A 252,016-nucleotide genomic window follows, 5' to 3' on the forward strand; every position below is an offset into this window, starting at 1 on the left:
CATTCAGGGAGCCTCCTGAAAAGATGCCTTTGCAGCAGGATCACTCCAGCTTTGCTGGACAAAATGTAAGCAAACTGCGGAGGAGAATGTGGGACTCAGATCAGGGAAAAAAGGGAGGTTAGAAACTTCCTGGAACTCACACTTCCTCTTCAACCAAGGACATCTGATCACCAGTTGTCAAGGTAGAACAAAGCCTGGGTTCATGCTGGGCTCCTGGACACACATTTTGCATTTTGGGGCAAGGAATGATTTTCACTATCTTTGAATGGCCAGAAGACTCCTCATCTCTGAGGAAGGGGTGGATCTTGCCACTGTGATCCATGTATTTGTCACCTCTGGGTTACACTTCATATTTGATATCCCTAAGGAAGCTAACAGCTACTGTACAACTCATAAGCTGCAGCTCTTATACCATACAGCAGCCTGCTTTGAGACCAACAAAGGGTGGGCAGAAGCTCATCACACCGGCACTCTCTCACCATTGTTGATAACTTCAGAGTGAATTTAAAGTCTTAAGGCCCAATGTGTTGTTACTCCTGAATCTGGACCCAAACAGAGGTAGTGAAACAAAGGCGACTTTACATCACTTTGGTAGTTCCTCTAATATAGGACCAGGCTGGGGGAGGGTAAAGTATTTCCCAGCACTGTACCATTACAGTGTCATTATACACACTGAGTTTTGGGTTAATGAATGGCTCCTGCCCTGTGATGCCGAAATGAAACACTGCAATACAAGTGAAATATTATTTGTTATGGTTATTTGGCCCTCCTGCATATCCACTGTTATGTGGGGTGCTGCATGGGTGCCACCTTTTGGCTCAAAGGTAGGGTGCTGTGAGTAGGGCTACTGCTCTCACACCCCAGGTTGAAATACACTATGAAGGGTGGGGGTGGTACCCTAGTACCCAGGGGGGCTGCACCATAAAGAGTGGGGGTGGTGTGCGGTGATGTGTGGGGGTGCTGGGCAATGGGCTTCTGCCTTTTCAGCCTGTGGTGCTGAGGGGTACCATTCTTTTACACCCTTAGGTGCTGTGTGGTGATTAATGGAGTGCTGCATTGTAGGGCTGGGCCCTGGCACCCCAGGGTGCTGTGTGGTGATTAGTGGGGTGATGTGTGGTTGTGGGTGGGGTGCCACAGTGATCAGTGGAGTGCTTCATGGTGAGGGGTGCTACCCTTGCCCCTCAAGCTATGGCCTGCTGATGAGTGGCCTGCTGTGTGGTTCAAGGTAGGGTGCTAGCTGGGGGGTGCACAGTGTTGGCGACGGAAGCGCCTGGGTGACACAGGCAGGCGCTGCTCTCCCCCCTAACAACCCCATCCGCTCCCTGAGCCCATGGCTGCTGCTGGCCCTTTAAATCCTGGCGGGAGGCCCGTGCCGCCGCTGGCTGGGAGACCCCGCGCCTCCAGTGAGAGGTGAAACCAAGATGGCGGCCGCGCACTGACTGAGGCGGAGACAGAGCCAGTGGGAGACAGACGGGCCTCGCCGCGCCTTAGCCAGCCAGCCAGCCAGCCCGGGAGGGGCCTTGCCTGCCAGGCGCCCGGAGCGGAGCCGGCCGGACTAGCGGAGCGGGCCGAGGAGCCGGGGCTGAGCTGCAGCAGTAGCGGGAGGAGGAGGAAGAAGAATATGGCGGCGGAGCCGGGCTGGGAGTGAATCTGCCGCGAGCCCATGGGGAAGACGGGGCGCTGAGCCCGGCCGCCTTCGCACCCCGCCCGGGACAGGCAGCGCCCGCTGGCTGCCCACGAGCCGCGCCTCCTCTACCCCCCGCACGGACGAACTGCGAGCGAGGGGGCGTCGGGCCTGGGCAGCGCCCGCACAATAGAGCCGAGCGCTGGGCAGGGGGTGAACTGACCCCGCTCCCTCCCCCTTACCGCCGATCTGCCACCACCCCTTGTCCCCTCTGCTGATCTAGCTTCTTCCTGTCCCCTTCCCCGGCCAGCACACTGTCCTCCCGGCTCACCCCTCTCCTGGCACCCTGCTCTGCAAGCCCCATCCCCTGCCACCCTTTTCTCCCTGCTTTTCCCCCCACCCACTTCTAGCCCCCATAGCCATCTTTCCTCTCCCATCCTCTCTTACCTCTCCTTCACCATCCCTCCGCTAATACCTCTGCTCCCTCCCCACGCTGCCCCTTCGGCCTGTCCCTTTACCCCCGGCAGCCCAACTGCTCCCTAGGCTTTCCCTCCTGAATAACACCTCCCTGGTCTTCTAGCACGCCTCGTAAATAGCTTTCCACCAACCACCCCCTTCCCCAGCACTCTGCTGTGTCTCCAAATATTGGGGATGAGGAGGAGACTGCCCCAGCAGTGAAGAATAAGGAGAGATCCGGGGTGTCTGTGAGGACTGCTACCCTCTTTCCTGCTTCGCTCCTTTGAGGGGGGCCTAGCCCCCCACCAACCTCCTGTTCCTTCAGGTGTCACAGGCCAGGGTGGTGGCTCTGGTGTGGCAGGCGGCAGGATGACAGACACCCGGCGGAGGGTAAAAGTTTACACGCTGAATGAAGACCGCCAGTGGGATGATCGGGGCACCGGACATGTGTCCTCTGGCTACGTGGAGAGGCTGAAGGGCATGTCCCTGCTTGTCAGGGCAGAGAGCGATGGTAAGTGTGTGAGAGCATGCCAGGTATTGGTAGTCGTCTTTTCCCAATACACCTGAAAAAGAAAGAGGAGAACTGGCTTTGTATATCTGTTCCATGACACTATCGGCATAATTTGTATGCAATTCTGAAATGGGGGGGGCAGCAACTATGGTTAACTCTTGTTAGGCCAAGGGACAGGGTTGGAAGATTAGGACAAAACTCTCCTACCCCTCAGGTACAGACTTTGTGCATATTGGACACAGACGTAATGGTGCGTACAAAATACACTTAGTCCACATTGTACACACTATATTGGGGAGGGATAGCTCAGTGGTTTGAGCATTGGCCTGCTAAACCCAGGGTTGTGAGTTCAATCCTTGAAGGGGCCACTTAGGGATCTGGGGCAAAATCAGTACTTGGTCCTGCTAGTGAAGGCAGGGGGCTGGACTCAATGACCTTTCAAGGTCCCTTCCAGTTCTAGGAGATGGGATATCTCCATTAACTTTCACTTATTGCACACCAGTATCCTGCTTCTTGGCCCCCCAAAATGATCTTTGCCACAAATACTACTTGGGATCTCTTCTTCAAATAATTGATAACCCCCAGATTAAATAAACTGCTCACAGTTTGGATTATATTTGTTGAACATAAAATATTTTAAAATTCTTTCAATGTAGTGTCTAACCTATTCAGCTCTCAGTAGTTGGGTTTCAAATATATTTTTCACTCTTAAACATCCTTTAAAACACTTTTAAATACTATATGTATATCCACACTTTATAAAATTGTTGATTTCAAGACCGTACAAAGAACAAAACAATATTGTCAGGATATATTTTAAGCAGCTAGAGTATTCTGCACTCCTGCTAAAACTGCTTTAGAATTACCCCTTAAATAATAAATTCACTTAAAACAAAGCATATCACTTGTTTTCCTCACATTGCAAGCATGTTTCTCTACAGATCACTACATTATGGTAGGTTTTTTGTAAGAACTATCCATGATTATTTGATCAGTTAGTTAATGGTTGCTGTAGTTACTGTGGATTAAACTTTGAAGTATATCTGGCTTTATTTAACACTAGTAGTATGAATGAAGTCTGTCATATCTCATTTAACCATATAGTTGCATATTTGGTGATGTTTTTCTGACCTTAGCTATTTCCAGGCTTTTTATCTTACATCTGGTTAGGGTGGATCATTCTTGCAGATTGCTGTCTACAATTGATTGTAATCTCCCCTCTCCCTCATGTTATTTGGCTTTCCTTTTGCTGATACTGAATGATAGAAAACTTCATTGAGGTCACTTACTTAGTCGAGTCATTGTTGGGGAAAGTTCTGAGAACGTGCATTATAAGGAAATCCTAAATTGATATAGTAGGAATCAAATTTAGAAAATTTATTATTATCAAAAACATGTTTAAATGCTAATTACATTGATTTGAGTCTTTTAAATTGCTAAATTATTAATAAATTATGAAAACCAAATATGTAATTGATTTTACGAAAAAAAATATCAAGACTGTTCTCCCCATTCTTTATAGCATGTCTTATTTCTTATGTAAGATGAACTCCTCGAGATGGCAATGGACCTCTACTATTGAATTTAAGGGTGAAAGGGAGCATAGTGGGGGTGGGAGGTGCCAGGGGGCGAATCACCTTTGTAAACTGGCTTATTTTACAATGGTATAATTATAGCACTCACCACCACCAGGACAGCTTTCAAGAGCTGAACAAATGAGTTAAAGTACAACTGAAACATCAAATGAAAGAACGACATTTAAAAAACAAATATAGTGGTAATATTTTAAAAATATAATGATGTGGGTAGAATTTTTGAGTATAAAATGCTGCAGGTTGTAATCTGACTGTCGAGCAGTCTGTTCTGGCTACACAGACTTCCACTGATTTCAGTGGGATTTGCATATGAAGATTGATTTTGGTAGTTTATTTGCTGTAAATGAGCTTGTTTAAATCTATAAAAGAAAGTGGAAGTATGAAGTATTGTAAGTGTTGCTTTAAGGTTTATCTAGGAGTTATTGAATTTTAAAGATTATCCATATTTTTAAAAATATTCAGCAAACTAATATTTTTACAAATTGAATAACTGAAATTAACATATAATAGTTTATTTAGCATGTACAGTTTATAGGATTATTAGATAATGGCAATGAGTTCCACATGTTGGTTTGCTTTTTTTGAGGAAAAAGTCAATTCTAAACTTGATGCCTTTTAGTTTCACTGCATGACCCCTTGTATTTCTGTGCGACAATAAAGGAGTGCCTAATTTCCACTCTTTTTATCATTCATTTTTATAAATAACTGTATCCTCTCCTCTCCTTGTCACTTCCATTACCTGAACAGTCCTATTCTTCATATGACAACCTTTCTATGCTTTTAAATTTTCATTGCTTGTTTCTGAACCTCTTTTATTTTTGTTGTTTTCTCTTTTGAGGAAAGGTGTCCAGAACTGAAAGCAATATTCCAGATGAGAGTATACCGTTCACTTAATGATACAAATATTTTCTATCTGAGGGATTGAGAAAATTATCAGGCACTTACTAGTATAAGGACTATGCTTATTTGCCTTGTCAGAATACACTGATTACCAAGCCATGCCTCCCCTTTTGCCTCGTCTTCTTCTGGGCAACACCTCCCTGCTGCTTAGGCCTGAAGACCCTAGCTTCCAGGTCGCTGAATTCTGAATCCTAATTAATTCTGTGCCAGTCCTCCAACAAATACCGGTCTCTACCTACCCGCCAAACAGTGGCAGCAGACAGGTCTCCTCTGCCCCTGTTACAGCGGCAGGAAGCTACTTTGCCCCCCAAAGCAATGGTGGCACTGCTGCTATCTCTCAGCACAATTAGGAAGACATCACTGGTTTGACTTATACTTCCTCCCCATTTGGAAGGTTTTCTTTGTGATCACAATGGCTTGAAACTATTTTTTTTAAGTAAAGTTTAGGAGTCTGCTAAAGTTGATGGCACTTGCCCAGGAAAGTTTGGTACTCACTCTGGAGGAGCTGATTTTTTTAATCTCCCCCCGCCCAATCCCATTCTCTGTACATCCTAATGCTGTTTTGATTGCTGCTAATCATTGAACTGATTTGTCTGTAGACCATGACTGGAGTGCATGGTAATGCCCGTTAGTGGTGCTGTTCTACCTGCCCTGGTGTCTTAAAGGGTGATTTTTTTACTAGCCACAAAGAGATCTTGTGTGGCTCTGTAAGGCAGGGGTTCTCAACCTTTTTCTTTCTGAGGCCTCCCCCTCAACATGCTATAGAAACTCAAATGCCCAGTGTGGGTGGGGGGACTCGGGGCTCCGGACTGGGGGGGGACCCTTGGGCATAGGCATAGTTTGACTTCTATTTTCTTTGGGGTGGGGCAAGGGCCAGCTTTGCACAGTGGGGTCCAGAGAGGGAGTGCCACCTCCACCCCCGACTCACCTCAGGAGGTCACCCAGCCTGTCTGGGTTGTGGGGGGGGGATGCAACCAAAAAATATAACCCAAAGGGAGGACTCAGCTTAAAAAGTTTGAAAACCACTTGCAGTGCAGGGAGAGGGGAAGCTAGGGGCTGAGTGCAGGCAGGGGGGTAGCTAAGGGTGCAAGGAGAGAGGGGTAGTTAGGGGCTGTGTGCTAGGAGTGCTCCCCTTGTGGTGGCTGTTTTCTTAGGGCTCTGCTGCCCTGGAGTCAGGTCCCCCTGCCTGGGCAGCTCTTACCGGTTGCATGAGCAGTCAAAGGAGCCTGGGAGCTAAGGAGCAGCCGCAACCCCAAACACCAGTAGCAGATGGGAATGCCACGGCTGCCCTCTCCAGGGCACCACCAAGCAGAGGAGCATCTGTCCCGCATTACCTGGCTCGGCTTCCCACCTATGATCTGGCCAGAGTACGGGGCCTGAGGAGGACTGGCGGAAGGGCGGGGGGAGCTGCCCCCGGGACAGCTCCACTCTGGGTAAGGCACTGCAGTTTGGGGGAGGCAGCACCCCCACACACACTCTGCACTTGGACTCTGCTTCAGCCCATGGCAGGCGCCAGGGCTTGGGACTTCAGCCCCGTGCTACTCCTGGCCTCAGACCTGGGGGGGAGGGCATTGGGGCTCCCCCACCGCTCCCGGCTTCAGACCAAGGGTGTGTGTGTGCCAGGGCTCCCGGCTTCAACCCCACGCAGCTCCCAGCTTCAGCCCCGCGCTGCTCCTGGCTTCAGACCAGTGGGGCGCTGGGGCTCCAGGCTTCAGACGGGGGGGGGGGCGATACTAGGGCTCCTGACTTCTGCTCTACATGGGGGCACCGGGGCTTGGGGTACCGGGTTTCAGCCATGAGGCCCTGTGGCCCCCCAGAAAGGGCTCACGGTTCCCTGGTTGAGAACCGCTGCTGTAAGGTTTCATCTTGCCTCAGAAACCAATTGAACAGCTGAGAAATTTGGGCTGTGGTACCACTATTGACTGGGAAATAAAATTAAATAATTCTGTGGTAACACACTTCAGTCCTTTTGGGTAAAACTGGGAGTGATGGGTTGAAATTAAAAGAAACATTTAAGATGGAAAATAATGAGGTAAATGTTAACACATCTATTAGACTGTGAAATAGTCTCTCAAGGAAAGTAGTGTATGCACTGTAGTTTGTTCTCCTGTCATTGTGTGGACCCCTTATAAGAGAGCTTTTAATAGACAGAGCTACGTGGATTCTATAACAGCAGACTTTACTGCAGAATCCGCCTTTTGCGCACACTTTCCTCCAGCATTATGCTCCTAAATTGAAGTTCTCATTTAAAAAAAAAAAAATAGCCCTCCATTGTTGTGAAGAAAACATTGCCACTTTTGCTTATGTTAATGATGAAGTATTTTCCCAAGTCTGCAGGCAGTCTGCACTAATAGTTGAGTAGTGTGAATTGCGTTGTTAACTAATTTTCATTACTGGTCACTGGTACCTGAAGCATCCAGCTAATTTTTAGGGTTGTGGGAGAAGCATGCATCCCCAAGTGCCACCTCCAGCCTCCCTTTCAAAACACAAAGAAGGACGCTGAGAACCACTGGCTTATCGTATTTAAAGTATGTTTCTTCCCTAAACAGTAACTCTCAATATGCTATTGTGGAGTTTTGTAGTTATTCTTGCTCGCTTCCCTATCAGAATTGTTTTGTTTTGTGAATCAAACCATTCCCACTAGACCCACTTCTGCAAAGCTGCCCTGAGCTGGGTTCTTTCCATCTCGCATACAACTCCCAGTACTAGAGGTTCTGTAGACTAAATCTTACTCTCCTCTCCACAGGTAACCCTGCTGTCTTCCTTCAGTGATGCCCACATAAACTCATTAGCTTTAAATGGGTTTGTATAGATGTCACTTAGTGCATCATTTGGCCTGCAGAATTTTTTTCTTGTGGTTATGTAAAAAATGCAGCTTGACTCTGAAGTTTTAAGATGAGTTTTCAGGGCAGGCAGTTCGAAAAAATGTTTAGAAAAATGAGCAAACTTCATATGGAGTCATTAGTGAACATGGAATCCTGCTGACATTTTAAAAAATTTGCTTTACAGGCTATAACCATTTTCAAAAAGTAGTGTGGATAAAGTCTTGGAGAGTATTCTAGGGGCTTGTCTACACGTACAACAAAGCAGTGCATCTGGTGAAGAGACTCTATGCCGACAACAGAGAGCTCTCCTGTCAACATAATAAAACCACCTCTGCCCGAGGCAATAGCTGTGCTTCTCCCGCCGACATAGCGCTGTCCACACCAGTGCTCATGTCAGAGTAACTTATGTCACTCGGGAGTGGTTTATTCACACCCCTGAGCAGCATAAGTTATGCTGACAAAAGCTGTAGGATACACATAGCCTAGGATAGCCCCTAGAAATGGAAGGTATATTTTACAAATTTATTAGACATGTCTAACAAGATTGATTAAACCCAACAAAACAATTTTTTAAAATGTTTTTAAGTATACTAATCAAAAGACCAGGACTGGAATCCAGTATTTTGAGTGGAGAATTTATATAGTTAAAAACAAGACATTTTATTAGCTGCAATCTGACCTATTAAATGAAGGTTGACATTGTTAATGTTTCTATTATCACTACCATACCTAACTATTATTTACTATTTTTACTATCCACAAATGTGCTTCAGGTTCCTGCCTCCAAAGAGCTTACTGTGTGGAAGCCTTATCCTGCAAAAGTTTATGTATATAAGTAGTGTTTTTTTCACGAATAGTCTTATTGACTTAACTACTAGAGTAGTTATTAACTTGAGTAACTATCCGGAATGTCAGGCCCGTTACAATATCCTCACAAGTCCATCATATTTCCTAGGTGGAGTGGAATTGAGGGAGTTCATGGGTTACAGAGAACTCATTTATTCATTCTTACAACAAAATGTGTGGTTTAAATGTTTTGAGTCTCTAAAAAGTGTGAAAACGCATACTTTTGTTAGGTGATACTGCATAAATGAGTAGGAGTGAGTTGAATCGTGAGTTTGGAGCCTTGACAAATAGACATTAGAAGGCTGTTGCAGGCATCAGGTACAGAATAGAAGAAAGCAAGATTTGTGATAACAGTAGAAAAGGGGTATAAAGACTGATCTTTTTGATAGCCTGGAAGGAGGTTATGTCAGACATAGGCAAAGACTTTATTGTCTTAAGTATTTGTTTTGAATAATTTTTTCCGCATTCTGTATACTGTCTTGTCAATCATAGAAGTAATCACATGCACGAGGTCATCTTGCATATTCCCTTGACTTTTTTCAGGAATCCAGTATCTGTAGAATTTGTCCAAAAGGCATTCATCAAGACACATAGCTTGATGATTTCTAGTGGCTTTCAGTTCCACCATCCCTTTTGGAAGTTGTTTCCAAGTCTGACTGTGTCACTCTAAAGCAGGGGTCGGCAACCTTTCAGAAGTGGTGTGCCGAGCCTTCATTTATTCACTCTAATTTAAGGTTTTGCGTGCCTGTAATACATTTTAACATTTTTAGAAGGTCTCTTTCTAGAAGTCTATAATATAGAACTAAACTGTTGTTGTCTGTAAAGTAAATAAGGTTTTAAAAATGTTTAAGAAGCTTCATTTAAAATTAAATTAAAATGCAGAGCCCCCTGGACCGGTGGCCAGGACCCAGGCAGTGTGAGTGCCACTGAAAATCAGCTTGCGTGCTGCCTTTGGCACGCGTGCCATAGGTTGCCTACCCCTGCTCTAAAGCCTAGTATGTCTGTTTAATCAGTGTGAAGTGATGGAAGCTGCTACAAGCTCATGAGAGCTCTTTTTGTTTAAACTATCACCAGGTTCAATCATCACTGGGATTTGTGATCCATTACGGTCAAATTTGTAAGTTTGCACCCATTTTGACTTTACAAATTACTCTGGCACAAAGCATGGGCTTTCAGTTACAGTAAGGTATGTATTTATGCCATGCCAAGAGCCCAAGACCGTTGTGATATCAGAGATAACTCAACCAATTACCACCCTTACTCTACAGCTAATTTACATGCAACAGTTCAATTGGTTGTATGATGGAGACTGCACAGATGGTGGGTTACTTGTCCCAGCTGCTATCCTTACAGCATCCTTACAGCTTTCACCTAATACAAATTAACTTACATTGAACACATTCCCAGCCATTGCTTTATATGGTACCCTTGCATAAGGGAATAAAAACCAACTCAGACAATGTTTCCCACTCCATATTGTAAAAGATATTTTCTTTTGATAATGCTGAATTGTTGCCTTTCCACAAGGATGGCAGTTAAAGGGGCACTGCACAAAAGCAAAATGAGTTGTATAGAAATAATCTCCTACCACAAGTTGAAATTTATGACATCTATCCATCTAAATGGGACACACATTCTAGTTCTTAACATTTCTGGTTCAATTGTTCATTGTAGAAGTTAGTTAAGTTAATCATGGGGAAAACATACATTTGCATGTAATGTATTTACACATTTTTTTAAAAAGGACTTAAAATTAAGGTCTGCCACACAAGTAAATTACATAGCATTACCGCAAAATTCTGTTCTGCTCCCTTGTGCTATTAGTGTTCTTTCCTGGTATTCCTACTTACCAAGGTGAGTGTTTGAACAGAAGCACTCTTCTTTATAGTGAGATTCCTCCTCCTCGGTTCCTTTACAAATATAAAAATATTGAGGAGACCTCTATAGTAGTGATCCATATCAAAATCCTGAATTAATATCAAATAGCTGAATTAGAGTTCTTTTAGTTCTTGTCTGCACATGAAGATATTCCTGAATAGGTCCATGTGTAGACAAGCCTTTAGTCTTTCTACACACACTTTTACAATAAAAAAGGACTTGTCAGTTCAGTGGGTATGTGTTTTTATTTTATTTATTTATTTTAAAGTCAGTGTGTGACAGGAACTTCACAGATGGCTTAAGGCTGTTTATAACTTCCTTAGAAAAAGAAAGAATTGGGCTAGCAGATACATGATTAGCTGACAAAAGAATATTTATATACTGCAAAACTTCTGAGAGGAAAAAATAGTTCAGGTCTACAGTATGTACTGTGTGAACTTCAACTTGCAAATAGCTTTACATTTTAAAACACATGAAAATCTGTTTCTCCTCTTCTTTACCTGTCCGCATGTGAGTTGAGGATTCTGTTATGCAACAATTGATGATATATGAACAACCATCTCTCTTTGGAATCATCAACAGTTCATGAGAGTTTTTAGGTGGTTGCAAGGCAAACAAAATCCTGAACTTTGGACTTAGGCTTTGTGTACACTACATAGTTTTGTTGGCAAAAGGCAGCTTTTGCCAACAAAACAGTGGAGATGTACATGCTACTTCTGGCAGCAAAACTCTGTTGTTTTGCCGACAAAAAAAAAACTACCTCAACGAGAGGCATAGAGCTTTTTGTGGCAAAGTTAAAGTGATAAAACAACAAACGGATTGCTTTCCGGTGTAGCCGCTGCGATCTCCCCTTCGAGACCCAAAAGAAATGTAAGTTTCATCAAGCCACGTGCAGGGGACCCCCCACGACCGCGAAAGTGAATCCCACTGACATCTCTGGGTTCCAACCCTGATCCCCACCGATGATCTGGCTTCAGCACCCCAGCCAGCGTCCCCAGAGTCACAGCAGATAAGGGGGGACCAACCGCCAACTGAGGGAAGCGTAACCCCCGCCTCGAGGACTGACGATGCCACCAAAAGGACCAGTCCCGTCTCCAGAATCCCCACGCTGGACCCCGCTGTGAGGGGGACCACCGCCACCTCTCAGGTCAACAACCTCACCAGATGCCTCAGCGACCTCATAAAAACCATCCGGCACAACACGGACACGAGACGCTGCAGCGCTCCCCCACAGGTAACCTCATGCCGCCCTGCCGTAGGAGCAACTAGCATCGTCCCTCAGGCTGCACGGCGAGATCCAGCCAACAGAGGAGCCTTCCGTAGCCCCCAGATCCCACAGCCAGACCCCGCCCCCGGGAGACCCAACACCTCCTCCAAGGTTACCCAAAGAGCCTCTGACCGCCAAAAACCCCATGCCCCACCGAGGACCCACCAGCAGGATGCCACCCGCAGAAGAACCAGAACCATCCCCAGCGCTTCCAAACACGACCGCGCCCCAACAAAGCCCAGCACCGGTGCTTCCAGAACCCCACTCCCTCCCGGAAGATCCAGTGCTGCCTCGGAGACACCGAGAACTGCCCTCCCCACCACACCAGGACCCCCGCCTCAAGACCCACCTGAACACCGCTCCACAGTCCGAGGGACAACAAGGCCGCAAACCGTCCCTGCAGCACCTGAACCTGCAGAGACAATGCAGCAGGAGGGGCGACGGCCACGAGCGAGGGTCGCCACGCCGTGGCAATCCGCCTGGATGGAGGAGCTGGCAAAGGCTGAGGACTTTGAGAACTTCGACACCCTGATGGACAGACTGACTGCAGAACTGTCTGCGGAAATTACGGCCAGAAGGAGGGAACCCCAGGAAGCCTCACGGGCCACTCGCATATTCCCTGCGCCGAGCCGTAACAACACCGCCAGAGAAGGCAGGAGAGGGAACGTCGGCCACCGCTACGATCCGGCGGCTGCATCCCGTATTCAGAAACTATACAGGATGAACCGGACGAAAGCCATGAGGGAGATCCTCGACGGGACCTCCTCCTACTGTGCCATCCAGCCCGAGAGGCTCTATTCCTACTTCAAGGATGTGTTTGATCACGAGGCCCAGACCAACTTGCGACGCCCAGAGTGCCTTTCCCCGCTACCCCGGATCGACCTCACGGAGGACTTGGAGCGAGATTTTTTTCCCCGCAGGAGGTGCAGGCGAGGCTGTAGAGGACCAAAAACACCGCTCCTGGAAAAGATGGCATCCGCTCCCCCCTGCTGAAGAAGCGAGACCCCGGCTGCTTGGTGCTCGCTGCCATCTTCAACAAATGCAAGCAGTTCCATCGCGTTCCCCGCTCCTGGAAAAAGTCCATGACTGTGCTCATCCACAAAAAAGGCGACCGAGACGACCCCGGCAACTGGAGGCCCATCTCCCTCTGCTCCACCATCTACAAGCTGTATGCCAGCTGCCTCGCGGCAAGGATCACAGACTGGTCAGTGTGCGCGGGCGCCGTCAGCTCAGTGCAGAAGGGTTTCATGTCCTGCGAGGGATGCTACGAGCACAACTTCCTCCTTCAGACGGCCATCCAGGAGGCCAGGAGGTCCAAGAGGCAGTGCGCAGTAGCATGGCTTGACCTGACCAACGCCTTTGGGTCCATACCCCACCATCACATCTTTGCCACCCTGGGAGAGTTCGGGATGCCAGAAACCTTCATCCAGATCCTCCGGGACCTCTACAAGGACTGCACCACCACCATCTGCGCCATGAACGGAGAGACGGACGCCATCCCCATCCGCCGCGGCGTGAAACAAGGATGCCCCCTTAGCTCCATCATCTTCAACCTGGCCATGGAACCGCTCATCCGAGCCATCTCCAGCGGCCCGACCGGCTTCGACCTGCACGGCAAGAAACTCAGCATTCTGGCCTACGCGGACGATCTGGTCCTGACTGCGGACGACCCAGAGAGCCTCCAAGGTATGCTAGATGCCACCAGCCAAGCTACTGACTGGATGGGGCTCCGCTTCAATGCGAAGAAGTGCGCAACTCTGCACATTGACGGCAGCAAAAGGGACTCGGTGCAGACAATGGGGTTCCAGATCCAGGGTGAGCCCGTCATCCCCCTGGCAGAGGGGCAGGCATACCAGCACCTGGGCACGCCAACAGGGTTCCGTGTCCGGCAGACACCCGAGGACACCATCCAGGAGATCTTGCAGGACGCCACCAAGATTGATGCCTCCCTGCTGGCACTGTGGCAGAAGATAAACGCCCTGAACACCTTCCTGATCCCACGCATCTCGTTCACCCTAAGGGGATCCGCCGTGGCGAAGGTACCCCTCAACAAGGCAGACAAGATCATCCGGAAGCTGGTGAAGAAGTGGCTGTTCCTTCCCCAGAGAGCCAGCAACGAGCTGGTCTACATCGCCCACAGGCACGGCGGCGCCAACGTCCCCCGCCTGGGTGACCTGTGCGACGTCGCGGTGATCACCCACGCCTTCCGCCTGCTGACATGTCCCGACGCCACAGTGAGGAACATTGCGGCGAACGCCCTGCATGATGCGACAGAGAAGCGGATCGGCAGAGCCCCCTCAAACCAAGTCATCGCCACCTTACTGAGCGGCTCCCTGGATGGGGAATTCGGACGGGACGGGCGCGACATCGCTTCACTGTGGTCCCGCACTCGCAACGCCACGCGTCGCCTGGGGAAGCGCATCGGCTGCCGCTGGGAGTGGTGCGAGGAGCACCAGGAGCTGGGAATCCGGGTGCCGCAGATCAGGTCCGACGACAACACCGTCGTTACCCCGACTGCCAGGGGCTTGCTGGAGAGGACTCTGAAGGCCACCATCCGCTCGCTGTACGTGGAAACCCTGAAGCGTAAACCGGACCAGGGTAAAGCCTTTGAGTTGACCAGCAAGTGGGACGCCAGCAACCACTTCCTCGACTGGGGTGGCTTCACCCGTTTCGCCGACTGGCGGTTCATCCACCATGCCCGGCTCAACTGCGTCCCGCACAACGGAGCCGTCCGCCACGGGAACCGAGACAAGCATTGCAGGAAGTGCGGCTACCCCAACGAGACCCTGCCCCATGTCCTGTGCAGCTGCAAACCCCACTCCAGAGCCTGGCAGCTGCGCCACAACGCCATCCAGAACCGCCTGGTGAAAGCCATCGCGCCACGCCTGGGGGAGATCTCCGTGAACTGCACAATCGCCGGTACTGACAGCCAGCTACGACCTGACGTGGTCGTCACCGACGAGGCCCAGAAAAAGATCATCCTTGTCGACGTCACGGTCTCCTTTGAGAACAGGACCCCGGCATTTCGCGAAGCCCGAGTTTGTAAGCTGGAAAAGTACGCCCCCCTGGCTGACACCCTGAGAGCGAAGGGCTATGAGGTGCAGATGGACGCCCTGATTGTTGGAGCCCTGGGCGCCTGGGACCCCTGCAACGAGCGTGTGCTGCGGACCTGCGGGATCGGTCGACGCTATGCACGTCTCATGCGGCGCCTCATGGTCTCAGACGCCATCTGATGGTCCAGGGACATCTACATCGAGCACATCACGGGCCACCGACAGTACCAGGAGGCGTGAGCCGGAGTGACATCGTTCTCCCACTACGAGAAAGGGACCAAGTGACCTTCTCCGTTGGATCATATGAACTGGAACCATAAACTCCCTGAACATTAAATCTCACCAAATGAGGGTCAATCCATCCTCATCATCATATCCACTCATTATAATCCACACCCGAACATAGCCACTGTATGAACTTCATACCCTCATATCTCAATGTCTATACTTTGACCCATCAACCTTTTACCCCCAATCGGGGATATTGCAGATTATGTATTCCTCATGCCACCTTATCTTAAACCAAACTTTGCACCCTCCATAATCTGTATGTTATTCCCTGATAACCAGAAACTTCTATGCTCAAACTCTGTTCACTATTTTTTTTAACATTATCTTAATAAAAAATTTAAAGCTGCCGTTCGTTATGTCGACATAACTTGCCTTCCCCAGTATCCCACAACGCCCAGCATGAGCGCTCTGCTCACTCCTTTGAACTCTGCTGCCCTGCATCTAGCTACACAGGCATGTGTCCCTCCTCTTTCAAAGCTCTGGGAAGCTTTGACATTCCACAGCATTTGTGAAGAGCTCACAGAACTGCTGAGGATACCACTTCTGGTAGCTGAGGAGGCTGTGGGAGAACTCCAAGGGAATCACAGAACCATTAATGTGGAATTGTCTGGCAGGCAGGCAGAGTGGGCTGCTGCTGAAGGGTGGGGGGAGAGGGGAGAGACTACTGCTGTGCTGTGCAGAACCAGGGGCTGATGGGGACTGGGGTATCCCCTCCCCCTGCTTCAGGATTTGTTGGTTCTGGCAGCTGTCTGAACTTAGAGACAGTATTCAGACACTCGCTCCCCCCTACCCCCCCCAACACACACACACACACACTTCCCTAACACACACACTCTGTCTCTCCGCGAGCATACACATACACTCCCTGTCACACACTTTCCCCACCTTCTCCCCCCACTTCAGTTGAAAAGCAGCTGGTAATCTAGTAGGATGCCCATGGAACGATGAGATTGATGCGCATCATGTGACACTGTACCTGTCCCATGAGGCATTGCAAACCTTTCCCAAAGCGCACAGTGGGATAGCTATCCACAGTGTACTGCTCTGTGTCCATGCAAGAGCTGCTAGTGTGGATGCGCTCTGCTGACACAAGGAGCATAGTATGGAGGTGTGACAGTGGTTTAATTTAAAGCACTTTAATTAAAGTACCATTAACATTTGTCAACAAAAGTATAGTGTAGACAAGGCCTTAGAGTTAATAAGTAGTACACGGATTGCAGGTAAGTTTAAAAAAAAAATTACACTGTGTCTCCTTTAAAGTGAATGTATTTGTAATTTTTAAAAACTACATATTCTGTTACTGACTTGGTTTGTGTGCCTCTTGTTTGAACTTCAACATTTTGTAACATTCTAAATTTATAAGGTAAGAAGCACTTTTATCACGGGAGGAACTATCATTAACATTGGTATTCAATTCTACTGCTTTTAGTAGCCATCTTGCTGAAAAAGTAATGTATGGTCTCATTCTGCAGTCCTTATTTAACCAACATTCTTATTGAAGTCACTGGAAATTCTTCAGATAAGGACTGTATGTCTAAACCCAGGGTTTGTGACTGACAGTGAGAGAAACAAGTGTAAGATTCTTTCAGTAATTCTCTCCATATTGTTAACATGGGTTTTTAAAGTATGGATTTATAATTAATGAACTGTTCAGGTACTGAACATTAATTTCTGGTGATCAGTTCAGAGAGTTGGCTCCCACCATGAGATTCAGAAATGACCATTTTAATTACAATTATCCTTTTCAAATTCTGTTTATTCATGGAGAATTGCTTCTCACCTTTTAGAAATTTCAGAGATTTGCACTAAAAAATGGATTTAAGTATTTTAATTTCTCCTAAATTCCTGGACAGTAAAGTTCAGTGGAGGTTAAGCCTGCATACCAGTAACGTATGGGTAAGAATGACTAAATTAAAAAAAAAAATTAGTGGTGATGTAATTATACTAAAAACCCAGGAAATTCAGAGTTAACCTTAACCTAAAAGAAGTCCAAACAGGTAAAGGTATTGAAAAGCACAGTTAAGGCACCCCATACAACTTTAACTCTGCCAGTTGTCACAAGGTTGTATGGGTGCCTTAACTGTGCATTTCCATACCTTTACCTGTTTGGATTTCTTTTAAGGTTAATCTTAATTCTGGGTTTTATAATGTGATTGTGTGGACTACTTCCCACTGGTGATAGAAAACATTCTTGTGGCAACTACAGTAACTGCTTCCATGGAAAAAGTAGTATCAAGAAGTTGACATGGATCATGAACTTTTTAATGAGATTTAGCAGATGGAAACAAGGAGAGCCAGCGTCATGTGACCAGTACCTGTAGACCACCAGTAAGTGCTTTGTGGACCATATCTTAAGAACCGTTTATTTTTCTAATTTGGTCATCTCACCCATTAATGCTGTTTGGGGGAGGAAATAATGAAGTCAAAATAGATTATGGAGATTAAGGCCCAAATCCTGCAAATACTTATGCGTGTTCTTAATGTTCTTTGTGAGGAGTCTTGTTGGTGTCAATGAAACTACTCATGTGAGTGAAATAAAGCATGTGCATACCTGTTTGCAGGATTGGGGATGAAGTTCTGAACATAGTCTTAGGTTGTGTGTATTTTTAATGTGTATTTAGTGTATCAGATTAAAAAGAGAATTTTCAATCCCCATTATTGAATTCACAATGCAACTGTAGAAGTAAAACAGAACTTTCTTCTTTTTTTAATTCCTTCAGGTTCTCTTCTTTTGGAGTCCAAAATTAATCCAAACACTGCATACCAGAAGCAACAGGTAAACTTTAATTATTTTACCTTTTCTTTCTTTTTAAAGGGAGACTGTTATTTCTTTAATATGAATGTTCTATGAGTTTACTACCCTTTATTACAAGTAACGCTACCAGTTACTATAACTGAAAGATGAGAGAAAATACTTTTCAGTGTTTTTGTGTATGATCATACAACCAATCAAAACATATGGAAAAACAGCAGTCTGATTGTAAAATTACAAATTAGCCACCTCTTTCCAAACAAATAGATGAAATATTGATGCCTGCCTGCTTTTTTGCGATGCTAGGGTTGACTGTTCTTTGCCAGTAAGACTTTCACGTCTTAAACTAGTTAGTTGTGTGCATTGCTAGCCTGGAGAGTCTTTTTGCTTAAAGAATTAAAATGGAATTTGATGGGTGTGTCCTATTGAAAAGCACAATATTCTTTCAATATTAGAAACTATACTAGAAAGGGACAAATGCTGCTGTCTGCTGGTTATTGTTATATTGAATTTAGTTCATGCAAATTAAGCCTATTTTCTAATCAGTTTTATACTGTGTTGCAGATAGAGGCTAGCTTCAGTAATGCAGTTCATGGTATCTAGGAAAAATGTGCCTGTAAAATTGTCTTTGTTTGGCATTTTTGGACTTTAGTTGTCCTAAAAACTTCCCCCCCCCCAGCAAATAAAAGTCTAGAGCACTTGTAAGTCTGGAACTTATTGCTTGATTAGGAGATTAATTTTGCACTTGTCGAAGGGAATCTACTTACTCTTCCTTTCTGTGAAATGAGAGATGGGATTCCAAACTTTTAGGAGGACAGGCTTATTTCTTATTTTCTTTTGGCTGTAATTACGATAATTTGATATCCAGTTCAAAAAAGAGTCAGTAGCCAAAAATATCATTTAAAATTAAAAATTTTCTGTTCTCTTTTTCTCGTCATTCTCTCCCTCCCCTCCACTCTTTTTGTCTCAACTCTTTTTAGGTTTTCCCCTGTCCAGTACACTCTACACACACCCTTCTAAAGGAACTATTTCCATCACTACCCTTCTTCCTTCTCCAAAGTCTCACCTCATATGCACAGTGGTGACTCACTCCAGCTGTGGAGGGTTAGATCCTATCAACAACAACTTTTTCTTTCATCCAGGGATACCTTATACCAATTAAATTTGCCATGTTAGCCACTCTGTGATCTCTTTAGCATGTCTGTAACACTTCTCTTGTCCACACAGAAGTGCTCCTGCTGATGTGCATGATTGGCAACCATTGCTTGGATTAAATTTGCTTCCAGAAATGCTGTCTTGTTGTCTCAACTGAATTAGTGTCAGTGTGAACAGAGATCACTAGCATAACACTAGTGGTACAAATATTGCTATCCAAGAATAAATCTGTTTACACTTCAGTGACAGCTTTCACAGCTCAGAACTCTATTGTCACTTGTCAAGTTGGTTGTATGCAGACCCAAAAACAGCTTTTGCTGGTTTTGCTCTCTCTGGTCCCCCAGCCTCCAGAGCATCAGTGAAGGACACAAAGATAACAGAACTTTATTATACCAGATTTATCAGATCTGTGGGTTTTTTCCTGGAAAGCCAAAAGCAAAAGTTAGCTTTTATTTTAGATTGCATTCACGTATACGTGCAGAGAAATGCCACAACATAATTATTTTCATTGGGGGTTGACACAGCTTTTTAACCCCTGTTAGGGCTGTTTTTCACATCCTGGAGCTCTGAAAAACAAAACAGAATGGGGAAATTGGTTAGCAGATGCACATCAAGCCTATTCCATGTGCCTCCTCTTGCCTTCAAGTCAGGGTGGATTTGATTTAACTCATAATTTAAATCACTAGTCAGGAAGACTCGATTTAATCATGGATTTCTACATAAAAGTGCATTCTTGTTGGTTGTTATAACCTTAATACATATTCTTCACGACTCAGAGATAGATGTAGGTTTCATTTTTAGAAGGTACACACTATACATTTTTAAAGTGATGTTCCTTTCATCATCTTCAATGCAGCTTCCTCCTGAGAAGGAAACTTCTCATGATGTTGTTTCATTTGGGCAACAAGGCCTTGCATTTCTTTGTTGCACTGTTTGCATTTTGCACGCGTGCCTGTCTTACCCACAGGGAGAGGAACTTCATTAAAATATTCCCAAACTGGGTCTCTTTTACAGCCTGCTGCCATTGTAGGTTTTCCCTTCTAGTGAGAGAATGGGATGGTAGATCTCAAATCAATGAAGACTACACTCAGACTTCAAGACTTCTGGAATATGCTGCTCAAACAGTTTCCCTTTTGTTTCTACTGCCTGTCCCTCCCTTCTCACATTTATCTCCAGGCTTCTTCTCCTTGTCCAGATCTATTCTGCCCCCAAAAGTCTTCTATTCACTGAACTTTTTGAAACTTTGCACTTTTAGAGAGAGGTAAGGGATCGACTCTTGTGTACACAAATTTGCAGAGGGACAATAGGGTTGAGGTCTGTTATTTCTCACCTATATATATCATTTATTTATTTAAAAACATTTTGTTATCTTTGGAGACACAAATCCACAGTTTGAGAACTGCAAAACTAAGCATCTCTGATGGTATCTTCTAGACTGAGCACTGAGTCCCATTGGGTAGGTAGAAAGATTAACCTAAATAATCTATATAGAAGCCCCTGGAGCCCCATAAGATTAGGTCCCTAATCCATGAACTATTGGAACTCATTTAGAAAACTTTTCTTAAACATTACATCAGGGGTAGGCAACCTATGGCACGCATGCCGAAGGCAGCACACGAGCTGATTTTCAATGGCACTCTCACTGCCCAGGTCCTGGCCACCGGGCTGGGGGGCTCTGCATTTTGATTTAATTTTAAATGAAGCTTCTTAAACATTTTAAAAACCTTATTTCCTTTACATACAACAATAGTTTAGTTCTATATTATAGACTTCTAGAAAGAGACCTTCTAAAAACGTTAAAATGTATTACTGGCACACAAAACCTTAAATTAGAGTGAATAAATGAAGACTCGGCACACCACTTCTGAAAGGTTGCTGACCCCTGCATTACATGAATATATATTGTCCCATACTATAGAATTAGAATTTATAATCCCTATTCCATGATGAGATAGCTTTGAGCTATAATGTATCTTAATTAAAACTATCTTTAGATAGGTTTTTTCCTCAAAAATCCGATTTTTTTTTTTTATTTAAAAAAAAAAATCATTGATTTTTATCCACCCTGCTTCAAGTACAGCAGTATATCTCTCCATGTTGCTTCCAGAGCTACGCTTCCATGCTGTCCACTCCCCCTCATTTGGCTGGAGGACCACTATCCTTGGGGGCTTCACTGAAGTAGGTGGGTGATTAGGAGGTGAGAGTGGAAATTGGCTGAGCTATGTCTAGGGGCCTGGAGTGGGGATATCACCACCACCAAACCTGGGCCGTGATATTACCTGTTTCTGAATCATATAGGGAAACATGAACAATTTTTAAAAAAACAACAACAAAAACTGTAACAATAATTGAATCAAGCACCTTAACTTGAGTGTTGTCAGATGCTGGGCCTCCAGTCCCAGAGTTGGCCTGACATAGGGAACTCCTGACTCTTGGCTATGACACCTGTGCAACGTGTGATGGTATTCCTATGCCTCTCACAATCTATGTGTTGTTCTTGTGCAGGAAGTAGAGAATGGAACAAATCAGAAATGAGAGTGAACAGGTGCATGTATATGCTATATACTGTAGAGATTATTCACCTGCTGGAAAAGCCGTGTGGGAGCAGTGGGATAGGTACGCAGAGAGCAGTAGAGTTGCTGTGACATAGCAGAGCACTTTTATGTGGTCATTAAGCCAAACCCTAAAGGATCAGCACCGACAACAGCATGACTTTTGTGGACATACTGCATTGTTGGTGCTTACACCAACGCAGCCCCACCGTTCGGTTACAGTTCAGTTCTGTAATGTATATTCCAGAGTCCATCTCTAAAGAGCAATGAGAGCTGTTTTTTTCCTAGCCCTTTTTCTGTCACCAAAAAATTAAGTGCTGCAAGTACAGAGCCTATTGGCCTAGAACAAGGCACCACTTGTCGCTGAGCCACCTGCTCATCACCATTAAAGTGCAGCTCCCCCATTTGGTTTGTATGCATTTTCACCCTTCCAGTCTCTCTCTTCATTTCTGCTTTTCTTTTCCTCCAATCATTCTGTACACAGCACTCCTGGAAAATGTCTGTGCTGCTGTTCCTACACCCATTGCTTTTCCAGGGGTACTGGCAAGAATCTCTGAGTGATCATAGAATATCAGGGTTGGAAGGGACCTCAGGAGGTCATCTAATCCAACCCCCTGCTCAAAGCAGGACCAATCCCCAACTAAATCATCCCAGCCAGGGCTTTGTCAAGCCTGACCTTAAAAACCTCTAAAGAAGGAGATTCCACCACCTCCCTAGGTAACCCATTCCAGTGCTTCACCACCCTCCTAGTGAAAACGTTTTTCCTAATATCCAACCTAAACTTTCCCCACTGCAACTTGAGACCATTACTCCTTGTTCTGTCATCTGGTACCACTGAGAACAGTCTAGATTCATCCTCTTTGGAACCCCCTTTCAGGTAGTTGAATGAGGGCGGATTTGATAGCTGCTTTCTTCTCTTCTGTAGACTAAACAATCCCAGTTCCCTCAGCCTCTCTTCATAAGTCATGTACTCCAGCCCCCTAATCATTTTTGTTGCTCTCCGCTGGACTCTTTCCAATTTTTCCACATCCTTCTTGTAGTGTGGGGCCCAAAACTGGACACAGTACTCCAGATGAGGCCTCACCAATGTTGAATAGAAGGGAATGAGCACGTCCCTCGATCTGCTGGCAATGCCCCTACTTATACAGCCCAAAATGCCATTAGCCTTCTTGGCAACAAAGGCACACTGTCGACTCATATCCAGCTTCTCGTCCACTGTAACCCCTCGGTCCTTTTCTGCAGAACTGCTGCCTAGCCATTCAGTCCCTAGTCTGAGCAGTGCATGGGATTCTTTCGTGCTAAGTGCAGGACTCTGCACTTGTCCTTGTTGAACCTCATCAGATTTCTTTTGTCCCAATCCTCTAATTTGTCTAGGTCCCCCTGTATTCTATCCCTACCCTCCAGCGTATCTACTGTGCTGCCCAGTGCAGTAGTCTGGGAACTGACCTTGTTCGTGAAGACAGAGGCAAAAAAAGCATTGAGTACATTAGCTTTTTCCACATCCTCTGTCACTAGGCTGCCTCCCTCATTCAGTAAGGGGCCCACACTTTCCTTGACTTTCTTCTTGTTGCTAACATACCTGAAGAAACCCTTCTTGTTACTCTTAACATCCCTTGCTAGCTGCAACTCCGAGTGCGATTTGACCTTCCTGATTTCACTCCTGCATGCCTGAGCAATATTTTTATACTCCTCTCTGTCCAATCTTCCACTTTTTGTAAGCTTCTTTTTTGTGTTTAAGATCAGCAAGGATTTCACTGTTAAGCCAAGCTGGTTGCCTTCCATATTTACTATTCTTTCTACACATCGGGATGGTTTGTTCCTGCAACCTCAATAAGGATTCTTTAAAATACAGCCAGCTCTCCTGGACTCCTTTCCCCCTCATGTTATTCTCCCAGGGGATCCTGCCCATCAGTTCCCTGAGGGAGTCAGTCTGCTTTTCTGAAGTCCAGGGTCCGTATTTTGCTGCTCTCCTTTCTTCTTTGTGTCATATGTGATATTGATCCACTCTTATTAGGCTTTGTTCTAGCTTGTCCAGATTAGTGTCTTCCTCAAAAAAATGTGCTGAAATGGGAGAATTAAGTCAAAAATTCAGTTTAAACTTGTGGTGATTTTCACGTCTCTTCTCATGAGGAAGTGTAGTGCTGGTACAGTGGACGTGTAGTGTGGTATCTCATTGATGTGGAGCCCACAGATCTACAGAAAATGCTTGCTTGTAGATCCCTGGTTATTCACATGGACTTCTCGTCCGTTGTATTACCTTCCAGCTGCATCTTTCCCTAGCAAAATAGCCCATTTGTAGTTCAGCTGCCATTGTCCCCCCTTCTGTGCTTGAGTTCTATGATCGCTCGTTCACAGGGTTAGATTCTTGTACCTGTAAGTAGAGGGTTCTTAACAATCAGCTGGGGTAAGGGAGCCAGAAAGCTGGCTTTATTCAGCAGCAGAGATTTCCCCTGAAGTGGAAGGAATCCCTGGCTGATTGTATCAAACCTCCTTGCAGTTCCAGTCATGGGGATTGTTGCTGGACTGCTCTTGCAGTTCCAGCAATCCTTGGCTGGCCTCTTGGGAATTGTTACCATCCAGGACAAGTTAGAGTAGCCTCAGGGATGCTCCAGCATGTTCTCAGGGCTGAACTGGTTCCTAGTCCGTTCTAGGCTTGGCATACCAGACAAAACATACCATAAAAATCATGCTCTAAAAGTTTAGCAATCCTCACTAAAGGGTTGTTCTGCCATACATTTATGTGTAAAGTTCAAGTCTTTTAAGGCCTCCTACGTCAAGCATATTGGCAGAAGTTCTTCCTGGGTATGTGAGAGTAGCAAGCATTTGCATGTTCCTATTTACTTTTAGTTCAAGATGTTTATGATTGAAGTACATGATAGCAGGAAGAACATAATCCCTTGCTTAACTATACTTTCATTAGCTGGAAACGTCCAAATACACTGCATTTAAAAAAAAAAAAAAAGCCTAAGAAGGCATACTTGATGTAGTAATACTATGTAATATGTTCAATTTTGTATTGAAATGTATGGAAAGATGATTAAGATTTTGGATCTTTTAGACACCCTATCCAATGGCAGATCTCCTGGCGTGCATTCTTCCTTTAGGAGTGTTTTAAATATAGAAAATGAGGTTTCTGTTAGAGGCAGAAATAGCTAGGAAAAGAAACGGAACTCCTTGAAATCCCTTCTCTGAGCTATAGGGAGAGAAATCGAAAAATTGCTACCTTCTGCTCCTGGCAGTTCCTCTGCTGTGGCAAGATATGTCCCAGAGTCATATGACTGATGACTGATTTGACCAATAAAAAAGACTTTTCTTTTTTGGGGGTGGGAGGAGGGAGAGCTCAGTGGTTTGAGCATTGGTCTGCTAAACCCAGGGTTGAGAGTTCAATCCTTGAGGGGGCCATTTAGGGAACTGGGGTAAAAATCTGTCTGGGGATTGGTCCTGCTTTGAGCAGGGGGTTGGACTAGATGACTTCCTGAGGTCCCTTCCATCCCTGATATTCTATGTTTCTATGATTATTTAATCCATTGAAGAAGACATGGTCCATTCACTAAAGAGTTTATATTCAAATGTAGACAGGCACTACAGTTCAGCTATGTAATACACTACCTTTAATCTATAGATAGTAATGCCTATTTTTAATACTATACTGTTAACGAATGGAGTTCATTTTTTAGATTATTTTAAACCAATTATCAAAACAATTGTAAAAATAAATAAAAAATTAGGATTACAAACAGAAAAGGCAGATGGAAATGGTTAGTCCACTAAATAAAGAAAGTACACTCAAAGGTTGATTGGAATATCCCAGTGAGTATGGACATTAAACGGATTAATTTTTTTATTTTTAACTCTCATTCCTAGTTCATGCTTTTTATTTATTTACATTGTTGTAGCAATTTCTTGGGTGTTCTCCACACATACAGGAACAAACAGTGCCTTCCCCCAAAGAGTTCACAATGTAGACATGGCTAGTTTTTAAGGAAGAGATGCTCCCTTCTATCCACTCCAAAAGAACAAACAAAAACATAAAGCCTCTTCTATGAGAAATAGTAAAGCATGCAGTCATGCAGACTTTTGCATGTACTTTGTTCAAGGATAATTATGACAGTGGTCCTACCAGTGATATGGCAGTAAAATCTGTAGTTCAGATATCTTTAATTTTATTTCAGATGCACCTGAAGATACACATGCACCTGAAGATACACACTACATTTCAGCTAGTGTACTGTCTACTAATGAAGTAGTTCAGAGGCAACTATGGCTTTAATGTTGAAAAGTAGCCATGTCAAACTATCACTAACATGAGCTAAATTTGGGGGAGGTACAAAGAGAGACTTGTGAGGAGATTGTGACAAAATGTGCAGAAAAGAAGAAACTTGTACTTCTACCAATGGGACAAACCTGAAATAATTGAGACAGTAGGAAATAAAACTTTTGGCCCTATAACTAAAGACAGTTTAGAATATGGGCTAGGTAGTTGTTGGGACAGAGGAAGTAGAGCAAGAGAAGATCGTGAATGCCTCCTTCCTAATAAGAGAGCAACAGGATGCTAAATTGGTTCCTTCAGCCCAACGTAAGACTTGACAGACAAATTTCTTTTTCACTATTGCTGGACAAAGCTGACTAAATAGATAAATCATAAAGGGAGTACCGCAAGGCCATATTATGGAATCAGTAAACTGAAATATATTATTCTATCCCATGTTCTTGAAATATACTGCAACTAAAACCAAAAGTTCAGCTATTGAACATAGGAGCTAATAGAGCAAATGCCAGAAAAAAAGATCACCTGTAGATATGTACTTGATATTTTTTGCAGTTTTCAGGAGACCCAAAGTGATTTTACAGAGCCAGGTACTTCCAGGTTGAGCAAATAATATGGGACCAAATTCAGAATGAAAGTATTAGTGTCAGTCATTCTAGCAATATCACCAGAAGATTACTTCAGTAGGTATCAGCTGAAACTGTCTATTCATTCCTATCTGTTTGAGGGAACGTGGTGTTCTGGCTTGACATAGCTGATGCCTCAGAGAATATTTTGAAACTTGGTTTACCAGCAGGTCAGGCTACAGCTTGTCATCAGGACCTCATGTCACGGCATCCATTAGATGGTAGATTATATGACTGAATAACATTAAGGTGTCTTTACTGTTACATCCTCAGAACTGACTATAGATGCCTGAAAAGATGGCTGATGATGCTTTAAACATGTTAGTACCAGTGCAAGAAAGGACTGCAGAACACCGTCAGTTTTCTAGAATTAAGATCAGCATCTCTTGCTACAAGATTCATCTCACTACAGAATTGTTTCCAAGGCAGCAACTCTTAAGAAATTACTCACTTACAAAGCCCCAACTCTTCCACAAGCATAATTATTAGCCATCTCACTAACATTCAAATGAAACCACTCTAGAATCTGCTGGAAAATAGTGTGGTGTGGGTTTTTTTTGGTAGGGTTATGGGGAGACGAAAGTGAGAATATGATGGTAACATGGAGCCAACACTGGTCCCGCTTAAAAAAAACCCCAACCCTTTTTTTTATTTAAAAAGGAACTTTTAAAAATGAATAGAAATGAATTGACAGTTGTCAAGGGGTGAGTAAATTCTGGATGGTAGCCCCGCTTACTTGCAGCAAAGCAGCAATCACCAGCAGATTTGATCTGCAGTGGTGGGATTCCTAAAACATAGTGTCTCCAGAAAGATACGTCAGGTTGAGGCTTCAGAAAGAGATCTCAAGCGTGGCCATGGCCTCTAACAGGGATCAGCAACCTTTGGCACGCGGCTCGCCAGGCTAAGCACCCTGGCGGGCCAGGCCAGTTTGTTTACCTGCCACGTCTGCAGGTTCGGCGGATCGCGGCTCCCACTGGTCGGGGTTCGCTGCTCCAGGCCAATGGGGGCGGCGGGAAGCAGCGGCCAGCACATCCCTTGGCCTGCGCCGCTTCCCGCTGCCCCCATTGGCCTGGGATGCCGAACCGCGGCCAGTGGGAGTCGCGATCCGCCGAACCTGCGGACGCGGCAGGTAAACAAACCAGCCCGGCCCGCCAGGGTGCTTACCCTGGCAAGCCGCGTGCCAAAGGTTGCTGACCCTGGCCTATAATGTTAGGGCTTTAAAAACCATCATCTGTCACTTTAAGCAGCCAAAGTTTACATATGATGGACATAATATGGTGGGTCATGTCAAACCAGCAACTAATTATTGTGCTGCATTCTGAATTAAATTCAAGAGATAGCACTACCCTGTTGAAAGTGTGACAATAAATCAATCCTTATGTTGATAAGTGCAGAACAGGTGCAGCCTCTGCAAATAGTGAACCTGAAAATACTTAAATTCCATGTCCAGTACATAGCTTTCTTTAAAAGGGACATGGTCAGAATTCCTGGTTGGGATTCTTAATTTTACTACCTCTGACCAAGTATTACCAATATGAGGATATGAAAAGGAGAGATCGCTATTGACTACCTTTGCCAAACAGCAAAACTTTTCTTTTCCCAGAACAAGGCAGTGTTGACTCATCCACCCATCACAAAATATTTCTTCAAAGCACCGAGCAGACGTGCATGATTCTCAGAGTTGAGAGAGAGAGTTAGTCAGCAGTAGCTTGCTGATAATCTTCTCTCATGCGTTTAGATAAGTTCTTGCTAAAAAGTGTCTATCACCTATCAATCGGTCCTTCAGCCCTCATATAGATTGTGCCGATCTCAACAAGTTGTCCATTCTTCTCTCATCCTGGGCTTCCTTCTCTATGTGCTTCCATGCCTTTTCATGATAAAATCTTCCTATCTCTTTGGAGATCGGCTGAGTGGTCGTTTCAGTTCCCATGGGTACCACTTGGTGACAGCTGCAGTCCATCGATTGTCAGTGAGCCTAGCTATATGCCCTGCCCATTGCATTTTATTGTACCTGCTTTCAACAACGACATCCTGCACTCCACTCTGCTGTCTGATCACTTCATTGGGGACTCAGTCACGGATTGAAATCCCCAAAATTCTTCTTTCCACCCCCCTCTCCATGATAGACAATTGTTGCTCCTCTGTCTTCGTTAGCTTCCATGTTTCGCAACCATACATTGCCAGCAGTACTGTTGAGTTGAAGAGGTTGGCACGTGTTACCTTGTTGATTCCACCCCCCACCCCCCCGGAGGACATCCTTGATAGAATTGAATGTGCACCAACCAGCTTTCTTTCTGTGTGAGAGTTCGTCTTCCTGATCATGGCGCATGTTAATTTTTTGGCCCAAATAAACTTATTGCTCAACTTCTGTTATTTGGACTTTTGGCAAGGCATCAGACTGCATAAATTTTGTTTTCTGTAGTTTGATAGTGTTTTCAGTAATCAACACAATATTGTCCGTGAATCTGAGGTAGTTTAACTGCTCTCCATTGACGCTGATTCCACCCTTCCAATTAATCCACCTCATTACCATTTCGAGACAGTCTGTGAAGAGTTTTGGTGAAATAGTGTCTCCTTGCTTCACACCTCTTTTGACTGGGATGTGAAGGGGAGTGTCGAACAGAGTTATTCCTGTAGTGCAGTCAGAGTTTATTTCCTTTAATGATCTGTAGTTTGTGTCGATGCCCTACTCTGCAAGAGCTTTCAGCAGTCCATTGAGCTCCACACTGTCAAACGCTTTTTCATAGTTGACGAAGGCAATGCATAAAGGGAATTTGTATTCTCTTGAGCACTCCAACAGCTGGTTTATAGTGAAGATATGGTCCATTATGCAGAAATTCCTTCAAAAACCTGCCTACTCTCTCAGCTGCTGCTTGTCCAGACTCTGCAAGAGTCGGTTTGTTATTATTTTGGTGAACAGCTTGTAGACATGTCAGAGCAGGCATATTGGATGATAGTTCTTTAGATCTTCATGATCACCCTTCTCGTACAGCAAAATGGTGTTGGATGCCTTCTAACTGGAAGGTGATCTTCAGCATTTCCAAGTAATGGCTAAACCTCTGAGCAAGGGTTTCCCTGATTTGTTTTGGCAAAGAGAGGAAAGATCCTTGTACGATGCTCCATATAAAATCCCCTAGCCATGAGACACTTGTCCATCTCATTAGGTGACAGCAGCACCATGTGCTGTCAGTCTACCACCAAAGAATTTGCACTGTAATCTGTCTCGCATGAGGATACATCATTCATTGCAGCTTTTTCCCTTTTGTATTTTGGAGGTGGCTTGCTAAATCTCTTCCTTCTGTCCATCACCTCTTCCCCAACCCTTTGGAAAAAGAAAAGGTAAACTGCCGTTTGCAAGATAAAGCCAATGGTGTATTTGAAGCTGTATAGCTGCTCTGGTAATGGCAAAAGGATATTATTTTCTTGATTGACTTGCTCACAGTGGAGCAGGATAGTAGTGCTGTGCTATTTGACCAGTTTATTTTTTTTAAAGTGTTCGGGATTGGGTAATGGGTAGAGGCAAAAAGGAAGATATTTTTCTGGCAAGTGCACTTTAAAATAAAAATGCTCACTTTTCCTTTACGCTTATTATCCATTTAATGCTTGTTGAAGTAAACAAAAACCCAATTGACATATGAAATGTTTAATTATGTACGTCTCTTGTAACTTCTCACTATGATAAATTTAAAATGAACTTTAAAAATGAGAATAGTAAACTAAACAAGGTTACGCATAATGTAGCATAGGTATTCTGTTTTATAGCATGCTTCAGATTTAAATGTTGAATTTGATCAGAAAAGAGTTTCTGATGTTTTTAATTTTTTATATATCCAATGAGTGAGTGTATATTTTTGCATTTGACTACAAAAGGTGGTCTTTTATCAGGCCAGATGTATAAGTGTAATTCATATTTCTGTTAAACCGTACAAAAGAAAAAGGAGTTCCTAAATGACACTCTGGTTACTTTCTCCAGACTTGAGGAAGAGCTCTGTGAAGTTCAAAAGCTTGTCCCTTCCATGAACAAAAGTTGGTTCAATAAAAGATATTTCCTCACCTTCCTTGTCACCCTGGGACCAACACAGCTGCAACACTGCAAACTAAACTTGAATGCACTACTTAAATAAAGTAGATTATACCAAAATGCATGTAAAGGGAATTATCAACAGTCCGTTAATTTTAGCAATATGTTGCCTCATAGCCCAGCTAAGAGAGAGAATTGATATGTTTGTTTGAAAAGGTACACCAGATTATCAGCTTCTACGCCTGTTTAATACCCCTGCATGTACTATACTGATTTCCATAAACTACAGGACAACACTAGGACATGGTCACAGGCTTAGGATAGTAAGAGACCAGCACAACTTGGTGCCATTTTAACCCAGTTTTGTGGTCTTACAAACTGGTAAAATGTTATATCCTTTCAGATTTAAAATAAAGGTGGGGAGGGCATACAATTGAGTATAGTGGTAGAAAAAGACATTCATGCAGCCAGTAAATTAGCTCCATGCTTATCAATAGTTTTGTCATAGTTTCAAATTTATAGGCATTTTTAGAAATACAACTCCGTGGTATTAGACACTGCATCAGCATAGCGCTTTCTGGGGCATAACAGATCTGGAAGCTGACTGTGACCCTAATCCTGCACATGACTTATGCATATGTTTAATTTTATGTCATTAGTCCCATGAAAGTCAATTTAATTTAACTGATGTATTGTACTTGTTAGCATGTTTTATTAGGGAGGGAAGAAGAATAATTGCATCCTGAAGCTAAAGAATGATATTTACATTGTTCAAATATAATTTTTAGTTGCGTAAAGTAAGATTAAAACAGTTTTCAGTATTATTCTTTGACTTTATTTTGGTTTGTATAAAATGTGACTATTTCAAGATCCTAGAAGCTTCAAACATAACTTTAAAATATGATGATTAAATAGGTATTGTTATACTGTCCTTCTGGTTTTTGGTTTCACATTTACCTTGTTAAATTAAGTGATAGATCACTCTTTAAACATTTTTAAAGCCTGTTATAGCTAAAATATAACTCGCCTGAAAGATACTTCTTCATCTCTTTCAAGGACACTTTGATTGTGTGGTCTGAAGCTGAAAATTATGACTTGGCACTTAGTTTTCAAGAAAAAGCTGGATGTGATGAAATATGGGAAAAAATATGTCAGGTATGTTTGAAAAATGGAAGATTATCTGGATGTTGCAATGTTATGCCTTTGATTTTTATGGACTGTTTTTAGCAATGAGATTAAGCATAGTACTTGTAAGTAAAAAAATACAGAGGAAAAAATTACATATTTGGTAATTGAGAAACTGGTGCTTTCCCCATAAAAGTCTGGTGCTAAGTTTAACAGTTATATTTGAAAGCTCTCCCCAAAACTGTGTTTAAAAGTATCTTTGAGATTCACCCACACTTTCCCTAAAGAAAGTTTGCATAAAGTACAAGTTCATGAAACACGTTAGACAAACACCTGTCAGGAAAGGTCTAGTTTTACTTAGTTCTGCCTTGAGTGCAGGGGACTAGACTAGATGACTCTCAAGGTCCCTTCCAGTTGTACACTTCTATGATTCTATGAGGTTTTATAACAATGATTTCATTAGTTACTAATTACTTCATTTTTTCAAGGTGGGAGATACTTCAACATTAAAGCGCATTTTGAAGCTGATTATAGAACCATAGAATAGAGGTTGTATTTGATTTAATCTACCTGTTGTCTTTTCCATTTTGTAGGTTTCTTAATGCTAGTCTGTTTTCTCTCCTAATTCCCTGTTCATATAAATTTTTCTTCTTATCTGAGCATTTCTCTTCCTTCTCTCTCATACCCTCCTGTTTCAGTTGCCTTTCTGCTGTAACAGAGAGGGGGGAACTTGGTTAATTTACTTGAGTGGATTGTTCTTCTGCATATGTGTGATGGAGTCCCTGTGGTGACTGGCAGGGGTTGAAAGATTTATTTGACATTTTTTAGGTTGGGAGTCAAATCTGTACCTCTATATTCTCCGCCAAAAGTCCTGACCGTTTCAATTTAAAGCAGTTAAACTGTTCATCGTACACTGCATTTTATTTGTGACATGTCAATCAACTTTCTATTTAATACAATTTTTAATGTATTTTACTAGGGCTGATTGAATAGCAGAAAGTATATTCACTGCATGTATCTGCTGTATTCCACCAGTGTTAATAGTATTTGGCCAGCTGTGTGGATGTTTGAATACCACCCAAAGGATTAATCAAATAAATTCATAGAATATTATTACTAATGTCTCGTTTGCTTGATGTTACTTTCTCTGCTTCCTAGCTTCACTCCGTTCTTTTTCTTTTCTGTAATAAACCATAGTGTCTCTCTTCTTCCATCTCTGCTTCCCTTTTCTTTCTCTCTCTGCCCCTTATCTCTCCCATCGCCCCTTTATCTGTCTCTTTCCTTTCTCTCCTCCTCTCCTCTTTGTTCTACATTCTGTCCTGTATATTTTCTTATTCCTTCTTCCTCTTCTCCTCTCCAGAGATCAATATGTCTTCATACATCTCTTTATACACACATGCATATCATACTCATTTTCTATTTTAGCCTATTGATCTTTCCCACCCATGAACCCACGATCGGAAATATTGCCAGAGGATTAAAACTGTTAGCTATAGACAGATTCAAAAGATAGGGTGGCACCCACTGTTCCTGGGGAATACCCAGGTGAAAAGCCAATCATCCCCAGCTTTGGGAAAATTGAATGTGCTAGTGTTTTTGCCAGGTTATTTTCCTTGGACTGTGTTTTGAGGCCCCACCTTTTATATCCACCTGTGGCTGGAGGGCATCCAAATTTGAAGCCTTCGAGTCTCTCTCCCCGGCCTTCTTTGGCTGCTATGAGGATGGCGAAGTGTTCTCACTATTCTTCCATCCTCTTCCACAGCCTTCTGGCTGCTGCAAGAATGAGGTGTTTATTGCTATATATCTCCACTAGCCTCTTGGCTGCATCAATGGGGTGAGAGTGTCAACCTCTTCCATTCCCTTAGTTTTTTGGCTACTGCAGATATATTGAACAAAGGCTTTTTGGGTCCTCTTTCTCAGTGAATAGCACCAGTGCCTGTCTCTGCTGATGTTCAGTTTTCCCAAACTGCAGCAGAACAAAACTTGACTTGATTCTTGTAATTTTCACTACTACCCACAGATGTAAGAAATAGCAATAAAAGCTGACAAGACTCTGGTCAGTTCATTCTGGTGTAGCTCATGGAAAGCTCTGATCAGCAGCAGAGGTAGTTGAACAAGTTGTATATAGACTTAAGAAGATTGTGCTGCATCAGTTTAATATCTGTTTGTGTTAGAACCTTATATTCAAAACCATAAGTGTTCGAAATTTTTTTATTTGTAATTGAAAGTTTAGATTCTGCAGAAGATGTTGTTCACCTGGGAACACTTCTTATTCACCTTGGGCAAGGGGACCTTTCAAGCTCTAGTGATGGACACCCGAGAAGTGCTAATAATAATAATGTCTTCCTTTTTCCTGAAGTATTCAGAAAATTCTGCTATTTCTCTATTCCCTATGTTTCCAGTTTCCTGACATTTAAGTATTCAGCTTTATACAAACTAATACAATTAAATATCTAGTCCAGAAAATTACTCTGTTTCAAAATCATATATTAATGAAGGTGTTCAGTGTCCCATACTGTGCCTTTTATGCCAGCATTCAAAAGCACATCAGAACCTGAACTGCATTGTATTTAAATGGCAAACTCTTATTCATGCATTTATTTTTGGCTCCAGGAAGTAGAATCATTGATATTCCAGATCATGCTTTTAATAAAAATATAATCAGAAGTCTTTCTACCATCAAGGAGTGTAATGCGGCTTTTGGCTTTTTTCCTTCACCCTCTGTCCCTTACTGGAAATGCACAGTTTTAGAAATATTAAAAAAAAAAAAAAAAAAAAATGCCAGTAGAAATTTTAAAAAATTACTTACAAAAAATGTCTCATTGTAATAGGTTCAAGGAAAAGATCCTTCAGTGGATATTACTCAGGACCTTGTAGATGAATCTGAGGAGGAACGTTTTGATGATATGTCATCACCAGGTCTAGAATTGCCATCTTGTGAATTAAATCGGCTAGAGGAAATTGCGGAACTTGTGGCGTCTTCACTGCCTTCTCCATTGCGTCGTGAAAAACTCGCACTAGCTTTGGAAAATGAGGGCTATATTAAAAAGCTCTTAGAAATTTTTCATGTGTGTGAGGACTTGGAGAACCTTGAAGGACTACACCACTTGTATGAAATTATCAAGGGAATCTTCCTTTTGAACAGAACTGCACTTTTTGAAGTAATGTTTTCTGAGGAATGTATAATGGACGTAATTGGATGCCTAGAATATGATCCTTCTTTATCGCCGTCACGGAAACACAGGGAATTTCTGACAAAAACAGCAAAATTTAAAGAGGTGATTCCTATATCTGATCCAGAGCTGAAGCAAAAAATTCATCAAACATACAGAGTACAGTATATCCAAGATATGGTTCTACCCACTCCCTCAGTGTTCGAAGAAAATATGCTGTCAACACTTCACTCCTTCATCTTTTTTAATAAAGTGGAAATAGTTGGTATGTTACAGGTAAGTCTGAAGCGCTTACTTTTTAACGTGGAAAGTTGACTTGAAACTGGCTTTCAGCATCTTAAGATTTTTTTTTTTATATATATATTTTATGCGAGAGATTAACAGAGTTTGGAAGACTGAGCTATAAAGTTGATATTCTGCAATTAAAATGTGAACTTTAGACTTATTACTGTAGAACTTATAATGTAAATGTAACAAACTACATTAGTACCTAATTGAGCACAGTTGAATTGAAGTTAGCAAGGTGTACTGAGTATTCTTACCCAGTTGTTAAGCCTTTACTTGTTAAGACTGCAGCCTCTGTAACTAAGAATGAATCTGCCCTAAATCTTTTCACCTAAAATTCACATGTATGATTCTATGCCAGGGTAGAATTTTTCTAAAGGTTGAGGCAGCTCAGACAAGTTGTTTGGAAGATACACATTTAAAAAAAATAGTGGTGAAAAAAATGTTTAGTTTCTTAAACATGTTCCTAATTATTTTGGCTCATAATTGCAAAATGGTTTTGCCAAGAAACTCCCCATCTGTTCTAATGTGTGTCTTGTTTTGAATTTGTGCATTTGTTGAAAAAGTTTTAATGGAGAAATTTAGATATTAAAAACAATTTATGCATGGTGTTCTTACTCACACACACTGCTTAGGTATTGACACCGAACCCTATGAACTGGGCAGAAGTAAGTATCAACTTTGTGTAGCACAGTGAGCGCTATAAGGCTTTCATCAGAGCCAGGCAGCGTTGGTACGGCGCACAGATGTGTATTTTATTAATATGCAGTCAGTGGATGCCAGCTTCTTAAACCAAACAAAAGCAAGAAGGATGGAGATAATGGTCATGTTTTCCTGGTAACTATGTAGTCTGAAGAAGTGAGCACAGTGCTAAATGTTTCTGCAGACTTGCTGTGACCGGGGTCCTAGTGGGGGCCAGCTATGGTCACTCAATTAGGATGAACTGCAAAAAATGGGGCAGCCAAACCCCAAAAAGCTAGTGAATATTCCAGTACTTAGATTTACCAAGCCAGCGTAAAACAGCTTCTTTATTACCTTACTGGTTACTCAGAAGTCCAAACAACACAGTTCCCTTAAAGTGATCCAGCCTCAGGCCTCCATCCAGGTACCCATGTCAAATATGATGAAAATTTCTGTAAATCTTATTTCATCATATAAAAGAAAAGGTTTTACCAATCCCAAAGGATCGGACACATTACCTCTCAGGTTAATGAATGTTTCAGATCTTACCCAAATACACGCTACAGCAATTCTTATTAACTAAACTAAAATTTATTCAAAAACAAGAGAGAGAGTATGGTTAAAAAATCAATGTACATACAGACATGAGTTCAATTCATTTAGGTGCAGATTCATAGCAGAGAATGGTGAGCTTTGTAGTTGCAAAGAGTTCTTTCAGAAATAGTTAATAGACCAATGTCCAAATATCGTATTCAGGGCATACCAGCATAACTGGGACCTCAGTCTTGTGAGTCAAACTTCCCCTGATGAATCCTAAGCAGATCTGAGATGACAGAATCAGGATCCAAGGATTTTTTGTACAATTTCATGTCTTTTGACAAGTTGGAGTTCCTCAGGGAACAAAAGGTAATTAGGATGACTTTGAAGGAGGTCCATAACCGGTACTTAGCTATACATAAGGACATTTGTTTTTTCCTCCATCATTCACAGTACATTTCAAAGAGAGATAAATACCAAGATATCCCGTGTTTACAATTTATTTAAATGCTAGGATCTTCTTTTGACCTCTGAATTATCAGAAGACAGCATAGACGGGACTGTTGATCACATTGTCGACCCTACTCCTACTATGTATTTACACAAAAACAAACATCATCTCCCCACGTGTCTTTTGAGGGTTATTTATTTTGCAGGATATCTAACCCTTTCTAGCAATGCGTCACACTTGCCTTAACATTTAGATGAGCCTCAAAACACCCTGTTGAATATCGTTACCCCCATAACAGATGGGGAAACTGTGGCTGAAAGATTAAAATTACTTATCCATAGTTACATGGGCAAGTCAAATCCAGGTCTCCTGATTTCTAGTCAATCTAACTCACTAGACTACGATGCTCCCCAGCTGAATCACTTGATCTCTGAATGTGTTTTCCTGTAGAATGGGGAGAATGATATATGGCCTAAATTTTCAAAAGTTGACTAATAATCTTGGGGTGGCCAGCTTGAAACACTTTAAAGGCCTGATCTTCAGAAAGTGCTCAGCACCCACCCTCTGAAAAATGCCCATTTAGGTGCCTTATGTTAGGCATCCAGGCTCATTAGTCACTTTTGAAAATCTTGGCCTCTTTGTCCACCTCACAGGTGCTTACCCTCCCCCACCCATTGCCATCTTACTTATTACAAAACTGGAACACTGTTTGCTGATGGTGTCATTTGCTGAGCCAACAAACATCAACCACTGACTCCAAGTTACATGAATTGGATAAGCTTTGGGGAGGAAATTTGGGCAAGAGGAGTTAGTACTGCAACAGCCTCAAACAGCACGTCATGCATCACGTGTGCAGCTGTCAGAAATAGGAGTAGTATCTGTTGTACAGGATGAAAAAGTTGATACAATAATAGCAGACTAGTTTCTTCTCTACTGCTGGTTTTTGGCTTTAGTCAGTGGTGATAGTGTATTGCATGTGGAGTATGGTTGAGGAACTTGTATGCAGGGGGTACAATGAGGCTGGAGTCTTGGTTCTGACATTGACTTGCTATATGACCTTGGATAAGTCACTTGAACCCCTCCTTTCTTCTGTTTCTGTTGTCTGTATAATGCTTATCAACCTCACAGTGGGGCTGTGAGGATTAATGATTTACTTTAAACACAAAAACTTGAGTCCTATTACTTGCCCTCTGCAGCTTTGAAAAGCAGAGAGCAGCACTACAGAACAGAATAAACATCCTTCAATATATCCGCAAAAAGAACAGGAGTACTTGTGGCACCTTAGAGACTAACAAATTTATTAGAGCATAAGCTTTCGTGGGCTACAACCCACTTCTTCAGATGCATCCGAAGAAGTGGGTTGTAGCCCACGAAAGCTTATGCTCTAATAAATTTGTTAGTCTCTAAGGTGCCACAAGTACTCCTGTTCTTTTTGCGGATACAGACTAACACGGCTGCTACTCTGAAACCTTCACTATATCCTAGCTCTTCTGACTTCCACAAAGTACCAAGAGGAAGGGAAAATTCTCAGGTATATAAATTGGGAAGGATTAGAAAATGGAAGATGTTTTGGCAGAAACATCTAATTCTGCTTCTTTCTGGAGAAAATAAAAGAAGGTAAACAGAATAGTAATGGATGTTTTACACTGTGCTGGAGGGAATGGATTATTTGGTACATTTTTTAAAAGCTTGAAAAATTTACCAAACATTACTAGCCCAAAGTTTAAACCTACTAACCTGGCTGAAATACAGCTGTGCCTCAAGCCATGCCCCTCCCAAACTGTTATCTGAGATTTTAAAACAACAAAAGGCTTTTGAACAGTTAAACTTATCAGGGTGGCAGTCCACCCCCAATAAATTAATGTATGCTGCCCTTTCCTCTTCTTCCCACGCATAGTAAAAAGGTTTGGCGCAGTGTTCTTTTTTAATTTCTTTTTTCTTTGTGTGAGATCAAAGACTCTGAGATGAAATTTTAAAACCAACAAGCTGTCTTTTCACTCTCCATCTCTTATATCTCCTCCATAATTCAGTTTACATCTTTATTGATTCACTCTCATTCATTCCACTGCTCCACACTCTTTCTTGCTTCCCTTCCCTACTCTGGGAGAGGAGAAAAGGCAGTGGTGGAGCTAAATGAGATATAGTTTATGGTGGAGATAAATATGGGATCTGGCTTGAATGAAGGAAAAAATACTGCTATTCACTAGTCACTTGGAGCAGCTGTAGGATAGATGGGAGAGGGCTGCTCTCCCATCTATCCTACAGCTGTGCCAAGTGGCCAGTGAATAGGAATATTTGAAGCCCTCCTTCCCACCACAGCTGCTCTGGCTTATAGTCTGAAGGCTAGCCTTTCTTCTTCTCCCTTTCTCTTTCATTCTCTCTCTGTAAAATGAATGACTACTCTACCTCAAGTTTAAAAAACATACATGAGTAGAGTCTCTCCCACTTTAGTTTCTCTTCCACTAATGTACCTCCCTCATTCTTTTCTAACCTGATTTTTATAAGGTACGTACTTCCTCAGGCTGCTCATCTCTGGGATTCTTGACTCCTTCTGTCCCATCCTGTTAAAGTAGCAGTGGCGCTTGGACTGCTATTCTCCTTTCCTCTCCTCCTGAGAAATAGCATACAGCTATTGTATTTCTACTCACCAGGCAAAATTACTGCTCAGCCTGGGTGAGTAAGTTTTTTATGCCTTATAAAAATCAGGTTAGAAATATTTACCTGGAGATACAGTCTGGTTAGGGTTGCATTAGCAAGGTAAAATAAATGAGTTCCATGAAGTTTACTTTGGATTTTTTTAGACAGGACTTTAAAACTGAAGGTCTGTCTGCTCTATGTGACTATAAAAGCCCATTGTATTTTTTGTTAGAGTAGAGGCTTGTCACAATGTAACTGAACAAAATTTTCCTTTCTGACTGTTGTTAATCCTGTGTATTAGTTGGTGGTTGCTGTCCATTGTGGAAGCCATTGTAGTTAGTGGAGTGCCTGGTTCTCTCTCTCCTTTCCATCTAACCACTTCCTGGTGGAGACTGGTGCTGCTGGGGACTGGGGTCTTTTTATAAGCTACCTTTTAACTGAAGAGACCCCTGGACTTGATGTTTGGAGTGCTTCATGATAGTCCAGTGGGAGCCAAGGATGGGGGGGTGCTGCGTGCTTGGCTGTCTTCTGTGGACCATGGTAGTGCTTGTGGTGGTGATACTGCTGCTGCTGTTGATTGTAGGTCAACCTTGGGCCACTCTGGGCCCAATGAAGGTGGGCTATACAGGAGCAAAATGGTTCTGCTTTAAGTTTAAATCAGGAATGGGCAAACTACGGCCCACGGGCCAGCTCCGGACTGCGGGATTGGCACCCCTGTGGTGCTGCGGGCCCCATGCTGCTGCTGGAAGCAGCTGGCACCACGTCACTGTGGCCCCTGGGGCAGAGGGCTCCCCCCCCTCGGGGGGGGGGGAGCTGGAATGGGGAACTGTGGCCAATGGGAGCTTTGGGGGAAGTGCCCGCAGGGGAGGGCAGCGCACAGAGCCCTCTGCCTCTCCCCCCGCGTATTCTCCTCCCTCCCCCCCCCCCCCCCCGGGGCCGCAGGGACATGGTGCTGGCGACTTCCGGGAGCGGCGCGGGGCCACGGCAGGCAGGGAGCCTGTCTTAGTCCTGCTGTGCGCCGCTGCCACCCCGGAGCCGCTCCAGGTAAGCAGCACCGGGCCGGAGCCCGCACCCCGAACACCTTCTGCACCCTGCACCACAACCCCCTGCCCTGAGCCTTCTGCCGCACCTCTCCTGCACCCCAAGCCCCCTACCCCAAGCCCCCTCCTGCACTCTGCACCCCCTCCTGTACCGTAACCCCCTTCCCTGAGTCCCCTCATGCACCCTGCACACCACCTGCGCCCCAACCCCCTGCCCTGAGCCCCTTCCTGCACACCACACCCCCCTCACACTCCGCACTCCCTCCTGCACCCCAGCCCCCTGCCCAAGCCCTACATTCATGGCCCTGCATACAATTTCCCCACCCAGATGTGGCCCTCACGCCAAAAAGTTTGCCCACCTCTGGTTTAAATACATGAAGTTATTTAGAATGTATGGCATTATACACTCCATCCACAACATCTGTGCCTCTTCTCTTGCCACCTGTGCCTTTCTTCCCTGACATAACCCTGCCGTTCACACCGGACTCGGACTGACTGTAATGAGGAGCCTGGGGTGGGTGGGAAGAGACAGGACTGGGCCTGACTGGAGTGGACAGAGGTAGAAGGGAATCAGGCTTAGGGGGAACAGGAGCCCAAGAGTCCACTAGAGCAGTGGTTTTCAAACTTTTTTTCTGGTGACTCAGTTGAAGAAAATTGTTGATGCCCATGACCCAGTGGAGCTGGGGATGAGGGGTTTGGGGTGCGGGAGGGGGCTCTGGGCTGGGGCAGGGGGTTGGGTTGCAGGAGGGGGTCAGGGCTGGGGGTGCAGGCTCTGGGGTGGGGCTGGGGATGAGGGGTTTGGGGTGTAAGAGGGGGCTCCGGGTTTGCGGGAGGCTCAGGGCTGGGGCAGGAGGTTGGGGTGCAGGAGAGGCTATGGGCTGGGGGTGCAGGTTCTGGGGTGGGGCCATGGATGAGGGGTTTGGGTGCAGGAAGGGGCTCAGGGCTGGGGCAGGGAATTGTGGTGCGGGCTTACCTTGGACGGCTCCTGGTCAGTGGCACAGCAGGGGTGCTAAGCCAGGTTTGTTGCCTATCCTGGCACTGTGGACCATGCTGCGCCCCGGAAGCAGCCAGCAGCAGGTCCGGCTCCTAGGCAGAGGCGCGCAGGCGGCTCCACACAGCTCTCGCCTGCAGGCACTACCCCCCTTCCTCCCAGCTCACATTGGCCGGTTCCCAGCCAGTGGGAGTGTGGAGCCGGTGCTCTGGGCGGGGGCAGCGTGTGGAGCCCCTTGGCCCCCCCACCTAGGAGTCAGACCTGCTGCTGGCTGCTTCCGGGGCACAGCATGGTGTCAGAACAGGTAGAGACTAGCCTTAGCTGGGCGGCACCGCCAATGGGATTTTTAACAGCCCAGTTGGCGGTGCTGACCAGAGCCACCACGACCAAGTGCCTTACGTTCCGCGACCCAGTACTGGGTCACGACCCGCAGTTTGAAAACCACTGGACAGTGCATGCTACCCTACAGAATGTGGAATGGAACCCTAGATTCTTGAGTCTCAGTATTCCTCTGCTGTCAGAAAATATTTGTGGAACCAAGTGGCAAATTGTGTCTGATCCCCCTCTAGTGGCTGGTCTACACAGAGGATGATAACTTACTGCTACTATCAATTACTCCATTAGCTCATGTGGCCCTGCAGATGACCTATGTCAGTATCAGTATTATGCCACCCGATAGAATTTTGGGTTTTTTTCCCAGTTTTTCTTTTTTAAAAACCTAAGACATTGCACATATAAAAGTATTAGGGCTATCAGACAATTAAAAAAAATAATCGGGAGATTAAAAAAAAGTTGCAGTTAATCACGGTTTTAATCGGACTGTTAAACAATAATAGAATACCAATTTAAATGTATTAAATATTTTTGCATGTATTTCTACATTTTCAAAATATATTGATTTCAATTACAACACAATAGAGTGTACAGTGCTCACTTTATTTTTTATTACAAATATTTGCACTGTAAAAAAGATAAATAGTATTTTTTCAGTTCACCTCATACAAGTAATGTAGTGCAGTCTCTTTATCATGAAAGTGCTACTTACAAATGTAGGGTTATTTTTTTACATAACTGCACTCAAAAACAAAACAATGTAAAACTTTAGAGCCAAAAGTCCACTCAGTCCTATTTTTTGTTCAGCCAATCGCTAAGACAAACAAGTTTGTTTACATTTACAAGTGATAATGCTGCCCGATTCTTATTTACAATGTCACCTGAAAGTGAGAACAGGCATTTGCATTGCACTGTTGTAATATAAAGTGAGCACTGTACACTTTGTATTCTGTGTTGTAATTGAAATTAATATATTTTGAAAATATAGAAAAATGTCCAAAATATAATAATAAATGGAAATTGGTATTCTATTATTGTTTAACAGTGCGATTAAAACTGATTAATAGCAACTTTTTTTTAATCTAGTTAATTTGTTTTGTGTTAATCAGTTGAATTAACTGCGATTGACAGCCCTAGTTGCAAAGTCAAGCACTCAAAGATGAAAAAATGCCAGAATTAAGATTGCCCCCATGTGCATATACATTATAATACAGTATTTATTTACATGATGAGGCCTCAGCTGTGCCCAGTTCTGGGTGCCGCAGTTTATGAAAGATGTGGACAAATTGGGGAGAGAGTCTAGAGGAGAGCAACAAAAATGATAAAAGGTTTAGAAAGATTATAAAAACTGGTCACATATAGTCTTCAGAAAAGACTGAGGGGGACTTGCTAACACTCTTCAAATATGTTAAAGGCTGCTACAAAGAGGACTGTGATCAGTTGTTTTCTATGTCCACTGAAGAGGTAATGGGCTTAATCTGAAGCAAAGGAGATTTAGGTTAGATAATAGGAAAAACTTGCTAACTATAAGGGTAGTTAAACTATGGAATAGGCTTCCAAGGGAGGTTGTGGAATCACCATCACTGGATGGTTTTTTTTTAAGAATAGATTAAACACCCAGCAAGGGTTTACTTTGTCATGCATCAGCACAGGGGGCTGGACTTGATGACTTCTTGAGGTCCCTTCCAGCCCTGCGTTTCTATGATTCTATAGTATTTTGTTCCACAGGACCCCTGCTTCATTCAATGAATTGGATAGATCTGTGTGTAGTGAAAGAGGCTGTAGTCTGTAGGACTGCTCCCTCATTTGTTGCAGAAATTGGAAGGTGTGTAGTGAATAAGGTAGGGTGTTAGCAACTCTGTGGCAGAAAGAGATGTGATTTTGGGCAAGTCATTCAAACCAAACTTTTTTTTTTTTTTACAGGTGAGCATTAGTTGTGTTCTTTGTTTTCTGAATGCTTTACCTGGGGTCTGATGTGCAAAAGAGCTTAGCATCACAACTGAATCTGAAGTCAATGTGCTTTGAACACAAAAGTCATATAAAGCTAAGTACTCTCAAAAATAGATTGTTGGGTGTCAAACTGAACTCTCAAAATTAGTGGACACTTTTGACTTTTATCTCTCTGTTCTTCAGTTTCCCCATCTGTAAAACTCAGATAACGTCACCTCATCTCATTGGTGTGAGAATAAATTCATTCATGTTTGTGACGCAGTCTTCTACTATTGTGATGAATGCCATTGTAAATGGATGCATCTATTTTATAGTGCCCCTTCAGGCCAACTGTGGCTCTTCTGAGGCATGACTCAGTTTCTCTTTAAATCAGGCTCCCTTTTAATAAAAAGTCCACATAGGCCAGATGTTGCAAACATTCCTCCTTTTGGGGTCCAATTTGGTACATCCAGTGCAAAGTCTTTCAAAAGAAAATTTAGACCTTCAAAGACTTCATCCCAGTTTCAGCTGAGCCCATCCCCCCTCTCTAAGGGCCTGTCCTCTCTGTAACAATTCAGTTCTTGCACCCCAATCCCAAATTGGGTGCAGCCCCTCCTCCCCAGGGGCCTGTCTTCCTGCTCTCCAAGCACCTCTTGCTTGAAGTTTGGTCTTCTCCACAGACCTTTCTGGTTGCTGCCTTTCCCATGTTGACTCAGGGCCATGCAGAAACATCCTTACTCCCTGCAGTGTCTGCAAGAATCCCTCAGCATCTGCAGCTGACTCCCCTTCTATAAGGCCCAGGTGCCTTCCTTTATACCCAATTGGGCATCAGCTAATCTGTCCAAGTGCACTGGACCCTGCTCCCTTTCTTGCAGGGAGCAGTCATCCTGTCACAGCCATAAAAAAGCCACTGGGGAAATTAATACAGTACTGTCTTCCAAGCAGGGTTTGAATGGTTTGCCTGGGACCACAAGCTGAACAATGAGAATAAAACAAAATATTAAACAGCAGCTCAATCACTGAGTATGGTGAATCCTGGGCACTGAATGAGGCAGGTATTCTGTGGAAAATATGGTATGTGATCATGTAATTAATGACCATATCATATGCACAAGGGAGCTGGATTAAGGTTGCATGAGCAACTTTAATTATGGTATTTCCTTCCTCACTTTTGAGTACTTGACTTTGTAACCTTAACACTCTTTTAACATAGTTTTGTGCATGTGTATTTATATGTATAAATATATAAAATGTATGCAGTTCTCATTTTTTAGTGTTATGAGGGTGCCAGCAGCATAGAAAGGGTGCTTGTTGAATTGTGTACATATTTTATAAACATAATTATTTTGTTAAAAAACTGTGTGTAAGTAAAATAGATTTGGTGCTCTTTATTGAGAGAGAGAAAAATTGATGCAATATTTATTTACATTTATGTAATAATGAGTTTCAAACTGGTCATGAGCAACCAGGCACTCCCATTATATAAGTAAAGTGACAAAAGAGGCTGGTTTTTTGTCTCCTCCATGTTTCCATCCACAATCTTGTATTTCTTTGCAAATAGATTTTGACAGGCTATTCAAAAATTGTCCCGTTACGCCAGCCCAGAGAGTGGGTAGTTGGACTTTGCCATTCTAGAAAGTAGTTATAAGACTACCTTTCTTCATTCTGGGCCTGCATAGAGGAATATTGGTAGAAACAAGCTGAACAGGTAAGGTATTAGCATTTGAATGGCTGCCAAATTTGCCAAGGTAATAATACAGGACTGGTGGCATGATGGGACCTTGGCTGTACAGTAACTCCCCACTTAATGTCCTCTCGCTTAACATTGTTTTGATCTTATGTCCCTGCTCAATTACAGAACATGCTCCATTTAAAGTTGTGCAATGCTTCCCTATAATGTCGTTTGGCTGCCTGCTTTGTCCACAGCTGGCAGCCCCCCATCAGCTCCCCTACGCCGCCCCCCCCCCCCCACACACACACAGTGCCTCCTGCCTGCTGGCAGACCCCATGGATCAGCATCTTCCCCCTCCTCCCCCCGCCTCCTGCCCGCGGCAATCAGCTGGCTTGCGGCATTCAGGCGGGAGGGGGGAGGAGCGAGGACTTGGCGCGCAGGCTCCCCCTGCCTCCCGAACGCCGCAAACCAGCTGATTGCCGTGGGCAGGAGGCAGGGGGGAGCCTGCGCACGGAGTCCTCGCTCCTCCCCCCTCCCTCCTGCCCCCTGAACAATGCAAGCCAACTGATTGCCGTGGTCAGGGGGGGGGGGGAGGAGCGAGGACGTGGCACACCTCCCCCCTCCTTCCCCTGCCTCTTGCCCGTGGCAGTCAGCTGGCTTGCAGTGTTCAGGAGGCAGGGGAGGGAAGAGGAGCCTGCATGCCATGTTCTCGCTCCTCTCTCCTCTCCCCCCTACCCTTGCCTCCTGAACGCTGCAAGCCAGCTGATTGCCGCGGGCAGGAGGCGGGGGGAGGGAGGAGCGAGGACGCGGCGTGCGGAGTAAAGGGGGGGAAGAAGAGGCGGGTTAAGGGTGGGGGCTTGGGGGAAGGGGTGGAGTGGGTGGGCCAAGGGTTGAGCCCCCGGCCCCTGGTGCTTGCAGAGAAGGGGAAGCTGCCGCTGCGCAACGTGCTTCTCCTAGTCTACAGCACCTTCAACCTCCTTGCCTGCCTCATTGTGTCCAGTGCCAGTGGGCTGTGCCTGTGTGGGGTCAGGTGGGGCACCTCCCAACTATAATACTGTACTGTATGGCAAAAAATAAATTTCCCTGGAATCTAACCCCCTATTTACATTCATTCTTATGGGGAAATTGGATTCGCTTAACATCGTTTCACTTAAAGTCGCATTTTTCAGGAACATAACTACAACGTTAAGTGAGGAGTTACTGTATTATTTATGCGTTGATACAACAATAATATTTGGCAGTTATGTAGTGTGGTGGGGCAATGCCAGCCCCGCACGGGGGGAGGTGGGCTCCAGCAGGGATGGGTACAGGGCAGGGTTCCAGCGTGCGGAGAGCAGTCAGGGCTCGGGTGAGCAGGGACACCAGTCTCGTGTGGTGGGTAGGCAGGATTATGCGGTTGGAAGAATTAGATTTTTATCAGTAAGTGTCAGTTTCACCACACAAACTGATGAAAAAGTATTTCCATAGATGATGCCATAGATGAAAATGTACAGATACACAAAGTAAGAAGAATGATCCTTGGATTTAAGGCTATTTACTTTGACAAATGATGTTAAAACACAATTTGTCAATGGTTATAAAACTTTAACTTTTTGAATCTCAGTATCTACTGTCATTACATAATTACCTGACTCCCCCTGTAACTTCCCACAATCAAGAAAATTAAAATCAATAAAAATAAAAAATCTTAAAATCCATAATTTTGCACAACTGTGAACACTTTAAGCTTTTTTTATTTTTATCAATTTAAAATAAACAAAAATACCTATCAAAATTATAAAAAAAAAAATGTTTTGCCAAGCCTATCCTTGGCCTGTGTAGGTGGTGTAAGAAAGGCATTCAGCGCATAATTGAATTTAAATTCGTTCTGTTTTTTCCCCCCCCCCATTTTCTTTTTCATCCCCTCCTAACTGCCAACACAGCTTGGTGTACCAGCATGCCCTATTCTAGTGATATCACAACTACCAAAAAAACCCTCACTGGAACCTGGAGCTGACTAATTTTGAGAATGGGGGGAAGACAGGTAAGCGGTGTTTCTTACTTTGTGACGCTCTTTTGCAACTTAAAAATATTATTTTATACATTTCTTCTCACATTGGAGGCCATCAGTCCTATCCCTTTGTATTATAAAAGTTTAAAAAAAAAAAAAAACTTGCAAAACTGCGCCATAGAGTGAGTAAACACCATTTACTTGACCCCCATTATTGGCTGGTTCTGTGTGCCAGCAAGCTCCTGTGATGTTTGTAATGTTGCCTGAATAAAGCATGTTGTTGGGCTCACTTGGAGTCTATGATTTGTGTTTTCTAGGGATCTGAAGAATTTAATAGAAGGGGAGGAGCAGATAGTTTAAAATAATTTATGTACTTACTGCTGTTTTATCCCTTGCTATTTGGGATGTTGAGTGCATGGCCTTACTATATTATAATTTTCCTTTATTATACTTATAGATCAGTTTTCAAACAAAGCAATTATTTTTGTTTAAGCCAGTCTTTTAAAAAGGGTGGAATAAATACAAGATTCTGTACATGTATGTTTGTTCTCAGATTGCATCATCCTGCTACCAGATCCACATGTAGTATTAGCAATATTCTGCTCTTTATTTTGAAAGTGCTTTACAGATGTTAATTTGTTTTGCAGCACTGTTGTGATGTAAGTATATATTATCTGTAGGTGATTTGGGGGGAACTGAGTTAGAGAAGTTTAGCGATTTTGTCCAGATATTAAAGGGAGTGCATCAAGCTGAAATTAGACTGTCTCAGAAGGATGCATGCTGTCAGCAGTACGCTCAGAAATGCCAGGTTTAATTTATTTGCATTTTGAAATGCATTTTACAGAGCAGTTTACCATGCAAATTATCTGCTGCACTAAAGTAAATGAGGGCAGTTTTCCAATGGGAAATGGCTTAGTGAAATGATGCATGCAAGTGTTGCATATTGGTGGTATCAGAGCTTAGTTTCTTCTTTCTTCCATGCTGCAGAAATAGTTTGGATGTGTATGCCATCTTGAAAATATGATGGGTTCCTGTTACTACCAAAGCTATGCCTAAATGATAATGGAGAAGTGTCTCAAGGGGGAAATTACTTATCAATAGTGTATTAAAGGACCTGTGTGAAGCAGGATAGCTCAAGATCAAGGGGATGAGGGCACTTTAATCTATATCACAAACTTGTGTCTGAGTGGGGGAGGGATAGCTCAGTGGTTTGAGCAATGGCCTGCTAAACCCAGGGTTGTGAGTTCAATCCTTAAGGGGGCCATTTAGGGATCGGGGGCAAAAATCTGTCTAGGGATTGGTTTTGCTTTGAGCAGGGGGTTGGACTAGATGACCTCTGGAGGTCCCTTCCAACCCTGACATTCTATGATTCTATGTGGGAGGGAAGGGAAGGGTTATATAAAGCAGGTGCAATATTACAACAGGAGCAGCAACAATAGCACTACACTTAAGGCTGATACGCTGTTTCTGTTCTAGGAACTTATTTGCTTGTAACTTTATTAAATTTTCACCTTTTGGGCTGAAATCTTCCAGAAGTTATCTCAGACCAAAAGGGAATATGAAGAAAGCAGGGAGAATAGGGTTTTGTTTTTTGAATGAGGGGTTGGTTCTTGTCTGTTTTTCCACAGCTGTGAAGTGGATAGACGTTGAAAGTTAATTTTGTTTCACAGAAATAGCCCTAATTGAGAAGTGTGTTAAAATGTTCCAGCAGGGAAAATTGCATTTAATTTGACAATTTGTCATGCCTTTGAAAACTGCATATGGAGCATATGCAGTGTGTTTTGTATGAGATTTTTTGCTAAAGTTCATGAAATATATAGCTAAGGAAGTCTGAGCTGCACATAGGTACATTTCTAATGTTAGCTGTGTAGCGAAAAGTACAGTGGGCTACAGTGAAGACTTTGCAGGAGACCTTAGCTCAGTCTCTGCACAGACTTTATAAGATGCCAAAAAGCTAAGAAAAGCTGCTGCAATCTTCCAGAAGCTTAATGTACAAGCTTAACTTTCAGCATAGTCCCACTGAGTGCTATAATTGTACAACCATGTTGCTCATGTCCATTCCAAGACCCACCTGCCTCCCCTCTGTCGGAGTATCTGGCAAGAAGGAGCCGAAGAGGCGGTGGGTCGGCAAGGACCTATATACACGGTCATGTAGGCGCCATTCCAGGGGGCTTCCCAGCCGACGGGTACCTCTAGGGAAAAACCTTCTGACGATGGCAAACGCGGCGTGCACACGCCTACTTGGAATGGACATGAGCAACACATCTCGAACAGCAGTTACAAAAGGTAGATAACTGTTTTATCTTTCACTTAGCTTTTATATATCAGTTTTCTATAAGGTGCTTTTATATACAATATAATACAAATATTGTGAGCAATGCATACTGTTGTTCTTTTCAGCCAGCAACACAGCCTTTCTTAAGTGCATTTAATGGGCTGAGCTGTAACCACAATGCTAATTGAGTTACAATCACAGGTGGCCTATATTTTCCAGCAAGTTCTTCTGTTATAATAACAGCAGCTTATTGTGCATGTCAGATACAGGATTTGTATGCATACTATTGGATGGGATTGTTCAAAAGCACTCATTCTTATCTTAACTCTACAATGACTTAAATGGGAGTAGGGTTAGACCATGGTTGAGAGCTTTTGAAAAAATCTCATCCATAGAAAACACTGTGTTTAACTGAGGTTTGAGGGGGAAATTATATATTATATTTGCAATACAGTTTCATAAATTTTCAGAACAGAAGGTACCATTATTAGATCTACTCTGGCCATTTGTGTATCACAGGTAATTACATTTTGCTCCGTTACCTTCATTTTGAACCCAGTTACTTGAGTTAGACTAAAGCATGCCAGTACTCAAGAGACTAAACAGTGTGCCACAAGCAGAGAACAGAAGAGATTAAGATACCACCAATGCCTGAGGCCTCTGCAGTGGCAGGCAGTTGACTCTGTGAAATATGCCCAGATGATCCTAGCTGCTAGGAAGTAGATATAGTATGCGATCACAGAATACTATATTGCAGGGGTTGGCAACCTACGGCACGGGTGCCAAAGGTGGCACGTGAGCCGATTTTTAATAGCACGCTGCTGCCAGCCGAGGTCCCGGCCGCCGGCCCCGCTCAGCCCGCTGCTCTCCGACGGAGTTCCTCCAGGAAGGGCAGGCAGCTGCCGGACAGGGATTCTTTCCCGCGGGGCAGCGGAAAGGCACCTCGGTGATCTTGGATGTGAGTTCCGAAGCCCTTGCCCACGGGGCTCAGGGAGCACTGCGGGGACTGGGCTTTGGGAAGCAGCTGCGTTAGGGCTCCCAGATGCTGCATGAGCGGCTTGTGCGACTCTCTCCTGGCCCCTGGACTTTAAAGGGGGAGCCTGGACTGGTGCAAGGCACCGCGAGTCACAACTGGCCCCCCTCTTTGCATGGCCCTGCTGCCGCCTCATGCTCCCACTCTCCTCTCCCCTTCTCTGGCACTGCAACAGCCCAGGAGGGGGCAGTGTCCCCGGCACCCCTGAGCCGGCCGGGCAGCGGTGGGGTTGGACGGGCTTTAGCTTAGTACCATTTTCATTGAAAGTTAGTGAGATTTAGTCTCCTAAATCACTTTTGAAAATGAGATTTGGGCCTAAATCAGAGAGGCATTTTGAAAATTTTACCCTAAGTGCTAAAAGTTGCGTATGCAACCGTAACTCTATAACCCTCTCTGTATGTATTACAATATGGCAGGGGTCGGCAACCTTTCAGAAGTGGTGTGCCGAGTCTTCATTTATTCACTCTAATTTAAGGTTTGGCGTGCCAGTAATACATTTTAACGTTTTTAGAAGGTCTCTTTCTAGAAGTCTATAATATATAACTAAACTTTTGTTGTATGTAAAGTAAATAAGGTTTTTAAAATGTTTAAGAAGCTTAATTTAAAATGAAATTAAAATGCAGAGGCCCCTGGACCAGTGGCCAAGACCCGGGCAGTGTGAGTGCCACTGAAAATCAGCTCGCGTGCTGCCTTCGGCACACGTGCCATAGGTTGCCTACCCCTGCTCTAGTGTGTTTGCCGCTGCTCATAGCTTTGCTAAGCTTCAGCAGCATGAACGTTAATCAATCTTGACTGCTGCCATTAAGAACCTTGTGAGCAGCAGTGGAATTGATAAGAATCTAATCATTTTCATTTGGTTTTCAGCACTCGCCCCTTTCCCAACATCTTGGTGTTGGAATCTTCCTTTCCTCTCATATCATTCTTAAGCTACTGGGTATAGTTATTTTAAGGTCTCTGGTAAAATTTCCAGGCCCTGTTTGAGTGGATGATATGGATAGGAGAGAGTGATTGATCAGGGTAGTTTTTTTGTTTGTTTGTTTTTGTTTTTTAAATGTGATATTGAGACAGAGTCAGATAGAGAATGATTTTTTGGGGGAGGGGAGAGACCGAATAGAGGGGTGATAAACAGACAATATAATGTGGGGAGATTTGCGGATTGAGAGAGACAAGGAAAAGAGAAGACTGACAGATGACAACGTAAGATATACCACAATTGGAAAGAAAATCAAATGAACCTAGGAAAGAAAGTTGCATATAACAGCAAGAAAAGGACACATAGTCAGTTACATGTCACCTTGATTGATCGGTCCTTCAGCCCTCGTATAGATTGTGCCGATCACAACACGTCTTCCATTAGTTACACGTATTAAGTGGAAAGTTGATTAACACTGTTACAATTAAGTATCCTACACAACTGTATTTTCCCTTTTAAAATTACTCTTGGGGAAATTCTGTGCCAAAAAATTAAAAATTCTGTGCACAATATTTTAAAATTCTGCAAATTTATGCGTATATAATATCACACTAGTTTCAATTATTTTGGTAATTTATTTCAAAATATCTATCAAAGTATGTCTGTAATAATACAGACAAAAATAGATTTCCCAAGTGTTTGGTCTTTTTTTGACAAATTCCTTACTAGGCAAATTAATAGAGAACTTTGAGTAATACATCTAAACTACAATACAGAAACTTATTTCCCTCTCGCAGCAGTGCAACGGCTTGGGGCAGGGTGCTGTGCTGAACACAGCCGGCTGCTGGTCAGCTGCAGCTATCTGTTCTGGCACCACAGCGGCCTCTGGTGGGCAAAAGGTGGAACTGCAGCACTTTCGGGCAGAGTTTTTTTTCTGCACAGAAAATACAAAATTCTGTGCCGGACATAAATTCTGTCCATGCACAGTGGTATAAAATGCAGGAGGCATGGCTTTGGGGAGTTAATATTATGAGGGTTAGCTTCAGTATTGTCAAATAAACACATGGCATTATCTTACTTTTGTAGGAAGATGAAAAATTTCTGACAGAATTGTTTGCACAATTAACAGATGAAGCCACAGATGAGGAGAAAAGACAAGAATTGGTAAGCATTTGTAAAATATTCATGAAGTGACTATTCATTGTCTGAATTTTGTTAATCACTAGCTTGTTGTTTTCTACGTTTCAGGTAAACTTTCTCAAAGAGTTCTGTGCATTTTCTCAAACATTACAACCTCAAAACAGAGATGCTTTTTTCAAAACGTTGTCTAATATGGGTATACTGCCAGCACTAGAAGTCATCCTAGTAAGTTAATGCAATATGTATTTTTCTGAAATGACTCTTTGTAAATATTTGTTGTAACAGTTATATTTTTTTCATTTCAGAAAAGATAATTATTTAAAAAGTAGTTACAGCAACACTGCAGTGTCATGGCTTTCTGAAGTACTTTAGTGATTTGTTTTGTCTGAAAGGGATACTGTCATCTTGAAATTCAGTCCACTTAATTTTTTTTTTTTTTTTTTTTTTTTTTTTTTAAAGTAGTTTTAGGTAGTACATCACTAAGTCCCCCTAGCAGTTTTTGTGACTTTGCAATTTCCCCTCCAATCTTTCTTCCTTTTTCTGGTCTGTTTCTGTGTTCAAACTAAAACAGGGCTATGACCAATAAACCAGGGAAACTGTTAAACTGATTGCATACCAAGCTATCAATTAAACCAGAAAAAAAACGGTGGGGGGGAGCCCTCATCTCTTATATATGGTGACTTTAGTTATTACTTGTAACAGTAATAGTTAAGAATAATAATAAAAAATTCAGACAGAACTATGATTTCTGAAATTGCTTCTGCTCATTTAAAAAACTACTGTTATGCCTTTCAAGTACAACGATTTTTGTTCTTTAAAGTACTTAAACAGTTTTACTTGACTTTCCAGGGTATGGATGATGCACAAGTGCGAAGTGCAGCTACTGATATATTCTCATATTTGGTTGAGTACAATCCATCCATGGTACGAGAGTTTGTTATGCAGGAAGCTCAACAGAATGATGATGTAAGTAGGAGGTCCTCTACAGCTTTTTTAGAAGGTTCATATTTAGGTCTCTATTATTAGTGACTAAATCCTACTTTGAGTTTTCATTTGACAAATGTGGATTTGAAATAGTTTTCTAGAACCTTTCCTTTTAAAAAACAAACAAAACAAAACAAAACTATGGTTGGAAGGTTCTCTCTCGTACCCATCATGGTAGTATTTACAATAATAATATTAATCACAACACAATTATATAAACTACAGCTTACCCTATTTTATCTATTAATCTTTCATATTTGGAAAGGTGACCATATCTCCTCATTTGCATAGCCTTCTTGGACCCCAGTCCTGCAAACACCTAGTCATGTTCCTTAACTTTAAGTGTATGAGCAGTCCAATGGGGCCTGGGCACATTCTTAAGTACTTACAGGATTGGGGTGTTTAAACAAAAAGTAACTTTTCTACCCTGCCAGGTTGCTTATTGGAGTGCACCAATTGATGTGTACATTTTAGGGCTGTCAAGCGATTTAAAAAATTAATCACGATTAATCGCACTGTTAAACAATAATAGAATACCATTTATTTAAATATTTTTGGATGTTTTTTACATTTTCAAATATATTGATTTCAGTTACAACACAGAATATAAAGTGTACAGGGCTCACTTTATATTTATTTTTGATTACAAGTATTTGCACTGTAAAAAACAAAAGAAATAGTATTTTTCAATTCACCTAATACGAGTACTGTCGTGCAATCTCTTTATCATGAAAGTTGAACTTACAAATGTAGAATTATGTACAAAAAAAACCTGCATTCAAAAATAAAACAATGTCAAATTTTAGAGCCTGCAAGTCCACTCAGTCCTACTTCTTGTTCAGCCAGGCACTCAGACAAACAAGTTTGTTTACATTTTCAGGAGGCAATGCTACCCGCTTCTTGTTTACAATGTCACCTGAAAGTGAGATCAGGCATTCTCATGGCACTGTTGTAGCCGGCCTCACAAGATATTTACGTGCCAGATGCACTAAAGCTTCATGTGTCCTTTCATGCTTCAACCACCATTCCAGAGTACATGCGTGCATGTTGATGACAAAGGTTCTGCTCAATAACAATCCAAAGCAGTGCGGACCGACACATGTTCATTTTCATTATCTGAGTCAGATGCCATCAGCAGAAGGTTGATTTTCTTTTTTTGGTGGTTCGGGTTCTGTAGTTTCCACATCAGAGTGTTGCTCTTTTAAGACTTCTGAAAGCATGCTCCACACCTTGTCTCGCTCAGATTTTGGAAGGCACTTCAGATTCTTAAGCTTTGGGTCGAGTGCTGTAGCTATTTTTAGAAATCTCACATTGGTACCTTTTTTGCGTTTTGTCTAATCTGCAGTAAAAGTGCTCATTTTAAGAACAACATGTGCTGCATCATCATCCGAGACTGCTATAACATGAAATATATGGCAGAATGTGGGTAAAACAGAGCTGGGGACATAAATTCTCCCCCAAGGAGTTCAGTCACAAATTTAATTAACACATTATTTTTTAACGAGCATCATCAGCTTGGAAGGCATGTCCTTTGGAATGGTGGCCGAAGCATGAAGTGGCATACAAATGTTTAGCATATCCCGCACATAAATACCTTGCAATGCCAGCTACAAAAGTGCCATGCAAATGCCTCTTCTCACTTTCTGGTGACATTGTAAATAAGAGGGCAGCATTATTTCCTGTAAATGTAAATAAACTTGTTTGTCTTAGCAATTGGCTGAACAAGAAGTAGGACTGAGTGGACTTGTAGGTTCTGAAGTTTTACATTGTTTTGTTTTTGAGTGCACTTATGGAACACACACAAATATTTACATTTTGTAAGTTACACTTTCACAATAGAGATTGCACTACAGTACACGTATGAGGTGAATTGAGGAATACTATTTCTTTTGTTTAGCATTTTTACAGTGCAAATATTTGTAATAAAAATAATATACACTTTGATTTCAATTACAACACAGAATACAATTTTATATATATATATATATATATATATATATATATATATATATATATATATATATATATATATATATATATATATATATAAATATATATAAATATATATATATATATATATATATATATATATATAATGAAAATGTAGAAAAACATCCAAAATATTTAATAAATTTCAATTGGTATTCTATTGTTTAACAGTGCAATTAATCACGATTAATTTTTTGAGTTAATCATGTGAGTTAAGTGTGATTAATCGACAGCCTTAGTAAATTTTAAGCTTTTTGTTTACTTCCTTCATTTTTGTAATAAACCTCTTGCAACAACTGTCATTTTTAATATGCATCCAGAGATTTTTTTTTTTTTACTTGAAAAAATACATTAAAGAAACTTTGTTTTTGTAATGTATTTAGCAAGCCAAGTTCTCTAAAATACTTTGGATTATAGGATCAGAAATTTAGGGATGCAAGAGATGTCAGTTTCCAGAATTGTTAAGAAATGTGAAACAGTTCAATGTTTAATAGCACTTAAATGAATCCTTGAATGATATATTAGGAATTTGCTTGTACAATATAATAAACAGAAGCTCTTTAATTTAAGTAAGATAGTGTATTAGTGAACAGATATAGAATTGGGGCTGGACTAAAGTAACTGTAAAGCGCAAAGAAGGAAACTGAAAGCCATAGAAAGATGGAATTTTGAATAAAAAATGAACCCATAGCTGTTTAAAAATGTATTCTGGATCTAATATGCTTGGTATATATTTTTAGGTGCTTTATATACCTGTCTCCCATAATCTTTTTTGTGTTAGCTAAACAAATAAATAAATTGTACTACCTTTTATTTCCATGGTAATTTAAGATGATTCTGATCATAGCTCTATTTAATTTCTGTATTGGTGGCTTAAGACCGTAATAAATAGTGGGATAACTAAAATATTTTTAGTTCATATTTGGCCAGTTTAGTAGAAATATCCAGTGTTTCAAGTTACTTTTAAAACTTGTTTTGTTTCAGGAAATAGTTTACTTTCATATTGTACAGCTAATTTTGTTTCTGTATGGAAAACCTCCTACAAATATGGAAGACAAGTTATAAACTAAAGCCCTGATCCTGCTAACATAAATTTGCTTAATTTTACTTGTGAGTTGACCCTTTGTCTTCAGTTGACTACTCAGGTGTGTAAAAGTAAAGCATGTACATAAGTGTATGCAGAATCAGGGCCTTAACCCATTGACAGATGTCTCAATTTCCAGATGGTCCTGCTGTTGCTGGTAATAGGGCATGCAAGCACTAAGGGATTATATAAGAATGGAAATTTTTACTCTTGAACTCCTATTCTGCAAACATTTATGCATTTGAGTAACTTTACACATGTGAGTAATCCTGTTTAGTTCAGGAGTTCCGTGTGTTTGCAGAAATAGGGCCTTGCATTGTATTTTAAAAGGACACTCAGGTTAAAACTCCTAATTTCAAAAAAACAAATTCCATAATGCACATCATAAATTCAACTTAAGAATTTTAAGCATGTACCTTCTCACCATTTATGCTGTTTACCTTTTTTTGTATTTTCAGTTTAGACTAGTCTATTTTTTTATCCAACTTTTTTATTTATCTGCCATTTGTAGTTGCTCTGAAAGATTCTCATGGATGAGTATAGTGCATCAGTATTAGAGTTGCAAATAGAGTAGGTTTTCATGAGCATTTTTAAAAATACATTTCAAGGGTCTATTTCTTTTAGTCCTAAATTTTGTCCTAACATCTTTTATTTTACAAAATCTTAGTTTTGGGCCAAATTTGACCTGACAGTGTCCCTTTTGATTTTAGTTTTTCTTAGTCATAACTAATCTCTTCATTTTTATATCTTCTCTATTAGGATATTTTACTCATTAACCTCATCATAGAACACATGATTTGTGATACAGATCCTGAACTTGGAGGGGCAGTCCAACTCATGGGTCTCCTTCGTACTTTAGTTGATCCAGAAAACATGCTGGCCACAGCCAATGTAAGTGCATTCCCAAATTCAAGTATGGTTGGGGTTTTTTGTGTGTTAAAATGCTGTTGGTAATATAAGTGACTTTCATATTAAAATATTAATGATATATTTTTTTATCCTTTAGAAAACTGAAAAGACAGAATTCCTGGGTTTCTTCTATAAACATTGTATGCATGTTCTCACAGCTCCCTTACTGGCTAATACAACAGAGGAGAAGCCTAGCAAAGGTGAGACTACTGTGAATGTTGGCAGTCATGTCCAAGGCTATTGAATTGTAGTACATAGAATAGAATAACTGTCAAAGGATGTCTGAAACTCTGCATAATCAGAATAAGAGTATTTCAAAAGAGTTATGTCTGATTTGAACCAGAATGGTGACTCAGAGCCAGGTGAAAACATTGGAAGTATGCTTTTCAGTTACTCCTTTTGAAATGCATATATTCAACAAAGAAAAATAAAATATAATTTCGAACCAGCTTCCAGAAAATTTTGAAATTGTATTTTATTTTTCTTTGGGTCTCATATGTGCGTTTATAAGAGCCTGTACCTCAACTATGTTTCAAATCAACTAGTTTTACATTTTTTTAGACGAAGAAATCTGAGTTCAAATTTTCCATTTCTTTCTCTTGTTCTTTAACTTATCATTCTAATGGGTCCTTCAAGAATTTCATCTTTGATCTAGTGCTAGGTTGTAGTCTAGAAAGCTTTTTAAAAAACAAAAGCAAACAAAAAAAACCCTAACTTTTAAAATCTCTTACATGCCTTTTAACAAATTCCCTTAGGCTGGGTCCACATTAGAAACTTTTGCTGGTATAGTAATGTCAGTTAGGGATGACTTTTTGGTACAACATTTCTATACTGGCAAAAGCCCTAGTATAGATGCAGTTATGCGGGCATAGCAGGGCTTTTACTAGTCTGGTTTATTTTGCTCACCAAACTGGTATAAACTATACTGGCAAAAACACCTTTTTGTGGATATAATCTGTGTCTATAGTATAGGAGTGTTTGCTTGTGTAACAATCCTGGCAAAACTTTTCAGGTGTAGACTTGGGGTTTTGGTGAAAATACCAAATCACTCCAGGGATTGTATATTTGTTTTGTAAAGGTCTAAACGTGGCTTCCAGTTATTTACCTAAACTAGTTGCAGGAGAGCACAATGGCATTTAAGCATCTAGTGATCTGATTGCATCTGCAAATTTGGAGTCACTTTCTGAAAAGTAGGCCCTAAATATTCTTAAATTCATGTTCTTGTTAACATTTTGTTTTTTGTTTATAGATGATTTTCAGACAGCTCAGCTCTTGGCATTAATATTGGAATTGCTAACATTCTGTGTGGAACATCATACGTATCACATAAAGAACTATATTATTAACAAGGATATCCTACGGAGAGTACTAGTTCTCATGGCCTCAAAGCATGCTTTCTTGGCGTTATGTAAGTTTTGAATTATAGAGAATAAATTATTAGCTGTGTGAAGATTAATATTAATTCTTCGATTTGTATTTTACTGGAAGAAAAACACATTTACAGAAGCATGACAGTTACCAGTTCAGTACAAATATGCTACCTTTACAACTAGGTCTATATTTCTCATAGCAATTTGTTGATATGTTATTCCTAATGATGAGACAAGATGAAATTGAAAGAGGCTGTATTAATTAAACTAGCTAGGGAAACACGCCATAGGTTTTAAATAATACTTGCTTTAGAAACAATTTCAAAAGCATTTTTAATTGGACATCTGGATCTCTATCTATAATAAATGTAACATTTTAAAATACTGAGGATCTTCACTGTTGATGCATGTTCAGATGCTTCTCCTGAGCTAGTATTTAGAATCTAGTAACAGTACATTGGTCAAGATCAGCACTTTTTGGGTTTGTTGATAAGGGCATTAGTCCACACCAGAGATGTGTAAATTCTAGTGTGTTGCACATTAACTGGCCTGTTTTGACCCTGCTGGCATGTACTAAAAGTTCCTTAGCGTGCATTAACGTAGTCCCATTTAAAGCAGAATTATGTTAACACACATGAGAAAACTTTTAATGTGCATCAGCATGGTTCACGTTGGCTGGTTAGTATGTGACAACCTAGTGCACACTAGAATTAACACCTCTCTGGTGTGGAGTAATGCACCGTATAGACAGGACCTTTGTTTTGCTAATGATAGTACTTCATTCTGGAGAGAAAGCACTTCTGGTGGTAAATGTCAATGAGCTTTGCACAACCATGTAAAGAAAATTCATTTCATTGTCAAGACTAATGGTGTGAAGACCCTGAACAACAACTCCAAAAAGTTAAGTGACTAAGGGCTTGTCTTCACTACCCGCCCAGATCGGCGGGTAGAAATCGATCTCTCGGGATCGATTTATCGCGTCTCGTCGGGACGCGATAATCGATCCCCGAATCGACGCGTGTACTCCACCTGCCCAGGTAGGAGGAAGCGCCGTCGACGGGGGAGCCGCGGCGGTCGATTTGCTGCCGTCCTCACAGCGGGGTAAGTCGGATCAGATACGTCGAATTCAGCTATGCTATTCCCGTAGCTAAATTTGCGTATCTGAAATCGATTCCACCCCCCCACCCCCCGTAGTGTAGACGTAGCCTAATTGAGCAGTTGTTACTACGTTGCAAAAAGTTACTTGTAAATGTGAATAAAGAGTAGGATAGAAAGTTGAAAATTCGCAGGGAAATAAATAGCTTGGAGTGAGGAGAGCTTTTTGAGTGTTCCATTGAAAATCATTCTGGCAGAATCAAAGCCCTTCATCAATGACATTTCACACATGCATAGTTGGTCCATTTTCATCGCTTTTCACAAAACAATGGAGGGAAGGTTACCTGCATTAGCCCTGGTCTACAGTACAAACTTATGTCAGTATAACTACGTTGCTCAGAAGTGTAGAAAATCCCCATCCCTAGGCAATGGAGTTAGTGCTGTCTACACCAGGAGTTAGGTCAGTATATGTCGAGTTATAGCTACTGCCTCTCAGGGAGGTGGAGTGCCTGTGCTGACAGGAGAAGCTCTCCTGTTGGCATAAGTAGCGTATTCCCTAAGACTACAGTAGCGTAGCTGCACTGGTGCAGCGCTGTAAGTGTAGAGAAGCAAGCCCTCAGTTATGCACAGTAAGGTGCTGTGAGACCTCAAATGCTAAGGGAGTGCTGGAGTTCCTCAGAAGGGAGAGCCTTGAAGGAGATGTAAATAGATCAAGTCTCCACTGTGCGTTTGAAAGAGAGAGAAAATGCCATTTCTCATTTTAAAATAAAAGGTTTACATTTCAAAAACTAATACAAAAATAATGAAATAGATTCAAGACTCTCATTGGAAAATAGAAATTATGAGCAAAATTCTGATTGGAGGAAAATATGTTTAGAATTTGGTCATGAAAGTTTAGATGGCACAGGGAATACCAGTAGTTTATCTTTGACTTTTGATCACAAGTTAAATAAATTAAGTAGTCCCTGTCTAAATTCCAGTGGGTTTCTAAATCTCAAAAGCATAGCACAGTAAGGTTGACAGTGTCTGCTCCAAAATGATGATAAAATGATCACATCATAACCCAACTATGAATATTGTCAATGATTCCTGCATTGTTAAATGATTTTTCTTTTAAACTTGAACAGTTGTTTCAGTTACACACTAGTAGTGTAATTATGAAATGTGCCTAATTTACAGCATTCTATTTTGTTAAAGCATGTTCACTGAAAAGAGATGACCTATGAATTTAGGATTACTCTGAAGGATTTTTTCCCCCCAGTAATGTAAAATGTCATTACATTTCAGTTCTAGTTTCAAGAGCTACTGTAGATTTAATCCACAGGGTACTGGATATTTGAGTACGTAATCCATTACCAACAATGTAAAGCTCCGTGAGAGTTGGGATTGGGAGTATCCTTCTTGTGGTCAACTTGGAACAATTGCTGGGTTTTTTGCTTTTAAATGTAAAATATTAAAAATTCCTGGCTTTTTAACAACCATTTCTCTGTTTCAGGTGCCCTTCGTTTTAAGAGAAAGATAATTGGGTTGAAGGATGAATTCTACAACCGCTATATAATGAAAAGCTTTTTATTTGAACCTGTGGTCAAAGCATTTCTCAACAATGGATCCCGCTATAATCTGATGAACTCTGCTATAATAGAGATGTTTGAATTTATTAGGGTGGTGAGTACTGTCTTGAATTGACAATTTAATGTTTATAATACATCATGTATACTTCGAGTTAAATAGACTTTAATTTATGATACAATTATGGATGCCTACTTACTTCTGATGGTGTTCAAATGAAAGCATCATAATAACGTGACCACTAGAAATCCATAATTTAAGTAAGGTTTTGTATGTACCACTGTTTGAAAACACTGCCTTTGTTGTCAAAGCTCTACATTCAGTGGATGTATAGTGTTGAAGTTGCTCTCCATTGTGCCCAGACTTAAAAATGCAACCGCTGTATAAACTAACTCTGGATTTAATTATTTTTTTCTGGAAAATATTAAAGAATAGATGTGACTTGAAATTTCACACATGGACACACTAATTGTGTGCTCTGGTGCAACTATAGTAATACTAAAGAATATGGAGAAGTGTGTTAATCTAACTGGTATAAATATTGGCCCCCAAGATTTCTGGCTGGGCAATAAGGGACTAGTCAGTTCCCTCCAGAGAACTGTTCCCCCACCTGCCACCTTCACCCAGACCCTGGCAAGATGCTGTCTGGTTTTAAGATCCACAAGGGGGAAGTACAGCCTGACGTTGGGTTGGGGTAGGGGTCTGGAGGACATTCATCATTCCCCACTAGTCCTGTAGGAATTACTTGGGAAATGTAACATATCCTGGAGCTTTAATAACTCTCTGTGATGGGGATCATCCCACTTACATGGGGGGGCCCCAGGGTAGTCAAGGCCTGGGATAGTCATTGTTGGTAGCACAACTTCAGGGGAGTCAAATTTCCGGAAGTGGAGAGAGTGGTATTTGTGTTGAAGCTCCAGAGCCAGAGGACCCTCGCTTCCTACTGGTTCCTTAAAGTTCTGTAGGATTGGGAGCTGTCCCCGCAGCTCATTCTGTGGAGAAATAAACCTCTTTCCCCTTGTCTTCCCTCTGACATAGATATAATTTGTTTGTTTTCCTTTCTTTGTTGAGTAGTGATTATTTTCCCTCTCTAGAATAAACAACAAAGGTATTGACTTCCTTGTTTAGTTATTACAACAGATATAAGGAGACTGACTGACTTGTAAAAATATGTGTAAATTGCCATACAGAGATCTTAATTTTTTTTTTTAGAGTTGCTTTCATTGTTTTTGTACTGGCTTTGTAGACAGTTTTTTTTACTTAAAGTTTAGAAGAATTTATTAATACAAAACTGTTACTGTTCTCTTTTTATCAAATTATTAATCAGAAGTTAAGTACCAGATTTCAGCTACACTGGTATATACAATGTTTTTTTTTAATTAAATAAATTAGTATGCCTTACTTCGAAGGCATTTTATGAATATTGCATCTTTTCCATATCTTTCAGTTATATCCTGCTGTATTTTTATTACAGTAACAAAATAAATTAATTGTCTTGAAGAATTAAAAGGTCACTGTGTTTTTGATTGTACTTTTCTTATAGGAAGATATAAAATCATTAACCGCTCATGTAATTGAGAATTACTGGAAAGCATTGGAAGATGTAGATTATGTGCAGACATTCAAAGGATTGAAACTACGATTTGAACAACAAAGGGAAAGACAAGATAATCCCAAACTTGACAGGTAAATATACATTTAAATGTATTCATTAATACTTCCATGCTAAATTGTCTTTGAGGATATAGGCGTTTGGATTTCTGTGCACTAGCAGGGCAGCCATAAATAATTCAGACCCTTTGCTGTTTGCAGCTCAGGTCTTGCTGAACAGATCTGATTGATAGTGTGATTTCCAGATCTGTGTTGCTCAAACACTTGGTCAGTGTTCAACTGATATTTCTGAATTATTTATATTGTGGTTTGAACACATTGAGAACACATTTGAATGAAATTATGCATGTTACCCATTCTAGAAGTTTAAATTTCAGATAGAGTTGCCAACTTGGTAATATATAAAAACTGGACACTCCAGCGGGAGTGCCAGAACCTCCCCTATCCTCCCACTTCCCCCTGAGGCTCTGCCATGCCCCGCCTCTTTCCCCCCCAGGCCTTGCCCCTGCCCCACCTCTTCCTCCTGAGGCCCCACACCCCCACTTGCTCCTCTTTCCCCCTCCCCCTGTCGCATGCTGCTTTTCCACTCTGCATGGGTCAGGAGGGACTTACCTGCTAAGCCGGTGCTGGCAGCTGCAACTACCTGATGTAGGTAGGAGGCAGCGTTGGCTGAGTAGGGGCTGGCGTGGGTGATGACTCAGCACCTCCCAGTCTCTCCCACCTGCAGTAACTGAACTTTCGGTGTCCAGTCAGTAGATCTGACCGGACACCGTGAGGTCCCCTTTTCGACCGGCATCCAGCCACCCTAATTTCAGAACATGCTATGTTATTTTAATGTATATTTGACTTCATTCTGAGAGATTTCTTAACTCTGATATTTCAGTTTGAGTGTCGGAAAATTTAAACAAAGGAGCAGGATTACAGCGGATTTGTTTTAAAATGCCAGAACTGTGTTTAATAGAACTACCATGTTCTAGAGTGTGCTAGAATATACAGTATTTTGTGCTAATATGTTGTGTTAAATATTATTACTCTGAATTACTAGTATCTAATGCCTGGTAAGCTGAGCATTTCAATATACGTAAAACTCAAACCCTAGAGCTTTTATATTAACATGCGTGTGGGGGGGCGAACAAACATTCAGTCGTATCATAGATTTCACATCTGAGGAAGCTGTTTGTTGACAGTTATTCCCACATTTAAAGGCACCACATTATCTCTACTTAATTTATTGATTTGTCAGCATAGAAAAATCTGATTTAGAGGTGCATTCCCCTTAATTAAAAAAATAAACAAAATTCTCTCTTTGCCCCTATATGGCATTAGCCTAACACAGAAGAAATCCCTCTCTCCTATTCAGTTAGAAAAAAACAAAACACTAAGAGCTAAATTGTCCTTTGCGTTTAGCCCAGGCTAAGGGATAGCTCATAATTGTGCTGCCTCAGAGCAGCCCAAGGAAAGAATTATGGCCCTGAGAGGCACAGTTGGCCTAACTTTCCTCCTCCTATGCCTATAGTGGATATGGGGGCAGCCTTCCTATTCGGAGGCAGCATGGGAGGGGAATGTCTTGCTGTCATTTACATTCATTTGTGGTCTCGTAAGCCAGGCCACTAGCTGGCCCTAAGTGAAGCATGCAAAAATAGCAAAGATTCGATTATGTGGTTTAGTGCAAGAAGTACTTTGGTTAAGACAGGTCCGCAACTTGGGAAAGTGTGAGCTCCAGAATACTCACAAGGGTGTAGGACTTAGTTTGATTTAAGATGAAAACTTCTAAACTTATCAGAATTCTAAATTCAACAAAATTAAAAGTGGTACTGTACATACAGACACAGCAAGACCGCAGTATTGCCCGTCGCAAGTATTAAAATATGAGTCAGGCCACAAAAAACATGAGAGGTTGAAAACAAAACGTTTTGGATTCTTTTTATTTGCCTCCTGATTTTTGAGTGTAGAGGGCTCACGTTTTTAAGATTTTTCTCTGCACTCAGAAGCGGTAGAAACTTACTTTTTTTTTAGTGAAAGATGAATGTAATTTCCTGACTCCAGGAGCTGGACTTTAAAAAATACACTAACTTTCAGATTCACAATAAAATTGTGAGAGTTGACTATACTGACACCTTGTTCAGGACATCTGTTATAACATTTGTATAAATTGATTGAATTTTCATTTATCAATAAAGTATAATAATTTGCACTATAAGACGATAATACATTAAAAATGTCCTTTGTTTATTTTGGCAATTGTAGATTAGTATTATGACAATACTCCACAATTTGCTTGTACTAGACTATTCTTAGTAATTTAAGGCTTATAGCACCTTTGGAGAGAGTAGTGAAGTATGTGTGAATGTGCTTATTAGTGAGATTTTTACTGTGCTCTATACTAAAAAAATTTCTCTTGTTGGATTTCTTTATGTAGTCCACATGAAGTAAATAAATATACTTTAAAAAAAATATATTGATAGTTCTTTTATCACATTATTTTTGTCTATAAGCTCAAATTGTGTAAACCTATGCCGTGCTGGTTTATTCCAATATTTATGTAAACTTAAAGTGATACTTGAGTCTCAAAACCCTTAAAACCTACTTGTTCCACAGCATGCGCTCCATCTTGAGAAATCATAGATACCGGAGAGATGCAAGAACCCTAGAAGATGAGGAGGAAATGTGGTTTAATAGTGATGAAGATGATATGGAGGATGGCGAAGCAGTGGTGCCCCCCTCTGACAAAACTAAAAATGATGAAGATATCATGGACCCTATTAGTAAATTCATGGAAAGGAAAAAATGTAAGTGACTGGAAGGAGAATGGCCATGTATCTAGTTTAAATGAAAGGCTGGGCTTATTTTTAAGGAAGTATTATTTCTGCTATAGTCAAGGGTTTGCCTGTATTTTCATATAAAGCCTTATTTTTAGTTTTAGAACTTGCTACATGCAACTAAACTCAAACCATTTTAGGTTTTATTCATATCTATTTAAAGGCATAATAGTGCAAAAATAATGTTCTCTGAATAAATTTGCCTGTTTTTCTTAAAGGACTGAAATGAAAAAAATCCCAGCCGAATAATCAAGTTGTCCATCTGCTATTTGCTTAATTTATATCTAGTCAGCTTCTTTGTACATTCAACAAATAATATCACTGCAATAGTACACAATGGGGTCCTGGTCTGTGACAAGGGCTGCTAGGCATTACAGTAATACAAGTTACTATAAAAATATATTCATTTAACTCCTTCCACAAGGTACAAGTGAAGTTAGACTGATGTAACTTTTGTAGCAAAATATTAAACATTTCATAACTCACATTTATTTACAAAAGTCACTGGGGTATCACTCAAAAGTATATTTCTTTTCTACAGTGAAAGAGAGTGAAGAAAAGGAGGTCCTTCTGAAAACTAATCTTTCAGGTCGTCAGAGCCCAAGTTTCAAACTTTCCTTCTCTAGTGGTACAAAAACTAACCTTACCAGCCAGTCATCTGCAAGTAACTTGTCTGGCTCTCCAGGATCGCCAGGATCACCAGGATCGCCAGGATCACCGGGATCAGTTTCTAAAAGCACATCTCAGATGGCAGCTATTACTACCAAGGTATTTTTCAGCTGCCATTGGTCAAATTTTTATTCTAGCAGATTTAGAGCCCATCTGATCACCTACATAAAATTGAGTTATGTCCTTTGTACGTTTTCCTGGTCTCTAGCACTTTTGAAGAGCCTTGACCTAATATAAACAAAAGGAGTATTTAAATAAATTTTTGTGCACAAGTTTGTGCACAACTTTAAAAAAAAATCTTAAGTATGAAGTATTTTTTTAATGTATTCTCCATTTTCGTTTGCTTTTTATCGTCCACAATAAAAGTAATCTACATTCATTGGGTTGCATAGGAATACTGGGGGGGCAGAAATAGATTGCAGTTGAAAGAGTTAATGGAAATATTACCAAATTTTGCTGCACACCAACATATGTCCCTAGCAGTAATTCTTACAGCCGTGTCGAGAATCCTACAGCAATTTTATTAGCTGTGGCCATATATTCTTGGAGACAGTTGCTGTATGCCACAACACACATGTGATTATTAAAATTTTGCTTCGAAAGAAATTTCAGCTTTTTTTTCAATTGACTGTCAGTTTTCAGGTGCAGCACACTAAACTAATAAAAAAAATCATTAAAAAGGATTATCAGTACTTGTTTGAAATATCCAGAAGGAGCATATTAAAACTCCAACAACACTATATTTGTAAATGCAGTTAAATATAATTTTAGGACAAAATGTAGTTAACGCTTGTGTATTATCAAAATCGGTTTTCACAGTGGGAAAAGAATATATGGAGAGCAGAATTTCATGGTAATAGAAACCAACTAAGAAAACCAGAACCGATTGTAGTACTGAATTCTTCCATTTCTGAAAAGTTGCTTGGATCTTTCTCTAGTCATGTGTTCTCTCAGAAGCCTGGAAATGAAGCCATATCATCAGTTTTTAAAAGTCTGGATGCTTTTTCTTCACCCCCAATCTCATTTTTGTTCTGTCTTACTAAAAGTTTTCTTCTACCAGTCATAGTATACCTGCAGCAGGGAATCCTGATTGGAAAGAGAACTAATGTGAGATTCCCTTAAAAACGTGTCCGAGTTCTTCTGTAGGGAAGAGGGGGGTGGCAGATTTGTCCCACCCATGGAAGAAGCAGTAGATCAGGTATTCATGGAATTTAACTCTGTCTCCAACAGATTCCCTATCCACGTGGAGGCTTTTGTTCCCTCACCAGCCTCTGGTAGCCCTGCTGCTCTCCCTAGCAGCAGAGCAGAGTTAAAACTCAGACACCTTTAGGACGTTCCTTACATTAGTTGCTCTTCAGAACAGAGGGGATTCCACTAAAACATTAATACAGGGATTGCACATCTCCCTACCCCTCTGCATGCATGGGTCACTGAGTATGTGGAGGAATATGGGAGAGTAGGATAGTGCCACAAAGGAAGCTAATGGTTCTGTTCTGGAATAACATTATCTACATGTAGAAAACTCCCCTTTGTGTACAGATATTCGGGGAATGATACTGCCCCCCTTTTTTTTTTTTTTTTAGTATTCTATAAATTAGTTTTTGTTTTATAACTCACAAGCTGAAAAACCAAATCAAAAGTGAACCTTAACTACAATATTTAGTTAGTTGACAGTTTCCTGATCCTGACAACCCCTCTTCCTCGATCCCCACCCCCCCAAGCAATAAATCTAGCTGTAGATATGGTCTTGCATTTGAATTGTTAGACTGTTTTAAATGTCAAATGGTCCACAGTACTATGAAAAGATTATATTTACACTACTATTGTGCAATTTGTTGGGTTACCTGTTAATGCAATGCAACAATGGTCTTTCTGTATAAGGTATCTTCCTCCTAATTTAATACAATAGTATGTCTGTGGATTCTGAACATTTTTCTCTAAAAATGCTGTTATCACTTTATTCTTCTATACACCCATTAGAAATAACATTGGAATTAGGTTTTCTAGTAACATTTATTTGCTCACATTGTTTTATATAGATAATTTATATACAGTGTTATGCTGTATAAAATACAACTGTATATTGTGTGTGTATATTGTATACAATATACTTGTTGCATTTATGCCTCAGTATGCAATGGCCAAAATTTTCTAACTTGGATGTCTAAAGTTAGGCACCTAAACAAGGGGCTTGATCTTCAGAGATGCCCACAACTCTTTGTAGTCATGTGTTGACTAAATTCCAGAAATTGGAAAATATTGTAGTAAGTGGGAGTTGTGGGTGCTTACCACCTCCTAAGATCAAGTCACATATTTAAGTGCCTAAATATAGATGTAGGTGCCTAACCATAGGCATCTGAATTAGAACGTTTTGGTCAGTATGTTCAGTGTAGATGAGTTAATGTTACTAGAGATACTTCTAATTTTGAATTTCCTAAAATTGTTTAAATTTTGTAACCTTCACATCATATTAATATAGCTACTTTGCATATAATAAACATATATTTAAAATTACAATTACTACTTTTAAATTAGTGTTAGTAAAAAGAGACCATATTATAAAATTATCCTAATTGATAATTCAATTTGAAGGATGTTCCATATTGTCTCTGAAGTTCTGCCAGATCGCTCATTGCTGCAGTCCAGTCAACTATCCTAGGTAAAGGAAATTTCCATCTTTGTACAGATAGAGCTGCAATGACAATTTTTTGCCAAGTAGTTTGCATTTTCTTTAATTTCTACCCAAATTATCCCCATAGGTAGGATTGTTTGGAGGGGTAGATTGTTTTTTTTTGTTTGTTTGTTTTTGTTTTTTGGACTTATTGTAATCAGCACTTCCAAAAGACATTGCTTTTGTGCATGTTGGAGTTGGTTTTTTTTTACAAAACTTCAGACTTATCAATGTTCTTGTGGTAATAACATTTTCTAGTATCTCTGCGATTGAGCAATATTTGGTTCATTTTTGTGTACGTCTTAATTATTTGTATTTCTTCACAGGGAGGCCTAGTGGGGCTTGTAGATTATCCTGATGATGATGAAGAGGATGATGAAGATGAAGATAAGGAAGAAACTGTACCTTTGTCAAAGAAAGCAAAACTTGAGTCGTCATAATGGCAACCATCTAATATCAATTCCAGTTGGGGAAGGGAAAAAAAACTACTAATTTTTCAAATTAAAAATAATAATACACAACAAAGCAGCAATCTTTTGTGAATTACTGTGTGTGACACAGTTCAACCTATACAAATGGATTTCTGCTAATCAAGTGCCAATTCAAAGGAGCAGAAGAAGGGGAAAATATTACATTTAGGGGGAAGACTTATGCCTTTGAGCTCTCCAGCTTGGACCACACATTGCCCTTTTCTCAGGGAAGGAAATGGAAAAAATAAAAAGCCAACAGGGCAGGAGTTTTGTTCATGGAACTCTGGATTGGCTGGTCAGTTACTACAATCAGAATATGCTTTCTTGGACAATGTATGAGACTTTTGAAGAAAAGGCTGTCTTGCCATAATTCTTCACTAAGAATGCCAGCAGTTTCTTTGTATAAAGAGACCTGCCTTTGAAATCATACATTCTGAACATTTTAGTCAAGCTGCAACAGGTTTTAAAAACCTCTATGGGGGAGGGCCTGAATATAAAGTTTCCTCTTTTTTTATCTGTTCCCTTTTGCCCTTTAAACTGCAGAATTTTTTTGGAGGTGGGGGATTTATCTGTCCCTTCTTGATTAAAGATTGAGTGGAATTCTAGATGTGGTCACTTTTTGTGTCATAATTTTATTTTATTTTATTTTATTTTGCCCCCTGAGTGTATGCTTAGTTGTTGAGTATATATTTGGGACCATTAAAAATTTTTTGATGTAATATAATCTCACTGTTGTGCTGGTACCTGTTTCACCCTGTGTAATTTTGTTCTGCATCACAAATCTTAATATGTGTAGGATTTTATGGAAGATGGTATAGTTTTTATTGAAAAAAATGATTCTTGCCACAATGTGCATACAAAAGCAATACTATTTTGTGACTAAATATTTTCTATTAAACTTTACATCAGCAACTGTCTTGAGAAACGATTCAGGGAAATAGGGTGGAATTTAAAAAAAAAAAAGTTGAAGAAACCTATAAAGATGAAATTAGTATTCCAAAGAGATTTTGAAATATCATAACTGGGAACAGTGATGGTATACTTACGAATCAAAATGGATGATGGATGATTTAGGAGCACCAATATATTGACACATTTGACTTATGAAAATAAAAAAAGAAATAATTAAAGGTGAAGGAAAATCTGCATTAGTGGTATTTTTTAAACATCTGACTCCCTTTGGAATACCAGTTTTAGTCATGTTATAAAGATGGTTCCAGGATTATTCACTTACCAGAATACCTTCCGTTGAGATCTATTCTGATACCTGGCTGGAAAACAGTAATAAAACTCAGTAACCAATAATAAGAGTATCTTGTTAGTTAGAAATTAGTTTCATTCTTTTCCAAGCAAAAGATGAATGAGAAGTCGATTGCCCTCTGCTCATTCACATCACCAGACTGTCACAAGTACAAGTACGCCATTTTATAGTGGGATAATGATCAATGGGGATCCAGGATTTGACCATAGATAGCAGCTTAGCTTTTAGTGTCTGTAGGTGGAATGTTGCATGGAAACTGACACGTTGCCTGTAAGGTGCCTACAAAAAATACTTTGTAGAAGCATTTGAGCTTCATCTTTATTAATACATATGTAATTGCACAGTAATTCCAGATTTAAATGAGAAAACACAGTGAGGGAAAAAAGTGAATTGGTTACTCTAGCATACAACGTGAGTTAATCTTTCTTTGTATTAACTACCTTTTCCTCAACAAGTTACTTCTCACATCAGTTTTTCAGGTCCATTGTTATTTTATAAGTTATATTCATAGTGTATGGTTGTGACATACCAGGATACAATCCAGACTAATGAGCAGCTGTGTGACCCCTGTCCTGCAACCATGGGTGCATTACAATTCCTTGCTGAAGTAGCTCCCATCTGGGCCACAAACAGCGTCCAGCCACACTTGGGTTACACTTTGGCTATCACTAGCCTTGGTTATTCTGCAGGATGACTGAAACAGTCCTAGATTTTCCCCCAGAACTGTGTCCTGTACTGCCTAGCTCTCTCCTGGACAGTATATGTATTTTAAGGAAACATGCCAGCTTATTGTTTCAAATAGTTATTCAGACACTTCAGTTTAACCACAGTTTTATCTAATCCAGTGTAAAATAATAAATATGAGCAACTGCAAACCTGGAATTGGCCAGATTGGAGAAAGAAGCAAAGGACAAAGAACATGAATACTAAGAGTGGCACCTGAGATGAGAATGAAGGAGCAGGAAGCTGCCCACTGGTGAGCCATGGAGCTGAAGGAAAAAGAAACAGCTGCCCAAAAACAAGCCTGAGAAGCTGAAATAGAGAGAAACAGCTGCCCGCAAGGGAGCCATGGAGCTGAAAGAGCAAGAGGCCCAAGAAAAGGAGAAGGAGCAGAAATATAATCTGGACTTGATGGGGAAAAAACATGGACACATCCCAGAGTCACCAGCCTCTCCCTCAATTTAAGGAACCCTCAGCTGAGACAGTTGTGTTCTACATACAAGGAATTGGACTGCATTGAAGAATACCTTACCACTTTTGAAAGGCATTGTAAGGCACCCGAGGTTGCAGGGCAGGAGTGACACAGCTACTAATTAGTCTGGATACGTCACAATGGTGTTCTGTAAAAGGACAATTATCAATTAATTTTGTACTGATGAAAGGTGTTAACCCAAAAATGAAGTAATCTGTCACTAACCGAACAGGTACAACCCACAGTTGAAGTGTGAGTTTCCCCACATTGCCTTGCTGAAGTGGCTCAGTGGAGGGATTTATCTTTATGGATGGGGGGGGATACTTCAGTCCATGTTGTTGGGGTTTTTTTTAATTTATCTGATCTGAAAGTCTGGCTAGCTGTAAGCCAGTCCTGGAAATGTTATTGCTTGAAGACTATCGACTGTTTCACCATTATGATAGGTTAAGCTGTACCAACTAACTGGAAATGTGAGACACACAATTGATGGTCATTGGACAACAATTTGAAAACCAATGGCTTGGTATCTCTCTGGATGTGCCACTAAAGAAGGGCAGCCATCCAGGCAGGAACAGGTGCCACTGTTCATCAGCAAAGGGCCTAAGAAGATTCTTGGTATCTAATTGTTTTCATGCTACTGCTTGCTAGCAGTAGCAAGTGCTGCTTCTTTGAGAAGAGGCAGCAGTGTATTTCACTTAGCTGTGTGCACACCCATCGCACTAGAGCCAGAGAATTTTGCCTAGCAGTACCTGTAGAGGGTCGGCGCTTGCATCTCATGGCCATCGTCCCTCCCCTCGCTATATGAGGTGGTGCCACCCTGACCCCTCCCTCAGTTCCTTCTTACCACCTGTTGATGGAGTCTGAGCTCTGGGTGGTCTTAACTGCACAACCTCTCACTATTTTAGTGTCTCTCTTTGTAGTTGTATATAGTTAGTAGTACCCTTAGTGTTATATTAGTGTTAGTTGTATTTAATTAAGTATTCCTCTGTGATGCCCTCACCGAGGTTTAAATATTGCTCATCATGTGGGGAAGCAATCCCCAACAATCCCGATACATGATGCATGCTGTGCTTGGGCAAGGCCCATGTCAAGGAGCGGTGTTCAATTTGTTGATCAACAGACTCATGGCTAGGGACCTTTGCCTAAAGCAGCACCTATTCAAACAGACCATGCAGCCTGCTTCTGCACTGAGGCCACCTTTGTCTCTGTAGTTTTAACCTTCCACAACAGTTTGTGTGTACCTGAGGCTCTTAGGCCACATGTCCACTTGCACACAGGTGGTTGCGCCTTTGTCTTCAAATATAGCTCAGGACTGTTTAACATCCAACCCTGCACACTCTGGACAGGTTGGTCTGCCTCCCTCCGTTGATCCTGGACTCCTTGCAATGGTGGAAGGTTCAGAGGACTGTATGTTGAGGCGTGCCCTTTGCGCCAGCCCTTACCAACCAGGACTGTTGTCATCAATACCTCCCTGGTAGGTTAGGGAGCACATCTGGAGTCGCTGAATGTTCCCAGCCTGTGATTGGAGCAGGAAGTGCAACTGTATATCACTGACCTGGAGTTTCAGGCCATCTACAATGCCTGTCTCACTTTCCTAGACCTCATCAAGGGTTCAGTAGTTCACATACTTACATCACGGTGGTATTGTTAGTATTATGGGGACAGGCAAGGGGGAAGCACACTTCAATGCTCTGACAAGAGGTGATCAGGTTGTGGCAGTTCTGCATCAACGAGAGTATCACTCTGATAGCCAATCACTTGTCCTGGGTCCAGAATCATCTTGTGGACAATCTCAGGAATTTTGCCCTGGACCACAAGTGGTCTCTGAAGTTCAGTGTTCTGAGAGTCCTCTTTGCAGCGTGGGGCATCCCGACAATTGACCTGTTCGCTACAAGGGATAATAGGAAATGCCATCTGTTCTGCTTTCAAGGGGGCTCTAGTCCAGGTTCCCTGACTGACTCCTTCCACCTCAGCTGGCAATCGATTCCCTGTATGATTTTCCTCCAATCCTGATCATTCCACAGGTCATCTTGCTCAAGCTGAAAGCAGATGAGGCCAAGCTCATCCTCATTGCCCTGGCATGGCTGTGGCAGTGCTGGTTTTCCAAACTTCTTGCACTAACGATTCAGCCTCTTGTATCCTTTCCTCTCCATCCTGACCTGCTTACTCAGAATCATGGTCATACTTTATATCCCACGCTCAGCTCCCTGCATCTCACAGCATGGCTGCTCATTGGTTGAATGAGGAGGAAGAGCAATGTTCAGCAGCTGTTTGACAGGTCCTACTCAGTAGGATAAAACTCTCCACCAGGGTGGCCTATTGGGCAGAGTGGAAGTGTTTTTCAATATGGTCGTTGACCCGCGGAGTTTTCATAGATTCTAGGACTGGAAGGGACCTCGAGAGGTCATCGAGTCCAGTCCCCTACCCTCATGGCAGGACCAAATACTGTTTAGACCATCCCTGATAGACATTTATCTAACCTACTCTTAAATATCTCCAGAGATGGAGATTCCACAACCTCCCTAGGCAATTAGCATTCAGACGATGCTGGCTGGTATCCAAGTCCTCTTGAAGTATTTGCTGCATCTTCAGTCATCGGGCCTTACACTTAGCTCATTGAGGGTGCATCTAGCAATCTCAGCCTTTCATCCACCCATTCATGGATGATCACTATTTTCCAATGCTCTGGTGACATTGACCTTAATGCTTGTCTTAGTGGCTTCCCCCCCCACACACACACACACCAAGCTGCATTCCTCTCCAGAGGAGCAGCGTCTTCACATGCTGGATGTCAGATAATGTCTGGCTTTTTATCTGGATGGGACTAAACCCTTTCAGGCTTCGCCTTGTTTGTTTGTATCATATGCAGGTCATATGAAGGGACAAGCAAGCTCCTTACAGACTATCTCTAAGTGGATCACTTCCTGCTTCAAGACTGCATACAAAACAGGAACTGGCCAATGGGAGTGCGGAGCCGGTGCTTGGGGCAGGGGCAGCGGCAGCGCGTGGAACCCCATGGCCCACCGCCTAGGAGCCGGACCTGCTGCTGGCTGCTTCCAGGGCGCAGCACAGTGTCAGAACAGGTAGGGACTAGCCTGCCTTAGCCGGGCGGCAGCGCTGACAGGACTTTTAATGGTCCGGTCGGTGGTGCTGACCAGAGCCGCCGCAACCTAGTGCCTTACATTCCGCGACCCAGTACTCGGTCACAAGCCGCAGTTTGAAAACTACTGGTCTAAGGCACTGCTGAACATCAGTAGTCAGTCTCCTTTACTCTGTGCTGGGAGATGTGTGAAAAAACACTTTGGCATGGGAACAAGCTGGCAAAATATCGGGGTGGAGGGAAACTGGCTTTTTGAAAAGCAGTGTAAAACAATGTTGATGAAACTACAACTGGCAGAGGGATAATTATGCATCATGGTTGTGGCTTTATTCTGAAACTTGACTGTTGCAATTTAGATGCATCAGAGAGCATTAGCAGCAAAGAATTATAATTTATTTATTTGTATTCCATAGGAGCTCTAGCCATGAACCAGTACCCCATTGTACTAGGTGCTCTCCAAACACAGAACAAAAAAGACTGTTCTGACCCAAACAGCTTACAGTCTTGTCAGCAATTCTTGAATGATTTAGTTGTTTAAAATTAACACAGTTAATACAATCCACAAACTAACAAAATTGTCTGAATTGTAGAGTAATAAATGTTTTTAAAACTGTCCATTTTATGAGGAGCTAGAAGATCACCTAAGTGCTAAGAGATATTTCTGTCATATCGTGTGTACCTTACACTCCTTTTTAACTAACAATTCTGGCCCAGTTAGACATGAGTATGTAAAGAGGCCATAGCATGTTTATATAACATGGTTATAGACCAGCTTTGGGATTGAAAAGTGATCTTGTGCAGTGGTTCTCATACCATTTTCATTCTGCTTTTCATGGAAAACTTTAAAATGAAACATTTTCAGAACAAAAAAATTGTGAGGGGATATGGGTCCATAATATCTCTTATACAAAGTGGGCCACAGGATGAGGATGATTTATAGATTCCATGGCCAAAAGAGACCATTGCAATCATCTAGTTTGACCTCCTGTATAACAAGCCCTAGAACGTCCCCAAAATAATTCCTAGAGCATATCTTTTAGAAAACATCCAATCTTGATTTTAAAATTGTCAGTAATTGAGACTCCACTACGACCCTTGGTAAATTATTCCAATGGTTAATTACTCATAGTTAAAATTTTACGCCTTATTTCTGGTCTGAATTTGTCTAACTTCACCTTCCAGCCGTTGGATTGTGTTATACCTTTCTCTTCTAGATTGAAGAGCCCACTATTAAATATTTGATGATGAAGAAAACTGTTCTGCCGTACATTGCTATTTAGTCTAAAATAGGGACAAAGCTATAATCTTTCTTGTAGCTCCCTACTGGCCATGGCAGTTTTGGGTGACAAACTTGTTCCAGATGTCGGTTCAGTTTCTGATCCAGCTCCTAGGCTGCCCCCAACCTGATTTTCACAGCACCGCAGCCAAATGCTCCATCCAGACCCAAAGTCAAGTCACTGCATCTGATGACGAGGCTGTTGTTGGCTTCCCTACAAGAAATCCAGGCAGGAAAACATCAGTCAGTAAAATATATTCTTGTTCTTGGTATGGGCAGCACAGCATAGTCTTGACTCTGATACCAAAGAATGTTGACTACTTATTGCATTTGAAGCAAGCTGTCCTTTCACTCAGCTCAATTTAGATCCATCTTGTAACTATTTCAATTTGACATCAGCCTGGGCAGTTCTGTTTGGTCTTTTTCTCATCCATCAGTATCAAAGTTTCACAGGAACTATTAGATATTTACCCACTGTGAGGGCAGAAAACCTACTCCTGCCTCGGACCTCAATTTACTATGCCTGATGCTGGTGGAGTCCCCATTTGAATCTCTGATAGTTTTCAGAATGAGGTGGTGTAAAGAACAATCTTTCTATTAGCTATTATTTTGGTCAGAAGAGTAAATGAATTTCAGACTCTTTTATGGCCGAACTCATATATATGACATTCCATAGGGACAAGGTTTTTCTAAGACCTCATCCAAATTTAATTCCTAACATGGGTCTCAGAACTTCATCTAAACCAGTCATTCAGCCTGCCTGTCTTCTTCCCGAAGCCACACTCGGCACTGAGAGAAAAGACATTACACACACTAGATGTATCCAGGATTTTCTTACATTGACAGGACTAAGCCATTCAGACTGTTGCCTGACCATGACATCAGGGAGGCTTTATTACACGCATTAGATCTCTCCTAAACTTTTCCTCTCTATTGTGGAAAGATCTAAGGGATCAACAATATCAGCCCAGAGATTCTCCTGAGTCTCAACGTTGCCTAATGCAGTTCATCAGATCCGCAACATGACCCAGCCAGATAGCATTCGCACACACTCCACGAGGTCAATCTCTTCATCCGTCGCCTTCTTCAAGAATGTCTCTATCTCAGAAATCTGTAGAGCGGTGACATGGTTGTCAGTCCAAACCTTCGCAGAACATTATGTGATCACTGGGGCCTCTGCCTCCAATGCCATCTTCGATTCCACGGTATTGTCATCTGTAACTGACCTGACTTCAAAGCCCCAGCCCTCCAGTACGGATACTTCTTGGGAGTCTCCTACAGTGGAGCACCCATAGGGACACTACTCGAAGAAGTTACCGTGTGCAGTAACTATGGTTCTTTGAAATGTGTGTCTCTATGGGTGCTCCACAACCCCCCCCCCCTACTTTGGAGTTCTTGTCTGCAGTAGAGAAGGAACTGAGGGGGGGCTCACTCGCCTGTGTGCTCTGGCTAGCCTCGTGGCAGGGCACAAGGAGAGACAGTGCATGTGCTGGTCTAACTGCTACCAAAGTTCTCCGAACTCCCATGGTGGGGACACATCTTGAAGAACTATTGTTCCTGTATAAGGTGAGTAACTACTTCTTCAGGATCAAATCAGCTCCAGGTAAATTTTTTTCCATATAAAAATAGCCATACATGAGAACCACCAAAAGTATTTTCCTGCTAGCACTAAGAACACACTAAAAAGCATAGGTTTCAGAGTAGCAGCCGTGTTAGTCTGTATCCGCAAACAGAACAGGAGTATAATAATAAATAATAATAATTAATGGAGATATCCCATCTCCTAGAACTGGAAGGGACCTTGAAAGGTCATCGAGTCCAGCCCCCTGCCTTCACTAGCAGGACCAAGTACTGATTTTGCCCCAGATCCCCAAGTGGCCCCCTCAAGGATTGAACTCAACCCTGGGTTTAGCAGGCCAATGCTCAAACCACTGAGCTATCCCTCCCCCTTAGAGACTAAGGGCCCCTTAGAGACTAACAAAAAGCATAGTCTTAGCTTTCTTATAAACCAACCCAAAGATAGGGGAATTAAAGCCAAGTGGTAACAAAGTAACATCACTCCTATATTATATAGTTCTAAAGCCAAAACAGTCCAGTTTGTCAACTCAAGCTGCAGCCATCTATGAACCAAATTCTGCTCTCACGTGTGCACAGAACTACATTTAATTTCAGTTAGAGTTGTACGCATACAAGAGAGTAGAATTTGGCCCTGTGTGTGATCTTTTGTAACAGAGCTAACCTAGTCACAAAGTATTATAATTAAACAATCCTAGATCAACTTGTATTGAAGCCTAGGATCAAGTTCCTGAAAATAAATGTCACTAGCCCTGCATGTACATTGAAAAGGTGTGAATTTGTGGCCCTTTGAGTTGTAGTTTTTGATTAGCCTGTAACTGTTTCTCATATAAAGCAGTCAGTTCCCAGGATAAGCTATTGTGGTGGTTGTAGGAAGAGGAGGCGAACCTGTCATTAATTATGAATTGATTCCAGTCGTATCACAACAGTCACTTCATTTCTGGTATAGGGCAGCTATGTTATTGTGGAGCTTGTGTGGTGGTCTTCAGCTCAGCTTTCAACCCTGCTTAAGGGCAATCTGCATTAATCAGCTGTCTTCTCTGTTGGATGACTGGTGCACATTTGGTGGAATTGCCTGAAACATACATTGGACTCATGGATTTGATTTGGGGTAAGTGGGAGCAGCATGGAATATGTGCCAGTTTCCTCTGGGAACCTTTTATGCTTCCCTTAAGGTTCCTCTTAAAGAAGTGTTCAGGGATTCACTTTGTGTATGTATGTGCTGTGCTGACCAGCAGAGCTTGAAAGCAGGCCAAGCTACACATTTAGTGGTGCCCACTAAAAGCTGGCTTTACTGCCTCCCCTACATGCTTGCATTTGGCCCTGTTTGTCTCAACATCATCAAAGACCGCTTTGGGCAAGCAAGAGGAAAGTCAGTGTGTAGGCTGCCTAGCCTGCCTCTTTTCTGCCAGCTCCTTTGGGGAGGGATTTCCAGATAGTAACTTTGGAGCATGAGCCCCAGGTTGAAGAAGAGACGCATGGGTCAGTCTCTCCTAATGCACCTAGCAGAAGAAAGAAGAGTCACAGTGACCAGCTCCAAGAATTTTCTTTCCAACAAGTAGGACAGCTTATGAGCTGCGACCACTGCACACCCCTAAATTTGCATTCTGTTGCACAGCTGCTGTCTTTATTTGTCACTTAGCCCCAACCTTCAGCTCAGTCTGCCTCTGGTGGTAGAACAAGTTGGCAGCTCAGTTTTGCCCTAACCATTTTGTTTTTATCATTTTAATTACTATACAAAAACCCAATGATTTATCTATCTTCTTCCTCCCCCTTTGTCCCCCCATCTGATAAATAACAGCATGGTGGTTTTAACCAGCCAGATCTGTTGCTGCAGCACCTACTCTCTGAGACTTCTCTCCCCCCCCCCCCCCCCAGGCAAGGCAGAGCTGTTCTGCAAGCTCTGGGATAAGTCAGGGGTGCTCCCTCTATGAAGTAACATTTACAGGCTTGACAGAGGGAGAATTATGCCCTGACTGCTCCCAGCCAGCAGATCCTTGCACTGCCAGTGTACAGGGCTCAGAGGTGGACCGGCAGATTGGGTCCCCACCCTGCCGGAGGAGCCATGGCTCCATTGCAGAAAAGCCTGAGTTTCTGAGCTTTCGGATGGAGAGTCCAAAGACAAGGAGGAAGCCACTTGGCCAGCTCAGAGAGTAAGTCCCACATCAGACCTGGGCTGGAGGGATAAAACCCCCGAAAGGGTCCAAAATCCACTCCCACTACTGAATTGGGTCCTCTGTGCCTTCCTTCCACTATGAATTCAGGGCTTCTCATGGTATTCAAGGGTGAGTCTTGCAAATGCCAGAGAGTCTGGTTCCCCAAAATGGCAAAAGCTAGCTTTGCCTTCCTGAGGTAGCAATATTGTTAATGAACAAGTGGGGTGAAAATCAGGGAGTAAACTCCTCCTCCTCCCCTCTACCCTATCACAGAGGGAGTGTTTGCTGGGTGTTTTTCTCCTAAACGGTCTCTCCGTGCTCTGCAAGCTCACTGCCTGTACCTCAGCCTGCAGCATGTCTGGGCTCAGCAGATACCCGTTCCTCCTGTGCAGCCTGCCTAAGGCTGCAGCTAATGGGAATTGTGCCTATCTGGAACTCTGGCAGGGAAAAGGGAACTGCCTTTTGAGCATCAGCCATAAACCCTGCTCTGCCAGGGAAAGGAGTCTGAAAGATGGGGAAAAGTCTCTCCCCATCCCTCTCTACTCCACAGGCTGGCTCCATATTTAAGCCTTAGGAGACTTTCAGGCAGACTGTGACCAGTACAGAAGATGGGAGTGTCAAGCTGTCCTGCAGTGGCTCAAGAGCGTGGGTACCAACCTCGAGGCAGACTCTTAGGAAACGGAGCACAAGCCTCAAATTGGTTGAGAGTTCTATGCTTAGATTTCACCAGCTAGTTATCAAGTGTTCACTCCTCAGGCACTGTAACAGCCTTTAACATGGAGTCACAGACAGTCCCCTTGGTTACTCCAATCTGTCTTGCCCCAGGTAAGCTTACCTTTGTGATAGCTGGTCTTACACCAAACATCACAGCAATAGGTTACTGCCAGTCCCAGAGGCCCAGTCATTTTCCCCAGGTCAGTTGCACCTTAGATCTCATCCTGAAAACAACACTTGTAGCCAATCCTATAATGAACTGTGTAAAGATTTATTATATAGGCAAAGGAAATTAGTATTATTTACAAGGTGAAAGTAGGCAACCATACAAACATGCAAATGAGTTCCAATCTTAACTTTCAAGAAGTAGCAGAAACTTCTATAATAAGCAAGCTTTATATGTCCTTCAGGGCTAACCCAGGCTAAACCCTGGGGATCTCTTGCTTATGCCTAGAAAACCTTGTCCTTGAGAATCCAAGCAACACTGAGATACAGTTCCTCTTTGTTCCGGCTTTATATTAATTCCCCTCCTCCCACCCCGTCTGCTTTGAGTTGCAAACTTAGCTGATGGGAGGAATTCACTTACACATCTCATCATGGGAGAGAGAGGTTGGGAGGAAGGAGGGAAGAGAGAGCAATCAACAAAGTCTTGTTCTCTAATCCACAAATTTTGTCTGGTGTCAATGGGCTTTTTTTGTCATGCAGGTCATAACATCATCTGTTGGAGACTAGTATTTCACACTAGTTAAAGCGTTTTCTTTTGTCTGGTGATTTACACAGTTACAGAGACTTACAATGCAAATGCTCAAATATTACCTTACAATATGGGATACAGATGTTATAAGTGAGATGCAGGCAGCAACTTACAATTATAAAAATGTGCTTAGTGTTTAGACTTTATTGAATACTTGTAATACCTATTTTAATATTAACACTACGGGTATGTCTACACTACACAGTTTTGTTGACAAAAGTCAGGTTTCATCAACAAAACAGTTGAGGTACATACACAACAGTGCTCCTCCTGCTGATTTAACTCTCCTGCTACGCCAACATAATAAAACCACCTCAACGAGCGGCATACAGGTTTTTGTGAAAAAGTTAGAGGGACGCAGTATCAGTGTAGACACTGTGCTTGCTTATGTCGCCCTAAGTGGCCTCAAGGAGGTGTTCCACAAAGCCCATCATGACCACTCTGGTAAGCAGTTTCTTCTCTGCTGCCCTGCCACCAGGTACGCAGGCATCCATCCCTCCCCCTTTAAAGCCTCCAAGAATTTTTGCAATTCCATTTCCTGTTTGCTTGGTATGGACAGCTCACATCGCATCTTCCCAGCTGACTATGTTGGCTTTCTGCAGCAAATAGGCTCCCGTGTGGAGTACACCAGAGTTGCTGGATCTGTTGGGTCTGTGGGGAGAGGAGGCTGTGCAGTCGCAGCTCTGAGCCATAGAATGGTTCAGATGGCTGAGACGGGCACAATAGGGACATGCAGCAGTGCCGTGCTAAGATCAAGGAGCTGAGGCAGGTGTACCAGAAGGCAAGGGAGGCCAACTGTCACTCTGGTGTGGCGCTGAAAACGTGCAGCTTCTCAAAGGAGCTGCACACCACTCTCAGTGGTGACCCCACCTCTGCGGCCAAGAGCCCTGTGGATACTTCGGGGGGGACTGGAGGCAACGCCCAGGAAGTCAACCCCAAGGGTGAAGTGGTGGACAAGGAGGTCGAGTTGGAGGAGGATGTGGGACAGGTACCAGGCTTGTCTGGTGGCGTGGTGAGCCAGGACCTCTTTGTCTCTGGAGGGGTCTGGCTCCAGTGTGTCTGAAGCAAGAGAGTGGAGCTCTGGTAAGTACTCTTCGCCCCCCACCCCCCCGACAGTTACATAAGGTAGAGGCCTCCTTTATTTTGTTACATGGTGCACGTGGGAGAAGGGATCAAAATTAACAACACCAGGTACTGTTTGCATCTGCTTCACATTCCCCTGTGTAGCTACGTGGGGGGGCCCTGCAGAAAAGTTTGTTAATGCACACTGAGATCTCCCAGGAATCCTCCATAGAGAGCGCTAGGAAACTTTCCTGCAGATGCTGTGCAATTCTCTGCCGAAGGTTCCTTGGCAGAGCTGCTTTGTTTCTTCCCTCATTGCAGGAAACTTTGTCGTGCCAATCAGCAGTTACTTCTGGAGGCACCAAAGTAACACACAGGCGAGCAGCATACAGACCCGGTCTGAAACCTCACACATGCAGGAGATGCACCTTGCATCATCAGTTACCCTCAGTAGTGCAATTTCAGCTTCGGTGCCAGTATTCAGAATAGTATCCCTCCTAGGCGCTTGTACTGATCCCTTTCTGGAAACCCAGACCCTTTGTCCCATCTTGCACAACCATCCCCACCCCGGGCCGAACTCACCATGTTTAGTGCTCTGACATGCAGCATGTTTGCCAAGGGAAAGTGAGAAAGAGGTGTATGTAATTTTTATGATTCAAGACTGTGAGTGCACCCACAATACTAACTTTGTGTATTGTTTCTTTTGCTTCTAGATGTACCCTGGAGGAACAGCTCCTACACACAGATAGGAGCTTGTGGGTTTTCAGTCCAGTCTCAGTTAGTGTGTCTCAGTGGGACCCCTCTGCACTGGCTTCCTGCCCAGCTGTCCTTGCTGCTGCTCTCCCATAAGACCCACACAAACCTGAACCCACCTGTAATGTGCAGCAGTCTCAACCTGTTGCACACATGACCTTGCATATGGTTCCTGGGGAACCCTTTCTGCATCCAGTTTCTATGCACCTCTTCATTTGCCAGGCAGCCTCTGCATACAGCTTCTCTGCGACTCCTGGTTAGCCACTACTCCCAAGCAGAGCTCAGTCACTTCCAACTTCAGGCCTTTTCCCCTTACCTCCTTACAGCAGATACAAAAGAGCACTTCTGCTTAAAACCACAGTTAAATTAATATGTTGTATAAAAACAAATAAATTTCATAAGTCTTAGGAACCTAAGGATGGTGCAGCAGTAGCTCCACCATTGACAGACAGTCACGCCTTCAGAAGGGGACTTCCTTTCAAAAGACCCTAATAAGCCATAAGAATGAGGAAACACACACACACACACACACAGCCATTTCAAAGACTCATTACAGCAATTCAGAGCAAAGATTTTTTCATATATAGTAAACCTGTTGAGCCATGGAACCCATGATGCACCTGTAGAAAAGACCAGATGCCCTGAAGCAGTGACTCCTTCATCGAGGCCTAGAACAGTTGCCCAGGCTGTTATGTGCATCAGAAGAGAAGTGTAGTGCAGAATTGATTCACCATTAGCCACAGTGATACATTTTGGTATCCAGAGAGAACACAACTAGGAAATAACATTCATTGATCTGATCAGATTTACATGTCTGGTGCATGGGGAAACAGAAAGCTCTTTTCAGTGACTGCCCTCTTTGTGCAGCATCCAGCACAATGGGGCACTGAGCTCTAGATGCTATTGTGGTAATAATAATTGCAAAGTACTGGTGATCTCAGCTACATTACAGTTTCTCCAGAATGGCAGATGGGAGCAGGGCCGGCGCTTCCACGAGGCGACCCTAGGCAGTCGCTTAGGGCAGCAGGATTTGCCGGGGCGGCATTTTGCCGCCCTTGGGGAAATTCGGCAGCGGGGAGTCCTTCCGCTCTGGATCTTTGGCGGAAATTCGGTGGCGGGTCCTTCACTCGCTCTGGGACCCGCCGCCAAAGTGCCCCGAAGACGCGGAGCGGAAGGACCCCCGCCGCCGAAGGCCCCAGACCCCCTGAATGCTCAGAGGAGGAGCGCTGCCACCTAGGGCGGCAAAAACCCTGGCGCCGCTCCTGGATGGGAGTCTTACAACCAAGCACCATTAGAAATGTGGGTAACAGTCCTATCACATAAGACTCTTCATTAGAATATCATCAGATGCCGAGTTTAATTAGCTTGACAGGTTAGACAAGCCTGTGGCTGGCCTTTCTAGTTGCCATTACCTCTGAAAGGCAGGTGTTGGAATCAGATCACCTGTTTTTACAAGACCAATACTATTATTGTCATGAGGAAAAGGTCATTCTTACCTTGAACAGAAGGTTTCTGGAGCTATAAGTGCCTTTTTCAGTAATTCCTGGCAAACAGTTCTCCCATCAATTTGTTCCAACCCTTAGCTCTCCTTTGGCAAGTTGTGTCATAAATAGGCATTCCTAATGCTCTAAAGATATAGCTCAAGCATGTGGCATTCACACACCAATAGTATCCTGCTCACCTCATTCTACCCGAAATGCCAAGGCCTTAGAGTTTCTGCAGGCAAGATATAAAAAATCCTGCATCTGCTGGCACATTAAGCATCTGGGAAGCTATTCACAGAAGCCCCTACTGGCACTGAGGAAAAGTAGGTTTCCATTTCTTTGTAGAGGCCTCCTTCAGTAGAGAGGTGCTACTGGGTTGGTTCCCACATAATTCCTTGCCTTATATGGGGGGAACTTTCATTACTGCTTATTATTCTGCTATACCACTTAAAACTCTGCTTATCATTTCATCCACTGCTGCTGTGTTTTCTCTGCTTTCCATTAGTGACAACTGAGGAGAGACGCTGTGCAACACAATGTAATATTTCTTATCTGATAATTTTCTGTTGCACCGCTTTTCTCATTCAACCCCCCTGATAGTCTGGTAAATGACTAGAACACAAATTAAAATGTTTATCTAAAGGAAAACAATTACATGCCTAAGGCTCAAGGTTTGTTGATACATTATATCAAGTTGTCTTAATGCTAATAATCAGCTGCTGGAGTATTTCTACAGCTGTGGAAGAAATCTGGTGGTGGCCTAAGCTGCAGAGTGGGGCTTAGTCCTGGAGCCTCCAGCAACATTAGGTTGCCTCCGAATTTCACAGAGGGGGAATTAACCCATTAGTGGTGAATGAAGAGAGAGCCTTCTAACAAAAAATTATCAGGTAAGAAATTTCTCAGTGGTGGACCCTAAGGCCATCCCCGTTCTTTCTCTCATACTCCTAATGTTGCTATGGATTTAGTTTCTCAATGGTGGACAGAGGATGTTAAAACTCTTCTGTTAGATCTCCCTGCATAGTAGAACTGTGGTGATTCTGTGACATTTAGGACCTTCTGTGCCTATGGTTAAGAGGGGAACAAGCTTTGGCCCTTACAGAATGTACTCTAAGGAACAATCTGACAATGGAATGAAGTCATCTGAATAGTCTAACAAGTCTTTTCCATATCAGTTTATTTTTATAATCCCATTCAAACGAGACTAAACTGAAACGTAACACTCTCAGTGAGGTAGTCTGAGTGTTGTCCCGAAATTCTTCAGATGTCTTCAAGTAGAATCTGTCTGAGACTGCTCTACAATGGAAAGGAAAATGCTAGGTCAGAAAGCTCATAGAAGGGTGTGCTAATTAGCTGCAGGGAGCCAGTCTCAGTGTCTAAACTTCCATAAACAATTCTGCTAATGCACCTCCTCCCGATCCAACAACTCCCCCATATTGTACTATTCCTGGGCACCCTGAATGGAAACTGCCAGTTGTTAGGTACATTGGTAACCCAGAAAAGCATCCACTAGGTCAGAATTTCCCCTGCTGTGGTCTGTGCCTGCTGGTTGCACAGAACTGATTTCTCCTTATTTCTAGTTGTTAAATTATGTTAAACATGACTAAACATACATTGAAACTTCCCAAGTGTCACTTTTCCCAAGTGCTCCAGGGGATATTCTATGATTACAAGTGAGCGTGAGGGCGGTTCATGAAGTTGTGAATTGGAACATGTGTATCTACCAATTAAAATATGATTCATGTGATGAAAGTTTGAAAACACCTGTGCTAGACAGCAATACATGGAGAACAACAATTTCATTTGTGCCCCAAACCAGATTTAAAATTAGATTTCCAAAACCAAAAAGAATTAATCCCCTAGATTTGGGGGCGGGGGGAACAGGAGTTGGCCAATATTTAATTGTCTTATAGGGCTGAGTCAGCAGACTTGCTGTGGAAAGAGCTGTTTCAAGCTTGTAAAAAGATTAAAAGACTGTAATAAAAAATTGCTGTGGACATTAGACAGCAAGATATGGGGAATCTCCTGTCCATGCTGCACTAGCAGCTCTTTTCACACTAGTTTATTTAAAATAAATGTTCTTCATTGCTAAGACTCTTGGTTGTGAACAGCAGAGTCATATCTACAAGCAAGTTTCTTAATGACACTCCTAGGCAGACAGAAATAGAAAACCTACTTTCATTACCATCAATTTAGCTGTCCTGTATTGTAATCTTGTACATTCTGCTATTCCCATCGCTCAGGGCCTTACACTTCAGACAACACATGAATGGTGTAGCTTTGTTGATGCTTATAGCTGTTGCCAGGGGACAGTTTGAGAGAGGTGAATTATGCTGCGTACAGTCAGCATAAAGGAACATTTGAAAATGCTTGGACTTAGAAATTTTCTTCTTCTGTAGTCTGTGTTGGTCTGTCACACAACTACAGCATGATGGTGCTGGGTGCTTTAGAAATGTGTGCAGTAATAATAAATACAGGCAATAATTATGGCCTCTATTTTTAATGTCTTGTATTCTCTTAGCTGCTTAAAGACATTGCTCTGGTAACTAAGTTTTTTGTTTAGAGGCTGAAGTTCAGCATTTGTAATGGAAAGAAATGAGTCTTTGCCAAATCTTGACAAAAAGATTTAGAAATGAATGTTACAAACCACTAGAAAACTCACATAATACAAACATGCACACTATTTTCCTTACTGATCTAAGCGGAGAGTGCTGTTATCCATACAAATACTCATGCTTAGACCTAGCTGTGATCACATTCAGATCAACATTTATTTCACTGCCTTTTTGACAGCAGCAGCACCAGATCTGTCAGTGGTTTGGACTGGGACAAGAACTTAATTCTCGATAGGTGGGTAGGTGTTGGGGAAGCCAATTCTTGCTTTGGTGAGATGGGGAAAGTGTGCTGATTATACTATGGTAAGGGAGACAACCATCAGGGAGTAAATATAGGAAAGCAGTGTGTGTATGGGTGAGGGCTGGGTCAAAAACATGAGACAGAATCACTAGGGAGGAGGAGATAAAGGGAAAAAATCACATTGGACCAAGGACTCTGAAGGCAGGGGAAGCCTCTGTTCCCTAGACTACCTTTATGCACTGAAGATGGGATTTTCAAAAGCACTCAGCATTGACCTAATTTTTGCTCCCATTGAAGTCAATAGGAATTTTATCCTTGACTTTAATAGGAGCAGAGTTCAGCCAAAACTGAGTGCTCTGAAGGACCCCACCCTGAAGATCATGGCTCCGCTCCAGAATAGGAGGTAGAAGTTGGAAAGCAACAAACTTTCCTAGTCATGGGCCCAAAAAACTCATCCCAAATAACTCTCTCTATCCTACATTTTTTAATGTTTGTATTTAGACTCTTTAGGCAGGCATCTTTCTTCTTAAGTGGTTTTAAAACACCTCATTCACTTTTGGGTACTAGAGTAATATATTTTTAAAAGTATGTGTGAGAGAGTGGGGAGAAACAATGGAAGAAAAGAATGGAAGTCGTTACAAAAATAAAAGGTATCACACTTTCAAAGTGCATCCATTTTTCAAAGCTTATATTATAATTTGGTTTTTTATCTGAAATTTACACTACCCACAGGCTTTTATCTTGAATTCAGCATAGCTATTTGGTTATTTGACATTTTAATTTAACGATGCTGTACCTTTCTGCATCCACTAGAAAGCATGCTGTGCTTTCCTGTATCCACTAGATGGAACTCATCTCCTTACACAGAGAAATGAAATCATAGGGTGAAATCCTGGCCCCATTGAACTCCCATTTATGGGAGTTTTGCTACTGATTTTAGAGGCCAAGATTTCACCCAGAGCATCTGCTGCTGTGAGGGGCCAAATACTGAATGCAATGGGAGCCGAGGTGCTCAGCACCTTTTAGGATCAGGCTTTTATTCCCTTAGATCAGCACACACTGATTTTATAATTTGTGATCTATAATGACTCTTTTTCTCCACAGCTCCTTTCAATTATCCCATATTCCTAATGCCCAAATCCTATATTTTGAGAGACTGCTCTAGTTTAGGACTCTTTGAGAACAGAGGAAAGTGCACTCAAGTCATGACAGGTAAGGATATGTTTACACTTACATAGCGCCTTTCAGTTGAGGATCTCACACCACTTTACAAACCGGGTAATTATCCCCATTTTATAGATGGGGAAGTTACGGCTTAAAGAGATTAAATGACTTGCCCCAAGGTCACATAAGCTCAGTCAGTAGCAGAACTGAAAATAGAATCCAAGATTCCAGACTCCTGGCCCTATGCCTTAGCCAGTTAGATTTTCTTGATCACTGGTCCCCTGCTCTAGCCACTAGAGAACATTCACAAATAAGTGGAGGAACAGACCAGTCAATAGTATGGAAGATCACAGGGTACAAGAAGTTAAATTGTAACAGTCCACCCCTCTAAAACTTGTAGAAAAACTGTTAACCACTCCTATGCTGCCTTTTTCTCCATTCTTTCTCAGGGTTAGGCTCATAGGTACCTGAGACACTTAGTAAGGCACACTGATGGGTATGTGGCCCACTGTATTATGACTTTTTTTGTTTGTTGTTCAGATACCGCTGTTCACTTTTCTCAGGAAAGCTAGAGAAGCAGATATACGGGGATGTAGGCAAGTGACAATTCATGTAGACCAAGTCTGCCAAGTACCCAAGAGTTTAGGGGTTGTTGTAATTTAGCAGTGGTTCAAATTTTACAAATGTGTCTCTAATAACCAACCCCTTAGATAGGAATAGCCCTGAATTGTGCAGACCTCCAGATGCAGATCTGAACTCTGAGGCTTGAGCCTATCTTGATTTGCAATAAGATACTACACTTCTTGCAGTGGGGAATGGTAGATAAACATGTTTTCCGGATGGACTGATTTAATGAAGTAGACAGAGCACAGGTTGTTCAAACAGGAAGTGATTTTCCACTTAGTTTACCTAGTCTTTAAATGACAGATGAGTGAGTGTGATCAATCCCATGTTGTCTCAGCAACTCTCTCCAACTTGGAGAGAGTGTTTTCTTTCCTCCTGTCATATTAGAAAAATCTCTGTCACACATACGGGGCCTAATCTTTTTCCCACTGATGTCAAGGAGATTTTTGCCATTGACTTTTACAAGAAACAGGCTCCTGGGGATCAAGGATCTATTTATCTGCCTATAATTATGAGCCACTAAAATCCAACTTAAATGACATGAACAAGACACTACAATTAACACTGACTTCTACCATTTAGCAGTAGACTTTTTACAAACTCTACAGCTATATTGTTCAAACCAGCTGATATTTTCCTTGGACAAGGTGGGGAAAGTGCAGAAAATAATTTAAATGGTATCTTTATTGAGGTATTCTGTCCTATTTGCTTACGGCTGCTAATGTGCTTGACCCCTCTAAAATACCCAAAAATAAAAGCAGTCTCTGACCTAGAGAGCTTAGTGTCTAAACAATAAAAAGATAGGTTGTACTAGGAAAGCCAGTGATGGGGAGGCTGATAAAGAAGGTAAATAAAATACTACATATGTGAAAAATAAATGTAGTAAACTCTAGCTAGATGCTAAAATTTTGCATACAATGGTTTCATTTCAACTCTGAGAACCAATGAATGGGACAGATTTTATTGTAACTATCAAAATGCCTACTAGCAATTTGTTGAATTTGATAGGATTATCATGCAGCATGTTAAATTATCTGGAATTTTTTATAGCTCAAATAGGCTAAATTCTGTCTGAAAGAAGATAATTCCCACTTCCTTTTTCCAAGACTATATTTTGGCATCCATATCCCAATACGCAGCATTTGACAGTAGTAAATATTTTGTAAGTGTTGTTAAAGAATACAACTAGCAGAGTGTAACCAGAATTAACCACCTGATTTTGTATTTATTTCAAAAATAGACATGCAGTAGTTTATGCTTCTCACTTGCCTGAGTACGCATCAACATTTCTCCTTTTCCCTCTTCTATTTCTTGCTTCCTTCAGTATCTCTGACACATAAAGTAATGCATTTTAAAACACCACTGGGTTTCCTTTGTTCTAGCCCACTTAAACACATCTCAGTAGCTTTCAGAGTGTTCGTTTTGCTTCTTCAAAAGATATCCATTAATTTAATAATAATACATTGCACTTATATTGCCTTCCACCTAAAGCACTTTATAAATGTTAATTAACTGCACAATTTTTTTTGTCAGTAAGGAGGAGCAGCCCTATTTAGGGCCTGATCCAAAGTCCACTGGAGCTTATTAGAGTCTTTTCACTGACTTCAATGGGCTTTGGATCAGACTCTCACACATGGAGAAACTAAAGCACAGAGAGATTAAGTAACTTTACTAAGGTTACACAAAAAGTCTGCAGCAGACTTTTGAACCCAGAGTTCCCATTTCAGTGTCTTAACTGCATGACTGTCCTTCCTCCCTTTCAACCTCTGTGACTACAATAGATGAGAGGTTCATGCAATAGTGTACGCTGATTTTGGGGACCACACAGAGAAACAACAATCCCCCATTGAGTTTCTGTAGCCACCCTTTCCTCAGTTCATGTTTTTCTATGCCATTGCATTTTGGGGCAGAGAGGGACCTAATTTTATTTTTGTGGTTTATTTTTTTCCCAAGGAATTTTACCTGAGTGGATGAATAAGAGTTATGGTCATTTACATGGGGACAAATAGAAGAGATGATCTCTATGATAATTGAGTTGTAGCTAATTTGGGTACGGCTGAAAACAACACAAGAAGACCCCATCCCACCTGTTGTATTTAGTGGTGCTGCTTGGAAACCTGTCTTCAGAAATGACTAGTTTTGGAGGTCTGAAGAGATTGAATGGCTCAGTTACTCATCCTAGAAAGCGACACAGAGTCCTGTGGCACCTTCTAGACTAACAGACGTATTGGAGCATAAACTTTCGTGGGTGAATAACCACTCCGTCAGACGCATCCTAGGTGTCTTTCAGCCAATCGTGTATGGATCAACACGGGCTGGCTCCAGCAACCTGCTGCTCTTCCTCTCAGACCGGACATGGTGCAGACTTGGCAGCTGAGTTGATGAAAGAAGGAGAGGGAGGATGCATGCAGCTATCAGAATTGAGGAGAACCAACACCATACATGGCTCATATAAATACCACAGCCTCCCCAGTGCCATCCTTTGGTTAAGGGATGAGGGAAAGTCAGAGACAATAAGCAGAGCCCCCTGAAAACGAAAGAACGTCGAACTGAACGAAGGGTCACTGGTGAAAGTGCTGCATGTGAATCTAGTTATCCGCTCCTATTGGAGTTCAAAATTAGCAGGGCTCCGAGGTTAAACTGAAGGATTTAGCTACTGTGTCTAAATGGTCACTTGCCCAACCGCCACCGCCTTCCCTCGGGTTTGGGAAGCCTTAGGCATGAGTTCATGTTTAAACACAAGCGGGCTAGTACTGCAGTCATGCTAGCAATGGCCATTAGCATAGACGAAAAACATCCTGCAGGTCAAAGGAGGATTTTCTCTCTCTCTCTCTCTCTCTCTCTCTCTCACACACACACACAGTACATCCCCCCGCCCCCCTTGCTTTCCTTCATTGTCTTTTAGCTTTGCACGTTTATAGATCCGCCCAGTTCAATACTCGGCAAACAAGAACTGGTTTTCAGTACCGATCTCTGGGCACTGACTGATACCCCGGCCTTCGGCACGAGCAACTGCACCCACACCCTGAGTTGAGGGAGCGTGGTGGGTTAGTGACTGGGGAACACACTGGGAGCCAGCTGCAGTGGCCTGGTTTGTCTGCGCGCCCGGGGGAAGAATCCGGGCTGCTCCTGGGGAGGGGTGATGCCCGCGGGGGAACCTGCCTGCACGCGCCACCCCTCCGAGTGCCAGCTATCGCCAGCACGCACCTCCCCACCCCACAGCAGTGCCCAGCGCGCCCCCCCTCGCCCCACCACCTCCGCCGCCCCTCCTTGTGTTCGCTCAGCTCCAAAGTAACAGCAAATTTAGCTGACACCAAAATTCAGCCAGCGGCAACTCCCATTGGTCAGGCTCAGTCCATTCTCCAGCCTCCCATTTGCAGCCGGCGATGTCTGTCAAAACTCCTCCTTACCGCCCCCTCCCACCCCCTGTCTAATTGCGGGTGCAGGGACTTTCCTAGTTGCTACAGGTAGTCGTGAAGCGAAGGACGCTGCATCGCCGGCTCTGCTACAAGGGGCTGCGCGTTGCATAGCCTCTCTCGAGCGCAGGGGAGTTTCTGGGCCGTGCTCTTTTATTATTATTAATACACCCAACTTCCCCGCACGTCCCTTCCTCGCGCTGACAGTGCTGCAGCGAGGCGCGTGAGTTTCCTTTGGTTCCCCTGAGTGCACGCTTAAGAACCCGCTTCTGCCGCGCGGAGTAACCTGCCGCCGCGGAGTTTGTGCGGAGTGGAAGCGTCTCTCCGGGACGCCGCAGCCTGCTGGGGGAGTGACTAGCGAGCCCTTGCCAGGAGCGGGGGCGGACGGACCGGCCTGCAGCCGGGAGGCTCCGATCCCTGGCGGGGCAGCCTGGGGAGCGGACTCGCAGCCAGAGGAAGCGGCCCTGCGCACCGTGTGCCCTCAGGGGAAGGGGGGATGGACCTCGCATTGTTTCTCTGCTAAGCAACTCCTGCCGGGCGCTGGCGCCGCGGAACATGGGCTCTTCGCCTTTGTCTCCCGAGTGAGCGAGCCCTTCGCACGCTGCCTTTGTGAGCCTAGCCCCGCGAATATGGATGTGACCATTTCCGAGCTCATGGAGCTCTTCCTGCAGAGCCCTTTGGTGACCTGGGTAAGTGGCGCCTCATTGTTCTGGGACCTGTGTGCTGGGGCGGGGGCTGCCCGCTCCCCCCGCGTCTCGGGGAGCACCTGGCTGGGTGCCCCGAGGGGCTGGGGACAGGTTAGCGTCCCGCTTCCGCTGCGCGCACACACCAACACCGCTTTTTGATTCTTAAAAGCAACTCCATGCAGAGATCTCTTGGCCAGGCTGAATTATCCCCACCTGGGCGGCTGGCAGGGAAACAGGTTTATGGGTCCTGGTTATTTTAAATAATAATATTAACTGTCTATTCCAGGAATCGTGCAGTTACAGAGTAGTTCTATTTTTCAACTTTAAATAAAGCTGCCGCAAGTGTCTGCGACCAGTCTGGGGGTCTCCTAGCGATCTGCCTGCAAAACAAAAAGAAACTTTCCTCTCTGAGAGCTAGCGGGTTGTTCCCCTTGTAACAGCGTTTGTTCTTCGGTGCTGCTCACAATAGGTGCATAGAAGAAAAGGGATTTTGACCTGGGAGGGAGGGGACCATCTTGAAAACAGGAATCCAGTTATTCTGTTGCTATTTACCTGCTTTTCGGAGGTTTGAATGCTAGGCCCAAAGCAACAATACCTTCCAGGATATGATTGTCACATGAACCATAGATAAGTGTTGTGAGATCAGTAATTGGGATGAATCTTTCCCGAAATCTGAAAAAGGACCGTGTGGCTCTGAAATGGGGAGCATCAAACCCCACCTTTGGAATGGGGGATGGGAAAGGAGCCTGAATGGTGTAAATCTTGCCCTGGTACAATGAGAGCAAGGAGCTTTCTTTCTATGAATTTGACATCCGCTACCGGTTGGGAATCTGTTTCAATCATTTAATTTAAATGTGAACAATGTTGTCAAATAGGCCTGGGCACCCTCAGCCCAAAATATTTGCCCCTGTTGGTGATCAGAGTCACCAGATAAGAACCACTGTCCTTTGCTTTTATGACACAGGTACACAGTTCTTGCTGGAGGAAGAAAAAAATGTGTAGGCAGCGAGAACAGGGTTGTGAAGAAGCTTGAGTCAAATTCATAGATTCTAAGGCCGGAAGGGACCGTTGTGATCATCTATTCTGACCTCCTGTTTAACATAGGCCAGAGATTGTCTCCAAAATAATTACTAGAGCAGATTTTTTAGAAAAACATCCAATCTTGATTTAAATTCAATGCTGGTGTAAACAAGTTCAGCACTGTTGAAATCAATGGTTTTACAGTAGGGCTGCTTCCCTCCCCTTACGTCAGAAAGCCTATTCGCAGATGAGTCTTTTGTGTTTAGAAGATGTGCAGGGATTGTTTAACTACTCAGTTTGTAATTGCTTTGGCAGGAGTGGGGTTGGAGGTGGTTTCTAGTGAGACTTGGGACGTGTGCAATTTTAGGTTATTCTGTAAGAAAATTGTGAAGGATTATTAAAATATCTGCTGTTTTTTCTGACAGGTGAAGACATTTGGACCGTTAGGGAATGAAAATGAAGACAAATTGACTATGTATATGGATCTGGTAGATGGTGTCTTTCTGAACAAAATCATGTTGCAAATGTAAGTAATCTTTTAAGGGATAATGAAAACTGCTTAGTGTTACAAGATCCTACCTTAAATTACTGTAATTGAGTTGACTTGCATTTAAATGTATACTGGAAATCAATACTTTTGAATAGACAGGTCAGTTTCCTGATATGCAGATTGCCTCATTATTGGTGAAGGTAAAGTGTGTGTTACTGTTTGACAGGCATTAAAGCATTTCAGTCTTCTGTATAATTGATAGAGAGTTGGTTGGAAAACAGGTGCATGGCGAGAGGAAAATCTTTTGCAATATTTTTCCCTAGGTTGGGAGGGGGATTTTTTTTTTTTTTTTTTTTTAATTTCCTGAATTTGAAATTGACCACACAGAAAATTTGCCCCAGGTTTAAAAATTGACTTAAAAAATTGCCCTGATACATTTGTTAATTGTTTGTGTATCCCCCTGTGATGGCACATTTCATCATCTCTGGAGAAATGAAAAAGCCTTATCACGTGAAACTTTACTGTAGTCAGTGAGTCACACTTGCGTAGAAGGGCTGAAGTATCGATGTTCAAATATAAAGTTTCATAGTGCTCATGTAGTTCAATAAAATGCTTTTTCATTTGGGTGGCGTGTTTGTCATGGACCACTACAGATAGAACTAAGACATTTATAAATAGTTTAATCTGAAATAGAAAACAGTTACCTTAATCTAGCTCTGTTTTTTTTCCTTTCATTTAAGTAAGCTCTTAGTAAAAAGTTTCTACGTTAATCTAGTTTTGACCACATCCTTTCCTGTAGCTGAATTTATCATATGCAGATTCTGTTTCATATGAATTTGTATTTCCATTTAAACATAATGGACATATTTCAGATAAGGAATTTATGTGGAAAAGTTTTTTTGATTTAACTTTTAAAGGTGGAATTTTCAAAAGTGCTTAATATGGGTCTAATTCTGCTCCCATTGAATGAAGTTTATTGACATTTTACCATAGATTTCACTGTATTCAGATCTAGGCCAACCCTGAGCACTTTTGAAAAGCCTGCTGTAGATGATTAACTTGTCACTGGGCTGTGTACTGTGCAAGTATTTTCTGAAAAGTGACTTTGTAAAGATGGTGTCTTGAGTCTGGCTTCTTACCCCAAGATATCTAGTCCAGTATCCTGTCTCTGATGGTGGCCAGCTCCACATGTAATTTGCAAAGTGAAACTGAATTCTTTCTGGTTTGTGCATTACCAGCAATAAAGATTCTGTAAATGGAATTTAGCTAACAATTAACACGAGCCAAGGTCGAATCCAGGACACTCCCTCTGAGGTGTATTGTTTCTGCAGTGTTAACTGAAGTGGTTTTAAAAAAAAAATGTGTGTGGGGGGGGGGGAAGGGGGGGATAAAATCTTATATGACCTGTGACTCTGGTTACAGAAAGGCCACGTTTCTTAGTCATTTTTCATGGTAGAACCCCTTTTTAAATAGAATTTCTAAAATCAGGGCTCTAAGCATCAATATTTAGATCCACATCTAAACTTTCTCAATGTGTAGACGTGGAAGGGGGTTTTACATCATGTCCATCTTTCCTTAAAGTACTTCTCCGTGCCAGACAAAGTTACAGCTGTAGTGAGGCTGCTATGGAATTAACTAACTAGAATTAACTAAATTATGGACATTGTTGGGAAAATTTTTTTAGCAGACCTTGTACATCCAAAGAGAAAGTACTTAACAAAGGAAAACAAAAATGGTGCTATCTTGGTGTCTATTTACAACAAAGAAATATGAGCAACTGAGTTTTTCTTTTAGTGATAGAACTGTAGAAGATCACTTGGATTCATTATTATGAGATGCAAAGTGCTTTGCTGACTAAAATTATATGTGTATATATATTATTAAAATAGAGTGTTTACATCACCTCATCAACCATTGAAATGCAGCCACCTCTAGCGAGGAACGTAACTGTTCTACAGCGTACAAAAATTTAACAGCGTTTTGGGGCAAGGAGTGAACAATAAAATCCAATTGAAATTGCAGGGGGGAGGGAGTCAGGTTAACTATAATTATGCTATTGGAGTTTGGTCTGGATACCATACTCTGGCGAAAAATGCCATGGGATCTTTAATGACCACTAGCATTCAAGAGCTTAGTCTTACATCTCATCCAAAAGACAACTCTGCCAGCAGCACCATGGAAAATGTGGGGGGGAAGCACTAACGCACAATGAGTACTGGAGTAAGAAACTCCCGTTAGATTAAACACAAGCGGACAGGGCTTTCTTTTTCCTTTTTTTGAGATGGCTTTGGCAGTGCTTCTGGTGGTGTCTTGGGATCAAAGAAACCAAAACTTTCCTATTGAGAGCCCAAGATTATTTAACTAAGGAACCAGCACTACAGTATTTATGTACACCCAACCCAGCAAGGTGCTGAAGAGAGCTTCTGTCTGTGACCTTCACTCTTTGTTAGCCAACCTTTAGAATTTGCAATGCAATTACTGCTTGCCTGTAAATCAGGAGAGCCTTTCTAAATGTGTTTCTGCCCCACAAAGTTTTCAGAATAGAAAAACAAATGTCTCAGAAATGCTCACTCATCAGTTCCTCCGGTTCCATGTAAGGTTGACTTTAAATGCTTGTGTCTTACTGAAACTGTGCTTGTCAGGGTCCTTGATAAATCGGATAGTATATTATGTGCCATGTTAAAATAATGTTGGTGCTCTGAAGGCACGGAGTGTAGTAAATGTTGGCGCTCTGAAGGTGGAGTGTAGTAAAGAGCTGTTAGACAACTGTCTAACCAATCAGGTGTTCTCTTCTTTCCAGTCCTACTTGAAATTGTTTCGCCTGAGGATTATCCTGTTGACAAAGTTGTTTGAACACACACAACACAGGCATATGACTTCACACCTAAATGACAGTTTGAGTTTTAGGTTTGGATTTTTTTATGGTCCCATGTGATTGAAACCCTTATTGTTTAGCTGCAGCAAAACCGATGTCTCTAAATGGGAATTGGTGAAGCTGGTATTTGTATTACCTCCCCTCCCCACACCCCTGACCAAAACCTCTGACCAAAACTTTGTTTCGAGTTGCGGAGGCTGGTGCTGTAAGTGTTTCATTGTTAAAATACATTATTTCTGTCCTGCTGTCAAGTGAGGTTTAATGTCCGATCATCGCTGAAAGGAATCCAGTGGCTCTATTAAGTGGCATGGTTAAACTTGGTGAGCTTTGATTGCTGGCAAAACATAGGGCTTTGACTGTGTGCAGTGCTGAGCAGGCTCCATTCACACAAGCAGACCAATGATTTCTATATACGGTAGGCTGGATTATGACCTACACACCATCTGGCGTGCTGGTGTGGGTGCAGAAGGGCTGTGCTGCAGGCAGAACCCCAAGGAGGCATTTTGGATGGCTTAGTCAGATCAGCATGGCAACTGCACCACCCTCAGAGGGAAGTGCAGTGCAGGCTGCCATTCTTTTTGCCTGTCCAGGTCTGCTGGCTGTGTGAAATGGGGGAGGGGGAATGAGGGGTGGCCTGCTGCCACCCTGTCCTTTTTTAGACAGCTAGAGTTCAGAGAGACGCAGAAATGAGCTGAGCCTCAGGCACGACAAACTTTGCAAGGAGGGACGATAGGCCTCCTTACACACTCATGCAGGTGATAGTTACATATTGAGTCAGACTGTGGCCAACATCCAATGTTAATGTCACTACATTTTTAAATACTGCTAAACAGGATAAGTCTTTTTGTTGTTGATGGTCTCCTCCTTCTGCATTCTGGCACAGTTGACTCTGACCTAAGCATGGATATGGCACAGTTGCATATCTGTAAATAATATCCCTTATGAGCAAATGATACAATATTGTTTAGTGGGGCGCTAAAATAATACAGCTATCCATAGTGAAACTGCAGTAGTACTAGAACTTCTGGATTTCTTGTGAGTGCATTTGTATCAAATTAATACACTGTTCTACAGCCACATTTCAAAGTTTTTCAGACTCTGCTGCATACAGTTTTGTGTCACTTTCATACCAGGAAGTGACACAAATCTGATTGCCTTGAGCACAGTGATTACATTGGGGCAGGAATATCTGTTAGTGTAAGCAAATATTTACTGCTTAAGCCCATAGTTTTTGATGATGGAGTGTTTTTATTGGGAAATGGTGGATGTATATACACAAGGAGCCCTAAATATTTGTGTATTGGCTTGTTAAACAATAGGTTACACACCTAGACTGGAACATATCGGACAGGAATAAAATGACAAAATATCTGACGGGAATAAATCTGACAAAACCATCATTTTTTGCAACTCCTAAATGGAAAGTCTGTATAATAAATATCTTTGAATTTTGCTTGCAATTGTCATTGTTTATAATATCAACCAGTCTTCTGTGATCTCAGTATATGTGATAGGAGTAGCCAATATAATAATGGAAGCAGCAAGTAGCCATGTATACATGAGGGTAATATTATTTGGAGGCATATTTCTTGTATTGTTTTAAATCATATTTGAATATTTATTTTACAGGCAGTTTAGGGCTCTCATTGGCTTTTAGTCTATTAGATACGAAAGAAGAGGAAGCTGATATTTGAATCATGGCAATTAGACTAAACAAAGTCCCCTTCTGTTTGTTTTCCATTAGTGAATTACTTCCAGGAACAAAGTGCAGGCAAAAGAATACAGGAGATTGGGACTGCAGGATAGTTCTTCCCAAACCAACTTTTATCTCAGACAAAATCAGCCCAGAGGCAATAGAATACTAGTGACCCTTGGTACATTTGATTATCTGTGATATTTGATAATTCGCTGGCCCTATTTGAGGGCTTCCCACTGACTTGTAATGCTTATTTGCCACAAATTACTCAAGCAAGACTTATAATTTTGAACTTAAAAAAAAAAAAATCCTTTCCCATAGTTCATGATCTGGTTTAACTGATGGCTAGCTCTCTGATGAGCTCTTTTCAAGCACAGTTACCCCATATTAGCAGCGCAAAGCATTCGACCATCAAGACATCCCCGCTTCCTCCAAAAAAAAAATAACGATCGGATTTTTTTAATTAATAATTTTGCGGTCCTTTTATTTGCCTTCTGTTTTTTGTTTTTTTTTAAACTTCTGGGTTACACTCAACTCATGTTTTTCTCTGCAATCATGAGGGCTAAAAACATACTTTCTCTTTAGAAATGAAAGTTGAGATTCTCATGTACTCATATGGAGCAGGGCTTTAAGGAAAATGCTGAATAGCAGAGGTACTCATGAGATTCAGTTCAGGGGTCTCAAACTCATTCATAGTGGGGAGCATATTTTAATACGGAGATTCTTGTGAGCTGTCACCTCCACTTGCATAATATCCCTGTTCGTTTTCTGTGTAATCTAAGTATGATATATTTTTAGTTTCTTTTAATACAATTTAATAATATCTCGCACTTATAGAGATCTTTTCATTGAGAGCTCTCAAAAGACTTTACACAGGGAGGTCAATATCATTATCCCCATTTTACAAATGGGGAAACTGAGGCCAGTGACTTGCTCAAAGTTGCCTAGCAGGCCAGTGGCTGAGCTGAGGAATTTAGAAGCTGGAAACAAGGAGGAGAGTCCATAGGCCGCGGTTTGAGACTCTTTGTCTCAGTTTAATTAAAGGAAAAAGATATTCCCATAAATGTGAAGCTTGCTTCTTATTGTACAGCTTACCCAGTGTCTTGTGATTTTGTTGATCCCTGTTCCCCCTCCCTGACTTTGCTCCCCCTATTCTTTGCTATTACAGATTGAGTTGTACCCTTTTCTGTGTTGTTTTGAGTAGCTTCCTCTCTCTTTCCCTACACTGAGTTCTGTTCTTTTGCTTCTCCCCTAGATTTCTGGTATCTTCTTCTCTCTCTCTCGCTCTGTGTCTTGTTTTCATTTATCTCCTCCTCCCTCAAACATCCTTCCTTTCACTCCCCAGACCCACATCTTCCAACATACCCACCTGTCCTGCATGTGCCCATATGCAGCCACCCATTCACAGGCTCATTTCTGGTTTCCCCCAGTTAAAGAGAAGTGGGGAGATGCCACTCTGCTGCCTCTTGTCCTAAAGATACAGGCGTGTCCCCTGGATCACAATGGTCCTGTCTTTCTAACGTCTAAAAGGAGTGGCTGCCCCTGTGTTGCTGTGATTCCACAGTTGCTCCCTTCCCTTAGCAGCCAGCCACCCCAGTCTCTGCTCCCCGACATCACTCAGCCCATTCATGCTCACCACATCCCTACTAGCCTGGGGCAAATGGATTTTTAAATCCTGGTGAGTGAGGGTAGAGATAGCAGCAATCCAATCTGTCCCCTTTGCATTATGCTGCCCACTCACACTAGACAGAAAATCAAATATAGAAAACGTATTGTAAAAACTTATTTTAAAATATTATAATGAAGTATCAGTTTTTTCTTGCAGAAAAGCTGAATGCCTAGAACACCTGGGATTCGTAAGGAGGTGCTCATCCAAGTACTAACTGGGCCAAGATGCCTTTAGGTTACAGAATCGTGTAAGACCAAGCAAACCAGGACCTGTAAGATTATCTGCTTTTCAGAAACCAGCCATTGTCTCAAAGAGCAACTTGCCATGACTCCCATAACTTACTGATCTCCTATTGCACATGTGCATCTCCAGTATCAGTATCTGAATTTGTTATACAGTGAGCATTAACATTTCATAAAGTGCTTCTGTGGTGACAAGTTGAAAAGCATTTCTGTTTCAGGGAAAGGAGCTGCTTACCTCACCTCACCTCATGCATAAGATTCCATGTTGCTTAAGAAGTTTATAAAGTTGCTGTATACATGGTCTCACTTATCCCAGTCTGTCCTATTGGGCAACAAACTGTACATGACTGTGGTCTGTATACTGACTAGCAGCTGGGAGCTTTCGGGGCATTGCACAGTGCCCCTTTCTGACATTAAACAAACCTGCCTTCTTATGCAATTTCTTCAAACATCTGTAACATAATGTTCAGACTATATTTTATTTTCAAGAAAGCACTTGGCCTCCATCTCAGAGAGGAAATGATGGAACCACTTAAATAACACCATTTACTCCGGTCTGGCTCCACAGGCAGATCAACAAGCCTCGTGGTCAATGATATTAAAGGCTGCCCTGGGCAAAGTGATTATTGTCATTAAACATAATAGTGGCAGTTCAGGAAGTTTTTTTCCTCACGCCCTGATCCTGCAAACACTTATGGATGTGAATAGTCCCAATGATTTCAGTGGGGCTACTTGTATGTGTAAACTTAAGCGGCTGTATGGGTGTGTGTGTTTTGTAGTTTCTGGGCAGTAAAGGGGGTGTGATTTTTTCCCCCCCCCCAAAGATGTCTAAATGATTTAGGAGCAAAAGTCCCATTAAAAGTCAATTGACCTTGTGCTCCTGAGTCACTTAGGTGCTTTTGAAAATCTCACCCTGGGCCTAAAAATGCCCTATCTAGGAATATTCAAAAGAAACACCAGTTCTTTGCCATGGCTAGTTATGTGTCTTCAGTGGGTTGGGTGTGTGTTCCTCTTGTGGGTTTTTTTATTAATCAAACTTTTAAAGTCCACTTATTTTCCAGCCCCATCATCATTCCTAGTATGTCCCAGTGATAATTTGTGAGATAAGCAACCATCAAAACTAATATTTCCTTTGTTAAAGTATGGCAGCAGGTGCCAAATAGAACAGCCAAAGCCAACATCTCTTCTTTCTGGATATAGACTTTGGGCTAATGGGCTATAGTATTGGACAGCAGCACCGCTATGTAGTGTATGAATGGATTGGTTCATGTAGAACCTGGAGGACTTTGAACTACCCCTTCTGTTTGGTCAACTTCTCTTTACTGTTTGTTTGCTTCCCTGTGTATTGTAATGACTAATCACAAAGCCTAAGTATCCAGCATCCATCAGAATCAGACTCTCTACTAGTATTCTTTAGAGCATTCCCCATACAGGCTGGCCTAACATGGACCTGGAGAGGCCAAACCCAGGTTCCCCTTTCAAATCTTGCACATGTCTTGTGCTGCTGCACTGCTGTCTGATCTGTCTCACTAGGTACTTGTATGACCCCATCACCATAGTATTTGAGCACCGGTTTCATTAACAAGGGCAAGTTAATCTCAGGGCTGCAAACATCAACAAAAATGAGATGGTCAAGTAAAGGTGATCGTATGGCATTTATGTTGAAGTCCTATGTTTTTCTTAACTTGTGCATTAAAACTGCAGTCAGTGTGCCAAATATTACTGCTTCTGTAAGAGTGGATGAAGAGGAGTCTTGCCCATTTATGCCAGTGGCAAATTTACCACTTTGTACCTCAGTGCATTTAAAATCACCAACTGCACATGCGTATAGGTATCAAGTCTAATAGCAAAGCAGGACTTTGGCCATCTCTTCAATGGGAGAGACACTCTGTGATGTCTACACATATCACCCATGTTCAGTGCAAAGATGAATTGACGTGGTTGTGCTTAAAAACACAAAAATACTCTTAACTGCTTACGGTACTTGTGTAAACTTTGACAAACAGTCACACAGTATGTCAGTTCCCCTTTAATTCACCTGTCAACACCAAAATTCAGTGTTTCCTCTGGAAGAGTTGTCAATGGCTAGATTAACTGCCAAAGCAGAGTCCTGGATGCAGATGCCTATGTTGGTTAGGTGTCAGCTAATAACACTCTGAACTAGGGGATTGACTGATCACAAGTTTTTCAGATCCCTTTTAAGGTGCATTGGTGTGTTTAACTTCCATACAGATTCTCTTAATCATTTGGGGCTTTTCTTTACCTCAGAAACAGTCATTTCAGTTCACCCTTGAGATTCAGTTGTAATCACTTCCTTTAAAACAAAGAAAACTTCTAGCGTCCTAATCTCTCTCTCTCTTCTCCCCCCCCCATCCCAATTAATTGCTCTCTTGCACACGCATGCACCTTTATATATCTTCCAATAGTTCCTAGAAGCCCCAGTCAGGATCTGGGCCCCAGTGTGCTAGACACTGAACACTCTTAAAATATAAGACCGGGCTTAAATCTAATTAGGCAAGACAGAAAATGGCCTGTGTCTGCATGAGATTTCCTTGCATCAGGGACGGTCTAACTATATGTATGCTGCATACCCCTTGCTCTGGGAGTGCATAGTGGTTGCAGGATGATGTTGCTTAGAAGTGAGGGAGGCTCTTGAATCGCCACATAGGGTCACCTAAAATGTGTTACGCAGAGTGGTATGTGGAAGCGTTCCAAACTCTCTCCCTCCCTTTCATTGCGTGGCTGCAAAGGGAATATTAAGTTGTTAGTTTGTTGTAAGTTTGTATTAATTGTACTGAAATAGTCAAATGCTTAAGAGTCCTCCTTGTACTGCATTACTGTAGTGTGACAGGATAGAGCTGATGCATGCCCAGTCTTTAACATTGGGTTTTCCCTTTTTGTTTCTAGAGATCCACGGCCGACGAACCAACGTGTCAACAAGCACGTCGATAATGATGTCAACCTCAGAATCCAAAACCTGACCATCTTAGTCAGAAACATCAAGATTTATTATCAGGTGTGCCTTCTGCTCTTACTGGTGTCTGCCGAGGGTTGTGGTGTTTCCGCTAGCACAGGAATTAGTACTGTCTGTTAAAGAAAACTACCACAGGAAATGAAGAGGAAATTGTGTTCATGTAAAAGCATTTTCAGCCATCCTTGCCAGCACTTTGAAATACAGATAGAGCTAACTTTTCTAGCCTTCATGGCCCATCAGCAGATTTTAAAAAGGAAGGAAAAAACGGAGTTTGAAGGATATGATAGCTCTTTGGTTAGCTGTGTCGATATTCAACTCTTCTGCAGGATCTATGAAATAGGACTAATGTCTGAGGATATAAAACGTGTTTAAAACAAGTAGCGTTGCTTTCACCCTTAGAGACATCTTGAAATGCCAAGGAGTATTAAAATGGTCCTGTACATACATATTGTGTTTAAATAAGTCTCATGAAAGACTGACCACATCAACTCCCATTCCCAGGCTCTTCTCATCCACCTGCATCTCTTCTAGCCATATGCTGTACACTAGAGGCAGCTGGGTGGAGTGTTGCATCTCTTGAGAGTGTGGGAGAATAATGGTACTTCATTAACTTTAATTGCAGTTCTGGGGCTTGATGCTACTATAGTAGAGAGAGACCCCAAAATATTCTTGCCACCAATTGCTATCTGTGCTACAGAGCTTGCTAAAGAAAGTCTGAGTGGGATTCATGAAGAAGAAAGTAAAATAGAACCGATGACTTTTAAATGCAAGTTATGGCAGCATGTCAGGAGAGTAGATTGTGTAGCTTTTTGATCTGAGGTGGTGTGTTGGCATTTTATATATTTTTGAAGACAACAAATGTATGGCTCAATCATTTAGCATTGTAGGTATTGCTGGAATGGGTTGTCATTCACTTAAAAATAAATAACTGTAATTGTCCCGTTGAGTTCTCTACCCCAGCAGGGAAATCCCATTTCCTCAATCTTTCAACATAACAGGATGGGATTTCCTTGTCTGTCTTTATTATTGCTTACTCAGCACCATAGATCTGTATGAAGTTTTACAGACATCAGAAGACAGAGAGAGACAAGGTGGGTGAGGTACTAGATATATATATTTTTTTTAATTGGACCAACTTTTGTTGGTGAGAGAGACAAGCTTTTGAACCACCCAGATTCTTCATCAGCTTGTCTGTCTCGCCAACAGAAGTTGGTCTTATAAAAGATATTACCTCACTCACCTTGTCTCTCTAATATCCTGGGACCGACATTGCTACAACTACGCTACATGCAACATCAGAAGACGCAGTCCTTTCTCCACAAAGTTTGCAATCCAAGAGCCCGATCCTTAGTGTGCTGAGAACCCTAAACATTTAATCTCACTCATGGGAGTTCAGCACCTTGCAGCAGATGATCAGGCCCTTTGTTAGACAATGTACAAACAGGGGCTAGAGTATGGGAGAAAATAAATGTGATTCAGAATTATGTGACCTGGCTTGTTTAGTGTCTTGTTGGTTCTGCGCTGTTGGGTTTTTTTTTAATATAATCTAATCCAGCCAGGCACTACAGTAATACCTTATAACACACTTTCTTACTATTTGTAACAGGGAGCAAGAGCTGTGGCTGGAGATGGGAGGCATAATAATAAGACTCTGGCCAGATTCCAGAAAAATCTAGGCCAGGGGTTGGCAACCTTTCAGCAGTGGTGTGCCGAGTCTTCATTTATTCACTCTAATTTAAGGTTTCGCATGCCGGTAATACATTTAAACGTTGTTAGAAGGTCTCTTTCTATAAGTCTATAATATATAACTAAACTATTGTTGTATGTAAAGTAAATAAGGTTTTTAAAACGTTTAAGAAGCTTCATTTAAAATTAAATTAAAATGCAGAGCCCCCCGGACCGGTGGCCAGGACCCGGGCAGTGTGAGTGCCACTAAAAATCAGCTCACGTGCCACCTTTGGCACATGTGCTGTAGGTTGCCTACCCCTGATCTAGACCATTACTTTGTCAGGCTACTGCATCTCCCTGCCTCAGGAATGCATACCCTGCATGTAAATAGTATGATAGCAAAAATTAATTAGTTTGTTCTTGAAAATGTTAAATAATAGCAAATCTAAAAAAATTATATTTTTGTATCTATACACTACATGTAAGGAGCTCATTTCTCCTTTATCACATCAAGCTCTTTAGGGCAAATCCAAGGCCTCTTGTTAATCTAAGAGAGATTCCCTTTTAAATGACGTTGCATAACCTTCAATTCCCAATAGCCTGGAAGGAGTTAAAGGCAATCTGCGCAGTTCTATATATGATTGATATGCAGCGTCACATTTCTACTAATGGTTGTTGTATTTTGGAAGATTTCTTGTGTGTTAGAAGCCCAGCTAGTGTATATCATTTGAATTAAATGATGGTTGGTTGTTACAAAGTATACTCAAGGCTTCTAGAATGGATATTTTGGGATGTACTAGAGAATTTTGCCATCTAAAACTTTTCATAGTAATTATTGTGAAACCTCTCCTCCTTTGAACCTTTGTTTTTTGTTGTTTTTTAAGTAGCCTGAAATTAGTTGTGTTTGTATAGTTGAGTAATCTAAGTCAATAGCTGGAGATGAGGCTGGTGTGTTACTGACAGAAAACATCTAATCAATTTCAGTGGCAGTCTGGAAGTGGGAGGGAAGGTTCCTGACAAACAATAGAAGCACATATTGCTGCTTCCTCAAGGGAAGCACAAGCTTAAAAAACACCATGTTGGCCTTGGGGAATTCCCTTCACTTTCACCAAATGGACTCAAATCTCATTTACAGCTAATTCCTTGTATTTGGTGGGGGGAGTGTATATGGAGGGAAGTGAGGGTGATTATTCTTTTGTGTGTTATTAAACAAAGGGTCAAAGTGGGTGTCACAAAACAAAAGCTGTGTTATACACAAAGACAAGGAAGAATAGAAACATAAGTTCATGGTCCCCTAGTCCCTGTGTTTTGTGGAATAAGATATCAGTAGCTACTAAAATTAAACTATTTTAAGATATCACTCAAAGGCTGGATAGTTTTTTGGGTCCATATAAATGTCTAACATAACTGTGCTCAGTATAGTTGATCTCCTTGTTAAAACAAAATTTATTTCAGTATTTGGTGACTTTCTTCTGAAAGTAGAGGTGGAAGTAAACCAGAACCCTGGACCCAAATGGCCCCCCACGATGTTAAGACATTCCAGATCTGGATCAGAACTTTGAGGCACTATCTCTCTAACAGGTCTGAATGTAAACCCTGTATCTGAAGAGAGCTGGGTATTGGGGAAATTTGGATCTAGATCTGACCTTTGTGGCTTGGACTTCTCTCTTTATAAAATTTGCTTCACTGGGCATAAATGGGATGGGCAAATGCACTAAAGAAACACTTTTACACTGGAATCAGAACAGTTTAGGTGGCTCTGACGTTCACCTGGTGTCTCAATTGCTGTTTTTGTTAACTCTGTCAACATTTAATCTATGAATTCAGTGAAGTTAAGCCAGCACTTACAGCAGCACAAAACCTTGATCACTGAGGGCTGTAAAAAAACAATCACCAGTGCTTTGTGTCAAGATTGTTGCAGTAAAATGGGGAGAAACCTTGACAACTTTTAAGATGAGAGAATTTTGAGTTGGCCGGTTCCAATTTTTTATTTTAATAGGAGTGTATAAAAAAAGGGTTAGTCCTGGTGGCAAGTAAAGTCTCTACATTTCCCACTGAGTATCCGCACTTTTACAGGCTCTGTAATCATGGCCTGTGAGAACTTCATCTTCATCTTCTGAAACTAAGCAAATTAGTAATTTTGTTGTGGGATTTCTTGAGCAGAAATCTGTTAAAGAGGATCTGCCACTAATTCCATTTAATGAACATTGTGCCACTGGCTAACAGCAAAAATGCTGGTAATTAACTTTTTGAACTTTTTTGACATTTTGGGAAGGCTTCTATGAGGGAGAATGTGAAATGTCATTGTCAGTTTTGTGTGTGTGTGTGTACACGTGTGTTGGAGGGTGTGTTTGCACTTTCTAGCTAGTGCTTTGATCAAGCTGATGGTTCAGAGCATTGGCAGCTTTCCACCGCCCTTGTTGGTGTACATATTTGTATGTCTTTAATGAACTGAAAATCAAAAAGGAATCCTAGAAAAAGTGGAAACATGGATGAATTGCTTAGGAGGTGTACAAAAGAAGAACACAAGCATGTAGGGACAAAACCAGAAAGGCTAAGACACAAAATGAGTTACACCTTGCAATGTACGTAAAAGGCAGTAAAAACAGGTTCTTTAAATACATTAGGAACAAGTGAAAGACAAAGGAAAGTGTTGGTCCACTACTTAGAGGAGAAGTTGACCTAATAACTGAGGACATCAGGAAGGCTGAAGTTTTTAATGTCCATTTTGCTTCAGTCTTCACTAAAAAGGTTAAAGGTTAGCAGGTACTCAACACAATTAATATGAGCAACAAGGGGGAAGGAAAATAGGGTAAGAACAGGTTAAAGAACATTTAGGTAAGTTAGATGTATTCAGGTTGGCAGGACCTGATGAAATTCATATTAGGGTACTTAAGGAACTAGCTGAAGCAATCTCAGAACCATTAGTGATTATCTTTGAGAACTCATGGAAGACAGGTGAGCTCCCAGAGGACAGGAGAAGGACAAACGTAATACCCATCTTTAAAAAGGGGAGAGATGTGGGGAATTATAGACTGGTTGGCCTAACTTTGATTCCTAGAAAAATACTGGAACAAATTATTAAACAGTTTGTAAACAAGTAGAGGATAAAAGGCTTAAGGTACAGCCAGCATGGGTTTGTCAAGAATAAATCATGCCAAACCTGCCTAATTTCCTTCTTTGACAGGGTTACTGGGGAAGCAGTAGATTGGATATATCTTGACTTTAAAAATGGATACAGTCCCATGTGATGGTCTCATAATCAAACCAGGGAAACGTGATCTGAAATTACTATAAGGTGGGTGCACATCTGTCTGGAAGACCAAGAGTAGTTATCAATGGTTCACTGTCAAACTGGATGGTGCTTTTAGTGGGGTCCCTCAGGGGTCAGTCCTGGGTCCGGTACTATTCAATATTTTCATTAATTATTGATTTAATTAATGATTTGGATAATGGAGTGAAGAGTGTGCTTATAAAATTTGTAGATGACATCAAGTAGGGGTTAAGATGTAGCTAGGACAATGGCAGGAGAACTTGAGGAAAATCCTGAGTGTAGACACACCCTATTCTATTCTGTTTGGTTCTTATACTGAATTCATCACCATAGCACCCTTTACCACAGTGTAGGTAATGCTTTATTTAGCCTATATACTCTAGCACTTAAACCATTGTCAACACTGGTGCAACTGCATTCTTTACCAACAGTGGGTACAGAATGTGCTTGTGTGGACTACGCTTTGGAGCAGTTATTTGAAACAAGCCTGGGCTGGGGCAGACTGGCAGGGTAGCCTGGGGAAGCTTGAAGTGGCTGTGTCATGCTTCCTCCATTCTGTGCATCAGCCTCTGGATCTGACACCTTTTATGGGCAATGAAATTCATTTTGAATATAGTTTGAAAAAACTAGAAGCAGCAAGAAGATCTGTTTCCATATCTGCTAGATCCTTAACTTTCAGACATGCCAATATTCACTCAAATGGCACATACTGCATCACAAAAATCCCTACAGTTTGCATAAAAGCTTGTGGTCGTGGGAAGAAAATAATTAACATTATCATCACTTGGCTAGTGTCTGTGTGGTTTTGAGGCATAACTTTCATTTAAAGAATGCAGATTGGAAATGCCAGTGGAAGAAGCACTGTATGTGGTCACTGCTACATTTTGATGCCTGTAGTTCCCATAGTTGTGACCACTAAGTCCTTGGACAATTGCTTGACATTTCTAAATGGCTGGAAATAGTTCTGCATTTAAAAAAGAATTGCTGCTGAGACACAATTCTGAAACCAGTTATACTCACAAAATGGCCCATGTGCAACTTCCATAAGTAACTCAAACCTTAGAAGTTCCATTAATAATAGTGGGAGGAGTAAATATGAAGTCATTCACTGAATGTGCAGAAAGAACATTATATATATCATATTGCTGCAAGTCCGAGTTCTGGTTTTGGTTCAGAACTTGTGCCCAATAGCTGTTTTGCCAGCTGTAAACAAGTTTTTATATACAATGTGCGCCTTTGTTGAAATTACATCTCTTTTCTAATAGTAAGAAGACTCCTGGGGGTCCCTGATTAGTTGCTTAATTAATAGGCCTCTATAGGTAAACTTTATTTCTTCGTATTACTACATATCTATATTTCAAGCTCAAGGGAGGAACTTTTTTTCTTGAGTTTTAAAATCCAAGTTTGTAAACCACAACATTTGTCTCTTCTCAAGACCACAATGTCAGCAGTTTTAACAAATAATAGTCCCTTATAAATTCACCCAAACTACTTTGCTAACTTTATACGCTATGGGTCTGTCAATTTCTTCTCCAAGGTGTATGTAACTGAGAGCACAATTTGTTTGTAATATATATTTAAGTGCCTGAATCAGTCTCACATCTGTAATTTTGAACATTAATGTGAGATAACAGATTTTAAACTGTGATAACTTGTAACAGGATATGGGGAAGGGGATGTATAGAAACTGAGATTCTTAGTACCATAAACGTTATTACATATACTGGGAATAATTTAGTACCAAGTACTTGTACTTTTTACAAAGAGGTAATTTGGTCAAGTGGATTGGGGGGTAGGAGATGTTGGTTCTAGTCCTAGTTCTGGTGGTCACTTTGGGCAAGACCTTTCTGTTTTCTGTGACTCCATTTCAGCTCCTACCCTTTGTCTATCTTTATTTAGATTGAACCTCCATGGGGCACTAACTGTCTTATTGTGTGTTTACACAGTGCCAAGCACAGCAGGACCCCAATCTCAGTTGAGGCCTCTTGACACTACTGTGACGCAAATAAAATTTGTAGTCAGGTTTTCCATTATGGAATCACAGAAACATAGGGCTGGAAGGGACCTCAAGAGGTCATTGAGTCCACCCCCTACACTGAGGCAGGACCAAGTAAACCTAGACCATCCCTCACAGGTATTTGTCCAACCTGTTCTTTAAAACCTCCAATGACAGGGATTCCACAACCTCTCTTGGAAGTCTACTCCAGTGCTTAACTATCCTAAGAGTTAAAGTTTTTCCTAATATCTAACCTAAATCTCCCTTGCTGCAGATTAAGTCCATTACTTCTTGTCCTACCTTTGCTGGATATGGAGAACAATTGATCAGTCTTCTTTATAACATAAACAGTACTACCACCGAGCCAGTTATTCCCTGTTTTGTAGTTACGCATTTGATTTTTTTCCTTTCCTAAGTGTAGTATTTTGCACTTTATTGAATTTCCTATTGTTGAATTCAGAACAATTCTCCCATTTGTCAAGGTCATCTTGAATTCTAATCCTATCCTCCAGAGTGCTTACAACCCCCACCCTCCAGCTTGGTGTCATCTGCAAATTTTATAAACATACTCTCCACTCCATTATCCAAGTCGTTAATGAAAATATTGAATAGTTCTGGATCCAGAACTGATCCCTGAGGGACTCACTAGTTACACCATCCCAGTTAGATAGCAATCCATTGATAACTACTCTTGGAGTACGGTCTTTCAACCAATTGGGCACCCACCTTATAGTAATTTCATCCAGACAACGTTTCCCTAGTTTGATTATGAGACTGTCACAAAGGATGGTATCCCTTTCTAAAGTCAAGATATAGCCTGTCTTCTGCTTCTCACGTAGGCCAGTAACCCCATCAAAGAAGGAAATTAGGTTGGTTTGGCATGATTTGTTCTTGACAAACCCATGCTGGCTGTACCTTAACCCTTTTATCCTCGACTTGCTTACAAACTGATTGTTTAACAATTTGTTCCAGTATCTTTCCAGTTATCAAAGTTAGGCCAATCAGTCTATAATTCCCCAGGTCTCCTTTGTTTGCCCTTCTCCAGCCTCTGGGAGCTTGCCCATCTTCTGTGCATTCTTGAAGATAATCGCTAATAGTTCTGAGATTGTGTCAGCTAGCTCTTTATGTACCTTAGTATGAATTTCATCAGGCCCTACTGACTTGAATGCATTTAACTTATCTAAATATTCTTTAACCAGTGCACTAGCTACAGTATGAAATACGAAGTAGACAGTATGTTAAATGGATACTAAGGAGCCATTCATATACTGCAGTCAGGTGTACCATGTAAGTGAATTCTTTGTTCTGGCACAGATTTCCTGAGTGAGCAGGCAATCACTTAATCTCCCAGTGCCTCAGTTCCCCATTTCACAGATGGGGAACTAATGGTACCACCCTACCTCACAAGTGTGTTGTAGAGATAAGTATACTAAAGATTGTGAGATGGTCAGATAGTACAATAATGGGGGCCATAGAAGTACCTTTTATAGGTAGGTCCCTAGACAGGTTACTCATCTGTACCAGAGAGAGAAGATCTGATACTGTATAGTGAGATTTATGCCATCTATAACTCTGGTGGAAATAGACAAATTAGCCATTTGTCCCAGAGTGTGGTCGCTAATTTGGAAATATATCAATATTTTGAGAGCTACTATTTCAGATGGTACAGGGATCCCACCACGTGTCATTGAGAACTCTGCTGTTAGTTTACTAGCTGTGATTCTAGATGCATTGTAGCTGATATATTGGATTATGTCTGAAAGCTTAATACAGCACTGAGCTTTGAGAGGCACATTTTTCCCCCTTGAGGCTCTGCATATATTTTAAACCTGAATGAAATGGTGACCTCAAACAGATGGGGGGAGAATAGCCCAGCTTTTAAACTACTTTATGGCCCGTAATTTCCTGGAGCTGGAATATAGGAAAGGACAGAATAGGCTGGCATGTGCCTGGGTTAGTTCTGTGTTCGTTTTGGTTAATAAGCTAGGAAGGTGTGAATTCATTATACAGACAAATGGGGAAACCAAGCTGAGATAGCAAGGGACCTCGTGTGTGCTCCTGTAATATAAATACTAACGGATGGCAATGAAGATGACTCTGAATTCTAGACTCATAGCTTGAATGGAATGTACTTGGAGGAGAAGGGCTGTGCTGCTGTCATCAGCTTCCTCTTTTGTTCCGATCCAAGGTTTCAGTGGGTTTGTTGTTCTAGCTTGTGGCAGTAGTTGGTTAAGGTTGCCACATCAGAAGTAGAGGCAAAGGGGCATTATTCTGAAAGCACAGGTGGGGAGGTGGGTTCAGTTGCCATGGGGTGATCACGGTGGGCTCCAGCACCCACTGGACCTGGAGGTGCAAAAATGGGTATTGTACAGCATGAAATATCTCTCTGGCTTTTATTCAGCACTTCTTGATTTAACCCACGACATTTTATCATCAACTGGGGGAGGGGGGGGAAAGTACTTGGAATGGTCTGCATTAGAGAATATTTCCACTGTCATTTAGACAGCTAAAAAAATGAGTGAATATTTAATTTAGGTCTGTACTAATTTGAATTTACCTGGTGTAAATCTTCTGTTTAAGAATTTAATTTATTCTAGTGTTAATCTAGTAAACTGTTGCACTACGACTTGCAAGAGTAAAATTACAGGGCATTTTGCTACCTTCCACTACCATATCTATTGTGAGTTTTTGATTAGATTTAAGGCATATATCACTGTATCTAGACAATCTCATCAGACTTAACACACTTTTGACTCAATTCTGCTATCTAGACGCAGGCAAAATTCCCATTTACATCAATTGGAGTATTGTTTAGGTAGGTTCTGCAGCCCTAGGTTCCCTGTAGCCTAAGGAAGCTACGATTTCAGATATATTGGAAAATATTCTGTCTGCTGTGTGCAGTGTGTAGTAGTAAAGGGATTTATTTTTGCTAAATTAATTGTTTATACAGGCAGTCCTCGACTTTACGATGTTTGACTTACCACGAATGGCACTTACGACATTTCTGAATTGACACCCTGATTCAACTAACGACAATCGGTTTCAACTTTACGACGTTCGGTCCTGCAATGGAGTGGATTGCGGTTCTGAATTACGACATTTTGACTTACGAAGCAATTTTCAGGAACCAATTGTGTCATAAGTCCAAGGACTGCCTGTAATGCCTGTTGCATAGCTATAATATCTGCAGCTCTAAAGGCCTGCTTTGGTCAGTTGTATTTCTGTAATAGGTTCCATTTAATTTAGCCTTTTGCATACAGATATTTTAAAGTGAAGTCTACATGAATTCCATAAATATACGGTAAATTTAAAAAAAAATCTTCCAGTTGCACAGCGGTTCCCTAAACACAGGATTTCTGCTTTTTCTTGGCAGGTCACAAATGGAAATAATATTTCTTTGATTATATATGCACATTCTATCAATGAATAATTTTATATTATGATCTCAGAAAACATAATCTGTATATATCAGCATATGTAAATAGTGTATATGACACCATATTAGATCCATTCTGTTTTAGGTGCTGGTTTCCCTATAAATCTAGATTAATCTCCTGTACAGAAGTGGCATATAAAGAGGGGAATTAAAACCTTAATTCTGCAATGTCGTATGCACCCCATTGACTTTAATGGGGCACTGCATGAGCAAAGGGTTCTGCCTGTGTCTGTGAGTTTGCAGGATCGGGGCCTATGATTTCAGCTATATTAGCACTTCATCTTAAAAGTAGCAGGTTTATTACTTGGCCATCATTTTAACATAGGCTGGTTGGTTGGTTGGTTTGTTTGTTTGTTTGTTTCCCCTGCCCCCAACAAGGTATTGGACCTACAAACCATACCTCCAGGGTGTTTTTTAATTTTGGAAAAAAGTTTGGGCGATTTTTATTTATTTATTTATTTATTTATTTTAAATCATAGGCATTCCAGAAAAGGAAGTTACTGTTTTTAGATTTGATTTTGATACTGTCATATGTCTCATGCAGTTCATTGTTGTAACTGGCTGGCAGTGTTTGTCTGAAACACCCAATCCTCCTAGCAGGTGTAGATCCTGCTGAGAAAATGGGTTAGTGGGGTTTGCTGAATCGTGTCTGATTACCGCACCTGGATATAAAGGAGTTGGGAGTGACTCTCTAGAGTGTGGGCTGAGCAGACCTGGTGTAGGAATGGAGCAGGCTGGGGAGAACGCTTGAGCTAAACTTTGTTGTTTTGTTAATAAAGGCAAGCCCTAGGAACAAGGTGAAATTATGACACTACAGAGCATGGACTTTGTGTCAGAGTTGGTTGTGAAGGGCACCTGTTCACAAGTGTGTGTTTTAACTGAAATTTTGTCATCCACTAATCTCTAATACGCAATAATGCTTCTGGGTTCATGGGTTTGTTTTTTTAATGGGGAAGATTTTTAAAGACCACTCTTACTTTAAAAAACAACACAGACTAACAGCTGTGCTAGCACAACGTCTGTTTCTTGTCTCTTTGAGACAATTTGAATGTGTGCACTGATGGTTACGCTGTCTAAACCACACAGCATGTAGCAATCTAGATAAATCCAGCAGCTAAGGAGTTAAGCTTTTAAAGTCTATCAGGCTCTAATCTGGCCAATAAAAGTCCCTAAATAAGAATCTGTTCAACAGACTGAAATCACCCCTGTGGAGCTGTCACTGTCTGTCAGTTTAATAATTAGCATTATTAAAAGTCCCTAGATACTTACGTAATCTTGGGTTTTAGTATTTCTAAAGACATGGATAGAGGCCATTAATTCTGCTATTCCTTTTAAAAATCAAGCCCACCCCTTATAAAGTTAGAGATCATGCACACTGCATCTAAATACCTCTCTCCATTAAAAATTGAGCTGTTGGAATTATTGAATATCTTTAAAACCTTCTAAATAATAAGCTTAGTCCTTCTCTCAGGAAAATGGATCCAATTTGTTGGATTTAGTCACCTCATGTTAAATGGCTAATTTAAAATATTTGCCAAATCTATTTGCTTTGGTTTAAAAGCAAGAGAAAAGTAAATGTCATTTTTTCCATGGCATCTTAAATACATATTTTTTTCAAAAGCTGGCCCAATAGACTAATGCATAAAAGATCCACCAGTGTGGCCTTTGGAATGGAGTCCAATGTCCAAATGGTGTTTGCGAAGAGACCTACTTCAGTGAACCCCTTTGGTGCACAGTGGGTTAGAGGAAGGAGAGGGTCATATTGGGGTTAATGCCTAGTTTATTTGGAACAGCTGTGTTGCAGCAAGACTAAATGGCTGTAGTCCCATGAGAACCATAAGAATTACCACTAGAAAATAGTGGTGGGTAAAACTTCTCTTGTAAATGTTCAATCCAAAATTGTCAGTTTCTGAATTATAATAGACCTTTTATAGGATACCTGTTCAAGATTGATGCTTTAGAACATTAGCTACCGTACTTTAACACAGAGTAACGTGGAATTCAATTTTTAAACTACCTTTTAAATTTACTAATTACATGTTTTGCTTTAAAGTGAGTTTATGATCCAAAAAATGAGCCTCCACACTTGCTCCTTTTGTGTATTTCAAGTCATACCAGCTTATTTTAGTGACAGAAGTATCATCCTGGGGTTTTCTTTACTGGTGATCATCCCTGCTAGCCTTCCTGAGCCAAAGCAGCTAAGGCAGAGGGAGGTGTGTTATTTTCTGGCTCTCAGATCCTCAACAGAATTCTTAATTTTTTAGTTATAGCATCTTTGTTATTGGTAGTGACACTGAAAGCAAACAGCTTGACTTCCTGGTCCCAAACTGAGCCCTGGTCTACACTACGAGTTTAGGTCGAATTTAGCAGCGTTGGATCGATTTAACCCTGCACCCGTCCACATGACAAAGCCATTTTTGTCGACTTAAAGGGCTCTTAAAATCGATTTTTGTACTCCTCCCCAACGAGGAGATTAGCGCTGAAATCGACTCTGCTGGGTCGAATTTGGGGTAGTGTGGACGCAATTTGATGGTATTGGCCTCTGGGAGCTATCCCAGAGTGCTCCATTATGACCGCTCTGGACAGCACTCTCAACTCAGATGCACTGGCCAGGTAGACAGGAAAAGCCCCGCAAACTTCTGAATTTCATTTCCTGTTTGGCCAGCGTAGCGCGCTGATCAGCACAGGTGACCATGCAGAGCTCATCAGCACAGGTGACCATGGAGTCCTAGAATCGCAAAAGAGCTCCAGCATGGACCGAACGGGAGGTACTGCATCTGATCGCTGTATGGGGAGATGAATCTGTGCTATCCGAACTCGGTTCCAAAAGATGAAATGCCAGAATATTTATACCTGCCTCTGGAAATTTCCATTATATGCGTCTGGCGAAGTGGGTATTCACCCACGAAAGCTTATGCTCCAATACATCTGTTAGTCTATAAGGTGCCACAGGACACTCTGTTGCTTTTTACAGATCCAGACTAACACGGCTACCCCTCTGATACTTAATACTATTTAGTCAGTTTTCAGAGCCAGACCCATAGTGTAACTTAAAAAAAAAAGTTACCCTCTCATACAATTCATGTCTTCAAGTCGCTTCTTGGCTTTTGCCCTTAAAAAAGATTGCATGTATTTTTTAGGTTTTCCTGAATGTGAAAAGCCCAGGGTGCAGCCAGCCTTTTGTCTCCAGTGTCATGATTTGTGGCTTTTGTTTTCAGTGTCATGATTTGTATTTATCTGAGTAGCACATGAATATTTCTTTATGGTTTTATGTGCAGAAGGCATAAGCTGATACACAGTAACAAAAGCTGCCAGTTTTGCAAGAGTTGCTTACGTTTCAGTGCCTGGACACTTAATCTTGCCCTCCGATTCCAATCCTACAGAGAAAATAAAGCCAATTTGTTCCTTTTCATTCTCTAACTTGGAGCCTGATCATGAGTGCTACTGAACATCTTCAGTTCCTCAGCTGGCTTCAGATGAGATGCTGAGCATCTCCCATGACTGGGCCATAGAGCAGTTTTGTTTGATACACTTGTGTATGGTTAAAACAAAGCTGGATGCCAGGTCACGGTTTGCTTTGGCTCTTCTCCTTGACAGCCTGTTGCAATCTTAAACACTTTTCAAGGTACTGGTCATAGCTTATTAAAACTAATTCTTTCAATGTTTACAGCAACCAGTTGGATACCTGAAACCATCCTTATCAATTGTTTTCATCTTTGTGCACAAGAGGGTTTCTCAGGTTTGCTCAAGCATGTTAGGTTGATAATGCATCTCTGCCCATCTTACCAAAGAAAGAGCTTTTTTAGTTAGTCAGTGCTGTTGCCTATTTCTACAGCAATCTTAATACTGCTTTTTCTATTTTCCAATGTCCAGAATTAAGGTCAGACCTATTTCTTCAGTCATTTCAGCAAGACTAGATAGAAGTTCCCTTAACGTGATCCTAGGTCATGCTTTCATTCTGCAGCCATCTAGATATGAAACATGAAGAAATAATAGTTATGTGACCAGTGATCCTATTCTCCTGGGTATCTGGTGATTATCTCCAATACCAAATTCAACAAAAGCAGAAGGATGGATCTAGTCAGTATTCATGGTGGAAGCCTCATATATTGGATAACCCAATCTGTGTCCTAGTATACATAGAAAGATAACGTAACCATGCATAATTGCCAGCCTCGGTTTATTTGTAGTTGGCTATCCACTTTGCAGAATGATATACAAAATGCAAATAAGCAAGAATCTGACTGCCCTGGTTTTGATAACTTGTAAAATATGATGCTTATCCAATAAACGTCGTGTAATCTAGCATTTTGGATGTTTCTCTAATTACTTAATACATAAAGTCTTAAAGTTGTTATAAAAGTTGGTGACAGCCAGGTTACACTGCTAAACAAAAAGCGTATTTAAAATGAACTGCTGCGTTTTGCTACTCTGTATACCTGAGCATTAGCATAAAAACAGGAGTCGTAGCTCACCACTTGCCTGAATTATGCTACTTTACAGATGCATGTAGAAAATGACTGAGAATATGGAATGCTCACCACACTTGTAGGTTTTAAAGTCTTGCAGTAATATAAACAAATCCATATGAAAGACCTGTTTTGTAGTTTGAACTATATGATTTTTTTTTTTTTTTTTTTTTTTTTTTTAAGCAGAGGCAAATATAAACTATAAAAGCATACATGACAGGATTACAGGTCTCCTTGCTTCCCTGTTTGTTTTCTCCTCCCAGAGCTGCCAAAGCTGCTGTGTGGTTGACTACCACAATAGTCGTTTTTTTTTTTTTTTTAAATGGTGGTAGCAACAGTTGTTTTTCTTTCACTATGGTCACAGGTGTCAGTTCCATGCCTGTACAGTGCAAACAAATGGCAAAAAGGAGAACTGTGTAATATTAGAGACAGCTAAAACTTGTAAGTAGTTTTCTCATCCAATTCATGGTTGCTGGTTATACTTTCACCAAATTAATATCTATGGGTATTAGAAAATGTACAAGAATGTAAAGGTCGGAAAATGCTGAAATTGCAGTAAAATCAAGAAATGCTTTATAACCAGATGTTCACTTCAAACTCTGCAAGAAAATAATTCAGAAGTATGTGATGTTTGACTTCAGTATATCTGACTTTTCTCTGCCTCTTTTCAACGTTTGAAAAATACATAAATATTAATATATTGGTATTGATGCATGTACTTTATATAAAAAAAAAAGCACCTTGAAGTATTTTCACTATAGTAGGCTAGTTTTATGTTACTGTGTTCCTCTATCCCCACTTATTTAAGACTTTAGTTCCCAAACTGTGGTCCAGCAGAGCTAGTTTGTCACATGGTGCTGACTCCTCCTTCCTGATTCTAGCTGCTAAATTGCATTAAAACTCAGCTAAAATATATTTTATACTTTCCTGTTGCTCTTCCTTGAAAACAACCATAGCAGTTGATACAAGCATGTTACATTGTTACAAATGGGAGGGGTCTGTGTAATAGTTAGGGCCCTACCAAATTCACGGCCATGAAAAACGCGTCACAGACTGTGAAATCTGGTCTTTGCCCGTGAAATCTGGTCTTGTGTACTTTTACCCAATATTATACAGATTTCACAGGGGAGACCAGCATTTCTCAAATTGGGGGTCCTGACCCAAAAGGGAGTTGCGGGGGGAGGGGGGGGGTCACAAGGTTATTTTAGGGGAATGACAGTATTGCCACCCTTACTTCTGCACTGCTGCTTTCAGAATTGGCTGGCCAGAGAGCAACGGATGCTGACTGAGGGCCCAGCTCTGTAGGCAGCAGCACAGAAGTAAGGGTGGCAATACCGTACCAAGCCATCCTTACTTCTGCACTGCTGCTGGCGGCAGCTCTGCCTTCAGAGCTGGGCTCCCAGCCAGCAACCACCACTCTCCAGCTGCCCAGCTCTGAAGGCAGCATCGTCTCCATTAGCAGCACAGAAGTAAGGGTAGCAGTACCGCAACCATCCCTAGAAAAACCTTGTGACCCCCTCTCCCCCAACTCCTTTTTTGGGTCGGGACCTCTACAATTACAACACCATGACATTTCAGATTTGTATAGCTGAAATAATATTTATGATTTTTAAAATCCTATGTTCGTGAAATTGACCAAAATGGACAGTGAATTTTGTAGGGATCTAGTAATAGTGCTTGGGAGGAAGGAAGACCCCAAGATGTTTTCTATTATCATTCACTCTGGAGAAAAGGTTAGACAACCTCTGTTTTTTAGGAGAGCACCTCAAACTAAATGCAAGGCACACATAGGTGAGGCTAGAAATTCTTTTAGTAATCTAGTTCTTGCCACTGTCTGAGTGGTCAGAAGGTCCTGGATTCCAGGAGGTAGATTACTTCTTTATTGGGGGAGAGATGAGTTGATATAGATACAGGATGCTTTGTCTAATTTATTTACAACATGCAATCTGGTGAACAGAGATGAGATGACAAAAGCAAATCTAGGATGTAGTATGCCACTTCCAGAACTCTAGAAACTTTATTCAAACCCTCAGCGGGCTGGATGGCTTTATTCTCTGTTGCCTACTCTTTGTGCAGGTACTTTTGTTAATGCACAGTGCGTGTGAAATGCTATCATGGTGATCTGGTACTGTTTTACACTCACTCTGCGCTGGTGTGAGTGACTCTACAAGTTGCAGGGGGACACAGACAGGGCCGGCTCTAGGTTTTTTGCCGCCCCAAACAAAAATTTTTTTGGCTGCCCGCCACCCCAGCCCTAGGCTCCCCCGCACCCCCCTGCCACCCCAGCCCTGGGCTCTCCCCCCACCTGCACCCCCTGCCCCCCAGAGCTGGGCTTCCCCCCCCCCCGCCACCCCAACTCTGGGCTCTCCCCACCACCTCACCCACACTCCCTGCTGCCCCAGCCCTGGGCTTCCCCCCACCAGTGCTGACTCCGCCCGCTCCCCCCTTGCCTCCAGTCAGTCCAGCGCTGGCAGGGTCGGAGTAAGCAGGGGGGCTCCCGGGCCCCGCCTTAGCTCAGGGTCCCTCCAGCCGGGGCTCCCACCTCCAGGATCGGCCGGGACCCGGGAGGGCAGAGCCGGGGGACCACCCAGCAGAGGGCTGAGGAGGCAGGGCAGCCCCAGAGAGAGCGGAGTGCGGGATGCGGGCCCTGCACCGCAGCGCCCCGGGCACTGGTCCCCTCTATGGCCCCGCTGCTGCTCCTGGCCGCCCTGCCACAGTCCCTGGGTGGCTCGGGCCACTTCGCCCAGCCCCGGCTGTGGTGCTGGGGGGCGGCCGCCCTGCGGCACCTGCAGATGGCTCCGTCCGCCCCGCGGGGCGGTCCCCAGCCCGAGTGTCCTGCGCTCGGAGCCCACCCGGCCATAAGGTATGGGCGCTGCTCCCCGACGCGAACTGCAGCGGCCCCAGGGCGCCCCCTGTGTGGGACGTGCTGCTGCTGCCAGGGCCACTCTAGGCTTTTGCCGCCCCAAGAAAAGAAAGAAGGGAGGGGGGAAAAAAAAAAAGGCTGGCTGGAATGCTGCCCCTGAAAATTTGCCGACCCAAGCACGTGCTTGGTTTGCTGGTGCCTGGAGCCGGCCCTGGACACAGAATCAGACCCCAGGTGCATTAACCCTCATCAGATACAATAAACCCTTCTATGAGCATGTTCCCAGGCAGTTATTCAAACCTAAAGACCAAAGCATTTGGGTGTTGGGTATGTTGTTCCCCTCCTTGTCTCTTGCTGTTTTGCAACACAAAAGGAAGCTCACATGAACTGAACAGTCTTTTCTTTTAAATCTAGTGACTCAAACCTCTGCTGTTAATTGTCCCTTCCAGTGTAAAGTTTTCCAAGAACTCAGTTTAATACTCGGGGGGAGAGGGCTGTCTCTAGTCAAGGTCAACTACTCCTGCACATCATCTACTCCCCATCTCAAATAAAACACATTTGCAAATTTTAGCATCTTGACATGTTCATCCATCGTGGCCAACAAACAACTTGCCATTTATTCTATTTACACAAAGAAGGGTTCAGAGCACAGTGAGGCCCAGCTGAAATTACAGTGCAGTGCTTTTCACTGACTGCTCTGATAAGCCTATTAAATAGATGCTGTCAGCCTGTTTAGCATTAAAATATGGCTGGTCTTAAATATGGGGGACTGGAGTGGAGATTGTACCCTGCATTCTAAATATGTAGGACTAGAGAGAATTTCACGCGCATACTGCCGGCAGTATTTGACTCTTAAACATTTGTTTAAAATCCACCCACCAATTTTATTATGAGGTTTTTGGATTCTAATGCTTCCATTTTGTTTGATCACACTCCTCCCCACTCCAACATGTGGTACGAGGAGGGCCCATCTGAATTCCACTCATCTTACAAGCCAGTAGGCACCCTGAGACACGCTGCTGGAGTATCAGTGAGAAATTAGGAATGGAATAAACTGGTTTCTTGGCATTCAAACACAGATGTTAGTGAATGCACAAACCTATAAAAGCAGCCATGCTGGCAAAATTAATATAGTACTAAATACACAGCATAAAATATTCACCCTAGTAGAGGGCCAAACCTGTTTTTTTTGCTTTCAAAAAAGCATCTTCTATAGGATCATTAAACAGAGAAATGTCATCTGTTTATCTCATTGAGGGGCCAAGTACTAAAGGATAGGTTTTTTTTGTTTTTGTTTTTTTAATAACTGCTGCTGCTTGCCTCTTTTTTTAAGGACAAGCCATTCATTTTTCTTGGTTGGATTTGGAGCAAGTCTCTTCAGGTTCTCTTCCCAGAATGTATGATGTATGCCCTCAAGGGGGAAAGCAGTTAACAGTTATGAGATGTACTATAGTTAGCTTACAAATAAACCTGCTGAAGCAATAGCCTGCTGGGTACCCGTGAAGTCTCCCCTGGAAGCAGGGATGTAGAATGCTAGCTTAGGGTTTTGCCGGAGAGAGAGATCTTGCTTGTGGTTAACAAGAGAATCCTTCCTATATCAGAGCAAAAAGGAGGATGAATTTTGTTGCATGAAGGGTAACGTAAGGGAGCATGAAAAAATTTAAACATCAGTCACAGTTTAAATTGCTACCACAGCCCTGGAGATGATAACCTTTTGTGCTGAGCCAGAGCAGTTTTTAGCTTTGGCTACGTGTACTTTATCAGACTGTAGAGCTAGTGCAATAAAGTCCCATTTCCTGACTATGTTAACAGTTTAAAACTCAGATTTCTTCCCTGATACACTGGCCTGCCAAAGCAGCCTGACTTGCTAAATCTCCCAAATAACAGTTTTCCCATTCTCTTTCCCATAACTCATTGCTCTAATTTTCCCCTTTGTGGGATACCAGCATTGGTGACCTGATTCTGTCTGGGCCCTCGAATGTCTTGTGGTATAAGGATATCTGCCATTGCAGAGTCGTGTCTATGACACTTGGCCACAGGCTTTATGCCCAATAGATCCAGGAGGAGCTTGTGACCAGCTTCTACCCAAGTAGAAGGTCACCGTGAATCTGCATTGGCTAGCCCTCCAGACCCTGCAGCTCCGAGAATCCATAGGCAGAGTTTATTTAGCCTGTGTTCATAAACTAATTAATTTTTTTAAATAAATTTGCCCAAAATTAGGTTTTATAAAGCACTTGCATGGAATGTCTTTCAGCACAGAATCCTTGAGCACTAGTACCTGTGAAGTTCACAGGGTCTTGGGTATTATACTTGTGTGTTCTCCCCATTATGTTCATAAATTATCCTTATTTTACAGGAGGAGCATCTCAGGCACAGAGAGGTTAAATGACGTGTATAAAATGTCACAGCTGGTCCGTGGCACAGCTGGAAACAAGCCAGGAGTCCTAATTCTGTCACCTGCTCTAGCCACTGGGGTTCATTCCCTGAGCTAATTGAATTCATGTAAAGAGTAGCATGAGTTTTTGAATCCAAGGCAACTATACAGGATATAGAACGTTTTAGAGTATACAGCAGGGGTAGGCAACCTATGGCACACGTGCCAAAGGCGGCACGCGAGCTGATTTTCAGTGGCACTCACACTGCCCGGGTCCTGGCCACAGGTCCGGGGGCCTCTGCATTTTAATTTAATTTTAAATGACGCTTCTTAAACATTTTAAAAACCTTATTTACTTTACAGACAACAATAGTTTAGTTATATGTTTTAGACTTCTAGAAAGAGACCTTCTAAAAACGTTTAAATGTATTACTGGCGCGCGAAACCTTAAATCAGAGTGAATAAATGAAGACTCGGCACACCACTTCTGAAAGGTTGCCGACCCCTGGTATACAGTAATTGCAAACGTAGCTAAGGGGTGGAGGGAATATAGCTCTGATAAATAAATGGTTAGGAGTTTAAAGTTCATATTGCTTGGTTGTTAAAAATATTTTTTGCCAAGAAAATACCTGTATAAAATATGAACAACTCAAATATGTAGTTCCATATAACAGAGCCCTTTTTTCAGTCTATAACAAGGAGTGGTGTCAATTAGCCAGAGAAACCAAGGCTATATTGTATGTATTCATGAAGCAGGAGGCCCTCATTAAATATGTATTGTTAGTCACCACCTGCTATTTGTTTCATGTGATTCATTCTTTAATGTGGTGATGTGTTTTTTTTTCCATCATCATTCTTTTCTGAAGTACATTATTCAGTGCTTTGAACCATATGGGCTGAAATACATTCAGATTTCTGGTCTAGCCATCCCCAGGGAAAAGACTTCTAATGCACCATGTTTATGATCAACTGGAAAAGCTGGTTGATGTTTTTTCATCCTGATTTGGTGGCCCTTGCATAATAACTAAAGAGCTAAATGTCTGACCCCAGCCAAGAGCAAGCAAGATGGTCAAGCTACGTTTCTGAGTAGGTAGCAACTGCCTTATGGATAAAAAGAGTCTCCCCCAGGTTCCTTACAAGGACTGAATTTAGGCTTTATTCTTTGGGGTAGGGACCACATCTTTCCTAATCTTCTGTGAAGCACCTAGTACACTAACAATAATAATAGGACCGTGGCTACTTAACATGCATAAGGGGCTTGATCGTCATCTTGCATCAGCTTTACAGTGGTGAAACTCCATTGATTTCAGTGGAGTTGTTCCTGATTCCAACCAATACAAGTGCCACCTCTGATCTCTTGAATATAAAAAAAAAAAACAGTTCATATAACATACGTCTAGAGCTGTACTCTCAAAAGGGTGAGTGTGCGTGTATATATCTATAAATCCTTTTGTTTTATTGAGGAAAAGGGAGAGGTGGCAAAATATCCTGATCTTGACTTGGTTTCAAATCCTATCTTACATCACAAGTGGACAAACTTAATTTCCTCCAGCTCCCTATTATGCAAATCATAAAACTGCCACACAATTGGACGAAATGGGCAGTCTGCTCTAGTGAGGCCTGGGGTTTGAAATACCAGGAATGCTGCAGCTCAGGGCGGAGTTGTATTGGCAGAGCTGTTTGAAAAAGCTTGCAGAGCTCCTGCCTGCATTAGTTTTGGGTAAGATTAAAATGGCTGTTCTCTCTGTTTCATGGTATCGCATTCAATCGTAATTCACAATGAATTATTAATCTACTGATCTGGAACACTAGCAATACATTCTTACCTTCTGCTTCATTTGTACATGTATATATGTTAATGCTAGAGATCGGCGTGAGTCATCAAGTTTGGATCAAGGCGCAAGCTTCCTCATTATTTGTGGGTATTGGGGATTCCTGTCTAATTAATACTTTATGTAGCCCCATTCGTTAGAGGATTTCAATATGCTCTACAAACATTCCTATGCACCCTGTAAGATAAGTGGCTATTATCATATTATCATTATCAGGTGCAGAAACTGAGCACCTAGATCAAAATTTTCAAACTTTAAATTTCTAACCTTTAGCACCGATATTTAGACATGTCAATACGTGGCTGGACTTTTCAGAGGCGCTGAACCTATGCAGCTTCCTTGAGTTCAAAGAGAGTGGTAGGACTTTGGCATATGTGAAAATCAGGCTACTTCTGTGAAAGTACCTTGTCATCCAGATCTACATTCAGATCCCTACATAGAAGCGGTCTGATTTTTTTCAGACATATGGAGTATCTACTACTCCCTTTGAAGTTAATGGGAGCGGTGTGTGCTCAGTTCTGAAAAATCAGATCACTTATTTAGGCACTTAACTATAGATGCCTAACTTTAAGCATGCAATTTTGAAAATGTCGGCCCTCGTACCTAACACACTTTAATTGTAGATTTTAAGAGTGCAAGACATATTTGTTTCCCTGCAGCACTTGCTTTGGTAAGCAACTGAGCTAATTCCCACCGCTCTCCAGTTTCTGATCAGCCATTCACCAGAGTCAACTAATTCACGGTATTCTCAGCAAAGAACAGGTTTGACAAAGTAACCTGACACCTTAGTATAAATATATTTAAACAATGATTCAGGGAAGTTTTAATAAGTGATGTGAAAAGCTGTTTGTAAACCAGAACAAAACTCTCCTCTCCCCTAACTCCACCACTTACCCTCAACTCTTTGAAGCTCATAATAAACACAGTGTTGCTCTAGTTACACATGTGCTTTGCAAAGTTTTTGTGTGCCACAAGAACGAAAGATGACACAGTCCCCTTGCTGATTAAGTATTAACTGAACTACTTGTGTGCTTTTCTGACTTGATTTGAAAGCCCTCTAAACTTAGTTGCAGTAGGAGAGACAAACTCTTGCCATTAGCTACGGTGTTGACTCAACACGGTATAGAAGAGGCAAGCCTGCCGACAGCAATTCTGGGCCCCAGGGCAGAACAGTCAATGGGGCGCTCTTCCGGCACAGCTAGGGCTTCCACGTGCCTGTCCAGCTGCCTTCGCCGCCGGCACCACCTCGCGTGCACCTAGGAGTCCTGTGGCCTGTCCAGGTGATTTAAAAGGGCCCGGGGCTCCTGGCCGCCGCTGCTGCAACCGTGTTAGCAGCAGCCTGGAGTCCTGGGCCCTTCTAAATCGCCCAGGCCCCTGGGCAGTTGCTCCTCCCCCCCCCCCCCCGGCAGGCCTGAGGAGAGACATTGCTTTAAAGCATCGTAGTCTTGCCAACCGCCAGCACCTCTGCAAATGTTAACACGCTAGGAAATGTCATTCTGAGTGTCACTCTCTCCCAGCCCCCAGCTGTTAAATCCCCCGGCAGGCCTAAGGAGAGGGTACTAGGTACAGAACCATTATAGCCTTTGCATCAATTGTTAGCAATTATGACAGAAATTTAAACTGGATTGTAATCAAGATATTTGTGACTATTACACTAGTATTTATTTTAAGCTTTTTAAAGAGATTTGAGCCCAAATGCTTCAACTCCAGTGCCTAAAGGTAAGCCCTTATGTCTATATTTAGGCACCTAAATAAGTGACCTGCATTTCAAAGGTGCTGAGGATCTGCAGTTCCCATTGAAGCTGCCGGTTGCTTAGCACTCCTGAAGATCAGGTCACTTGTTTAGGCACCTAAATATGGATTTTGCGGTTTAACTTTAGGCACCAAGGTTAGTAAATGTTGGCCTTATTTCCCTACAGCCTTTGCTATTTGTAAATCAGCATTTAAAACCCTCCTAGAGCGAGAGCATGGGAGGCACTATTATCCCTTCAGCATTCTGAGGCTTGATTCTTTCCTTGCCTGAAGCATTCTTTCTGGGGATTTAACATTTAGTCCCCTTTCATATCCTCCCTCCCTTTCTGGGAGGTCAGCCCCATGGCAGCAGCACTCCTGTTGTTTCATGATCTGGCCAAGAGAGAGTACAGATAATTTGATATACATCTTCTTGTGTTTCTTCCTTCGTTCCAAGCCTGACTGTGTTACTTTCACAGTAATCCTGATCTCCAGCAGCACAGGTAAAGGGCATGGTGGGAGAAACACATGGCTGCTTTTGGACATTGCTTTAAAACATCGTAGTCTTGCCAACCGCCAGCACCTCTGCAAATGTTAACACGCTAGGAAATGTCATTCTGAGTGTCACTCTCTCCCAGCCCCCAGCTGTTAAATCCAAAGAAACCATGGATCAAGAAGTATAACTGAGAAATGAAATTAGTAACACAGGGGGCTTTCTGTAGCACGTGTGGTAACTCCCGGCCTCTCCATTTTCCTGACTTGTAGCAAGAATAACACCTTCCTTCTGGTTGACTGTCTCCTCAGTCCATAACAGCCTATGGACTACCTTTGAGGAAAATGCTGTATTGCCAATCCCACGCGTTCAAAAATCATAAGCCAGACCCCCCAAATCACGAGATTTTAAATAATAATGCATGTATGGTTGTTTTTATTTGCCTTCCAGTTTTTGAACTTGTAGAGCAGAGGTGGGCAACCTGCGGTCAGCAGGCCCCATGCGGCCCATCAGGGTAATCTGATTGCGGGCTGTGAGACATTTTGGTGATGTTGACCGTACGCAGGTACAGCCCCCCGCAGGTCCCAGTGGTTTGCCGTTCCCGGACAATGGAAGCTGTGGGGGGTCGTGCCTGTGGACGGTAAACGTCACCAAAATGTCTCATGGCCCGCAATTAGATTATCCTGATGGGCCGCAGGTTGCCCACCACTGCTGTAGAGGGTCACATTTTTCAAGTTTTTCTCTTGAACCACGAGAGCTAGCACCTTAACCTTTATTTATTTATTTTATTTTTCAAATGAAAGTAGAGGTTTGTCACATAATTACCTGACTCCAGGAGCTGGGGCTTTACCAAATATCACAAGACTTGAGATTACAACGGTGAGAGCTGACAATACTGAAAATTATAATGCTTGGAAGCCTTAACACTGGAATAGCAGGGGTATTAGGTCCTTAATCTTTTGTGAATGTTAATAAATTACATAGTGACACAGCTTACCTTTGTCTCTGTGACAGATGGTGGAAGAAAGGAGCTCCTAGAATGCAGCTGCACCCTCTTAAATTTTTCTTGGGGTTTCATGGATATTCCCAGGATATTATACGTATTAAGCATGTCAGGACTACAGCAGGTATTAGAGAAGGCAAGTCAAAAAGGGGAGAGGAAATCCCTTTAAAAATGTGTGTAAATTATTTAATGGCTTTCCACCCTAGATGCACAAGGATGACACTTAAATAATAACTCTAGCTAAGTCATGCACTAGTGCTGCTTTAAAAGAAAACCCTTAACTCGGGGACTCCAGGGAAAGCCTGGGGGTGGGGGGAAGGAGAGGTTAAAGCTCTGCTGAGTTAATTAATGTTAACAGTTGCTAGTTATCTGTAAGATCCACAGTAGATTACACAGATTGTATTAAGCAGGGCTAATCAGTAGTTTCAGATCTTTAAAGGGACACTGCTAAGGTTGGCAAGTCTGAAACACAGTATTCCTTAAAACTGTATGGACACTCTGTGTGTACGTGCACACACATGGGTGGGTTACAGTCAATAAATCAGCCTTTCCTAACAGCTACCACACAGAGACCTCTTGGATACGCATTATTTTATAGTCTAAGTATAAGCAAAAATTGGGGCAACTGTTAAAATCTTATTTCCTAATGACTGTGTTTAAAAAAATTGTTCTGCAGTTTTTACAACAATAGTAGTACCTTTCTGTATTTAAAATAGGAGATAATATTACAGTACCACAATCACCATTGGGTGGCAAATTGTTTAATTTTTAATGGCATAATTTATGGGATGTGTGTGAAATAGAATATCCAAAGCTCACATGGTGATATTCAGGTTTTATCATAAGAGTGAGATGGGTGCATTGTTCATGAGTGGGAAAGCCACAAGCGAATTATGCAGATCATCCCAAACAATGCCACACCACAGCAAAATATGTTCTGTACATGCCACATATGTTAAAAACGTTTGAGAGTTTTTAAATAGCATTCGGACTATTTATTTTTATTTAATCCCTGAGCCTGTGAAGCCAGGTGCCTTAATAACTATGTTGCTAAAGACTGTAGAGTTTATTTTATTTTGTGCATAAAAATGGGACATTAAGTGCTGTGTGTTCCACTGAAAAGCTGGTAATCTTTCCCTCCCATCAATATTATAATTATATATTATAGCCATGTGATTTCAGACATTAAAGTTACCAAATACATTTATATGTATGGAAGATTTGTCAATGCTCCAAGCATTAATCTTGCCCATCTTGGGCCTCAGGCAGGTGTAGTAATTGAAAGGGAAATCCACATTTAGAGGAGGAGGAGGAAATATTTCTCTGGTAAGTTAATATGGGGAAAAGATAGCTCAGGCATGTTAGAATAGGTGCTAGGGAAATTAACTAATAGACAAAGGGAAGATTAAGGTTAGAGGTGCTTGATAAAGTACAGAACTATAAGATAAGTTCACTTATCACATAGCCATATGTAACAGATATGTAGTGTGTGTGTTTGTATAAATATACGTTGCCCATCCCCTTTCTTGGAAAAGGGCCTTTGGGTTTGCACGATTAGACAGTTGGCAACCCAACCAGGTGGGCATATGGAAGCCCTGGCTGTGCCAGAAGAGAGTGCCCAGCAGTGCAGCCGGCAGCTCATTGGGCACCAGCAGCGCAGACACAGCATCACTCAGGAGTCAGGCGGGCATGGGGGGCCCATTGACTGTTCTGCCCTGGAGCCCAGAATTCCTGTCAGCGGGCCTGTTGTTTACTCTGTGCTTATTAGCTCTGAGTGATACTGGGACTAAATGAAAAATAGTCTTTCCCAGTGATGGTTTGTTATGTGTAAGGTGTTTTGGCACTACTGGTATTGGGTGCATTGGAAATACTTCCATGGAAAGTGGTTCTTGAAGAGTGCTGCATGAGAACTAATGATGATTATTTATTAAGTGATACATATTCCAACTTATTTGCTCACCAGCACATTTCAGGGTGCTGCTGAGTTTCACTTCAGCCACACACATGCATGTTACAAGCAGCAGGGACTAATTGCTAACACATGGGGCTGAGTTGAAAGATTATGTAACTCTATTAAAGCCAATGCAGTGCCTCCTGTTCACATCAAGTCAGAATTAGACTTCGGCTTTCAGTATCTGCAACGACTTGTTTTTACTATTGCAATACAAAATTTCTAACCCTTGCAAAAGCTACTAGTCTGGTATCAGGTTATACTCAGACAGTAAATCTGAACTGTAAGCTGCTAATGATTTAGTTTCTTGCCCCTCCCCTTAGTAAACCAGGTAGAGATGGATAGGATGTGGTACCATTAACAATGAGGCAAAGGGCACCATTTCCATTGGGAAGTATTAGCTTTGTCACCATTGCATAAACAAAGCTTCCAGAGTATGTCCCTGCTCATTCCACATTTTTCTTGGCCAGTTCCTGCATTCTTCATGTACTGCACCCCTTAAGGAGCGTAAAGGGTTAAAGTAATGCAAGGCTGTGTCCTCCCTCGGCTCTCCAACAACCCTCTATCTTCCATTTGGACTTTGATGTAGTCACAGAACAAGTCAGTCTGTTCCATTAAGAGAGCAGTTGCTTTTTCTGACCAATAAAAGCTGCTTCCGTTGTCTATCTTGCTCTCAATTTTTTTAAGCTTGGCTAGTTTTGTTATGCTTTATGTATATCATATAATAAGCTAGGGCAGCGAATGAAAGAGGAGATGGTAAAAGCAGAGATCTCCATGCAGGGGCGGAAGCTGAGGCACTTCTCTGGTGCCCCTGGTTTCCTTCTGACTCTGCTTGCATTTAGTAGCTGCTGGGGGCTATTCACTGTGGAAACGCTGTCTCTTTTTGTCATGGTAACTTCAAGCTGACAGTTAACAAAGTGAACAGATGTCAGTGAAAGGTCTCATTGGAATGGAAGGGGGGAGGCTTCTCTTTCAAGTGCCTTGATGGCAGCAAGTTGCAAAAAAACAGAGATTTTGTTCTGCTGGTGATATGATACAATCGTCTCTGGGCCACACATGACTCTGCTTTGAAGAAACAAATCTGTGGCAGCAATCTACTTGATTAGTAGCTGAGTGTCAGTTGCAAATGCCTGTCTTCATCCACATGGCATTGCTCTGCTATGGAGAACTCCTCCCTCCTCCAAAGGATGCTTAGTGGCCAAGCCATCAGAAAGTATTAGCAAACTAAGGCCATGTCTACACTGGGAGCCCTTTCCCGTAATAGCTGTATCAGTATGCTATATCAGCAGTGCTGTGCGGATGCAACTTATACTGGAAAAACTGCACTTTTCCCGGCACGCTTATTCCAGCCCTCCTTGAGTGAAACAAGCTATACCAGTAAAGTGCAAAACTGAATCTACACTAGGGGCTTCTGCCAGCTCTGCTTTGTCAGTCAAGAGATCACAACTCATCACACCCCACCCTGACCGACATAGTTATCCTGGCAGAAGTCTATAGTTTAGATAGGGTGACCAGATGTCCTGATTTTATAGGGACAGTCTTAATATTTGGGGCTTTTCCTTATATAGGCTCCTATTACCCCCCTCCTCCCCCCCCCCCCCCCCACACCTCCTGTCCCGATTTTTCACACTTGCTATCTGGTCACCCTGAGTGTAGATATGGCCTAAGGGGAAAAATCCAAAAGGCGCATCAGGGTGGAGGGGATGTTTTGAGGGTGTGGAACCTTTTTCAGAAGTTTAGCTCCCTTTTGTGCCCCCCCCCTTTTTTTTTGTTAGGGCTACTGAACAGTTTGTCACTTGATAGAGTATTAAAATTGCAGCATGGCCTGGAGATCAGACTGGCATTGGTGTGAGGAGTTCTAGGATCTTTTCTTAGCTCTGTCGCGGGCTTCCTGTGTAACCTTGGGCAAATAACTTACTGCTTTTGTGCTTCATCTTCTCCAGCTGTACAAAGCCCTTGGAATTCTGTGCAAATTACCAGCCTGTGATAATCCACTCCCCTACTAGCTTTTGCCAAGGTGAGGGACGGAGAGCACTACTGTAGAGCAGTGCTTCGAAGAATCACATGATCTTTGCCTCAAGATTCCTCATTGGCCCCTCAAGAAAAAAATTATGTGCACACAGTTGTGGAATAGGATAAATCTTCTGGCTAATGACCTGCTGGTGGATGAATTCCAAGGTTTCCAAAAACTGATAAACTAGATAGGCAGGGTAGTAGATCCTGGCAGCAATACTGTATGTAACTAATCCAAACCACAAAGGGACACACTGAATGAACAGGCCCCAAAGTTAATCTACATTTTAAAAACAAGACTCCATTTTGTCAGGTCATCATTCCCCTATTCAAACTTACCAACAGCCTTCCTGTGTTAGAGAAAAGCCAAACAGAACCAAGTGAAATCTTTCCTTCGAATACCTATTTTAAAGATTTTACACCATTTAATAAATACACAGAAGCAGCAGTTCCCCTGTCACTGAAAGCCTAGAGAAACGGTGCTGAGTTGCTGCAGGGAATCCTGGAAGCAAACTCATCTCATCCGTTTGGGTATCTTTTTTTATACAGCCATAGCAATTAGCAGTAAAAACGTTTCATTTGCTCCCACCTCCAACTCACTCCCTGCATATCCTGCCACCTAACTGCTCCCCTTGTCTCCTTTTGGCCCTCTTGGTTTCACACCTTCTTTCAGGTTGGCACTCTGAGCTCGGATCAGCTTCTGAATTCTCATGCACAAAGTTACCCTTCTTTCTTCTTTCCAGCCTCTTTAAAACTTGTTTCTTCTACAAATCCTACACTGCTCTCTGTACCTTCTCATGGCTACACTGTTGTCCCATGTGTAGTATTGTCTGAATAAAAAGATACGGTCTTCTCCACTTGGACTTCGTCTCTCTGCGCATATGCATAATGGTAGGTTCATTTTGCAATAATATATTTATAAAATAGGCTGCAAGAACACAAAAAGTTTTATACTCTATTGCAAACTGTTGCCAGTTTTAAGCTCCACATGTGTTTCAGAAATTAAACATGGTTTAAATTTATTTTTAACAGTTTCTATTTATTTTTGGGGAGAGGAAAGTAAGATGATCACCAATAGATTTTTATTCATTTTTATAATTGTGATGGATAATATTGGTTTATTTGTAAGCATTTTTTTCTGTTTTTATCAATTAAAATTTTAACAGTTATGGGGAAGGAAGGCAGACTAATGACAGCAGATTTTGAGATTCAAAAAGTTAAAGCCCCTGCACCAGCTCTGCTAATGCCAGCATTACAACATGTTTTACATATATTAAGGTGGGAATCTAATAAGCTCTTAAGCAGCATTTTTCTTTCTTTGCCTATCTGTAGATTTCAATTATTATCAATAGCAATATGCTTTCATCAGTTTTTGTGTATACAGTGAAATCAATGTTTACCAACAATTACCCATAAAAATCTAATCCTTCCAAACCTACCTATATAGACCCGTTGCTCACTTATTTCTAGAGCCCTGCAAATCTGCGGATATCCGCGGACCATGTTTGCGGATCGTGGCTTGGATGCGGATACAAATTTTGTATCCATGCAGGGCTCAACTTATTTCTCTGGTACTCCTAGACCGCCCTCACAACCGTTTTAATCCAGGAGCTGATGGTTTTTCATAGACTTTAGACTTTAAGGTCAGAAGGGACCATTATGATCATCTAGTCTGACCTCCTGCACAATGCAGGCTACAGAATCTCACCCACCCACTCCTGTATCAAACCTGTGTCTGAGCCATTGAAGTCCTCAAATCATGGTTTAAAGACTTCAAGGTGCAGAGAATCTTCCAGCAAGTGACCCATGCCCCACGCTGCAGAGGAAGGCGAAAAACCCCCAGGGCCTCTGCTAATCTGCCCTGGAGGAAAATTCCTTCCCAACCCCAAATATGGCAATCAGCTAAACCCTGAGCATGTGGGCAAGACTCACCAGCCAGACACCCAGGAAAGAATTCTCTGTAGTAACTCAGATCCCACCCTATCTAACATCCCATCACAAGCCATTGGGCATATTTACTGCTAATAGTCAAAGACCAATCTCATTATACCATCCCCTCCATAAGCTTATCAAGCTTAGTCTTGAAGCCAGATATGTCTTTTGCCCCCACTACTCCTCTTGGAAGGCTGTTCCAGAACTTCACTCCTCTGATGGTTAGAAACCTTCATCTAATTTCAAGTCTAAACTTCCTGATGGCCAGTTTATATCCATTTGTTCTTGTGTCCACATTGGTACTGAGCTTAAATAATTCCTCTCCCTCCCTGGTATTTATTCCTCTGATATATTTGTAGAGAGCAATCATATCTCCCCTCAGCCTTCTTTTGGTTAGGCTAAACAAGCCAAGCTCTTTGAGTCTCCTTTCATAAGACAGGTTTTCCACTCCTCGGATCATCCTAGAAGCCCTTCTCTGCACCTGTTCCAGTTTGAATTCATCCTTCTTAAACATGGGAGACCAGAATTGTACACAATATTCCAGTATTTACCACTGGCAGAATTTATTGCAGATCTCCACCTTACATTAACCATAGGTTGGATCTCACTACATACCTTATTATTGATCTGAAGAACTCTGACCTATACTTTAGACATCACTTTGAAACCATTTACTTATCTGATTTATTCCATATATACAGTAGGTCAGTAATAACTGTCCTATGTCCATATATCTACTGCTGCTTAGTTTGCAGGTACCTGCTTATAATGTTTTGCATTTCCCTAATGCCATCCAGCCAAAGATCGCAAAGCAATTTACAAACATTAATGAATTGTCTCATGACTCTTGTATGGTAAATGAGTGTTAGCCTGGTAAACTGAGGCCAGTAAATGATGCCTCTTTATAAAACTTTAACAACTTAGCATCTGTATATCCAAGCAACCCTGAAGTCATTTTATGTACTTAAGGCCACACTTCTTCACATTGAGAAATGCATACTCCATGAGTAGCCCCATTGAAATCAGTAGGGCTACTTGCTGAGTAAGATACTACTCATTATGAGGAAGAGTGGCAGACTATAGCCCCAAGTCTCTTGTGGGACTTAACTGGCAGACTTTCAATCTGAAACTGACACAGAGAAGGATTCCCTGATTACCAGACTTGCAATGACCGGTCTGTGTGCTCCTGGCTGAGTTTTGTACGTTCCGTTTGGAGTCATTCGTGAAGCCTGATGCATACAGCTGTTCTGAACTTGATGATGTCTGCTAAGATTTTCATTTCTTACTGAAACATTAGTCGTGACAGGCCAGTCATTTCTAAAATCCCCCAAGGACCATCACCTGATCCACTGCCCCCATCCCCAACATCCGGCTATGTTCCTGTTTTTGTCTTTTCTTGCTTGCTCTCAGTTTAACATTGCAGGAGTTCAATCTTGTTTGAAAGCTGAAGTTGACATCTCAGTGTCTCTCTGGAGAAACTTGGAAATGGCTCCAGCCTGTGGCTGGCTTTGCTTCCTCCTGGTATTAGCCCTTGGATCAGCAGCTTGTGTTACAATATTTTCCCCAGTGCATGTGGTTCTTTTCAAAGCACAGCAAGAATGAAATAAAGTAGGTGGGTTAGAGTTTGGTAAAGGGGCTGTGTTTTGAAGGGGGGCACTTTACACCTTTGGATATAGCTGTATTACTTTGTCTCATATTCTTTGTTCTAATTCTTTCCTACCTGTCAGATCTGTGTACTTCCCCACTCCCTAGTACAGTTTGTACAACATCCTCCTCTTCAGACCTTACCTAATGGCTATCACCCGTATGGTCTAAAAGGACAGGATGGATTCCTCTTTGAAGCCCATGAATGATACTTCTTAACTTTACACAGTAATAATTGGTGAGCAGCATGAGACATTCCCTCTTCCTCACACTATCCAGGGGCTGAACCTTCTGCTTCCACAGCAATCCCAGTCCTGGTGAGCATGAAACAAGACTCAAATCCAGATGTTTCATTTGCAGTGCAGAGCACTAACACTAGGCTATTAGACCAGCCCCACCACTCAATACATGGTTGTCTCTTAGGCTGATCATTTTGGCATCTCTTCATGACATTTAAGATGCCATCTTACAAATTGATCACTTCATGTTACCAAATCCAGTGGCAGAATTTAACATCAAATGGTGTTCTATGCCAAGAGGTGTCTGTTAGTAGCAATGGCTGTGTATTTTGGCTTCTCTATGAACAGAGTTAGAAAACTATCACCTATTTAAGATCTATAATAAAAGCAGTTTTTGCAAGCACTTATCAGGGTGAGTGTTTTTTTGATGGGCAAGTAAAATGTTATTGTTACATTTGTCATTAACATTCGTCTCATTAACAGGCAGCCTGATAGAATTTGTTGCTGGGTTGGTAAATGTTCATGGCAATTTTGCAAGGCTGCTGTAAGTAGGTAGCAAATTTCAACCTAAAAATTGAAATATACGTAATGATTCAGTGTTAGAATTTGATGTACAATGTCAAGGCATGCACGCGCACACATGCTGCTCAAACAGTGAATGGAAAAATGATTTTTGTTTAAATGGGTATTTACTGCTGAGTTATACTGAATTTTAAACCGCTTTAATTTTATTTCTTTTCAGTGTGTGTTGGGTTAAATCATTATGGGCCCTTGAGACCACCACAGATTAACTGAATGTATGTTGAACAGATGGATTGCATTTTAGCTGGTTACATCTGTAATTTTAAGTGACAGCCCTTTAACACAACACAGTTTGTTATTCCTTGCTACTGCAAAAACCACCCCTGGACAATTTGGAGGCGGAATTAAATAAAAGTCTAGAGTAATTTGTCTGGATATTGTTATAAGCATGTGAAGTCACTTGCACGGGCTTTGAAGGGAGTTGAGGATAAATCAATAAGCTTTTTATTTTCAACGAGTGGTTAAATTAGTAAAATGTGCTGCTGGCAATAAAACCTGGAGGACACAGACCTCGACAATTGGATTTTCCCTTTCAGGGTCAAATCAATAGTGCCACTAGGACCCAATTGCTGTGCTGCATATTGTATGGAAATAAGTGATTGACATTTCTGAGTCAGGGAGGCGAGGGAATAAAGTTTGTGTCATACTGAATTACTATGTAGAAGTAATCTTAAAATGTGCACCCTATATTTTGTGAATCCTTGTTTTACACTGTTAGGCATGGCAGTTTTTGTATTTTGTTTGATAAAATAGCTTTTTCTGGGTTTATTACTTTGTGGTATGTAAATCGCAGGGAGTCGCTTTCTACATGGAATGAATTCAAACTTTAAGGAATGGAACAAACGTCTTAAAATGCAATACATTGTGCCATATTTTAATAATATTTCAATAGCCACTTATATATGCCAAGAAGTGCATCTTAATCAGAACTTCTCTTACATGACTTGACATTATGAAATCATTGATAAGACCCCCCTGCCCTCCTTCATGCCCTCTTCAAGACCCACTTTTGCTGCAATTTCTGCAAGACATCATCCTGTCAGTGGTGGTTTCGTTGTGTGCCAGCTGGGAATAGCCAGTTTATTTATTTTAAAAATAATAATAGTAAATTTGGTACCTTCAGGAATAATCTAGTTATGCAGTATCTCTCTTTATAACCAGAGGATCTTATTTTCATTTTCTACTTCCTCTGTCCTCCAGGGTTGCCAAGTGTCCAGTTTTCGATCAGAACATGCGGTTGAAAAGGGAGCTTGGCGGCTCCAGTCAGCACCACTGAGTGGGCCATTAAAAGTCTGGTTGGTGCGGGGCTAGCAGGCTCCCTACCTGGCTCCTGGAAGTGGCGACATGTCCCTTGGCTCTTAGGCAGAGGGACAGTCAAGGGGGCTCTGCAGGCTGCCTCCACCCTAAGTGCTGGCTCCGCAGCTCCCATTGGCTGGGAACTGCGGCCAATGGAAGGTGCGGGGGTGGCGCCAGCAGGTGCATGCAGCAGGCAGAGCCCCCCTGGTCAACCCTGTGCCTAGGAGCCGAGGGACATGTCATGTCGCTACTTCTGGGAAACACCTGAGTGAGGTAAATGCTGCCTGGAGCCCAGACCCCCTCCCATGCCCCAACCTCCTCCCCCAGCCCTGAGCCCTCTCTCACACTCAAACTCCCTCCGGGGCAGTGGCGGGAGAAGAGTGTTCGGTTTTGTGCGATTAGAAAGTTGGCAACCCTACTGTCCTCCCTTGCCTCCTATTGTTTGTCACATTTTCTTGTTGCACTTGGTCTGTAGATGATAAGCTAACCAGGGCAAAGGTTATTTTGTAATGTGTTAGTACAGCATGTAGCATGTTAGGACTTCGCTTCTGACTGGGACCTCTGTGCTCCCGTAACACACATAACAATCATAACACTGATCATTAGTGATGGTATCTGACCAGTAATGTGTCACTGGATTGGTGGAAGATGGCTTTATGGAGGTTCTCTTTTTATAGTGCCAGTTGTCTAAGAATAACCCTCTGTATGCTGCCATGACCCTATTAAACTTTTTAATAGAACATTGCTCATGCTGCACCTATGTTGAGTTTATTTTTCTCTCCTTTGGCTGCTACTGCAGTTATGTGGATCCCACATACGCATTGTATAGTTACGATGAGATATGATTCCTTCACTTTGCCCTCCTGCTGAAATTCCAGCCTATGATTGTCAGGGCTGATTATTCTCAACGGATGAAGCAACAGCTATTTTATTGGCTTTTAGTTTCCACTTGATGGGGTTTTGGAATTGTTCTTTCTAAGTTGCTGGTTTTCAAAAATCGCCCTTGAAACACTTCTAATCCTGTTGTCCATCAAATAATAAATAAAATTGTTGCAGAAGTAAGCAAAGTTCTTAATCAAATAATTTGTCATGTATATAATGTGTTACCTGGGGAACAAGTACCTCCTAGTTGTACAAGAACTGTGCTTAGGTATGTGCAAATTGTAAGTTATATACGTAGAGATTTTTGATAGATCTGTTTGTATTTAATTGCACTGAAATTTCCCAGCAACAACTTGTTTTACCTTGTCTAACCTTTAAAGGGGCACTGTCACTTTGGTTTACAACATTGTATGTTTAATGTATTTACTCATGTAACTAATAACCCCCGGGCTCATTAAAACTGAAATAATTTTTAAAATCCAATTTACTTGTCAGTTTTTAACCTTTATCCCAGCTGGGGCACTGAACATCAAATTTCCTTCCTGGTTTTTGTTTCTGCAGTCTGCAAGCAACAGATTATGTTACTACTTTAAAAATAACTGTTTTCACTGATGTATAAAAACAAAATTGAAAACATTTAAATTTATCTTAGATTTAATATAATTAAATTAGTTTTGAAGAAAAGCCTATTTTCCTGTATGTTCTCTAGCAAATTAGAAATTGCTCTGAACCAAAAATACCTTGAATCCAATCACCTCTTTGACTTGGGGCCTATCCCTCTAGTCAGTGCAATTTTCATCCCATGTGTACCCCTGGATTCTGTGATAGCCAGGTATAATGAATGAAACCATCAGTTCCTATCATGATCCAGAACTGCCAACACTTACTGTTGTGGGGACTGAGCTTCAACTGGTATAAATTGTCAGATGTCTACTGACATCAATGAAGCTCTGACAATTTATACCAGCTGAGGAGCTTCCCCAGCGTGTGGTGCTTACTACAGTGAGTAGTCCCATTCCACGTGATATTTCCAGGATCAGGCTCATAGTTTTATTTTTCTGGTACACGTATTAAGGTCATAGGTATAGGGGGGGGGGGTGAAACTTTGATCATAATGTACAATTAAGAACTCAAAGAAACTCATGACAAGCCTTAATATTTCTGTTAGCCCCATCCACTCTATGGGGCCTGAGTTTATGTTGAAATTTAGACTAGCCGCTCTGGGTCAGTAGTGATGTCTTTGTGGTGAAGATAAAGCTGGTGATGATATTTCTTGTGGTAATTATGAGTAAGTAGGAAAGGGCCATTTGGCTTTCAGTCATCTGGGCAATTAGCATTTTCTAGTTAAATAGTATTCTTAAGTGGACTTACCTGGCTTGGGCATTGAATTACAATGGCCAAGAGACTGCAAATTTTAGATAATTTATTTAGTGCCTACATGTTTTTTTAGGATTTAGGGAAAGGTTAATTTAAATCTACAGGAGAAGCTAATGGTGAATGTACATTAACACTGTACTGTGTTGCAGAGAGAAGTTCCGTGTAAATCATGTAGTAGCCTTCGAAAAACATGTAAATGGACGGTACAGCTGGGCTGAGGAGGTAGTGTTTGGATCCTGATTAGGCCGGGATTCTGGTTTGAGGCTGAATCAGGGCTGAGGTTCAGTTTGGGGTTTGAATTTCCATGTCACCTAAATCTTTCAGGCTGTTCTTGTGAGATTTCAGCTGCCCCATAGCCTTAAAATGAGCCTCTTAAGGTTTTAGATCCTACTTGCAACAGAAGTCTTCTTTCCCACCCCCAATCCAGAGACACGTCTTTGGGGTTCTGGGGTTGGCCCATCTCCGGTTAAGTGGGCATTTTAAGTTCTGTTTCCCAGACCAGACAAGCAGAAAACCCCAAAGCCCAACTTTGGAACTGGTAAACAGAAAAATAGTCCTGCTCAGGACTTTATTTCAGTTCACTTAAAAGACAAAAATGCATCCACAGTTTGATTGGTTCAGACACTCATCAGAGGGGTATGCCATTATAAAGCAAAGGATTATACAAGCAAACAAAAGGAAGTTGTTTTTATTTCCCCAAGAGAGACTCATTGGCACAACCTGCAGCCTTCCAGGTCTCTCTCAGCTGTGGAAAGGCCGGTTTTACATACTTCCTAGCATGCTTTGTTTAGAGCTGGGGTCACAAAGTCATGGGCTTTGTTATAAACTTCAGAGCTGCTTCCCTGAAACCACTTGCTCCTCACTCTGGAGTTACTATGGCTGCCACGAGAAACTACCTTTTCCAGCAACCTTGCTTTCCTAATACAGAGATGCCAGTTAGGAACCAGTCTGAATCAGCTTTCTCCCTCACTGCTGAGGGGACAGAAGTCTAGCCTACCCTCCAGCCCTGAGCTCCTTGGAGCCATCAGCGCGGGAGCTGTTAGAAACTGCAGACTGATTGAGCCGTTTCTCGCACTGCTGATTCACAGGTATTTTTAAGAGTCTAACCTGGAATAGGGTTGTGCTGCTCAAGAATGTTCCCTTCTAAACTTCAGAGGATCTATCTAACTAACCTGTTGCTGAATAAAATATTAACATATGACCATGCAGACTAAGAATGGGAAATGCTCTTACATCCCATCTGCCTATAACGACAGACAAGCAAATATCCTGAGAGTAATCTTGGGTTAGTAAAAAAGAAAACTAGAGTTTTCAGCAACTCCTCAGGAATAAATTAGAGCACTTTTATCAGCCAAAGAGAATGAAGTAAAGGGGGACCTCATGACTCAGACTCCTAGTAATGCCTTGTTGCCGGCTCTTGCGAGTCTTGTGCTATTTTCTGTTTATCTTAAATACCCAGCTGCTGCAATCAAAGAACTGCAGGAGAATCTCAACTTTCATTTTTTAAAAGTGAGTTTTTCGTTCCTAGTTGTTGCGGAGAAGAGCTTAAAACATGACGTGAAAGGACGCTGAAGGCTCAGAAAACAGAAGGCAAATAACAAGAAGCCAACAAAATTTATTATTTTAGAAACAGCTCATGATTCTTAATCCACTCTTATGATTTGTGGGTGCTTTACCAATTAATAGAAATAGACCCAAGCTGCAGTTTGGATCTGAAGCTAAACATCCTTAAAGTTTGGGGTGTTTCACTGCGGGGGATAGGGCTTGGTTCTGCTAGCTATAGGACAGCCTTGTTCTTTGAAGTTCAATATGGCACCTGCCAATACCATAAAAGGGTCCTAGATTTCAGAAAATACATCCAGCCTTCTGATGTTCTGATCTTGGGAGAGGCTGGTTTCCGATATCACCCCGTTCGCATTGAAAACTGAGTAATGAGCTGTTTGAATAGGATCCCATAAGTGTCACTTCCTGTATCAAAATTATTTTTTTCATGGAAATTTCATTACGAAGTAACATGGAAACCGTAATCTCTGTGAAATGATTTATGACTTGCAGTTGATGGCCACTTGGTTGGTTAATGGCCTCAGGTGTAAAGCTGACAGCATTACCATTAATTGTTCTAATAGCTTATAGTTAAGGGAGATTGGTACCATATGTTGTTGTTCTTACCTTTATTGTTTTAATCAAGGGTTAGTTTGGCTGTTAAAATCGTTAACTGGATCTCTCCTAGGAGAAAGGAGGATTTATTGTATACCAGCCCTCCCTGGTGCTCTGAAGAACACCAACCTTTCTGGACAGTGTAGTTTCTTTATTCTGCTGTTCTTTTTAGTGACTCTCCTCTCACATTGGCTACCATACACAGTGTAATGTCTTGGGGGGAGGGGAGGGGGAGGAGACTTACAATTTCTTTCAGACTCCTCTGTTTCAAAATCCATATCCAGCTCCAAGCATTTAACAAGTATTACAACCTCCTTGTTGTCTAAGGCTTTGTCTACACTTGCGGTGGCGTGTACATGTACATGTAGTTACATGCGGCACTGGAAAGCAGGCTGCGTCCACACTGAGATGTATAGCTACACGTGGAGATGAATGGCTCTGATAGTTGGTAGGCAGCGGAACATTACACTGCTTGGACGTGTAGAGAACTGTGTAGAGAATATACCCTAAAGTTCTAGCAAGTCTGTACTCACTTAAGCAGCGCATCACCATCTACACTGCTCTGTATATCCATGCTACGGCAATGTCTGTGCACTACACGCTGCCATAAGTGTAGACATAGCCTAATACAAGTGCTTACTACACCTTTAGAAATAAGTTGCACTCTGTTTACCATTTGCTTATTGTCAACTAAATTCCAGTTGTAGGGCCAGATTTCGTTTTCATGTACTCCTGTTCATTTACTCCTGTTGTAATAATTGGAAGACTGTGGGCTTGTAACACTGGAAATAGAATTTGGCCCATAAAATCTTTTTGGGGGGGAGGGATAGCTCAGTGGTTTGAGCATTGGCCTGCTAAACCCAGGGTTGTGAGTTCAATCCTTGAGGGGGCCACTTAGGGATCTGGGACAAAATCAGTACTTGGTCCTGCTAGTGAAGGCAGGGGGCTGGACTCGATGACCTTTCAAGGTCCCTTCCAGTTCTAGGAGATGGGATATCTCCATTAATTTATTTTTTATTTATTTATTTATTTATTTTTTAATACTGGTGATTCACGAGCCATAAAGAATACAGCTCCATTGTTGGAGCCCAGGTTGAATTTGAAGAGCTTTCATTTGGGGGGTGGGGGGGGGGTGGGAGGAGTCTTACTTGTAGTTGATTTGCAAATCACTGGGACAGTAAACATTCCAGCTCATTTTTAGAGTCACATGTGAGTGCGCTCAAAGCTCAAAATTGCTTCATATTTTATAAATCCTGATGACTTCAAAACCCTCGGCTAATAGAAATGTTTGTAATTTTTACAATTCCAATAGAAAACAGCTGCCTTTAAACAAACATTTTCCATCAGTGTATGCAACTCAAATAATGCAGCATTGAGGATCTGAAAGTAAAACTGGCTGGATGGATTTTCGTTGTCCAAGCTGAGAGGAAATGCCAAAACTAAACAAATAAAAGAAATATTGATGCACACTCAGGATTTTAAGAATACTGTGATCTTGTTAGAGGGAGGCAGGGTGGCCTAATGGATAGAGTATTGGACTGGGACTCTGCTTCTATTCCCAGCTCTGTAATTGGCCGGTTGTGTGACTCGGGTAAGTCATTTCACTTCTGTGCCTCAGTTTCCTCATATGTAAAAGGTGGATAATGATACCAACCTCCTCAGATCTACTGATGAAAAGCTCCATATAAGAGCCTTACTATTTACTATATAAGAATATTACTATTATTAATATCTAAGATGATGCTAATAGCACAGGTAAAGATAATTGTTCTTTAGCTTAAAACCAGGTCAGAGAAAAGTAGGTACAATCTCTTGCATCAGATGGAATCTTTTAATCTGAATTAGAAAATCATGGTTTGATGTGATGTTCACAGTTTGGGCCCATTTCTTATGTTAGTAACAACTAAACAAAGATTCTTGCATGCTACCTCACAGAGAATAAAATCACACAACTAGAAGGGAAGCTAGTCATTGAAATACTGGGTGATGTAATCAAATAATAATTTGCTGGAGGAGTGTGTGGGAATGCTAACTACATAATGTTTAGCCCCTGTGCCTTTTGTCTCTGTTGGTTAAATAGCAAGAGATCTGATGATTAGACAAAGACAACAAGAATTCTTTATGCATTCCTGCCTCAGTGCCGCTCCATGCGCTGGATGATTGAAACAAAATTTTCCTTTGCCAAGGAACTCAGTAGTAAGAGACATGTTCATTAACAGAATTGTCAGAATTTGCATCTGCCAAAGAAGACAATGCATTATGGAACTGATTAGCAGAGTATCATATTCCGGCCATGTGCTGTGAAATCTAATGTGTTTTGCACCTGTTGGCAACAAGTGGAAACAAACTTTTGTTTAGCATGTCTTGAAAATATGTGTACCGTACAGCATTTGGATAATGACTCAGCAAACAGTCAGTCTAAGTCATAAATCTTGATGCAATGTAGTGTTTGGTTAAATTCTTGTTTCCTAACATCACCAAAGGTATCAGCTGTGGTATTAACACATTTCTTCTTTATGCAAACTAACCATTGCTTTAAGCATGTGTTGTTTATTTAAATTGAGAGCAGAGAAAAGATGAAACATATTGCACCCAAAATGGTTTTAAAAATCCCTTCCAATTCCTCCCTAGACACTGCTAGATCAGTGAATGATTTCCTTACCCATTCAGATTCAGTTTTCCTTTTGTGATGGTTCTCAAAGTGCAGAAATAACAATCCAGTAGTTTAAGGGGGGGGGGGGTGTTTGGATGAATTGGTAACTCTTTCTAGAAATGTGTGTGTGTGTGTATGTGTGTGTGTGTATATATATAGAGAGAGAGACACACACACACACACACTGTGTGCTTTATTTATAGTCTTTGCTATGGCTCTGATTCCCATAATATCTGAGACACTAATGAATTTATCTTCGCAGCATCATCTGAGGTAAGATGGGAAATTGAGACAGGCAGGTTAAGGCACTTACCAAAGGTTAGGGGGAGATGGGTAGAGAATCTGGATCTCCTGAGTCCCAGTCCAGTGCATGAAACACAAGACCATCTTTTTATTCGGGGGAGGGGAAAACGACAGAAATAATGGTGTCGTCCCAAATGAGTGCAAATTACCTTCATACTAGGTCACAAAATATTCATGAATCACATGGTTCTGCAATTTATCCCATGAATGTCATCTCTGTGGTGTACTTACCATGCACCTTTGACCACTGCACCTGCCCTCTGTCTGCCAATCCATCTCCTCAGGACCCATTCTGGCACTTCAAGGCCCAGCTCAGCTTCAAACAGCTGACAGTTTTTGAAAAATGGAACCTGCCAAAGTAACGTGACCTCCTGTTCTCCATCTACTGTGGGGATTTCCCCACACACCCCAAAATTAAAATTACACTTGCCCAAGACCCATGATGGGAAAAATTAGTATTTAGGCAGGGTGTCAGCTCTCCTGTACCTAAAGAATTACAGCTTTTCAGTCCAATTTCTCACAGCAGTGCAAGAGATCACTTTAATAACTTTCTTTCCTCCTCTCCTCCCCCCAATCCATCCTTAAAATGTCCAGACCCATGAAATAATTTGATGAATTATTTGAATTAACCAGGCATACCAAAATGGCTTACATAGCTTTGGTCAACATGCTGCAGCTATAAATCCAGAAAAATGGCAGCAACTATGGGTTGAGCGCTATATGAACAAAGGTCTTGTCAGGAGGAAAGGTGTGATTGATGGCAATGCCCAGGCATCACTTTGCATTCATTTTTATTAGTATCGTGAGACCCTTAAGTCCTACGTTAACCATCATTATAAGAGACCATTGGTGTATCTCAGTTGTAGAGTCTGTAGCCATCTTCAAAGAGTGATTTATGTCTCATGTGAGACTTCACCTTGTGACCTCCTTAACTGCCAGCATGCCGAAGCCTTGCGAATCAATAGAGCTGTGTATTTTGTGTGATTTAATTGATTTGGATTCTTGACTGACTCTTGTTTACAATTTTCCATTTCATTTAGGAGGTCCTCCAGCAGCTGATCGTTATGCATTTACCAAACGTTTTAACGATTGGCAAAGATCCTCTTTCCGGTGAGTAATTTGGGTAGTTTTTTCCTTCGAGTTGTACACAACATTGTTAGTTCCATAAATTTTTTTCTTTTGATACTGTACATGCAGTTTCCCAAACTAGGACTAATCTGGGGGATGGGGAGAAGAGAGAAAAAGCTAATTCTTTCTATCTCAGGTACTTATGTGGCCCCTATTACCATAGTATATGAGTGCCTCGCAATTTTGTGTGTGAGTATTTATCCAGACATTACCTTGTGAGATGAAGAAGGCTTATTATTTCTATTTCATAGATGGGAACTGAGGCGCAGAAAGACTAAGTGACTTGCCCAAGATAACACAGGAAGTCTGTGGCAGAGCACAGAATTGACCCTGTCTCTTGAGTCCTATACTAGCACTCTAGCCACTGGCTCATCCTTCTTCTTGTGGAAGATTGGCTCTGGACCCACTCCCCATGTGCTCCCATAGCTGGTAAAGAGCAGCAAGGGTTTTCTTGGAAGCTACCTTCCTTGGGTCTCTGCTCCAGTGCAGCCCGTGATGTAGGCTGACATGGGAATGTCTCTTGTCCTGCTGTGTTCCTGTCCTCTGCTCCTGCAGCACTCAGCTCAGTCGTGAGAGCACACATGAGCGTGGCCCCACAGAGCCAGCTGTGGATGCTTGCACCAAGAGCAGTGCTGGCTGAGTAGCCATTTGCTAAGTGGTGGCATGTGCTGTGATGAAGGGACTGCCACCAAGAAAGTGGAGGAAGAGGCAAAAATACACAAGACAACATTGAGAAAGGGAGAAAATGAAAAGGAGGAGTAGAGGGGATCAGGGAAAGGAGAGAATAGATGGGGGTGGGGGAACGGGACAACAGATGGTTAGCAATCATGCCAGGCGTTTTGTTAAGGGACACCAGGGCAGACACCCTGCCCTGCCACTCCATCGCACGGAGAATACCACCAAAATAAGTTGGGAACCACTGAGCTAATGTTTGACTTTCCCAGTTCATTGCTGGGGTTTAGAATATTGAAATTGATCTTTCCCAGCCTGCACGTCTCTAAAATTATGGGTTTTCTTGTTAGGTTTTGACTTTATGCCAAATGCCCATTTCCTTAACCTCCTTGCAAAAGCCAAGGAAGAAATACCAGTTTTACCATAGAAGGAAAATTGGATAGCCAGCGTTGATTGAGAACGATGTGGTGTAACCAACATCTCACCAGAATAATAAGCCTCAGCATGAGGTTTCTTTTTGCTGTGCTTAGCAGCAGTGTTGAGGTGTTTTGTTTTATTTTTAGTCAGAAAATAAATCTACCCTCCAGTCCATGGACCACTACAGTTTGTACTCCTGGCACCTTTGCAGTTACGATTACCACTTGCCCAGCATGCCCACAAAAGAGAGTGTAAGGTCTGCAAGCCCCCCTCCCCCCTTAGAGGCTACCTGAATGGCCAGGCCCAGTACAACAGGGAGAACAGGCATGGGGGTGTGCTGTGTGCACAGAGAACAGGTGAGGGCAGAGCCTTGACTCCATCCATCCAATGCACCAGGCAGCAGAGATGTCCAGGAGCAAAGGGGGAGTTAATCTGCTGTTGGCCAAGAGTAGGCTCGGATTACTTCTTCCTTCCCGTCAAAGCTGAGTTGTGCATCAGAGGGTCGTTCTTGGTCTGTCCCTGGGGCAGCTCAGCTACACAACACCCCGCGCCCAGGGCAGATTGTGAAGTTGCTGTCTCCCTTTAATATATGGGCAGTGTAGTCTGTGTGTTACATACTGCAAAACCCCCCCTCGAGTACTTCTGTTCTCTGAGCCACTGTTCTTCTGGAAGTAGATGTAGCTGTGTTGCTTTCTACCTTCAGAGGTCACCAGTCCTCATCCTTCTCCCCTCTCCTCCTATCTCGTAACGTCCCTCCCAGAGCAACTTTGAGATCCATCTTAGGAAAAGGCTGACTGGCCTGTCTTCCTGGCCCGATGTGAACAGCAATTGACAAAAAGGTACCACGGTAGGTTTTCAAATCCCTTTACAGTGGAAGCTGCATTCAAAACATCCTAGAATGCAAACCTGATGGATATCTGCATTTAGATACCACTTGATATTAAACAGTCCTGCCACTGTGTTTGGTGAGGAGATCATTGCTGTGGGAGTCCGGTTGGTGTAGAACTCTCTTCCCCCACCTGAAATCAATCAGTCCTTCTTTCCCCACTTCTAACAAGCACCTGAAATTTTTCTTGTAGAAAAATCTTGCTTTAGAATGGCCACTGTTGGCCCATATTCATTACTTTCCAAACTTCTTCTGTTACAACCACTCACTTGCTTAATCCCTTTGAAGTTTTTTAGAAGGTGGATTTTAATTAATTTGTTACGACAAGTAGGGGGACACTATAAGTATTATTGCTAATATTATACAGGAGTGTACACTGCGGTAGAGGCTTGGTAATGCAAAAGTGGAACAGCTTGAAGGCTGAAAGCAATGGGATTGGTGGGAAAATTTGAAGTTATTATTTAATATTTATATTATCATAGCACCTAGGAGCCCTAGTCATGGACCCCACCGTGGTAGGTGCTGTACAAAAACAGAACAAAAACACTGACCTTTAAATATAAGACAAGAGGTAACAAATGGATACAGACAGGTAGTCAAGGGGAGTACAAGGAAACAATGGTTTCAGCACACCGGTGGCCTAGCTGTTGTTAAGTTTTTTTGTAGGCATCACAGCAAAGGAGTGTTTTGGAGAGGAATTTGAAGGTGGATAATGAGGTAGTTTTGCAGATGTTTACAGGGAACTTTTCTCAACCATGAGCGGCAGCTTGGGAGAAAGCATGAAGGTGCTTGTTTGAAAATTTAACGAGTGGGCGATGGAGGCTCATATCATGGGCCAGTCAGAAGTGGCAGTCAACACTTTGTTAGTGAGTGAGAGATGATAGGTAGGGTGAGGCTAGGCCTTTGACAGTGGAGACAATAGGTATGTTTGATACAATAAAGAGGGAGCCAGTGAAGGGATGCAAAGCGAAATGGTACAAGAATGATCTTTGCAGCAGCATTCTGAATGGATATGAATGAGGCATGATTGCATTTGCCAAGGTCAGAGAGTAGGCAGTTGCAATAATCAAGATGTAACATGATGAGGGAAAAGCGCTTCAGCGGTGTGGAATGATAGGAAGGGCTGTATCTTAGAGGTGTCATTCAGAAAGAATCTCAAAGATTTAAACATAGCCTAGACAGAGGTCTGATTCAAGGGTGGAGGAAAATGAAACAAGGAGAGAATCAATAACCATATCAGTGGAAGAAAATGGGGAGAGAGAGATGCAAGGAAGAGAGGACTGAAAGCAGATAAGAAATCAACCACACTGCTGCACTGGAAATCATAGAGGTGATAAGGCAGGGTGACAGGCAATAGTTGGAAAGGGGGAACTCCGCAAGAGAGAGATTAGAGAGAGCGAGCAGAGCTTGATGAAGACCAAGCTGAGTCCTTTTCATGAGTGGAAGAGTTGAACCTGGGCTCCACATGCGATGAAGAAGTGAGGATGAGGAAACGTGAAGCTAAGGGGTCAGAGGAGTCACCAACATGGAAGAAGAAGTTACTGAGGATGAGTGTGGGAGACCGTCAGGAGAAGAAGAGAGAGATGGGTTGAAATCAGAGAGGAAGGCTGATGTTTGGGGGAGTTGGGTGGATGGTAAACAGCAGCAACATGGAGGGGGAGAGGAGAGGAGTCAGCTGCAGTGCTGTTCAAAAGAGGAGATAGAGTGGGAAGGGGGAGAAGGGAGGAGTTGGAAGTGACAGGAATGGAAGAGGGGAAGCCCAACACCCCCAGCAGGGCCTGATCCAGGGCAGGGAGTGTGAAAGAAGGAGAGGCCTCCGTAAGAGAGTACAGCTGCTAAGGCCATGTCAGATGAAGGAATCCTGGTCTCTGTGAGAACCAAGAGCTGTAGGGAGCGAGATATGAAGAGGTCATGGATGGATGTGATTATTTTTAGAGATGGAATGGGTATTCCAGAGACAGCAAGAGAAGGGGAGGAAAGAGGAGGATGGGTGTGAGGTTAAGAATGATGGCATAAGAGGGTGGGGATGGAGATGGAGGGAGGGCCCAGACTGGGGCAAATGTCACCAGAGGTGAGGAGGAGGAGGCAGAAGAGGGTGTAGATGTGGGATCTGGGTTTGTACTGATGGGAGCAGGGGGAAATCAGGAGTTAACTAACATTGGTAAAGGGTCTGTGTGTTTTCCTGGAAAAGGGAGATGTTGAGACAGCCATATTAGTAGGGGAAATAAATCAGATCTCATATTTAGATTCCTGGAATTTTGCTTAATTTAAAATAAGTAAATAAATAAAGGGATGATTTGTTTTGCTCAAACTGTGAAAGGTTTCTGAGTCCCTTCTGCCTTCATAGAGTCATTAATTCAAAGCCAGAAGGGACAGTCACTCTTGTATTGAGCCCAATTTGTGTTTCCCTAAAACATATCTTCCAGAATTGCCTGTTTGACAATTCAGATTGTGAATTTTCCTTTGCCTTTGGTAAGATGTAGACCAAAGTGGCGTTATATATGTTAAAATGGGGATCTTGGTAGTAAGCGAGGATACTTATATCCCTTAAATACTCATCCACGTATATATGTGAGTGTTTCAGGCCACTGGAACTGCTATATTGTTCTTAGAAGTACAGTCCCACCTCCTGGACTTAACACTTCAAACAATGGCATTACAGTTTTCAGTGCTTATGCAATGGCACATGTCCACTGGGTTTAGAAGATGTAACCCTTCCCCGTGCCCTCTAAATATTTTTTCCAGTCCATGCTAATTTCATCTGGTTCAATTCAGATGAAGATGAGGATAAATATTTAAAAAAAAAAAAAGCCTGTGAACTGAATTGTTGAACTTAATAGTTAGTTGCTGAAAAGTAAGGAACTGAAAAAAATCTGTGAGTTCATAGCGGTGGAAAACTTCTGAGACACATTAGACAGTGCTGCTGAGAGATACAGGATTGGTTCTCTCTTTACTGCTTTGTACAATATACAGTTGTTAGAGCATTACATTCACACGTTGCCATCTTCTTTCCTCTGGAATATTTTTTCCCCCCAGTGGTAATTCACACTGTACAATCTCATCAATTCATTATAACTCCACATATCCCATGGCGCCAATGGGGGAGCTGTAATGAACATAATACACCATGGCTGTCTTTCATAATTTCCTCTTTGCAGCATGTCTTTTTTACACACACACACACACACACACACACACACACACACACACACACACACACACACACACACACACACACACACACACACACACACACACGATGATCCTGAACTTCTGTAACTGACTTCGTTTCTTTTTCTCAGTTGCCCGGCAACCTTCACTTAGACCCTAACACACACAGTACTGATACTTGAGAAACTGATGGAAATGAACATTTTGAAACGTGTACTTTTTTTTTTTTTAACTGAGCCTTTTAGGGTTTTTAGCTTCACTTCCTCCAAAAGATTAAAAATAGTGACTTAATTTACTAGACCTACAGCTCATTTCCGTCCTCTGGAAACACTTTGCAGGTTCAGTACATTTTTCAAATTAAAGGCCGTTAAGTCCTTGCACGGGAGTGAGCCAAAAGTCCCTGCTAATAAATGTCTGTAGAAAATGTTTTTCATTATAATCATAAAAGATTTAGTCTCCCACTGGTATATTTTTTTCATGCCTGATTTCCTTCCTTATTTTGTTTCATAACTGTCCAAGGAGACAAAGGCTTGTAAAATATGTTGTACAGTTTTTCCCTGGTAATAACAAAGCTCTGTCTCTAAAATGTTAACTGTAGAGTTCAGGCTTATATAAGTTGGGACTCTGTTCTGACTGGAAGAAATGAGTGCTGATGTGTTTTCCCACGTTTCACCTGTTCCACTGTCTGCTGGATGTTAACCCCTGCACACGAACACATTACAGCTCCCTGTTTTCTGCTGAGGAAATTTAATACAGAGTAGGAATGTGAATAAATAAAATGTATCAACTCAGAATCTACCATTTTTTCTGCACTCTCTCTTTCTCATCTCTCTCTCCGGCTTCCTCTCCTCCTCCCCTCATTTATCTCTCTTATTTTCTCTTTACCTTTATCCTCCTTTTTGTTGTTGTCTCCTAATCTCCTTCCCCCCTCCCTCCCAATCCTGCCATCTGTTTCTCACCCTCCCTCTCCTGAGAGACCATGGGGGTGTTTTCCCACAGCACAGAGAGAAAAATCCCAGAGCACAGGATTTTTTCCTAAAAGCCCAAAGGCCCTTTCCCACTGTTGAGAGCAGATGGCCTTTCTGCAAATCCTCAGGTCACTGGCTGCCTCACTGGCTTAGAGACCTAGCATAGGAACAGCTGCCCTGGAATTTTCAGCAAGGTGGAAAATGCTATTGTGTTGAATTTAGAGCCCTTCTCTTTGGTTGCTGGTTCAAGACCACTCCAGGTTCGTCGTTGGTTGACCCACGCGATATGAGTGTGTACATCTCAGTTCAGTTCCTAGTAGACATTATCCACATTGCAATGTGGCACTCTTCTTGGCCATCTCAGCAAAGATCCCAAGGGCTGGATTGAGCTGGGCACTATCTTCTCAACCACATAGGACAGCGTTGAAACACTTTGGTGAAGCAGCCTAGGGACGCTTGCCTACGACTGCTCATGCTGTGCCTTTCCTATGGATGTAGGACTTCAGTCTCCAGTTTTATCAGCATGGTGCCTTATGGCTTCACCACCTCATTATGTTAATGCAAATCAACCCTTTAGAAAGCACTGCAGGAGCGTGTGCTGTGGAGGAAGCATTATTAAATTGGGGATAAAGAATAGTTGTTTTTGTTCAATGTATATTGTATCCCAAATGTACATGATACTGTACATAAATCCCGGGTCTGTCACTGTGTTGTTTTAATCCCAAGTGTACATAGTACTATACTGTTTTAGTTCCAGACAGTGACTTGCTCTGTAATCTGGTATAAGCCACTTAACTTTTCTGTTCCTCAGTTTCCCCATTGAATTGAACTAAATGTGGCTCTTAAAACTTTAACACATTATCTTTAAAACATTTGTGCAGCCTATAGAGTAAAACTATTAATATACCTCATGACCTTCAGAGTGCGTATAGTGAAGACCTAGCCAGACTGGATTAAGTAACATCTACACCTTTTGGGTTAATTGGTTATACACTTACTAGCTAAAATCAATCACATTATTTTTGGAAAACTTTGTTTCATTGGGGGCAACTACAGGTACCATCACACCTATCCTAGTTAGTTATTTGCTTCCGTTGCCATATCAGTAGGCATACTGATAAATGTTAAACACAGATTTTTGATGAAGTATTGTATATGAGCTAATACTGTAAGCTGTAGTAAGGCTTGCAGGTAGTTAAGTATGTATTTGATGGTACTCTATAGTGATTAGAGTGCAATGATCATAGTTATATCTCGATACTTATCACTTATTGTCGTCAAACCACTAACAGTATTCATGGCATTCCGCAATCCTGTCTTTACAACAGTGCAATAGACAAAGTATTTTAATGGTGCCCTCTTTTCATAGGGATATAGTGATAACTTCCTAATGCAGATAAGCAATTAGTCACACTCCTTTGACGTACTTGAGAGTGTTTTGAATGTAGATATGGCGGCTATGGCCGACTATTGTCATTGGTGTCGCCTGATTAATAGTGGAAGTAAGACTGTGTCGAGTGTCTTCCATTTATATCATGCACAAGTGGGCAGAGAGCTGAACATAGTTTTCAGTGGTCAGTGAATAAAGCATGATTCACACCTGCTCTATCTAGGCATCACTTTGGATAGAACTCTCACATATCATGACCATTGTACAAAGTCAGCAACTAAGATCAAAACGCACAACAACCTACTTGGAAAACTGGCCAGAATGACATGGGGTGCCAACGCCCAAATGTTACACACTTCAGTCTTGGCACTGTGTTATTCAGAGGCAGAGTACTGCACTCCAGTATGGGCTCGCTCATCTCACACAAGGATGATCATCATACAACTTCATTCCAACATGCGTATTATTTCAGGCATACTTACATCTACTCCTGTACCACGATTACTGGTTCTTTGCAATATTGCTCCATCCAGTGTTCGCAGAGAGGAAAGCACAGCAAAGCTTGTGATGAAATTGTGTGATATACCACTTCTACTGTTAATTAAAGATTTGTTTAATCCACCATATGGTCGTCTGCCCTCACGGCACTCGTTGTGGATAAGTTTACCAGGTGAGGGATTTACAGTAGAGGATGTAGGGCAAGCTTCATGGTTCGCAGAGAAAGTGACAAATAATTATCTGTCTTGGACCCCACACAATGTCAACCTGGGTTTGATTTACCATGACGGCAATGGAGTCTTCTCAAATAGTTTCGTATCAGACATGGAATTTGTGCTGCAGCAGAATTTCGGTGGCATTTTAAAGACAGAACACTATGTTAATGTGGACAGCCACAAATCATCACACACTTTGTTGAGGACTGCAAAATTACTCAGCTTCCTGGAGGTCTTCATGTCTTGAACATTGTTGATAAGAATGCTGAGGCTTGGATTGACCTGATTGCATATGCCAAATAAATAATGCAGAAGCAAACAAGTTTTCTAATTTAGATGAATGTTCTGCTCTTCCCGGAATGTAAACTGTTCATTTCAAAATTGTCCTAGGATTGTCCTATTAGATGTGTGAGATGCCTGGGCAATATCTGTAAAACTGCGGGAATTTTTCAATGACACATTTTTTTCATCAGAAAATACTGATATGTCAAAGCCAAAACCATGTCCATTTTGATTAAAGTTTTGTCAGGAAGGTTTCTCAGGCCCAGGAATGGAATTTCTGGTCAGAGAGAATGACCCCAGAAGAACCCCAGTGACTAGGCCATTCACTTGGGATCTGGGAGACCAAGGTTCAAGTCCCTGCTCAGAGTCTGCTCTGAAACTGATGTGGAATGATGCCAAAACCTCCATTTTTTTTATTAAATGAAATTCTTGTTTTCTGGCCAGTGCTAAATATCTGCTTAGGGCAATAGTGACTGACTGGACCAAATAGTTATCAGACACTGGCTTCAAAATGTGTAGGGCCCCATTCCTGTAAAAGGAGTATTTTGTAAGCACAGGGAGAAAGCTCACTTTACACCCATACAGGATCAGCTGATTCACCTGAGACAGCACTTGCTATATAGTAAGTTTCAGCTGCATTTGGTGGGAGCATGGAGAATTGTTTATGTTCCTGTTGTTAAAACACCTAATAACAAATCCTCCTGTATTGTCAGTCAGTTTTACATAGGGTCTTTCATGGTGTAATAGGAGACACAGAAAAAAAAATAATTAGGAAAATTTGATTGTAAAGCCACAAGAATTGGCAAGTGTACTTAGAAGCAGAAATATTGTCTGAAACTACACCTCTACCTCAATATAACGCTGTCCTCGGGAGCCAAAAAATCTTACCGCGTTATAGGTGAAACTGCATTATATTGAACTTGATTTGATCCACCAGAGTGCGCAGCCCCGCCCTCCCCCTCCCCCCCCCCCGAGCACTGCTTTACCGCATTATAGCCGAATTCATGTTATCTTGAAGTAGAGGTGTACTTTTAACTCAGTTCATTTTTGGTATTGACTACATTTCATTTGATTGTATCCCTCAGAATAATGTAGCATTATTTTATTTGTGCAAAACTGTGGATTCTATGTGTACACAAAAATTCAGTTGTACAAAAGAGAGTGAGCCATGAATACTGTAACACTGTGTGTTTATGTAGGAAGGATGTTAACCCTTTTTGAAAAATAAGTTTTAAATAGCCTGAAGGGAAATAAAAATACACCTGTAAGATAGCCTGGGAACTGGCAGGGTTTACAACTATATGTTTTCTTAGAAGACTAGAGCTCTACTTATGGAGCCCTACTGATAAATCAGATCTTATACATATCAGGCACTGAGAATTTATGTGAAGCACTCTTGAAAAACTATTTATTTCTTTTAAAATTGTTGTTTTTTCTTTAAACAGACAAAGCATTCTGTCCTCAGGTTGTCCTGGAAAATTTAGCTAACAAAAATGGTTTATTTAGACACTTCGGGGCACTTTTGTTAAAAGAAAATAGGGAGGGGGGGAAAAAGCCCAATAATTCTTTCAGTAGAACTCTTCCCCTGTTTTAACAGTAACTTTGGTTGGTCTGCATTGCAAGATTCTCAGGTTGAAACTCCACCCCTTTGCTAATTTAGGTCAGTGTGCCTTCTTTGTTAATCTGAAATGCTGAGTTAGCATAATTGATTAATCAATTTCACTCCAGTTCTCTACTGTCAGTCCTGCAGATGCATGTAACTTACTGCACAGCACAGCCTTACAAGGGCATGGTGGTGTGTTAATACAGTTACACACAAAAACTTCTCAGTGAATAGAGGGAATTTCCTTCCTCTGCCTGTATATAGATATGAACAATCAAACACCCAAGTAGAGAGGTGCAGAATGTGAAAATGTTTATCTCACTATTATACAGTGTGTGAAGAGTGCATACATTTACAGATGGGTAAGAGAGAGAAAGCTATGCATTGCCTATTTTTTCGGCATGATGTATATGATGTCAGGCGTTTCCTGGATGTTTCATTTTGAATCTAACTTGCCTCCAGTTTTTTACCAGCTGGACATGCAATTTCAATTATGCCTCAACCGTTGGTTCTTCTGATTTCCTCATCCCTTATCTTTACTATATACACCTCTACCCCGATATAACGCGACCCGATATAACACGAATTCGGATATAACGCGGTAAAGCAGTGCTCCGGCGGGGGGCGGGGCTGCGCACTCCGGTGGATCAAAGCAAGTTCGATATAACGCGGTTTCACCTATAATGTGGTAAGATTTTTTGGCTCCCGAGAACACCGTTATATCGGGGTAGAGGTGTATAACTTTCTTTGCTCCCCAATGAGGAGGTAATAGCCATATTTTAATTTTGCTGAGACAAGATCTGAACTTGGCAATAAGCCAGAGCAATTTCCCTTCCGTAGCACTCTTTTTCTTCACCTAAGAATGAGAATGATACTTGCTGGGTTCTTGGTCACAGCAAGATTCCCTACAATAGCATCCTGTTTATGCCCTTTCTCCCCGCCGGATCCATGAGCATATGGTAGCCGAATATTCTCCGTTCTACACAGCCCATTTTTCCCCTCTTAGCACATGGAGCATTCACTTCAAAGTGTGTACACTTGGATGCAGAACAGAGACAAAGCTCATTGCTGAAGCATACCACTCTTTGATAGACAATGAATTTAAGTACGCACTAGTATTCTTCAGCATTCTGAGTTTAACTCTGGGGGAAGCTGTGTAGTGATTACTTTTAAAATGTGTAATTTGGGTATTCAGGGGGTTTTTCCTTTTAAAAATAACCCCTCCCCCACTCCTGCTTTGTATTTTTACTTCATCAGAATTAAGGGATCAAGCATGGTGCCTGTACAGGCAAATGCATAAGTGCTTTGCTGGATCTGTTAAATTAATCTATAACAACCATTTTGCTACATTGAAATCATGTTAAACAGATCTAGATGTGTGTGAATATATATTCAAGCACTCAGTTAAATCAAAGGTTATTACTCCAATCCAACAGGGCTTTGCTCTACGTTTTGAGATAATCACTTTATGCAAGTATTTTTCGTGACTCATGTTGTGCATGTGGACTGATTTGCCTCTTTTCTTTCAATGTAGGTAAAAGTATGGATGAAATTAAGAAGATGCTGTTGTTGGTATTGGGCTGTGCTGTACAGGTGAACATGCCTTATGGAATTGCAAAATATTTTAATATGTCGTTTGAATCTGATTTTGGTGCTAGAACTAGAAGTGCCAGTCAATGATCCAGGTCCCATTATGCAAAGTGCTGTACTGCCCCAGACAGTTTGTGGTCTAGAATTGTAAGACACAATAGATGGATGAGACAGAAAAACCGGGGGAAAGGAGATGGGAGAAAAATTAGCACATTTTGCATAATAAGCTATAGCCTCAGCTTGCCACCTGCCTTGCCACTGTTTGAACCAGTGCTTTGATACATGCTGTCACAATTAGGCAATCCAAATCATTGGCACACAGTAATTCCTGGAGGAGAGAATGTGAGTGTGAACAATCTCCTTAGTCTAAGGATTGTTGTGGGGGAGAGGGAGTTGGTTTGTTTTTGTTCTGGGGTTGTTGTTTTTTGTTGTTGTTACAATATGTAGGAATATAGTGGAGTACATTAGTGCAAAGAGAATAGATAAACCAACATCTAATCACTGTCTTCTAACAAATACTACTCAGCCGCACCTTTTTTTTTTTTAATATGTGTAGATAGAAAGTCCTAAATAGGAACTCTGTATGATCACATGAGGGTTTTTATGCTGTGTTGTTAAACCAAATGGACAGCCGATACATATGGTAAATTCCCCTGAAATACATGACAGTTAACCAAATAAAGGAATCAGTGTCCTGCACACCAAAGCTCTGTGTTTGGAATTCCACTGTAAACTGTTGTAACAGACAATAGGAATGTTGCAGGCCAGTCTTTGCTTATAATTGACCTTGTTTGTGTGTCTGTCTAATGTTCTTGTCATGCCTTAGGACACTCTCCCTGCCCAGCTATGTCAAGTCAATTATGTCAGAGCAGTGCTCTCTTCATGTAGCTGTTCGGAACTTTATTCTTACTAACACATTTTAACACAAAGAATGAAAGGCCTGATTCGGCAAGGGGCTGAATAGTCTCAGTTCCTGTTTAAAGACCTGAACCTCCTCCCGCTGAAATGAATGGTTGTACTCAGAATTGGGCCAAAATCAGCACTGTATATCATGGAATCAACAGAAAACAGACTGTGGAAATGTTCCACTTCTCTGTTACTTCGGTCTAGAGATTCTGCCAACTTGAGGTCCCAAATTTGCACTGACTGTCATTGTGTGGGGTATTTTTTTGTTTTTTAAGATTTACAAAAGTAATTTGATAAAAATAGAGTTGTAAAGCTATGAAGTGAAATTCTCGTTTATTTTTTCATTAAATATTTTACATACAAAGCACACATTTAATTAGTGCCCAAGAACCAAAAAATGAAGCTGAAGTGGGCAGAAGCAAAAGCAAAACCAACTGATCTGTTGTCATTGCCCAAAATGAGCAAAATGCAAAAAGTAAACAAATGGTTTAAATGATGTAAAGTAAAGTTAGGGCCAGATCCTCAGCTGATATATGTTGGTGTAGCTCCTTTGAAATCAGTGGAGCTTTGCTGATTTATACCAGCAAGTGGATCCAATCCTTGATTTTTAGCTTGGGTGGCAGGGAGGTTGGGTTTTGGTTGGGTTTCTTTTTTTACATTTAACTTAGCCTTAAGTTTAAAAACTTTTGGCAGGACTCAGTCACCCTTACTCACACCGCATGTTCATTGACTCCTCAGTTAGTTCAGTGACCTCAAGGAGCATTGGAATAGTGGAATAAAGCACTAGCTACTCAATGTGAGTAAGTGTGACAGAGTCTGGCCCTTGGTGTTGCAAGTGTCCTTTTAGCTGTGCAGAGATGTTCAAAGAAAATAACACCATGGTAGAGTTTTGATCCATAGCTGTTTTCAAGTGACGTGTGTATTTATTTTCTGTTTGTTTACAGTGTGAAAGAAAGGAAGAGTTTATCGAAAGAATAAAACAACTGGATATTGAGACCCAGGCTGCAATTGTTTCACACATTCAGGAGGTAGGGTTCTCAGCACTTGAAGCTTGCTTTCTTTTTTTCTTCTCCTGCCGGTTCAATGGTATTGTTTACTCTGCTATGTGGTAGCACAGGTTAACCTTTCATAGTAGCACTAGTGTGTTTCATACAAAGAAAGATACATTCCATGAATGTATGGGTATATCTATTTTTGAGCTTGGAGGTATGATTCCCAGCTCGCATAGACATACCCACATTAAAAATAGTAGTGTAGTCTGGATAGCCTGGGTAGCAGCTTGGGCTACCTGCCAAATATGTGCCCAATCGGATGCACTAGGTACGTACTTGGGTGGCTATCCCAAGCCACCTTCCCTTGCTACTCCAGCTACGCTGCTATTTTTAGCATGCTAGCTTGTGTAGTGCTAGCACAGGTATGTCTACGTGAGCTGGGAATCACTGCTTCCCTCTAAGTGTAATCAAATTAAAAAGGTAAAAATTACTAGGTTGTTGGGAAATTAACTGAGCTAACCACTTCTCAAAAAGTGGCAGTAATAAATGTCAGAACTGTCTAACATCAGCTCAGACTGAAAATAGTTTTATAAGGATACACAAAAAGGGTTTCAGGTAAAATTTTCAGAAGCACTTCAGTGATTTAGTCTTATTTTCAAAAGTCACTTAGGAGCTTAAGTCCCATTAGAAGGCAATGAGACTCCCAAGTACCTGCGACACTTTTGAAATTGGGACTTAAGCACCTAAGTCACATAAGTGCTTTTGAAAGTATTATTGATGGTCCAAAATTTGATTTCAGTCTTTTAAAAATGGTATAATTTGGTGACATATGTCGCCTGGATTCTAAATGCTTCGTTAAAAGAAAAAAAAAATGTTTGCTCAAACAACAGCTATCATCCCACTTTCGGGAGTTCAGGTGAAACCTTCTGTAAATACCCTCTACTGGACAGGCCTCAAGTACAAAATGCACGTTCTCTCAGGATGTGCTGGCTTCATCTGATGCAAAAGCGAAAAACCAACTAACCTAGGGGGGTTGGGGAACACATACTGTTAGAAGATGTTGACAATAACCTTTTAATATATTTTAAAATCTGCTTTCTAAAAGCAGATCCCACAGACTAGCAATTTCATTTAAAGACTAAGGAACATAAAGAATATGGTTCTGGTAAAAGCAGAAACATGCATAGTCCTAAATGTGGACATAGCAACTTGAAAAGAACCTTTCCAGTCTAGTGCAGTTTTCAGCAACATTATTTGGAAAAAAGCAATTTTTAGAGAATCGTAGTAAAAAAAAAAATTTTTTTTCATACCAGATTAGATCACTGCCACATCCGATCCATGAAGTCAGATACTCCCTGTGACAGTGGTCAATAGCCAGAGCGTCAGGGGAAGGACAAACCTTGTCACCCCCCTAATAATGCATCTAGCTAATTGTGCAATACAGGGCCAATGCCTTCCTGACTCTTGCAGTGACTAGCTCACCCACATGAAGATTGAGAGTTGAGTACAGTACTCTTAGTGTTCTTGAGCACAAAATTATCCAGCCACTTTTTCTAAATCTAGCTATCTTGTGAAAACTAGAAGCTTTGTTACATGATGTTGCAGTTGAACTGAGCATTTCTGCACCATTTCCTGGCTATATTTGCTGAAAAGTGACATTTATGACTAGGTTTGCCCACTCATCAGTTCTTGAAAATTGGTGACAATTGGAAGAGGAACTGTACTGATTCCAACAGCTGAGTTATACAAGTAGCAAACTTGAAAGAAAATCCTTGCACAGAATGAATCAATTCAACAAGCAACATTTGAAAATATACCAGGGAAAATTAAAAAAACAAAAACTGTATTTTGTTCTTGTTTGCAGGTGACTCATAACCAGGAGAATGTGTTTGACTTGCAGTGGCTAGAGCTGCCAGATATGGCCCCAGAAGAACTGGAGTCTCTCTCAAGGAATATGGTTTTCCATCTCAAGAGGCTTATTGATGAGAGAGACGAGTGCACAGAAGTATGAATGAGATGTCTGTTTCTCATACAGTTCATTGGAGGGATCAGACACAGGCTCTGCTTTTCTATTGTCTTTTGCTTCTGTACTGATTGCCTCTATGTTTCATTTAAGGTTCAATCTCTTGTCACTCTATTAAATTTCTAAAAATTCTAGCATTCGTTAGAGTGATGTTTAATCTTCCCTTGCTGCTCTCATAAATTGTATACTCGAGCTACAGAGAATTGATCTGTGAAGGAGAAGTGTGTGCAGGAAACACAATATGCTTTATTTTGTGAATTTGCCTTAAAGCTTTTGTCTCTTATTCTCTTCTCTGAGTGGATACTTTTCTGTCCCTCCCACAATATATGCCATTGTTGGCTCAAGAGCCTTCTCTCTAGCTTATGCCACCAGTGACATCTTTTCTCTGTATCTGTGACTCATCAGTTAATCTTATTTCAGATCTCTGCTAGAAACTTCTCTTCTCCCGACCTAGATCTCTTAACTTCCCCCTCTTCCTACTGTTATTGATTTGACTCTGATTGTATTTGTTAAACCTGTAAATTGTTGCAGTTTTTATAAAAACTCAAAGCAAAATAAAGTCCTTATCTGAAACACTAGGAAGTAGTGTATTCCAGTGGTCAGCAAAGGACTGGGAATCAAAATTGTGTTCTGTTCCCAACTCTGTCACCGACTTCAGTGTGTGACATTAGGTACATCACCTGAACCTTCTGTGCCTGAGTTTCCACATCTGTAAGGTAGGCTAATAATTACCCACCTTTGCAAAGTACTTTGAGATGCTTGAGTGAAAGGAGCTATAAGTGCAATGTATTGTTATTTCTTGTTAATGCCACTGGCCTCTCTCCTTTTCCAGCTGATTGTGGATCTCACTCAAGAGAGAGATTATCTGCAGTCTCAGCAACCACCAAGTCCTCTGAAAACATCTAGTCCAGATTCTTCACCAAACCTAGCCAATCGTCTCTCCAATGAGGACAAGCAGCACCTGGCTGTTGAGCTGGCAGACACAAGAGCAAAGCTGAGAAGGGTCCGACAGGAATTGTAAGTCACTAAATGCCTGGGCTGCTGGAGAAATGCTCTCTATTTCAGGTTCTTTGCTAACAGCGGCAAGTAAACATGTATTAAGCCTGAGTCTGCAGCATCGGGTTGCCCATTGGCTTCAACACCTTGACTTGTCTCGGAGTTCTACATGCAGACTTGCTGTAGATTTGGGTCTTGTAGGTTGGGGGTGACGGGTTGCTCAAGGAAAGGATGTGCATAAAGTAGCTGGCTTCACCTTTTCCCATCTTCCCTCTTTCTTGTCACCAATCTCAAACCTCCATTATTTTGTCTTTCCCTTCCCTCTTTTCTTGCCTTCCCACATCCCTCACTCTTTCTTCCTTCTTTCCCTCCCCACCCCATGCCATCCTTAAGTTTTCAAAGATTGTTGATTCCAGCTGGTATTTCCCCTTCCCTACATGCATACACATTACCCTCGCTTGTTGGCAGTGATTGTTGGGAAGAACTGGTTACAAATGATTGTGGCAGCAGGAATGGCAGGTGAAATGATGATTTAAAAAAGAGAGACGGTCCCAAATTTCCTGTGGCTCAGGGCCCCACAAGAAAACATCTGTAGCTATTGGTAACTTTGAAACTGGAGCAGCACCAAGAAAATCTAGAAGGTCTCGTGTCCAGATTATCCTGGTGGACTCCTGTGACTAATACCCCCTACATCTTGCCATGATGTTAATGCCATAAATATTGTTCCAGGAACCCTTGTTATAGTTTCTTATTAAGTTTTCCCTAATCATTTTCAGGGAAGAAAAATCTGAGCAACTCGTGGACACTAAACATGAAGCAGAACAGCTCGTACTAGAGCTGCAGAAAATAAAACAGGAGGTAAGTGGAGCTTCTTCAGTTGTAACACTGCCGTGACACACATCACTTTAAATATTGCTTTCAATAGTAAGATAAAAATTCTTCTCATGAAATTTGAATGATGGAACCAAGTTACTGCAGCATGTTGTGTGTTGGTCTGATTGTGAGAGAGTAATGCAGTGACTTTACTGGTGGGAGCAGGTCTCATCTGCTCAGTTCACCGACTAGTCCAATAATGCCTGGAGCACATACAGCGCTGATCATTGAAAACTGAAGAATCCCTGTAGGCTGAGTTACCACTCAATCCTGCAATGAGTTTGATGGCTAATTGAAGAGTTCTCCACACTTGCACCGTGGGGTCACTCTTGGCTTTCCATTCACTTCCGCTCATTCGGACTTGGGGGCAGGGGAAGGGGTATGTCATGAGTTTTACCAGAATGGGGGGGTTAATTTTATTTTTTTCCGTTTGTCTGTCACTTTTCCTAGAACATCCACCTGGCAACTGATGCACGCTCTGCCCGAGCATACAGAGATGAACTGGATTCACTGAGAGAGAGAGCAAACCGAGTCGAGAGACTCGAGATGGAACTGGTCCGGTGTAAAGAGAAACTGCATGATGTGGATTTCTACAAGGCTCGTATGGAGGCAAGTGAAGATCAGGAAAAAAATCTGCTGTGCAGGGCCCATTTTCCCCAGTGTTGCTCACCAGTTCATGCTTCATTTGTAATCACTCTCACTCTACCAGCACATTAAAGCAAACTGAAGTTCCAGAAAATACCTGATGGATGAGATTTTTGAAAGCACTCAGCAATGGCCTAGCTCTGCTCCCCCATTGGAATCAGTGGTAAAACTCAACAGTGAGAGATGGGCTAGGCCAGTGCTGAAAAGCCCCCTCGTTATAGATCTATTGGGTCTCCATTATGTGGCTGACTGTAGCAGCCCTGTTCTTTGACACTACAGGTCTGGGTCCTCTTTGCAACTTCCTTGCAGTTCATTTTCAAGCTGTCTTTGTGCCAGAGTTGATTCTTTGGCCAAAATTTTCTATTTGTGAGTACCTTGTGCTAATACACTGCTCTACAGCCAAAATGCTTCTGAAATAAATGTAGTCAAACTTTACTAATTCTGGGTCACTGAGAACGAAAATGATGCTTAAAATTGTTGATTGGCTCTAGTTTTCAAGATATGCTATTGGGTCAGTATATACGACCCTTGACTTGGGAATGGCGGAGGATAAGTGAGTTATAAAGGGAAGGGATCTCAATTTAAACCAGAAATGACTAAAATACATCTTTGACTGGATCTATGAATAAATCTATGACTGGGTTTGAACAGTACTTGCTTTTTAGGCAAAACAATGAATGATGCAATCTGAAGCTGGTATTGCGTCATACATGATATGAATTGCATCATGTTATTTCTAGAAGTCATGGATGATGCAATCGTAACGAAGCTTACATAACTCTGCTGAACAAATTGCCCTATATCAGCTCTAGAAATCATACAGCGTCGTGCTCTCTTATTTGTCAGTGTTTGATTTTGCAAAGGGACACATTTCTGTTTAGTCAAAGTGAGCAGAGATGCCTCGTACTTGTGTGAACAGTGCAGATAACTTCTGCTATGTTTGTGGTGAAGTGACTTTTGCATCACAAAAGCGCAGTATAACCACTATGGTTAAGAAAGCCTATCACCTTTATTTTGGCTGCAAAATTGGAGATCAGGACAAGAGGTGGGCCCCACACATATGCTGCAACACTTGTGCAACAAATCTTCGCCAGTGGTTGAACAGGAAAAGGAAATCTATGCCTTTTGCAGTGCCAGTGATTTGGAGAGAGCCAACAGATCATACCAGCAATTGTTACTTCTGCATGGTGCCTCCAGTTGGGAAAGGTGTGTCAAAGAAGAAAAAGTGGACTGTGCATTATCCAAACATTCCATCAGCTATACGCCCAGTACCCCACGGAGAAGGACTGCCGGTTCCTGATGCACCAGAATCATTCTCACTTGAGTCAGACGAGGAAGAGGAAGAGGATGAAACTTCTGGTCCTGAACCATCAATGTCACAGGACCCACATTTTCTCCCATCCTCCTCCTCTGAACCACACCTCATAACACAAGGTGAACTGAATGACCTTGTCAGGGACTTGGAACTACCCAAGAGTAAGGCAGAGCTGTTGGGCTCCAGACTACAGCAGTGGAATCTCCTGGCAGGTGATGTTAGGGTTTCCATGTTCCGTGACCGTCAAAAGGATCTTGTCCCATTCTTCTTCATGGAAGGTGATCTTGTAGCCTGCAACAACATCGATGGTGTGATGGCAGCCCTCAACATCGTTCACGATCCAGATGAGTGGAGACTGTTCATTGATTCATCGAAGACGAGTCTTAAAGCTGTTTTACTGCATAATGGCCATGTTTTGCCATCAATCCCAGTTGGTCATGCAGTCCATATGAAGGAAACCTATGACAACATGAAACTACTTTTGAGGTGCATAAACTATGACCAACATCAGTGGCAGCTTTGTGGCGATTTGAAGGTTGTTGCTCTCTTGCTTGGTCTGCAGACTGGATACACAAAGTACTGCTGTTTTCTCTGTGAATGGGATAGTCGTGCAAGAGATTCCCACTACATCAAGAAAGATTGGCCACTCCGACAGTCATTGGAGCCTGGGAGGAAAAGTGTTCAGCATCCACCACTTGTTGAATCAAGGAAGATTTTGTTACCACCCTTACACATCAAGCTGGGTCTGATGAAGAACTTTGTCAAGGCCATTGACAAAACACAAGCAGCTTTCAAGTACCTCCGTGGAAAATTTCCAAGGTTAAGTGAAGCTAAGATAAAGGAAGGTGTCTTTGTTGGTCCTCAGATTCGTGAACTTCTTCGAGATGATGCATTTGACCATGCACTGCGTGGCAAGGAAAAGACGGCATGGAAAGCCTTCCAGTTAGTGGCAATAAATTTTCTCGGAAACAACAAGGCAGACAACTACAGGTTGTTGGTGGAAAACCTCCTCAAGGCATACAAAAGCCTTGGTTGCAACATGTCACTAAAGATACATTTTTTGCACTCTCATCTAGATTTTTTTCCACCGAACTGCCGAGCAGTGAGCGACGAGCACGGCGAGCGATTTCACCAGGACATTGCAACAATGGAGAAACGCTATCAGGGCAAATGGAGCCCATCAATGCTTGCAGACTATTGCTGGACAGTGACAAGAGATGCTCCATTTAATGAATACAAGAGACAAGCCAAGAAGCGCCGAGTAGACACTGAATAGGACTAAACTATGTACAGAATAGTTTTTTGCCTTTTGTTTCATAATAAATTTTATTTATATAACTCTTTTGCTGATTTTTAAAGTGTTACATAAACAGGACAGGTGAAATATTATCATGTAAAGCAACCATAAACACATGAAAAGACCTAGGTTTACAATTTATGATTAAAACTCTACGATCTACACAATATACATAGACATAAAATGTAAAAACTTAAATATCTTAGAAACAGTAGCCAATCAGTTGTTTTAATTGTCATATTTGAATTCAGCACATCAAAATACATAATAAATAGCACATTTTATCTCTGAAGCAGACGACTTCTCAAAAATTGTAGACCAGTGTTATCTAAATAAGTGGCCTGGTTTTTTCAGAGGTTCTTAGCATCTGTGGCTCCGATTGAAGTGGCTAGAAATTTTTAAGTATAGATTCAGATGGCAAACTTTAGGAATCAAAATCTGCAAATGTTGGCCTTAGTAAATAACAGAGAAACTGCTCTTAAGTGGAGTGTTTGTACTTATAAGTTTATGCTATTAGCAATACCAATATCTTCTGCTTAGCCACTTCAGGCCACTGCTCATCCTATTTCACTCTCTTTCCAGGCCTCTTGGCTAATCTCATCTTTAACTCTTGAGATCCCCTACATTTCCCTGATACAGAGGGATACCTTCCACCCCATTTCAGTTCACCCACAGTACAAGCACCTAATTCTACCCTTCTGGAGTTTTTCTACTGCTCATTCTTACTAATTCTTTTCCACCTAAAACTAATAGAGCGGGAGAGCTGAGGATTCTGTGCTAGAAACATGGATGGACCTGTTTCTGGTAATGTGGGAAGTGTGACAGACCCAGACCAGTGGGGTACAGGAGTCTGGTAGAGGGCAAATATACTGGTCACTGGATGAGTAGTTTTCTGTTCCCTGAGTGATGAGAGCAGGGGCTGCACTAGAGTAATCAGGAACCTGCTAGAACAAGTTAAGGCAGGCAGGCTAATTAGGACACCTGGAGCCAATTAAGAAGAAGCTGCTAGAATCAATTAAGGCAGGCTAATCAGGGCACCTGGGTTTGAAAAAAAGGAGCTCACTTCAGTTTGTGGTGCGAGTGTGAGGAGCTGGGAGCAAGAGGCGCAAGGAGCTCAGAGTGAGAGGGTGTGCTGCTGGAGGACTGAGGAGCACAAGCGTTATCAGACACCAGGAGGAAGGTCCTGTGGTGAGAATAAGGAAGGTGTTTGGAGGAGGCCATGGGGAAGTAGCCCAGGGAGTTGTAGCTGTCATGCAGCTGTTACAGGAGGCACTATAATGGAGCTGCAGTCCACAGGGCCCTGGGCTGGAAACCGGAGTAGAGAGCGGGCCTGGGTTCCCCCCAAACCTCCCAATTGACCTGGACTGTGGATTCTTCCAGAGGGGAAGGTCTCTGGGCTGTTCCCCAACCCACATGGTGAGTCTCTGAGGCAAGAAAATCCGCCAATAAGCGCAGGACCCACCAAGATAGAGGAGGAACTTTGTCACACAAGATAGCAGTGACCTTGTGGCAGGAAAGGTTGCCTCAGTGTCAGGGCTGTCCTTAGTGGGGTGCGGGGTCTGGGGCGGAAGTGACGAATCCGTCACTTCCGGGACCGACCACACCAGCCAATCGGTCCGGCCCACAGGGCCCCTCAAAGCGCAGGGCCTGGAGCAGTCACCCCGATTCACAGTACCCAAGGGACGGCTCTGCTCAGTGCATTTGCATTAGCCCTGCTTGCTTCTGTTAGGGTTCATGCTGAAGAAAATGGATAGACTCAATGTGTGACTAAGATTATGGGAAACAGCTGTCAACAAATACTTCACTGAATCTACTGTATATGGGCTCCAGAACTGAATCAGACTAATACTGAAGTCCTCTACCTTACAGCATCCAAGTCGCTTGTTTATTTTACTGTGTATGAAACCTTTATGGTAACCAAAAACAGACAAAATTCTTCTGCTTGTCCTATGGATAAATATCTGATTGTGACTGTCATGCCACTAGCAACAATGAGAATGTTTTGGGCTGGTTGAGTAATTCTTTGCCTTTCCAATGGAAGAATGTGGCACTTTAGCCAGAGTCAGATGCAATCAAAAGACTGTCTGAGATGGATTCTGGAGGCTGAATCTTGGAATCATGTAGTCCCAGTTCTGCTTACATTGAAGCCAGTGGAAATTTTGCAATTGACTTCAAGATTGGGCCCAAACTGTAAGTATATAAAGCTCCTGGCTCTGAGATAATGGAGTGTCACTAAAACATATGCCCATAACACTCCCTGCTGAAAACATGGCAGTTCTTTATGGTTTGCAAACCTCGCCTTGTAAATACATTTTTCTCTTTGCCAACCTAGGGGACCAGCTGTCCACTGCGTCTTATGAATAGGTCCACTAAGCGTGCTGAGTATCAAATGTATAAACCGCAAACTGAGGCAGGCTTCTCTCTGCAGGCAATTTCCAGTTTACTGGAATCTCTTACTGTAAGTCGTCTCTCTCTCCTACTCCCTCAAGCTGGCAAATCAGTTGTGCATTAACCCTATCATGCACACTAGATGGCAGAGCCATGTCTTGTGCTGCTGTACTTTAGTCTGCTGCCCAAAGCATGCAGAGGAGTTGGTTCTGGTAGCATGGGAGAGGCTAGTGCTTCCTCTTATCTTCATCTGAGACAAGAGGGCAGCCATTCTATTGTACTGTACTTGGGTTCTCAGCACTGTGGCTTGCCCTAGAGCCAGCAATACCCTCAAACTAACCACTTCTGCTTCCTATGTGCTAAGTTAACTTGATCCATAATGTAAAATTTACAGAGCTCTCCTTCATGTCTTTTCTTCCATCCCTTATGCAGTCTCCCACCTCTGTCTCTTCCGTGTTGGGTGTCAAGGTTCTGCATCATAGGTGAGATTCTGTGCTGCATCTCTAAGAGCTGCAATCTGGAGGCATGGGGATGGAGCAAAGGTCATTTTACATCTTCTTGGCACCTTTCGAACTCTGTTTGCTCTAGGGGGTCAATGTGTCCTCTGGCATAAGTTAGGAGCTGCTTCAGCTGCCTTTGGGCTGCTCCACAGTGTAAAATTGCCAGTATTTTGCATTCCAGCCACTCCTTGTCCTAAATACCCCAGCACATCCCAAGATGTAGAAGGGCAGCATAACTCTGTCTCCTTTGGCCTTGTGCTGCTCCTGCCGGCTGCATTCAGGAAATTCCCCAGGGGGGATTTTGGCCCTCTTATGTTGCTGTACCAATGTAAAGGGGCTTCAATGAGGCCAGAATCTGACAATGTATATGTCCTTCAGCCAGTGTTATCCCTCAGTTTCCCTTCCATTTCCCCCCTGCCTCAAGCAACTGTCCTTCAAAGTGAGGTGTAATGAATAGGACTTAATTCAGAGCTGTGCCTGCTCACACTTTTCTCACCCCCTTAAAAAATAGCTGGATTTACAGTTTCCTCAGAACCACTCCCAGTGTCAGAGCAGGGGTCTAGTTCTAGTCTCTCACTTGACGGTGAGAGATACCACTAGGCTATAAAGCTGATCCAACTCCCCTGACGCTTATTGGTAGCTTCCTAAGCTCAGAGGGTCCGAGACTCTGAAACGAATTTCACATAGATGGGGCCATTTTAACTGCATGCACTTCAATGAAGAAACATATGATGGGCACTTAACAAGCCTCTAGTTCTGGTACTTGAAGTACAGCCATGAAAACATGCCCCTAAAGAATGTCATCTCCAGGCAGTGGTCATGAAAGTGCCATATGGAGGGCAGCCCATGTGAGGCAGTTTACAAGAGGTAAGAGTAGAGAAATTGGAGTGAGACTTTCAATAGCTCCTTAAACCACAGGCTAAAAGTCCCTAATGGCAGGAGGGAGATTAGAGAAGCTGTTTTAGAACAAGTGCAAAAGGAGCAAGCCTCACTGCAAGTGAGCGAGACTTGACATGTCTGAGCAGGTGAATGTTTTCCTTCCGCGTCTTTCATGACAAGAAGAAATTACCAAACGCTGTTTTAATTTGATTATAGCTCTAAGAAAACACAATGCAAATGCAGTCTATGCCCGCTGTGGTGGCTTAATGAGGTCATAGCTATCAATGTGCAGGGGCAGGCTTAATGCAGTGCTTCCTCTGAGCAGGTGGGTCCCTCCAACATAAAAACCCTGCTGCAGCATTCCTCTCCATTGAGTCTAGTGCCTCTCCAGGAGATCAGATTCTTTTTGGAAGCCAGGGAGTCTTACTTGCATTTTTTCCTCCCCCAACTGCAATAAGTTTCCCCACAGGATAATAGGAAGAAATTCCTGTGAACATTTAAAAAAAAAAAAAAAAAAAGCATTTCTTTTACATTTTCATTTAGTTTGATGGATGCAAAATGCAATTATTCCAGGGCATCCGTTAACATTTTTGCAGCTCAGTGGGAGCAACTTCCATAGCATCAGGTGTGTGTGAGAGAGAGAACTCTCCAGTTTCAATTGAATATTAAACACTCTGGCCCCAATCCTGCAAACACTTATGCCCATGAGTAGACCACTTAAAATTAAATCTTGGCATAAGTGTTTGCAGGATCAGGGCCCATGTTGTTAAGGCTGCAGACCAAATTCTATGGTTTAATTCAGTGAGAGGTTTATGAAGGCAAGATCAGAAATCGTTGGATATTTTATAGTCATAGTTAGTTTTAAGGTAAATTTCCTCTAATTGATTTTGGAATCTCTTATAAGTAAACATATTATAAACCTTAAAAGACCATAGATAACTATTCTGTGCTGTTGATTTAAAAATACCCCATGGCTATAAAACCATTTTGAGAGTTTTATTAATTTAAAAGGGAAAAAAAATCTTCATTCCCATGAAGAATACACCCAACCATTCTGCTTATCTAATACAAAAATGATTTATAGCCAAACCAATTCTCAGGTCAGTTGTGCTACTCTAGGGTTATCTGTGGTGACATTAGTTATAATATGCTGTGCTAAGAACAATTCTACCTTCCAGGCTCTGAGACATAACTTTATAAAGCTATCCTGGAGTAATTACTTAAATTAAGTTTGCACTATAAAGATGACCTCAGAAAATGGGTGCAAGTAAATAATGTTGGCCCAACTTTAACATGCTTCTGCAAAAGGTTCTTAATTTAAGATTTCATCAGAAACCTTCTGATCTGACAGGTCTTCCTCCTCCTCACCCCTCAGGCACATGCATAGTGCGTACCTCCCATTTCTCAGATATTATGGCTCCCAACAATGTGTGATTTGCAAACAGAGACCAAATATGTGTATACCTTACTTGGCACACAGTTAGACTCTTCATGAGACACTGAAATAATCAGTTCCTGCTTGGTAAGCAGTTTCAGAGATAGTTCTGAGGTGATGTTTATGCGGTCAAACACCATCTTAAGGTGGGGGGAGGGATAGCTCAGTGGTTTGAGCATTGGCCTGCTAAACCCAGGGTTGTGAGTTCAATCCTTGAGGGGGCCACTTAGGGATCTGGGACAAAATCAGTACTTGGTCCTGCTAGTGAAGGCAGGGGGCTGGACTCGATGACCTTTCAAGGTCCCTTCCAGTTCTAGGAGATCTCCATTAATTTAATTTACTTCTCACGGCTGTGGTCCAGACTGAGCAGGACAGTTTGTTAAATATATTCTGATTGACCCATTGTTTCAATATGAGTATTTTTGGTACTTGTTTTACACCCAGCATGCTGCCTGTTTGTTTTTAACTCCACTCACTCTCATCTGTTTTGGTGTCAGACAGTTTAACATATCCCTCCTCTCTGGTCAAACTTGGTCCAAAATTTAGGTCTTAAAATATCAGAGTTTCAACACTTTCTCTTTATTCATTTACTCACAGACGTCTCTATTGCAGTCACCATCATAGTATCTTCTGTGAGCACAAAGTGCAATCATCCCTATTTTACAGATGGGGGGAACTGAGACACATATCGATTAAGGGACTTCTCTAGGTCTAGGATATCACGGGAAGTTTGTACCAGAGCCGGGAAACGGAATCCAGAGTTCCTGAGTCCCAGTCCAGCCTTAACCACAAGAACATCCTTTCTCTTTTTATAAAACCTAAAACTAATAGAAATGTTTCTCCATGGATTCTTACTACTACTGAAATTGTTCCAAAAACACATTCATCTAAAGTTTTGCAACAGCTTTGCACTAATCAGTTTCAGTGTGATGGGGACTTAAAAGCCATTCCACACAATAGGTGATGGAAGTGCTGGTTCTAAGCAGTAGCAACAGTAACCAGGGATTTTTCTTTTCTATGGGCCATGAGATTTTTTTTTCCCCTGCCAAAGTTTATTTCCAAGAAATTGCAGCTCATCTCCACCCCACAGCACTCTCTATTTCTAAGGAGGGTAGCTGATGGCTAGAGTTTTGCATACTGCGGGAAAGTCCTATATGAATGGCAAGAAATGCCTGAAGATTAATTGGTCAACTGCTGACTCTTCCCACTGGCTTTAGGATAAATTAGGGTTAAATTGAAAGCCTTTGTAGGCTTTCTCTTTAGGTCAGCGTTACTAGACTGGTTATGGGTTATGGTTAAGGGTTATGTATATATTAGGTTTGTATGCATGTTCGAGCATGAACACCATTTCATAACAATCTCTGCAAACTATGTTCTGAAATGCGACATTCAGCCCCGGGAGTGAGTCTTACTGAGCTGCTATGAGACTTTTGAGGCCCCTGATCGTATCCTTCCAAAAATGGGAAGGCAGCTGTTGTCCAACGGATCACCACAACTTACTCATTCCTGATAATCTTTCAGTAGTCTATGTGTTTTGAAGGTTTGTTGTCCGAGAGAGCAAACTCATTCACTGATATCAGCAGAGGCTTTACGATTTGAAGGCTATTGTCCAGCAATAAACTGTCAACCCATAATTATTTCTCCGTGGATGTGTGTGTGTTCCATTTTTTCTGTATGTTAGAGGAAAAAATAAACTAATACACCTCTACCCCAATATAATGCAACCTGATATAACACTAATTCGGATATAATGTGGTAAAGCAACGCTCTAGGGGGGCGGGGCTGCGCACTCCGGTGGATCAAAGCAAGTTCGATATAATGCGGTTTCACCTATAACGCGGTAAAATTTTTTGGCTCCCGAGGACAGCATTATATTGGGGTAGAGGTGTACAAATCTTTTTAGCGGAACAAGGTAAATTGCTGGGGTTTTTTGTCCCCATTCCACCCTCGGTTCCCCTATGTAACATCCTGCTCTTTCTCATCTTTCAAATGCCATCGCTTTCCTGAGTGAGAGAATTGCAGGCCTTACATGTATGTTTCTGATATCAAAAGCATTTAAAGATAAAATTAAGCAGTCATATATATATATTTTTTTTACCTGAAATCAGACAATTTAAAGCTGTTCTGACCTGGTCAAGAACGTCAACCAGATTTTATGCTGTGGACATGCATTATTTCTGGAGATAAGGTATATGAATGCATGATGCTGCAATTTTTGCTTTGTTGTGGTTCAAACAACAAGGGGAGCACCATATAATTCACCAGCCTTGTTCCTAGAGCTGTGCTAGAACTGCTGTAGCTGCAGGACCAGATTGGTTTGTGTTCCACAAAACACAAACCAAAAATGCTGCTGGCCTAGAGGAAAAACAAAACTGTTCATACAGTTAATGATTGTGTCAGGTGTTTAAGAGGTCATTGCAAACCAGTGCTTCTTTAAGTGAAATAAAGCCATGTACATGAGAAAGAGGGAAAGAGAATTCTTTCTGACATGTTATTGAAAGGACCTTTTCATGTAAATGTTCCCGTAACCTCTAAAGGTCTAGGTCTGTTTATTTATATGTGCACTCTCTGTCTTCCAAGTGCTTCACCAACGTTGATATTGGAACATTTTAAAGTGTAAATCTTTGTCTTCATGGGATCTTCATATGTAAAATTGTAATTTTAGAGGTAATGATTAAAAGGTGCTATTCATAGTTAAATATCCAGTATTTCAATGCCCTTGTTATAGGTGTGCTATATATCCTTTTTTTCAAACTGTAGTTTATTAAAGTTGTCTGTTTGAAACGTAAAATTCTGAAACTATTAACTTCATATGCTGTTTTTCTTTTTGTGTTATAGGAATTGAGAGAAGACAACATCATATTAATTGAAACAAAGGCTATGCTAGAAGAACAGTTAACAGTAGCAAGAGCTCGTGGTGATAAATTGCATGAACTAGAGAAGGAAAACTTGCAATTGAAATCCAAACTTCATGATGTAGAGCTGGTACACACACTTTATTTAACTATGCGATTTTTTTAAAAATCATATTTTTAAATTAGGTTACATACTCTTTTTACATAATCTAGTGGAGTTGGACAAATCCCATTTACAAAGTTTTCAATGTGTCTCAGGCCATGTGAACTTTGTGTCAGTGCACAGTGCATCATGCATGCTTAAAATAGCGTGACACTCGACTTACAATAAAATATATTTATATTTTATATAAATATAAAAAAATATGATCTGCTTGGGAGAAGCAAACGGTTTGACAGATTTCAGGTTACATGAGCGTATATCACCAAGTTTCAAATACTGAACCTATGTACATGGATGTTAGAGGGTTTAGAATGTATCAGTTTAAAAAAAAAAAAATCTTACACATGGGATATGAAAATCTGCTGCAATGAACAACTGTTCTTGCTGAAAATAAAATTTATAGTTATTGCAGCAGGTCTATGAGGCATTGACCACTGCAAAAAATAAAATGTTCTCAATATTTAATACTACATAAATCAGAGAAAAGGGGCTTATTCATTTGAACACAAATGAGAGACTTAAGACCTGGCAGTTTATCACTCACAACTAAAAGGCTAATAAATTACATTGGACATTTATTATTGCATTAAACATAAGAAATGTTACTTCATTTGCCGTAATTTTAGTTACTAGTATTCCTCATTCTTATGGGTTCGTTGTTCTGAATTCTTGCAAAGTGTGGTCATTTATTAACCTGAAAAAGATTTTGCTGGAATGGAGGTCTTGGTCAGATCCACTAGTGTTATGCTAAATGCACAGCTCAGAACATTGTAAATTAAGAAATGAATGATACCCAAGATTTTCAAAATTGGCTCATAATTTTGGGTGCCTCAAATTTTGGGTGCACATCTTGAGATACCTTGAAGAGGCAAAACATGCAGAGGGCTGGCGCGCCTTTCAGGTGTCTCGAGTTGAGCAACCAAAAATGTATTGCCCCAAATCACTAACCTAGCTGATGTCTTTCATGTTAGGTGTGTTTTGCCTGTCTTAGTGTATTATGTATTAGCGTACTATGTAGCATATAGAGATGGTTGTTCTCATTTCAATGCAAACATCATGCATGTAAATATTATTCGGAGTGATGCAAGTGTCTTATAAGGAGAAAGGGGTGGGGAGTGTGTGAGAGAGAGAGAGGAGGGGAAAAAAAAAAAAAAAGCATGCCTGCGCCTATATGCTACACCAGTACTGTGACTGGGACAACTATTCATCACTCTCTAAAGTCTATCCCATTTAATACCAACTCACTTTAATGGAAATTGTTCTGTGTATATAAGCCTATTTTTCATCTGTTCATTAGAATAATTCCCATTTTGTCAATCAGCAGTAAAAAACTGACTTCCATTGGGAAACGTTGAACAATGTCTCATTGAGCCCATGCATATTTGGTGCATTTTGCATGTGAAAGGCAAGAATTAAGTCAAGAAGTTAATGTCAATTAGAAATTACTGATTTCCTACCCTAACAGCACTTAGTTCTAATTACAGCATGTGGTATCACCTGGTATGGTAGGTTTTTTTTTTTTTTTTTAAAGTACATTATATGAATTTATTTTCCATTTATTCACACAGTTTCTTTGTTAAAAAGCTGTGTGAAACTGATAATGATGTGACATGAAGATTTCACTTCTTGGCATTTCAAGAAATGAAGAAAAAATACCTTTGATTCTGTGATGCTTATCTTCAGCTTTAGGAAGAACAGAGAGCTTATTGTGAGCCCAGATAGTGTCAAAAAGTTGTCAAGTTAGTAGTAAAATTATGCAGGCTTGATTGTATTAAACATGTCTTGAATCGTCCATTTAGTATTTCAGGTAATTAGAGATGGGCCTAAACCAAAACCCTGGATCTTTGTACCTCTGAACCTGGGGAAGTTTCATTTGGGATCTGGCCCATCCAGAGGGTGGCTCTAATCTTGGATCTGTGTGGGGTCTCTCTTAATATTGTATGTGTATATTAACATATGCACACATGTTGTGTAGAGGGGTCCGTTCAATTCTTGATACATTCATCACTCCTAGTAACAATAACTGTGCAAGCCTGATCAGGCTCCCTAGTTAATACGCTCAGCATGACGTTCCATTTGCATGCTCTTTCCACAGGACCGGGACACAGACAAGAAGCGAATTGAAGAGCTGCTGGAAGAGAATATGGTACTGGAGATCGCGCAAAAACAGAGCATGAATGAGTCTGCACACCTGGGCTGGGAACTAGAACAGCTGTCAAAGAGCACAGACCTCGCAGATAGTAAGTAGCAGTCATGAGGTGACTCTTAATTATTATTGTGCTTGTGCAACGTTTCCTTGTAGAAGAGGAGGGGGGAACAAGTTACTGCATTGGGCAGGAGCAAAACCTCAAACTCCAGGCTCAATAGTTCACATGGGGAAATAAATTTCCGTATTTAGCCACTTGACTTTTTATTATTTAAACTGAACAAAAAGCTTCTAACAATGCCACAGCTTCCAGCTTCTTTCCTTATATTATGTAACTATTAACAATGACTTCTTTATATTTAAACCTCCCTTGAGAAAGTGCCCAAAAATAAACAAACACGTTCGTATATTGCACAGTAATGATCCCAGCACAAGGTATTTTTAACTAAATAGTTAGTGGCTGGGAGGAGTCGATGACCCTTCTCTACTCCCAGCTGATCTTTAAGTCCCAGGAAAAAGCCTATGCTGTGAGGTAACTATTTTTAATAGTAGGCGAAAAACGAGTGGGAGGGAGGGGAAATAACCAGCTGGATATTTTTTAAGTGGGTGATTCACTTTCAGTAATTATATGCAAGACATAAAAAAAAAAATCAGTGCCCTGTATCATAGGCTTGATAATTGGTTTCTTTCATAAAATTAATTCAGTTTATAATACTAGGATACAAAATCATATTTTAAAGAATCCTGGTATACATAACAGGATGTTACTGGCAGAAGTTTTCAGTATCCGAACTTTACTGAACACTTACCTAATCCCTTAAAGACTCATGCCCATGCTTAGCTTTATACACGATGAGTAGGTTCATTGATGTCAGTGGGTCAAATCACATTATGTAAACCTTAGCACGTGCACGTGTCTTGGTAAAATCAGGGTCTTGTAAAGTGACTATATGTAAAAATGGCACCACCACCTTGCTCCTCCGATTGGCTTGCTGTATGTATTTGGAGCTATATCTACTAACAGTAGTGACTAATTAGTTCTTGTTACTTTGTTAGCCCTGCAGAGCGAGCTCAGCAAGTTCAGAGAGGATGAACTGTATTCTGGTTCTTCTTGTGCAGCAAAAATACGGTTTCATCAACATTGAAACATTTTGGGAAATGCAATTTTTCTATGACAAATTTGAAACAGTGCAAAAATTTCTGCCTCGTTTCAAATTGCAGGTTTTTGTTTTTTTTTCCCCCTGGTTTTTCCCCTCCTTTGTTTGCTTTTTCCTGTATTTCTCTTTTGCCGCTGAATGTATTAGAATGAATGATGTCTAGGTTCTTTCCCATTTTTCGTTTTTGTTTGTCCATTTTGTAACCTTTCAAAACTTCCTCAACTTTAGAAAAGTTATAAAGGGGGAATAATAATTAATGATAAACTTTGTAACTCTTCAAAAGTTGTAGCTTTTCAAAACTTCACCAGAGTAGCAAAAGAAAAGTGGAGGGGAGTCAACGACATCATTTATTTTATTGCACTCAGTGGCAAAAGAAAAAAAGGGGGGGGAGAGGCAAATTTATGAAAATCTGAATAAAAAATCATTACAATTTTGGAAAAAAACAAAAAGTTATTTCATTTTTTGAACCCTGTGAAATGAAAATAACTTAAAAATTTCAAAATCTTTCCCAAAAATGTTTTCCTATTTTTCAGCCAGCTCCATTTATGAAGTTCCAATTAGTTACACTTTAATCCCACTGAGGACAGATGAATTGTGCAGATGTAACTGAGAGCACAGTTTGGTCTCCAGAACTTTTATTTTAGCTGTGGTGATGATCAGTAAAGAACCCAGCTTGACTGTTGGATCTCAGGTTGAGTTTGGAAGGATGACACGTAGGAACCCCCCCCCCTTTTTTTTTTTACTTGTAAACTGAGCACAGTTGATACAGAAATCAATGGGTAACAATAAGCATGGAAACCAATAAAGCCACTTTTAAAGTCTTTATTTCAGAATAGAATTGAAATTGAACCATGCTGATGGTATTAGTGTTAAACATCAATGCAACCAAAACTCACCAGCGTATTGCTCATAAAGATCATGGATGTTGTAAACCATTCAACCTCCAAGGAGTTTCTGCCCGTTGTAAGTGCTATTTAAGGGGCTGTAGCAGCACTACATTTTGTCTTTCTTCCTGCAAGGATGAGTATTTTCTAAGACTAGAACACAGAGTTAATGTCACTTGCATGTTAAACATATGATTTTTATGTAGAGAGTAGATCTGTTACATTTGAAACAGGAAGTAGAGTTTTAGTTACTCAGTGCTGAGTTACTAAAATCAAGCACCGTGAAAAAGGTAAATGTGCAATGGAGACGCTGGTATTGGGAAATGTCACATGAAATGTGATAAAACTTGTGAACTCTAAACACCTGGGGTGAAATCCTGGCTCTGTTGAAGTCAGTGGCAAAACTCACACTCTCAGAGAATTCTCTGTGATTGATGCTTAGTGCATGTGTATCCAGCCTTAAAATACACACACTGCTTCAGTGTGTGCCTGTTAAAGCAGTTGGGTAACCCAGAGCACTGGCACCCATTCACGTGAGCGATTTCGGTGGTTAATATACAAGTTTTAATTGGCCATGTGCTGAAGCTGCAACTTCATGGTATAAATGATTGAAAATGGCATTTTTCCTAGTTTCAGATGTTGATTTTTTTTAAAGAATTTCTATCTCAGCAAAAGTGTGTCACACCAAACGTTTCTAGTTAACCATTCAACTTAGTAGCTAACCTGATTCTTAGATATGAGACTATGAAAATAAGCAGCTTTTGCGATATCATGTCTTTGGACACTTTCCTGTTCATGAAGGGGTGTAACTATTATCTATGGAAGTATGTTCCATTTTTTTTTATGTAGGTGTTTTTACTTAGGGACCACTCTACCACCTAAGATCAGCTGAAGTCCTAGGGGTCTGGCCCTAATTATCTATGTTTTATGATCCTAGAAATGATAACATGTTTATGAATGTGTATAAACTCCTGCATTCTGATTCTTATGTTTCAACAGCTAGAAAGTCCTTTGTGTTTGAGCTAAACGAGTGTGCATCGAGTCGCATTCTGAAGCTAGAAAAGGACAATCAGAGCCTGCAAACCACCATCCAAGAGCTCCGAGATCTCTCTTTGACCACGGAAGAGAGCAGCCTAAAGTTTGTAGAGCTGGAAAAGGAGAATCAACAACTTAGCAAGAAGGTAACTCTCACTAGGTTCATGCTGGCCTAGCTATTTGGGAGCTGATTCTGCTGTTTCTAACGGTGTGCTGGAACTAGACCTGTTACACTCTGCAGCTTACAGCATTCCTGAGTGATGCTTGATGGCAGTACTGTCAACTCTGGAGAGCTCATGCATGTTCTGCATGAGGTTCTCAATTCATTTTTTAGTGCTTGCCTAGATAATTATAGTCATCCTCTTCCTTATATATGCACTTCATGGAGCTATTCTGCCACTGGCAGATTGTGCTCTTGTCCCACTGTCTGTTCCATGACAAGTATTTCCTCAGCTTGTTCTGTTACAGAGGAGAAAACAATGGGCTACACTCATCCTTTGTGTAATTCCATTTAAATCAGTGAAGTTACATGAAAGGTGAGTTCGGCCCGATATATTTTTAAAGAATCGTCCTCTGCTATTCAGGGTCCTTGATTGACTTCTCTGGCTATCACAGCGTTCTGCTGCATCTCCCCTTCCCACAAAGCCACGGGTTCTTTTCATTCCTGGTAATGAATGTGCTGCTAGTCACATTTTTTGCTACACTCCCTTATCGACTGTTAATACTTTTAGCTCATGTGCCAGCCCAGCTCTGCCTTTGGAAAGGAGTGTTCAGTTCTGCCACAGCCACCTGCTTTGGTTTTGTCTGGCTACAGCATGCATTCTGATCTCCAAGTAACAGACCCAGTGCCAGTGAGGAAACAGGATGCTTGTTAGTTTGATGCATTTGAAGAATTCCCATGTAAGGGACTTAGTTCTCCTCACCCCTCTATATAACACTAAACGTGTTATGGGGCCTACTCCTGCCTTTCTCTTTGCTGCTATAACTAATGTCTTTTGTGGTATTGATACAAGGTTATACGACACTTTGGCCCTGAAACATATTGAGCTCCCCTCTTTGCTCAGCTTCCCGTTAAAGATGTGCTGGACCATTAGGATGCCCTAAATGAGAGCGCCCATTTGCTGTTTTGTAGATAGTAGTCTAAATGTAGATTGGCTGATTATAATTAGCACAGTACCTGCCTCTATGCCAGTGAGAGGGGGTTGGCATCCCCTTACTACAGGGAGCACTTTGAAGGATGCTTTTGCCAAGGTGAGAGAACAAAATCCACTTCTCAAAGTCCCTATCTGGGCAAGAGAGAGAGTCTGCAAAAATTCATCTCTCCCTATTCCCACTCCATTCCCTCACGGCCCCTTTGTGACAGTCATTCAAACTAGGTTCTGTAATTAAAACACTCAGAACTTGAGATCTAAGGGTATAAAGTGCCCAACAAATGTCTCTGGTGCCCAGCAACTTAAGTCATTTGAACAGCTGCAGTTGACTTTGGCTTACCACATACATATTTCTTTGATACCTCAAGTTGTGGCACTATATCAGTACCAGCACTTGTGGGCCCAGCATTAGTCTGATTTGCTCCTGTTTTGGCAGTGGGAGAGTGTTACCCAAGCCTGGGTTACCTAAAGGTTTGATCCCCACCCTTAAATGAGTAGGATTACCCAGTAATAGAGAGTGTCAGTGCAGGGGCAGGGCAGAATGTGTGGGCATGAGACAGAGCAAAAATGCCAGTGGGTTTAAAGTGTTGTGATCAAGAACAGCTGAGATTCATGAAACAGAACTAAAATTCTTTGCTAATGATGCATCACTAGACTATGATGGGAGGTAACCTAGTCTGCGAGTGTTGATTGAATATCACAATCTGATCATATTGCTGGTGACTCTGTCACCTATTCAAGGAGATTTGAAAAGAAGTTACTGCACAGTCATTTGCCTGCTCAACCACTGTGTCAGTGGTACATGGTCTGTTGATACATTACAAGCCTTATATCTCTTAGTATCTTACATTGGGTTTATCGGGTGTTTTTTTTTTTAACAAAATGTGTCTTCCTCACACATGCTGTGTGGAGACCTATAATCCTGAGATTCCTGATGCTGACAAAACTGCATGTCCAAGAATGATCAATGGGATTTTTGTAGAGTGGGAAAGTTTTTTTGTTTTTAATGCAGCAGCAAAGCAAATATTAATGGTGGGGGAGACTCAGAACTTCTACAGAAGTGGCCTGGGTGTCAGATATAGGGAATGTGGAAAAGGGGTGATGATAGAGGAAGTTTTAATGGAGGAAGAAGTAATTTAAAAAACAATGGTAAACCAAACCATAGTTCCCTCAGACTTGCTTGATAGTTAATGCAAGCAGGAAGAAAAGGACACTATAGTGTTGAGTGTAAGGACTATTAAAGACAATAGGGCAAAATATTGATGTAAGTGGAGAGATCAAAGAACTAGCAGCCACATTTTTAGACGTTTTCTCTAATTTCATGTGCCTCCATTTTGGGTGTCCAACTTGAGGTACCAGGTGTGAAATCCTGGCCTCATTGAAAACAATGAGAGTTTTACCATTGACTTAAATAGGGCCAGAGTTTCACCCGTAGTCCCTGACGAACTTTCAGATTTCTGAAAATTCTGACCTAAATTTGTATAGTTCGTTAAACAACTTTCAGAAGGGAAGGGTTAGTTTGCTCAGTCTTGTTGGTTTGACAGATAGATAGCATCTTGGCCATCTATTTAATCTCTTCTTTTCAAAATGCCCTGAAATAAAAATAGTCATGGTTCAATTTGTTGTCTGATGTATTTTGTGGTGCTTTCTCCGTGCAGATTGAGAAGTTGCAAAATCAGATTGAAAAAGAGAAACAAAGCAACCAAGACTTGGAGACCTTAAGCGAGGAGCTGATAAAAGAGAAAGAACAGCTACAGGGTGTCATGGAGACTGTAAAAGCCGACAAAGACAGACAGGTGCCGACTTCACAAATGTGATCCAAAAGCTTATGCTCAGTAGTGGTCATTTTACCATGGCCATTTAGAGGGTCTCGATGGCTCAGGGGCTTGGTAATAGCCCGCAGAGTGTATTGCATGCAGAACACTTGTTCAAATACAAGTCAAGGTGGCTTTGAGCAAAAATAACTACATGTGATGGTGTCTGCTGCTCATCCCATTGCTCTTTGGGAGCCTTCAGGTTGTTTGTAACATTGGTTCTTCCCTGCCCTCCAAAAAGCCTTGACTAGACAGATTAGGATGTACAACTCAAATCCCATATTGCTGAAAAAGATTGGATTGATACCAGCTATGTGTCATGGTAGTTTTCTTAGACTTCCTTGATCTAAGTAAAAAAATGCTGAGAAAGCTACTACACCCACAAGACTGACATTTTAAATACCCTGCAGCCTTTACTGCTGTGATGCAATTCAAGTACAATACCACTATTTTACAAGCTTACAAGGTGTCATTCATATTTAGTAATTTAATAATGGGAATAGATGTGTAGGTCATTGGAGAATGGTGTGCTTGCTTTTAAAATATATTAAATTGATTTGTGTGACAAGGCTGGGGTGAGGTTAAATAATAAAAGTAAACCTTGCATTTATATGTAGTGCCTTTCATCCTGAAGCATTCTTAAGTGCTTTACCGATTTATACTCCGGGAAAACTCCACCTCTGAAATACAGCTGTGGTGAAGCACAGCTGCTGTGTAAAAGCACACAGGAATTCTTCATGACATGATAGGAAGTGGACGCTTCACATTTAGGAAAGGAAGTGAAGAAAACTCGAGTAGGCAGAAACTAGGGTAGGGATGGCCTTTACTCAGGCCTAACTCCATTTGACTTCAGTAGGTGTTCTGCCTGAGTAAGAACTAGGTAAAAATCTGACTAAGGATTTGAGTATTTGGTCCAACGTAACTACCTCAGCTGGAATTTGGCCAAGAAATTGTGATGAACTCTCTTCCCTTACAAAGAATATTTTTTTAATGAACTCTTTAACAACTACTAGTGTTCAGCACATTAATTTTACATCTTATAAGAAAAAGGGCACTTGTGCTTTCAGTTTTCACAGTGATAAGTGGAGAATATGAACCTAAAAAGAGAGGGAACAGTGCCTCTGAGCACTGTGCTAGGGCATTGGTTCAATCTGACACAGAGACAGGAGTGGCTCCTCAGAAATCAAGTCCAAGCTGTTCCATGGAGATCTCCCATCCATGTACTGACTCTGCCTAGACCTGCTTAGTTCAAGATTTGAAAAGAATAAAGCACAATGTTTAACTCACTAGTACCTTGAGATACCTCGTATATGGTATTAAAAGGGCTAGATAAAACCAAATTTTCTTCAAGAAGCCTCTTCCTTAGTTTGGATTGGTGGGGAGGGTTTGAGTCAGGGATGACAATGGGTAATGGTTGAAGAATTTGTGTTGTGTTAAATGGGCGTTGTTTTGTTAATACAGAGTTCTGACTGCTTCGAGGGTAAATTGCCAGACTGTACATTGCTCTAAAAAAACATACTCACTAGGAAAACCTCAGGTACTGTCTACTCGACTATAGATAACTCTCTCCTTGTTTTATTTTTAATATAGATAAAGGACCTCAAACAAGAGAATGACCACCTCAACCAAGTGGTTTTGTCCCTGAGACAGAGGGCTCAGGTTAGTAGCGAGGCCAGAGTAAAAGACATTGAAAAAGAGAACAAGATGCTCCATGAAACAGTTACAGAGACTAGTAGCAAACTCAGCAAGCTGGAGTTTGAGAAGAAACAATTGCATAAAGATTTTGAACAGGTTAAAGAAAAGGTAGAACGTGTGGAGGAAATGGAGAAAGAGCTCCATCAGCTAGAAAGAGAGAATGAACAGCTCACAAAGAAGGCAGCAGCCATGAAAATTGTAACAGAAAAAGTTGAGGTTCTAGAGCAGGAAAATGGGGATCTGGAAGTGGAGAACAGGAAGTTGAGAAAGTCCCTGGATACCTTACAGAATGTTTCCATCCGGCTAGAGGACCTGCAGAGGGACAACAAGCAACTGGATGAAGAGAACCTGGAGCTCAGGAGGATGGTAGAGACCATGAGATTCACCAGCACAAAAATGGCACAGATAGAGGCAGAAAATAAGGAGCTGGAGAGGGAGAAAGAGGAGCTAAGAAAAAATGTGGAGATGTTAAAAACACTGGGAAAGAAGTCGGAAAGGCTGGAGCTGAGCTATCAGAGTGTGAACTCTGAGAATCAGAGGCTTCAGCAGATCCTGGAGAACAGCAGCAAAAAAACCCAAGAGCTAGAGAAAGAGCTACAGGGAATGGAAAGTGAAAATCAGGTCCTCCAGAGAAAACTTGAAGAGCTGAAGATTTCCAGCAAATGGCAGGAGAGGTTAGAAAAGGAGAACAAAGTGCTGGAGCAAGAAGTGTCCCAACTGGAGAAAGACAAAAAGATGCTAGAGAAGGAAACAAAAAGGCTTTGGCAGCAGGTAGAGTTGAAAGATGCGATTTTGGATGATAACACAGTAAAGCTGGCGGCTGTGGAGAAGGAAAACAGAACACTTGAAAAAGAAATAGCTCGATTCAGAGACTCGTCTAATAAGATGAAAGAATTTGAAAAAGACAATAAAGACCTTATAAAGCAAGTTACCATTGATAAAAGAACACTAGCTACATTGAGAGAGGTAATCAAAATAATAATATTGCCTTCATCATATGCATTTTATTTATTTAATTTATGCTATGTAGTGTAGACAGTGGTCCATTCCATGCCAGTTTGATCCAGACCATGAATTAGGGAGACCAAGAGACCCTGTGTTGTGACTCTAGGCATCACAGGTTGTGCTGCCCGAGGAAGTGGAATCCTAGAACTGCAGTTTGTCTTGTGTCCATAACTCTATAATCAGGCTTAGCTTTGCATTCACTACAGTGGAGTCCTGACCCTGTTCTGCTGTGGCACAAGGCAACACTACTTATTGTGCCTCGTGTATTATACAGTAGTGGCTCTGTTGCACAAGGTTAATAAGGACCTGTTCCTGCAGTCGTAGCCGTATGGCTGGAGCCTTTAGCCCAGGCAGAGCCCTGTTAAAACTAATGGGGTTTGCGTGGACACATTCAGATGTGGTTGCAGGATTGGTGTCCTAGGAAATATTTCTAGTATTCAAAGAATTTTCTGTAGAAAGTATAAGGACATGTAAGGGAATATTGTAGATATTGAGATAACTTAGTTAAATGACCACGTTTTTAAGGGATGCCACAGCATAAGCACAGATCATATAATTATTATTATAAAGTTGGTTTTATTTTAAAAGTCTTCAAGCCACCAGTTTCTAGTTTACAAATTAGGCTGATGTTTTTCAGAATTACTTTAAACAAGATAAAGTGAAAACCTGAGTGATGTTATTATCTATACTTCTGCTTAGTCTTCTGTGGTCTAAACAAATGATTTCATATGTACAAATTGGGCTAAATTTCTTTGGGGAGATAACATTTGAATTTTTTAATTAAAAAAAAACACATTTGTTAATTCAGTCTAGCTGCTGTTCAACATCCACTTTCTTTAGTTTTAGAAAATGTTTCTTGGGGAAAAGGCTGTAATCAGTTGTCTGCCCCTCTCCTCCCAAGGATGATTTAAGAAAGGATCTCGGTGAGGAAGTAATCTTAGTGCTTGTCTACAATTACAGCACCTTAGCACAGAGGTAGGCAACCTATGGCACGCATGCCAAAAGCGGCACGCGAGCTGATTTTCAGTGGCACTCACACTGCCCGGGTCCTCGCCACCGGTCCGGGGGGCTTTGCATTTTAAATTAATTTTAAATGAAGTTTCTTAAACATTTTAAAAACCTTATTTACTTTAAATACAACAATAGTTTAGTTATATATTATAGACTTCTAGAAAGAGACCTAAAAACGTTAAAATGTATTACTGGCACGCGAAACCTTAAATTAGAGTGAATAAATGAAGACTCGGCACACCACTTCTGAAAGGTTGCCGACCCCTGCCTTAGCACTTAGTGAAGATGCTACCTACAGGAGAGCTTCTCCCATAGGTATAGGCACTCTACCTCCCCGAGAGGCAGTAGCTATGTCCACAGGAGATGCCCTCCCATCGACATAGGTTTAGGAAATACCTTCAATACTGTAAATGCAGAGGTTAGTAAACTGAAATTCTTATTTAATTATCACAGGAAATTGGCAAATTGAAGTCCCACCACTGTATATGTATTTGGTTTTCATTAGTTAATTTTTGTGCTATTCAGAAGATTTAAAAAAAAAATTACTTTTACATGTAATTGTAAAATGTTTTTTCTTCTTCTTTTGGTTGGATTCAGAAGACTGTGAGCTCCCTCTGCTGGCCCAATATCAATTCACTAAAACCTGTCTCAGTGCTACAATATGCTAGCAACAGTGATGCTAATGGAAGCATCAAGAATTAAATATAAATTAGCAAAGGCCAAAATCTGAAGGAAAAATCCTTCTATTTTATTTGAGAAAACTACAAATAGAGAATGAAAATAGATTGCTGTTTAAAAACAAAGCATCTGATTCTCCTCTCACAGTGATGTACAGTGCAGCTGCTCTTAATTTACACAGGTCTGAGAGAAGAAACAGGCCACAAAAAACGAGTGAGATCCTGACCCCACTGAAATCAATGGGAAAACTCCCTTTGACTTTAATGGGGCCAGGATTTCACCCAATGCCTTTATCATACGTCAGGGTTTTTAAAATCACTGGTACTGTGTAATTATCACTGTCTTCTGTATGATGGTTAATGATGTTAGTTTTGTTACAGGATTTGGTCCTTGAAAAGTTAAAGAGCCAACAGTTGTCTAGTGAAATGGACAAACTGAGCCAAGAGCTGGAGAAGATTGGATTGAACAAAGAGCTGCTGCTACAGGATGATAATGGCAATGACAAGTGAGGAAACTGAGCTCCTTTAACAGTGTAACTCCATAACTCCTTAAACCCTGCTAACTACAGCCTTTTGCTTTTTTCATTTTCACATTTTGTGCCCCTCCCACTTCCACCCACTCGCATTGAAATCATGGTTTCATGTCCTAGACAAGAGAGACTACATGAAACCATTTGTCTTAGATTTTGTTTTCTAACAATAGCAAAGCCACTGTAACAAGTCTTAATGGAAATCATGCAGGCAGGCGACCACAGATGGGTGTCCTGTATCTGCTTGAAGGAGAAGTGAATTCCAGTTCAATGTGCTGTACTGGTGACATTAACTTTGTAAAATCATTACATAGCTTCCTACTGCAGTACATTTGGATTACAGCTGTTTTGTGTCCCCCTATAAATTTAGCAGGTGGAGAGTAGGATTCTGACCTCTTTTACAGTGAGTTATACCAGGAGTAACTCCAATGAAGTCAAAGGAGTTTATACCCGTGTAGAAATTAGTGTGGGTTCAGAATCAAGGCTTGCATGTACATATCCACTTACCAGTTTTCTATTCACTTATCTTCATGAAACCTACTTCTGGAAACCCTTCTGGTGATTAGTGTCCTAAGTTTTGCCTTCACTTGAGAAGGGAGGTGGTTTTTAGATTTAAGATGGGTAACCATTTTTGCCACCTGCTAACTGTATTTATAGTTGAATTCTGCTGGCAAGGTAAAAGATGTTGTATTTGACCATTATCCTTTATATGGTGCATTCCATGCCTCTAACATTTAAGTGGTGATCCACCAGATGTGAAAATAAATACAAGGTGTAAAGGTGTGGCATGGAACATCCCTGATGGGCAAGTCCTATAGAATTTAACAAAAAAGATCTTCTTTCTATAGGCTTTTTGAACTATCCTATAGAATTGAATGGATAATTATATCCTTAATGCAGAATTTTGTAGGGTTGGGTTTCCCCCGAAGCGAAAGAAATCCACAGCAGGGATATAATTTTCTATTAAATTTTACAGTGTGGTTAGGAAGAAAATTAGAAAAGTTATTCTATATTGAATTCTGTAGTTTTTGTTTCTTCTATAGAACTGAATTGGTTTTATCCCATTAAAATCTGTTGAACTTTCCCATAAGCAATTTTTTTCCTCCTTAGTTATCTTTCAATTTACTTTTGTCCAAATGCAAAAATATAGAGTAGTGATGGAAACCAGGTGTATATAAGAGCAAATACATGTAATTATGAGATATATGATGTGGGAGAGAAATGTCTGCAAGCCAGATGGGTGCATGTTTTCCAGTGACAAATGTTGGAATGTTGTTCTCATTGTCTTTCAGCAAATATAAGATTCTGGAAAGCAAAACTGACTCTGCATTAAAGACAACACTAGCCATTAAAGAAGAAAAGATTGTATTGTTAGAGGCTCAAGTGGAAGAGTCTCTTAACTTGAATCAGCAGTTGCAGAATGAGCTTAATACGGTAAGAGGAAACTCCATTTTAAGGTGTAAGGTTTAGCTATTCTATAGGTTGGCATGGTACATGCATTTTTACTCCAGAGAAACAGATAGCAAAAAAAAAACCCTATTTGACTTAAATGCCTTCTTCTATCATATCCTAGCCAATAATAATAATAATTAATAATAATACCGGCATTATTGTTTTTTTTGAAGTCCGGGATGAGATTTTCAAAAGTGCTCAGGTTTGGCTTAGTCCTGGTTCCTTTAGAAGTCATGGAGTTTTACCACCATCTGCTGTCTCTTGTCTTATGTTTAGATTGTAAGCTCTTAGGGGCAGGCACCACCTTTTTGTTCTGTTTGTTCAGCACGTAGCTCAGTGGGTTCCTGGTCATGACTAGGGCTCTTAGGTGCTACAGTAATACAAGTAAAAATAATAATCTTCAATGAGAGCAGAGTTCTGCCAATGTTGAATGCTTTTAAAAATCCCCACACCAGGTATCACCTTTATATTATTATTATTTATTAGGAGGCAGGGAGTTCAAGTGGAGAGGGCACCTGACTGGGAGTGAGGGATGTGCATTCTTTTCCTGATTTATAATTTCACCTCTGTGTCTCACTTTCCCTATCCATAAAATGTGAATAATGATACTCCCCCCCCCATCTTTTATAAAGTATCTTGAAATCGTGAGAAAAAATTCTGCATAAGACCTAATTATTATTATTAATGTTTTATTTATTTGAGTGTGCTGCAATTACTTTCCAAAAAGCCAGTTTTACAAGCATATTTCTTGTCTACTTCACAGATAAAGAAGGAGTTTGAAGTTCTTAAGCAAAGTCAAGAAGATGGGCAATGTGTGCAAAACTCATTAAAATCTCCTGCAGAAAAACTTATTTCCAACCACCAGATGAAAGAGAAATGGGAAACGGGACACCGAGAAACAACAATGGAGCTGTTGAAAGTGAAAGACAGGGCTATAGAGCTGGAAAGGAATGTAAGTCTTCTCCTTCAGAATGCGGGTATAAGGCATTTGGGGATGTTTGTGTCATTTTTTAAAGTAGGAAGCAACCCCGAGCTCTGTGTATTCAGAGAGGATCAATGGTACAATGGTCAGAGTGCTAGCCTGGGACTCAGGGGTTTGATTCCCTGCTCCACCACAGGCTTCCAGGGGACCTTTGGGAAGTCCGTGCTTCAGTTCCCCATCTGTGAAATGGGGCTGATAGCCTCACAGGGGTGTTATGAGGATAAATACATTAAAGATTGTCAGGAGCTCAGATACTATGGTAATGGATCATACAAGTACTACAGTTTGGAATAATTTTATCATTGCAGGGGAAATTTACCCATGTGCAGAGAACCAACACCAGGCCTATGCACCACTTAAGCCCTCACCTTAGGGGCTATGTGGGACTTGCATGACACATGGGTCTTGTGCTGTCCTCTGTCTAGGGGTGAATCTTGCACCATAACATCTATTTGACCTTTGATTTAATGCTGTGAAGTATTTGCTACTAAAACTTCATGGCTTAAGGGGTATCAGAAGTTTTTTCTCACCTTTGATAGGGCTCTAAATAATCAGAACAGCTGTTGAATTTTTTTCTCCCCCAACACTTCCATTCTATTTCTCTGTTAGAATGCAGCCCTCCATGCTGAGAAGCAGCTGCTTAAAGAACAGCTGAAGCATTTGGAAATGCAGAATGTCTCTTTCAACAATCAGATCCTGACACTACAGAAGCAAAATGTCTTCCTTCAAGAGCACAACACTGCTCTGCAGACCCAAACAGCCAAGCTCCAGGTCAGAAGAACCAAATGCCAATGTCTCAGGAAACTTTGGATTTGATTTTAGTTGTGTAGAGAGGATGGAAGCTGAGAAGGAAGATTTCAGTGTTGACAATAATTAGATGGTGCTGAAGCAAGGGAATTCAGATTCAGATCTGAATTTCCTTCAAATTAAAAAGGGTTTGGATCCAAAATTTCAGCCTTGGCTCATCACTATTAAGAAATTGCTATTTATAGAACTTGGGAAGAAGTAATTACCGTATATACTCGTTCATAAGCCGAATATTTTTGGTAAAAAAATGAGGCATCAAAGAGCAGGGGTCGGCTTATAAACGGATCTACACCAAAATTTGATGATTTTAAACTCTATGGAATCATTGAATTAAATATCTAATACAGGGATTGGCAACCTTTGGCACGCGGCCCGCCCGGGTAAGCAACCTGGTGGGCCGGGCCGGTTTGTTTACCTGCCGCGTCCGCAGGTTCGGCCGATCACGGATCCCACTGGCCGTGGTTCGCCGCTCCAGGCCAATGGGGGCGGCAGGAAGTGGCGGCCACCACATCCCTCGGCCTGCACCGCTTCCTGCCGCCCCATTGGCCTGAAGCGGCAAACCGCAGCCAGTGGGAGCCGCGATTGGCCGAACCTGCGGACGCGGCAGGTAAACAAACCGGACCGGCCCGCCAGGGTGCTAAAGTTGCCGATCCCTGATCTAATACATTGTAGTTTTGTTTACCTGGAGCATCTGCAGGCTCCTCAGCTCCCTGTGGCTGCGGTTCGCCGTTCCCAGCCAATGGGAACGTCCCACGCCACTTCCCGCAGTTTCCATTGGCTGGGAATGCAAACCGCGGCCACAGGGAGCTGAGGGGCTCCATGCCTGCAGACGCTCCAAGTAAACAAAACGTCCCGACCCGCCAGCGGCTTACCCTGACGGGCCGGGAGCCAAAGTTTTCCAACCCGTGAAATATAGGGTCGGCTTATGAAAGGGTCATACAGTTTTTGCTATTTTTACCTATCCATTTTTGGGGGGGGGGGGGGGGTCAGCTTATAAACAAACGGGCTAATGAACGAGTATATACGGTACTTATCCAGTTTTGCTATTCCAGCTAGCCTATCATATATTCCTTCTAAATGTTAGTTCTTTTTTTCTTTTCCTATTGTGTCCCAGAAAGAACTTTCCCCGGGGAAGTGAGAATGAGGCGGCATATCCAAATCAACATATTTCAGTTTTCAGTCATTTGATTTCTTGATGAAAAATCAGAATTTTCCATGAAAAGCAGAAACTTTTGGAGAACAATTTCATTTAATTGAAAACCCAATTTCCTATCGAAGCAGTTTCAATGGAAACTTTTTTAACTAGCCCTACTCTGCCCTCTACTTCAACTTTACTTTCTTCCACCTTTTCAACATGCACTTTACACCAGTTTAGATTCACTTAGTCCTACTCATAAGCACGTGGTCACCACAAAGCCAATGTACCACGTAAGTACCAAAAGTGATCTTAACTGAGATATAGATTTCATACTGGCCCCCTGCACAGTGGTGAATTTCATCCCCACTTGCATTAGATGAAATTAACAAGCTTCCATTCAGTTGTATACAAACATGGAGCAATTTCAGTTCTTGTACACTCTTGTCAGAGTTATACATGGGACCCAAATGTTCCAGGTTACTTACCTTTCACAAATCTAGTCTTAATATTGCTGTACCAGCTTTGAGATTGTCTTGCTACAGGACAAACATTGATCTCACATATGCCATGACTTCATATCCTGTACATTACCAGTAATACTAAAAGGTTGCTCAAGTGTCCTTTCCAAATTTCTTCATATTCCCAATAACTGTATAAGCATCTTTTGTGTATGTTTACCCACGTCTGAGTGTATACTGCATAGCATGTCTGTGGTGTGTACCAGCATTTGTATATAAATATAATTACTTTTTATTTGAGAAACTTTAGGTAGAAAATTCAACCCTGAGCTCCCAGAGCACTTCACTGATGGCCCAGAATGCTTTACTCCAAAACCAGCAGACAGCTAAGGAAAATGAGAATGAAAATCTACTGAAACAGAAGGATCAGCTAAAAGCTGAATTCGAGTCACTGCTGCAGGACCACGAACACTTTGCCTCACTGCATGAGCGACAGTCCACAGAATATGAAATGCTAATAAAGCAGCACAGCTGCCTGAAAACATTGCACAAAAATCTGGAACTGGAGCACAAAGCTCTTGGGGAAAGGTATGAATTTTTAAAATACATTACGATGTGCTGAATAGTCACTAATAAGGGAATTACAGTTCAGCAGTACCCAAGGGAATTGCATGGCTAGTGTGTGCTAAGTACTCATGTTGCAGATTTCTATTTTCCTTTTTGTTCTCTGAGAGTAGACATAACTAGCATTTCATTAGAGTAATTCATTGCTTCTGGAAGCCTTCCTTCCTATTCTTACTTTCATCAAGGGGTTAAGATTGGAAACATAATCGCCTGCAAAGGAGTAGGTGTTGCAAGAGGGTGAATTTGGGAATTACCAAGCACGTGCCTTTCAATGAAATGTAGGATCCTAAGTGTCTAAGCACTCGTGAAAATGGGACTTAGGATCCTTGATCATTTAGGTACTTCTGAAAATTTTGCCCTTAATGTCTTTAAAATGTAGACCCTTAAAAGATTTCCCAGGTCCTGTTTTGTGGTGGTAGAGTCACAGGGTAAAACCTCTAAATCTGCTAATTAACTAGCAAAGTGAGAATGATGCGTATCTTGAGAACAATATTGTGAAACAATATGAATCACTGAGAATTGTATGGAGGAAAGATCTGGATTATTGTGACAAAAGAGGTTGTCTTAGAGCAGTGGTTTTCAACCTGTGGTCCGCAGACCAATAGGGGTCTGCAGAATAATACCTAATATTTCCAAAGGAATCCACACCTCCATTCGAAATTTTTTAGGGGTCCACATATGAAAATAGGTTGAAAACCACTGTCATAGAGGCTATGTCTGCCCTGCAGTTAAACACCTGTCAGGAGGTCACAGAACTCACGCTGTGGGACTGTTTAATTGCAGAGTAGACGTTCAGGCTCGAGCTGGAGCCTGGGCTCTGAGATCCTCCCACCCCGCAGGATCCTAGAGCCTGTACCCCATCTCTAGCCCAAACGTCTACACACCAGTGAGCCCGAGTCAGCTGGCATGGGCCAGCCGCAGGTTTTTCTTTGCTGTGTAGACATACTCTCAGAGGCCCTGTTGGGATAGATATAAATTATATTCTTTATATTTTTTTGTTTTCCTTCTACTTTTCACCATCTGTGCCATTTAGGTGCTTCAGTTTGCACAATGAAATTAGACTGATCTGTTTCACTTTTAGTTGCGAGTCGTTTTCACTTTCTGGTGATCGTGTATTCGTCTAATACTCGAGAATGTGTTTTTCCCACTCGCTGCTCTAAAGGAAAAAAAACAAAATTTTAATTTTAATGTTTTGATTATTTTTCCCAACATATCTGTATTTTTATATAAAAGCTAAACTTGAGGCTCAGATTAAGTTGATAGTGTCCTAGGAAGTGGATTAATAGAAACTTTTCTTTCCTAAACTTGAAGGATCTGGCCATACAATGTGCAGCAGGATTTGATAGGGTACGTGCTGGGATGAAAATATGCATTAGAGCTGTATGACAGGACAGCTCCCTGACAGCTAAATGAGCTATAAGTGATTACACAGGCACCATCCCTGCTTGCTGTGTCTTTCACAGGCTGATTAATGGTTCCCACTGATGTGAGCCTTGCCTTAGCTCATCACACTGCTGTGTGCAAAGACAATTTGCTGACTTCCTTGTTTTCTTGATGAGTATCAATAATTAAATGGTTGCAGCCTGAGGAGTCAGTGGTTTGCTGAAAAATACGTTGTTGTCACTGATAAGTGCTCTGATCATCATTGCCTATGCCGGTGATAATGTTTCAAACTCTCTTGCCCCAACTATTGCTGGGACGTAACTACCAGTGAAAAATGCTGGCATGGAAACAGATGGTCACCTTTTGTGTACTCAGAACAGACTGATTTAGGCAGTTTTAAGAGTAGAATGCGCTTCTCCATAATCTCATCTCATCTCAGGTCAAGTTGGGAAGATATTAGTCAAGGTGATTTGTGTAAGGCCAGCCTGTATCTTTGTTCAGCTGTCAGAAAAAAATATGCATGTCTTTTTTTTTTTTTTTTTTTTTTAATCTGTGTGCAACATGGGGCACAACTGGCTGAGAGCAGTCCGGGGAGGAAGTTAGCAAAATAGCAGGCAGCAAAGTCATCTGTTTTCTTCTGCTACTCAGGAGGTATTTAACTGATGACAGGAAATTTCTCACTTTCACCTTCAACTAGGATGCACCACCCAGGAAGTGCACACAAAATTTGTAAGTGCTCCTCAGCATGTCCAATAGGCATGAAGTAACTGTCTACTCTAGAACATGTCTGGACAAGGTTTCTTTGTTCCAGGCAATGGGTTTTTTTCTCAGATGATGATCATGAATATAGATCCTAATCCCACCACATAGGTTGTATCTAAGTTCAGTGAAATAGTCTGCCAAAGCCTAGCCATACACAGAAGCTGTGGGTTTGACTTGGCAGGGAAAGGAGTAGTTGACATGTTACAGGGCCTCTATTAAAAACAAAATTTTCTTTATGCTGTCGTGTGTTTGGCTGGCTTGTGCTGAGAGGAACTGGATCCATCTGCATTTTTTGAGTACTTTGGATACTACTTATTACTAAGGAATCATAATAACTAGCCACCACTGCTAGAGATTACACAGTTCTGTATGGCTTGCTGTGTAGAAACCTGTAATCCATCACAGATATTGAAATAACTCTTCCCACTGGAGAAAATAGGTCCTGCCAGGCAGGGTTACATGCTGCAGGGACTTGCATTATTAACTTACCAAGGCTGGTTGGTAATCCTGCTTGTGGGCTGCTTCTGCATATGTTTCTCATCATGGCTGTGCATTTTAAAAATGTTCTCAGTCACAAATATCCACTCATAGTATCGGTACAAACACAGCAGCAGCAAGTGGAAGCCAAGTAATATTGTCAGAAGGAGTGTAGAGGAATACGGCCATTCAAGTCCTTGATCAGTGTGGACTGAATCAGTACTGGGATGCACTTGGTCTGTGCCTAGAGTGAAATCTTCCCACGATTGGGCTGGCACCAGTGCTACACCAATGGTGGGGATACTAGTGAAGACTGGCCATTGACTGATTTACCTGTAGATTGTCTAACCCTGCTCAGAGTTGGACACCTGGTGTAAAGCTGCTGGTTGCAAATCTATACTAGTGCCAGTCAAGCTGCAGAAACACGAGGGCAGTGATAAGAGAGTTTCTGAAAGGCTCCATACAGACAAGGCCTTGATGACCTCTGTCAGGATATTGACGTAGAGCTGGTTTGGTCAAACTCTGGGATTGACATGGGCTGTCTTTCGAAAATAATTCTTGAAGCCGGACATAAGTCTCAACTAGAGCCAAGATGCAAAGGCAAAGGATGAGGTATAAAGAGAGGGGATTTAAAAAAAAAAATTTTTTTTTAAATCCATAAATGTTTTCACAGAAGAGAAAATAATTATAGAATCATAGGGTTAGAAGAGACCGCAATGGTCATCTAATCTAATCCCTAATACCTCAGGTTTACATGAGAAACTATCCCCCACATTCAGGATCTTCCATTCATCATGTGGATGCTGAATGCTCAGTATTTAAAATGTCCTGCAGCTGAATGAGAGAAATAAACAAGGTTAATTCAACTCCATCACTGCCCCTGGTGATGAATAGTAAAGAGCAGCCTTTTGTCTGGTAGACAGGTACTCCTCTGTGAGGCGGCTCACTGGGCTGGAATTTGGAACAGGCTGTAATGTGACCCCTGAGGGAGAGGGATGGTATCCTGAAAGAGAAATAACTTGGCAAGAGTCAATACATTTGGTGCTGCTCTCTTTCTTTTGTTTTGTTTTTACTGTTTACTGTGGCTGCAAAGCAACTATCCTTGGTCTGCTTTCGCCTCTCTTGAAATGAGAATTGCCAGTGCCTGGTTGGATGAATGCAGTAGAAGTCTATTTGTTCACTGTACCTTTTTAATGTACTTCTCTATCCTGTTTGGCTGCTGTTTTGACACTTCTTATAACAGAGTTCTTCCATGAATCACAACAGATATACCTGCCCCAGCAAGAGCATGGTATGGGGGTGAAAATCTGCTGTCCCATCTCCAGCAATGGTTGCACACCATTGTCACACAAAGCTGTGCTAAGTCAAGACACTGGTCATTTCCACTTCACTGAGCCAGATTCCTATATAGTCTACCCCAGTTTATGCAAACGTAAACCTTGACAAAGGACCCCAGCTGCAGAAAATCCACCTGAGAACAACTTACTACAGTGCAAAGTGGCCATAACCTGCCTTATGTCAGGGTGGCAGTAAGGGACTAAGTGTGTTATCTGAGAAATGGGCAGCCATGGCTTGGAAGGGGCACTCAACCCCCTCATCCATGCCTGTCTCCTTTAGACATTAGGGAAATTGTTCCACCGTGCCAGCAGGGTCAGGAGAGATGTCACTATAAAGCTAGGTATCCTAAGCACAGAGAAGACACCACTGTGCCTTCTCACTCCCTTCCTCACGCCCTTGATGGCTCCACAGGCAAACTGAACAAATCAGGAGGTGAAATAGAATGCTGCAGAGTGGAGGCCTCAGGGCAAATAAACCCCTGTGCTACCCTCTGGGATTTCTCATTAGCAAACAAGCAGAACCATTTGAGCAACCACTACAAAAGGCTACAACACTTCAACAATACTCCATTGGCACTTGTGTCATGATCACATTGTCTGCCTCCTATATATAATATTTGAGGGTTGATATAAGTAGTTGATTTCACTCCTTTCTTGTTTTTGGCTGCCTCTTTATGCTCTGCACAGATGCTTTGGGACCTGCCCCTAGTAATTGATTCTGAATGGTGTGTTGGAGTAAATGGTTCAGCACTGTCTGGGAACCCTCCCTTTAGGTTTCCTTCACCCCAGAGAAATCCTTGCTTTGTACCAGTTGATCAGGATGTACAGTGATCACAGTTCTTACAACTTGCATTTCAATTCAGTCAAAAATATAATTGTGCAGCCTCCCTGTAGGATTATACACTAGCCTGAATTCACTCACTCACTATAGATTTCTTTTGAACTCAACTAAAAATATATATATTGAAGAAGTCTTGTTTTCGGATAGATGCATTTTTATCTACTGAGAAATCTTGTGCTAAAGGAATAAAATTTTGTAGGCAAAGCCCAGAAGATGCTTATTCGTCTCTTGTAGGTTCAACAGTTTAGTAAAACACAAGGCAGAATTGGAAGAATTGGAAATTGTTCTAAAAACCGAGAGAGAGGTTCTGCAGCAAGAAAGGAGAACAAATGCAATAGCCACTGGAGAAAATCAAAAGATGAGAGAAGAACTGGACAGGTATGGCTGCTTGGAACTGTGTTTTGCATATATTAGTAAAAATTCAGTCCTATGCAATATAGACTTGCTCTAATCCACTGTTGTGCTAACATAAGGTTCCTGGAAGCCTTCATCAGTGTGTCTAGTCATAACAGAATTTCTGTTCCCTAATAGCTCTGTTTTGTTAATCTGCTCATGTTTGCTTAATCGCTGGTAGATAATCAGCTTTCTAATAATTGTAAATGGGTACTGTTAGTCAGTGATTCAGATGTAGTCTGCTGCTGTGACTTGCACTCATTCCAGATAGGCTGGGGCTATGGTTTTTGTTTGCATGTGTATCTGTTTTATAAAGGGTCTACTGACCAAATTCTGTGCTGATTTCTGGCCATTGCAATCTCATGAAAATCCAGGGGATTGCATGGGGCATAAATCAATGTGGAATTTGCTCCATGGTGGGGAACAGGAGGAACATGCCTTCCAATTGTTGAGGAATCACTAGAGGGTGCTTTGTTACAAAAAGTTTGTAGAAGAAATGTTGTATTCAGTGTCAGCTGAAATTGCTACCCAAATACCCAATATTGTCTCCCTTACATTGGTAACTATATTATTTCTGATTTGTTCTCGTGGTCTGGTGCCAGGAGTTAAAGCTCTGATGTTCCTTATTTTAAGTTGTAATAGCCTGTCCAGACTAGCAACACTGTCAAGGCTTAAGTACAAGAACTAAACATGGTTTAAAAGTGGGCTCAGTAGTTTGTATACTCACTGGGCACATTTTAAACCATGCTGGAACCCACTGAGCAGGTTTAGACAAGACGGTGATAAAAATGTTTCAGGTTGGTAGCACTACAGTTGTGCTACCAGTGAACCTGCACCGTTCAGGCGGGTTCATGGGGAAATTTTAAGAAGTAGCTTGGTGTAAGCAAGACCTGAGGCTTTATGTCTACATCATAATTTGAACCATGTTTAAAAATCAAACGTTCTTTGAGTTTGCTGAAGATATACCCTTATGCTGTTCTCATGGAATGTAGGTTATTGCACTACTGCTGTGCAAGCCAGGGTTCTCTGAGCTTGCTCTTTTCAACCATGGGTAATTTTCCTATGTGGACAGGGCTTGGGAACAGTGTCCCAAAATTGCAGAGGGTTGGGGGAGAAGTAGGTTTGTTTGCTTTATTTGTCAACAGAGTCAGAATTCATTCTTTTTTTTTTTTATTTTATTTAAAAGGCATCCAGGAATAGTAGATATTTTTAGCATTACTACTGACTTAAAAACAAACAAACAACCAAGTTGTCTAATTTACTGAAGTATTGCAATGTCTATGACATACAGTGCACAATAACACTTACATTTCATGCATCAGGAAAATAAATTCCAATGGATAGTTTTTACCTGTGCCCAGTGGGGCTGTTTTTACATCAGAATGCTTTTAAATGTATTTTTATCGTGGAAACTTGTAACCTATCCTAAATGCTTAAGTACCAAAGAGGGGTCTAGGGCAGGGCATTATGCTCTGTATTCTTTTCCTTTCAATTCTTTTGTAGAGATGGAACATTTTGTAACACTGTCGGTGCTGTAGCAAACATGTAAGATACGATCAAGTAAAGATATGTTTAAAAATTGGCCTTGACAAATTCAGTTTAGATTTAACAACCGTGGCTCAGCATACTGGTATTGTGGCTTTCAGTTGTTGATTATTATTTGTAAGCTTCCTGGTTTCTTCATTTTCAGGGTAAATTTCTTGCATAGCCAGCTAAAGGCAGAGTATGAGGGGCTGCATGCACACACTAAGGAGCTGAAAACCTCATTGAATAATTCTCAGCTGGAGCTGAACCGCTGGCAGGCTCGCTATGATGAACTAAAGGAGCAGCACCAGTCCATGGATATCTCCCTGACCAAGCTTGATAACCACTGTGAGGTGAGCATCTAGCAGCAGGACATTTTCCCAGCCTCTCCAAAGGGGCCATCTCCCTCTATGTTAAAAGGGTGTCTGTGCCCCAGTCCTTTGGAAATTGTTGACCTTGAGCTCTAAGCAACAGAAGAAAATCACCTTCAGTTAAGTTTTCCGTTGAAATGGAAGCCGGACTTCCAGCTCAGCTGCCTCTCATGCCGCGCATTTGCGTTATTACTTCCGAGGCAGGCACATCAAAGAGGTGATGCGCTGTCCGTAGGGAAGAAGATTTGGTTACGCAACACTGAGTAGCAGGAAATTTGCACTGTAGATGTTGCTCCTTGGGGAGTATGTGTGGTGTGGGCTGGGGCAAGGCAGGAGAAAAAGGCTTTCAGAGGGGGCTAAACCCAGAGGCAGGAATTATTTGGAAGGTGAAGAATCCTCTGACCTCCTGAACCAGCTACCCCTCTACCACCTTCCTGTGCTGCTTGCCCTTGCAGTTGAGGACCCTGGCTTGAGGACTAGTGTTTTGTCCTTAACCCGATGACAATATTGAATTCTTCCACATGATTGAAACAGTGACAGCCAGCATGAAGGAACTGATAAGACCAAGAGTACTTGCCTGTGGTAAAAGTTGTATATGGTTTTATTTACCAAAATATGAGGGAGGGGGAGAAATCCAGTTACCCCTTGGCCTTTTTGGCTTTGAATGAGTTCTAAACTACTGGCTAAAGATCCACTTCTGTTGAGTTGAATTTCCTACCACATCTTTTTAGGGCACAGTCCTACAAAGTACTGAACACCCTCAGCTCCCCTTGCTTAAGTGGGAGTTGAGGGTGTCCAGTGATGCTCAGGAGATAGCACACTGCGGTCATGGACTTTTGGGTAGCAGTAGGGCAATATTAGCAAGACACAGCTGGAGAGAGGGAAGTACAGGATATTGGGAAGCAGGATGATCTTGTAGGTAAGGCACTGAAGTGAGATTTGGGACACTGGGTTCAGTTCCTGGCTGTGGTATACAGTCCCTGTGTGACCTTGGCCATGTCACTTAATCTCTGTGCTTCGGTTCCCCATCTATAAAATGGGGATACACCACTCCCCTACTCCAAAGAGGATTTGTGAGGACAAATTACCACAAGAGATGGGCTCAATTCAGGAATCACCGAAGGAAATTCTTTGCCCTATGTTATGCAGGGAGGTCAAATTAAGTGATCATAATGGGCCCTTCTGGCCTTAAAAGTCTCTGACTCTGTACCCAGGTAATTCTGTACTCGTACTAGTTTATTATATTGCATTCAGAGTGAAGTCAAGTGCAAAAGGAAAATTCACCTCTTATTCTGTTGACTAGCTGCTTACCCGTCTAAAGGGAAATCTGGAAGAAGAGAACCATCATCTCCTGAGCCAGATCCAGATGCTGAGTCAGCAGAACCAAATGCTACTGGAGCAAAACATGGAGAACAAGGAACAGTATCATGAAGAGCAGAAGCAATACATGTAAGAGACTAGAAATATTGACTTTTGACAATTAGAATAATCTGGTAGGCAAGAAAAGAAATGGTGAGTGTGAAAAATGGAAAATGTTATATATCAGAAGCAGAAAGACCAAGAGAACTGGTGGGCCCACTGGATTCCCCAGGTAGGTAAAGGACCATTTAAGAATAAAGCCATTGTAGAGAAGCTATATCTTTCCATGCCTCCACCACAGAGGATTCTGAGGAGATACCTACCCTAGACCAGGGATAGTCAATAGTTGGGCCGCAGGCCAACTCTGGACAAGCAAACGCTTTTGAATGGACTGTGAAATCTTTTTAGTTACATATTATTGTTATTACAGTGTGAAAAATGTTTCTTTGGAGTATGGACCTTGACTATACCTTGTCCGAGAAATTTGGACTTTGACAAAAAATAATTGACTGCCCCTGCCCTAGACCAACTCTTTTCAAGTAATAGAGATGAGGCACTGTGAGATGTTGAGGGGTGAAAACAGGAGGTGCTGAAACCAGATGATAAAAGAGCAGCATCCAAGAGCTCTGAAGGAACTTAAGAACGAAGCAGCTGACCTGCTAACAAACACCTGTAGCCTCTCATTAAAATAAGTACAATACTGGAGCAGTGGCAGATAGCATGTGTTCCAGGCACTAAACATGGGATGCTGCCAATTAAGCAATATTTAAGATCATTTTAGTGATTTATATTACCATAAATATTCAACACAATATTCTTTTAAAGGACACAGTCTCTAAGGGTCCAAGTTCTTCATCCACTTTCACAATCTCGTTTTTAAATAGGCTGATTCACTGAAGTATGGCACTGTTTCCTTCTTTTTTACATCTACAGATGGGGGTGGGAGGGATAGCTCAGTGGTTTGAGCATTGGCCTGCTAAACCCAGGGTTGTGAGTTCAATCCTTCAGGGGGCCACTTAGGGATCTGGGGCAAAATCAGTACTTGGTCCTGCTAGTTGAAGGCAGGGCGCTGGACTTGATGACCTTTCAAGGTCCCTTCCAGTTCTAGGAGATAGGATATCTCCATTAATTTATATTTTATATTTATAATTTATATTTTAATCTTCACAGGGATATGTGGGCTCTCCCTGTACTACAGTGAGGATGAACAAAATACATTCTTGTTCCTATCTAGGGTAGATCCTTGGATTTACAGACCCAGGAGCTAGGAGTGATCCTGGGAATAACTGATTGAGTTTTACTTCAGTACCAGGAAAAATTATTGAAATTGTGTTTGTAAATGAAACACCTGGATGAACATATGACAGAGACAAACCAGCCCCGCTTCTGAAAAGAAAAACTGTGCCTGTAGATTTGCTAGCATGTCAATTAAATGGTAGCTAAAAGAACTGGGAGAAATAATTTAGCATTGTAGCATGACTCTCTGGAAGCATTGGCGTTGTTCAAAATACAAGGCATTTTGGTTTCCTACTTCCTATCTTCTCTTTATTGAGACCGTAACTGGTGAGCCTTCTATCTATGACAACTGTATCAAACTGACCTGTCAGTAAGGTTAACGTGTGTTTGCATTTTGTTTTCCCAGATTGTTAGTGAATAAGATCGCTAGGGTTAAATTACTTCTGCTGCTTGAATGCACTGGATAAGAAGGCTTTTTGATCTGTAAAGATCTAATCTGTAGGATGACCTCTTTCTTCTCCTGGTGATTGTTGGCCTTGCCCTTCCATTTTGTAACCATTGTGAAATCCAAGCAAATCCTTCACGATCTACCTTTTTATTTTTTTATTTTCACAGTGATAAATTAAATACATTAAGGAGACACAAAGAAAAACTGGAAGAGAAGATAATGGATCAGTACAAGTTTTATGATCCTGCTCCAAAAAAGTAAGTTCCCTTCCATTTCAATGCCACTATTGCAATACAGAATTGAGAACAAAAGGGGCTCTTCATAGCTGGAGAGGACCAAAACCCTGTGACTCCCTGTCAGGAGAGGTGACAAAGAGGGCAACTGGTGTGTCTGGTCATCACTACGCTCTCCTCCTCTCACCCCAGAAGCCTCTTGTTTTAATTGGGATTCTCCTTGATGGGAGCCTATTCGTTGTCCCCCACAAACTCCATTGGACAGCCACACAAAAGTTAACTGACTCAAGCAGCAATCCTGCTTTAGCATGTGCTAACATAGACCCCTGTGCACATGCGGAGTCCCAGTAACTTCATATCGGGATCTGAGTCAATATAAGCTTCTACAGGGAGTCATTTTGCCCTGAGGAGTACCTTCTTCTTCCTCCAGGAGTGAGCGTCAAGCAGCAGAACCCATCACTGTGAGGGAGCCGGGGGCGGGGACAGAACAGTGCCTCCATTGGTGCTTTAATGCTTTCCTGAATCGGGGCCTGAGTGACTGTTTATTAAGTAAAATCTCAGATTCATCTATTTAAAAGACCAATCCCTAAACCTGCTTCCTGGTAGCAGAGGAGAGAGAGAGAGAGAAATTATCATATTTTAGTAATGGGAGAGGCAGAGGTATTCCAGTGGTGAGGGCCATATAAGATCCTGGTATCCAAAGGATGCTGAATTGCTGATCAGGTTGGGGTCGTTTAATCTGTTTGTGAAAGCCTCACAATATAATCTGTCAGCTTTTGTTTCAAATCCTGTGCTCGAATTCAAGCTGGTGTATCAGATCTGAGGGGCTGCTAAGCAATGAATGGCCACTAATCTGGGCTGTCAAACCAGTGGGATGGTTTAATCAACAAAGCCACCTCTGTCTGTCTTTGGAACTGCATCTTCCCATTGACACTGAATTGGCATCACAGACAATATGACCCAGACAATGATTAAGCAGCAGCACTGCTCCCAGAGCTGCTCTTTCAGTGGGGGAATAAGCAGTCCAAAAAGAGGAATAGGCCTTTAAAAAAAATAATTTAAACAACAAAGCCATGTAAACCCCAACATAAATGTCTGACACGTCCAGTGCACAGGAGAATCCATACTAATGGTTAGAAGTCTTGATTTCACAACTTTTCAGCCTGTTCATGTAGCAAGACCTCCCACCCTATTAAAATGTTTCATGTGGGTCCACACATATGGTTTTGCTTCTAACCATGGGACAGTCCCCTTATTCAGATCACTAGCTCTGGAGAAATATTTCCCTAGACTGATGCTGACCTTGAAGGAGGAGAACCAGCCACTTTCATTTTGTGAAATCATTCCCCGACCATGTGTTTAATGATAAGATCTCCACATCTCACACTCTGGGGACCCTGCACCATGCCTTAGTTTTCAGCATAATTTAAAAGTGCAGGAGAGGGGAAGCTGTGGCACAGTTCTAGATTTCAAGGGAAAAAATTCAAGTATTTTATGATCTTCCGTTATCAAAATGTGCCTCTAACAGGAAAAACCACTGGATTGGAGCCAGAGCTTTAGTCAAACTGATCAAGCCAAAGAAAGAGGCTACAAAGGAGCGATTGATATCATCCATGGAGAGTCCTCCATGGCACTCTGAATCCACAGAGACAGCATCATCTCCATCTGCTTCTCAGATACTCAAGCATCAGCAGGAGAGTCTGGATAACACCTCTCTGGGGTCAAACTCTATGGAAGAGAAAGGGAGCCACAATGGAGCTTCAAACAAAGGTATATGTCTGGCTTAGAGAGGTAGTTAATGAAATAGAAGTCACACACTAGGCATTTTATTTGCTGGGAAGGCTTAATAGGCATGATTCTTATATAATATATTATGTCACCATGTGTTATACCCTTTTAATATTAAACCAGTATTTATATTTATTAGTTTTCCTTATCTGTGACTTGTTTTTCAGTTTCACATTTTCCCTGCATATGTGCCATGTTAGTTAATAAGATGATGGGCAAAATTAAGTTAGCTTGCAAAACGAAAATAAAGTCCATCTGTGAAACTATGCAATTCACTAGCCTTTTCTGTTGTTAAAGTTATTGGTGTGGTATTGTCTGGCACCAGCAGAGGGCACTCTCAGAAAATAAATGCAAGAAGAGTAAAATAATTTTAATTTCTAATAAATGCCTATTATTTGTGGAGACAATGGAGTGTTTCCATTTGTAGTTGATTTAAGAGTTTCCTAATGCAAAGTTATAATAAGTGATTTCTGTGATGTTGCAAAAATGTGATATAAAAGGTATATAATTTTGTGCATGTATATGTAGTGTAGTGTGGTGTTTTTGTGTGCAGTTGGGAGAATTATTTTGTACAATAATCAGATGTTCTCAATAATGCAGAATTTTAATGGAAACCCCCACAAAAGTAATGAATTATTAACTTTGCAAAAAAAAAATCTCCAGCCTTCGGTGCTGCTACTGAGATCGCTCAGATCTGCCTCCCTTTAACTTTTTGTCCTCTAAGAATATTTTTCAAGGAACAACTTTAATGGTCTCAACACCTTACACTCATGGTTTCATGCTGGGTGTGAGGGAAGAACGGAGGGCTCCATTATTACAAATGGCAATTTAGAAAAGTCTTTAATTGTTTTAATTCCTCTCCTCCCCCACCGTTCTGCATGGTCTGTGATCAATTTACAATGAAAAGGCATATTTAAAATAATCTGTATCTTAGCACTGTGTAATTCCAGAAAATGTGAAATGCAATCTGTGTGCATCCAAAGCTCCCACTGACCTAAAGGAAAGTTTGAGATGAGCAAGAAATGTAGAGTCAGGCTCATTCAGAGTGCCAGGGACTCCATGAAGTCCTCTAAGGACTTCACTGTTACTACTGATTTTACATGGAAGGTGCTCAGATCCTGCGGTGGTGGACATCTGTATAAAACCCTAAGTAATCAGTGTATGGTACCACTAAGTAATGTATTGATGAACATGAATTATATCAAGTATATATATATAATATGTTTTAATACATTTTATATCACGGATGACATTATTGGCAATTTTAGGTAGAAGTTGCTCATGTGTACTGTATTAACTAATCATGAATCTGATTCCCTAAACATTATTTAGTGTTAGTTTAGTCTTTTTCATGTTTCACTGGATTGTGTTGTCACTTAGCTGTTTTAAGACATTTTAGTTATATTTCTATTTTTTTGTTCACTATTTTTCTTCTTCTTCTTTTTGGAATACCTGGGTGATAACAATTTAGCTGCTCAACGCAAAAAGATTGCCTTTTTGAGAAGCAAAAGCAAGGACAAAGAAAAGTCTCCTAAGTCTCCATCGAATCATCAGTCTCTCACTAATCGTCTGCGGTTCTGGTCTTCTTCCGACATCCCATCCTCTCCTAATGAAACTCTTTCTTTCTCGGAAATGGGAGATTTCTAACACCTTGTCTTTATTTTCATATATTTCTCCAGTTTAAAACAAAAAAACCCACATGCTTAAATGAACACACACATTGGTACAAACACTCAGCATGTCCTTAAAATAAACTAAATACAAGCACAGATTAGTGAATGTGGACTTAATTTTTTCAGTAGAAGATGAATCATTATTGCACACTATGGATCATTTCTTCAATGCAGTATACTTTTAGGGGACCTCATGACATACAGTATGCGTATGTATACTGGCTGTGGTGCACATTATAAGTAAGTGAAGTTGCTGTGCGCTTCATTGTCTTCTTGCAATCACAGACTTGCATCATGTCCAGTTGAAATGTGGAAATTGCTTTTGCTATGCTTCCTACAATGTATTATCACTACTAAAATACGAAGCTAATATATAAGCACGCTCAAATCTTGGAGATTTTTCCAGTGCTCTGTGCAGCTAAATTTAAGATGGCCAATTTATTACAATTTCTCTGTGCTTCCAGGCAGTCTAAATCTGGAAATATAGTGGCACTCATTAGCAATGCTACTGTCCAAATGTCTCAACATTTGCAGTCTAAACATCCATTTTTAGAAGTTTTATAAGTTGGGGGGGGGGGTAAGATCTGAGCCTCTGAGAATTTGGCTTTTGAGTGTGTTTTTATGTCAAAAAAGGTGATTTGATCTCTTTTAGTTGCCCAAACTCCTTACCATCTAATAGTCATTGCTATTTGGTGGCTTGTGAAACGAACTCATGGTCACAATCCACTTCCTGTTGGACAAGTGTCCATATCACAGTTGGTGCCCTTGTGGTCATCCTCAGCAGAGAGGCCAAACTCCCCTTTCTCTCCTAGAGGTGATTCCTTCATACCAGAGCTGAGCACACTGGTATAGCAGCATAGAGAAGTTTGCACTGTCACTACCTGTTCTTTGGATTAACAGAGAGCATCAGTCTCCAGGGCTATTAATTCAGCATCTTTGAAAGGCACTAAATTCATTTTTCAAAGGCAATTTGAAATATCGACTTGCATGGCAAGTTTTAGCCCATAACAATTTTTATGGCTGTGCTATAAACTTATAAAAAGTGGGAGAGAGTAAAAATGGTGCAGACCCCATGCTGTAGTAGCACACACAGACTACCTCTGCTATAAAAGACATTTGTTTTTCTGAGAGAAACTTTCAGAAACAGCATAACCCAATAGTACCCTAGTCCACCTTCTCTACTACATTTTTGTTGCTGCCCTGTGCCTTTGAACTAACCAGTTTTGTTTTGTCCCTGCCAGCTGTTTATTTTGACCGCCTTGTTCTGCTTTGTTTTCAGTATCTAATTACCGTTAATTAACCTCACTTCAGAAAAATTTAGGAAACCAGAATCTTGCTTCTCATCAAGGCTGTTTTCTAAAATGAAGGCTTTACATTTCGCTCTGTTTTATTTGAGCCTTAAAATGTGTATCAGCTGTGTTAATTTGGGGGTTTTAATACATTCCACCTCATCACTGGAAAAAAGCCTTTCTGTCCATCTAGGGGTGTTTAATATTTTAGCAGGCAGTATTTGTTGTTATCCCAAAATGCTGTTTAAGAAATCAGTGCATTGAAGGAGGAGAGTTTAAACCCTCTGGAGAGTCTGAGCTCTTATCACAGCAGAATTCTGTATGGACAGAGATTATATCTTCGCATGAATCCTGTTAGGTGATTTTAAAATCAGGAACCTTTGTTTTGAATATGACTTTGACTTGTCAGTATATCAAAGCTTTATTCCCTTTTATTACTGAAGCAAGTGCTTATAAAATGTACCTTAAGGCATTTCATATCCCACTTATTTTTTCTGCTTTCATGTCTTTGCTCCCATGTCTATCCTCTTCCTTTCACAATATGTGTTGCATGTATAAAAAACAACCTTCCTACTGACACTAAATGAGCCCTTGTCACTCCTAAGCTCCCTAGTGAGCAGACATATGATTGCAAAACTGGTTACAGAAATCTCTTCCCCAAGAGGGAACTGGTTCTTGAAAAGCTTGCAAAACTAGCGCCTCTGTTGTGCGTTTTTGTGTGTGCCTGCTTGTTGTGTCTATATGAAAGTGGATAGATACATGTTTGATTGTGTTGTCCTCTATTGCCTCATTTATTTACCTCTTTCTCCCCTACTCAGCATTAATGGATCTAAAACAAAACCGAATTTCCCAACGTGGAGGCAGCAATGATAATGTTGAAAATTCAGCAGACTCTGCTACTAAGCACTGCGTGGAGCTGGGTTCCAGAACTTACTCTACCTCAGCCATCCATTTGACCACTTCAAGTTCTACTCCCACTTCCAGGCACCAAAGCAAACCCAAAGGTGTGTTGTGTAAGCTAGTATTTAGTCTATCTACAGCTAGTCCAACTCCCAGTACTTGGAGCCCCCACTTCACTGTAATGTGACCTCCCATCATAACAGATACTGCAAGGAACATAATAGGCCTTCTACAGTTACAGAAGCTCAGCACATGCTATAACTAGAGCCCTGCAAATCCATGGATATCCGCTTCATATCTGTGGATAGCCGAATCCCCGGATGTAGATCTCCACGGACCATTTTTGTGGATAGTGGATCGGATGCGGATACAACCGCGCAGGGCTCTACTCGCTGGCGGCGCCCGCCCTGCAGTATCCAAATGGGCAGCCCGAGGGGTACAGTGTGCTTGGGACCAGCGGCCAGTGGCTGGGATTGGGTGGCAGTCCAGAGTCAGGGCTCTCCAGCACCCACTCGCTGCGCTGCTTCCTGTCCAGCAGCTCGGGTCCCTCGGGCAGCGCCAGCGTCCCCACCATGACTCGTCCTGACAGCACTGGCCACGCTCCTGGCCCGCTGGCTCCGGCTACAGGGATTGGAGCAGGCAGGGCCCCAGCGCCTCACCCCTTCGCCCCACTTGATGCAACACGTACTGCTGCTGCCATCACTTGCGAGCCCCCGGGAGCAGCACATAATGCGACGCCCCTTCCCTCCAACCCCCACACCGTCCCTTCTCCTCAAGACCCCGGCCCTGCACCGCCCCTTACCCCCAGTCCCCGTCCTTGTGCCGACCCCACCCCCCGCTCGCTCATCTCCGCTCCCTCCTCCACCCTCCCCATCGCTAGCCCTTGCAAGAAGGCTAGTGGATCGTGGGTTGGCTGTATGTTGATTCTGGTGGATGAGGATTGGATGCGGATCCACATTTTTGTATCCACGCAGGGCTCTAGCTGTAACACAGTGGTCCCTTTGATAAGTTATAGGTAGGGCCCTACCAAATTCACGGCCATGAAAAACGTGTTACAGACCATGAAATCTGGTCTTTTGAATGCTTTTACTCTATACTATACAGATTTCATGGGGGAGACCAGCGTTTCTCAAATTGGGGGTCCTGCCCCAAAAGAGTTGCAGGGGGATCGCAAGGTTATTTTAGGGGGGTCATGGTATTGCCACCCTTACTTCTGGGCTGCCTTCAGAGCTGGACGGCCAGAGAGTGGCGACTGTTGGCCGGGTGCCCAGCTCTGAAGGCAGTGCCCCGCCAGCAGCAGCGCAGAAATAAGGGTGGCAATATCATACCATGCCACCCTTACTTCTGCACTGCTGGTGGTGGCGGTGCTGCCTTCAGAACTGGGGTCCTGGCCAGCAGTCACCACTCTCCAGCTGCCCAGCCTCTGAAGGCAACACCACTGCCAGCTGCAGCACAGAAGTAAGGGTAGCAGTAGTGCCAGGGCCGGCTCCAGGTACCAGCTTACCAAGCAGGTGCTTGGGGTGGCCACTTCGGAGAGGGGCGGCACGTCCAGTTGTTCGGCGGCAATTTGGCGGACGGTCCCTCACTCCTGCTCGGAGCGAAGGACCTCCCGCCGAATTGCCTCCGCAGATCGCGATCGCGGCTTTTTTGTTTGTTTGTTTGGCTGCTTGGGGCGGCCAAAACCCTGGAGCCGGCCCTGAGTAGTGCAACCCCCCAACAATAATCTTACAAACTCCCCCACACACTCCTTTTTTGGTCAGGATCCCTACAGTTACAACACCATGAAATTTCAGATTTAAATAGCTGAAATCATGAAATCATATGACTGTGAAATTGACCAAAATGGACTGTGAATTTGGTAGGGCCCTAGTTATAGGGCTTCTTTACACTAGCAAAGCTATCATGTGGGAGGTCGCATTACAATGCACTAGTCTTTCCCTCCAACTCAACTTGACTGTGGGCCCATTGATTCAAAATGGTGGCCAAAGAGATGGATACTTCTCCCGTGTAACCTTTATAAAGTCACTCAACAGGCTCTTCCACTTATACTGTAATGGTCTGTTCGAGGCAAATCTGTGGGATTGACCTTCCTAAACTTAATGTTACCTACTACATTTTATATTCTTTCCAGGATATAATTCAGAGGATAATCTTTGTGACCAATCCCCTGAGGTAGAGTTTTCAAGAAACAGACAACATGGTAAGTTTATGGAATGTAAGATTACACTAACCCCCTATATTGGGGCCTGCTTCATAATGTCTAAACAAACCCTCATAGGCCATTATAGTTAAACTTGGATTATAAAATGATCTGAAATTATTCATTATTAATTTCTTCGGGGTTTTGGATCCAAATGTTTTATTTTTATCTTAAGATTTTTTTAAAAAATGCATTATTTCCCAATGAAACTTAAAAAAGAAGAAGAAATTCCTAATCAAGACAAACTGACCTGCCTCAGCAGCAGCATGTTCAGTGCATGCAATACAGGTGCATGCACTGATTTTTAAGATCAATATTTGCATATAACAGGGAGGGAAGGAATCAGCCGTAGTAGATTTCTTCGGGGGTGGTAGCAGCAGCACTGGGTAATAAGTGCCTTCCTGGAGGAGTTTGAATTTGCAAGCTGGTTAACAGCACTAAAAATTCACTAGCTCACCTCTAAAAAGGAACTTGAAAATAGAGGAGAAGAAAGAGAAAACTTAACGTTTTAAATAAAAATGCATGTTTCATAGTTGGACCAATAAAAACTACCTTAGTATATCAAACATAACATCACATTAGCCCTTTTCATCATTAAAATTTCTCTTTGTGGCAAACCTAATTACTGTAGAAGCAAACAGAAGAATACATTTCTCTGCACAAAATGATAGTAAGAAAATGAGATGTTCTTAAACACCTGACAAAGGAAGAACAGGGTTGATTTGTGTTTCTCACTTGATGTACATCACATTATGGTAAAATTTTCAAAAGTGCCAGTCATATTTTCAAAAGTCACTTAGGCATTTAGCATCCTAAGTCTCACTGAAAGTCAGTGGAACTTAGGCTCTTAAGTCACATAGGCATTTTTGAAAATGTTACGTTTTGTCCAGACCTTATGTGCTCATGAACTTAATATTCCTCTTTCTTTACAGTTTCCAAGCCAAATAGTTTAGAGAGCAGTCGAAATGCATCCAGCAGTAGTTCACCTCTCAACTTGAAAGGTAAGATATTTTCATAGCTGAGATGCCTTCTGACGAATAGGAAATGAAATTGAATTGCATGCAAAGCATTTTCTTTTCTTTCCAGTTGGGCTAGAACAAATAACATGGTTTTGTTACCTGAGCAGGGGCCTGGCTACCACAGAGACTTGAAACAATGTTAGCAAGAATGATTTTTTTAAAGCATGATCATGACTAATGGGGCATGAATTTTAGGACAGAGAGAGAGACCAATTCTTCTGCCATATCAAAGGCATCACTTTGGGGTATTCTGATGGATGAAAGTCCAGATTTAAACTCTGTCTGTATATACAAGCAGTTCTCCAGCATTCTCACTCTGTGCACAACTTCGTAAGATAAACATGCTTTTTGGGCCCCACACTACAAGAAGGATGTGGAAAAATTGGAAAGAGTCCAGTGGAGGGTAACAAAAATGATTAGGGGGCTGGAGCACATGATTTATGAGGAGAGGCTGAAGGAACTGGGATTATTTAGTCTGCAGAAGAGAAGCATGAGGGGGGATTTGATAGCTGCTTTCAACTACCTGAAAGGGGGTTCCAAAGAGGATGGATCTAAACTGTTCTCAGTGGTACCAGATGACAGAACAAGGAGTAATGGTCTCAAGTTGCAGTGGAGGAGGTTTAGGTTGGATATTAGGAAAAACTTTTTCACTAGGAGGGTGGTGAAGCACTGGAATGGGTTACCTGGGGAGGTGGTGGAATCTCCTTCCTTAATGGTTTTTAAGGTCAGGCTTGACAAAGCCCTGGCTGGGATGAATTAGTTGGGGATCGGTCCTGCTTTGAGCAGGGGGTTGGACTAGATGACCTACTGAGGTCCTTTCCAACCCTGATATTCTATGATTCTATGCTCTCTAGATTGCTAGAGTTCTGTCTATTAACAAGGATTAACATATTAGGCTAAACGTGGTGAAACCACTTTGTGCTGCCTCACTGGCACATTGTGGCTCTCAAGTTGGCACAATGCCAGGGCTAGGAGGCTCTTTTAGTGCCACAGAGCTGACACAGAGGCTCAACTGTTATCCCTGCTGCTAGCAAAGAGTGTGGCCATAGGAAGGGATGTGGCCAGGACACTACCACACTGTACCAACCCCCTGGCAGCTGTTTCAGCTCCTTAGGACCATTAGCAACCAGCGTAATTTAGAGGAGCATCAAGGCTGCTGTACTTTGTACTTGAGGACTGGCCCTGCACACACCAGCCCCGAGATCAAGGTAGTGCAAAGCTGACTTTTATTGTGTGCTCTTCTGTTTATGGCTCAGAATCTGGCTCATGAAGTAGAACTTCTTACTGCTGTTCTGGGGACAAGTACCTCGGCTCATTTAACTGGATTCCTTTTTGAAGCTCTGGAATATGTACTGTTCCTGGTATTCTGAAGCTCTGATTTCATATGGTTTTGGGGAGGAGGAAATAATGATTGTAAAATCCAATTTTAGTTGACATATTCAGCATGGAAAAGGAACTGAATCATACATACCTACCTCAGTAGGGAGTTGACATTCTTCTAAAATAGAGGAAAATAAGTGTTTTTAATGTTGCTTTTTCCCCTCCTCAGGTTCTTCAGATCGTATCTACGGCAGAGCTGAGAGCCTCAGCAGTGAAGATATGGTGCCAAGTAGAGACACACCTGCCTTGCCCAGAGACAGCTACATCTGTCATTCCACTTCTGCCATCTTCAGCTCTAACAACAGACAAGACCCCTCCCTTCACAGGAATGGCTCGATTTCTTATGACATACCTCAGAGGAGTAACCCAAGCCAATCCTATGCTGGCAGGCAGCGATCTGCTTCTCCTGGCAGTGACATGGTGACTTTGGAAGAGTTTCTGGAAGAGACCAACAAGTTATCCCCATCGAGTGTACGTAAAATAAAACTATAGCTATCTCAGGTGACATGAAAATATTCCAAGCTGATCTGACAGGGAAGTGACAAATAAGAAATAGGAGCATAGAGAATAGAATATCAGGGTTGGAAGGGACCTCAGGAGGTCATCTAGTCTAACCCCCTGCTCAAAGCAGGACCAATCCCCAATACAGTGAAATACAGTGCGATCCTCACTAATGACTGTGAGACTCATTACAGTGAAAAGGTGGGTGAGGTAATATCTTTTGTTGGACCAACTTCTGGGTGAGAGAAGCCTTCGAGCTACACAAAACTCATTGTGAGCTATGAATTTTGCAAATCAGTATTTAAGCGAACAACCTCCACAAAAAACCTCAGGATAATACATCACAAATATCCTGTTAGTTTATTTTTATATTTGTAGCTAGAGCTAGTGAAATAATTCATTGTAAGTGATATTTGTTGGAATATTGGTATTTTTTTCATCCAGTAATTCTTTGTGATTAAACTTTCCCATTATTCCACCAGCTCTAACTTTAGGTGAGTTTTAATTATTTGTGAACTAGTAACTACTGTGCAGTATTCTGCAGAATTAAATTTTAATCATCCTAGCCTTTGATACAGTTCTCGGCTGCTAAATCTCTGCCGAAAACTAAAGCTTGACAACCACCATTAATTGAATTATAAAGTGTGCATCTTAAAGAAGGTCTGCTCTATTTAAAAAATCTTATGATCCAGTTTTTTCAGGAGGATTTTATTAAAGATTTGAGGGAGGGAAGTCTCTGTTCCCCTGGATTGTGTTATCTGTTTCTATGAACCATGTGGTACTGTTGTGCTGTTGGTGAAATCAATGCTGCAATATTTCACTGTGCAGTTAAAGATGTTTTGTAGGAAATAATATGCATTTGTTTGTAAATGTCTTGTATCGCTTAGTGATGATGCATACCAGTCACGTGAAATGTCGCAGTACAAAACATGTTGATGTCTTCAGACCAAATTCACTGCTGGCATAAGTGAGTGAAAGTTAATGGTACATCAACAGCCCAGTAGCATTACTGATGTCATTGGAGTCCCACCTTCTTATGACGTCAGCGAATTTTGGTCCTCAATGTTTCAGACAAACCTTTTAAAATGTATCGTAGTCCCTTGTTCTGAGTCCCTAGGGGTAAATTAGTTGAATGCAAAACACTTGTTGTCTGTAACCATGTGATCATGTCTCCATTTTCATTCTTTCTGTCATCCTTGTTCCTTTTCAGCGGCGACACAGCTTAAATGAGACCGAAATTATCTCATTGCACCAATTTCTGTTAGAGGCTGATGCACTGTATCCCTCTTGCCATTTCCCATCTCATTCCCTCCATCAGGAACCTTCGCGTTCAGTCGAACCAGTCCTCAGTCATTCGTGTCGTGACAGTCTGAGGCACAGAACTGGCAGGGGGAATAGGAGAGCAACTTCGCTGTATATCCCCAGGGTATCCATTGCTATCACTGTGCAGTTAACAGCTCACCCCTCACTCCAGCCTGCAAGCACATTAATGCCTATGGAAGCTTGTTTTAATGTTTCATCGCTACTTTAGTTTAAAAACTAGAAGCAGCTTTAAAAACTAAAGTAGCCAAATTACTCATATTAATGATCCCTAAAGTATTTCTAGTGTTGCGCATGAGCCCCTGTTTGTTGGGAGGATTGTAATAGCACAATATGGTGGCCCTCTAATTTTAACATGCACTACAGAGATTTAGACTAACATAAAAAAATAACCCAGGCTCTTAGCATTTGATTGAACCTGGAATGCTTCTGACACAGTAAGGAATTATCATGAGCTGCCGTTTTATAACTATTACTATTTACTATGAGCAAAATGGGTTTTGCTACTGGATGTAACCTTCTCTGTAAACTCTAGTGAAATGAAAAGATATATTAAACCATGACATACTTCCCTAGAGAAGAGCAAAGAAATGAAGCACAGACGCTCCCCGACTTACGCAAGCATTCCGTTCTGGAACGCCTTGCGTAACTCGAATTTTGCCGAAGTCGGAAACGTATCTCTGACCATTACGCAAAAAGCCCTCCTATTTCTAGCTTACGGAACTTTTTCCGTAAGTGCGGATTTGCGTAAGTCGGGTCTTGCATAACCCGGGGAGCGTCTGTACATCAGGTTGTTTCAGCACATTCTTTTTATAACTAACACGTCCATTAACTATTCACAGCATGCCTTGTACTAATATCTCAACAGCAGTTGATAGTGTCATCCGTATGTTTTGCATGAGTCCATCTCCATTAAGCATTTATTGTATATTTTCTTTTGTGGCCAGGTTAATTATTTGCCTTCAGAATATTGCATATTAATTTCTGGATGATCAATCATTCATCTATTGTACATACAGCATTTAACACACGCAGTATGTTGGTCTTGGTCCAAAAAAACCCAAGCCCAATGAAATTGCCCTATAGTAGGCTGCTAGCACATCTCCACTTAGAGTAATCTCCTGTTGTTTCACTAATATTGGAACAAGGTGTTGTCCAGAACAGCCTGCATTCTAGAAACGACAAACACTCTATCACTGATGTGCACTAAATTGGCCGATACTAAATGAAGCAAAAGAGCTGCAGCCCAGGGTGCTATCAAGATGAATTTCTTTAACTGGTGACAATTAAACTGGCAAATAAGGCTGTCACAATCTAATTTTGATCATCATGTAACTCATTGATCTACATTTAGATACTCTTTTCCCCCAGTGCTCTCCGCTATAGGCATGAAATAAGTGGTTTTATATAAGATGTTGAGGGTCCCTCAAAAGTTGACACTGACACACCAATTAGTGCGTAAAGCACTTTGAAGGTGAGGCATGTTGTACATAGTGCCAAGTGCTCTCTGTCATACAGTTACTTTGTGTTGATCCCTGGGTTGCTTGATGTGTGGAATTATGTTGTGACATCCTTGAGAGGAAAAGTGCTCGCTAAACACATTTTCCTTATAACAGTATTGCCATTAATGTGCCATGTATATATTTTCTCCCCATAGGACACTTCCAGTAGCAGAGATGACTTGCTGAGTGATTATTTTAGAAAAGCAAATGAACCCCCTCCTATTGGGAACCAGCTGGGTCAGCCAGGTAGAAAGGAGACAGCTAAGACGCCTACCAGCTATGTGTCACCAACTATAAAAATGACCATCGCCAGTGAAGAGGGGAGAGTGGCTAAACCTGGACACTATGTCAAACCCAACCTTAGACCAGCTGAATCTGAGGCGCTGGCAAACGCCACAGGATCTCTTAAACTTCCTCCCACACCACCACATCAGCCGCTTAGTGGGCTGAGGCCGATGGCACAACCGCAGCAGACCAGTACGATGAGCCAGAGGAATGCCTCCCTGAGCAGAGCCTTTAGTCTGGCCTCTGCAGACCTCCTGAGAGCCACAGGCCCAGAGACATACAGACAGGAGAGCCCTCAGAAGCTGGGTGCAGATGTTCGTGCAGGCAAAGACTCTGGCAGTCAGACCTTGCGGCTGTCTGTGCCCCCGGGCTCTCATGCTACTGTACGAGACAGACCACAGTCTGCAAAGGCAGCGTGCACCTTGCAAGCTGTCGATTCCCGTTGTCGGCAGCTTGACGTGAGACGTCTTTCTCTGGCACCTCCAAAGGAGGAGAGGCCTCTTTCGTTTCATCAGTCTTCTGCCTCTGCCGGTGCCAACAATGTGCAGCAGCAGGAACGAGTGAGTGCAGTGCCTGGGCAACACTATTCACCCACACAATATGCACCGGCTAAAGTCAAATCCAAGCCAGCCCCACGCTCCGGGGAAGTGGCCACCGTGACTCCTGTCAGAGCTGCCTCTAGTAACAGTGAGGGCGATGTTACCCAAGGGCAAAGTCGGAGTGATGCCCTCATTACCAAATGCCAGAGTAGGTCACCAGAAGGCCACACTGGTGCAGGGGGAATAGAGGAATCCAACAGAGGGGGCAGCTCCAGGAGCACTCCTGGATCTCCAGATCCCCATGGGGACCAGCAGACTGTCTGGTATGAATATGGATGTGTGTAATCCGTTGATTCTCTTGGTAACGTGTTTTAAGCTGGTGACATTTGGGTGGAATTTGCTAGTGGCATTTGTCTAAACACTGTGGCAGGTCTTAAAAGGCATTACCTGCACCTCATTTTCTAGTTTGTCTAAATGCCTTTCAGGCATTGGTTTTTAATGGAACAAAGGACATTTTCACGGTTAAAACAAAGAACTGAACAGCCAAACCAGGGCCTTTCCTTTCACACTATAGTGCCTAAAACAAAGTGGACCCCTTACAGACTCCCACAAGACTTTAGGCCTAATTTTCAGAAGTGCTGAGCACCCACAAATCCAGCTGAAGACAAGGGGATCTGTGAGGGCTCACCACACTCTGACAATTGGTCACCGCCTCTCCCTATCTTTGTACTGCCCTCTCCCATGCTCCCCCAGATTCTGCATTAAAGAAACATTCATGGGTCAAATTTAACTGTGTTGAATTCAGCCCTCAGTTTGAAAAATGGCTTAAGTTGCATAAAAGATCATGTAAAAGCCAAACTCCTCTCTGGGGAAAAGAACCAGACGCTTGCAGCAGCTTAAAGAAAAGCTGAAGGGCAAAAGTGTATGGCTTTGCAGTGGATCTAAGAAAAGCAATTATGTTTGTAACAGCTGCATTTTATAAATAGGAGAAGTTGAATTAAAGGGTCCCATATTAACCTTTCACATTGGGAACTGTTTGAACCCAAAGAGGTCAGTATACTTGCCTCGCTGCCTCCACTACACGCACAGTTCAGTAGATCCTTGATTCTGAAAGCCAAGTGGTGCTGCCTTTTGACACTTGCTTTATCTTTTATACAAACACTGGAACTGATACAGCCTGTTCAGGGAGATGCCTGCTTTCAATGGCATTGCAAAGATGGCATCCCATCTACAAAGGTGACTTGTACACATGTAAATGAAAAGTTAAATCATTGTATAGGATTGCTGTGTAAACTGTATTAATAAATGTGCTATCACTTCTTCTTGCATCCCCATGTGCGTGATTGCCCATGTCCGAAGTAATATACAGGAATCTCTCTCATAGGATGAAGTCTTTGTTTCTGTCTTAAAGAACTTGTTCAGTGTAGAAACCAAAATAATGTTATATACATGAGAAAGAAATCTACTTTTAAAAATCTATTTATGTTCAAATAAAATTTCTCATGTGTCTGTCAAGTTTCATCAGCTGCTTATGTATATATGATGAAACATGTATCTTTAATTCTATTTCATGTTTGTAAAGGTGTTTTCCTTGTATTAGACTAAATCCCTAAAAAAATTAAAGATTTTCCTTACACTGGTTCCGATTTAATATAGCAAAGGACATATGTAAGCAATTTTAAACTGATATCAGGTCAGCTAGGAATGTTTTTGTTATATAGTATGTAGCAATCACATTCTGAAAACTACAGGATTGTTTATAATAAAAGATTAAAAAAACAAATAGGTGTGATATATTTTTTCCTTTAGAAAATCCCAGATTCACAGAGATGGGTCTAGATCTGAGTCTGGGAGATTTGTGTAAATTTATTTTAATACTGAAAAGTATTCACAAACAATATAGTTGCACTTCTGTAGCAGGGTGCTGGTGCAGAGGCACCTAATTAGCCCCTGCTCAGCCAGCCCCAATCAGGGGAAATAGATTGGCGCTGGGGAGAAGGCTGGTGCCTGGCCTTTAGAACTGGCTGCACCTGTGGGCCTGAGGGTTCAAGGGCTATAAAGGCTGGCTGGCAGCCAGAAGGAAGGGGGGATGGCTGGGGAAGGTCAGTCTCCGGGCTGAGGGCAGGCTCTGGGTGGAAGTGGAGATTGTAAGGCTTGCAAACTATATATAGTATATCACTGGTGGTGGGAGAAGTCTGTAAATAAAGCCACGGGTGCTGCAGAAGGAAAAGCCTCTCTGTGCTTTATTGGGGCAGCCAGTGGGCCCCAGGAAGAAGGCCGGGCAGAGGACTTGTTACAAGTGGGGGCTTGTCCGGGATCTAGTGCCAAAGACACAGTTTGGCGACCCGGCAATGGAGAGCACCCTGCAGTGGTTCACTGAGCAACAGACAGAGATGCAGAAAGCACTGCAGTCATTCCAGCAGTCCCACCAGGTGGAGAGGCAGGCTCTACTCACTTGGCAGGCAGAGCAACAGAGGGCCCTACAGGACTTCATCAAGGAGCAGTCGACAGTGCAGCAGCAGCTCCTGCAAAAGCTGGTGAGTCCTGCTGGGGGAGATGGCACCCGGGCCTCAGCCTCTGTAAGATGGCCCCAGCAGATGACCCCGATGCCTCTTTGGGTACCTTCGAGCGGGTGGCCCTGGGTGCGGGATGGGACTGGACAACCTGGGCCCTGCGGCTGGCCCCCTATCTTGCGGGGGAGGCACAGGCTGCATATATGGCCCTGACGGATGCCCAAGCCAGGGACTATGATGTTGTGAAGGCAGCGATTTTGGACCGCCTCGGGCTTTCTGCTGAGAAATATCAGCAGAAGTTTCGGGCAGCCTGGTGGGTGGGGGGCATGCGACCCCGGGCCTTTGCTCAAAAATTAACAGATTGGGCAACACGGTGGTTGAGACCCGATGCCCACACCGTGGGACAGATAATGGATCAAGTGATCCTTGGGTTTATCCAGTGCCTTCCCGATAGCATGCGGGTTTGGGTGCGGCGACATCAGCCGGCCACCGTACAAGCCGCCGTGCAAAGAATGGAGGAGTATGCAGAGGCTGACTTCCCACCAAGAGAGCATCGAGCCCCGCGGGACACAGAGGGGGGCAGAAAACCCCGTGAGCACGCCGGGGTGAAGCCGGTAGACAGGCAACGGGAGGAGCCCAGGGGGACCCCTAGCCGCCTGGGGCAGCTCGTATGCTGGCGGTGTGGACAGCTGGGACATAAAAGCCGGGATTGCCCGGTGATGGAGTGTGGGGCAGCTGAATTTTGTGGATGGATTAAGACTGGGGGGCGGAAAAAGAGGCACGGATTGGCCACTATCCTGGTGCGGGTTGGGAAAAGGCCCCAGAGGGGTCTAGTGGATACAGCCTCCACTCGCTCCCTTATACAGCGGCGCTTAGTGAAGCCGCATTGGCTCATCCCTGGGGAACGCATGTTAGTAGAATGCATCCATGGGGATAGGGAATATTGTCCCGTGGCCCAGGTACCCCTTGAAGTGCAAGGGCGGTTTACCTGGAAGCGGGTGGGGGTAATAGAGGGGTTGGCCTACCCCGTGGTCCTGGGGCTGGACTGGCGCCCTCCCCAGAAGGGGAGAGAGACCACGGAGAAGGGACTGTCGAAGAAAGGGGGAAAGAGAACCCTGGAAAGAGAGGGCAAGACCCTGGTGGAGGTGGACCCGGGGCAAGGGGAGGCCCCACGACCTCCAGGGGGAAAAGCCGAGCAGCCTAGACAACCAAGCCAAAATAGGGAGCCTGAGGAAGTAACTGAGGAGCAAAGTGAGCTTCCCGGGCAGGACCACCTTCCAGGGAGGGTGGAAGAAACCCAACAGGGGGAGGCCCAACATCAAAGGGACAGAGGGCCTGGACCAGAGACGGGGGGCCGACTCAGGGCAGCGGGCTCTGAGCCGTCACCCCCACTAGAAAAGGAAGGGGAGCCTCCGGGGCGGCCGGCCCAACCATGTGACTGGTGTGAGGACCTCTGGGTGAGTGTGGACATGTGGGGTGCCCCACCTCCTACCAAATGCACCTTTTGTGGGTGGGGCATGCCAAAGCCCCATGGGGTGGTGCCTGGGGATCCCTCAGCTGGGCAGGAGGCCCAACCCCAGAGTAAAATTCCCGGATGAGGAAAGCGAGGCCGAGGAAGACCAGGCCTGGCACCAGCTTAAGGGGGGAGGTGTGTAGCAGGGTGCTGGTGCAGAGGCACCTAATTAGCCCCTGCTCAGCCAGCCCCAATCAGGGGAAATAGATTGGGGCTGGGGAGAAGGCTGGTGCCTGGCCTTTAGAACTGGCTGCACCTGAACTGGCTGAATCTGAGGGTTCAAGGGCTATAAAGGCTGGCTGGCAGCCAGAAGGAAGGGGGGATGGCCGGGGAAGGTCAGTCTCCGGGCGGAGGGCAGGCTCTAGGTGGAAGTGGAGATTGTAAGGCCTGCAAACTACATATAGTATATCACTGGTGGTGGGAGAAGTCTGTAAATAAAGCCATGGGTGCTGCAGAAGGAAAAGCCTCTCTGTGCTTTATTGGGGCAGCCAGTGGGCCCCAGGAAGAAGGCCGGGCAGAGGACTTGTTACAACTTCTCTGTACAATATTTCCATATTAGCTTTATCATAAATTGATATTGTTTAGATTGTAATCTTAATGAGGGCTTCAGGGCAACGAATTGTGAATTAAATGACAGGCATGTCTTTGTAGGAGCAGGCACTTAGATTTAAGCATTTCTGAGCCGAGATCATTTTAAACAACACCAAGCACATTGTTGATATTTAACAAGTATGAATTTACATAACACTTTTCATGCATCAATCTCAAAGCATCTTACAAACGTGGATAAACATTATCTCCAAACTGAGGAACTGTAGTAAAGTGACTTGCAACATTCCCTGTTATTTCAATCTAGAACCCCAAAAAGGCGCATGTCTTTATCTACTGCATTCTCCTCTCTTTAAAAATCCTTCATCAAGGAGTTTGCTTGAATATATTCACTGATCTCCAGGTTAAACTGCTAAAGAATTAGAACCCTATCTGGGAGCTTACAGTCATAGCAGCTCTGATTTGATGGAGACCCATGAGTTTCATCACAGCCTTGATCTCTTCAACTTGAAAACCAATGTTTCTAATTATTTATTAAACTGGCATGCGCGGTGTTTTTAATTATCCTCTGAATCCCTATTTGTCTTATTTAAACTTATATTGCCTCTATCTCATATCTAAGTGCATCACATAACTTTAAAAACACAAATTGTAACAGTGAATATCTCTTAAAGTGGTCTTAAAAACCAAAGCCACTGTGAGCCTAATATCCTGTGCTGTATCACTCAAAGTATCAAGAGAATTAACATTAAAGAGTGAATAGGCAAAGGTGAGCGCTCTGTTATAGGGCCATTATACTGCAGTCTGTTCAATGTATACATCATTATCACTTGACCTTTAATAGACTTGGTGGCTATAAAATCTTTCCTACAGAGTATATCAGTCCACTAATTTTCTATTCAGTGTGAGCAGTTGAAAGATTTCCCTCCCTCAGAAAAGGCCTTTGAGACAGGGAATCCCCTGCCTCAATGCAATAGAACTCCCTCAGGAAGCAGTGGAATCCCCAACACTTGAGAAATTTAATAATAGGCTAGATAAGCTGATTTCCTAATACAAACTAATGGAAAAAGTACTGTGAAGAACAGTCTAGTGAGAGGGCAATAGTCATGGTTTTTTTTTTTTTTTTTCCTGGTGATCACGTTTTGCAGTAAGGGCCCGATTTTCCAAAGAAGTGCTGTTCATAGTTAGGCACCCAAATAAGTGGACAGATTTTCCAAAGAGATCGATCCCTTGACTGCTGAGCTCTGGAGAATCTGTCCATAAGTGTGACTAGATTTGTAGTCAAGGCTTGTGCCCGTGGAAATACTCTCACTATGCAATGCACTCATATGCAGAACTGGGTGAGGCTGTTAAATATAAGTGAGTAATTTTTATTTTAAAAACCACCACCACCCGAGTGACCTTGTTAATCTCTTGAATTAAAAAAGCAACTCATGTGTACAGTACTTCTTGATAAACCCCTTTTGTTCATTGATGCTATCTCATCTAGTATGGCCTGGTTAGGAAATGTAAAGCCCTGCTCCTCGAAGGAGCAGCCTTGTGACAGGAGTGTTTGCTCTGTTGGATATTCTGCCCCTGCGCCCCAAAGTTTGAAGTTGTCTTTCAAATATACAGACTGTTTATTCTGAGTTTAACTGGGACCAAAGTGTAGGAAATTGAAAAAGCAGAATACCAAATATAAGTTATTTTTTTCCATAATAAAGGAGTGCAGAGTAGGAGCTCTTTTTAAAAATGGCTAAAGCATGTATGTTTAGATCATTGACAGAGACACACCACATAGCTGGAAATTATTTCTGATCAGCCAGATGGTTTGTGGGTGGGTGAGTTGGTTGGTTGTTTTTTTTTAAGTTTGGTTTAAGGTAGGTAATTTTAAACCAGGAAAATCTCTGAAACATACAGAGGGAATCTCCAATTAGTCATGGAATGATTTACAACCTGTGGATCAGCTGAACGTAAGGAGTGTATGGGAAAGAGGAGAAAATAGTACAATAATTATGATTACTAGGGAAAGCCATGAGAATTTTTAGCAGGATATTTCAGCTTGAGAACCAAATGAAAAAAACTAAGGCATCTCCAGAGACTATTGAATTACCATTCTGCAAGGCATTTGGAAGGTTATGGGACTCACAAGATTGTCTTCCTGCATCTTTAAATATATTTTACAAACATTTCTCAAATTCCTTGTGAACCTATGAAAAAAGCTGTAAGTGCTTGTGAATGATTAGAAATATTTTTTTTCTTTAGTTATCTGAAAATTTGAATTTTTGTATGTGGGCACTGTGGATTTATGTAATGCCATTTAATCTGCAAATTTGTATGCTGAAGAGTGAAAAACGTTAAACCATCAAGGATCAGGGAACACGTATTGATATGGGAGGCTCTTGGAGATTTTAGGGTTTTTTAGCCTGACTGCAGGGCTTTGAAGCAAGAAGCTGTCTCATGGTAATACAAAATTAAATGGAGAAAAGCAAGCAGTAGGCACCAAGTAGGCCTTGTACCAGCACAGTTTGTAAAGCTGTAATTGGGCCAGAGGCAAATATGATGCATAAGGTGAGTAATTTAAACTACCTTTTGCTCAGATTCTTCTTCGGCCTGTTCACACTCACTTTGCCCATGTGCCAGGAAGTCTAAAGTGGAGATAATTTATACCCTGAGGAGCTATTATAACATGGTGTATATTAAAGAATCCAGCTGTTTAGGGTGTAAATTACACTCAGAATCCTTAACACATGGAGAGAATAGATCTAGGGGAGTCTGAATGTAAAGGGGTGTAAATTAGCATAAGGGGAGAGTCTTAACTCTGACACCATTTTATAAATCACTTCTGAATTTGGTCTATTGGCTGCACAGGTGCCTTTATGAATTTTGAGTAATCAATGATACATTGATAAGTTACATAACTTGTGTTTTTTGCTTAATATTTCTTTGTGCAGGGTGAATAGTTGTTGTTTTTAAAAAGAACTGTGTTTGGTGGGGAAGTATCAGTTTCTAGTGTCAGTGTGCTCAATAAAATCACTTTCTCAAACTCCTGCATAGCACATGCCTGTGTATCATCAATATAGTTGCTCAGCTTAGAATAGAAACAAGAAGTTCTTTGGGTCCTTTGTTTATAGGTCTGCCTCAAATACAACTTCTGAATTAGGCGTTTGCATGGAGAATTATGTGTTTAAAAAAATTTCACTGTAATATTTCAGTAAATTGTCTAATTTTGATATGCAGCCTTCTTACCACTCCAGTTAACACACAAATTATCAGTGCCACTGTCATTTCATCTCTATAATGGACAAGCTACTAGAAACTGACTGCACTGCTCTTCTCAAAGTTTTGATTACTTCTAGCCTAGATTTCATCCTCTCCAGCCCATTGAAACAGCCTGAGAAAGGTCGCTAATGAGCCATTCCTAGCTAAATCCTGGGAGCACTTCTGCATGATTGCTCTTCTTGATCTAGTGCTGCCTTTCACAGCACTGCTCCACGTGCTCACCTCTTGGCCTTATCAAATCGCTTCTCTTCCAGCTCCCATCTTATCTTGCACCATTCTCATTAGCTCTGGCCTGTTGGCATCCACCAAGGTTCCATTCCCAGCTGCCGCCTCCTCCTCTTCAATCTCAGCAATCTCATCTACACCCAAGGGTTTCAACTACCACTTGTGTGGGGTGATTCCATATCTACCTTCCACCCCTAATCTCAGCCGCCCTGTTGTGTCCTGCATCTCCAGCTGCCTTTCAGACATCTCCCAAGGGATGTCCTGCCACCTCAGTCTGCTCATTTTTTCCTTCTTCAGCACCTACCTTCTCAGTCAGCATTAACAATTCCACTCTCCTTTTTTTTGTCTCCCAGGCCCACCCCCACGGTGTTATCTTTGACTCGTCTCTGTCCTTTAATTCTTCCCTCATAGCTAGTCTCTGTTCAAATCCTGTTCCTTATTCATCATTTCATATCAACAGTCTGCCCTTTCTTCATTACCTTACTGCTAAAAGCCTTCACTATACCATAGACATTTTCTTCTGTTTACTGCTACCTCTCTGGCCTCCCACCTCTTAGAACTGCAGTTGCCTTTTTCTGTCACACAATCTTCATCAGCCCCTTTGGTGGCATCCTGTTTCTCACAACATCAAATTCAAGCTTCACATCCTCTCTTAGGCCTGGCCTACACTAGGCGTTTATGTCGAATTTAGCGCCGTTACATCGAATTAACCCTGCACCCGTCCACACCACGAGGCTATTTAGTTCGACATAGAGGTCTCTTAAATTCGACTTCTTTACTCCTCCCCAACGAGGGGAGTAGCGCTAAATTCGACATGGCCATATCGAATTAGGCTTGGTGTGGATAGAAATCGACGCTAATAGCTCCGGGAGCTATCCCACAGTGCACCACTCTGTTGACGCTCTGGACAGCAGTCCGAGCTCGGATGCTCTGACCAGCCACACAGGAAAAGCCCTGGGAAAATTTGAATTCCTTTTCCTGTCTGGGCAGTTTGAATCTCATTTCCTGTTTGGACATCGTGGCGAGCTCAGCAGCACTGGCAACGATGCAGAGCTCTCCAGCAGAGATGGCCGTGCAATCCCAGAATAGAAAGAGGGCCCCAGCATGGACTGATCGGGAAGTCTTGGATCTGATCGCTGTGTGGGGCAATCAGTCCGTGCTTTCCGAGCTGCGCTCCAAAAGACGGAATGCAAAGATCTATGAGAAGATCTCTAAAGCCATGGAAGAGAGAGGATACAGCCGGGATGCAACGCAGTGCCGCGTGAAAATCAAGGAGCTGAGACAAGGCTACCAGAAGACCAAGGAGGCAAACGGACGATCCGGATCCCAGCCCCACACATCCCGTTTCTACGAGGCACTGCATTCCATCCTAGATGCGGCTGCCACCACTACCCCACCACTGACCGTGGACTCTGAGGATGGGATATTGTCCACGGCCGGTTCCTCGGACATGTTAGCGGACGGGGAAGATGAGGAAGGAGATGAGGAGGACGAGGCAGTCGACAGCGCTTACCAAGCTGATTTCCCCGACAGCCAGGATCTCTTCATCACCCTTACAGAGATCCCCTACCAACCGTCCCCAGCATTTAACCCGGACACAGATTCAGGGGAAGGATCAAGCAGTAAGTGTTTTAAACATCTAAACATTTATTTTTAACAGAACTGGAATATTAACAATAAGAACAATGTGTTTTTCATGATTTGTTTGCCCTAGGCGCTTAACTATTCAGTCCTAACTATTTAAAAAAAATCTAACAGTGTCCGGTTGTGCATGATTCTGCTGCCCAAGCCGCTCCACTCTTTAGTCCCTGCCAGTGCAGCTATATTAAAATGCGGTCTATATGTCCGGGGATAGAGCTGAAATCCTCCAGGGACATCTCGAGGAAGCTCTCCTGGAGGTAATTGGAAAGCCTGTTCATCAGGTTCCTGGGGAGAGCGGCCTTATTGGGTCCTCCGAAGTAGGAGATGTTTCCGCGCCAGGAGATCCTCAAGTACTCCGGGATCATAGCCTTGCACAGCATGGCGGCATACGGCCCTGGTCTTTGCAGGCTTTCCCGAAGCATCCTTTCTTTATCGCTGTCTGAGATCCTCATGATTGTGATGTCGCTCATGATGACCTGCTTTGAATTAGGTAGGGGACTGTTAGTATTGGGACTGCTTGCCCGTTCCTTTACAGAACTGTAACCGCCGGTTTACAGCCACGCAGTGGAGGCGGGAGAGGGGCAGCAAACAGGGATCTTTCCCTGGGACAGCCGCGAGGGGGTGGGACAGGGGCAGAGTTCATGCTCGGCCGATTGCTGGCAGCAGAGACTTGCATTGCTTTCAGTGTGAAAGGAGGCCAGTGCTACTATTAAAGTTTTAAGCAGCCACAAGTCTACGGCTTACCATGTCTGCCTGCTACAGAAATTCCGGTGTCCTGCCCCGCTTCCCAGATCGGCAGTGCAAGACCCCAGGCACTGAAGGCAAGGTCCGAAAATTCGACCTTGTCCTGAGTGCGCATGTGATAGGTGCAGTGCATGGTCTTGTTCACAGAGAAAGACTATGTTCTTTGTTCACAACTACATTTATCTTTCGGAGGAATTCACTACCTTTTTCTCATTCCCACAGCCACATCTGCGACTGTCTCCCAACCCAGCCTGGCATCACACTCCCAGAGGCTAGCGCACATTAGGCGGAGGAAGAAGAAGACGCGAGAGGACATGTTCTCAGAACTAATGGGCTGCTCCCGAGCCCAGGCAGCACAGCAGAACTAGTGGAGGGAGAATTTGTCCCAAATGCACCGGACACACATGGAACGTGAGGAGAGGTGGCGGCAGGAAGACCAGCAGGCGACTCAAACGCTGCTTGGACTTCTGAGGGAGCAAACGGACACGCTCCGGCACCTTGTTGATGTTCTGCAGGAACGGAGGCAGGAGGACAGAGCCCCGCTGCAGTCTATCAGTAACCGCCTTCCCCCGCCACCAAGTCCCATACCCCCCTCGCCCAAAGTCCAAAGAAGGAGGGGCGGCAGAGTCCGTGAAAACTCTCACTCCACCCCTGCAGACTGCTCAAGCACCAGAAGGCTGTCATTCCCCAAAATTTGAAAAGTCCTTTCCTTCCCGCCTCACCCAAGCCCCCGTCCAAGTTTCACCCCCCAGTTTCATGTGTGGTTGTTAATAAAAAATACGTTTCTGTTCATTACTGTTTCCATCATGTTCTTTTGGAGGAGAGTCTGTCTGAAGGGGGGGAAGGGGGTTGGTAATTGGACAGGACAGTCACCTTTAGCAGGGTACAGAGGCGGGGGCAGGTCCAGCAGGAGGGCACATACACAGTGCAGTGACTAGTTACCCTGGTCATTCTGGGAGGTGGTTTTCATGTTATGTGGGGGGGGGGGTTGCTCTGTGACTTTGTGGCGGGGGAGGGCAGTTAAAGATCTTATGCAGCGGTCCTTTTCCTGGATCACAGAGCCACGCAGCAGGGGATCTGTAACCCTCCTCCCCCTGCCATAAAGTCACATAGCCCCCACATACACGCAGTCCCGCTCAGGAGGGCTGGCAGGCTCCGTTGAAACAACCAGTCCACCACTGCGAATCCTGTCATTCCTGGAGTTTAGAAGCATCATTTGCATCAGTACACTACACCCGCTCCCCACCACAGTCTGCGTCCCAGGTTTAAAACATTCCCGCGAAAACAGTAATAAAGACAACGGTGTTCATTAAGAAAATAAAACTGATTTTATTTTTTTGGAAGGGGGTGAAGGGGATATGTAACTGGAGAGGATAGTCAACATTAACTGGGTAAAGAAACGGGGGCAGGTTCAGCTTCTCTGTACACAAACTGAAAAGTCACTGGTAACCGTGCTCACTCTGGAACCTAGCTTTCAAAGCCTCCCGGATGCACAGCGCGTCCCGCTGGGCTCTTCTAATCGCCCGGCTGTCTGGCTGGGCGTAATCAGAAGCCAGGCTATTTGCCTCAACCTCCCACCCCGCCATAAAGGTCTCCCCCTTGCTCTCACAGAGATTGTGGAGCACACAGCAAGCTGCTATAACAATGGGGATATTGGTTTCGCTGAGATCACAGCGAGTCAGTAAGCTTCTCCATCTCCCCTTGAGACGGCCAAAAGCACACTCCACCACCATTCTGCACTTGCTCAGCCGGTAGTTGAACAGTTCTTTTTCAGTGTCTATGGCTCCAGTGTAGGGCTTCATGAGCCAGGGCATTAGCGGGTAGGCTGGGTCCCCAAGGATCACTGTAGGCATCTCCACATCCCCAAGAGTTATTTTGTGGTCCGGGAAGTAAATACCTTCCTGCAGCCGTCTAAACAGACCAGAGTTCCTGAAGACACGAGCGTCATGAACCTTGCCCGGCCATCCGACGTTGATGTTGGTAAAACGTCCCCTGTGGTCCACCATTGCTTGCAGCACCATTGAAAAGTAGCCCTTTCGGTTGATGTACTGGCTGGCCTGGTGCTCCGGTCCCAGGATAGGGATGTGAGTTCCATCTATAGCCCCACCGCAGTTTGGGAATCCCATCGCGGCGAAGCCATCTATGATGACCTCCACGTTTCCCAGGGTCACTACCTTTGAGAGCAGTACCTTAACGATTGCACTGGCTACTTGCATCACAACAACCCCCACGGTAGATTTGCCCACGCCAAAGTGGTTCGCGACTGACCGGTAGCTGTCTGGCGTTGCAAGCTTCCAGAGGGCTATGGCCACTCGCTTCTGGACAGTCAGGGCTGCTCGCATCCGGGTGTCATTGCGCTTCAGGGCAGGGGACAGCAACTCACAAAGTTCAAGGAAAGTCCCCTTCCGCATGCGAAAGTTTCGGAGCCACAGGGATTCATCCCAGACCTGCAGCACTACGCGGTCCCACCAGTCCGTGCTTGTTTCCCGTGCTCAGAATCGCCGTTCCACAACATCCACATGACCCATTGTCACCGTGATGTCCTCGGCACTGGGTCCCGTGCTTTCTGACAGGCCTGTGCTACTCTCAGACTTCAGGCCCTCACCGCAGTGCCGTAGCCTCCTCGCTTAGTTTATCTGCATCTGCCTCTGGTAAAGGTGGATGATAAGCTGCGAGGCGTTGACTACGGCCACAACTGCAGCGATGGTCGCAGCGGGATCCATGCTCGCAGTGCTGTGGCGTCCGCGCTGTCACTGACCAGAAAAGTGCGCAAACTGATTTCCCGCCGGCGCTTTCAGGGAGGGAGGGAGGGCGGTAGTGACGGACGGATGACGACAATTACCCAAAAGCACCCTCGACACATTTTTTTTTACCCAGAAGGCATTGGCGGCTCGACCCAGAATTCCAATGGGCAGCGGGGACTGCGGGAACTGTGGGATAGCTGCCCACAGTGCACCGCTTCCAATGTCGACGCTTTCCCCGTTAGTGTGGACTCACAAAGTCGAATTACTGTCCTTAGTGTGGACACACACGTTCGACTTTGCAATATCGATTCCACATATTCGATTTAAGTGAAATCGAACTACCCTCGTAGTGTAGACATACCCTTACAAGGCAATGCTGGGATACACAGTCTTGTCCCTACCTATGTATCTGCTCTCAATTCCCTCTGTTGCTCCTTAGCGCTTCCCTATACAGTCACCTTGCTGCTTCCTAAGTCATCTTTCCCCACTCACAATCTGGCTTTCTGTCATGCTACCCTAACAAATGGAACAATCTCCCTTTTCTCCTCCACCAAGAGCCCTCTTCTCCACATCTTGCCTTAAAACCCATTGCTACCAGCAATTCTTCCTGCCAGCTCATCATAAATAATCCCCATGCCCTCCTTTAGCTCAGCTGTATTACCTTGTTTTGGCTCCTTTTCATGATGTTGGCTAGTTGAGATTATAAACTCTTTAGGTCAGGTAATGTGTCCATGTATAGCACTGGTGCTGTACATGTGTGTTAATAATGTCCAAAGAAAGTATGTTGTTCAATCTAATTTCAAAACTTGTTTTCTATTGGTTACAGAGATTTACGTCTTTTCTATATTTCTGTATTAAAATTCCTAATACACATAGCAAGATTTGAATGGTGCCAGACTTCATAGCTCTTTCTGGACAGGAGGCTTTGCAGTATTTTAGGTTTGTTGTATAGAAAATCCTGTTGGCTAAACCTTTGGAAGAATTAATTGGTAGTATAAAATAACAAAAGAAGTATATACACATTTAAAAGAGGCCATAACACTTTGTGTATATTCCCCATGCCCATTCTACCACTTTGGACTTACATTTTTTAAATAGATCAACTTTCCACTTTATTTCCATTGTTTTATAAGATCAAAAGAACATTTCCTTCCTTGCTGATTTTGGGAACTACTGAATTCCTCCTGGAGTCCCAGTGAACAGGAGTCTGTTTCCTGGTTTATATAACAAATATATCAACAATTGCAGAAGTTAACAAGACTTTGTCAGATCATATTTGGCCCCACGTTTAGGTTTTGTAAGTAGAATCAATAGAAATGTTCCCACAGTATGTTGCATTCTAATGGATTTAATCGTTTATGCTAATGCAGAGTTTGCCATGTAAAAATTTCAGCCTTAGTGTGCTGGTGACTCTGAAAGTTAAAGTTGACTAGAAACCCAGCTGTAACCAAGAGTAAAATTGACTCGTCGTCCATCTTTCATTAGCCAAGCTGAGAGCAATACAGTAAAGTAACTGGTTTAATGGTGACAAATGAATTATATTTTAGAAACTCTAAAGAGATGAGGTAATGTGGTATAAGGGATTTTTCAGCATGAGTCTGTGATGAACAAGTTATTCACCAGAAACAAAATCATGAATGAATTATGCAGATCATTCCAAATTAATGCCAGTGAACACATTTCTATCACACCACACCATCATGTATTCTGTGTATGCCATGACCATTACAGAAAAACTATTTGTTAATTTTGTTGGGTGTGTTTTATTTTTTGTATATTATTATTATTTTTATACTATTATTGACACTTACTCAAGATAAGAAGTGAAATCGTGGCCCCACTGAGAGTTTTTCCATTGACTTCAATGGAGCCAGGATTTTATCCCAGGTGCTTTATCATGTTTCCCACAGTACATACTCTTGTTCTTGGATTATAGTAAATTGAAACAGCCAATTTTTGTTCTCTATACCATTTTTATGGCTCTATCATTTAACCTCTTATTCCTCTCATCACTGATTTTTTTTTCTATTGCTTTTAACTTTATTAATATCCTGTCAATTTCTTTTTACAATACTGTCATAGCCACATACCTCAATGAGCACCATTTACAGGCTGTTACAGCAGTCAGCTGGTTTGGGAGTTATTTCTCTGGGGTATGTTTTTTAAAAGTGGAAGATATTTGTCCCCCCATCCTCACAAAACCACATGTCTGAAAGGATTTTACTCAACTTTTCATAACAAAATTTGCTCTTAGCCGGAGCTCAAGCAGAGATGAGTGTGTGCTGAAGGTACATTGTATCGAAATTTTGGAGTAGATCCTCAGCTGCTGTAAATTGTCAAGGAGCTATGCTATTTTACACCCACTGTAAAAGCTGCTCCTTTTGTTTATGTCCTGAATCATATGTTAGTCATTGCGTGACTGGTCATCTGAGCCACTGGACTGTCTGTTTTCTGATTGGATGATTGAAACATAAACTGTAGGAAAAATGTAGATAAACACTTGTGGAGTTATCCTTTGTGGAAAAGGAGACTGTCACCACTTGCAAACGTTCATGTGAATAATAATAATAAAAAAAACCCAAATCACTCACGCAAAACATTTTATGGAAAAAATTAAAAGGGTGATGAATAGCATCCAAATTGTATTTGCAAACTTCCATTCAAATTTGGGATGTATTCTCCCACGTCAAGTCTAAATTAATTGACAATGTCCCTGTAATTAGTAACTGACATTAACAGTATCAGTTTAGCCCTGTTCCTTTTTAATTACAACATTTTTTGGTTATGCCACGTGCCTACCAGAAGTTACCCTACCCAATGGGGCTAATTAATCATCACAAAAGTAAAACAGTCTCCCAATGCAAAATGGAAAGAATTATTGTCACATGCACAGAATAGTTATTTCAGTTTTGAATAATTCATTAGCAGGAAAAGACTATAAGTACTGTCATTCCATTTTCTTTTTAAGTGAGTCCCAATGTGCAATGAGGTGGGGAGGAGGGAGTGTGTGTGTGTGTGTGTGTGTGTGTGTGTGTGTTAATGGCAGTAGAGTTTTAGATACTCATGAATTAACTGTGCTCCTGAAAGGAATCGCCCTATATTTCAGCCAATCCTCCGTTTACACAATTCCCAAACTCTCCAGAATCCCCCATAGCTGAGCTGTGTGTTTTACAGCAACTACGCTCACATGTGTTTTGTTTTCTTCTTTTAAAAGCTTGTCGGGATGTTTGCCAACAGACACAGTCAGAGGCAAGTTACTCTCAAACCGTACAGCTTCCGCCTCAATGAACTGGACTGAGAAGAGTTGTATTTAATGGATGGACAGAACAAAAACCAACCACAACTATGCTGGGTTTGCTGGGTTTTATTGTGGTCTGGTTTCTTTTTTTTTTTCTTTTCTTTTTTTTGGGGGGGGGAGGGGTCAAGAGATGGAGATACAATTCCATCCAAGATGCCTGCTTTAGAGAATGAGGCATAAAAATAATTCATTTACAGTGGATTCTAATGGAGAATGATGCGTCCAGCGTCCAAGAGTCTGATTTCCAGAGACACTGATCAGCCACAGCTCCTGTTGACTTCAGGTAGAGCTCCAGTGTTCAGCACCTCTGGAGATCAGAGGTTTAATCATCAGACTTTGGGGTCTAGAAAAGAGATTCTGTTCACCAATATTATTTTTGATCGTCTCTCTACTTTCAGTGGCAATTGGGATAATGTATCAGTGTTAACATGTCTCGCTAACGGCTTATGTCTAGCATGCAGCTAACATGAACGTTTCTCTTTGCACCCTGGCTGCTGCTAAAGGTGAAGTGCCTGCCTTTTGATCTAGTGTCATTACCAGGGGCTTGTGAGCAAGGTGGATTTTTCTCCAAACAGGAATTAATGAAACATAATTACCCGAAAACAATGCCTAGCGGCTCTTTATTTGAGAGTAATACCTCCGAGCCTTTGATAATATCCTGGAAGCAAATGCTATGGGTTTTTCTTTACATATATTTGAAATAACAAATCCAACAAGAGAGACATCGTATGCTAACAACACAGGAAGGTTTTGATTAAAAGGTGACGGAATTAGACAATTTTCATTTTGCTTCCTGAAAGATTTTTGTGATGGGGTTTACCTGGCCCTTTGTGGCCCCCTGTTGGAGGCCCGGTGATCCTACTACACCCTGCCCCAGGAAAGGAACAGTGGAGGTGGGTCCCCCAGGTCTGCTCAGGGAGGACACATGGAAGCAGTTAATCAGAGCCCAGCAGGCTCAGATAAAAAGAGCTGCAGGGGCTTAGCAGCTCCGTTCCTGGCTGGGACCAGAAGGGTGAGAAAGTGTGCTCCTCTCTGGCCAAAGGAGCTTGACTGGCTGCATTTACTGGACCAGAGAGAGGGAGGACCTGAGAACTGTAACCCTACTGTAATGGGTGAAGACAAAGGGACCAGGTGGGAAGAGCCCAGGGAAAACCACAGCAACTTATTAAAGGAGGCCATACGCAGCTGCTGTGGATAGGGTCCCTGGATTGGGACCCAGTGACGTGTGCAGATCTAGGTTCCTCCACTGGTGAATCGGCCTAGTCTGTGAGAAGGGGACAAAGCTCCTTTAGAAGTCTAAGCAGAGGGCTGAATGTACAGGGCCCAGAGATGGAGCTGAAGACCCTGATGAGGGCAGACACTTTGGTGAACTCTTTATCACCCTGGAAGGAGTCCATTTGAATGTGTGACTTGGCCAGAGGGCTAAACCACTGAAGACCCACCTAGCAAGACTGGCGACCTATATGGGTTGCCAGGAGCAGGGAAAAGATTGCAGTACCACACCCAGCTGCGAGGAGGCATTTCAAGTGCCCCCCATCACAACCTTATTTTTCGCTCTTAGCCCAAATCCATTTAATATTTTCTTTTAATTAAAAATGCAGGTAGTTTGCTTAATACTGATAAATTTGACACAGATCTTCTATAAAAGTTTACGGCTGCCAAAAATATCTGTGCTCTGAAACTGTTTGGGATATAGCAACATTCCCAATAGCTCACACCTTCTCTTTTAATGGATGGATCCTATCTGCACCTATCCCATGCTCCAAACTGGCATGGATTTTTATTTATTTATTTGATAGTGTGTGTGTCTACACCTGTGTTGTGCAGTGTTTAATATACAATGTGCAGTTTCTAATGTGCATCTCTCTGTCCTGGAGGAGAACAGATGGTCTTGTGGGTAAGGCACTGGATTGCAACTCAGGTTCAGTTTCCAGCTGTGCCACAGACTCCTTATATGACCTTAGACCAGGGGTAGGCAACCTATGGCACGCATGTCGAAGGCAGCACGCGAGCTGATTTTCAGTGGCACTCACACTGCCCGAGTCCTGGCCACCGGTCCAGGGGGCTCTGCATTTAATTTAATTTTAAATGAAGCTTCTTAAACATTTTAAAAACCTTATTTACTTTTCATACAACAATAGTTTAGTTATATATTATAGACTTAGAGAAAGAGACCTTCTTAAAATGTATTACTGGCACGCAAAACCTTAAATTAAGGTGAATAAATGAAGACTCGGCACACTACTTCTGAAAGGTTGCTGATCCCTGCCTTAGACAAATGATTTAATACTGATACTGCCTCTCCAGCCCTTTGTAGATTGTAAACTCTTCAAGGCAGGGACTGTCATGACTGGAGCTTGGGCAGTCAGTCCTAGTGGTCATAGCAATGACAGTCAAAAGCTAGGAATAGTGCCGAAGGTCAGAGCTGGGGTCAGGAGTCTGAGAGCGAGCCGACAGGTAGGTCCGTTACTATGGCTGGCAGGGGAGTCCGTCTCCTTGCATGGACACTTCCTGAAACAACTCCTGGGCTTAAACAAAGTGGCTGGAGCAATCAGCGGCCATGAGGGCAGTTATCAGTCTGGCCTTCTTAGGGGAACTTCCTGGTGCTCATCTCCACAAGGTCTATGTGATAAGGCATATGGCCCCATCACAGCTGCGGGGTGGAAGTGTTGGGCAACCCACAGACCCAGGTTCCGGTCCCTGCAGAATTTCACATGGACTGTCTTTCATTATGTTTATGTAAATAATGTTTATGTACCTAGCATGATGAGGCCCTGATCTCATATGAGGCCTCTAGGAGCCACTGCCATACAAATAACACTCTGTATGCTTTGTGTCTGTCATGTAGGTGTGCACATTGTGTGTCCAGACATACTACACACAGCGATATCTGGGCTGTGCGTGTTTGATCCCTGTGTATAGGATTTGTGTATATATGCTAGACCTGCTTATGTCTGTGACCACCGGTGTGTTTGTGTAGGTTTGAACAGTTGTGCATATTGTACAGTGTATATTGTATGGCTGTGTGGTTATTTTCTAGTTGTGATTTGTACACCTCAGTATGTGGTTTTGTTTTTGTGTCCTCTGAGCAAGTGAGGCAGGAGGGAGCTGATAGACTCACTCCTCTGCAGTGGTACCAGCAAGAGCAGCAGGAACTGAAGCACAATCTCCTCCCCCTCCTCCTCCAGACTCTCTCACTCACTGCCTGGCTCGGAGTGGGGCGGAGGTCAGCTAAGCCAGCCAGCTGGAGTCAGGAGCTGGGAAGACAGATCTGTGCTGCTGCACATCAGTGAATTTCCTTATATCCCAGCGCTCCCCAGGGATCCCCTGCTCTCAAGTGAGTCTCCGTTTTATTCTATTTTTTTTAATACACATGAAATTTTTCAGCACTGATCTGATCTGCGCTGTTCAGGGTCAGGGACCTGGTGGACAGGCAATGGGGCATCAGTTTCTGCTGAAGTGTTAAAAGCAGAAGCAAAACAAAACAAAGAATCCAGGAACTTGAGCAAAGAAATGTGTATCGAAAAGCGCAACTTTAAAATAACTTCCTTGTTCTCCAAAGAGCCAGATCCCCATAATGTAAGTGCTTTGGACAGAGGTTCTTTGGCAGAACATAGATGAGTTCTGTTTAGGTAAGGGGGAAGTTAAGTGTTGAAGATACAGAGGTGAAATGGAACTATTAGAATGGGCTGGAAATGATTTCATGTTTGCAGATGGACTGGCACAGAGACAGGTAGACTGACTTTTTTTTTAAGGCACTTCCAAAGCATGTCAATATGAAGGTACCAATGTAAGCAAGTTTGGACTGATTAATGAGTGATTTCTCGAGGGCAATCCAGAGGGAAACTGCCAAACCAAGCACCTTGCTATATATGTATTCTGTGTACTGCTGTAGGGTTTACCTGTGTAACTGATCACTCAGAAGGACCCAATCTAAATATTTTCCTCATCTCTAAACAATTTTTCTCACTATTATTTATGGTGACCCTTGGGAAACTTGACATTGGAAGGCTTTGTACTGAAATCCTTCCACCAGAAAACATGCTGGTTTGCTACTGAACAGCATATAGTTTCGTTGTTGTAGGTGCTTGTGATGCTGGGAATTTCCTCAGATTTCTGACACTTCTTTTGAACAAATCACTGAGGGATTGGTTTTGTGGGGGCTGTAAATGCATATATCGAATTAAGAAGAAAATATTAAGCACTTACTCAGCGATTTCTATGTACAGCTATTAACTAGTAATCTAAAAAAAGAGACTTTTCAGCAGGCCTGGGAGAAATGGCCAGACACCAGCTCACAATATATTGTCATTCTAAGAATTTCGTGACCACCTTAATTATATATTCATAAGCGATCTCAGTGTCTTTTACCACATTTCACTAAAAATGTCCTTCCCAGTCTACTAGACTACTTTCCTCTCCTCATTCAGATGTCTCCTTCAGGCCAATTTCCACCACAACACCCGCAAGAAGTGAGTCAGACACTTATTTATATAAAATGTATTGCATGCTGTACACATGCCTTTGCTGAACATGTAATTTTAATATGTAACCCGTCCTTCCTTCGCCCCCATCTTCCTGATTGTGCTGTTGTCCCGCTCATTGTGTCACTGCCTGTAACTAATTTGTAAGCTCTTCATGGAAGGCGGCGGGGGGGAGGTGTCACGTCATTTTTTCTGTATTGTAAGGCATCCAGCTGCTGTCAAATAGTAAATAAGGTGATATAGTGTGAAGTATATGCCCTAAGTTTCAGCCATTGCTTGGGAGTCTTTCCAGAGCCTGTGAATCATGTTGTGATGCAATGATGGAACAGTCTTCACTGGAGTCTGACTATGAGTTGACTACATGTGGTGGTGAAGCATGGTGTTGGGACACAATGTTATAACATGGTATTGCAGTGTTAAAACATCCATTTTAGGTGAAAAGAGAAGTGGTAGCCTGGCTATTTTAAACTGGTGCCTATGCTAGTGTTAGACCCTGCAGGACTAAAACCTGAGACCATGGAGGTTCTGGGCCACCAACACTTCTGCATCACCATTGGGAGCTCAGGCTGGGGTTCCACTGGAGGACCTCATGAAGCTAGACACTGCAGGAAGTACTACCCAGTGGGGCCTGAGTGGTGTCCTCCCTGCAGCCCACTGATTAACTCATGCTGGTGTATATACCAGGAAGCCAGCATGGGGAGCTGTCTGAGCAACGATGCAGACCACCTGCTTGCTTCTGCTCCAGACCTTGCCTTGCTGTGAACCCCAGACTCCAGCTCCTGACCCTGATTTGTCCCTGACTCCACTACTTGCTTCCTGTCTGTCACCTGATGCATGACCCTGACTTCCTGGCATCCTGACCCAGCTAGATCCCAACTCCACTACACATCCCTTGACCACAACTTGGTAACTGACCAGTGCACACCAGCCACCCATGGCTTGGCCCTAACAGATGGGGGGCTGTATTGACCCCACCTTGTAACTGGCAATGAAAGCATTAAAGCCTTTTCTCTGAGCAGAGAAGCTAGCCCAGATGACTGACAAAATTACCAGGAATCCCAGTTGCGGAGGGATGGTGCTCAGCTCAGTGAGGGGTGAATCTGTCCATCTGTTGGGATTACATGAAGTAGAGTGGGCCAAGAGAGTGACATACTTCCTACATTTGGGATGTGGGAATTGCTTATCCTTGTATAAGGAAAGACTCAAAGGCCTTTCACCTTTTTACTTATTGACTTCAAGCTACAAGAATCTTTTTTTTTTTTAAATATATAAATTTGGACCAGCCATTTGAACTAGGGTTGCAAACTTTTTAATCACAGAAAAATGAACACCCTTGCCTCACCCCCTTCCCCGATTCCCCACCCCCGCTCACTCCATCACCCTCCTCTGTCCCCCTCTTTTCCCCCCACCCTCACTCACTTGCTCATTTTCGTTGAGGTGTGGGAGGAGGTGAGGGCTCCAGCTGGGGGTGCAGGCTCTGGGGTGTGGCCAGGGATGAGGGGTTGCATGTGGGAGGGGGCTCCAGGCTGGGGCAGGGAGTTGGGGTAAAGGAGAGGGTGCAGGCTCCGGGAGGGAGTTTGGGTGTGGGAGGGGGCTCAGGGCTGGGGCAGAGGGTTGGGGTGAAGGAGGGGGTGCGGGCTTCGGGAGGGAGTTTTGGTGTGGGTTGGAGCTCAGGGTTGGGGCATGGGATTGGGATGTGGGAGGGGGTTTGGGCTCTGGGTGGCACTTACCTCAGGTGGCTCCTGGGAAGCGGCGTCACATCCCTCCAGCTCCTAGGCGGAGGGGCGGCCATGGAGGCTCTGTGCGCTGCCCCTGCCTGCAGGTGCTGCCCTCGCAGTTCCCATTGGCTGTGGTTCCTGGCCAATGGGAGCTGCGGAGCGGGCATTCAGGCCAGGGGCAGCACGTGGAGCCCCCATGGCCGCCTCCGAGTCTGGGGGACATGCTGGCCGCTTCCTGGGAGCCTGCCTTAGCCCCGCTGCACCGCTGACCGGACTTTTAGCGGCCCAGTCAATGGTGCTGACCGGAGCCACCAGGGTCCCTTTTCAACCAGGTGGTCTGGTCGAAAACCAGACAGCTGGCAACTCTAATTTGAACCCATAATCATCAGTTGTTTCTTCAATTTCTGACCTTAGCTTATCTGACTTCTGTTGGCACCCTTCAGCACAGAGACCCAGGACAGTGTGCTCACTCACAAGCAATTTCTCCAGCTCACAGCTGAGGTGCATTCAAAGGGCAGGTGTATTGTGGGAAAGCTTCACTGACACTGACTGTTGCTGGACCTGTGGCATGGCTGCTGGACCTGGAGAATTTCAGTCTTGAGAGCTGTCAATCCAACATTTTACACATTTTTGTTACCTGTTTTTAAATGGAGAACTACTTAGAGATACAACTTTGGACATAGCAGGAGTCCACCTAATTAGTCTGATTATCTTACAATTAGCTTTATGTTTTCTCCAAGAAGTTTGCTGTTTTCTAAAAAGCTCCCTTTGAGTGGTTCTTACTGCGGCTTGTTCTCCCAGCCGAATCATTTGCAGAGCGTCTGTCAAGACAGTCTGATGGGAAATTGACCTTTGGGTTTGAAAAGATGCAGAGCGGCCGCACTGACTAAAGCAAAACTGGGCAGTCACCTACAATAGTATCAGTAATTAGCAGCTAAGAATCAGCTCTGTAGTTTATGCTCTTAGGGAGTGTGTCAAGCAAGGCTAGCTCCATTGTAATTTCCCATCAGAAGCTATGTTCTTGAGCTTTGTGAGTTTCTCGGGAAGCACAGGCTTAACATTTTGGCACTTCATCAGAAATCTGTAGATAATCTGTCTGAGGAACAAGACACAGTAATACTCTTTTACAAATTCTGTTCCCATCTTATTCCTGCAGTAGGGGGAGACTGATAAGAAGTTTACCTTGATGCATGCAGAATGTTCCTGCAGCCTGTCATGGCTAATGACATAATGTCATCGGGAGCAGTGGCTGAGCCACTCAGGGACAGCAAATTTGTCCGTAAACTGGTTTGGATTGGAGGTTGAATCTGATATTGGTATGTGGAGAGCGCTAACCATACTAAGGGCTGGAAGAATGGCAAATCTGATCTAGTCTGTAAGTAACCAAGGGTGCACTGTATTATGCTTCTGTTACAGTCCCCCCATGACAAATGCACTCATGACATTCTCCTACTCATCAATTGCCACATATAGCTGTTGCCACATATCAGAAGGGGGAGGGATAGCTCAGTGGTTTGAGCATTGGCCTGCTAAACCCAGGGTTGTGAGTTCAATCCTTGAGGGGGCCACCGAGGGATCTGGGGCAAAATCAGTACTTGGTCCTGCTAGTGAAGGCAGGGGGCTGGACTCGATGACCTTTCAGGGTTCCCTTCCAGTTCTAGGAGATATATGTGTGTATATATATATATATTTTTTTTTTTTTAAATCTACAAACCTTCATGCTCCCTTGTTCTGGAGCTTGTTTATTGCTGGTTGAGCTCTAAAGTAGTGCTAATATGGTTTTAAAGGTGTGGTTTTAGCTATCAGGAGAGAGGAAGCTGAAATGGGAGAGTTACAAAAATAAAAAATATTCTAATAGATGCATAGATTTTAGGGCCAGAAGGGGGACCATCATGATCTGACCTTCTGCATATTGCAGGCCACAGAACCTCACCCACCCACTCCTGTAGTAGACTCATAATCTCTGGCTGAGTTATTGAAGTCCTCAAATTTTAGGTTCTCTGTAGTGTGAAGTCTTTAAATCATCTGCTACAATCACAGACTGTATTACGTAGCAAAAATGGACAACACCAGAAGGAGGGAAATGGAAACATCATCATAGAGATGCAATTTATCAAGATTTTTGGCTTTGGTTTGGGATTTTTTGGCACAAGACTTTAAGATCGATAGTACTGTTTTAACTACATTAGTAACAAATAGAATTAGAATATGTTATTTCAGGGAAATAATTGGGAAGTGTTCCCATCATCCTTATGCCATGGAAAGAACCCATCTAGTAGAACTCACTCTGCATGTGCTGGATAGTGATTTAGCTTCTATGCACATACCTAATTTGGGGAGTTAACTGCTTTATGCTTCTGCATGTCACGATCAGACATAACTATTACAAGGAAGGTTGCTCAAATTGACCCTCTATGACTATAGATGGGTCCAAACCAGAATCCCTCATCTGAATGCCCCAAAATAATGGGATTTGGAATTCACACCAGTCTCCACATTTTACAGCTGGACCCTTATCCCAGTACATGGGCCACGCCAAAACCCATGACCTGAACATCTCAAAACTTATGAACATTGGGGTCTTAAATCTTTTAATCCAAATATTCCATCTAATTAAAACAGAATTCAACTGTAAAGACTATCTGTGAACTTGTTGCCCTGATAATTTAAGGGACGTGCTTTTTTATGCTGATTTAATGTCATGGTTCTTTAACTTGATGCTTGATTTATGGATTTAATCTCTTGTCTCTGAATGAATAGCAATATTGCTTGCTGGTTGGATGACCCTAAGATAACTGGTTGAGGACTGGTTATATCTGACAGAGTACCAAGCAGAGTTATTCTCCTTTTGACTCCCACTAACATTACTTGTGCACGCAGAATCACAGAGAGTGCAACATTTTGAATGACAATGAACCTCAAATCCAGACCAGATCTATTTTTTATATTTTGGTATAAAGAAGTATTGGCATCAACCAGGAGCAAAGTCTGAGCAGCAGATACAGCAGGAGCTTCTCAAGTGAGGCACACAGAAACCAAATGGCTGCAGATTGCAGCTGTCTTTGTATGTGATACAGAGAAGTGACTATAGGTCTCATCCTACAGGGGCGGCGAGTTGTATGGGCCCGTGGTGCCCGGGCTCCAGCAGATTCAGGACCTGGGGGGCCTGGCTCTACCAATGTTCGGAGCCGAGCCTCTCCCCGGGCTCCACCTGCCACCCCTGCACGCCTCCCCTGAGCGTCCCCCGGCCCTGCATGCCGCTCCCCTGCGCCTCCCCCGAGCATCCCTGCCTGCCCTGGGCAGCAGGCGGCTGCCTCCTGCAGCTCTGTGCTGCGCTCCCTTGCCAGCCGCGGCCGGCTACAAGGGAGCGGCACCGGGGACAGGCTGAGGCAACTGCTGCACCTGCAGAGGGAGGAGGGGAGGAGATGCATGGCAGCCTCCCCCGGCAGGTGACTCCGAGTGGGGGGCTTATCCTGGTTGGACTGCCTGAGCAGCAGCCTGGGGGCGCTTGGGTGAGTGTCCCCCTCCCCTAGAGCTTGCTGCTGCCGGTGGGGAGAGGGCCGGGGGGGGAGTCCTCTCTGGCTAGGCTGACCAGATAGCAAGTGTCAAAAATCAGGACAGGAGGTGGAGGGTAATAGGTGCCTATGTGAGAAAAAGACCCAAAAATCGGGACTGTCCCTATAAAATCGGGACATCTGGTCACCCTATCTCTGGCTCCCACCCCAGCTCTGGGGCAGCCTGCCTGCTGCACCCCAAACTCCTCATCCGCAGCCCAGTCCCACACCCCGCACCTCCTCTCTCACCGCAACCCTCTGTCCCAGCCCAGAGCCCACACCCAAGCTCCCTCCCAGACTTCGCACCCCAAACCCCCTCCCGCACCCCCTCTCACACCGCAACCCTCTGTCCCAGCCCAGAGCCCGCACCCAGCACCCCAACCCCCTGTGCTAGCCTAGAGCCCACACCCAGCACCCAAACCCTCTCTGATCCTGCACCCACCACCCCAAGCCTCCTCCCGCACCCCAACCCCCTGTCCCAGCCGAGAGCCAGCACCCAAGCGCCCTCCCACAGCCCACACCCCCTCCCACACCCAAACTCCCTTCCAGAGCCTGCACCCCAACCCCCTCCTGCACCCAACCCCCCTCCCAGAGCCCCCATCCAGCACCCCAACCCCCTCCTGCACCCCATCCTGCAGCCCAACCCCCTGTCCCAGCCCAGAGCCTGCACCCAAACTCCATCCCAGAGCCTGCACCCTTCCCACACCCAAACTTCCTTCCAGAACCTGCCCCCCAAACTCCCTCCCAGAGCCTTAGGCAGATGTGTGTGTGTGTGGGGGGGGGGGGACTTGGACCCATTCTGGGCACCACCAAAAATTATACAAACCTGCTGCCCCTGTCTTCCTATGGTCTTCCCTCTTAACTTAAGTGGCCAGGCTACTTGGATTCAGAGAGAGCATTTCATGCTGGGCTCTGCACTTTCCACAATCCTCATCTCTGTATGAAATGTGAAGGTGACTGTGGGGTGTATGTTAGCCACCCCAGAAGTATATAAATTCACACTCCATGTACACTGTGCATATACACAGTGTATATTCCCATAAACTTACTGTGAATGAGCCTTTTGGAAGAAATTAAAAACACACTGTTGCTCATGATAAACAAGGTTACGAGTTTTTAAATACAGCAATATTAAGAGCTAAGATTAATGATGCAAATACATCTTAAGGCTACATTTGATGATAATCTTAGAATTATAAAATGAATCCAACTCTGAGACACAATAATAACACTTAACGATGAAGACGAACTCTTAAATAGACCACTTAGGGAACTCTTCAAAAAGGCATTTGTCATTTGAACTCCAGTGTTGACACTCCCATGGAAACCAACCAGTACAAAGCTCTCTGGATGAGTTACTCCACAATCCATGATGAGGCAGTACTGTGTGAAGCCACCTTTGTGTGCTGATGCTAAAGGATCAACTTATAATGTTTTACTTAGGAGCCAATGCAAGGAGTATCAAAACAAAACAAAACATAGTAAGTCAGTGTAAGCCAGAAACACAAACAGTGCAAAAGAATGAGTAATTTTTTTTAAATGTCTGGGGTGTGCTTTCTGAAGCCCTCTAATTCAGCAGACTAATTTCCTATGATGAACTGTGCCCTGTGAATTAAAATAAATGCAGTGATGTGAGGTAGTGTAAGCTGCCAGGGCATGGGCGGCCTACCTAGCAGGTGGAGCAGGACATGGCCTGGTGATTTTGGTGGCAGTTCAAGTAATGACAAGTGTAGATCTAGAGATCAGGCACCAGTCCAAGGTAAAGCACTAGTCAGGGTCAAGGGGCCAAGCGGAAGGTCAGAACCAGAGTCAGAAGCCAAAGCCTAAGCCAACGAGTAAGCTGGAGTCGTAGTCAGGGATGTAGCCAAGATGGGGAGCCAGCAGTCAGAAACCAGAATGAAGCAGGAAATAGGGCTTGGAGCAAGGATTGTAAACAGGCTGGAGCAGGAAGCAGAAGTTAGAGCAGGGTAAGTGCATCTGTGGGCATGATACACACTGAATAGCTGCTGTAAGGCCGAAGTTGCAGACTGAGCAGGGCAACCAGCAATCAGGGAGATCAATTGTTTGGAGGGAGCTCATTGGGCCCAGCTGAGCTTGCTAGGTTACCTAGTGACCAGGCTGGGAGCTAGCTGTGCCACTGACAGGTAGGGCCTGCAATATTTTGATATATACCACTAGGCAGCACTGTTCCAAGTTCGTTTTCTTATTGTGTGAACAAATGTTCAGTCTTAGGAAGCATGCTGTGTTGACTTTGGTTGTGGTAATGCAAGGTTCTGTGTAGAGTCAGTGGCCTTTGGAGAGGGAGCTGTGTAAGCTGCTGGAGAGTTGCTCTGTGCCTAGGGTGACCAGATGTCCCGATTTTATAGGGACAGTCCCAATATTTGGGGCTTTGTTTTATATAGGCACCTATTACCCCCCAATCCCTGTCCCGATTTTTCACACTTGCTGTCTGGGCACCCCATTTGTGCCCTGGTCTATTTTTGGTCAATTCCTGAGCAGAGTTTCTCTCTGGAAACTAGGGAATTAGTGTTGGGCTGAGATCCCTGAAAGTAGAGAGTGTTGCATGCTGTTTCACACCCTATCCCCCATTCCAGACCTTGTGTATATGTGTAAATAAAGCAAGTTACACTTAGAATATACCCAGACTCTATATAATTGATTTCCCCTTCACTGGAAAGCTGACCTACAAGGCCCAAACAGCTGCTTAGCAGGAGAACAGTGCTGGTGTCCGACTGGGACAGAAGAAGGGACTACAATAATAACCACTTTACAGCTGGGGAAAAACCCAGAGAGATTAGGAGATTTTCCCAGGGCTATAGAGAATATTCTGTCAGAGTCAATTTAGAACACAGGCATTCCTGGTTCCCAGTCCTGTGCCTACAGCACACCTTTACCAACACCATGTATATGGGCATGTGGAACACTTGTCCCTTAGCTGGGAAGTTCTATGTCTCACTGTGATCTACGTGGCTTGTGACTGGTAATGCAAAAACAGACTTAGAATTTCTGGTATTGTCATTTTAAATGGGGATTTTAGGCACTGTTTGATGACGGCAGGATAGCCACGTATTTGCCTGGCTTTCTGTTCATAGAGCATGGTGGTTTGGTTTCCAGGGATTTTGCTCTTTTGAGGGGTGGAGGTGTTGGGATTTGGATTTTGGCAGTTAATAAGTATACCACCAGCCATGGGCTTGATCTCACATCCCTGATTCATGGAGGTAGTTCTGCTCACATCAATCAGATGAATCACATGGGTGAGAACTAGTCTGGTGATGATTTGAAGGCTCACACCCCTTTTTGTTGGATGCCAGACTGGTGGAGAACAAAGGCTTGCCCTGAATATTTGGGTGACTTTAAGAGCAGCAGGGAAAAGAGACTGACGTGGGTTGTCTTTCACAAGGCTCTGGGCCAAACCCTTTTGGCAATAAATAAATACAAATTAAAAAAATAATTTTAAAAAGGTGTGTGAACTTTGCTGTGCCAGGAATAGGGAATTCCAGGAGGAACCTCTAGGCTCCTTTTCACACTGTCCCTGTGGTTAGCACTAGCATGAGGAACTCTCAACACCTCTGCAGTGCAAGTTGTTCAGCCCTCGCTACACAGTAAAAAGCAAAGCAGTGGTGTCACAGGATCGCTGGCCACAGTTAATGCCCCTGTGCCAGAACTGGTGCTCCCACTTTAGCCAATTGAGAGGGAGGGAAATATCGGGGGGAGGGGGCTATAAAAGATCCATGAGGGACCTGATGAGAGTCAGGAGACTGGAGGAGGAGGTCTTTGGGGGAAAGCTGTAGATAGCTCTCTGCAGGCTCTCTCTGGAAAGAGGAAGACATTACCAGGAAGCCAGTGGATGGGACTTCCTGAGTCAGAGCTAGTGCCAGGAGGCTGGAAAGGGCTGAGGGCTAGGAAATCAGCGGAGGGGCGAACTTGCTTACCTTTCCTGAGCCAAATATCCTCAGCCATAGAAGGCGGGCAAGAGCTGAAGGTTTATAGCAATGGAGATGCCTGCTGGCTCTTGGTGATAGAGAGCTGAAGCCAAAGGGCTGGAGAGGGCTAAAAGCTGGGAAATGATGGAGGTTGTGAGCCTTCTGATATCTCCTGGCAAGAGCTAAAACAAAACCTGAGATTGAAACAGGTTGAAGAAACATGCTAGTTAGAGGGGCTATGGTGAGGCATGCTGAGAGGTACTGGAGAACTGGGGCATTGTGAGGGATGCGAGAACCATATGGATTATCATTATGGGTCTTGGCTTGTGATATATGCAAATAGGGCTTTATTCTGTCATAAATTAACTCTATAAGGGCTATTTATACTCAGAAAGCCTGTTTGAACTACTGCTGAGGAGTGCAAAGGAAGGAGACTGAGGCAGGTGTCTGTCATGCCACAGCCTGCCACAAGAGGGTGCTCCTGAGTAGGGCAGCCCAGTGACAAATGGATAAAACTATGATGATCCTTCACACATGGGCTGAACTGTATTTATCTTCCTGCCCATCTTATTTACATGTGCTAGGACCCCTTATTGCTCATAAACAAGTTAGCCTAGATAGAGCTAGTATAAGGTGGGTGCTTAACTGGTTGGAAAAATCATTCCCAGAGAATAGTTATCAGTGGTTCATAGTCATGCTGGAAGGGTATAACGAGTGGGGTCCTGCAGGAATCAGTTCTGGGTCCGGTTCTGTTCAAAATCATCAATGATTTAGATCATGGCAGAGAGAGTACACTTATAAAGTTTGCAGATGATACCAAGCTGGAACGAGTTGTAGATGCTTTGGAGAACAGGATTAAAATTCAAAATGATCTGGAGAAATGATCTGAAGTAAATAGAATGAAATTCAATGAGGACAAATGCAAAGTACTCCATTTAGGAAGGCACAGTCAGTTGCACACATACAAAATGGGAAATGACTGCTTAGGAAGGAGTACTACGAATAGGGATCTGGGGATTATAATGGATCACAAGCTAAATATGAGTCAGTTTAACACTGTTGCAAAAAGAAGCGAACATAATTCTGGGATGTATTAGCAGGAGTGTTGTAAGCAAGACACTGTACTCCGCAGTGATAAGGCCTCAGCTAGACTATTGTGTCCAGTTCT

General features: G+C 42.4%; 2 protein-coding genes across 5 annotated transcripts; both read left to right on the forward strand.

The window, feature by feature from the left end:
* Positions 1 to 1,412: 1,412 nt before the first annotated feature.
* On the forward strand, positions 1,413 to 70,784 carry PPP4R3A (protein phosphatase 4 regulatory subunit 3A). Of its 4 annotated transcripts, none has more exons than XM_065402543.1 (15): positions 1,413 to 2,591; positions 17,967 to 18,022; positions 31,676 to 31,774; positions 34,576 to 35,193; positions 52,771 to 52,848; positions 52,933 to 53,049; positions 53,674 to 53,790; positions 57,641 to 57,772; positions 57,888 to 57,990; positions 59,040 to 59,198; positions 61,751 to 61,920; positions 63,368 to 63,510; positions 66,034 to 66,224; positions 66,796 to 67,022; positions 69,921 to 70,784. In XM_065402543.1, exons 1-15 carry the CDS (start codon positions 2,450 to 2,452, stop codon positions 70,032 to 70,034), a joined length of 2,466 nt encoding a protein of 821 aa, XP_065258615.1. In that variant the 5' UTR covers positions 1,413 to 2,449; the 3' UTR covers positions 70,035 to 70,784. The 4 variants fall into 4 exon arrangements, with proteins under 4 accessions (XP_065258615.1, XP_065258616.1, XP_065258617.1 ...); XM_065402544.1 differs by having other exon boundaries at positions 52,951 to 53,049; XM_065402545.1 differs by lacking the exon at positions 69,921 to 70,784 and adding an exon at positions 69,516 to 69,583.
* A 23,293-nt stretch (positions 70,785 to 94,077) lies between these two features.
* CCDC88C (coiled-coil domain containing 88C) lies at positions 94,078 to 221,026 on the forward strand. Its single transcript, XM_065402640.1, has 30 exons — positions 94,078 to 94,137; positions 95,580 to 95,680; positions 105,034 to 105,142; positions 148,309 to 148,378; positions 160,033 to 160,091; positions 161,939 to 162,022; positions 163,851 to 163,991; positions 164,842 to 165,026; positions 165,782 to 165,863; positions 166,329 to 166,487; positions 177,176 to 177,322; positions 179,451 to 179,595; positions 182,542 to 182,723; positions 185,387 to 185,524; positions 187,133 to 188,203; positions 190,312 to 190,436; positions 191,753 to 191,894; positions 192,676 to 192,864; positions 193,504 to 193,665; positions 195,608 to 195,885; positions 200,956 to 201,099; positions 202,805 to 202,991; positions 204,313 to 204,458; positions 206,220 to 206,309; positions 207,814 to 208,055; positions 211,854 to 212,039; positions 214,067 to 214,135; positions 215,068 to 215,136; positions 216,704 to 217,005; positions 220,013 to 221,026. The coding sequence occupies exons 1-30, from the start codon at positions 94,078 to 94,080 to the stop codon at positions 221,024 to 221,026; spliced, it is 6,078 nt and encodes a 2,025-aa protein (XP_065258712.1).
* The last annotated feature ends 30,990 nt before the right edge of the window (positions 221,027 to 252,016 follow it).

This window comes from Emys orbicularis, chromosome 4 (assembly GCF_028017835.1).
Source record: "Emys orbicularis isolate rEmyOrb1 chromosome 4, rEmyOrb1.hap1, whole genome shotgun sequence".
Lineage (NCBI taxonomy): Eukaryota > Metazoa > Chordata > Testudines > Emydidae > Emys > Emys orbicularis.

Coding starts and splice junctions, on each gene's coding strand:
- PPP4R3A (XM_065402543.1), top strand. CDS start 2,450: ATGACAGACACCCGGCGGAGGGTAAAAGTTTACACGCTGAATGAAGAC. Junction 57,773..57,887: donor ACATGCTGGCCACAGCCAAT/GTAAGTGCATTC, acceptor TTTATCCTTTAG/AAAACTGAAAAGACAGAATT. Junction 57,991..59,039: donor AGAGGAGAAGCCTAGCAAAG/GTGAGACTACTG, acceptor TTTTGTTTATAG/ATGATTTTCAGACAGCTCAG.
- CCDC88C (XM_065402640.1), top strand. CDS start 94,078: ATGGATGTGACCATTTCCGAGCTCATGGAGCTCTTCCTGCAGAGCCCT. Junction 191,895..192,675: donor TGCAGAATGAGCTTAATACG/GTAAGAGGAAAC, acceptor TCTACTTCACAG/ATAAAGAAGGAGTTTGAAGT. Junction 202,992..204,312: donor AGCTTGATAACCACTGTGAG/GTGAGCATCTAG, acceptor TCTGTTGACTAG/CTGCTTACCCGTCTAAAGGG.